Below are 288,358 nucleotides of genomic sequence, written 5' to 3'. Positions count from 1 at the left end.
TGCTGGAGACCTGTTAATGACTAGTGCATCACAGTAGTATTTCTCCGCTGTATGTGAGCTGGGCCCAGATGCTATCAGAGTTTAGGCTAAAGTTAGGAGCAGTTGTCCTGCTTTTTATTGTTTGTTCTTGAATTTGGGTTAGTTTACACCTTAACAAACCCAGTCAACCTTACCAAACATAGCCAAACAGATGGTTTGGTCCTCATCTTTATCATCTGTGCCGCCAACCCTAAGTTTTCCAGTAAGTTTTAGTTCATTCTTGGCTACTTTACTGTTTGGGTTCACTCTAACTGCTCCTTAAAGTGTTTTTTTTTTGTTTGTTTTTTTTTACTGAAAAAGCTCCAAAAACCCACTTTACCTGCTCAGTGACAGGTCTCAGTCTTTTAGCACGATGTCAATGGTGTTTGAATAATGTGCCAATTTACTTAAGTCACTTTGTGCATTATCACTACACAGCTTTTGCTTTTTGCAACATCATTTCTCTACTCACTATCCCTGACCAATGCAGTATTAAGTGACACATGGGACTAAAGGCAGTTAAATGATCTTTGAAAAGCTTAAAATACATAGACATGGCACAGGTAATGTCTTCAAAGTGGCATGCCATTTACTGTCAGCTAGAGACAGTGTTGTCAGCCAACTGATGAAGCTAATGTTAGCTTAAATGCTAACTAGCTAAAAAATTTAGCGACAAACCAATGGTTGCTGGCTAGAAATGTGAAGCTGTTGTTTAAAAAATACAAAAAAGTCTGGCTAGCTTAGCATGGGTAAATGCTATGCATTTTGCCAAAACCACATTCTGCAATTTATCTTTTCAATATCCGTTTATATATAAAAGATATGTTGATGCCATCATTTAGTTTTTCCAGGCCAGGAAAATCTTTCTATTCATTTATTTTTCTTCCTAAATGACCTGTTGTTCTTTATTATGTCAACTGAATCAACTCAAACACACCCATAAAGCAATGATGGACCCATCGATTTGATTATGTTACTTAGATTAATACACTAGTTTTGAACACACACATTAAATGCTGCAGAAATAATCAGCTGTCTCCAGAAATATGGCAGGAATATATGTGGATTTGTGGAGGATTTATGGCAGTCATTTAGAGAGAGGTTTACAGTTGCTGGAGCTGGGGAGGAAAAGCATTGCTGATGAAAAATAGTCTGTCAATCTGTCTGCCCTGGGTAGAATCTCAAACCCAGGAATCTGATGGTAAGAATGAAATATTATGTGAAGTGTGAAATATTCCAGTGGTGAAATATTCTGCTCCGTCTGTCCTCATTATCCATCTCTCTCTGTCTGCCTTGCCCTTCCCCTTTTGTCTCACTTTCTACCTTTCTCTCCACTGACTCTGCTCTCTTCATCTCTCTGCCCTCTCAGTCTCTCACAGTCTCTGTCTGTTTTCTTTCTACCTCCCTCGGTGCTGCAGGGAGTTACTCAGCATCAAACCAGTCACAGGCTTCACAAAGACAGAGGGGAGGACAGAGACAAAGGGGGATGCAGTTGAGAGTAAGGAGAGGGTGAAAGAGCATTTATCCTTTTTTTTTTTTTTTTTTAGTTTACCGATGACTTTTATTTTCTAAAGAGTGAAGTAAAATAGCCTCTAAACCTTGATGTAATTGAGAGAAGTCATCACAGCACAACTCACTGTACTCCCCTCAGACGAAAAGTATAAAAGGTAATGTGAAGTGCTAAATGAAATGTTAAGAACTCATCTATTCATCTGTGAGTTTTAATAGAAAAAGCTTGGTGGTTGCCTTCTCGCAAACATTATAGGCTGTGAATAGCAGGGAACTTCATTCATTTGATGTGACTTTAACTGAAATGACATTTTATTTCATTTAATTTCTGAGGCAGGGAATGGGAATGACTCTTAACACAAACTATGAAGCTATCAGAGCTGAGATACAAAAGCAGACTCAAATACAAGTGCAAAGAAAGGACAGAGAAATATACATTTGATCAGCAAGTTTTGATTTGCTATCCCCAACAAGTCCTCACACAGGGGAGGTCTTGAAAATTATTAGTCATTGAATTCACTGTCTTTAATAAACGCCTTAGAGGTCATTTTCAAAACTCTGAAATATTTTTCTGTTCTCTTCATAGAATGATTTGTATGTGATTGCAGGCTGCTGAAAGATAGACACCTATTTACACCTACACACTAAACAAAAATGACTTTTTTCCTACAGTGAACTGTCAAGTCAAATTTATTAATAGAGTACATTAATAACAACAGGAGCTGAACAAATGGGCAGGAATCTGCATCACCTGAAACTGACCTTGAATCATTTATATATGACTTTTTAATGATCAACTTGAATAATTATATTTAAAAAACTGAATTTGAATCACACCATTTGTATTGTTTAACTTAAATAACTGAATCTGAACAGCATAATTTGAAGTTTAAGTTACTAGTTTGGAACTTAATTCCAACAAACTTGAAACTGAATGTGATACCATGAAAGTGAATTCATTTGCTCTGAAACTGTATTTTGTCCTCAGTGAAAATTCAACTCACAGTCAGTTCTCACAGTTCAGTTCAGCTCTTGCAATTCAAATTCAGTTTACTGAGATACACATCTGGTCGTCGAGGAACAGCAGTCAAGTGCAGATTCATAGAATTCTTTTTGAAACTGCTCACCTGCTCCATCAAGCTCTCTTTCTGAGCTGAACACCATCAGTTTTTAGTCGAAGCCTGACCATTGGCTTGATTCACAGGTTTATATATATATATATATATATATGTGTGTGTGTGTGTGTGTGTGTGTGTGTGTGTGTGTGACAGACACACAAGTGATAGCATCACTGTAGCTGTTAGATCTGGTTAATGTGGCACAGCTTACCTTCTTAAATAAAAGTTTTCAGGGATAGCCATGTTTCAGTCAATATGATAATGCATAGCTAGCCATGGAACTAGGCTATGAATTTTAGTTTTGCTCCTTTTGCTCTTTTGGATGGCTTGTTCTCCAGCAGTGCTAATGCTAAATTTCTCATTTCTCTTTCATTAAAGCACACAAAAATAAATAAGAAACTAAATCCAGAACAAAACAGTACTAAATACACTCAGTGTTAATTTTCAGTACTGCTGTAATTCAACATTTCCTCTTTAGAAAAATGCATTTAATCGACACTGTAAGGCATTTTAATTTACATGTTACCTAAAGTTACCACATTTTCATAACTCTGTTCCTTTTGATAAGGTAGAGCTGGACTATCTCCACTCAACGCATCACAGCTGGTCTCACTTGGGTTTGACTGACTGTGTTATTGTCAGTCCCTCTATTCAGGTGAATTCTTAGCACTTCAACTGACAGCCCCCTGAGTCGCCTCCACTTTGTAGATTTACACCATTTGAGTTAGTGGAGCAGCAATTCTGCACTAGCTTGTATCCAATGTGGAGATTAGTTTGGCTATGAGGACTTCAGATTCATTCATCAAAATTCTCTTTTAATGAATTTGCTCAAACTAATTGGTCAAAAAATGAGATGACTCCCATCTCGTGATCAGACCTGAAGTCACGGTGCAGCGAGCAGGGTGCTGTCCATGGTGCTGATCAGACACTGCTGTCCGTAGTGCTGACAGCAACACAGAGACGCTTGGCTGCCTTTATCCAGGTGCAGCGCTCACAAAAGCACTTTTTAACACCCTCTCCAAGCTTTTTTGCTGATGTAATTGATCGTGTCATCTCTTTCCTATCAGGCGGAATCCCATCCCACTCTCCAATACATGAGACCTGCGCCTGCCAGGCTGATAGACAGTCATGCCACATACAGAGTTAATTCAAAAGCTTGCTCCCGAATGAGATGAAAGATTGTATTTGTACCAGTGACTTGAACCGATTCCCTTGACACTGTGACACTTGATGCGCCGTCGCTTCTTTGCTGCAGGAATTTTAGTAGGAAAAGAGATTTTCCGCACTCCTCAACTAACCAGAAAGGAACGAGAAAGTGTCTGGAACTTTTTGAGAGACGAAAAAATTTTATGAAGCACACGCCCACACACAAACGCACACAAATACATGCATGCCTCTCTCTCTCTCCCTCCCTCCCCGTACCACACACTCATCCACATGTGCATGTGCATGCACAGACACACACACAATATATAACAGACAGAATAATAAAAATACCTCTGCACTCATGCTGAGATGAGAGCTTGCAAGTGGAAAATAATGACATCTATTGGGAGTCAAGCATCTCTCTCTGTAACACACACAGATATACACACAAGAATGCACATGTGCACACAGAAGTAGATAAATACACCAATTCTCCTGCACGCATTATGCATAATGGATTGAAACAGCTCTACCAGTCTATTCAGTTCAGGTTGATTCAGTGTGTGTTTGGCTGGCATATAACTGTTGCTGCTGTGGAAATTAACAGGAAGTCTCTGTGTCACCTGTGGTACCTGATGTGCTGCCATGGCAGAGGTATTTCTTGGCTCAGGAATCTGGTGCTTGGTTGCCTTGCCAGTTCTCTGAGTCATGCTCTGTGCCTACAAAAGAAATTAATCTGACCTCCATAAAAATATTTGCAGAATGTTATTGCAGTCAACCTGGAGAAAAAAAAATGTTGTTAATATGGAGTTCCAGCAGGTGTCCAGTCTATTTTTTAATTTGATGGCTTGTGCTTTCATTACATCACCTGACTCTGCTCTCCTACTGCTGCTTCCAAAACACCAAGCAAAATAATCCCAACTGCAACGTAAAGATAAGGATTCACTGTAGGCCAGGGGATAATCTCCTGATACTGTGTTGTAAGGCAGTGGATTGTACAGTATAGGTAGCATGTGGTAGTCATTTAAAAGTCCCATTACCTGGAAAGGAGACAGCCTTAGTACTGTGGGATTTTTCAAATTATTGCACCTGGGAGAAGCAGGGGTCACCGACAGCAGTGCAGCAGGAGAAGCTCTTCCCTGACTGAGTCACTGTAAGATTTGGAGGCATGATTATATGGCAGGATTATATTTACTCAGGTTTTCATCTCAGTTGGTCAAACAGAGGAAAGAAATTAGCTGCTGAACTGTCAGACTGGGGATCAAATGCATCTCAGAGGCACATGTTTAGAGACCATTGGTTTATATGTTTGCATTGTCAATTGCATTCTGCTTAGTTGTGTGAAAAGACTACTATCAGATAATCAGAGTTCAATTTTGACCTTGGAAACAGCAGCTTCGTCAAGCAAGTTTGCTTCGTCAGCTGTTCTGGATCTGATCGTATCAAATGATCTTCATCAGAATATGCAGTTTGTGTGGCTGCCATTGAATTATAAATGTTTAGATTTCCTCTTTTTCAGTACTTTATGCACCAAAACACAGTTTTATCTGAGCCAACATGACTAGTCCTTAAAGAGCTAAGATAAAATGAAAAAGTGATCTTTTACTCGACAAGTCTGTTTGAGAACAGTTACTAAATGGACATTGTGGTGAGATTGTTTTCTTAACTGTTAAGACATGTTATAGACCTCAATGCACATAATATACATTGGACAGTGTCATTTATTATAAACCATCTGAGATAGGTTTGCAAGGTTTCAAACTTTCAAGGCTTACATGGTGTGAGATGAATTTATTTATTTGCATGCTGGCCTGAGGTGGTCCTGAGGTTAGATGACTTTTGGCATCTGGACAAACTACAACACTCTGTGAGAGACTGACATGGTTATAGCCTACATGATTTACTGTTGTCTGGCCTTTTGCTTGGTCACGCTGTCCTTTACTCTTCTTAGCTTCCCTCCTCAACATCCTCTTTGGGCTCTTTGCTTTGCTGTGATGTGTGTACTGACAATACTGAGTTAGCTTCTTCTTAAATCTAGCTGATGGTGGTGTGCGACATATAGTGTTGCTTTAACCTCAATGACTGATGCAGCCTCACTCCAACTATCATTTTAATCCTGTAGCCTTTCAAATCACCTGGGAAGTAGAGAACTGGGAGGCTCTGAATGGTTGTAATCAGCTTCTCGTCCATTCTGCACAAACCATTGTTCATGAAACAAAATCACAGTGATGGGGGTACAAAGAAGTGTGAGAATTTGATTGGCTGTTGACGGTCCACTGATTCACAGAAGTTCAGCTGTGGCCAACTTTTCATTTGGCAAGTTTGACAAGTTTGTTTATTATCCACACACCAGCCAAGTTTGGTTACTCAGTGCCACAGGAAATGAATAGTTTTCCAGTGACTTGTTGATCATGTTGCTTGCGGTGTGAATGCGGGGTTATGAGAGGACTATAATGAAAATTTTCACAACAGTAAAAGACAGTAAGTGTGAGTGTGCATGTATGAATACTAAAAACTAAGAGCCACAGGCCAACAACAACACAGTAAATTAACTAAACAAATGAACCACAAAAATGAACAAACCAAGCAAAAAACCCCCATCACTTTCTCACCCTGTCTTTATATCTGTGTGTAATTCTGTTTTATCACTCCTTATCAGTCTATTAAGCAACTTTAACCATTCCATTAAGTGTTTTCAGACCTTGTTAATGTCCCACTGTGGAGTGTGTTTGAGTGTTTTGGAGTAGCCGGGTACAGACTGTGCTCTGAGTCAGCAGACAAGAGTGGAACTGAATGTTAAAATGACTAAATGCTAAATGCCAGCTCAGTAATGAGAAACTGTCTGAAGCTGTCAGTTGCGGCCTGGACCAAACGCTCCAGTTTGATTAAGACACCTATCGTCTGTGTCCCACAAACAGAAAACAGACTGCGCTCTAAAAAGGTCAAGTTTTCAGAAAGTGAGAAACATTTGTTCATTTACCCAGTGACATATCTGCATTTCACAGAGTATTTTAATGTGTTTAGCAAGTTTGCGTAAGTTAGTTTGTGTGTGTGTGTGTGTGTGTGTGTGTGTGTGTGTGTGTGTGTGTACTTCCCTGAGCATCAATTGCTTCATTATGCAGAGTACAATCAAATTGTGTGTCCTAGTGTAGTTCTGAGGAAGACCGTAAACTCTCCCATCCCATATCCTCCAGACCTATTTTATGTCTCGAAACTGTGCCTGCAGGAATTTCCTTTTTCAACAACCTATTTTCAAGATAGATTGTTATTTTTGTTAACATTGCATCACATAAATGAATTCTTAAAGCTGGAATTCAGAAGAAATCAGCAGCAGCAGAGCATTTCCCTAAAATATCTCTGACTTGTGTAAATTTGGAATTTAAACCTGAAATGGCTGTTTTTTGCAATTTAGGAAACAAGCTATGAACAACAACTGAACTTCAATATATCATTACACATCCATCAGTGATGGAGCAACATTAGCATTCTCTTGGAGTGGTGACTGACTCCCTTTTTAGCTCAGTTTTTGGTCTCCACCAACTTCAAAGGAAAATATCTGGTTGTTAAGTTGCCAAAAGTTCCACTATGTTCACTTCCTGGTCTGTAATTGCATCTGCCTGTTGTTTGGTGCTGAGTAGATGGGGCATACAGTGGCTTTTTAGCACTTTTTCACCAATAACAGCCGCCCGCTGCAGCCAAAAACAGTGTTATGAGAACAATGAGAGTAATTCAAAACAGTAAAGCTGTCAGCCAGACAGCTGAAAAATGAGCTGAAACTCCCCAGTAAGCTCTGTAAAGCCGAGGAGAGCTGCAGATTCAGGTGATAATTCTCTGTAGGTTCATCAATACAAGCAACCCATTTCAGGTAGTCAAATTGTTTTCACATTGTCATCTCTTACACTGGCATTATGAAAATATAGATTACAGCCACTTTAAGTATTTATCTATAGTATTACCTTATATAAAGGGTGTCCTGTGGTGTCTGGCACTCAAATATTGGCAGCGGATCCTTTTGGTTCTGTGGGTTGCAGGGTGGGGCCTCTAACATCTGGCTTGTTCTGGTGCATCCCACAGATATTCAGTCATATTTGGATCTGGGGTATTTGGAGGCCAGGTCTTGAGCTCTGTGTCATGCTCCTTGAGCCATTCCTGAGCGGTTTTTGTGTTGTGGTGGGTGCACCGTCCTGTTGGGGGAGTCTCCTGCCATTGGGGAGTGTGTTTGCCATGGGGAGGTGTGCTTGGTCCACATGGGTGGCATGTATCAAAGTAACATCCAGATGAATACCAGGCCCCAAGGTTTCCCAGCAGAACATTGTATTGTAAAGAGATGATTAATGTTATTCACTTCACCTGTCAGTGGTTTTAATGTTGTGTATACTATAGACACTAGCAGCATCTCTCTCCTCAGCTGTACAGTGTTTTCTCCTGCCTTAATTTAAACATCATGAACACCGAAACCTGCCACTGGATGCAGGTGAATAGCTTCCTCCTGGTTGCCGCCTCTCTACAGGAATTTGTACATGGCCAAACAATGATGTGAGTCAGGGTGTGAGTCATACTCAGCATCGTGCTGTGTGTGTGGCTGTCTGTTTATCTTTCCCCTCCCTCTCTCTCACACGCTGGCCTAATGCCATGTTTCTACACAGCTACGCAGCAGTGGACGTGCCTGCTGCCCTTGCTAATGTGGACTGTGGAACTGGCCAAAGTCCCATATCTCTCTCCACCACATCATATTAGTACAGTAGTATACCTTTTTATCTCAGTGGCTTTGTCTGTATTACTGTCCATTTTACTGTTATCTATGCACTTACACACTCAGACACTCTAGTGGGAAATCACTCTTTTGGACCCTGTTTTTAAACTAATCTGAAGAGGGACTAGGAGCACCAGGAAATCAGGAACAAAAAGTTTTGTACAGTCCTATGAAGATGAAATTTATTCATACAATGAGACAATTACAGATAACAAATGCAGAGTAATGGATTTGGTTTTTGTATTTTACTATCACGTGATGAAGCTTTTTGAAAGGATGATAGAAAAGAATCATGCAGAGGTGTAAAAGAGACTGAAAATACCAGAGCATGCCTCTCTACAAAGCAGCAACAATTCTCTCACTCACTCTCTCTGATTGCACCAACCTTTATCTACCATTTTCTAACTAGTCTTCACAACCCTCACTGCCAGTATATCACCAGAAATACCTCAAGCTCAAATCCCATGAACCAATTTCTATGAAAAGTCTGAATACTGAAGTCATCGTGAGGCTTGTTTTTAACACACAGAATAGAAAACTCCAAGCATCTCATGTTCTGCAGTGTGACAGGAGTGGAACAAAACAGTTGGCACTTATTGATAACAACATTCTGGTCCATCATGCTGCACGCCTTTCAATCCTGCATGTTTGGCTTTATGTACATCCACCCACTTTATCAGTGTAACATGATTAACTACCACTATTACTATGTACTATACCATTCACTGTTCATGTTGCTTTCTTTACATGTTTTGTTTTGTTGTTGCTTCAAAACTAAACTAAAGAGCATGAAAAAATTCAACCCTGATATTTTCCTGGCTGTCAGAAAGCACCAGGACACAAAGTAAATTAGTAAATACCGTCTAGATTCCAGCAGTCAAGTACCTTAAATGGTTCTTGGAAGAGTTCCTGCAGTTAAATAGGACCATTTAAGCCCAATTTTTCTTAGCAAGGTTTTCTTGGACATTTTCCATCACACACATCGATTATCTGAGGTTACACAAGACCTCTTACTGTATGTGTCAGGACTCTCCTCCCAGGAAAAACCGCAGCATCAGTGATAACAATCATTGTGTAACCTTAATCAAGTGTTGTGTTTATTATTGTCACAATGACAACAAAGCTCCCCCAGCCTTGGCAAAGTAGCCATTTTAAACCAAACTATGGTATTACCAAGACCATTTGTGTCTAAATCTAACCAAACTTTAACCATAGCACTATCACATCATCCAAGGTATTACAGCGATTTAAAAAGTGATTTGTAATGGTTTATGGAAGGCACAGGCTAATTATGTCTCCATCAGAAAATCTTGCATGCGTCTCTCTGGACAAATATGTATAATATTGTTACTGTTTAATGTGGAAAATGTGTTGGTATGTCTCCTAAACATACCATTCTTTGTCCTGTGTTGTTTTGGCCCCTGCTCTCACTGTATTGCATCCTTTTTTTCTCCCCTGTGATTGATGATTGATTAGCTGGACGTACAAAACCTCTTTCTGTCTCTGTACATTAAGTCCTCTGAGGCTGTGTTCTGACACAGGGCTTTGTAAATAAATGATACTGAACTTGAACTAATTATGTTCAGTTCAGTTCCACTATACAGTCATATTTTATTCAGTTTGATAGTATTGTGCAGTGCATTTCCACTCTTGTTCTATTCTGTTTGATTTGAACATCACAAATCATCTGGCTTCAAAAAGCAGTTCAGTCCATCCATGACATAAAACCCTTCCCTGTGTTTAAATTACATTTTTTGTTTCTGTTCAGTCACACCAGCCAGCCACAACTTGGCATACCACTGGACGATTTTCATCTGGGTAACCCAGCGGCAAACTCCCACCCTGGTCGGCACCAGGCTCTTTTATCAAAGGCAAGGAAGCTACTTTGATTTAGCAGACAACACAGAGTCAGTAATGATGTTCTCAGTGGAGCACCCCCCCTCTAGAGTGATTGCAGGCCATGTTTGTTGGTGTTGTTTAGATGCATCAGTCTCACCGCTGAATGGAGTGGACGCCCGCCGCCACTGTTCAGCATTCAAATGATCTTTCAGTCAATTAGTCATGAAGTTGAGAAGATGAAAACTGATGGAGGAAGTTTTTTTTTCCTCTAAAAATGACCTAAATCTGTTATTTCAAAGAAGTGACACTGAGTCTGCAAAAAAAAAAAAAAAAAAAGGCAGAAAGTCACCAGAGCAGACAGATAAAACTTCCCTGCTGTTTTGCATAGAATTGGAGTTTACTTTTCATTTCAGAGGGGGTTATTTTGGGGGACTTTTATTTATTTATTTATTTTAAAGAAAGTATGAACACACACGCACACATCCACACATCCCCTCACTCCCTGACGAGAGTAGAAAAACCTCATTAAGATCAAAGACTTGTTTCTCTTAATTACTCTGTCGCTGCAGCCCCATCTTGCCCTCACACACGTGCACGCACGCACACACACACACACACAAAGCAGAGCAGAAAACTAATTAGACAGTGGTTATTTTTAAACCAGGATCTCTGTCTCAGAGTGTATTCTGTGTGTGCGTGTGTTGAGAATCAGGGCTTCCCTATAACCTTATATCACTTATATCATCTGTCATATGACCTGAAGGTGGTTCATAAACAATGATGGAAAGTAACATAGTACATTTACTCCACAATTTGATATGCAACTTTATCACTTCTCAATAATCTGGTCAAGTTCTGCCAAAAAAAAGGAGCTGGAAAATCTTTCAGTCAGTGCAGAATAGAGCAGCACAATTAGCACTTCACTGTTGGCTGAAGGTTGACAACAGATTCCAATGTAGTTTATTAACTCTGTTAAGAAACAGAATAACATTGAAACAACAATATTCTTCATTTTCTTTTTAAATATTGTATCTAACATGGCAGGTGGGGAAGGGTGACCATACACTACTTCAGGCAAACAGCAATGCTATGGTAAAAGACAGTGATGTATAGAGACATATCTCAGTGGAACAGTTTGACATGGTTTATATGTCAAGAATTTGCCAAAAAAGTTTCAATAGGCAGCTAAAGCAACAACTAATGGGCATCCCAATAATTGTACTCCAATACATTTCAGAGTGAAATATAACAGTTTTAGCCCTCGTTTATATTGCACATAATTACATCTGAGATAATAAGTATTCCAAAAAGTATCACTATTTAAGCATTAACAAGCTAATAATATAATATATTAGTCACAGGAGATGTTTTTCTGCAGGATGAGTAGTTTTTATATACTTCAAGTTCATTTAGTTGATAATTATTCTGTACTTTAAGTAGGGTTTAAATGCAGGATTATTACTTATAATGGTCCTATGACAATTAATATCCTCTAAAGTGAAGTATATAGACGGTGTTATTTTTGCCTTCCTGTGTCTCTGCAATGAAACATAAACTGGGGATTAAAACACGGCATGTGCTGCTAGAAAAATCTACATATTAGCTTTTTGGGGATCACATTTATGTATCCCCAGAGAAGGAGAAAATAGTTCTGTTTAGCCCTGTAGTTTTGTCAAACTTTCCAGCTCATTGCATTCCCACAAAACAAGACATGTTCGCTTATGTATATGAGCCTGTGTGGAATAGTCACACCAGGCAACTGACAATGACTTTTCTGTTATTCTTTGACTTATTCTACTGTGGCTTTGGCTCAGTTGCACATAATTTCAAGGCATTTTTGCATGTGTGTGGGTGTGTGTGCATGTGTGTAAATCCCGTCTTTTTGTAGGAAATGCGAGTCTGATGTGCTACTGCGAGGGGAAATCGTGTTAGATCAGGTCTTTCACGCGACTAGTGAGACTTGAGTGAAGTCATTGCTCATCCCGGATGACTTCTGCCTGACAACTATGTGGGTTTTAAGCCTGTTCCTTTGTTCATTAAACCCCCTGTAACGTAAGATGTATGAATCTGATTATGCTGTATCAAAAACAGTCCCTGAACACCAAAACGACAATGTGTTTGCTCTTTTTACTCGCCAACAAAGGCCTATCTCTCTCTCTCTCTATCTCTCTCTCTGTTTCTCTGTCACTCACCAGCATGGTGTGTGTGTGTGTGTGTGTGTGTGTGTGTGTGTGTGTTGTGTGCTGTGTGTGCGCGCGTGCGTGCGCATGCATGCATGCATGTGTGTATGTGTGACATGTAGATGGCACACCTGCCACTTCAAAGCTCTAGCCAGATGTGAAAGCACAGGGACTGGCTACACAGGGACCCACAGTGGGAGGTACCCGCACAGTTCAGTGGCATTATTCACGCATAATTATACATGCAGAAACACAATGGCTGGAGCTCATTACAATGCTCTAAATCATGCACCAGCCCCATGTCATCACTTGTGGTCACACTTTGATGGCCCAACCTCCAGCAGCAGCATCGCTCTTCAAATAAGCATTTGTTTTAAAATGTCTGGGACTCTCAGTCTGTTTTTATCGCTCCTACCAATTTGTGTGACAGGTTTGAATGTTCATTCAGCACAGGCATGTGCTCAGTCGAACTGGCAGGTAAAAAGATCAGTCTGTAATGTCTGATTTTATTTATGGTATGTAAAGTATGAAAAAAATGAATATTTCACTTTTTATAGGAATCAGTAGCTGGCCTGATGTGTCTGTAGTCGGAGTAAATTCTCTCTATTCATGTTTGAAACCTAGCCCAAATATTATATTCAAAGAAATCAAGAGTATGTTCAGTTTACCTTTGTCTGTGTTTTCTTTTTGATTGAGAAAAGGTTAGCAAAAAGAGATGAGCTCATGCATCCAGGGTTCATAAGATAAAAGTGATCAACAGTTTTGAAGCAGCTGTTTGTGACTTGTATGGGCATCAAACTCTCCCAACTGAAACATCAAAATATGAAAAAGTACATTAGAAAATATAAATTTTTTGATAACAAAAACTTAAAGTTACAAGCCTATGTGTCTAAAAACGTAAGGAGAGAAGTAAACTACAACTCCCAAAACAAATGTTGTTGCATATGCTACTAATACAGAGCTTAAATCTAAGGTTAGAAACCTGATAACCCATTCAAGTTTTAAATCTTTTCAATTTAAGACAACTATGGTGCTGTCTTTTTTTTCCAACTGTTAACAATGAAGCTTTCTGCATTTTTTTGTAGCTCTGATTAGCGTCTCTGGCATCTTCTCCACATGAACTGCAGCTGAGACTCATCATCTTTGTTTTATATACAGACATCCACCAAACTAAACTCACAGAAAAACATGGATTGTGTCTGTAATTGTTCTCTATTTACTATATAGTGCACTAGATTCCCTGTCCTTATTTTAACCAAGAGTCAAAACTCTTGGACCAAGAGTCAAAACTCTGAAAGAAGTACAAGGTTAAAACATCAGACACAGCTTTTTCCTCAAAAACTAAGTTGAAATAACTCAAATCAATGACCAACATAAAGTAGTTATCGCTTAGTTATCCACAAGATTCTTTTGTTTCTGTGTTGATAGATAGAAGATGTTGTTGTTTTACAGTAGTACAAAAATACATCCACAAATAGTACCTCCTCCCACTTTTAAACTTGTTTAGAAATGTCAGCTTAAACTATAGGTGCTAATACTTGGTTGGCACGTCCTAACATGCATTCTCATAAACCAGGCTGGTATGTTGATGAACTCCTTTGGGTGTAGAAGAGTCGATTTCAGTGAGGTGTTCAATTTATGCACTGAATTGGTTTGCTTGTGTGCGTTCTGTTTATTGCTTGTCATTATTTATGTGTCCTGTTTCAGTGACACATCCAGCCGTCAGCCTGCTCCTCTCTCCACTTACAGCTTCCACCTCAGCTAAAGGGCAGCTCATTTCAGGAATAGCATCATGCCACGTGGGAGGGTTAATTAGGATTACAGGGACCTTGTTTGCCCTGTATACCATCTTTTCCTCTTTCTTGCTCCTGACCAACACCCTGGCTGCCTCCACTTTCTTGCCACAGTCACGTATTCCTTTTTAATACCACAAACCACTTCCCATTTCAGGGTTGATAAAGCTGCAGGTCTGTTCCTCTCAGGAGCCACTGAAGTGTGTGTGTGGGTGTGTGTGTGTGTGTGTGGTATGTGATTATGTAGAGTGTTTTTCTTATCCATTAATGCTTAATATCATTGGAAGAGGGCACAGCTCTCCATTTCCTCTCCTACAGCATTTAAGTGTCGAAACATCTATGATTAAAGTGTTGAAATGACTACACCATCATGTTCCTCGTGCCGCTCATGTGCATCCTGAGTCGGGACAACCACTTCAGTAATATCATGGCAGGTGTGCACACACGTCTTAAAATGGATTTCATGTTCAGGGTCTGAAATGCTGTGTGCAACTGTTACACATAAATGTAAATGTGTTCTATATTTGGAGTATGTGTGTGTGAGCTTTTGCATTCTGATGCATACAAGTGTGTGAATGTGACAGCGTATTTATAGCAGCCCCCCTTTTGACTAAAACAACAGAGTTTTGATATTCGTGCCATGCATTATAACACTGTCAGGCCGACGGTCTTATCCATTCAGCTGAAGGGAATCAGACAGGTAGAAAACTAGGGAGAAGGGAATGACATGAAACACAAACACACACATGCACACAAACACAACTTTGCACAAACAACTACATGTACACACACACAATCAGTCACGCACACATGCGCAGACACACTTTCCTTGTTTCAGTCATTCTTTGGCTGGCATTTCCTAGGGTTGCTCTCTCTGCATGAGCTTTTCACACCTCCTCTCTCCCTGGCTGTGAGCAACACTGATCTGATGGGCAGGGAGAGAGAGAGGCAGAGACAGACAGACAGGGAGACACAGAGAGAGAGAGTGCAATCAGGCAGATAGTTGGTCAGAGGCAGCCAAGCAAAGACTGGTAGTCAGACAAAGAGACAGACTGTGTGGGAGTGGTGCTGGGACCTGAATTTTTATTTTACCCTAACTAGCTGTCTTCATTCAAATCAAATCAAACCAGGATCAATCGAGCTGAAGTCAATGAAACAACAGGTCCTCTACCTTAAATGACCATATTGGCTGTTTGTCCCTTCCCTCTAATACAATACATAGGAGCATTACCTGAATTAGGATATATGCTACAGATAAACTATTAAAAATAAATGTCCAACCTTTTTATGCTTTCACAAAGATATGGTTATGTTTAATTAGGTCTAGGCACAAAATGACTTGGTTAGGTTTAAGGAAAGATCATGGTTTTGGGTTGGAGGAATGCTGGTGCCATTAGATGATAGTAAAATTATTAGCATTATTATTAATTATAATTTAAAGAGCAGGTGAACATGACCTCCTATGGTTCTTCTGACCTTGCTACAGTGATGTAGACATGTGATCAGTACACCATGACATCACTTTTAGGTGTTGTTACAGGTGCTGGTAGTGTTGGTAAAGGGCCTGACAGGCCCAGTTTCTTGGGTCTGTTCTCACACTGATCCAGAGAAAACCTGTGTGAACCCAAGATACATCTTTTTATTCTAAGAGAAAAATCCCAACTGGAGAGACCCAGGGGTAATTAGACCTGATCTGAAACGTTTTCAACCCGAACAGACCCAAGTAAAGAGAGAGAACATCAGCAGTGGCAGCAGCATGATGCCCCAGCAATTAATGAGTAGCAGCTGTCGATAAACACAGCAATGTCGCAACATGTCATTTTTCAGTTTACACACTTTGTTTAACCTCAAAAAACACATTATTCTCCATATAGAGTTCACTCTGTTTCACTTTGGCATTACACTTAATGGGAACCTAACTGACTCAACCAGAAAAGGCAGTGAAGCATTACGCTCACAGAATAGTATTAAAGGTACCTTGTAGAGTTATGTTTACATTTAAGACTTTTGGAAATATGTCCTCTTCATCTCTGTATTGTGGTGGTGCAGTGCTGCTTTTATTTACCACATTACCACTTCCTGTCTATTAATGAGTGGTGTGTCACCCATGTGTGTGCATACATTCATAGGAGCGCACAATGCACAAACACTCATCAAAACATTGCTGTCAAGAACTCCAAAGGGTGCCTTTAAGTTACTCTCCTCTGATTAATCCAGAAAAATGGAACTGCCAAACACGTCATGTCACAATGATCAATGCTGACAAATTCGTCTCGCAACAAGAACTTCAAGCTAAATTAAACAGCTGATGTAGAAGCAGTCATGAGCCTGGTAAAAGTTGAATCACTGTTGTCTCATATCAATTAAAGATAAAGAAGAGCAAAACTGGCATATTTTGAAAAGAAAATGTCACAGAATATTACCTTGAAGCATGCAACTGGCTTCTGCACAGCAGTAAGCTAAAATAGAAAAAAAAAGATTCAATATTTGATGGACATTAAAGAGAGGAAAAAAATGGTATGTGATTTTCAAAGACTGGGCTGAGACTAAGGTGGATAGCAGAAAGATTAAAAGATTACTCTGGAGAAAGTGAAAGCGAAAGATAATTGAAATGGCGTTCTGCCAAGGACATCCCAAGTCTGTGCTACATAAGGCAGACTGAGAAGAACAATGTGGGCTAGCAGATCAGTGGCTTGTTGAAAGGAAAGACACAGGTACAGTATATCTACTCAACAATCTGAAACATTATAGTACAGGTTTGGACTTAGACAGAAGGTGGATTATTAAAACTCTCATTAAAACATCTTGGCCCAAAACAAAGACTGCACCTCAGATGTTGGAGCAGATGGACATAAAAGGGATGAGAGGTGTAAAGTCTAGAAATATGAAAGTTAAAAAATGGTTCGTCATCATGAAGCTAAACACACGCGGACACATATATACACGTACATGCACACACACATTTGCACGTATACCCAGAAGCGTGTACACACGCACCCACACGTGCACACACATTCACACACAGTCTGAGACATCCAGAGCATCCTCTGTGTGCCAGGCTCTTCCTCCAGGGTGAGTTAGTGGTGCTTTTAAGTGCAGACATCAAAGAGGCCTGTATGGGTGTATAAATAGGCTTTAGGGCTGAAAAAGTTTTAGTTGTCATGAGGTTGATACCCAGTCGGTTAGACAAGGTCATGCATTGACTCAGTGACTTCTCCCTAACCCCCCCTCTCTCTCACACACACACACACATACACATGAAAACACTATATGCACACACAGAGAAGGGTACATAGGTACACTGGCAACCACCTGCACATGACTTTCAAATACTCCACTGTAAATAAGTGCTGAATACAGACATGTATGCGCACACATACAAGCTGGAAGTATAAATGTCAAGCAGAGGTTATCACATTTTCCAAACAGCAACAATATTACTCCCAAACACACACACACACATATATATATATTGTTTGCATTACTGGCAGTTACATCCACTGGGGCAGTGGGTAGCAGGTGACTGGTCGTGATACATCTTAGAGATGGCCGAGGAGGTAAAATGAGGAGTGGGCAATGCATCATGAGTGCTGGAGTTTGGAGTACCACACATGGTACTTCAATCACTGGATGTGATTGAGCCAGTCTCTCATACTGTGCGTCATCATCCCAGCTCTGGGTTTCTATATTATGCCCTGACATGACTATGTTCTCTGTATTTTCTCTCTGGGACTCAAACCGATGCACTGTGCTAGTATCATTTATTGAAATGGCTCAGAAGCTCATCTGCGTCTCATGTTGTCTTTAAATCAGTTTTGACAAATGTCTCACTCACTCTAATTTATTTCAAGTGTCGCAGAAAACTCTGGGAATAACAAGCTGGTAGTTTTTTATTCAAACAGTGATTAAACTTAAGATGTGCGGTGTGACAGAGGGTCACCATGAATTATCACCCCTCTCTACCTCTGAGGAACTTTCTGGCCTCTTTTCAGGTCAGTGTTTTGGTTATACAGCATATCTATATATGGATAAGTAATGGTTGAGCCCATTTCCAGCTGCAGCAGGCAACTGGTCTCAGCAACAAGCGCTGACAAATTCACTAGTGAAACATGTTGAACAGCTAGAAGCTAAAGACACAGGTAGTGGGGACAAAAGCACCATTAAAATGGGAGTAAATGTTTGATTTAAATTTGTCATTAAAGCTGCTGTATGTCTGTTTTTGCTATTGCTATAAAACCAATGTTAGCATTAATAGCTGTTTACTTACCAGTCTAGAAGAAATGTTGCAAACTTAATTCCTTTACTTGCCAAGAGCTGCCTTCAGTGGCAGAAAACAAAGCCAGTGTTTGCTCTTTTTTGCTTCTATTTCTACCACTTCTTTTTTGCTGCTGAAGTTAGCATGCTAACCAGCTACCCGTCCCCTCCTGTAATACCAAATTGCCAAAGCATTTACCATTAAATTAATAAGGACATGATATAGTACATCAGGGGAATGGATCTGTCAGCTCACTGTGGACTTTCTTTTCTTTTTAGCCACCTAGCATGTTACATTAAATGCAGCTTTAAACTTTCTTTCTTTCTTTCTTACAACTAATGTTTCAGTGTGGGTGTCCTGCTCTTATTTACTTCCTGCAGCTGCTGAAAGAGAAGCTGAATACATGATGGAAAAAATTAAGAGTGTAAAGCTGACTACTTTATCCAAGGAAAATGACAGGGATTTGTGACCAGTGCTGCAAAGAATGCCAATCAACTGTGAAAGCTTTGCTAACATGAGCTCATAGCTTGACCAATTACAGTGAAATTTAATGGGTTTAGCATCAGTGTTCGTGTTTTGGCCACAACAGTGTAGGAAAGCAGGTCTTCCAGGGGAGAAAAGTTTGAAACCAATTAAATGAGGGAATTATCCCCCTTCCTCCTCTCACTCCATGCTAATGTCCTCCCTTCTCTCTGCAGACTGTGACCAATAAGATAAGAGAGAAATCCCAGCAGCATCTTGTGAAAGAAAAAAACAAGAAAGAAAAAACAGAATGAAACAGTGAACAGAGAGTGAGAGATAAAAAGCAAAAGAGAAGACAAAGGCAAAGAAAGTGTGGATGTGAATGAAAGCATGTGAGATGGAGATAAAGAGGATAATTTGCTAAAGATAAAGGCTGGCTGCCATCCTGTAATTTTGTTCTATTCATCCACACATATCTGTGAGAGATGGACAAAGTAATGATAAAAGATAAAATGTAAATACTCTGACTGAGACACACAAATCCCAGGTAGAATGTGATTAGAAAGAGAAAGAGGAGAAATGGCATTGGCCTTCTTTTCCCCCTTAAAATGTGCAGTGCAGTAAAAAAAACAATTCTTTTCCTCTCCTACTGGCAGGCGATGTGACACAGGAGGAGATTTCTGCCAGTATTTCCCCCAGAAATGTGTTCTTGGCAAGGTGGGAAAGTCTGTGAAACAGCATTTATACCATGCAAGGCTGAAATTGTCCACTGAAAACAACACTAATGAACTTCCCTGAAAGACCATGTCAGAGTAAAACTTTCCACTACGAGTAACTCCAGTGAAACATTTCAAAACAGGTTTCATGGGAAACTCTTCTCATCTCCTCTCCTCTCTTCTCTTCTCTTCTCTTCTCTTCTCTTCTCTTCTCTTCTCTTCTCTTCTCTTACCCCAGGCTCATCACTGTACAAAGTGAACAGCAGGAGCCCCAGTGGCAGCAGCCCCATCCTATCTGGGCCTGGGCATCACTACATTGTGGCATCTCTCCGCAGCGAGCAGAAGGGGAGATTACTCTGTGCTCACATCAAAGGAGGTTTGTCTAACTTGGGTCTGGCGATGTGCTGGTGGAGCGAGTCCTTGGAGCAGGCTCGCCGTTCTTATCTCTCCCCCACAGACTCTTTCTGCTTTCTGCTGCAACACAACTGGCTGCCGGTAACACTGACGCATGCATGCATGGCTCTGCACGGTCAAATGTGCGCACAGACAAACACCAGCGCACATTCTCTTGTATGAAAACACACACATGCACAAATTCACACAGTCACACAATAACACACACAACACTGAGGCTGCTCTTTTTTTTCTTCTGATATTAGCAGAATTTGTTCTGCTGAGTGAGTCTCTCTCTCTCTCTCCTCCAGCCTCTGTTGAGAGCTGAACCTGGTTCAGTGAATATTTGAAATGGATTAAATGATTATCCCTGGACAGATGCTCGTGAAAAGAACCCACTACACTTGAATTTGATGTTAAATATTTTAACCACTCAAGGTAGACACTTTCAACCAAACAACAACCCCAGAAGTGAACAAATCACCCACATCAAACATATAAACAAACTGTTTCTTAACTGATAATTATGGACTCTAATGGTTTAGAGTAAATCTCAAGATTGAATGGCAGCTGGGAACAGCAGCAGCTCCACATTTCCATTATTACTCTCATTATCACAGTTTTATTTCAGCAATCATTCATTCATATACTCGTAGACAGAACATCATCATCTTTATATTCCAGTAATGTGGTTAAATTTTCCATTTAAATATATCTAAATATTTCTGTACATAGATAGAGGTGCTGTTTTGTGGATATTAAACTTAAATATTGTGCTTTTCTTAAGCACTGGTGGTAGTAGTAGTAGACTGTAGAGTATCTAACTGTCCCTTTATCTTGTGTTTTTTGGAGAGACCTTTGTAAAAGCTTTAAGGTTCCTACTTTATATATATGTGTCCTCGTGAACATATATATTTTCATAATACTTGTATTTATTAATGTGCAAATATAGAAATAAAACCATTAATTAATTAATACCACTCTCATGTCTGTAAATACAAAGCTATAGCCATCAGTCAGTTAGCTTAGCTTAGCACAAAGACTGGAAACCAGGGGAAACAGCTAGCCTGGCTCTGTCCAAAGGTAAGAAAAGGCAACAAAATCCTCCTAACACCACCTCTAAAGCCCATCAATTAACAGGTAATATCTCTTTTGTTTAATCCATGCAAAAGCAAAGTGGAAAAATGACAGTTCGCCATTTTACAGGGGGATTATGTGTCACCGTTGCCAGCGGAGACTCTGAAGTTTATGCTCCCAGCCAACAAATTGTCTGACACATAATCCCCCTGTAAGAAAGAGAGTTGCTGTTTTTACACTTTGGTTTTTGAATGGATTAAACAAATGGGATAAAACACAAGTGAGCTTCAGAGAGTCAGAGCCTGGCTAGCTGCTTTCCCCTGTTCCCAGTCTTTATGCTAAACTAAGCTAACTGTCTCCCAGCTCCAGATTTCACAGACAGATGGTAGTGGCAGTGGTATTAATCTTCTCATCAACTCTTCACCAGAGGGTTGTACGCTATTGCTTTAAAAATACACATTTTATTTCTTTTTTTGAATCACTTGTGTGTTATGTTTCAGACTGAAAGAAATCTCTGTATAAACTCAGATAAATCAAATGTGTGTTTGTGTTACATAGACAGAGATAGAGTGAGTGTATGTGCACTTCTTTGTGTCCCAGTCTGTGCTCAACTGCAGTCACAGACATTAATCGATGGTGTCGTGAACAATGGAACCAATCTGACTGCTCCTAAAGTGTGAACCCCACCCATAACACACAGTCAAGCCCAGTTACACTGTTAACTGCTTTGAAATAAAAACAACTATATGTACTATATTTCCCATTTGTAAGAAATGCTTTTAAATTGTTTTTTGCAAACACTGAAACACACTGATATGGAATAATTACCATTGCCTATTTACCATGATAAAGTAAATTAAGAGAGATTAAGGGCCACTGAGGTTTTCTTTCTGTAAAATTAAGGCAGAAAACACAAATATCAGAGTTACAGGGTCCTGAGACAACAGTAAGTTTAATGCTGAAAGTAATTAATTCTGTTGATATCAGTAAGTCATTAACCCAGTTCTGTCTGATGGACAAACAGCTTCACCAGAACTCCCCTCAGTACAGCACTTTAGAATCACAGTGACCCCTAGTGGTGACATGCTGCAATTACAACCATAGTTAATGACCTATTATTCTTTGGTGTTAGTTATAATACATTGGGGGAACTGTTGCACTAATTTCATGTTCATAAATACACAATATACATCACAATATACATCAAGTCAGGATTAAAACAAATTAAACAGCTTTGAATGTTATTAATGCACGCATATAAACACAGGAGTATTATGAATTAAAATTCTGACATTCATTCTGTTTGTCTGTGAATGAGTGCTCTCCTGTTTGAACAAACCACTGGGACATTCATTCACAAATATCAGCTCTCTGCCATTAAATAAACTTTGTCCTTGGCTTCATTTCAACATCTCTGTCCTGTTTTGATTCCAAAAGTCACTGCCTCCACCGAGCGCAAACACAAGAGAACAAACTTGACTTTAAACCGGCTCTGTCTTTTTAGTTGATGCCTGAAACGCTGCCACCATGGCCAAGTCCATCTGCACATTAGTGCTGCTATTACCCCTGCTATCCATCGTGCTTGGTGAGGGTGTTGCACTGGCGCCCATTGAACTCGCTCCCGTTCCCTGTAACGACAAGGCAGTGGAGAAGCTGTCTCGTCTGGCTGTCTCTTACATCAATGAAGATCGCGAGGACGGCTATAAGTTTGCCCTGAACCGCATTGCAAATGTCTACCTGCAAGCTCAGGTCAGTACAGAGACAAATGCTCAGTGGGAAAAACTGCCTGGGGATGTTGTACTTTTTCTGTCAGCGGGTGATATGTACATGTTTAACAAAGGAAGTGGTGTGGAAAGGTTATTTTCCCTTGTGTTGTTGCTGAAATACCCAAACATCCCTGTGATGAAAAAGGGTCACACACTGATAGGTTTAACCAGCCGTGGCCAATCTTCATGTCAGTGGGGTCCATCTGATAAGATTTATGTTTTGTTGGTAAAAATGACTGTGCACAGTCAAAGGTCTAATCAGAAACCATCCTCTTACATTGTCACAAAGCGCTGACTCTCCCTTGTGGGAAATGATGATAAAATTAATCTCTGCCTCTCAAGGACTTACTGGAGTCCCCAAACCTCAATTTGGGAACCACTGGACTACATCAAAGGCATGAAAAATAGCAGCAGTTACATTAGGGTGCAACCACTAAAGCCCAAAAACAACTATAAATATTTGTTGTCTGCATTTTGCTGTGAGTGACCACCATCAGTGCATGTCGCTTATAATAAATGTAACGTTGAAATTGAAGTACATAATTTTAAGTCATGAAATGAGAAGCCATCCTCTTTCACGCCTCATGAAAAAAAGGCCTTTAGGACTGAAGAGACTGTTAATAAAGTCCAGGTCATTTCAGTACAGGACCGCTGGGACAAACAGGCTTTATGAACTTCATGCTGTCAGCAGCTGAAGGCTATTGTAGCCCGACTGTGGGATAGATCAGGTTTTAAGAGGATCGGTTCAACTTCATGACCTGAAAAGGCTGCCATTACACCTGGTCAAAGTGTTAACATTTGTTTTCAGCACTACAGCCCAAATCAATATAGAACAAAGTGTTATAGGGAATTACACAGAGCGCCACATAAATGGTTCCTTATCTGAACAAATGAAGGTACTTGACAGAGGACTTCTCTCAAATCTGAGCCTCTGATATACACTAGCATTCATGCGGCACTTCTATTTTGTTATGTTAGCGCCAGAAAATGTAACTACACAGCATTGTTTGTACCTCCTCTTTCTCTCTCTCTCTTACTTGTGTTTGCATTGTGCATATCAGGGCCCAGCAGGCAATGTGTACTACCTGGACCTGGATGTCCTTGAGACCAAGTGTCACACACTTAGCCCAAAGCCATGGAAACGTTGTGACGTCAGACCATTCATGGAGACTGTAGGACACACACACACACACATATACATATGTTTGCATTTGTCCTATACTTGTGTTGACCCTCACTGATATAACACAAGATGCAGTTTAAGAAAATAAAGCTTATTTTCTTATCTTATTGGAAAACAGTCAGTAGTCTGTATTTCATTTGATACTAACAAATAATACAATCATCATACTATATAAGTTGCAGTGTAGTCCCAACCTAAAATCTAATTTTAACCTGAAACCTAAAATCTAACATTTGAAGAAGGAGGACAAATCACTTTCCAACTAAACACTCTGGTCTTCACATAAATAAAAGTTCAAGACCACACACATACACACACTTAAAGTCATTTTGTTTCTTGGAATTTTACTGCTTCAGTTATATCATACGTTGTCAAATCTTTTTACTCATGGTGCCTGTGATTGTGACAATGACTGTTATTTTCAGCAAATCTCTGGCAACTGCAACACCACCATCCTCCACACACCAGAGGGCTACTCCTACCTGTACAGCTACGACTGCGCTCTGGTGCCAGGTAACATCAACACACAGTTATATTACCAGTGTCACACAGTTCATACATCAGTTTGATACGGCAGATGGCCGTTGTATACAGAGCGGAAACGCTGGCATGCACACGAATCCCCTTGTGATTGAATCAAGTAAAATTTTACAACATGATACTATCAAGAGACCAAAGTTTATAGATTGTGCCATATGGTGTTACGAGGAATACTGTACAATTCTATATCTTAATCAATAACTGTAGTACCTTGTGGCTCTTGCAACTGCTGGTGCAGGTTTAAATTTGTCAACAAGGTGGAAAATATAAGGGGAAGAAAACACTAAACTACAAATATTTGTGGTAGTACAGTTGTTCAGTTTATGAGTCTCAAAGAAAAGGAAAGGAAAAAGAAAAGAAAATTTATTGTAGAGCCGAAATTTCTCACTGTAGACGTTGTAATTTGTCTCACGCAGGTGTAACTAATGGCATTAATAATGACTTACCGGAATACCTAAATGGAACTGAGCCATAATTAATGTAATTAGTCACACCTGTGTGTTGCCCGCTATTGCAAATCAAAATGTCGTCCATGAAAATGTCTATTGGTTTCACTCTAATCCCAAACTGAGCTTTACATATTCATTCCTTAGATCGCTGAACATCTACACAATCTACACAGGTGTTTTAAGTTATTCTCACTGTGCTCAAACTCCAAAAAATATATTTGTTTGTTTGTTTTTCTTAACGAATCTTGAACCAACGATCAGTCAAGCATGATCTGTGCACACTTACACAATTACACTTACACAATCTTGGGAAAAGTTTATCTGCCGGAACAAATATAAACACCTGAGGAGCTTTATCAAACCATTAACAAGAGATGTGCCAAAACATGTTTTATTTCTGATTCAGCTTCACTTAATATTACAAATTATTGCTTTTATTTATTTGCAAATTTCTCTTTAACCATATTATTGTCTGGTTCCTGCAGACCCCCCAGAGAAGCTCCAGAAGACCTGCCCAACCTGCCCCCTCCTGCTTCCCGAGGACAGCCCACAGGCTGTGAGCGCCGCTCAGGTCACTCTAACAGCCTATAAGAGGCAGTCGAAGCTCGATGCAGGACTTGGGGTGAAGAGGATCGCCAGAGCTGCAGCGCAGGTACGAAGAGACACACAGTCATTAAGTTTATTGGGAGAGACAAAGCTCCTGGGCTGATTTCATTACACAACAATGTGTTGAATGTTGTGTTTATTGGAAAATTACACTTAAGAATAATCTCTGGGTGTACATGAGCAGACGGTACACTGCACCTTTGAGCTTCTGTGTGCCAGATGAGAACCATTACTGCTCCACAATAACCATAATGATGCAAGAGCCTGGCAAGGTTGCAAAGGATTACTGAAGGCGTTTTAGACCTTACTGTCTGGCCAGGCTTTTGTTCAGGGAGCAAATGAGAAACTGAATCGTTCGCTTGGGGACTCAAGCTCAGTGTATTGCTCCTCTTTGCATTAGATAGTCCAGCTTAGGTATCATCTCTTGTGCTCTAAAACCAAGCTGATAGCCATTACATTACAGCACAGAACCATACCACGTCTGTATCTGCCAGCATATGAGTGTTTTTATGTTTTTATTTGTGCAGTTTGCCCTTTTCTCACCATATTATTTCCATATTGCAGGATGTGCCGGTGAAAGCCAGTTTTGTGGAGTACACAGTCCAACAGTGTCCAGAGGGAGTGACAGAAAGAGGCACCTGCCAGCGACTGACACTCAGCTCTGACACAGAGGTGACTATAATCAAAATTATCATTGCATCTTTGATACAATGTATTTTTCTGATAAAACAATAGGTCATTAAATGGTTGATATAGGTTAAAGCAAGACACTACAGGTGAATAGGATATGAGAAAAACACTTATTTTAGGAAAATGGCCATTGAAGAGATGTATTGTAATTGAAATCTACAGAGGCAAATAGACAAAGTAAAAAACCTAAATGCGTGATTTGGACACTTTCTTTGCGCTGGTCTGAAAGAAGTCATGTTATGGAAGCAAAAATAGGCCAAAATCTAAATACTGACAAGATATTTTAGCCTGTAATTTTCAGTTTCAGTTTTGATTTCCGTCCAGGATAGATGGACATGATAGAAAAACAAAAAGACAAAAAGGCTCAAATCAGCGATATCATAGAGCTACACTGTCTAAAGGTGCTCCATTTATTTAAAAAATGGATTTCTGTGATGACAGTCTGACACTACTATTATGACACTAATAAATGTTGTTCTAAAAACTCAAAAACAAACATTAGAGATCTGCCAGAGTCTTGTTTACCATCACTGCAGCAGTTCCTGGAAGTGCTACTTAATGACATGACAGATTAATTTCTACTTTTAAAACTGTCATCACTAAAAGGCTGCAGTAATTGATTCTTTCATTAAGAAAAGCTGACAGGTCTTCTCCTTCTCCTTCTTTTTAATTTCTAATTTCTATTTTTCACCTGTCCTACTCTATCTTTTTTTTTTCAGTTACTCAGTGGTGTAATAAAATGCCTTGTCTCCTCTCAGACTGCAGGTTTCTGTACAGGATCTGTGTATGGAGACATGAACGACCAGCCTGATGTGCAGGTGTCCTGTGAGATGTTCAAAGTTCAGGTACAGGAAGCACTTAATAAATATTTACCATCTTTATATGAGTCAAATAACCCAAAGTGGCAGCAGTCATTTGGTAAATGAGCCAAAAAACAACAACAAATATAGATCACTGATATGTCCTAACAAAAGATGGAAGGAAGAAAACATAACATAAACAATAAAACTCCAGCTTATTTACATGCACCTTGAATAGTTCTACTATTTTCAAAGCTTTCTTGTTTTTTCTTGACAAACATGAAAAATAAATCAGATTTTTGAGGATGCTTTCAACTGCAGTATGCATGTGAAGTTTGACCTCACAGACTAAAAAATATGTTTTTATTCCATTCTCCTCAGTGAAATGACATGACAGCACATTAAATACCTCAATACAGCAGCAGAGAGGTTTAATACTCACAGCAGAAAAAAACCCAAGAAAGAGAAGAATTAAAAGACATAAGTCACAAAGTGAGTAAAGTGCAAATACTTCAGTAAAACATGACAGGAAGTGTCAGTCCTGTCACACTGTGGGACTGTGAGCTGGGAATATAATAAGCTGCTGTGTGACCCAGATTTGATGATCGTTTTATGCTGTGTTTTGATTCAGATCTTACTAAAGCAACCTTTAAAATGATAATTTAACTTTCTGAATGGATGCCACTGGCCATATAATTATTCTGTCGTATCTTACGTGCAGTGCTTGTGTCTCCGAATGTGTGTTGTGCTTGTGTGTGTTAAAACGTATGTGTGAGATTTAAAATTGTACGGCTCCGTGCTGTAATTATGTTGTCGTCTCGTTTCTCTCTGGAGTTGTGGTATGTAATGTAATATTGCATGACTGAAACTCTTTTTACAGTCAGTGGAGTGAGGCTGCAACATGTCAGTTTGGTGTGATGTTGTCTGTTTGTCTGCAGAATGTGGACATCCTCAGACCACTACAGCCGCAGGGTCACGACCTCCCTCAAGACCCCGCGAGCCTGACCTTCCCTCCTCCGATTGATGACCCAGGAAATGATCCACAGCCTGTTCCTTCTGACCCAACATTGCCCCCTGCTGTTCAACCAGCACCATTTGACCCCACACCCATTCACCCTGTGCCCTTTGACCCCACACCCATTCACCCTGTGCCTTTTGACCCCTCAGTTGCAGTTAACCCCTCTACCCCCCTCAGCTCCTCCTCCAGTGAATCAGCTGAAGTGCTAGTCAACCAGCAACAACAGCCACCAGCTACTGGGCCATTTGATTCGTCCTCTGAGGAGATCGGAGGCCCCGTGGCGCTGCGTCCGCCCTTTAACTTCCGCTACCAGAGGCGGGACCGCAAGAAACGACAGGCCCTGATGGAGACCTCACCCTCTCATAACCCTGTCTTTCTGTTTGAGTTCCCCAGTGGACCCTCTCCCTTCCGCTCCTGTCCTGGTCCTGCTCGATACACCACAGTTTAACTGGCACTGCGTTTAGCAGACCGTTTGTTCATCTTTGATTTATCCACTGAGACAGCAGACCAGTAAACTGCTCCGCTCCCCATCACTGGAGGCTTGTAATAATTTGTGCTAATGAGAGGAACGCTATCTCCTTCACTGTCCCTTAAATGATCTCTCTGCTGCCACTGTTACAGAGCTCCCAAAGCAGCCATGGCTTAAACCTTATGTATTAGAAAAAGGTTTCAAATATTTGACCAATTTGAATAAATCTTGGTTTTAATCCTCTGTCAAGTACTTGGCAAACTTATATGCTTAAACAATACCTACAGTATCTATTTTCATGGTATAAAGCAATAAAATGTTGACTTTAGAGCTGAATGTTTAATAGCTGAAAAGTTTTAGTTGATTTATATATATAATTAATTGATTAAGTCATTCATAGAACATTGGAGTATTGTAGTATTGTTATTGATTGTTATTGATTTGTCAATAACTTCTGACATTGTGTAGTCTAAATGATTATTTAGTGGGAAAAAATCAATAGAATGATTAAAATTGAAAATGATATTTTAGCTGCAGTGTTCTCCTACAATCCATATACTAAATTTCCTTTTAATTACAGTATACAGTCTTATTTTAATAATTTTGGCCATTACACAGAAGTAAGTATAACATTGTACTCCCTACCATCATTGTGGAGAAAGAGAACATGACTCTCGGCCAGATACAGCTTTACAAAGACACCCAGTCTGGGTTTATTGGACTCTTCACCACAGGACACAGGCTGTGCCAAACCACACTGAGGTGAAAGACAAGTGCAAACATCTCAGGAAAGCTTTGAAAGCTTGCATCTATTCAAAGTGGGCTTTACACAGAGGAGAAAAGCAGTGGGGATGTGATAGACGTGGCTGGAGTGCCGCTCAGGAGGATCTCCAATAAATAAAGCATCTCAGTGCAAGTCAGAAGCAAAAAAAAAAAAAAAAACACCCACCAAACATGAGCAGAACAATGTTAAGTCCAATGACAGTGACAGAGACCTACACATCAGGAGATGAAACATGGCTGAGACAGAGCAAACTCCACAGGTCAACATGCAGCAGTTTGTCTTCATTTAAAGGACAGTGGAAAGTCCTTTGAGGACAGCAGAGAACACATTTAAGACAGAGAGGACAGATGGTTGAAAGATGAGTGAAGCAACCTAAAATAACCATCCTGTGACAAAGTGGAGGAGGCTGCAACACAACTGAAACTGCTCTGAGGTCAGTTTGCTTTTCCAGCGGTGGAAATTAACTACGCACATTTTGAGGTACTTTTTTCTTCTATTTCACTACATTTATGTGACAGCTTTTGCTACTAGTTAATTTACAGATTCAGATTGTTATTATATATCACTATAATCAATAAATGATCATGTATTATGATAACCTAAGCTACCCTGCAGTATATAAAGTAGCTCCACCTTTACCAGTTACAAGTGTAAAAAATCAGCCATTCTGAATCACCTGTACTTTAAGGGTTAAAAACAGAAAAACAGAAAACTGGGGGGGAACATTCTCATTCTCAACAAAACATTCTCATTCTCATTTTAGAATTTGTTTTTTGATATTTTTGCTTTTAAAAGTGCGCTAATTATCAAACTATTATTGTTGCCCATTAATTTTCTGGTGATTGGCTGGTTTCTGGGTGCCTAGGAAAATATTGCACAGTCCTTATTTTTATATCGTTTTATTTATGTACATATTGCAGTAGCACAGACACAGTGAGAGCGACAGGGGGCGAGAGAGACCTTCAAGTGCAGCCGACACGTCAAGATATATAATTGCTGCTGAATGCATTGTTGCTATATTCGCCACATGTTACTGTACAGTCAAAAAACATGAACTGTAATCCATTACTCACTGACTCCAACTTTCCTCCGCCCCTTTAACGTCACATTTAAAGCGCGTTAAAGCAGCGATGTCGACATTTCCGACACGTACTTGAAGGCAGCAACAGTTGAATCCTAATTGGAGTCAGACTTTGCAGGGCGAGGAGTGGCTTCCCCGTCAACCCGAGACAACGGACTCATCCTTCTCCAGAAGTACGAGGGAGTAGTTAGTAAACTGCAAGCAGCTTGGTGAAAAGATTAGTTTGGAAGATTTTGAGGAGACGAACATATTTCCTGAAGCTGAAGCCATGCGTGTGGTGTATTCGCGTACTTCAGTTTGAGGTAGGTGAAATAATTACCTGAAATGTTTTGGGGGTTTTGGCGTCTGTCGTGGTTGCCCGTGCCCCCTCGGTTACCTCTAAACTTTAGCAAGTTTATTTTACTCTCTTTTCTAAAGCCTTTCGTTTTAAGCGTCAATATCCGTGTTGACTTAGTCTTTATGTCAACAGACTGAAACGTCTCCGCCAGACAGCAAACATGTGATGACATGTTCATACTAAACTGACTCATTTGCAGCTTTCTAGTACATGATTTCCCACACACTCATCATCACCATGGCTGTGCCACGATGCATGACTGAAAACAAGTGACCAGAACTAAAAACACGACTTGCGGCTTCCCCATTTTTGTTTAAAATAATCATTAACTTCTACAGAAACTGGGAAGGCGAGTTTAGTTGTCTTAACACCTTTCAGCATAAGGCAATCCAAGGTGCTTAAGAAAAGGCTAAACTAGAATAAAACGAATGAAATAGGAGATCAAAAATACCAGTGCAGTGCAAGATAATGATAAATAAATTAAGTTTAGTTTATTAAAATGCAGTGGCAAATAGAAAAGCCCTGATTTACAAGAAGTGTGATTTGGAGCAAGTCGTTTTCTGCTCAGGTTTGTCTCTGAGGACAGAAAGCAGACCTGTACCAGATGACCTGAGAGGTCTGGACAGATCAGAAATGTATTTTGACCCTAAACCACTTTGTAAAACTGGTTAATTTCAGGTCTTAGAGCTGCTCTCCTTTAGCACAGTAAATGATTAGCTTTGCTATATATCTGACACATTTATGTGAGGATTCAGATCGGCAGTACTGCTTTAACTTCATAATGAAGCACAATCCACTAGTTTAGAAAAACAATAATTACAGAGTAGCCCACGGTTATAGTGTTGCAGCTCAGTTTTCCATTTAAATTTGCTTGTGAGGCTCTTTTCCCTCCATGCAGGGTCAGGGTTAAGTCTCTAATGATGGTTTCTTCATAAGCTTCCTTCAAAAGAAAAGATGGTTATCACTTTAGAGAGCATCACTTAATTGGAAAGGGATCGGTTGGGCGTATGCATATTGAAATGCTTATGGTTTAGGACGCCACATTGGGCCTTTTTATCATGAGCATATGGGACTAACATACATAACTCAGAGCAGAGAGCTTCTAGACTGTTGTTGTAATCTCCTTTCTAATGAAGTGCAAAGGAAGATTTTAAAAAAACAGTAATGTTGTAAGGTGAGTGTAAATTTCCAGCTAGCACAAGATTTTAGACTTTCGTGGCACGCATACACACACTCCTGTGTGTTGGTCATGGATTAGTCATTGCTACGTCGATGCAGAGTTGTGAGTTACACTTAGAGTAATCGTGAATGACACATGATTACTCCTACTTTAATCTCTACACATCATTCCTCTGAGCAATTCTGAGATCTACATGAGGAATAATTGATACATGCATTTAGTTTACACCAATTTAGATTTATATATATATATAAAGTCAGAAGTGAAGGAGCAAGTATTTGGCTGCACTTTCTTTTCTACATGGTCTCATATCTCAGTTCCTGTTGAATTTGTCCTTTACAGTTTCTTGATTAGCTATTGTCGAGTGCTACATGGTTAGAGGTAGTGAAAATGAACTGTGTGGATGAAGATGCAATCTGCAGCTTTTTAATGTGGTGCCAGTCTTTTTCAGTGGCTTGTGTGTTGCCTCTCTTCTTCTTTACTTTGATAGCTACAGACCATTTGGGGGAAAAAAGTTAAACATGCAGACAAGGTCACAAAGAGAAGTTACCGTTTGACGAATATCCCAAAGAGCAAGACTCAGGATCTGAATGACTTTGAACATATGGTGTGATTGTTCCCAGGCGTTGTGGTCCCTGCATCAGAAACAGCTGCACCCATGGGATTTTGTTTTTGCACTACACTGTCTGGAGTTCACAGTGGATGATGCAATCAACCAAAAATCATGCAGTCAGCTGGAGTTTTTTGGCCAAAAAGCACTTAGTCAGTGAGTGAGATCACGGCAGGATAGACCCATTCAGGCCAACGGAGAGGCAAACAAGTCTGCAACAGCTCAGTGCAACGGTATGTGCTGAAGAGATCAAAACAGAAAGCTCGCAGTGAGCACGATATCCAAAACGGGAGGTGTGGGTAGAGAGAGGATAAAATGTTGCTCAGGCTGTTGAAAGTTTCTGCTTTGACACAGTCTTGGGAATTTGTGTCCAAACAGCTTGGTATCCTTCCTGCATTGTTTTCAGGTGCAGGCTGGTGAAGCTGGTGTGGGTTGTCTTGGCACACAGTCTGCACTGCAGTAGCAGGTGAACATCATTTAAATGCAGCAGTGTGTCTAAGCACTGACTGTGATGAGCCACAGTCTGCTCTTTTTGGAAATGGATACTTCCAGGAGAACAACCACATATCAACTTAACATCCTGCCCGGCACTGTATTACTGTTAAAGTAACATATTACATCTTGAACAAAGATTTTCCCGATGTAATCTAGGAATCATTCAGTCTATAAAGCAGTGAATTAACCAGAGAAAACCAGTGAATATTCGTATTTTAGAAATCTTGGTGTTTATATATCACAGCTGTTGCCAGTTAAGTTTTTATTTATTTATTTGACCTGTATTTCACTGGAAAGTCTCTTTGAGATACATAATCTCTTTTACAACAGAGACCTGGCCAAAATGGCAGCGTAAAATAAGTGTCATACAGTTACATGAGAACACACATTAATTTACAACAGTCACATATAACACAACAAAACAGGACCTGAGAGTGCTCCTTCAGCTCCAGTTTCAAGATAAGAGGTGGAGCAGAGAAAGCGTGGCGGCTGAGTTCTCACATTGTTGGATAGAATCCATGCACGGCAGAGCTCAGTCCGTCCAGATGACTTTGACACAATGTCACAGTGTAGAGTTCTTGTTTTTCAATGTTTGTTTTCCCTGTAGCCTGGCAGTTGACAGGGATCCATAATGTTCTTCCTCTGGCTGTGTTGGTTAGGACTGCTGAGCTGACTGTCATGTATGGCAGCATTTCTCTGCACTGGGCACAGGACAGGGAGCATTTACTTCATGTCCGCCAGAGGTAGGCTGTATGTTTTACAGTGTCTGCTGTTTGGGGTATAATATAGTTGCTGATCATGAAATGATTGTGAAATTGTAAATGCTTGAATTTTGAATATTGATTAGCCAAAGAATATTTTATATACAAATCAGTTGATCAAGCGGTCACTGCTGCTCAGTTGTGAATATCTGCCAGTTTTCTTCTGTGATGGTTAACTGAATATTTCTGGATTTAGAACAAAACAAACCATTGGAATTTGTCATATTGGGCTTTGGGAAAATTGTGGATATTTTTGGTATTTTTATTGAGTAAATAATAAAATAATTGCAAAAAACCAGCTGACTGATTAATAAGGGTGATAAAAATAACTGTCAGGTGCAGCCCTGACAGGGATTTTTTTCTTTTATAGATTACCAGAGAAATATGATCTTATAAATTTCTAAGGAAATATCTGACATAGTTAAATGTTCAAATGTCACTCAATATTATGTTAGTGTATTTGAATACATCCAGTAATATGTTTCTCTTTGTTTTCATTGGTATATTTACATATATGTGTGTTAAGATAAGTTACAAGTGTATCCTAAGTTTTTCTGTGGCAGTAATGTGACACCTTATTGGCAAACACATGAATGATGCTGAGTAGACTACAGGAGGTCCTCACTAACCACAGTTTAAATATTTCATGGCACAACTGAAAGAGTTGAGAGAATAGGCACCTGATTGCTGGTACACATCTTCAACCACAATGTGATTGTTTCCTTTTTTTAATATTCATATTTAAGTTAACGATATCTGTGCTGCTAGTAGTTTTTACAGTTTATAATTGGTGATATTAATAGAAACCCATGTGAAGTGGAGGGGTAGAGTTGACATATATTGCATCACCCAACTGTCATTTTAGCTATTGCATACAAGCCTGGTCAAGTCATGTTTACCATCAGCATATTTTCCTATGAATGGATCAGACACTCTGCTTTCAGAAACGGGTAACAGACTAGCCTGAAGGTTACTGACACAATCTGATAACCAGATACTTGCTGGTCCAGTCTTAAGCTCTAATGGCAATATCTTTTCTGTGTAGGAGCCAGCAGGAAGATGTGTTTAGGGTGTTTTTTTTTTTTTTTTTTTTTTGGTGCCTACCCACAAGCAAAAGCATTGTCTCTATTTTGTTTGAGAAAATGCATTTAGAAAGCGTGATTATTTCATTTTAACTAGTCTCTAACACTTGCAAGTTCACTAAGGTTGGATTATTCCGGACGACAACTGATCTGGCTTTTGGTCAATTGAGGTGGCAGCTTTAATGTCACATGGCTTGTACCAGTCCTGAGGCAACATATTGTTTCTTCCTCTAGAGGACACACTGGTACAGACCTCTTAGTTAATTCAGACAAGTGGATTTCTCTGGATTGGCTGCTGCTGAGTTACTATAAGCTTCGGAGAAGGGACTGTGGTGTGGTGTGAATTCTTTTCTGACTTTCTTTTTCTTATACATCATTGAGCCAGCCCTCTAGAATTTGCCCCAAAAAATTATTGAGAATTATGAAAATCTAAGAATGAATAATTCATCTCATTAAAATAAATATTATCCTGCAGGAAGAATTATTTTCAACAGAAGAAATTTGTACCCATCTAGGTTGTCTGCTGCTGAGTGATTATTTCATGGAGTGTTGAGCAAATAGCCTTAGAGTTCAGTGGAGCCACTTAAAGTGGCTATAATTACCATTGAAGTCCAGCTTAATTGGAAGTGACACACACCATCAGGTGGCTTAGAAATTCCGGCTACCAGTGGCTAAGTGATAGAGAAATACGACAGTCAGCTAAACGTGGCAGCCCAGCCGACTGCTCTCGCTTTGTTCATTTCTGCATGGTAACAACCTGGTGACAATCTGTGTTCACCTAAACAAAAGGTCTCTCACCCCGGGACCTGACCGTTAAGGTCGACGTGAGCGCTGAGAGGATTAAGTCCTTTGTTTTGCTGTTAACACAAGTTAGCAGAGTGCACTAGAGGAGGCAGCAGATCGAAGGAGCTGTGTTTTCTTTTTTCTTATGACACCTGGGACACAGCGGCTGTGTGCGTTATGTGTATCCACATGAGCAAGGAGAAGGTGAAGAACCTTAAGCTGAATGAGCTGTGTTTGCCCCAGATCGAGAAGCTTGAAATGTCCATCGTGTCAGACTGTCTCGAGTGCATCAGAAAGGGGAGAGGCAACAGGTATGGCAGCCTGGGCATTAGTATGTCACTTCTTCACATTGACTAGAGGCAATTAAATGTCTAGTTAGATGTCAGGAAGCATGTTAATCTGGACACACATTTATTTTAATCTTTATATGGCTTAAGAGTCATAGCAGATTCAGACCCATCCATCCGTAGGCTTTAGTACAAGCTTACATGTGCTTTCATGGAAAGCTGTATGGAGGACAGCTTTGAGCACTAAGAGCACATATTTGAATTGAATTATCCACGTTTCTTTATCAACTTTTACTTTAGAAAGATATTCCCTGCTGTTGAGCTGAGATTAAATACGTTTATACTTGCCTTCAACATGCATTTAAGAAGTACTGGCGAATAGAGACAAGACAGCTTCTAAATTTCAAAAGCTGTGAGTTAAAGCAGCACAACCTCAGCAAGAAAGTATTCTTTTTACCTCTGCCAGGGAGGTTGTGTTTTCAGCTGTGTGTTTGTTGGTTTGTTTATTTGTAAGGCAAAAAGTCCTGAAGCAATTTGCACCAAACTTGGCGGAGGAATGGGGCCCAGGCCAGGGAAGAACTTATTAAAATTTGCTCCAGATCCAGGAATTTTTTTAATCACTTTCCTTAACATTACAAAATGGGGCATTTATCAACATTCAACATTATTTTTGTAATGTGTGAATAGTATGAAGCCTCATTCATCATTAATAGATGACACGGACAGATTGACAGACATATTAGTCCTGTAGATACAACACTGTCTGTGTGGCTTTCTGGGAGGCACAGAACTTAACCCAAGCTTTAAAAAGCAGTCGCCTAAAGCATTGGTAGAGGTTTTTGGGGGGTCAGGAGACAGACTGGGAGGAAGTGCTGACTATCTGGAGGAAGGTTAGTTGCTAACCCCTACTTGTTATGATGGTTGACATCAACAAACCTCAAGTCATAAACCTGTCAATATTCAAATGAAAATGCCTGCTGGAAAATGTTTGTTTTCATGTGATCTCAACTAAAATTATGATACAATTCAAATTATATCTTAGCATTTTGGTTTCTGAAAGTTTAGGAGAGTAGCTTAAAACTTCCTTCCATCCTACAAATGAAGTAAATTGTAGTTATCCTTATTCACAGTCCTGCAGATGTGAATCCTGTGCACCCATGCATGACTGGATTTGTTTTACAATCTTATGATGTAATCTCAGGTTCTCATTGATGTTCCTTTTTTTCTCTCTTTTTTCTTTACTGGTGGTTTGAAGCTGACAAAAAGGGATGATCTTATTTCTTAGAAGGGGTGTGGAGATAATAAAATGGCAGTCCTAACCACAGACACATCTGAGTTTACTTTGCGTTCATGGTTAAATGTAAGGCACATACTTTGATTCCAGGGGTAAATTTGGAGTTTTTTAGGCCTCAGTGCCTGCGACAGACAGGAAATGCCCAATCCTATTTTTGATTTATAGTTCTTGTCTCAGCTTTCACAGAGTCTGGACGTCTCTCTATACTTGACATTTACTGTTTCTCTATCTGTTGTATGTGACTGTTAACAGTTGTGAGAAAGGATTTCCACATGAGAGAAGCTCATGTAATCAGTCATTCATGTGATCTGTCAGGTTTATTGGCTTAATCCAAGACACAGAGGACGACCCTGTGTTTTTATTCACCATTTCCTGACATTTTACTGGCCAACGATGAATCGATTACTCAAGATAATTATATATATTTTCTTAGGCCATTATTGTATTCTAGCTGTTCTGGCTCAAATATTGTGTCTGTGTGTAGCTGACTTAATGAGTAATGAATATAATAGGCCCTTCCTCCAGGTGTATTAATTTATGGGGAGAATTTAGCTCCTTTGATCATGTGTTTTGCCTCATTTCATTTATTGATTTTCTGTATTGATTGTGTTGATCACATTCAGCCATTGTTAAACAAACCTGCAGTGAGGTCCTGAAGAAGAAGTTAAGAAGAGATCATAAGAAGGAGTTTACTGTCACCTCTCACATCTAGATGCCACTTCCCTGCAGGATGGAGTCATCATGCCTGGACCTGGCTCTGGAAGGCGAGCGGCTCTGTAAGGCTGGTGACTATCGCGCTGGTGTGTCTTTCTTCGAGTCTGCCATCCAGGTCGGAACAGAGGACCTTCAGATCCTCAGTGCCATCTACAGCCAGCTTGGAAATGCATACTTTCACCTGCAAGAGTATAATAAGGCTCTGGAGTACCATCGTCATGACCTCACACTTACCAGGTAAACAGTTTCACAACTTCAACAGTAACTTCTTCCAAGACCATATCCTCCTTTTTAAGCCATTCGATTTGCCATCCTTGGAAAGTACCAGTCTTTCCTGTTGATGTGATAGGTGATCTTGGTTAGTGGTCATGCACAGAAGTTTTCTGCAGTACTAACATAAATAATTTAAGATTAAACTCTTACCAATATTCTGAGGAAATGCTAAAACTTTTTTAATCACTATTTCCCTCCCCATGATTAAAGTCCCAGACTCTGCTTCACTATATTGCTGCTTGTTGTTGTAAATTACTTTCTTCCCTCTCGTGTTTCTGTGCTAATACACTTCAGTAATCCACTAATATTCCAGTCTAATTATTTCCTAATGTTCTTTTTTTTTCCTCCTTTGCAATCCCAGAACGATTGGAGATGAACTCGGTGAGGCTAAAGCCAGTGGAAACCTTGGGAACACATTAAAGCTTTTAGGACGTTATAATGAAGCAGTGGTTTGTTGCCAAAGACATTTGGAAATCACAAGAGCCATTTATGATAAGGTGGGTCATACTTCAGTGATATTTTAGAGACTCAACATAGTTATTTAGGTATAAGCAAAACATTCCTTCGGTCCTTTCAGTGTTCTGTAAATGAAAACTTCAGTCAGTGACTAAAAGGCCCATTTACTTTGATTAGAATAAATGGATCCAAATTTGTTTTCAAGTCATACCACATAACATGCTCTGCAGCCACTGAACAGTTCGGTATGCATGATGACTGCCGAGCGTCGGCGTACCAGCATCTAGAATAGTTTGCCAGCCCACATGCAAACAAGCAGGTCTGGTGTCAGTGTATTTTAAGTATATAATTGTAACAGTGGTCACTGTGGTTTCCGTCTGTGAAAATCTGGTGTGCGTGCTGTAGGTTGGGCAGGCTCGAGCGCTGTATAATTTCGGGAACGTGTACCACGCCAAGGGCAAGAGCATCTGCTGGAGTGGAACGGAGCCAGGAGAGTTCCCAGAGGATGCCAGGATAGCCCTGAGGAAGGCTGCAGAGTACTATGAGTGAGTTGGTACCGCTGTTTACTTCTCAACATTGACTGTGTTGTTGTTTTGTTTTCATTTTGAAAGCTCTGGGGAATGATACAAGCAAACCAAAGGTGACAGGGCCAGTGCTTCAACTGAAGAGTCTCAGGTTTCATCTCCTCAAAAACCAAGTCGCCTTTTGATTCAGTTTAGCCTGAAGATAAATTTATTGCTGTTAAAATGTTCTGAGTGCCATCCCTGTGTAGCCACTGTAATAGGATACAGAACATACATACTTTATTAGGAACACCATACTAATACTGGGTAGAGCCTCCCTTTGCCTCAGTTCTTTGTGGCATATATTTCACAAGATGTTGGAAACATTCCTCTGAGATTCTGGTCCATGTTTACAAGATTGCATCACATCATTTCTGCAGATTCCCATTCCCATTCTACCACATCCCAAAGGTGTTCTGCGGGAGTCTTCTGCAGAGCTGCCTCTCACTGGTGGTTTCTTGTTTTTCACACCACATTCTCAAATCAGCCCATCTGGCACCAACAACCATGCCACACTCAAAGTCACTGAGATGAATTTTTTCCCCCCATTTCTGATGTTTGATATGAACATTAACTGAAGCTCCTGACCTGTATCCACATTTTATGCTTTGCACTGTTGTCACATGCTCACATGCATGCCACATGTTCCTGGTGAAGTGCTTGGTGAGTGTGTAATACTGAGTGTAAAAGTTAATTCTGGACCTTGGAAATGGTACTTTGACTAAATAATTCAATTTCAATTCAATTTTATTTATATAGCGCCAAATCACAACTAAATAATCTCAGCTGGTTTTTACTTGCTTCTTCTGGAGCTTTTAACTACATATTAGACGCTTAGTGGTATTTGTGCTAACAGGTGGTCGTATATGTGGGGAGATTATGCCTCCTTGGTCCGTGTACGTAACGGTCAGTCGATTTTCGTTCTGGAGTAGGAAAACAGAAATCAGATGCTTTTCCTGTCTCTCATTTTGGAGTAGAACGGAAATTTTTTTCCGATTTTTTTCCCCCGTTTTCCGATTTTCGTTTTGGGACAAGGAAGTCGGAAAACAGAATAACTACTACCTTTTCATTTTTGTTTCATGTCAACACAAAGAAAATGAGAAACCAGTTACGGGCTAAAATCCTGTCTGTTTCATCGTGCATTAAATAATTTTTATTTTGCCCCGGAAGTCACCCAATGAACGATAGCACAGGATCCCCGTAAGCTAGCACAGCCCCTTTTCTGTGCTGCCCAGCTAAGGTGAATAAAGCTAGTCTTAGCTACCTATCTTCGCCCATCTAAGGTGAAAACAGATGAGCAGGAAAGATTACTTACTAGGATCCTACATCTTCGTGTTTCGGTTGTCTTTTTCTGTGCTGCCCAAAAATAGCTAGCTAAGGCCGGCTTTATTAGCCATAGCTGGGCAGCACAGAGAGGGGCTGTGCTAGCTTACAGGGACCCTGTGCTATCGTTCATTGGGTGACTTCCGGGGCAAAATAAAAATAATTTAACGTACGACGAAACAGACGAGTTTTAGGCGTGAAACTGGTTTTTGTTTTTCAGGTGTTAACATAAAACAAAACTCGTTCTTTGTTTTCCGAATTGATTGTTCTAAAACGAAAATCGGAAAACGGCTCGTTTTTGTTTCCGGTTTCTTACTTTAAGACAAAAAACAGGAAAAGGCTCGTAGTCTGTTTTCTGGTCTTCCCACTCCAAAACGAAAATCGACTGGCTGTTATGTACACGGACCCTCCTTGATCTTTATCCTGTCTCTTATCTGATGATTTTGATCTCATCACAGTTGACGCTGTGATGGTTTTGGTCTGGTTTTCAGACAGCTGACCAAAATAAGTCACAGTTGCATATTTAAGTGACAACTGAACAAACTCCATCCCCTTACTAGACTACCTCTACTTAAAATTAAGTTTTCAAAGTGTATTTCATAACCTGAAAAATTTTAAACATGTATCAACACTTCTGTTTTTCTCTGTGGTGTTCACGTTTATATGTAAATGTAACACAGTGGTTGTATATGAGCATTTATTTGTTGTTTCCCCACAAAGAGCGAATTTGTGCCTGGTAAAGGAGTTGGGCGATCGCGCAGCCCAGGGTCGTACCTATGGGAACCTGGGTAACACTTACTACCTGCTGGGTGACTTTGAAATTGCGGTAGCTGCACATGAAAAGGTAGGTGACTGTGTTCCCCATCTTGATTACCTCAAATGTGTTATGCTGTTAATCCTGACCTTAATGACAGCAAAGTACACTGTTTGTCCTGTTTGGCAGCGGCTACTCATCGCTAAAGAGTTTGGGGATAAGTCTGCTGAGAGGAGGGCCCATTGTAACCTTGGCAATGCTCACATATTCCTCAGCCAGTTTGAGGTGGCGGCTGGTCATTACAAGTGAGTAAATATTTGAACATGAAACAAGTATGTTGAAGGCCCCCTATTTAACATTTGCAAGCAATATATAAACATTCAATAATAATAATTCAATCATCCTTACAACTATATTACAGTGTGTTACAAAGTATTTAATATATGTTTGCCTGCTGCTTTTAACTGCCAATTAGGGGGACATGATAGTGTTAATGTTTTGGTTACATGAATAAGACAAACCGAGAGTTATAAATTCACCACAGGCTTGTGTACAGATATGAAATTGTTCAGTTGCAGTAACTGATTAAGTTCAAAAGTTTTTAATCCCTTACTCCAGTATTTTTCTTTTCCTGAGAAGCCCTTGGAAAAAAAAGCAGATGACTATCATTCTCCTGCACCCACCCTAGACATTCCTTGACCTTCTTCCTCCTCCTCTGTTTTGCCCTCAGGAGGACTCTGCAGCTGGCCAGGCTTTTGAAGGATCGAGCAGTGGAGGCCCAGGCCTGTTACAGTCTGGGCAACACCTACACACTACTGCAGGACTATGAGAGAGCCATTGATTATCACCTCAAACATCTGGTCATTGCTCAGGACCTCAACGACAGGTATCAGTCATAAAAGCTGTTTCCCTGCCAAATTAGCCTTTGAAGTGTAATGGGCATTTATAGTTTGAATGTGGGTGGTCCCTGAACTAATCATTTGCTCAAATTTGGTGGTGTCACTGCTAACACACTTCAAGCCACAGTAAACTGCAGATGCACTGAAAAGCAGACAAAGTCACAAAGAAACAATTGACAGTATTTAATGTCATTAACACATACAGGCTGTAGATGCTACAATGTTATCTTTAGAAAAGAAAAACAATAGCAAATTCACATGTATGTTTAAAAGAACACGTCTGTATTAGGCAAAAATAGGATTTCCAAGTTACAGATTACAATTTTCATCCAAAACATATGATCAGTATGTACAACATGATTCACCTTTACAGATAAAAGTGAAAGTCAGCTCCACCTCAACCAACTCCCAACATGAAAAGGCTGTTCACACGAGCACATATAGTTAGTTATGAAGGTGGAAACTGAACTGAAATACACAATAAAAGGATGTATGTCAACCTGAAACCTTGATTAAACTTTTTGTTTCAGTTGTAGTCAGAGTATATAAAGAAACGCTCTATTTTCTGGTGTAGGCGTACTTCTCTATTTTTATAGTCTTAGGGGAAGGGAAGCAGGATTTCTGGTAATATAAACTTGCACAGCCTAAATATTGTCATTTAAGTCATGTAAAAGGTGTAAAATGGGATGTAACAGGAGGTACAGAGGGAGAGTTCTTCAAATGCTGTGATTACTGCTTTTTAAAGTGTCTATTTACTCCTACAAATATACACCCTTTAAGTAGAACACATGTTATTCTTACATAAAATAATGTGGAATTTGAATCATTGTGAAATATATATATGGAATTGTTGGATACCATCTAGTCGAGAAGTGAGCATAAGCTCAGGATTTTGTGACTGCACTAAGTGATAGTTTGAATGCCCTACCCATTCTTGCATAATCCCAGTTTGGAGCTGCTCAGCCTGTTTTCTTCTGTGTCACTGCAGGGTTGGTGAAGGAAGAGCTTACTGGAGTCTAGGAAATGCCCACACTGCCCTGGGGAATCATGAGCAAGCCATGTACTTTGCAGAGAAACATCTGGAAATTGCCAAAGAGGTGACTGTTTACTGTTTACCTCTTCCTTCAGAGTGCAATCAGTAGCTGCCATCAGGCCACACCCCCACCTACTGGTTGTATGGTGAACAGCAGGAAACAACACTTATGCTTTTTCTGTGTTCAGCTTCTATATGTATGCATGCATTAATGATTTTTATGGACATACAAGTCACAAAACAAGTGCAAATAACAATAGTATATGGTTATATTAAGCTTTGTTTACATTAACTTGGATGTTGTTACTGATGCAGACTGGAGACAAAAGCGGCGAGGTCACAGCCAGGATGAACTTGTCAGATCTGCGGCTGGTTGTAGGCCTGAAGTCAAACTCTAACATCCACCCCAACATCTTCCGCAACACAAATACTAATAGCTCCGCTCTTCCAATAAGCTACAAGGGTTACTCCAACCTCCCAGGTAAATTTCCACCCCTCAGAATAGTTATTTTCATGACACTGTCAAATCTGTTTTGGATGTGTCATAGTAAGCCATTACACTTGTGAATCTGTGTAATTGCATTTTTAGCAGCATGTTTGCCTTAAGAAAAAAAACTGATAAATGACTCTCTTAAAGCACACATTTCAAAATGTAATGTGTTATTAGAAAATCAATTTTCCAATTTCCCGAGAAAAATTATTTGATGTTAAATGCAGGTGCTGAATAGATATAAAAAATGTGGCCACACTGTTGAATTTTCTATCTTTGTTTCAGGGGTGAAGTCTCCATCAATGAGGAGAGGCAGTGCCGAGAACCTGCAACTGCCAAGTCCAAGTCCAGACAATAATCAAACCAGAGATTCACCATCATCACCCTCACCACATCCAGTATGTACTTTGTAAAATTACTTCACTTGGCAGAAACACTTTTGATGTGAAGTATGCAATGTATTTTTTAGTCTAATGCATTAGAGTTCAGTGGACGTTGGTCACTCCTATTTGCAATTGAACAAATCATAACTATTTACTTTGCATATCTGAAATTGCACCAGTTTAAATATGACATAAAGACCTAGTTTTTAACATACAAAACTGCCTGTAAGCGATACTACAGTTAATATTAATTTAATATTTTCTCATTTTGAAGACAAAGGTATGGTTAATTTGTCTTGTCAAACTCTTTCTTGTTTTGGTACGTATAGTAGCAACTGTCTTAATTTCAAAGGATAACTCTGGGATTTTTGAACCTGCAATCAGTCCACTGTTGTGCAGAGCAATTATCCATGTCAAAGTACATCCACTAAAGTGCTTGTTTGTCTTAAAGATTATTGCAGATATATCTTTTACATACTAAAAAATTAATAAATAATGCAGAGGTTCAAAAATCCTGGAGTTATCCTCTAACAATGTGAAAATAATTAAATCAGTCATGTTCTGTGGCCTCAGGAACATGCGTATAACATGAATCTGTCTACATGCACCTTGAATTTACAGGACTGGGAGGAAGAAGTATTCCCTGGGTCTTCAAAAAACAATACAATCAAGGCTTCCACTAAGCTCTTCCTCTTCCACCGACTGAAAAGCAAGAAGCACAAGCACAACAAATCATCTCCTAAAGAGAAACATGAAAACAGCACCGAGCACACCGCACCAGATCTGGACACACCAGTATCTGTTAAGGTATTTCTAAATCGACCAGATTGTCCTGCCTACTCATAACATCCCTGGAACCCACATTAGGCTTATGGGCAATGATGATTCACCTTCAAGAAAAAGTTAGAAGTGAAACATGTATTTTATGACACAGCCTCAACCCAAACATAGAGTATTACAACAGTGGGAGGAAATACTGTGGTGTGGAAATGTGGGATCATTGTCTGACTCATGTATTCCAAGAAAGGTCAGACTCCAGTGTTAGTTTTTATCAATGAAAATGTAAACAATTTTCATTCCAAACTATACACTGGTGATGAAAATGGTTTAATATCTGATTGTCCTGTTTCTTTTAAGATGTAGTGAATACCCAATGCATTTCAAAACACTACAGCAGGGTTCAGCTTTCGCCTTTTACTTAGTAAATAAAGGAAAACAGCTGAGATGTACGACCTTCTGTATGGTCTGTTGTGGAGTTTTGCTATCACTACATAGCCAATATTAGCATTAACAGCTGTTTCCTTACCAGTCTAGAAGAAATGTTACAAGTTCAGCATCAAACCTCATTCCTTTACTCGCCAAAATCTGTCTCTAGCAGTGGAGAGCAATGCCAGTGTTTTGCTTCTAACTCCACCTTCTTTTCATCTCCTGATGTTAGCATGCTAACCAGCTTGCCTCAGCCCAGCCCTTCTTGTCACTTACAATAGCTACTGATTGTAGTGTCCAGTCTGCCCTGAAGTAGCGCTGCTAAGAGGGCATATTCTAACCTCTTGCACTCAAGCTCTTGGCAAATGAACGTCACCACCACCCTATCCCTGCAAGAAACCACATTTGGCCTTACGAATAACTACTTTAATCTAGCAATTATTCTTTAAATGAAACTATTATTCTAGCATGAAAATAGATCTATTTACTATTTAAGCACTTAAAAAATTTACCTCTATAAAAAGATTCAATTTCCTGTATTTTGAATGTTTCTGTTAAAGTAAACTAGTTCAATTACCTTTAACTAATTGAAGCCTAATCATTTTCTAATATGATTTATTTATTCATTGAACCCTATAGCCAGGATCACAGGACACTATCGGAGAGGATGGCTTTTTCGACCTTCTCTCTCGTTTCCAGGGCAACCGAATGGACGACCAAAGGTGCACTCTACTGGATGGCCAGAGCCATCTCCCTGCCCATTCCTCTCCCTCCTCCACCCCACCTGTAGCTGAAAGGAAATGTGAGTCAGCCCCTTGTGTTTTCACCTGTGTTCACACCATATCCACACAAGTGCAGTTTACTGACGTATGTTTTCGAAGATAAATATAAGTTGTACTTAATTAAGGTCTTTTCTTGCTTTACTTCAGGTTCTGCCTTCATTAATGACAATTAGCTTATAACTGCCCCGTTATGGTGTGAATGCAGCTTTATGTGTCCTTTACATATTAAATGTTGTGAAGATGACTTAAAGGGATACTCCACCCAAAATATTAGTATCACTCTCTCCTTGAGTGTTTTATGTAAAAGGTCTGTGGTTTCATCCTTCACTGGGTACAACAGCTTCTTGAACTTTCTGTCTATCCTGAAAACATATTATTGTACTCCTTTGTAATGGCCATGAATCCAAGCTTATCACCACCTTTGTGTTCCATGAAGGACAAAACTGCAATTTTTTACAGCCAACTTTCATGTCTGTGGAGTGTTTGATGCTCAGAAGGTAGATTTTGGGTGGAGGGATTCTTTAAGTTTCAAAGAAAACTAGAAACATTTCATCCTCCTCAAACTCTTTTATTCTCTTTCCCCTGTTTTACCTTCTACAAAATCAGAATGAAATGCTGGGTGGAGGCACAACTCACTGCTCCCAGCACAATCCACCATTTTCCATTTGGTACAAATCACCCACAGTTAATTATCTTTGTGTCTAGCTATTTCGGAGTGCGAAACACCATTGCAGGATCCTGGTCATTTCCTGGAGCTGCTGGCCAGCTCCCAGGCCCGTCGTCTGGACGACCAGCGAGCCAGCCTGAGCCATTTTCCTGGCTTACGTCTCAGCACCTCCAGCCGGCCTCATACACCCACCACCTCCAGCACAGATCAAGTCCCCACACAAGGTGATACAATAACACAAGGCATACCCCAGTTTTGTCATCTTTCTATGTTTCACTGCTCATGTCATGACTAATGCTTGCTTTTTTTTTCCTCCTAGCCCCCACCTCCAGTACAGATACACCTCACACACCCTCCCTGTACAGTCGCCTCGAGGCCAGCACTGAGCAGCCTGAGGGGGACGATGTCTTCTTCGACATGCTAGTCAAGTGCCAGGTGAGAGAAAAAAATCTACTTGATGCTTCTCAGTGCAGGCTTTCCCACATTACAGATATACATTTTAGTAACGTTTATTTTACCAGTCTGTAATTTCCAGGACGTCTCCTGGAAAAAAACAACATAATTTGTTACTATTTATGGGGATTAAAGATTAATTTGAAGAGTGGATCCATTAAAAGTTAAATATATATAGTCATTTAGTATTCACTTATCTTTGGACTTTATACTTTATTCTCCATGTATGTTGAATTAAATGCTTCCATGTGGACAGATTTTACTTTTTATAAAAGGTTCCAGTAGAAATTCATTTTTTGGAAGTGGACCGATTTGAATGCTCTCTCTCTCTTCCCTATAATTAGTACCACATTACATGGTTCTTTCCAGGACATTTCTTGGGAATTATTAGGGAAATTATTTAGAAATTACAGACCTAAGTCTTACCTACATTTTGTTTTTTCTTCAACCACTTCTTTGAAAGTCACTGATACTTTTCTGGAGAGTGATCAATCCACCTACTGTAAATCTTTTTCTGTTTAGACAGTGGGAAGTTGGAGGGAAACAATACTGTTCCTGCAGGGTCCAATTGGCTGAATTTCACAAGCACTGGGAGTAGCTATGTTGGTGCACTCCACACACTTTTCTCTTTGTGTGTGTTTTGAGTCATTCCTGTTCTGAGCCTTCTTAGGGTCAGCTGAGAAATAGAAAACAGCCACTTTGCTCTTGGATTTGCAATCCATTTCCATAGTTTTGCAATTTGTGAGCACAGATTGATCTCTTTGATGCGGACAATTGCACCATTTGACTACATTGCAGCAGCTGTTAACAGTTGTCAGATACACTGCTCAATATTTCATCCATTCCAAAGATTTTTGGATAAATAAGATTTAAAAAAAACTAATATCACTTAATGTAACTGTGCTGTCCATTTCTACAATGTTACAGGGCTCCAGACTTAACGACCAGAGGTGTGCTGCTCCACCTTCTACAACTAAGGGACCAACAGTTCCAGATGAAGATTTTTTCAGTCTCATCCTGCGTTCCCAGTCCAACAGGATGGAGGAGCAGCGAGTCCCGCCACCCCCTGGCGTTGCCCAAACCAAACCAGACTGACTCCATGGAGTGATTTGTAATGTTATCTCAGGATACCAGATGAAGTAACCAAGCTTTTTCTTAAAAAAAAAAAAATCAAGATTTTATTTTTTATAAGCCACATGACCCTTGATTCCTGCCTTGTGGGACTGTCCTGACAGCATTCCTGTGAGACTGCCGAGAATACCATGGATGGTATAAGGAATTAAGATCTCAAATAATAATACAGAACTGGTCATTGTGATTGTGAAATCATGGGAAATTAAGGTTTTCAAGACTAAAAGACTTGTTTTTAGATAACTGACAGGGTCTCTGGGTAGTCGCAACTTTTTTTTGTGGTGTCCCCTGCTGACTGACTTTTATCAGAGACCTCGGTACAAATGATGTTTGTCTGCTCTGGAGGCTTGCATCAAGTCGCTCATACAAACTATGGATTTTTGTTTGCTTGGACAAAGAGCACTGTTATCCAAAGACATGAGCCAAACTGAAGGGATTTCTGCATTATGATGATCAACAAAAGACATTTTATGGACCCATCTCAGAGGTTCTGCAGTTTAGCAAAGTGGAACACTGCATGGCTGGTTCTGCTTTAAGAGCAGTCTATCTTGGTTTGGAACCAACCTCAGATCTCTCCAATAATAACTCATCTCAGAGTCAAATGACAAATTTTCTCTATGGAAATTAAGGTTCACATCCACTGCTAATGCTACACTGATGAGTAATGGAGCCATTTAAAGAATCTGCTCCTGGATTTTGCCTCTGAAGACTTAAAAACTGTTGGTTTTACATTGTTAAAGTTGTATGGGTGGAGCATTATTGCCATAAACTGAAATGGGATTTTTCTTCTGTGTAATAAGATTTTACAGGTGACTAACTAGAGAGGGAAAATAAGAAATGTAATTTTAGCTTTTATATTGACACCTTCTCCTGTCAGTGGAGAAATAAAATCTCATACATTAGAGATTATTTATTTCACCTTGATTCATTATCTTCAGCATACAACATTGGGATCCTTCATAGTGCTTTGGAAAAACAGTACTGTTTCAAATTTCAATGTCACAATCATTTTTTTCGTTTACATATCAATATAAAGAACTGTATTTGCAAAGTGTTCTCCGCATTAGTGCATCATAGAGACTATGCTTAAATGTCTGAGGCCTAGTCTACACATACAGGGATATTTATCAAAACTGGAGTTTTCCTCACAAAAACTTAAAAACACACTGTCAAAAGAATGCCAAACCAACAGGTGGCGGTATAACCCTAACCTTAAAGCCATCCTGGCCAATTAGAAGCCTGAAAAAAGTTATTACTGGTTTCATCAGGCTAACAACAACGGTGCATCAAAACCAGAAACTCTATTGCTCTTGTCTACACATCAACACTGTGTAGACGAAAGTCCAAAACACACAGAAAAAGATACGTTTTAAACAATACTCATGTACATGTAGACCAGGCCTCAGTTCCTTCATTTCTAACCTTCATGTTATCTGGGGTCCCTTTTTTTTCAGCACTAAAAAATTGCCTCTTTACAGTAAATCAATATCCTGAGCAAACCTCGGGCCTATTGGTAAAGACAAAAGATTTTCAAGACCCTTTCACCCATTTCCACTAAATATAAGAGCATAAAGTGCATCAATTGTTAGGTAATAGTTTATATAGTAGTCTTTGAATACCTTTCCCTTAAGGCTATGCCTCTGAGGTCAGCCTCTCTTGATGCTCCCTGCACCTGAAAAGATAAAGTGGCTCAGCTTCTATTCAGGATGTTTTATCTAGTAACTGCATAGAGTATAAAAGTGCTGTGACAAACTACACTTTCATCCCCCATTTAATGTAATGCATATAGGGGGCGTCAAAGCTGTGGTATCACACGTAATCATAGATAATATCACTGTCCTCTATTCCAAACAATGACCAAAATAAGTAGACATCTGATCTTACCTGTTGATGCAGCAGTTCAAGAAGCAGCTGTTGTTCTCGTCGAGTCTGTACACCCCAGAGTTTGGCAGGTCTTTGCACACTGACAAGAATTTCTGCAGCTCTGATGTCGGGATTCCACTCTGCTGTTGTTGCTAAATGAAATGAGTCAGAAATTCACAGTTTCAGTCAAAGCATTTCTTAGAAAGAGGCATATTTTAAAAGAATAAGATGAAATATTATTTAGATTATACATGGTTAATTTATGCATAACAATGAAACTCTGTAGCATAAACATCATTCCTAACAGTATATATACAGTGACCTAAATCTTTGACAGTCAAAATCTAATAAGTTCATATTTGAGTAAATGTTTGTGCAAAATTTGAAGAAAAAAAAAAAAAACAATCTCTCTGTGTTCCTGAGGTATTGTGTTAGGTAGAATGGGACGGACAACAGAACCTGATAATGACCCCTAATACTAAGTGACACTTACCTTTATGGTGTCGTAGGTGTCAGTGATGATTGTAATGAAAAGGCTGAGGATCATGTAGATGAAGAGTGAGACAAAGGTGTAGAGGTAGACCCTGCTGAAAATCCACACCAGGCTGCTCTTCTGCTTCATGTTCTTGAAGGTGGGGAACATGTCGTCTCCGTTGATCAGAGAAAACAGACACTCTGACACCGTGTTCAAGGTCCGGAACTAAAACAAAAAGGTCAAAGAGGAAAAACGTCAGGTCAGAGGTTTGTCATACTGACTGCTGAAATGAGACAAAACTAGGGTTTAAAATTAGAGGATTGTGTCGCCTGTCAAAAGTTGTTAGCGTGGAGGATGAGCAAGACATTGGTTTCCAAACTTCACCTGCGGAGAAGTGGAGTCAGACAGGCCTCGTGTGTGCAGTTATCACTTGCTTAAGGTAACGTAACTTATGTGGCTATGTGTTTGTGGTTAATGTGTTTTGCAGGGTGCAACTTTGTCCACTCACTAATGTAATTTTGCTGTTGGTCAGGCGACTTAGCTAACATTATAACCCCAGCTATCATTTGAATTTATAGATCACAGATTATGAATACTCAGAAAGCAATTTGGGAGGGGGGACGTTATCCCCAAATATCATCTGTTTAACAGCAGCCGTCCATTGTGATGCCAGTTAGTTTCACTTGAGTGAACTAGCTCACTAAAAAATGTCTTTGTATTATGTATACACTCTTGCCTTCTCATGGTAGGGGCCAAGGACGATCCAGCCGCAGAAGCAGTAACTCAGGTAGATGATTCCAGCACAGCAGATGAAACGGATAACATTTGGGAAAGCAGCCCTGAGTGTCAGGATGAGAATCTGAAAAAAGCCACAAAACACATGGTAACAGATCTGAAAAACATGAACTAAGGACCAGTATCTGGAAACAACACAGAAGAAAACGGTTTCTCTTTGAGAATACAGTTGACAGTCTGTATTTTCTGCTAATTAGGTGCAATCATCATGAATGAGTCTTAAAAATTCAAAAAGAGAATCTTAAATAAAGACCTGTCTATGTGATGCAAAGGTATGCTGCTTCATTAAATGCTGAAAATGTTTCCACAGCCTGTTTGTGTTTTATACCTTAAATCATGTATTACTCTGAAAAAGTGCCTTAGAGAGGAGAAGATGTTTGTATTCAAATAAAGAGCGAGAACTGTGCTACCTTTGTATTTGCATTTTTTGGGATCTGTATTGTAAGCAGTGTGGGATTAATGACACTAATATACATGTTCTATATTTGATAAATAATCTGGTCTTACATTATACTTCCTAAAGTAGCCCATGTAGCGGATGGCCCCAATCCAGACGAACATGGTGCCTGTGCCGAGTAAGATGCTGCAAACATCATAGCTTGTGAGGACCTGAGAAGAAATAGTGAATGATTTGAAAATCTGATGAGCTGAATGAATACATCAAGATGTTGCCGTAATGAAATGCATCGTAATTTACATTGTCTGACAGATCAAAATCCCCCATTACCTTAGTCTGGATCGCCATCTTCAGAATGGAGCCAATGATGGTCAGTGTGTCGCTGACAATGATCAGGATATACCAACCACTCAAAAACTCCAGCTTGTCTGACATTGGGACTTGTTTACTGCAGTAGTTTCTGCAGTAGAGTGTGTACTCCTGTTAAGAACGAAAGAAAATATGGTTGTACAATAAATCTCTTCGGGGAAGTTGTCAGTATAAGGGTTTTTTGTGTGTGACCATTTTTTAAAATGAAGTCTCCCGTATCAAATAGGGCTGTACAGGAACGCACTGAATGCAGAGACGACCAGGAAACCCAGTCAATATAAATAAGAGAAATATAGAGAAGATACCTACTCCAAAACAAACACTGACATGAAATGACAAGCATGCTCTTAGCTGCTGCTGTATCCATAAATTTATATTTTCATCAATTTGCCATGGCAAAGAAATATTGACTAAGCATGGAAGTGTTTTGCTCAAGACATCTGATAAAAAAAGTTTCAACTTCTTTCCATCCCATAGATTTTTTTTCTGCTTCAGATATTTTTATCAGAAGCATTTGGAAGGGAAAGAAAAAGAAAATGGGTCCTATACCTGTCTAACGACATGTCCACCCAGTACTACCTGTGATTTCTGTATTTCAAGAAAATACAGAAATGATGACTAATTTTTTACTATTTCATAAACCTAATTCTGAGAAATCATGTTTAAGCATTTTTAAAAGTATTATTCCTAGCCCCGCCAAACTTCAAAGGATGGAAGACAAGCATGTTCTCAGTATGACAGAACCATTAAAAGTTTGCACTGCATGCCCACTGATTTTCTATGAGGCCCTAGATTTGGAAAGTGCAAAAATGAAAGTGATATTGAAGGAACTACAAACCCATTTTTTGCACCAATGTAAACCTCAGACAGAGGGTTGTAATGTTTTGTAGATTATAGTAAATGTAGGATATCAATGTCTCTGTATCTTCCTGTCCGTATTGATTTTAAGGGGGGTACCTGAGCAAGTATGTATCACATAACAACACCTTTACTTAGGACTGAGCAAATAAACAATTCAGTGAGATAGTAAAAAGACTCAGCTAACTCACACTCATCAGTTGAATCCCATTAATCACTGAGCGTGTGCAGAGCGTGAAGGAGACAATGCACATTATGATGATGAGGCAGTCAAACAGCACAGTCAGGTGTATGTTTCTAGCAGCTGAGGGAAAAGAGAAATTAAAATTACTCCATCTGAAGAGAGAGAAGAACATCTGCAAACAGATTTTATGTGCAGCACAGATACAAGTGTCAAGCTTTTAGAACAGCCATAATGAATTCCAGCAATACAGACAGATACCTCTGTATGCTCTAAAGTCAAGTCAGCACACTTACACGCTCCAGTTACTTTCCAGCCTCTGCATTCATTGATGTCTACATCATTTTCCAGGTCAACCTTTATCCTGCCACTGTGAGCTTGGTTGTGGAAAGTGATCTGTTAAACAGACAGCCGCATTTGAGTGAGGGGAGACACTTTTCATTAAGGTCTACATCTGTATAGCCAACTCAAATATCTAAACGTCAACTGTCAGGCCCTTAAGCTGACATTCAACTATGTAAATAACAGGTGCTGTGTGCAAACATCTTTACTTTTAGACTGCTCAGATTTGTGTCCTTTAAACATCTACATTAAATAAACGTGATTCTCACTGACTCATTTCATCTTCCCTCGTAGTCATTTAAACTCATATCTCTGCTGTGTGAAGAGGTGCAATGTCATAAGGAATCATAATCATTAAAGCAGGAATAAAATAATCAGAAGTGCAATATCACAAAGATATTGCTCAGACAAGTCAAGTGACGTACGATCACAGTGAAGTCGTAGCAGTCTGGCAGCTCTCGATGTCTCACAGTCTGTAAATTTATGGCCTTAAGAACAAATGTCATCTTGACAGAGAGCATCCTGGAAGATACAGAGGGAACGTGAACTGATGGTGTTCTCAAATCAAATACAAAACCGAAAGAAAATGTTTTTGACTTAAGAAAAAAAATAGTGCTGAATGTTATGTACGAACCTTTTGAAATGTAATTCAAAATGTGGAAGTGCTTGCCGCAATGACGGGCGATACATCGGATAAACTTCAAGGCATTCTGTTGGAAACAAGTCACAACACAAAGAAAAAGACAACGTAAAAAAAAAAAAAAAAACAATATCTAACGTTTTGCAAAGTAAATTCAATAACCCTCGTTACACACTATTTTCCACACATAAACAATCGTGCATACCAGTTTCCACTTGGGCGTCGATTTCAAAGGTCTCATTTCCAGGGAAGATGGTGCCGTTCCTGTAGTACTCCTGACACAGTGTCAACGGTGTGTAGAAAGCACCGTTTTTCTCATATTCATGATTTCCCACCGTGGTGTTGTGCAGAATTCCATACTAGAAAAGACCAATTACAATCTAAGTTATGACACAGTCAAGTTTGTTGACAATTTGCCCAGAATTGTGCACAGCAGTAAACTCACTTTCTGAGAAGGTGAGTTGCAGCATAAAACGGGGTATGGTTATTAAATAACGAGACTGATGATGAGGATAAAACCACGTGGTTCACAGTGACACCGAGTATTATATATTAAAGGTTGAGTATTCACGTACAACTGCTGTAAGTTTCCAATAAGTGACGTCTTTAGTTCACAGCTAGCTACTGATCGAAGCGCGCGTTTTTCTTAAGGCGTCGGAAGTTTTATCAACTTAAAAGTTGCAACGCATTAACTTGATTTTTTTTTTTTTTTTTTTTTTTTTTTTTTTTTTTTTGTGAAATTGAACAAACCAACACCCGAATCTTTTCGTACATTGTATGGGGAACATTGCATGTCACGTGCAAGAGTGTTTGAATGGCACAAAGGATTTTGTGAAGGCTGACAGACGATGACCGCTCTGGGCGCTCATGCACGTCAAAAACATTCAACAAACACAACAAATCGTTCGAAATGATCGACGACTCAGTAAAAGAATTGTAGCAGAAATGGTCTCAATTGATAAAGAGACAGTTCGGCAAATTTTGCATGAAAATTTGAACATGACAAAAGTGTGTGGCAAAGTTGTCCCAAAACTTCTGCGTGAGTTTTACCTTTTTCCTAAGATCAAGTCTGTGCTCAAAGGAACACGTTGTGAGTCTGAAGTTATGAACAACAGAGGTTATGAGTCAACTGTCTGGAGAAGACCTACTGCACTGCTTTGATCAGTGGAAAACCCGGATGCAGCGGTGCAGAAGGGGAGTGTGTTGAAGGAGAAAGACATTGAAAAATGTTTCTGTTCAATAAAATTGTATTGCAGCATTAGTCTCGTTATTTAATAGCCATACCTTGTAGGTTGTTTAACTCAACTGTTTTATGACAGATTTATGCAATCCTAACATAACATAACCCAACATAACTAATGACTGAATCAAATGACATGAGCAAAGTCCAGCTTGTGACACTCTTTAGCCATATAAACGTAGAGAATTATAAAATTCCAGCAATAATTTACAGAGACGCAATAGAAAAAGATCTACAGCATCAAGTCAAATGACCAAAATAAACTGCGACAGACAAAAATTTAGGCAAATAAAAATCATGGCTTCATGGTGGAATGAAAGAGAAAATAAAAGGAAAATTCTAGCATTCATTTACCTGCTCGATTATGTAATCGATATGATCATATACATCCTCCTGTCTGTAGACAGCATACGTATCCATGCTTCCATCAACATAATCTTTCAAGAAAAGGTGCCTGAATGTCATCAGACTTTCCTCCTTGAACGTGACCACCATCTGGTTACTGAGGCCAAAAGACACCAGCTGACATGGGAAAAGACATTTGTCATCAGAGTGGTGAAAAAATACAATTAACATCTGTTCAGATCACGTGTGCAATTACTAACCTGGATGGTGATGATGGCAATTTTAATAATCTGCAGTATGAGTTTCCATGGTTTTCGTCCACGAGCGTGATATTTCTCACAGGGATTCATAAAGTAATATTTGATCTTCCTTCTGAGACACTCCACATTGTCCAGTTCCTCCAGACACTGATGCTGGGGTTCTGTCCACGGAGGGGAGGCATTTGTGTTGTACACATCATACAAGTCTCTGGACTCCTCCATATCTATGATGAATGGGTTATATTTGATTTACAGAACATGCAAACTCTGGATGAAAATTAGCATTACAGTACTGATGAGATCAATTAATTTGAGGGAAAAAAGTTCACAATTAATACTCTTTTTTTTTTTTTTTTTTTTTAACCATGTTTGGACTTAAAAACAAAGTGTGGGCCAAACAAACCAGTCACTGAGCTTCACAAACAAGTCACCTGAGGATGGATTGCTTCTACTTTATGAGGACATGTGTTCAGTGTAAAGCAACAAAATACAATTGCCCTGCAGTAAATCTGTTCCATTTAAAGTTTACAGTGCTCAGTTTGTATTTACAGTGTGTCAAGAATATGGTGATTAAGACCTTAGTGCTGTTGTGGTTATTGATGTATTAGATGTAATGTTTTCTCTTATTTTTGATCAAGAGACAACAAAAGACAACAAAAATTTCCTATTATTATAAAGTCCAATAGCTTACAAACTGGCCAAAAGGTTGAATAAACACCCAACAATATCAACAAACACAAAATAGCAGGACTGCTGTACTGGATTGCGTTAGACTTAAGTGTTCTGATAAACTTTTAATATTGCCGGGAAATGTACAGGTATTCTTCCTCGATCCTCGTGTTGTAGGTAAAAAATAAAGTTAAAAAATCTCATAGGCTACAGTTCTATCCTCATTGTCTTCACCCTTATGACTAATGGTAGTGAGCAAGTTACTGGGGAAAAGGAAGGAAATTCAGTCAGGTGTACCTGAGCATTGTTGAATAATAGACAGCAGCTCTCGGTCTGAAGCCCGATCTGCCTCCACCATTGCAGAAAACTATCAAATATTCATTATTTGTCTTTTGAGATTAAAATTAAGTCCATCCGGGTCAACAGTGAGAAGGAATGAAACACAACATTAGCTAACAGGCGGCTTACCGAAAATGTCCCGCAACAGGTTAATCAACTTCTACTTGCATACACCTGGCGTCCGCGGCACGAGCCCCGAGTCCAAATGTACTCGTCTCAATTAAAATCCATGATTTACTCAAACTGTTGTCTTACAGTGAGGCTCGTGACTTCAGTAATAAAACTCGCTTTAACTTCTGAAGTTCGTGTGTCTGTGTTATCTTGTCGGTAAACTTTTCAAACTGTGTGTCCGGGAATGGTTCAGGTAGCCTTCTACAATGTTGTAACGTCATTTTACGGCTGAGATCTGATTGGCTCTTGGAGCTGTCAATCAATGTTTTTTCCTTATTCTTGTAACCCATAGCAACCAAACAAAAGTGTGGAGAGGAGTTCAAGCTACTATGGTTTAAGCAAACGGTAAAATGTATTTATTCGTCTATAGACTGTAGCTGTGAAGTAGAATTTAGGCTAATTGCTGAATTAAAGTGTTTGGGTTTTTTTTGTAAATTAGCACTCCTTGTGTGTTAGCCTGTACTTTAGATACAGCTGTGTATTGAAGTTGAGTGTCCAGTTGTAGTCGTCTGACATAATCAGTGATGGAGAGTAATTAGGTTAATTTACGTGAGTCCTAAAATTACTGAAGCACAATCCTGAGATACATTTTAAGTGCAGGATATAGGGCCTACTATAACGCAATTTCTAAAGTCAAGCATCTGTGTACTTCCACCAGCACAAGACATAATTAGGAATATAACTAAGGTTAATTTGCTAAGACTGTCTACAACATAAAAATGCACTGATGGTCAAATAAAGTAACATAGCACTGAAAAAGTACTTTTACATTTGATACTTCGAGTAAATATTTCTAATAATACATTCTCAGGAAATCTGTTTATAATTTATTTTCCTCCAAGAGGCAATGCAAAAAATGGCAGGGCAAGTCACTTATTTTCCACAAGATGGCGCCATGTGTATTGATAATGACAGTGACGAGGCACTCTGTGTGTGTCTCTGTGTGTGTCTGTGTGTGTGTGTGTGTGTATAGCCTGTGTACCATCAGTGAAATGCAGAAGTGTATAGTTTAGGAAGTTTGTGTAGTTTGGTGTTTTGCTTAGAGAAACGTAACACTGTATGTTGTTTTCAGAGAATTTACACTTACATGTCCTCACTGTCATTACTAAAGCTGTCCTACAAGCAAGGATGCCGCCTAAGAGACCAAAAAGTGCAACAAGCAGTGCAGGCAGTAAGGGGAAAGGTAAAGATGAGTGTCTGAAGACTAATGCTTCTGTGTGTAAATGAAAGAAAGTTTGTCTCAGGAATATCTCTAACAGAGAACCAGAGTAAATATAATGGTGAACTGTTACTCTTCATTCAGGGAAGAAGATTCCTTCACCTACTCCACCTGAAAAGCCTGGTAAGAGAAAATCTATTACATTTTGCTTACTTAGTCAACCTTTCATTACTTTCATATTTCACATTCACATGCTCATCAGTTTGAAACAATTTCAGTAAACATGGCAGGTGAACTAAAGGTAGATGAAGCAAATTGGTCTTGAGAAATCCTACATAACCTTTGACTATACTTACCATTTTAACATTTTAGGCCTTAAATCTAATTTACAACATTTTTACATTTCAATAATGATACATGTAAAGCACATTGGATTCCAATATCTTCATTTATTGGATATGTTTTAAGCAAATGCAGCAACACTTCACTTTTGACAAATGTCTTGAGAAGCAGTGATGTAACAAGCATGGCTGAAACTAACCAGAGATGTCTTTGAAGAGTCAGAAAAACTATATGCATCACTCTGATGTGATCTTGAGTGTACTGTTGCATAGCCTTTGGACATACTACTCAGCCGTGAGTCACCATTGTCAAGGTTTGGTTAACGTTCACCACACCAACCCTGAAAACAGGCTCCTGGTCAAATGCAGGTTACCTACAGTGTATCTCTTTACTATAGGTTAGGTCATAGGCTCTGGTGGGAGTTAAAAGTAATGGTTTTAAGTTTCCTCAGATTCAGATTACATTCAGACATCAGTGTCATCCATTTCTAGCTTTTACGCCCACCAGCGTAAGTCTGTTTGATCTTCAAAATGAATGCATCCTAAATAGATTTGTTTTTGACTTCCTGGGGATTTACCTTAATCTTAACCTAACCCTGACCCTGAACTTAACCTGAAACCAAGTGTGAGCTCCAAAATGTAATGGTTTACCATGTGGGGAGCAACTTTTTGTCCCTAAATGGGAGGTTAGTTCCTAATATGTGACAATGACAGCAACGTGGCCCACTGACATAAATGCAGATTTTCTTCTTAATTTCTTCTTCAATTTAAGTAAGACATGATTTTATAAGCTGATAAACACCCATTATTCAGGCTTAATTTCTTCACTAAAACAAACAGAACAAAAGTTATGATGTACTGTAGTATAATGTAAATATCTTACAGTATGCAGTCAAAAAATGGACGAATGGGTGAATTATGCAAGAGTAAAGAGGCCCGACAAATTTAAAATATCTCCTCAGTGCAGCCTACAAACACAGTTTAATTGCATTCTTGAGGGTTATGGAACATTGCACATCACACTCTCTTTGTCATCCAAGCAAATATTTCCCATGAATACAAATGCCATAGTTGACACATAACTCTATGAAATGAGGGGTGTGAGTTTCCACTACAATGATTTGGTGCGAGGCCTAAGTGGTGTGAGTGGAAAAGGTTGACACACCCAGCTGGGAAGTGGTTACTTAAGCTGTACTTGAGCATTCCCAGCGTCCCCTCAGCAACCTTGTGGAAAGACTTTGAAGAGAGAGACCACAAGCAGGATGAAAACTATCATTATGCAGAGCCCTGTTTACTGTAGTGTGCCCTGGACTGAGCCCTGGCCTTAGATATGGAGGAGTCTGCATAGGTTGTTTATTAAGAAAAGCTTTGTTGTGGTGATAGTACAGTGCTGCGGTTTTATACAGTAACAAAAGTGGTTCAAATGTCTATAACTGAGCAGTTTATGTCTTGAATTCATGTATTATTGATCTGCGTCTCACATGCCAGAGTAGTAGGGGGAAAAAAGAGAACAGCATTCTCCTTACAAGCGTTTGGACATTGTGTGTAGGCTATTCACAAGGTTTGCATTTCATCCTGTGATATTGTAGGGTGGTCCACCCTGCAGGGAGGGGCAGGTGAGGGATCAGAGGCGTCGTTGTGCGTTTGATCAGAAAAGCAGGGGCAAAAATCTGTATCACAGTCTGTAGGCAACAGTGACTTTAAAGCCTGTCCACTGTGTATACATTACATGCTCACTGTGGCATCTGTACTGTCCTACTCATTATGTTTGTGTCTCTGTTTTACAGCACTGTTTAATCTATTTCTACAATCATTTCTGCTTTCTCCAGTGCAGCCCATTATGCCTGTCAGTCTTTTCTCACTCTGTGATCCCTATGGTATATGTATCTCTTTCTGTAACTGATCTACAGACCAACTATTTGCGTGCATTGTTGTTTTGACCTCAAACAGCTACTTTTTGCCACCCCCAGCTTTCAGAATTTTCACATGATCCTAATGAATTTGATTTGAGGAACATATCTTATTTGATGCACAAATGAAGACAGCAATTTGTTTTGTACAGTCTACAGAATGGACAGACCACAAAGACATGATTAAACACCAAGGTTATTATCATCATTATTATTACAACATCAAATCTTCTGGTTTCTTACTTAAGATCTGACTTTGATGAGGGCTTTGAATAGATGACAGCAGAAGAGGAAGAGAATCTTGTCTCCATTTGTAGACCACAGTCTTTCGATCTATACATTGTGAAAATTCACTGCTTCCTTGATTCCTTCTTTCTTGACATTGTTTCAATGAGGAGGCTCTTTGTTTATCCTGTTAAAGCATCTATAACGACATATTATTCAGGAGACTAACATTACTTTGGCCTGATTTCTTAAACACTATTAATCATTCATGATAGACAAAACTTTCATTTGTCGATTTTATATTAAGTACCAAAGCAGCAAACAATTTGGCCCTACTGATTAAACCCTCAGCACCTGTAATGCCTTAAAAAGAGACCAAAGTATCAAACAAATAATGCTCTTGACTGAGTGCTTTACCCAGACACTAAAAAAAATCCCAAAACTGCTTGTGATTAAGCAGGCACATGTATTTACTGAACCCATCCAGCTTCTTTTAATATATAATTTCCTCTGTCTACCTTCCATCTTGCTTGTATTGATTGTTAACTATCTCTTCAAGATCACCCTGAGGATATCTTCCCCATGGTCCTGACATCGGTAACCCAGGAGCTCTTTGGTTGCTGTGCTGATGAGGATGTGACAGGGGAGAGCCCTTACAAGCTGCTGAAAAAAGACGACATCATACAGGACATTAAGACAAGAGCCGCAGTGTCCGATTTCAGCCCTGTGAAGCAGATTGTGCTGGTGAGACTGATCTATTGTTGTACATATCACTCAGACAATACCAAGACACTGTGATGATACACAGACCCCCAGTTAAGGGCTATGGGAACAGACAGAGTAACCAGTTTAACCTTGTTTCCCCCTCACTGTCTGATCTAGATTAAATACATGGCAACCACCGCTCTTAATTTAAACATTCATGCCGCTTCTATTACATTACATTACCCTAATGGGAGCAGAGAGCACCCTAAGGGACTCATCTGTTCTAAGTCCTAAGTAATGTCAGCTTTCTTATGTGAGACACAGCCAAGGCCTGGCTTCGGCTTTAGTGATGTGTGTAAGGTTGTCTGTCCACACGTCACTCCATCACTTACTATCCTAATCAAAGTACTGCTGTCAAAGTTTCCTTGTGTTGGCAGAATAAATTCAAATACACTACTTTAATGCCCTCCAAAGAAATTATTTAAATGAAAACAGCTGAATGATGGGAATTACAAACTGCATTTGATGTTGCTGTCTCTCTGCTGTTGACAGGACTACCCAGAGGAGGAGATCTTGCTGGTTTATGACAGAGACTTCACCTATGACCAGTGTTTCTACCTGGTTCTGACACCAGAAGCTAAGGACAGACTCCTCAATGTAAGAAGCGAGTTATTTTGGTTAAAGTAAACAAGGTTCATTTTTATTTTTCCATTGCTTTTGTTCTCACCAATACCCTCCTCAGTATTTATGTTTGGAATCATTTAGTATGTCATTATTTTATAGCTATGAGGACGGAGGTATGCATATTATTTTATCACCCAACACTTAAAAGTTATGACCGGTCTTAGAGGTCATTTTATTTGGACCATTTTGCTTTGCCAGCTGGTGTATTTTCAGTGGCTGATTAAAATAAAAGACCGCTTAAAAGACCACTTCACCAACCTGCTCTGGTTCAAACATTTTGTGATAAGTGTGACTGTGTAGCAAGATTTCAAGTTAAATTATTAAAAATATCTTCCACACAATTTGTCTTCCACTTTAGTGTGTTTCCCGTTCTTGTTCTGTGTTACCTCTGTTTTACTGTGTTTTTTTCTGTGTCGTGAAGCCCCCAAAGCCTGAGACACCAGGAGTGTTAGAAAATGAGGTCATTAAAACCCCAGAACCAAAGGAATGGATATCTCTTGGCAGTGAGCTGGAAATAGATGAAGAATCTGTCAAAGAGACCAGAGAAAAGGTAGTGCATTGCATTAATAAGCGCATTAAATATGCATATTAAATCATGTTGTTTCATCCCTGTATTCTGTCTCCTTTTCATCACCAGCTGTGGTACAAGTTCTCCAGAGTGCGTAGGAAGTTTGGGGCACCAGCCTGTTTTACTGACCGCAACACTGCAGATGCTAAGGATGGCTACCTGGAGTGTGCTTCCTATCAAGACAGCAGATTCAGTATCAAGCAGATGCAGAGGGACTGCGGGACACAGGCTGTTCCCACACTGCAGAGCAGCAGTGCTCAGACACAGTGGTACGCCAGCAGATCAGTATACATAAAATGGATTTGTTCTACAAGAAGAAAAGGCACTTATGGGTTTCTGCCAGCATCTGTCCTTCTGGTAAAATAATGCCTCTTATTTCAATGCACTAAGAAAATAAGATTTTAACACTGAGTGTAAGTATTTTTCTGCAGTTCATGTCTACATGCCTTATATACTTGGGTGATGCAGATTATTTTGCCACTTATTAAAAACACATTAACTGAATAGAGATCACAATTTTCTCTCTCTTTAATTTAAGTTGATAGTAACTCTATCCTGATAATATTTTTGTGTTGAGCACCTTATGTCCATTTTACAGGAAATTTCAGAGGAATATCTTTACCCAGTACAAGCCAAGAGAATTAAGTGAGGAAGAAGCAGAAAACATCCTGCAGGATGACAGTCTGAGGAATTTTTGCAACTCAGTACCCCACAGGTAAAATGAAATATTCAACTTATTCATGGTGTCTACTCTGTCTGCCTCCTGGGGAACATATATTATATAGGATGAGTGACAGAGTGGGGTACTGAAATCCATCCATTATTACCAGTGTAGGAGCATTACAATATTCACTTGGCATATCAGAAGCTATTTTAAGACACTTGTGAGCACCACTCACCTTTCCAGTCCACAATATTTTCTGTTGCTATAGTCCCCATCACTACCCAGGTTCTAGCCTTACTGTAGAAGCTTTTTGATACTTTGAATCTCTCTCAGACCCTGACATATCCCAGGTGAGAGATAATATTAGAGAACATCAGACGCATTAGTGCCAGCACTATGTGTTTTAGCTGTAGCTGTTGTGTAGAAACACAACTGTGGAAAATGAAAAATCATTGCTGCTTAAAGTTTTGCCTAAAACATTTTCATTGTTTTGCAGGGTTTTCCAAGCTCTTCAGCAGGAGGAGATTATGAATGTGTTCTTTGATGACTTGAAGGCTCTGGGGACAGGGGCTGAGGCCGGTGACTGGTCTGGGAAGGTGTCTGAGGGTTTGATGCTTTATCAGGCCTTCACAGACCAAAAGTACGCTAAGGATAAGAAAATCAGTAGCATTAGCTGGCACCCAACGATCTATGGTAAATTACTAAATCTCAGTCAGGGAACAGCTTTGTCTACCAAATTTAAACAGTGGAAATTTTCTCACACTAAAATATTGACTAAACACACAACACACAGCATCTTCATCCTAATACTTTCAGATCAGCATCCTCGATAATTTCCTGTCACATCTCTGTGAAAAAATACAATGTTTGGACAACTTTGGCGTAGATACTGTATCTTGCATCTGTATCATTCTCCCTGTAATCTCACTACCCCGAACAAGTATCAAAATTTCAAATCCTCTTTCACTGGAAAAGCATCATAGTTTATCACTGCCACTTTGTAATATTGCAGCTGTCATCAGCATAGAGCAAGATCACAATAACAATATCAGTGCTAAACATGTGATCAGTGCAAATATATTTTATTAAAAGAAGGGATCAGAGTTAATCCTTTGTAAATATACTTAACATGTATTTTCCTGTGTAACTGAGACACTTGATGGTGTGTTTTTGATGTGGTAGGTGTGATAGCTGTGGCTTTGATAGAGAAAAAGGAGGAGCGGTTCAGTGAATCGACTACATCTGAAGTCAGACCCTCTCTCGTTATCTTCTACAGCTTCTCTGACCCCTCTAATCCCCAGGTATGGAAAATACATAAGAACAGCACTCTAAATGAAAGTAGAGAGCATACCAGTTGGAAAAGATATTAAAAAGGCCATATTTCTCTCCCTCATTGACAGCTTACAAGCAAATCCTCTCTTCTCACCTTATATCTGTTTGAGACACACTTTCATTAGAAATGGCTGGAAGGATTTGGTTTGCGCTGTCATTCAAGACCATTATTTGCTTTAGGAAAATTTGAGAGGCCTTATTGATTTGACCCAGGCACTAAATCAATAAAGCTGAGCTGCTAAATCACTCAAAAGTAATATGAGTTCTGCATGACGTATGCCTTCACCGGTTCATGTGTCATGCTTTGGTTTCACCGTCTGCTGGAGCAGTGATCAAAGTAGCAGAGGAATTGTGTAGAGGAAACTAGAGACACTATATAACTTGAATATATATATTTATTATTGTGTGGAGTAAAGTGCTGCAGTCCAGTCATGCAGCTAATTATAAACTTGAGCAGTTTCAAACATCAGGCTGAAAAATGACTGCTCTGTAATACCATCCTACCCCGCCTGGGTCTTTTTTTCCTCTTATGCCTGATGAAATGGAATCTCCTGTATGCACTTGGTTTTGTGGATTAAAAGCTGAACTTTGTATGGTGAGACTAGAATAAATAAATACTCAAGATGGCAAGCACCCAATATGTGGAAATGTGCACTCTGAAATATAATATTTCTGCCCTTTGTATGTGGGTTTTCTGTGTTTTTTGCAGTTGCTGCTGGAGTGCCCAGATGACATTTTTGCCTTTGAGTTCTGCCCCTCTGATCCAAATATTATCGTTGGCGGCTGCATGAATGGCCAGGTGCAGACTCCGACTCTGCTCTGCATCTCTGCTTTGCTGCTTTTTCTGCCTAGCTCTCAATAAGCTGTTTCCTTTCCCATGACATTCTTTTTATTAGAGGGGAAAAGAGAGATAAATGTGTTATCAAACAAACCTTCTGTCATGTCAGTCACATCATTTCCCCTCTATTGTCTCTGTTCTCATTCTGTTTTTATCAAAGATTGATTAGACAGATTTGAGGGTTTTCATGTTGAATGTCTACATTACACCAGACTCAGATATTCATCTCCAGTAAGTAATTTTATGTTGCTGTCGTTTTAGGTTGTGTTATGGGACATTTCTGGTCACGTCACGCACTTACAGGGAACACAGTCTAGTGGTAAAAAGGCCTCCGTCAACACGGACACATTCGTAAGTACCCATATCCTGTCTCTAATATGCACAATGTTGATACAATAACATGGTGTTCTGTATCTGTGTCGGTGTATTACACGTGATATCAGTTACCATAATTCTTTGGCTCGTGATGATGTCAACCTGGTTTACTCTAGTGTGGGTCCTCAATTTTTCAAAGAATGCATCATATTTGCTGTAAAGACAGGCTGCACTCTTCAGTGGTGCTGTATGACAGAGTGAGATGATGATACGTTGACTCCTGAGTTCTCTCCTCATTCTCGCCCTTTCATTAGCTGGGAATGCAGTGGCCTAATGGTCCTTTTCAAGCCAGCCTCAGCTGTCAAAACTAGCTCCACAAACGTACTAATGCCAGGAGTAAATCCCAAAGCAAGTTTATATCATTATACAACCCCACTGCCAAACAAAAGCAGCCTATTAGCCTGCATACAAACATTTCAGTCAGACTTAAGTGATCTAACTGAATAAAAAAACTCTTGAGTGAAGACTGAAACTTCAAACATGGTTTCTCTTTTGGCTTGACATCATAGCAGACTAATGTTTTCATGATATATCTGCCTTATTTAAATGGTATTATGTAGAATAATAAAGAAAAGGTCAGGGAAGAGAGAGGTAATGATACGTGACAAAAAACAGGGCTCAGACTTAAACCCACAACATAGCAAGCACATTAAATCCACTGTAGCCTGTTGAGACACCAAATATTAAACTACATTTGTCCGTTAAAGCCTGACCTTTACTGACATCTTCCACCTGACTGCCATATTTAAATAGACACATATGCCCCCATCATCCAGCCCCCATTTGCTTTGTGTGTTTTTATTGCCTCTACAGTGGAACAGCTGCCTCCATCCCTCTCCTCACTACTTCCTTCTCTTTTGCTTTCCCCTCATCCACCCTCCGTCCCTCCCTCTATTCTCTTTGTCCTTGTTTACTCTTCATTGCCCAGAGTCAACAGCATCAGCTCACATACTCCAGCTGTTACACAAGCCCTCCATCTACCACTATAGTTTGCCCCCACAGTAGATAACACACAAGCAAATCAGATCACTGCCCTCCCCGGTGTTTGCAGTGTAAACAATGGTAGTTGTATCAGCTAAAAGGCTTTATTTCGACGTTGAGTGCTGTGAAAGCTATGCCTCACCAGCACCTGTTGCTAGCTTATCAGATAAACAAGGAATTAAAATCCTCCCATATAGATTTGTGTTCTGTTCACACCATTGTACATAATAACTTTAACCACAGGTGTACCAAATGGATAAACTAGCTTATATTTGTGCTTTCAGAGTTAGCCAGCAGAGTATGAATAGATGTTTTGAGCCAATAATCTAACTTAGATAAAAAGCACTGAAAGATAACATTATGGTTGATGTGCAAACTAATATCAGTCAGCACTGCAGAAGTTTTGAGTTTTGTAAATGTTAGGCTGCTAGCATACCTTGTTGCCAGGGTTAGTATCTGGCATTGCAATAAGTCTGCTATGACGTATCTAAGTATTGCCACGAGGAGGCAATACTATCATGATACAGTTACTGAAAAAAGATTTATTTGACGTGTCCTGTAACTAACTCTGAAACTAGAAAATAAGTTGGTATTTAGCTGGAAATTATTATCATTAGAGACAGTGAAAATAGTTTATAAACAGATGGTGTTAATGAACCATTTTTATACTGCAGGTCTCTTAGAATAACATGTCATCTCTGTATAAAGTCTTTGTATTTAGATTGAATTGTCAGAGCTCACTGTACAGTACATGCTGTGCCTTCTGTGTCTGACCTCCCACCAGGATCTCGATGACAACAAAGAGAATAAGACTCCTGTCGTGCGCTACTGTGCAGTGTCTGCATTAGAGAGCAGCCACAAAGCACGAATTACTGATGTCCAGTGGCTGCCACCAACATTTGAGGTACACAGAGCTGAAGGGTGGAGGGGTTGGGGGGAATTAACAAGTGCATGTCTGATACCAAATATGCAGAGTACAGAGTTATTCCTTGAGGGTTTCCATTAGGAGTACAGAGAGCAGGCGCAGAGTAATGATTTCAGCAAAACATTCTTTAATGTTTTCTTTAATCTCAAGCCTCCTTTATCATATCTAATGTAAACATTGTGACATGGTTTCCAACAGAAGCAGCTGGAGTAGATTTTCATCATTCTCTTCCCTCTTTAATTGATATTAAAACATATTGATATATATAGGTTTTACCTGACTAAGGTTAAAAGCCACTTGAATGTTAAAAGATATTACAGGAGGTAAGGTAACATTATTAGGCACAGGGAAGCTGTGATAGTCAGGGCAGAGAAAAGGCTTTGAAAGCAAGAATGCAACATATTGAGGCTAGGGCAATATGGCAAATAGGATTTACAATGTTCAACAGGAAGGCACATTGGGACAAGAGGGTCAATGTGGAAAATACTGTCAGAGAGAACAACAGTAATAACTAAATACAGCTGGTCAGGACAGAAAATTAATACCACAACTCCACTGCCACAAAATGTGTTTTTCATATTTGTACTGACAGACTTTCTTGTTCCTGACAGCTGCAGACAATAATTTATATAGCTCAGCTTTTGTCCTTTAATAGTGGCCCAGCACAAAAGAAAATCTTACAGTACATCTAAAAAATGTCCTGACCTGAAGTGATATTTGCTGCAGGGATACGATGATGTTTGGCCTCTTAGAAGTGCAATAATAAGTGTGGACAGTAAAACTAAAAGCCATAGAAATACTCATACAGTAATAATGAACCATGGTCTCACACAGATTCAATAAATTCTTGTCCACAGAACCTATGCAAATTGCTGAATGTTTCAAAAATTGTCTTCATGAAACAATGAATACATTATGGTTTCTGGTTGGTGCCTGTCCCTCATTTCTTAGCCAACTGTGATAAATCATGACAACCACTGGCACTCATCTGGATAAGTAAAATAGGGCAATCATCAAAGTGCCCCCAGGGGAACATTAACCTCCAATATATCTTCACAGGAACCTCACTGCCATGAGCTCTTGACATTACTAAGACTGACACAGACATTTGTTGATTTTGCGTGTCTCTCTCTCTGAGTAGGTGACCAGGACGGGATTACCAGTGGAGAACAAGCATAACATTTCTGTTCAGGTTGTCACCTGCTCGCCTGACTGGTAGGTCTTATACAGATAATCATTCCAGATGAAGACACTGATGAAAGGACTCAGATCTTTCACTTAGTAAAAGTAGAAATATATTAGTATATGATTAGAAATACTCTGCGTGAAGAAAAGCTATGTGTTTAAGATATTGCTTGAGTAAAAGTTCAAAAGTATTTAATCAAACTGATACATATAAATGTACATTATTGCAGCAGGTGAGGGTAGGGGTTTTGATTAGGTACAGCTGGGTAGATGTAGATTTTCCCCCAGGAGAGTAATGAAGTCTAATTTGAACCTAGAATGATACATCATAATTCATTTTTTGACTGTATTTTATATTGTCAATCTGACTCTGAAAAGTAACTATTAACTAAAGTTAGCAAATAAATGTAGTGGAGTAAAAAGCACAATATTTGCCTGTTAATTGTAGTGGAGTAGAAATATGAAGTGAGAGAAAATGGCACCATTGCATTAGGGCCACTGTCAGTTGCTGTGACACTCAACAACTAACATCTGCCAACGCACAGAGATTCCCAGTGGATGCACAGCAACATAATCAAAAACAATACTGGTTTAATCCCCACAGGACAGTCTAGCTTGTCCTCCCCCTGCTGAGCATACTGTACCATTTAGATATTAAAGAGCTGTACAGTCAATGAGGGTATTGTCTTTTTTTAGCCAGACTACATGTCCCACCAGACTCAGTCTTCCTGTGTGGTTTTCTAGGTATTGTCATTGTCTGTATCTGTGTGGATGAACAGTGTATCGCAGGACATAAGTCATCTGTTCATATTGATATATCATGCTGAGTTGTTTCTGCATCTGTGAGGATACAAAACATTTCCATGTTGTGTTGTCTATGTTTGAGCTATGAATTAAAAACTAGAGTGTGTTTTCAGCTCATAATTTTTACCAGATGTTGTCAGTGTTAATCAGAGCTGTATACAAGGGTTTGTTTTGGGAGTGGGCTGCACTTGTGACTGCATTCTACAGAAGGTTATTCAACTAAGTTATGAGATATCAGGCTGCTTGTTTATATCCTGTGTTTGGAAGTCTGGATAGTGTTCATAGATTGGTGATAAAGACAAATCGCTTTGTGTCTGCGGTTATTGGCAGTCACTGCATTTGAGGAATTAGAGTAATTAGAGCATGACGAAGCCCACAAGTCTCCATCAGAGTCTTTATCACTCAGTATTCATGTTGCATAAGTTTAAACAGGAGTGTGGACATGAGCAGATGATCAAATTTATGCTAAGTTTTAGGTTTATTATTAATACTAATTCCACGGTTAATCTCTGGGTCCGTGTCTTTGTCTTTCTGTAAAGTGCTATAATGTTCTGGGATGTGCGAATGCCAAAACTGTTGAGCCAGTCAGTGTCAGACAAGAAGCAGAATGTGGATCAGAAGACCCAGATGTCTTCTTACAGTGTCCCTGACACCTTCAAACACCTGGACCGCACATGGAAACCACTGTTCAGGGTACTCCATAATCCATAATGATTTTTTAAAAACAACATTTAGTGTCTGCCAGTTCGTCAAATGTAACAAGTTGTCTTCTCTCTGTCATGTGTCAGGTTTCGCTGCCAAGGATCAATACCAGTGGAGAATACGCTCCTTTGAAATTCAACTTTGAACCCTACACCTGTAGTGGTAATAAAGACAGGGACACAGGTAGGTGGGGGATTTTATCCTTGGGGCTGCCTGAGTTTATTTGTTTCTGTCTGTTGCATCATCTCTCCATAAGCACTTCTCTATTCTAATAGTTTGTAAAATAATCACACACTCAGTCGCTTGTAGAAGGTCAAAAGAGACATCTATTTGATCATTTGCAGACCACTTTCACACATGGCAACCTGGCTAAGAATGTGCAAAACTTCAAACAAACACAACAGACACAGAGCATCAGTAAAATATATACATAGAGACAAACAAGTCATATAATATCTGGATTCATAATCTAGACTAGGTAATAAACATTACAGACAGATCTGTTGTCTGATAGCTGTCAAAAGTGAGTGCATGAGTCTATTTTCTTGGGGTCTTGGACTCTTGAATTCTGCTTTGGATGGTTGAGCACAGTGATCAGTGGAGCAGGGCTGACTTGGCCCTCAGGTGCTCTCTTTCTCTGTCTGTCTCCCTCTTCTCTACTCTGGTTTCATAGCACTTTATTAAGTGATACGTCCAAAACAAGGCCCTCATAGTTGCAGAGCATTAGCCTCGCTGACTGTCAGCTCTTTCCAATATGCTGCTCAGGCTCCTCAGGGGCCAGAAGATGATCGTGTGTGTCCTGGCTGGTCAAGAAGAGGCCCGTCTTTGTCTGGCTGAAGGTCTGTCTCCTTAAACACAGCTTTGGTGGCTGGTGGTTATAGAATTAATACGCTCACTAACTGAGGCAATAAATCTTTTGTTTTTTTTTCAGCAGCCCTCAGGCACTCTGTTATTAAGGTTTTAATGAATCCTTGTGTGATTAATACTTTGGTGCTGCTTAAGATGTTTGACTTACATTGACTGAGTTGACGCTGTCTGCTTCTGAGCTCTGTATTCAGCATTTCATTCTGTACCTTTTGCCAGTTCTGGTGCTCCAGTCACTTGTTCTTACAGTAGTAGCCACTGTAGAAAAGCTCTTCCCTGCCCTACAACAGTACCATATGATTTTCCACACCAAGTTTCTGAAACCAGCCCCCTTTGGGGATTAAGCAGCAGAGCTGTGTGGTAAAAGTGAAACATCTACATCTGTAGCTGTGCTGTATCGCCTGTCTCATATCTTTACACACATCTTAACTGGGGGAGAGTGGATTTGGAAGATGTGTGACTGGGTAATCTGATCTGACCTTCAAGAGCTAATCTAACAGAGTGAGGCTGAGGTTTGATTGAGAGCAGCGCGCTGATAAGGGGGTGTGAACGGACAGTTCTGCACTGTCCCTGACAGACAGTTGGGCTTTTGTGATGGAAAAAGCCTCCTCCATTACTACCAGCCCTGCCTACATCACCTCTCCCGCCCTTCTCCCTTACGCCCCCCCCCCTTTCTTTCCCACTACCCTAATATACCCACTTACCAGCCCATTCACCTTGGCTGTACCCCTCCCCACCACCCTCCCTTTTGTCCTTCTGTCGCAATGTTCATGGTCAGATTACAGAACAGGTTGCACCAAAGCCTCTGTTCAATCTCTCTTACTTCCTCTAAATAAATAGATGTTTTAATGTGTCTTTTCCTTTCTTTCTTGATAAGTCACTGCTGTTTACCAAATTCTGACCTACTGTTCAACCTTTATTGTTGTTGTTATTGTTTCCCTCTGGTTTAACTGCATGTTTGGAATTTTTTTCTTTGATAACAAGAGCCAAAATAGCTCCGTGAGAGTCAGACATCAGCCTTTCAACTATTGTGAAAAACAAGTGCTCTGTAGTTTTGTGAAAATGTTGTACTACCCATGTAGGTCACTGTTTTCTTAAAGGATTACTACAGTGTATTGTCAGCCCATGTATGTTTACAAAAAAAGTATGAGCTGAACTTTTTTGAACCGAACTGTATTTTCTGGTCCACACCCTACACTCTCCCTCAACATTGGTCCTAACAGAAGAAGCTGATGAAAATGATGATAGCTCAAAGATCATTCCAGACTACAGCCAGCTCAGAGTGCCCTCAGCCAAAACACTCACAACGCTGGAAGATGTCAATACCAAGCTCTACTTTGGAACAGAGGTAAACAATAGCCAGGTGTCTGTATGAACATGGTTCTGCTGTGACTGTTCCTCCTGTTGCTTCTAGTGTAAGTGACAAGGGACTAGCTAATGTGAGGCTTCAGAAATTAGTTCAATCGAGTGGATATCTGTCAAAGTTAAATCTTTTTGTTGCTATTCCCCCACTGCAAGGAGTCACTGTTCAGGAAAACAAACATAAAGAGGGAACATAGAAAGACATAACTTTAGAAGATAGTCACTTCATTTGACTAACTCCAGTGACTGAAGCCTCATATAATCTTTATGATTATCATTATCCCTGAGTTGAAAAATGTCAAGCCTATGAGCCTTCAGGAGTTTTTCTGCTGACAGATATTAATAATGAAACAAAGGCAAAAACACCTCTAAGAAAATATTGGATTGCACATACATTTTGTAGAAAAAGAAATAGCACAAAATAGCAATAGAAATAAATATACTGGCAGATGTACTGTTCAAATGCACCGCTGAAGCTGTCACCAGTGTCTGTTAACACTAATGTTAATACAACTAGGGAGAAAAATACAATGAGAAGGTTTATTCCACATCCTTGTAACATGTTCCATAATGTGTATTTCATACTGCCAGGATGGGGAGATTGGTTACACTGACTGGAAACTGGGGAAGGACGACTCTGGACGGCTGCACAGTGAGTTTAAAGGACCCGGTCCAGGGTTTTCTTGGCTGTTGAGTAGTAGTTCAAAGTAGTTCAATGTTATCCACAACAGAAAAAGTATTGAGACAAAACAAGGCACTTACAGTAATGGATTTAATTATGCAGACAATTATGTCAAATTACTGTATTAAAGTTATTTCAGTAACCACTATCGTAACTCAGCTGTTTGGTTTGGAAGCCATGTTGAATTTAATCGCCATTATAAATTAGTCAGTACATTTACAGGGACACAGAGGGTTAATTGTTACTGGCATTGTCCTGCTGCTTCTGTGGCTGCAAATGATTGTCAGATAAAGCAGCGTGCCTTCTCTTCCTGTCTTCCTCTCCTCTCTCACAGGTGCCAAGCCCCTCAGCTGTATTGGCATCCATCACTGGTTGGTGAATACAGTACAGCGATCGCCCTTCTTAAAAGACATTATTTTGACAACGGGAGGCTGGAACTTCGCCATCTGGAAGGAGGGAATCATGGTAACAACACCTGTTGATTCAGCTACAGTAGCATTTATAATCACTATGATGTGCACAACATGATAAAATGCATGATATCTAACTTACGACAGACCAGATTTATTGAATTTTAAACCCACTGACTCTATTTGACTTCTTATAAACCACATTATCCAGGATGGCCCCATCATCCTGTCACCAAGCTCTGAGCAGGTGTGCACTGTTGGATGCTGGTCCTTGTCCCGACCAGCTGTTTTCTTCATTGGGAAAGACGATGGCAGTATTGAGGTGTGGAACTTGCTGGAAAAGACCAGTGAGCCTGCACAGGTCCACGCACACATCACCAACGCTAAAATAACCTCCATCACACCCTGGATCGCCGCCCGTGAGTTCTTAGTGTCTTTGATAAACAACATGATAGTTACTTCAAGTGTGGCTCCATAGAAAAGTCTTAAAAAACATTGAATTCAGTTCCCTCACAAATATCTTTTACAAAGATCTTGAATATTTTCTTTCTGGATTTTTTTTAACCCCGCAGCCAAGCAGCACTTCCTGGCCGTGACTGATGAGCTTGGAATGGTTCGTGTTTTTGAAATCCCAAAGACACTCTACATTCCCTCCAGGAGTGAGGTAAGACTATCTGAACGCCTATGTACTCGCTTTAAACAAGGTGATGAGTTTTATGTTTACTATTTCTTTTTCCAAAATGATGAGTAAGGTGCTGTTGGTCAACGTTGAGAAACTAAGATAATTCCAGACCTGCAGCATGCCAACACCAGTTAAATGCCACGTTTTAATGTCAGGTTTATTTTTGCTTCTTTACTGCATTGATATTAGGCTCGTCCACATTTGAGGAATTCTGATTTATGTGTTGCGGTACGAGGGTGAAACTGTACACATTTAAACTGACAGTGAAAGCTGAGATGTTTGCATTGTTGAGTGCAGTCTGTGTGAATGTGGAAGTTATTCACTCTCAAGACACTAGTATAAAATTGGTTATGCCACAGGCTTTAGGAAAAAATAATATTAGCATAGAACTTCTGTCTGACCTCAGTGTGGAAAGTAGCTAATTAAATCCAGCAGGAATTACTTCATGACCCTGTGACTTCCTGCATGATAATCAAAAAAACTGCTTCCTTTAATAAAGTTCAGAAAAACCATGATTCTGTAAATGTGGAAGTTTGGGCAGGAAACATAAGTAACAAGGTAGCAAGAGATCAGCAAGGTCACAGCTCACCATCGGTCCCTTACAGGCAGATCAATCTGGTGTTTTAGTCCCTGGTGGGACGTTTGCTGGCCGCTCACATTGCAATCGATTTATGAAAGTCAAATTGATTTCATGCAGTAGAAGCTTCTGGTTTTCTGTTTGTTTGTTTGTTGTTGAAGCAGCTAACAACTCCACCCAGGAAAGACGTTTAACAGCTGCTGCCTATTGAAAATGAACTAAATGCCAAGTGCCAAATGAAAAGTTTACATTTTATAGATAATAACCTCTTACCTTAAGGGCATTTGATGACTTTGTTTCAACATGCTTCCTGGACAGATTTCTTGGCAAAACTACTTAAAAAGTTCAATCCTTTAAATGCCTCTTTCGCTCATTTACTTTCACCTATAACCCAGATTCATCTATTAGCATGTTGATCCATTGGTTACCAAATCTCTGGCACTGTCAGAGAGACTGTTATCATGAGTTGTGTTACTTGTCGCACTTTTATTTAATGGCTGTTTCAATAATATATATTATACAGTAAAGCTGCTAATCAGTCCCTTTCTTCTTTGTCTGTGTGCAGGGTTTGAGTGTGAAGAAATACTTTGAACTGGAGGAAGAGAGGCTGAAGGATTATTTGAAGAAGGAGGAACTGTGGGCAAAAGAGAAAAAGGAGGCTGAAGAACTCAAGAAGAAAATGGTGAGCTATGGATTTTAATTCCTGACAGAATTTACAACAGATTTAAAGCAGCTATAAATAATATTTACACTAACAAGGATCAATGTGGAAACCAGGTAAGTTGTGGTTCAAGAAGAAGTAAGAAGAGTTTGATCGTCTCTCTCAAACCTTGTTCCATAACTTTTCATGTTTGCAACTGAGTGCAACACTATGAATTTGAAGTATTATCACGTCTGGCCTCTCTTTATGACATTAAATTTTCCTTCTGAAGATCTATCAGCACTTTTGCATTCAGATGTGGTCGTACTAAGTAGTTTGCTTGGAGCATACTAACACTTTAGAGCCAGAGATGTAAGGTTGTTGGTTTGGATCCTCACTCAGACTGGAGTAGTCTAGACTAACTAAATGAATGATGATTGCTGATCCATCCATCAATATTAGTGGCCTTGAATGAGACCTTGTGCCCTCAGCTACACTCTAACCTCACTCACAGCCTCTGGTAGTGGTGAGCAGTCCCCTATATGCACATCAGGACTCACAAATGTATTTATTGACGCAGTTAAAAGTGTGTATACTGGTTCAAAGTTGGTGGTGGAAAAGCTGAAGTAGGCCGTCCCTCTCTCTGTCTTTCTCTCTGTCTTACTATCTCTGTCTCTCTTATTCTCTCTTCCCTCATGTTTAATTCATTTAGATCGTTATTTGATCCTTTGCACTGGGGACAGTATAGTTATTGACAGCCAGTGCCTGGCAGTCTGTCTGCTAACTATAGAAGCTAAATCTTTTTTGTGGCTAAATGTTTCACTGCAGATGAGGTTTTGTTTTGCTGCAGTAATCTCACATTTGTTTCTGTAAATGTGGATCTCTCCTTGCCCTTCCGAACAGGCATATATTTCCCACACAGAGTGTTTTGTTCATACCCCAACTAAAAATTCAAGTTCAAATTAGTGATAAGGATGTGACACCTCTGGAATTTAATACAAACAATATTATTGTTAGGCTGTATTGTCAGTGTGTATGTGTGGGTTTTTCTTTATTAGAATGAAATTGAAGGTGTTTACAGAAAGTTAGCATTTAACAAATCCTCCTGTAAGAAAGCTTTTCCCCTGGTGTGGGAGGAAAGGACAGAACAATACCAATACAGCAGTTTAATAATACCTTATTTTGCATTCCAAGTCTTTCCCACGCTTGGAGATTTTGTATGGTTTGTGTTTTTATGTCTGCTGGAAGATGTATTTGTATCACTAAATACAAAATCAAGCTATTAAAATTCCGAGGCAAGAAAATTTACCAAAAAACTGAGGTTCAAAATGTGAGATCTGAATATTAATTCTGCCTGAGAGATGGCAAAACATGAGAAGTTTCAAAGTGCCCTCTCCCTTTTGTCAGACATAGTTTATGACTAGTTCTTCTCTTGTTTTGTCTCTAGGACCCCGACAAGCCAGTCAAATCCCTGAAGGAGACTGACGATGTGAATATGAAGGAGCACAGTGATTACCTGACACTGGAGGAAAGCATCCTGAAGGACATGGGCCTGTGGACTGCTACTGCAGACACACAGGATACCTAATATCACACACATTCACATACAAACACAAACTGCATTTCATACAAAACAAAGGCTCCTAATCTTTTAATGTATTTTTTTTATAAACTTAATTTCTGTAACTGTTTATAAAAACATTGTGAACATTTTAGTAAATTGATTCTGCCATCAACCTTCAGACAGTCCTTGGGTTGGGGCTTCAGGGTCACCAATGGATTTTTTTCATCCATTCCATCTGAGATCTAATTACTGGGTAATGCCATCCATTAGCACTCCCTTCACCATCACTGCCTGAGGATACAATTTGGAATACCTTAAGGATCTGACCTTGGCAGGAAGTCATTTCATGGCTCTTTAATTTTATCACTTGTTGTTGTTGTTGGAAGATCCTTCAGTATATTCAGTAGAAACGTTCTATTGAGAAGGGATTTAAAAGGCACAGACGAGGGACCTTGGTGCAAAAGCCGTTATTCACTAAATATAATTTGGAAATTATCCTCACAGAGTAAACCTATTTCTATAGCATGTGTCTTGATTCAGGTAACAGTTTACACAGCAGCAATCTGAATCCAGGTTAATCAGATGATTTTAGAAAATCTGACATGACTGGACCACATTCATAAAGCTGCACTACTCAATATCCTTTTATAAACAGTGGCCCAAATGACTGTGTAATATAATGTCAAAGGGCTAACTGTAAGTCATAGACCAAAAGATATTTATCATCTGAGTCTGTGAAATATTTTTTGCCCCTTTCAGCGTATTGTTTCGGTTTAACTTTATTGTTCTGGCAGCTGCCAAAAAGCTCTGATAAACCCACTGTACTCAGCAAAGTTTAGCAACTAGCTAACTAGCTGGTGGCGAAGCATTTAGCAACTAAAGAATCAGGAGTTGGTGGGGACCAAAACAGAGAAGATGAGTGAATGGAAATGAGAGGCCAGAATCACAACTGAGTGATAATGTTGCTCTGTACCTGCTGCATGTGTAAAAAAGCAGTTATTTGCTAATATGTTCAGCAATCGAAATCTATAAGGTGATTGTCTTCAAATGGGCCTACAGTGACAATTCTGATGTGAATCTAGAGTTTCTAATGGAAGACTAGACTTCCTATCTTATCAATTTGTTTTTTAAGTTGGTAAACTACCTGCAAACAGACAATATTGTTGTCTGGTGCCAAGCTGCTGTCGAATCACTTCTGTTTTGAGATTGCTGGAATGGATGGCCTTGAAACTTTGTCAAGGAGGATTTGAAGTAGCCAAGGCCAACAGGAACAAAGCAGTGGTGCACTAAGCAATGCGCTGTTCACACCCACACGTAGCACTGTGGCTAAAAACATGGTTTCCTCATTAATTTTTGTTAGACTCTTTCGCCACAAGGGAAAGGTTTTCCTAAATTAAACTTTTACTTCTGCCACAACGTTTCTGAGAATGCTGTTTCCCTTGCAGTGTGTTGCAGCCAGTAACTCTCCAGCTCTCTGGACTCCATTAGTTTCGCTCCTTCACGGGGATAAAATAAGGACGCCTCAGAGTGCTGGGTCCACCTCAGGTCAAGAGCAGCCCAGCAAACCTATAGTCACAACTGACAGCCGGTATCCTGCCAGAAAAGAGGCTGGTGGGACAGAGGGAGGGGGGGTGCTGCATAATATAGGGGCAGCTGTCTATTGCCAGGTTTTCACACTGTGTCCAAGATGCCTCAAAAGGAAAGAGAGAAGAGAGAGGGGTAGAGAGAACAGATAAACAACAGAGACTCAAATGGTTGAATGTTGGGTGAGAGGGGGAAGGAGAGATTGGGGGTGGGGGGGAGAAGATGGCAAGAGCTGGAAAACAGAGCTGATTCCCCTCAACACATGCGAGCCGGGGTCGACTTCACTCTGGCCATGACTCATTCACGTGGACGGTCCTGTCACAAAGTGGAGGGGGGGCGGTGGAGGGTGAAGAATGGGCTGATGTGAGGGTGTGCAGAGGCAGGCGTCCATATGGCCCCTGAGGCACCAGCAAGACCCGGGTGACAAAAGGGGCCTCTGCTTTCCAGTCGTCCCCTCCTCAAACCTCTCTGGGAATTCTGTTATTCACAGTCCCTCTTTCCTCTGCGGAGCCTCTCACTTTCTCTCAGGCCAGTTCAGGAATGTGCCTTCTGCAAACCAACTCACACACACACGCATGCACACGGGGAGTGTCTTCACCCTTGCTGGTTAGTTATTATTGTAATAGCTGATGCAAAGAATGTTGTGCAATTGAGTAAGCTCCTGTCCAACATAAACACTCGGGGCATTTTGAAGTTGCACAGACAAATGCAGAGATATTTGCAGGTTGCTGCTCAGCACTCACACTTCTTTAATCTTTTGAGCAATGGACAACAACATGGCCATAAACCCACTGACCCCCACGGGCATGAAGGGTATTCATGATGTCTGATTTTCCTCAGTTGATTTCTTCATCGAAGTCCAAGAGATTTCCCAAACATAAAAAAAGATCTTTAACTAAGAGGGGTGTCTATACAGGATGGATTGACCGCAGTCCAATTTTTATCACCAGTTCTTCAAAGTTTTCAAGCCAAATCCTGGGAAACAATGTGAGCAGGTGCTGGGCAGGAGGGGCTGTAAATCTGGCCTGGCGAATTAAGCCATTGCCTTGGCATTGTTCTGGCCTGGCCTCTTAGCTGCTCCTGCTGGGGAGGGTGTTAGGTGGGGTGGGGCAGAGTGAGGGTCTGCTGGCTAAATCTCCCAACATGGGGGCACCCCTGCACATTTCACACATAGTCAACTGAGTTGGACCCCAGCTGCAGACAGAGAGATACAACTCACACAAACAGGCAACATCACAGGCAGTGCAGGAGAGACTGACCGCTGCTCGACAAAGACAAAAACATTGGAATAAAAGTAGTTTCCTCTGAGAAAATGATTGTTCAGACTTGCTCTCTAGTCAGAGCAGCACATTGGCATCTGGTGTAAAAGATAACTAAAGAAGGAATTTGTCACTAAATATTTCCTTTTCCTTTTCAGGAAAGACTTTAAACCACCATGCTTCTTTAAGCTCAAAGTAGCTCCTGAGTTGCTAAAATTATCACCAGTTAAATCGTCAGGCTACATTTCATCGCTGTAAACCGCAAAGCTGTTTCTCCTTAAAACCTCTGAGAGGCTGGTGGTAGGTTTCATTAGTTGACCCTTGACCTCATAAGAGATCAGGTGACCAGGGCACTGCTGTGGAATGTTCCCTCTTGACTCCTTTTCATTTTCTAATTTCAAAGCTCTCAATAGTTTGGATTCTTGTCATTTTACCACAGGTCTACAGCAGCCTGCACCATCTGCATGTGTGTGTGTGTTCATATGTCTTCTGCATGGTCAAAAATAGAGTATATGCTTTATTTATTTCAGCTTCAGCATTTCAAACAAACAAAAAGTATACTGTAGCTGGACAAATAAAGTTGACTCAGGGTGCTCTTCCTAGGTGTTTTCCAGAGCTACAGTATCAGCGGTATCTCACAGTGTTCATCAGTAGATTAAGTTTGCTTTCAGAGAAATTTCATCCCCTGATGACAACTACGAGATGTGGTTGAAAGCTCAGAAAAAAGCAAGCAAGTAGACTGAGTCAACTTTATTTTGTCTGTGCTGTTCTGTAGATGTTTGTGCTCTGTGAGGAGATTGTTGCTTTACATATGCTGTGCTCAGAAAGCAAACCCCACCCACTGATGAAGACTATGATATGAAGTTGAGAGTTCTTGAAAAAGCCAGTAAGTAAACCTTTAGTCAAGTTTATTTTGTCAAATTACGGTTTCCAAGGTCATTAACTTTAATGCTACACATGTGCATCTTTGACTACAGTTGAGTAGTGATTGCTTTTATATCATTCTACTGCGTCATAATTTATAAGTCCTTTTTAAAGTACTTTTTAAGCTCCTCTACAAAAATAAAGTTTATTATTCTGAACAAGGACTTCCTCTCAGGTGGGAGATTCTAACTCAACCCTGCTGTGCCTGCTTGTGTGAACAACTTCAGTTCCCACTCTGAGCCACTTCAAAAAGAAACTTGTCAGTTGGGAGATATTCATAATATTTTTTACCAAAGGAATTCAGTTTCAGGTGATGAAACTTCAGTCCATCACCACTGAACTTTGAGAAATCTTTCATATGGTATCCTGGCATAAATCCAGACCAGGATGCAGTCCCATCAGAGTGGGATCTGTCATCTAAACTATCAGTCTATCAGAGTGTACATATGGAAAACCCTCAAGGCCTTGACCATGGAAACTGTGAATCATCTTCTTTGACATACTGTCATTAGAGATGACAACAGAAAAACAGACCGTGGAAACTAAACCAAAAGTTGGAAAAAACATTGCTACCATGAAATAAACTTCAATTCATTGTAGGAAGTTCACACACTCGAGGGGAAGCTACATCCAGCAGGTAGTTAGCTTAGCAAAGAGAAAAAGCCAAGAATTTGTTTGGTATGATTACTGGTAAAACCACAATATCTTTTAGATGCTTCAGTTTTTTGTATGGATTTTTACAGTACTGTATTAATTAGTGAGTTTTAGAGGTGCTACAAGGGAAATTTTGTTCTCTTTGGACAGAACCAAGCTAAGTTTTCCCCCTTCACTGTTTCCATTCTCTATGATAACCTGAGCTAACTCACTGTTTATCCTACAGATGGTATCAGTCATCTCATCTAACTCTTGGCAAGAAGCGTATTTTCCAAAATATCAATCTATTCCTTTAAGAGAGGCCACAGTAACTGGTAGTCAGCATCAAGGAGACATCACCTCAAGCAGCAGGCAAACTAAGTTTTACTGCTGACAGGTGGAGAGTGCTCTGCTGACAGGAGGCAGGCGATAGCATACACTAAAATACCAGCTGTATCACTCCACTTCCTCTCCAGAGAACAAAGTTATCACCGCGCTTGGTATCAGCATGATGTTAAAGCCTCAGGTTGGAGGATGAATCGAGACTAAAGGTGTGCCACCTGCAAGTTTATCAAACCAGTGAGGCCCAAATCTTCTCACTGAGCCTGACCACAGCTGCTGTCAAGGCCTCTTTTCAGTCTCACCTTTCACATTTTTCTCTCCTATCAAGCGAAGCAAACCCTCACCCTCATCCTGTCCTCATGCTGAAAGGAGATTGCTCTCCTCTAGAGGAGCGGGAGGGAGAGAGGTGATGAGCAGCTTACCTCTAGGAGGGATTAGCCTTATTAAAATGAAATAGTCTAGTCCTGAGTGACAGAGCAATGGAGGCGGAGGAGGGAAGAGGCATGGGAGGACAGAGGGAGAGGGCCCTATGTTGTGTGAGGCCTGGCCCCTGAAGGATCTGAAGTGCCGCTCCTCTGTGTTCTCCATTCCCTCCATTCTTCACTTTCACCTCTCGCTCTCTCCTCATCTTCTTCCCCTCTCCTCTGGACTGCTCTCTCATCATCACCGCTGATCTGTCAGCGGTGCGTCAAGAGATCTGCCCCTGAGGCTCTCAGATGAGCTGCCAAGTACAGGGGCTGGACCGTGGGGGGGAACAAAAGACCCCCTCCCCACCTGACAAAAAAACACATCAGAAAGGCTGGGACCTTGGTAAAATGTGTTTAATAGTCTTCCCATTGAAGGGCACTGCATGTATGGAATGTGTGCCCAGGGTCACTGCATAAAAGTTCCCAGCAATTACTCAGACTTAGCTCTCCCATGTTCATAAGGAGTGACTGAGCCCCTCAGAACATGACCAGTGAAAGGTTTGAAAATGCTGAATATGACTTCATAACTTGTACCTCGCATGTCCTCTATAGTAACCCCTGTTTGAAGCATAGAGCCATGACTGAAGGAGAAAACTTGAGTGCATACCACATTTTTGTCACATGTTAAACCTGCCTGAATCATAACATGACTGTCTCATTGTTGCCTTATCACAAGATCAACTTCTTCCTCTGGAGACAACAAAGGAAGTATTAACATCCCTGAAAACTTGGCTTTAAATCTTTTTAAATTCATGACTACATAGGTAACAAAGCAAAAGTCAGTGGTTTATTTAGACCTTAAACTGTCTCATGTCTGTGTGGTTGTGTTTTGATTACGTTTGACTGACGGTGGCCTACCAACATAAGCAAACAATCTACCAACATCATCCATCAAATAGTAAATCAGACAGTGTTAAACTCTGATCTGTGCTCAGAAATATGTGACATCAGCTTGTTGCAGCTGAGTCTCACCCTTCTCAGTGAGAAGAGTGCAGACAATAGCAAAGAAAGTGCTCATAAAACAACCTGAAACTGTCATCCCTCTGGCAGGAAACTGAGACCACAATTGCTCAGTGTGATTGAGAAAATATAAAAAATATAAATAAAAATGTTTTCAGGGCATTATATTAAGCAGCATATCAATATTAAACAAACACTGTGTTTAGTGACTGCGGATGAATAAAATTTATGTACAGAATAAAAGTTGAAAGAATGAGAACTAGGGCAAGACATTTCACTGCTAACCACCACCATTAACGCTACAAAGCTAGACAGCTTTTATCTGTCTGAAGCTAACGTGTTGCTATCGCTACATTCACGCAACATCAGGAGAATGGGAAAAGTTGGAAAACCCGCCTTTATTTCGACTTGGGAATGTTCACGCTTTACTTCGAAATAGTTACTGCTGCTACAGGTTTGCAGTTACACCAGTGTTTCATCAGTGATTCATTAACAAGGGAAACTGGGTACAACCAAACTATATGGTTCCCATTCATTTACAGAATATTGCTTATATTTATGTTTACCCTGGATTTCATTTTCACCTAATTTCCATCAATGGCAGCTCTGCTGTCATTTCGCCAATAGTTTGTTGACATTTCTGTTGTTCTTTTCACAAAGGGGAAGATGAAGTCACTGTCAAAAACTCCCAATATCTCGTGATATCTAAGCTAACGTGACAGTTTCTGCTACTCAGTAGTTCATATTCCACAAACAAGTGAGAATTTCAGAACAACTAAAGCACAAGAAGCTTTGCACACGAAAAAAACAGTGACCCTAAAGTCAGAGCTCTGTGTGGAGAGGCTCAGCACAACTTACAGACCTTGTACCTCTAGAGCCTTAAATAGGTCATCGACACACAGCAACAGCCAATCAGGAGGGAGGTGGTCAGAGGCAGGTGTTTTCAATGGACTCATCAACTGATTGGAAATGGTGCACAGCTCTGCAAGGATAGCTCAATAAATATACAGACAATACATGTAGATGCCTAAACACGTATTTTTGTTCAGTATGCAAAACATTTATACCTTTTTTTTTTTTTTTTTTAACACTTTGTCACTTTTTGAATGTTAAATATTTTCTTCATTCTCTCTTTGAAGAGATTCTTATATTTGTTTGTTAGTGTTTGTAATGTAATATTTTTGTTTGTTCATCTGATCCTACTTCTTGGTAAACCTGGAGCTGAGAGAGCAAACATTTCCACATCCTTTATTGAATATTTACAAAGGAAATAGTAAGGGTTACACAAAGAACAATAAAAAAAAACAACAACATGCTGTTTGGATTACGTTACTTCCCTAAAATCCCACAGTTAAAGTGGATAAATCTTCATACATCAGTTATTTTCTCTGTGATATCAGCAACACCTTTATTTTTAGGTAACATGAGACATTTTAAATGTCTCCCATGATGTCTCATCACTCAGCAGTTAAGTCAGCCAAAGATTCAATCTCCCCAAACCTTTAGTCTTTATTGCCACAGTAAATACTACACTATATCAGAAAAAAAAGGGCTGAAACAAAGATGATGTGTTTGTGTGGTTGGCTGGTCGGCCATGATACTGACTCAAAGGTCAGCAGAGATTAAGGGAACAGAGGAGGAAGAGAAGAAGGGGAGAAAAGGTCTGGTTTCACATGCAGGTGGCTGTCAAGGATGTTTACCTAAAGAGCCCCATATCTCTTCTCTCTCCCAAATTAGAAATGAGCAAAAGTTCAGCTCAGTTCACTCAGACAGACGGCCTGATATCGAGTGGCGACCCTGACTATCCAAACAGGCTCCGCGTTATTATGTCTACTTCTGTCTTCATATGGGATTTCACTCTTGCTTTTATTGGAACTGAGAGAACTCTTCTGCAAGTCAAACACGGAGGAAGGGACTTGTTACGTTTAGAGTCAGCACCTGGATCTAAATATAAAACTTTTTCCAGATGTTTAAAGGTGGAATTCAGAAAGTTCGAAATAAACATAACAGGTTGAGTGGATCACTTTACGTTTAGGCTTTTTGAAAGACCAAACATAACTCAAGACTGAGACATGAACATTATTCTCCATGTTTAAAATCATATACATCCTCAAACTGTCTGTGAAATATTTGGTTTGTCTCCTCATAAATTCCAGTCCGATGTTTATGGCAATTTAGTGCAGGTAGATGTTTTTTTCGGTGGGGATATAAAACAGGGCTGCAGGGTGCATGCAGCTATGTGTACATTCTGTACCTTTAGACTTCCTCATACCTGCAAAGACAGCCATAAAAACATGATCTGAACCTACAGTAGTGACATCAAACAAGGCAGAAAACCATTTGGTGCTGAAAAGCCTGCGGCTACTCTGACTTCTCATGCTAACTGCCAAAGATGTGTATCACCTCAGCTGCAGCCACTTGGGCACAGATTTCACACGAGTTTGGAGTGTTTGAAAATAGAGCTCATTTTAGAAAACACATCACGTTAAAATGCCATTTAACTGTTCTAGCTAACAGCTCTGGAGTCTACCTGTGGTACATGTTGTTCCAAGTTTAGGTTAATTGTATATGTATCTCACGAATGTTGCTGGTAATGTTGGTTTTTGGAGCCACAGCCAAAGTGCAGTTTTGCAGCAGCGGATTTTACTGGATGGCTAAATGCGGCTGCATCCTGGGAATGTCCCTGAAGCTGAAAGTCGTTCTGGGAGATTCCCACAAGCCAGCAAGGGCAATTCCCCGACTTATTTATCTGTACTTTGCTGAGGTTGGGTTACAATGCTCCCACAGCAAAGAGCTGAATCTACAAAAAAAACATACAGTCCAGTTTCCTGAAGTTAAGGTAATCTTTTCCCACTGGTTTACAATAAAACAAAGACAGTCTTCAGAGTTGTTTGGGAGAGTGCGGCTGCAGCGGTGAGTCATTTCAACAGTGATATGACTACTGAGCCACATGCAGATCACCAGATAAATGTATAAAAAATTTGGACACCAAATTTTTTATGAATGAATTCCTGGCTTGTTCGTGTGCGTAGGAGTGAGAAGATGTTAACAGTGCACTAACATTTACAATTCTGAATGTGCAAACCCAGCTAAAATATTTTTTCTTTGTTTAGACAGCTGCACAATCAGAAATATAAAATCTCTCTCCCACGTAAATTAAGCTATGGCTCAAGCGAGTTTTAATGACCATTAAACTCTGGGTATTTCTGGTCATTCAATTAACAGGAAATAGTCGTGGTTAAAGAATAAAACTTTGAATTTGTTCTGCAAAAATGATTAGAAAAGACACAAGGAAAATAAGTGCGCAAGAGCCAATGATGTACTTTCTGGCAAAAAGACACAGAGGCCACATGTTGAATGTAAAATAATATACTTTATTATTACCATACATTTCTCAGGATCAATACAAAGCAATTTTCTGTTTTGTTTATTTTGTTGTGTGGTATTTTCTCTCCAAAGGACAAAGAGGACAAGACAGATAGATGCAACACCAAAACAATAATGCAGGTGTATATATGCTATTGATTTATCCTGTGACAGACAGAGGGAGAAGCTCAGAGGATAAGACAGAGAGGAATGCATTGATAATTAAACTTGATGTTGCGCTACCACTAAACCATTCAGCAGTTACATTTGGGCGGTTGTGGCTCTGTCCCCAAGACTGCATCTCTGCAGGACGCAGCTGACCAACTAATTTAACAGAACTGTATTGCCTAAAACAGGCTTCATGCTGAATTTAGACCTCTATTATAAGACCATAAAAACCTGACGTCGAGCTTCAGTGTATCCTTTGAGCATCGCCTCTTCATAAAAACATCTCAGTCAAATTGGATCTTTGAAATGTGTGTGGGCAGCTTTCAGATCTGAAAAAACAATTTTAAAATTTCAATGAGAGATCTAAAAGTTGCATAGCATGCATCTGATGCTCTGTGCTGACTTCTTTAAATGAGTCCCTGGTTGGTTTTGTGTTGCCTGGGCAGACAGATGGTTTGAAAGGAACCCTGCTGAAAGCCCTCACTTTTCACCAGACCCACTCAGACCGGCAGCCGGCACAGCTTCACCAGGAAGCAGCAGGGTCATGAAGAGATAATCATGTAGGAGGGAGGGCTGTGGAACATGAGTGAAAAATGGATATGAAAAATATATAAATAACAGAGCAACAATTTCACTTACTGCCAATTCAGTTTCTCTTGTTTTTTCTCCTCTAGAAAATAACATCTCATTAAAGGTGAGTCTGATTTGAGCCACATAAAAGTTGACATGTTTTCCAGTAATTAGCCTGTAGATGTTGATTTGAGATGAACATTTTCTGAAATATTTGTGTAGAGATGGGCTGAGTGGTAAATGAATATTTGTACATGTTTAAGGATTATATATTTTAGAGCTGAAACATTACTTGACTGACAAAACTATTTTAATAATTAATTGTCTAGTCATTTTTCAAGCAAAAATGTATAAGTTTAAGCTCATGATTTTGAGGATTTTCTTTTTTTCTATCTTATGTGACAGTAAACCTAATAACTTTGACTCTTGTCTGTGGGTTTGACAAGGATAGCACTATGAAAATGTCACATTGGGCTTTCCAGAATTGTTAGTTTTCCCAATTTTCTGGCATTTCAGATCAAACAACTAACCAAGGAAATAACTGTAAAGTTTCCCAGCCAGTACCGCACCAAATTAAGTCGCTGTCTGCCTTCACATCCTCTGGAGAAAAGCTTTATCAATGCAATTATCTATCAGAGGAACACGGTGACGAACAAACAAGCATACGTTACAAAATAGTCTTTTTACACATAAATATCAAATACAAAGGCAGATGAGAAAGAGCCTTGTTTGTGTCAGTAAAGCTTTTGACCATGCAACGTTCAGTACCTTAAAAAAAAAAAAATAAACATGAACACAGCTTAGTCCACCAGAGACACAAAAAACAATGTCAAATATATACACAATATAACAAAAATAACAATATCACTTTTTCTGCAAGAGCACAATTTTATCATATATTTTACAGCTAAAGTTGTACCATTAGTCCAGCACATTTAGATGTGTACAGGTAGCTTGAAGGGAGGAAAAGCGACTATTGCTACAAGTCAACACTACGAGGTCATCGGAAGTATTTAAATACGCCATTGAAATAGAAGCTGTAAAAATAATATACTCCGAATACATTTATATAATTATATACATATACATATAGGTTAAATACTGATCATTCTGAATCCCTGGATTGCTGAAAACGTCCTTTGTCGATTTAGGCAGCTAGCTAAGTCATACTAACTGAAGCCCGCACCGCTAACAGTTTCCACTGCTGCTCTGAAAATTGTGCTTCACATTTGGGCTGTTTCTATTTCACGGTTTTGCCAAAAGCTGGGAGATGCAGAAGGAGTTTAAAGGAATAGTTTTATGTTTTGGGGAAAACATGTATTCCGTTAAGTGAGAAGATACATGTGTGTATGCAGCTGGAGCCAGGAGATGTTTAGTTTAGCATAAAGACATAAGATCCACTATTTGTTTGTCTTTTTGATTAAAAGATTGTTTTACCTTTAGATTAGGGGTTGACAGATGAAGATTAACCAGTACATACTGGAAAACTGTGTTTACAATTTCTTGACCCTCATCTCTAACAACAGGCAAGGATGTGCACGATGATTGGTCAGGGTCAAACTTGTGCCAGTCTCCTGGACAAGATGCAGATTGTAATCAATAATGAATTGGTTTTGAGTGTAGCCAATTTTTACAAATGTAACTCAAGTAGCACCAGGTTAGATGTTTCCCACTGCTTCCAGTCTTTATGCTAAGCTAAGCTAACAGCCTTCTGCTTTGTGCTTAATATTTAGTTCTCATGAGAGTGACACTGATTCTCTCATCGCAGTCTTGTGAAGAAAGCACATAAACACAGTTCCCAAAATGTTGGACTATTCCTTTAGGCCTAAAGTGAACATGATGCCACATGAAACACGTGTTCTGTTTTTTCATTGCCTGCTTAAGATCAAACACATCTCTACTGTACACCTGTGAACAAAGATGAACAGAGATACCACTGAATGTTATTCCCCTTATCCCTTATCCAGCTCTGACAAATGTGTGTATGCCTGTAGATGGGTGTGTTAACATTTAAAAATCTTACACAAAAGTAAATTAATTTCAACCCATATTCTTTCATATTTATCTCTAAGAGGAGGTCTCAGTGGTGGCTGTTTCTCCCTCGACTCAGTTCATAGCCAGAATATGATTTACTGCATGATCTATAATGACAATCTACACTACTGCCTGCCTCATAAGTGCATTATTGTTGTACAACATTTAGTGTTTCATACCTCAATAGAAAAGCTCTCTGCTGCCTTAAAAAGGAAATCCACCCTGAAACAGAATATACACAAGCTCCTCCTGTGATCTTGGTTTGCATTAAAGGAACACTCCACTGATTTTAATCACAAAAAGTTCAAAAGGAGTTCTACTCAGCCTTAGAAAACTGTTGTATAATGTCTTCTACGGCTCAAGGGGAGCTTTCCAAAAAACATTATGTTGCAAAGATACTTTTTAGAAATGTGGGATCTGGTGTTTTAGAGTTTTGGGCCTGTGAAAATCAGGATATCTCAGTCTCTCTTGCTTCCATTTTGACCACTCAGGTCCTAATGTATCCATTGTAAGTCTCCAAATTTTCTGAAAAAGCAACATTAAATCCCTGGAGTATCTCATTCAATAAATACTAAGATTACAAGGTAGAAACTACATGAAACCAGAGACTTGAAACCCTGGAATTCAGAAACAAATCATTGGTTTTTCCATTCAGAATTAGAGACTAATGTTCTGGTAAATAACAGCGAGGTTCAATAAAATATTGGAACATATTTCTTCTGCTGCCAAACATGAACGAGGGGCTGCCCCGACCAACAGGATGGTTTTGTTTTCTGTGCACATTTCTAAATTAGTTTAATTACCTAATTACATATTTTTTGTTGGAAACCAATTCTTAATTGAAAGGCCTAATGTATCCCAGATTTTGTTCCTACCACTGAGTGAATGTGGAAGTGTCCCACATCAAAATGTTGCTTCTGATTTGGCCAAGAACTGGGGAAACTCTGGAAGCCCTGGGATGTTTTGGTATTAAAATAGTCAATTTTTAAAAAGTGAATAAATACTGTCTGTCACTAAATTTGCTCTGTGTGTTGGCATCAGTATCACTGCTTAATCTTGAGTGAGTAAAGCCCCAACGTACCCAGAGAGGATTCGTACCTGCTGAAAAATATATACTGTAGTCTTTTTTGATGTAAAACCACTTCATACATCATTGAGGTTATCCTGTCGATTGCCAACACTGTATGAGGATCAGAGGAGAGGATGTGTTTTATTCCAGGGTGGATTTTCATCTCGACGTACCACCTTCACACAATTAAGGCACCTTTTAAACCCCTGAGGGGTCAATGGGTTCTTCTAATAAGAAGAGAAGCAACAATAACAACATGGAACACAGAACCGGACTGAAACAAACCAACAACATCAACATAAAGTAAGACAGTTGACAAAATAAAAGGAAAATAAAAACATTAGGAATGTCTATGGGTAAGGTACAAACGCCAGAAGTGCCCCGTTACATTTCTTCTCATCTCATCCTTTAGGTTTTTTTACAGCAGCACTGCATGCCACGTTCCCCCGGTGACCACACAGGATCTCCATGGAAACACTGTGGCTGTATCCTGAAGCACCTTGATCGGTAAAAGAAGGTCTTCGCCAAACCTCGTCAGGCTCTGTGAGAGTGTATGAGTGGATGTGTGTGTGTGTGTGTGTGTGTGTGTGTGGCTGTGGTAGGAGTCAGTATCCGACGTTGAGCTTGTTCTTGTTGAGCTCTCTCTCCAGGTTTCCTATCAGCGTGTCGATGCTCTCCTGCAGGTCTCTCAGGTTGACTCGGTTGCTCAGCACGGGGCTGATGTCCTGGATCTTCATGTAGGCCTGGTAGGTGTGCTCTTTGGGCAGCCGTGGTGGCAGGATGTGGTCGCACACCCTCTCCTCCTCCTCCTCATCTTCTAAATGCTGCCCGTTGCCTGAACTATCACTCTCTCCTTGCTTCTCCTCCTCTTCCTCTTCCTCATCATCTTCCTCCTTCACCACCTCCTCTCTTGGAGGTTGCTCCTGCTCTACGGGTTCATAAGCGGGGCATATGACCGCCTGCCCTTTATCTTCCTCTGTGTCCTCTGGCTTCTCCTGCCCCTCCTCAGCTGCCTCTGTATCTTCAGAGGGCACATCGTCATAGTCTGCCTCCTCTTTGCTGGGAGGCAGCAACATTTCAGAAGGGAAGTAGCTCTCGCCACAGCCGCTCCAGTCACCGGCGTAGCGGTTGCTGGGGCTGTCCAGGCGCCCCGGTTTGGGCCGCAGAACCCCTGCCATCTCCGCCTCAGTGAAGTTCAGGACCTGGGGGCGCTCTTTTCTCCGCCGTAGAGGAGGAGCTGACAGCAGGTCTGATGAAGCTGGACCCAAAGAGGCTGAGGAGGACTGGCCATATGGGTCTACAACTGGAGGAGCAGAGAAGAGAAAAAAGACAGGGAGAGTTAATCAGATGTGCAAAGATGATGATGCTTAAAGGAATAGTTTGACATTTTGGGAAAGATTTTTGCCTATAGATGACGTCTGTATGAAGCTACAGCCAACAACCAGTTAGCTTAGCTTAGCATAAAGACTGGCAATGGGGGAAAGCTAGCTGGGTTCTGAGCTTTAGAGGTACTATTTGGTGGATTTTATGCACATATGGAAGAATATTTCCCAAAATGACAAAATATCCATTTAAAGGATTAGTTCATCCAAATTGCAAAAGAAAAAATTCTCATCCTAGTGATGTCTAGCCATGCAGATATTTTAGGTTGTAGTTGCACAAGTTTTGAAATGTCTGCCAGCACAAAGGTTCACAATGAGGACTGTGGATCATTCTGAGTATGTTTTTTGGGAAGTCACACAGCTATTGAAGATTTTTTAAATGTAATTTTTCAATGCTGTGGATGGCAAACAAGGGCACAAAAAACAAAACTACCTGCAGATGTAGGTATCACTAGTAAGTGACAAAATATTCTTTTTGGAATTTGCATGAACTCATCCCTTAAGTATTATGCATCCCCCTTGTTGGTAACTTCATGGTCAAACTGACAAGGAAAATCATGCCTTGAAAACAAGAACCTTTATTTGGTAACACATCTAATTCTTGACACTTAAAAAACACCACCGGTTTATCTGAGCATTCCTCTGTCACAGAAGGTCAGCAGACAGTTCATCAAGTTCTGGTAACCCTGATATATGACACACTGTCTGCCAAAATAATTCAAATATGAACATGCCATGCTGTGCTCAAGTCAAACACATGCTGAATCCACACCAACACACTCTGTGACTTTGGTGCCAACCTTTTGTATGGTTTGTTATCAACTGTTGACTAAACCAAAATCTGTAAAAATTAACTACACTGAAACCCTGTTTGGATGTTATGAAAGGATCTGACTATGCTACAAAAAAAGGGAACAGTGAGCACTCCAACACAACCAGCGCAGTCCGGTTACCTGTCTGTCTTTATCTCTGTGTACCTACACTTGTTGACACCGCTAGCTCTCCCTTACTGGATCGGAAAGGAGCAAAAAACAAAAGGTGTTAAAGTAACGTACAAGAGAATATAAAACAAAACTGAATTTTATTTTGTTTCTGGGAGGGCGATGAAAGAAGACCATGTAATTTTTTCCAGAAGTGTTTTACTGCTTTTCAAATACTACGTGCTTTACAATAAAACTAAATGAATTATGAACCATGTTGACTCCACTTAATTCATCAGGAGCGGCAGGCGCTGATGCAGTATTTATGTGCAGCGGTTGCACGCTTTGCAACTCTCCTGAGGCTAAAGACTCAAAAGAAGCAATTATCACCTAAAACAAACAGAAATTATCCTCCTTTAAGAGACACTGTGTTATTTAATTTCAGACATGATTCACTGATGACATGACTGAAGTTATTAGCTGTCAGCAGAGAAAATGAAGGCTGAAAGCAGACTGCGTTACAATAGGAAAAAATGTACTGTATATGTGCTGATTTTCCTCTCTACATGGACCCTGAATGAAATAGGTATTAAAACAAACTGGAAAAATCACTTTAAAAGTAAATAAACTGTTTTCTAGATTTATTTCTTACTGCTGTATTTGTGTGTATAGTAAGTGAAACAATGTTTTTTTCAACCTTGAACTGTTCTACAATAATATTTTGAGCATATATCTCTAATCATTTGTAAATTTTTGTATGCTTTATGTTAAATTGACTAAATAATTTGTCGGACTTACAGGTGAACATCAGAAAAATTAGCTTAAATGAGCCACAGCAGACTCCAGAGGGTTGTGCTTTGCTAGTTGAATTTAAAAATGTTAACCCTGCACAAAAGCAAAATAACACGACCCTAATAACAAACAAATGCACACACGTGCTCACTACACACACACATTCTCCTTTTCTTCTTGTCATTCGAGCCTGTCTAACCATCTGCTCACATTCCCTCACACATACAGTACAGTTGGCACACTACATAATTCACAGTCAACTCACAACACCTTCAGCATACATATGCTCATGCCCTCTCACACTTCCTGTAAATACTGTCGATGTTTCTATGCCGAAAGTCTTCACATGTCCCTGCACTTGTCCAAAGACGTGCACACTTGAGGCCCGAGCAACAATGCCTTGGTGGGTTTGGTATGTGTGTGTGTGTGTGAGAGAGAGAGGCGTGAAGAGACAGCTGAAAATATCCCATAATGATTGCGAAATGTTAGGGTGAAGCTTCAGGGGCTGAGGGCTAAGGTTAAGTCTGGAATGTCTTTAATTATAGTCTGGACGCTCTGAGCTAGGGGAAGCAGACAGAATGGAGATGTCACTGAGGGTGTAAACAAAGGCTTGAACCTGGACCAAGAGCTTTGTCAAGGTTATTACAAGTCATTATGGCCACTACCTGTGTGACATAAGCTCTCTTCTTTGCTAAAAAGCCTAAAACATTACTAAAAATCACAAGTTTCTCCCATCTCTCTGTTTGACTGTCTACACTCATGTTCTAGCCTCTAAAGTAAAAATATATTTGCACTTTTTTGTTTATCTTTTGATAAACTACCTGCAATTATAGGATTCACAAATGCTGACTTATTCAGTTGCTTAGGTTACGTCTCCCTCTGTCTCTGTCTCTTGCCCAGTCGATGCACAGGAGGGTGGAGGGTGCTCGAGCTTCAGCGGTTTACACAGAATTGGTTCAATGTGGGAGTCAGAGGATGCAGTTAAATTTAGAGGCCAGACCAGACACAGTGTCAGTTCCTCGTCCGACATCAATCAGCAGATCTGGTTAAAGCTGCAGGTTACAGGGGAAGAGCTGCGGGGATTTGAATCCTTTCAGGGATAAAGTCTGTCCAAGGTGAGGTTAGAGAAGACTTGAGAAAAGATTTTTCAAAATACAGCATGCGTGTGCATTTTGAAAAACAGGTGTGCCTCCAGACACAGTGAAACAATGAGACAAACTAATAGGACAACACTGCAATCTGGAAAACATCTTCCTTTGAATAAAGGAACAGTAAGTTGGCTGAGATTTGGATTGATGACTGTACATGTTTAAAACTGTATAATGGATTTTTTCAACCACTCTCATAGCCTTAATGTTTATAAAAATGCTAATAACCCTCAGAGGAAAATGATGTTAGAACAGGCAAACTGCCAACAGCTGCAGTCCGGGGTTTTGTCCTGATAGCACTAATGGATATTCAAGTGGTAATATCTGTTCAATCTGTGCGAAGGCGGAGCACACAGGTCAATTTTGTAACATTTTGATTAATTTCCTACAGTAGCTGAGACTTTTAACTGCACCACAGCAGCCACTCACACACTGATTAGAGACGGCGTGAACACAAATTTATAAAATTGAACCCGCGAGTTAAAAACATTTCAAATTAGTTGCTGTGACCAATACAAATTTTACAGCGCCTGTGGCTCTTTTCATCATCTTCAGCTCCCTCCTGAATGATCTTTGGATTCCTTCACATCTCACACTGAGCAGACAGCTGCAGCTGGCAGAGAGCAGCTGTGCAGGCAGACAGATGACCTGTGCTGAGTGAAGCTGGTACTGGGTATCTGTCCTTGGTTGGTGATTTATCTTAAGACCGATGGGGGGCCACGCCTCGAAAGTTTGGTTTACATTAGGGCTTACTGGCTTGGCTCTGACTGGCTCAGTCTGCCATGATGAAACACTCTGTGGAGAGTTTCATCTCTGGGGAGCCGACAGATGGTGTCCAATGGCTATCAGCTGTAATTGTGCCAGTGGTGGATAACCTCAACGATCAAAGCGGCCCTGCCCCAGGTCCTTTGTAGAGTTCAACCACAGAACTGATCTGCCTGAGACCCTCAGGCAAAAGACTGGTATAAGCAGTGCAGACAGTTTTCTCAAGCCATGAGACCTGGTAGAATTTATTTAATGTTTAAAAATATAGAAAATGTGTTGAGTAATTTAAAGAAAACATGAAAAAAAGCTAATCACCTGGCCAAAGCTGCAGCAGGTAGTGCAGGACTTCTGATGTGCTTTTTGAAGTGGAGGGCGCTGGCCAGCTCCTCGGAGTCAATGAAGACTCGGTTGGTGTGGCACGACGCCTCCTGACGCTGGCTCAGCAGCACCGGGCCGAAACACACCGCCAGGTTCTGACACGTCATCTTGTTCACTTCCTGGTAGGACGCCACCAGCTTCAGGTGGTCAAGAAGCTTCCGCAGAGTCATCTGATTTATACGCACATGCAGACACACACAGACAGACACACAAGTGCACAAACACAGACAAATAAGGCATGTTATTACCATGATTAGTAGTTGTAGTAGTAGCCACTGGCAGCAGCAGAGCTACACTGCAAAATCTACGTCAACGTGCTATTTGTAGCAATAAAAAGACATATAACAAGGCAAGCTTTTATGTTAATGTTACATTGAAATTCTGATTTTGCTTGCAAAGTTTAAGCAGAGGAGCCCTTCAAGAGGATTTCTAAAAACAAAATTCCCCTGATGCTGTGTAGGCATGGCAACACGCTTTACACAGTAAACTCTAGGCAGAGTTAGAGTTGTACTGGTTGTAACAATAAGTGGCAAAAGACTATGAAAACATCCTTAGATAGTCTTTACACTGCTGTTCTTTACATGTTATGCTTGATATGGGTGTGCCATGTGAGTATTATGTAACATTCTGCAACTGTGAGTTTTATTCATGTTAGGAATTCCTTCTATAGAATATAGAGGAATGTGATATTTTTTGTTATGAGCTTATCTTGGATGGTATAAAAAGGGAGTTTCACTGCTGTTCACTGGGAATTTTGTAAGTACTTTTGTACTTTTGTAAGTGAACATTCCAATATATATATATATATGTATACTCATCTACTACAGTGTGTTTGTTATTGACTATATTGATGCTATTTCCACTGCAGGAAGTGGGAAAATAGTTTTATTTTTCAGCATTACCATGACCTTAAATCCATCAAAACATCTGTCATCTTTTTGTTGGCACTAAGTCTCGAGAGTCCCATTGTTGCTCCCACTTGCAACTGTGACTTACTGTCATTATTGCCTGAGTATTCACAGGGCTACAACAATAAACTGGCTGAGCAGACGCAATGTAATGGTCGATATTAATTCACATTTATGTTGGCAGAACAAAACAAAACAGTGTCTCAGTACAAATCTTGGTCATAATTCTGAAATAACCATCTTTAAGGAATCCTTAAAATATTTGTTTATGTGTTTATGGAAAAAAAGAATATCTTGGGTGCCCTGGTGGTTAAAGTTTTCACTTTGTGTCATTTATCATTATTCTCAAACTCTTAAATGAAGGCGAAAGGATGCTGAGAAGATTACACTGATGTAGTCATGCGGGCAGTGCACCACCACTAATATCCCCCAGTGTAAAAGCCTACGTAACAGAAATTAAATAGCAGTAATCTTAACATCATAACTGTCATTATCTAGACCACAATTATCCCTTTCACAGCCACCTCTGTGACAGTATTCTAGCACAGTGATGACTGTGAGACCCAGCAGGAGGTGTACAGGATTATCTTCCTCACCCTCTCCACCTCCGGCAGGTTCTCCAGCAGGCTGACGGTGTGCTCCGAGTCGGCCTGGTCGTTCTCGCAGCCTGCCGCTCCCATGCGCAGAGGCCTCACGGCCATGGACTCCAGCACGGCCTCATACAGCTGCTTGGTGATCAGAGGGTAGGGTAGCTCTCGTAGGTAGTCCTTCAGTACTCCTGTGGAGAGGGAGACAAAGGAGACAAAGGGATGGATGTTAAATATGAGGATATTTGTCAGCTTCTTTACAGCATAACTGAGGGTCATTCATTTTTCCTGCACTTGATCTGAGAAGTACCACTTACCCTCCACACTCTCAGCTTTAATTCCTGACAAATCACTAACAACATATCTTTATGAAGTGTTGTCACAGAGAAATAAAAAGCTTTTATTTTCCCTCTCCTTTAAACAAATGAACCTGGCGCACTTTCTTGGCAGCAAATTGAGGTCCTATTGTTTCTGTGTGTGATCCCGTGGCGTCTGCCGGGACGCCTGATTGGAGTCGGGCGTGACTCCGCAGCCAAAAAGTGTTAGCGGGCCCCAGTGTCTGTGACGGCGCATTCACACCTGTGACCTGTCACACCCCGCAGTTCAGACAAAAGCTACGGGAAAACATGAAACCCACGCTGTCTGTCTCCACTAAGCCCCTCAAATATCGCCGGCATGTCTTTTCATCAAAGGCAAAAGGAGGGGGGGGGGATAAATACGGGAATAAAAAAGGCTCTTGGCAGTGTGACAGCTCTTTGTGGTGAGTGTCTGCTCTCTTTTCCCTCTGCATGAAGCTGGATCAGTTTTCAGAGAAGGCCGGGGGCTGTATAATCAGCAATATTGGTTATGCTCCAAAGTAATACACACTGTGTTTATGAAGAGTAACAAAAACTATTTTATATTCTTTAATAATTACATTGATCAAATGACCCTTCTATAAAGAAACTGCAAACAACACACTCAACCAATAACGTTCTGTTGTCAGATAACGTTGTGCTGCTGCAAACAAATATGAAATACTCTACTCATCATACATCAGTACATCCACACTGCACCATATATCCAGTGTATTGATCTGCAATGCTGCTGCTGCTGCACTGCTCATTTGCAAACACTCCCTGCTGATGCTCGAACCTGGCACCAGCCCAATCGCTCTGCCTCAGGATGGCTTTGTTGAGGAATAATCATGCTGCTATGGCGGCTGCTGTTCCACAACTTTGTTTTTCAGTCATCTTATCTTATCTGCTGGTAGGTTTGAACATGCACTCGAAGCCAGAATAAGAGATTTCCTGTCCACAATATTGGCAACTTTGGACCGTGACGACCACTGAGATGCCAGCAAACACTGATTTTCTACATCGGTTGCTTGTGCTGACATGTTGATCATGAGATGAGTTGGCTCTGTTCAGGTTTTGTGTGCTTGGTAATATCAGAGAGGTATAATGCTGCTGATGCTGATGGCTGTTTTATCCACAGCCCACAGATCTGCCTGTAGGCTGTTGTTGTCATGGTGTCTGCTGGCTGCTAGTTTCTGCTCTTATGCTCCTTCCCTCTATTTATCTGCAGCATTTACATTTCTATAATTGATTAAGTTCTTCTTAAGCTTACTTTTCTTTAGTTGTGGTTTGGCACAAACTTCATGCTGCTGATTTCTGCAGTGAAATATGAATATTCAGGTTTGAGCTGAATGGGTTTTGTGCTGTAGGTTGTTGCATTGTTTGGGGGGTGGGGGTGTTCTGATTGGCTCCCTACAAACATGAATCTATGGTAGAGGCTGTGATTGTATGTAAACTTGGGAGATGTGAACATGACCTATTCATTCACACAAACATTTTTACTAAGACTTCATATTCAGCTAGGCACAGGAGAAATATTTCACTTGAAAGCAGTTGGTTTATGTTCATTAAACAGCTGATTTATTTATTTATTCATTTTTTGTCGATAGCTTGCAGTGCTCTGGATAAGTTGATAATGATGATGTTCTGCTTGTCATCACAACATAACTTTGATAAGATAATTGCACCAAGCCATGTCTCTTGCTAGAACAAAAAGTCATTTGTATCTATGTCAAACACCATCTGGTTGCTCAGAATTCCCAAAGTAGTGACAAAATCCCTTGAGCTTTCATAGCAGATTCTGATTAGGATGCTGTAAATAGAGGCTCCTACTTCATCACCTCTACTCACCAACTACCCACAGTGTTTTACTTCTTTGCCTCTTGCCTTCTATTTACAGGAAACAACAGTAAGATTCACTGTAAATCCACTGACATCCACTTAGGCCCAGTAAGGAGAATGGAGGGCGCAACTTAACACACTAACTTTTTAATCCCAGTAAGTCCCCACTCTGCTCTTTAAGTGAGCCTGAGGCTTAAACGCTTTTCAGGCTATTCCTAACTAGTACTGTAGGTCCACTGACTGTCTCTGGAGAACAAAGTGGAAGGACAAATGTTTGAAAATGAATCTGAAATTTCAGTGGCTTTAGGGGATGATACACTTACATTTCCTGTCCTCTTTTTACAACAGCTACACGGGCGTAAGACTCATTGAATATGGGATTAGAGAGCAGAGGAAGGATCTAAATTCAGTTCAGTGTTACACTACAAAGTCTCAGATTAGCATTAGGTTCAGTATCTTCACACTGACATTCAACACAAACAAAAAGTCAACACTCATCAGGAGGATGATCTGTTGTAAACCTGTAAAACCTGAAAAATGAACCTTTGAAGTATTACACTCACTCACTATGGTCAAACCCCTTACCAATCACAATGCCACAAAATATTTAGGTAGTATGTAAAAAAAAATGAATGAATGGCTGTTGTCAGTTCTTTCTTCTCAGGAGTTAAAAAGTATTTCTTACTACTACCTCTGCCTCATTTTGATCTATGTCTGTTGTCACAGAAGTGAAAATGGATCATATTGTGAGTGGGATCATTTAATACAAGTTGAAACAGTTTTGGAGTAATCAGTTGTGCACTCAGTCAGAGGTAATTTTATGTTTTATGAGGATTTTTAGTGGAATTTCTCAACAACTACTGGATGGAGTGCCATGAAATTTTGTGATGATCTCCACAGTCTGTAATAACTATGGTAGTCTGAGTTTTCATCTTGCACCACCAATTTAACTTGTTACCATGGCTGTAGACTCTTTAGCCTTGTTACTACTTTCATGGTATTTTGGGTAATTTGCATTATTAGTTTTCTTTAGTTGCATATGTACCTTTTGTATTGTGATGCTTGTAAATTTTATATAAACACTGGCCAAGGACAAGCATTACAATTAGCTTAGACTGTAAATGCTATTGTATATGGAATTTGACCTTTTAGTGATTATATCTATGCTGTGAATCCATCTCTATAGCGATAATAAATAGATAAATAAATAAATCATAAATAATTTAATGATTAATGACAGTCTTAACACAAAAAAAACACCAAGTGTTTTGTCTTTCCTTTGAAGCCCCTCCACAACTCTTTTCTCTGAACTCGAGATTCAACACGTCCTGACATAACAGATGAACACACACACACACACACACACACACACACACACACACACACACACACCGAGATGGAGAGAGAAAGAAGAGAGAGAGAGAGAGAGAGAGAGATATTGTGCATTCCTGAGGCAGTTAATCTTGGCTCTGAAGAAAAACAACACATACCCAAAAAGACACTGGCGTACTATGTCAGCCCTCCCATCTCAGGTAGACCAACACAATGACAGCTCTAAGTCACCGGGGTCAGACTTTAACTCGGCTCCAGGCAAACACGCACTTAAAACTTCATAAAATGTCCCTGCAATTAAACGTGTCCCCTGTGCCCTGCGAGCCGGCGTAGCTGATCTGTGGCAGCATGTTTCCATTTTGTTTTCAGCTCTGATTCACATTGCTGAACCCCTCTGTTATCTTTTATCTTCATCAGGCTCGGTATGAAATCTGGTATGAGCAAAATGCGATAAGGACACACATACACAACACGATACACATTCGCTCTCCTAGACATGCTGATTTCCAAAACAGATTATACAGAAAAGCCTTGTGAACATCCTCCTGCTTCCTGTTGTCAATCTTTACTGAGACTTTTACTGAGATAATAATAATCAGCTTGTTTCATCGCAGGAAAACAGGCTGCCTGGAAGCAAAAATGAGCCATGTGTTTTTCTCCTTATCTCCGCAAAGTAATGCTTTCTCTTTTTTTTGTTATGCGAGTATGCAAATAAAATGCAGAGAGATAGCACTTTGTTTTTTTTCCCTTAAAATGGAAACTCAAGCATGGTAGACCCTCTGACCTTCCCTGTGCTGTGAGGCAGATCATCTAGACACAACAACAGCACGACTGTTTCACGTTAGCATCGCTTCCTAAAACAAAACAGCCTGCTCTTTTCCTCACATGCAATTCATGAAAACATCACGTGTGTTTAGGCTCTTTCTATTGCAATAATTAAAAAAGTACACCAGACAGTCCAACTTTGTGTACGTGCATGTGCACATGTGCGTGTGTTTGTCTGAGGTGAGGAGAATACAGCCATTCAGGTAAATCATTAGCCTGCTATGAGTCAGTGTTAGTATTTGCTTTTGTGTCTTAGCCCCTGAGCAGTGCACACACACATAAACACACACACATTGCTCACTGAAACGTGAACACACACACATACACTCCAACACACATGTATACACACAAGGTCATGGGCTCAGGGGTGAACAGGTGTGCTTGCCCTGCAGGTGCTTCACTTTCTTTCACAGCCAAGCTGACAACAAGCGCACGCTGAGTGTCTGTTCTCTCACATTTAAACTGTTGGGGTTTGGCTTTGAACCAGCGGAGACACTATACATACTATATATACACACATATTATACATACATACGTCTCTACCTAAATCTAAATGGTATGATAAAACCTAAACAGAAGAATATAGTCCTGTAATCACAAGCAGCTCAGCATTAAAGATGAACAAACCCCTGAAACAAAGCTTCAGCACGTGTAATTAAAGCTGCAGATGACAGCAGCTTAAAGTATTTTGATGTAAATATTTTTTTTTAAATCAATTCAGACTATTTCAGTGTCCCAAATGTGCCACCAAACACTACAAGGCACACAATGCACTGGGGCACGGCTCTACCTTTGACCTCTTGTTCAAACAAAGCGGAAGGTCACTCCTCTTGTCAGTGCTGCAGTCAACGCCTCGCCCCGGAGAACAAACGGGGGTTTGTTCTCTGTCCTGCCCCCTCCCTGCTGTCCTGCACGCCCCCACAGCACTAGGGGGGGCCAAAGGAGATGTGTGTGTGCATATGTGTGTGTGTGTGTCTGTGTCGCTGCCTTGTCCAGTGGCACGGTAAAGCTTTATACTGTGGTTGCTTCAAAGTTTCCGTAGGCCCCTTCTCCCCCCTGCCAAAAAAATCCAAAAGGAGCAAACCCCAGTCCTAACTCTGGAAACAGTGGAGCTCTCATGCCACAAGTGGATTCATCAGAGGTACGTCTGCAACTGGTTTCTGATTCCCGACCCGCAGTTTAAGAAATATTCTGACACCCACACAGGCCTGGAGCTCTTTGTAAAGTGGTTGCCTGCTTCCCTGGCCGGCCCAGGGTTCAGCTAATCCCCCATGCATGAGCCAAATACCATCTGTGTTTGTTCGGCAACAAAGGGGGCACTTGTTAATGACTTTCCATGTCTTCACTGGAGTACTGCCGGGGGTGGGGGGGGGGCAAAGTAGGGAAGTAGGCTATGGAAAAGACAAGTCAGGCAAGGCAAATTAAAGACCATGAACTAGGATCAATAACTGCACCGAGCTCTCGACCAGCGGGGCCAGGACACGCTGGTCTGTTTTTTTTTCCAGGGGACACAGGACAAATAACTGAACCAGTTTCTCATCACTGGATCAGTTTAGGAGCTTTGTTTACATACAAGCCAAACAGGTTGAGCTGAGGGTTTAATCATTATTCAAAGTCACTAAACTGTCCTTTTTCAGAGTCATTCAATGTGCATTTGTTTTATTCAAACAGGATTATTTGTAAGTGTGTGAATTCTAAGATAAACTGTGATTTACATTTTGAGGTCACATGTTGCTGCTGTGGCTGAGGGAACTGCTGATAACTGACATTCATTACCATGTTGAACTACTGGAATAAAGCCTGCCTCACCCAATAGAAAACATCATCTGATATTCTGAGTTTATTTCTATCTATAAAAGCTGCACGACAACACAAAATGTTACTGAGAAACATCATTAAATGCTACAACTGGGAACAAAGCATGCCTCAATTCACCACTGTCACCAGCAAGTGAATGTTTTGAAGTATTTAAATTAGAGCTAGTGCCATTTTTAGATTCTTGCATTCAATCCACACTGAATTTACCAAATATGTCAGGCATCTCTCTCTGAGAGCTACATCTGTTACAGAATTAATAAGGGAAACATTAAAATGGTCAGAATAGGAAGCAGAATAGGAAGCAGCACTTTCAAATCCTATTTAATGGAATAACTCAACATTTTGGGAAATGTACTAATTAGAGTGTCCAGTCTTTATGCTGAGCTACAAGCTTAGCTTAGCATAAAGCCTGGAAAAAGGTGACACAGCTAACAAAGCTCTGTATGAAAATAACAAAATCCGATTAGTAGCATCTCTAAAGCTCATTAATTAACATGTTACATCTTGTTTGTTTAATCTGAACAAAAACTGAAGTGTGAAAATGTCAGGCTGTGGTTCTGTGTGCCAAAATCATGACCCTGAGGTTCTTGTATTTAATCGACACTGAGAGACATCTTTTGCGGTCCATATCTTCAGTGTAAGCTCTGCTCTAAGTCCTCTGCTGATGATGGAAATAATTATGGAAAGTTTAAGGCGTTTAATGTTTGGTATATTCAGCGTGAATATGTGGCTGAGAATAAGAAACAGATCTTTCAACACTTAAAAAAAAAATCAAGTAAAATGAAAAACAAAACTGACCCACTATCCTCACAGGTTGTTCAATGATTACCAGGGGTCAGTTGAGGTTATGAATATCTGTTGACCAGCTCCACATCATCCGCCATATTACAGCTGATCTGAAGCAGCACAGACTCTTTCTACAGCTGCAGATTAACTACAGTGGAGGAAGAGTAACTGCTGAAACACAAACTGCTGAAGATAATGTTGTTTGCCTTGATTTTTCACAGCATGTTGCTCATGTTGATGACACGTCTCTGGTTCCTTTGAGTGAATTGTGATTTGAAACAAAGCACTGCGATTTGAAACAATGGAGGGCTGCGCACTGAGCATGTTTTGCAAGCTTTGGATTGAACTCTGACCCCTGGATAATCCCTTTCACTACCTCCGCTTTTAAATTAGCCGTGTGACACGCCAGCCCTCTTAGCTCATCTATTTGCTGTTCGCTTATTAGCCCCTAGTATGACTCCACACCGCAGAGACTCCTTTTTAATCCAATATTCAGCATTATTTTTACACTTCAATTATAAATAAGGGCAAAGCATAAGGAGCTTACGTTTCAAAACACTGGCAAGAAAAGTAAAATTAGGTCAATCAACTGGCAGGGTTTTACCAAATGTTTTAGGGAAGTATGTTTTCAGACTAAACCTATGATTATATCCCAGATTTTTTGCAGCACACAACATAAAGCCCTGATCTGCCTTCCCTCCACCCCCTCTCCCTCTGTCCTCTTCCACTCACTCAGGCCCATCTGCAACAGCAACTCGCTTGGCAGAGCAAATTTAGGCAGCGAGCAAAAACCAACAATCCACACTGGTGCTGGCCCTTTTTTTCTAACTCGCTCAACTGTTAACTGTGTTCTTTGCCCTGCCATGCAAATGCATGTGGATCAAAGCAGGCATGATAGGACGACGCCTATACGGGGCCTCTTCCCAAAACCAACAGCAGTTCCTACAATGCCCAGAGGTTTCCATGGTCTTCCTCTTTTTGTGGGAGAAAAAAAATCATGACCAAGTCACTTTCTACAACTTTGCCCCCCCCCTGCTGCCACCCACCCACAAAATCTGTCGCACTGCTGAAATCATTACTCAATCCAATGACACGGCTGTTTTTGTAAGCTGAAGACTCAGTGAGATGTGCTGTAACTCACTGTTTCCATTTTTAATTTCACAGCAACAGAGTCGGAAAAAAGCTTCAACTGACAGGTATCTGAGTGGCATTTAAATTACTGGCTTTAAATAATGAGGCTTGAGATGATATGCTGCTTTTGGGAGAATCAAACAGTATTTACACTTAGTACTACCCCCATTATCAGGCTGAGCTGCTCACATTTGAACTGACTAAAACATGACCTAGAAGGGACAGTACATGTCTCAACCACAGACCTGAAGGGGAAAGAATGACCTGAATGTACAGCATGGTCTGATCTGTGTGTGTGTGTGTGTGTGTGTGTGTGTGTGTGTGTGTGTGGGCCCTTCCCTCAGGCATCGGCCTATACTGGTATGTTGACTGCTGGAATGCTTTTACTACAAACAGCACGTACAAACCTACACACATGTGCTGACCTATCTGCAGCGGACACACCGGTTCAGACACGTTCACTGGGCCAAAGACTGGATCAATACTAAATCCAGACTCCATTTGTCTATTGCCCCATTTGTTTTGACATTTGAGATGTGCCACACTGCCTTACTCTCTTAACTCTTGTAACTATTCTTCTCTTCTTTGCATAAGTCACTGCTCAATTCCTACATTCGCTGTAAAGCTTAGTTCATCCTATTTTACTCATTGCTACCCAGTCCTCCTTTTAAATTTTTTTTTGTTTTGTTCTTTTCTGTTTTTATATTTACATTGTTGGTAATATCTGCTCTATGAATAAAGTGACAAAAGTCTAAAATAAAATATGCAGTACTACTCTGACAGACATATGATATAGAGGCTTTAAAGTAGAGTAGATACATTTCAGTATAATTTTTGATATAATTTTTGAATTTTTATAAGATTTTTGCAAAAAATTCACTAGGTTGCAGTTTCTAAAATGTGAGAATCTGATGCTGTTCTTTGTCTTTTCTTTGCCAGGGAAGCTGAAATTTTTTGAGTGGGTTTAGTTTTTCAGGACACAACAAGAAATCTGAAGATGCCAAATTAGGCTCTGGGAAACTGTGATGGAAATTTTTCACCAGATCAAATAATTAAACCAGAAAATCAGTGGAATAAATGACCATGGAAAGAAATTGTTGGTGGCAGCCTTGATCAAAACTCATTGACTTTTATCTGGGATCACATGCTCAGTCAGCTTCATGGGAAACCTGAGTATACCTACCGTTTACTGAGTGTACTGTATTATGTCATTTCCTATGTACTTCCCTTTGGAAATGCCATCTAGGTAACAACCAATTCCTAATTATACTGAGTGTGTGTGTTGATCTCTTGCTGTGTTAGCGTCTCATGTTCTCCAGTAGCGGTGCTCAGTTTACCTGTGATGACGTTGATGTCAGGATACGTGTTTTCACACAGCTCCACGGCGTGGCTGTCTCTCTCAAACGCCTCACGTAGCTCCTTCTTTACGGCTGCAGATCCACACAGACGGTAGAGACCCACCACCTGGAAACAGACACACGCATACATATGTAGGTCGAATAAACATGCATGGCTTAAGAGTCAAATCAGTTGACAGAGCAGCAGACATTTTTACAACCCTATTGATCAAGTTCTGCGTCTGCGCTCAAACAATGTGCTGGACAGAAGCCAAAACGACTTTCATGTGTCTCAAGACTCTAGTCTGCTTCATCTCTACAAAATGTTTATTTGAACAACTGACACAACTTTATATTTTCTAATAACTATCAGGACCCACACAAGAGGCCCAGTGTGACACAGAACCAGGTTGCTTCACCACACCTACTAAATGTATGTGCATCATGGAAGAAGATCCCTCCTCAGTTAATGATGATTCCCCCTTTATTTGTCATATTCAAGTTTCTTGCGCAGGTTTCCCTCATTCAAATCAAGGGCTTAAGGATATAGGATGTCATATGTTGTACACATTGTGAAGCCCTTACACAAACTCAGGTTAAATAACCTGACTTGACTGACCAGCTTCTTCTTCTCAACAGTGAGACAGAAGATAACTATAAACAAGTTCATCTGAAACACTTGAAACAAGACTATATAACTCTTGCTGGACATAAAACCTGTGAAATATTTATCCGTCAGGCAATAAAACATGGTCTAACAGTGTCACAAGTAAAGAGAGCAGCAAAATGTAACGGTAATGTCAGTTATAAAGCAATAGCATTGGTGTGTTTTACAAGTTTTCATTTGTACGAAGAATATGGTGTTAAATATTCACTTTAAAGCAAAGACTACGGAACATTTGAACATGACAACATGATGCTAAAAGCAGCATATGAGTCACTGAATCAGTAAACTGACTGTACGGTCAGATCCACAGTATTATCTAACATAGTCATCATTAGCTGGTGGTCAGACCATAACCAAAGAAAGGCTGTGGGAGTAAAACCCTTGAGTGTATGTTACTGAAGCGGTGGGTGTGTTTAATCATTTATGAATTCAACTTTTCAATTGTACTGTGAAGATTTTGTTATAGATATGGTCTCACTTTCAAAACTTGCATCTTCTTTTCTGAAAAAGTAGCAAGTAGCATCATTTCTGTGAACTTAGTCTCATCGTTTGGTTTGTTTGAAAATGGGAAACGTGCTCTGAGTTGTACCAAACTGCACTCAGACGTGTGATAAAACTGTCACGTCCTTATGAGTGAATGGATAAACACAGAGCTCTTCGAAAAACCGAGCAGACATCTCAGCATTACAAATGGTGAGCACTCAGCAATAAACCATTTATGTTTCTTTACCTAAGCCTCCAGAGTGTGACCCAAAGGAACTCTGAACAATTTCCTCGAGACGTTGACATTTGATAGTTGAAACTTGGCACCACTGGTCTCTTTGTTATGTTGGGATTAGGCCCGGCTACAGACATACCATAATTTCTCCTACATGTGTCTGTCTGGTATGTGGCATAGCAGACCAACTGGTGTGGTTGCCCCAGCAACGTGTTAAGTCAGTGGGCTGTGAATGGCGGGTCGGGTCCAGATCCACACAAACACTTGTACACACACACACACACACACACACACACACACACACACACTGCTGGCCTTTCCGGGCTCCAGCGTAGGAGCACTATAATGTCTCCCCATCCCACCAGAGCAACTATTTGTGAGCTCTCCTCGTCCAGTAGAGCAGCGTTTTCTAAACCTCACACGAGAGGGAGAGAGGAGGACAGATTAGGCAGGGATTTGGCTTTGTGTGAGAGTAAACAGAAGTCACTGGGCACAATGAACAACAAGTCCATTCAGAAAAATAAAAAAAGAGTCTCTCTTTGGGGGAGAGCCCGAGTGCAGGCGGGGAACAGCTGTTAGCAAAAAGAGGGCTTGCACTTACACACTGTGGCTGCCCGGGCAACACAACAAGCAGCAGCACCAGCAAAGACTGATATGTAAAATAAAGCAGACACAATAACCACTACACAAAATGAGCTCCCTCGACATGGAAGCAGACGCTCTGCGACTGTAGCAGCAGTGATGGGGTCAGTTTTTTTTGACTGAGGGGGGGGTGTCTGGGATCAGCTTAAGGACTTCATAGAAACATCAAAGGAAAAGAAAGGAAAGAGAGAAAAGTGCATGTGACAGCACTAATTCTCCTCCATCTGCCAAGTTATTCCTCTACCTCTGACTCACCTTTCTACAGGCACTAGCAGGGAAATAATCATCTGTTCTCACCTTCATGACAAAGTAACAGAACGCCTTTTCTGGCATGATTCAGGGATTCTCCACATATATACATACACATGACAGGAGAGCAGACATGTACGTGCTCACTCACTGCCAAACAAATGGAGAAAAAACACAGAAAAGCACAGTAATTATAATTAACTTTAAGTTTTCACTCATACCGACTGCTTAATTAATATCCAGCAAAAGTCTTGATATACAGCATGTAAACCAAAAGGAATTAAAGGGGAGTCATCCTTTGTGCCACCAGTGGCCATTAAGTCTTAAGCTGCAAAATATTTTATTAATACTTTATATCCATTACTGAAATGAGCAAGCAGCAAACACTCTTTCTCCTTATATTTATTTCCCAACTTACAGCTGATCTTCAAGCAGTGCCACCACCCACCGTCATGTGCCAGATGCCAAATATCGCACATGCTCTATCTGTAATAATACTGTCGGCTTGAATGAAGCCATTACTGAACCAGGCATGTAACAGCATCTTACATCTGAAAGCCGAAAAGCCATTCCTGAACCCAACAACGTAACTGATTCAATATGTGATAACAAAAGTGCAGTTGATTGATCAATTAGTCACCTTTTTTGATCGATTAATCATTTTTCAAGCAAAGAAGCCAAACGCGACCTGGTTCCAGCTCATTATTTGTGACGGTTTTCTCTGTCTTATATCACTGTATACTGAATCTCTCCAGATTTTGGGCACTTTATCAGACAAAACAAAACATTTGAAGACATCACCTTGGATTTCTGGAGATGACTATGACAGAAAATAATCAGCACATTGATCAATACTTGCAGACCTAAACAAAATCTACACCTTTAATGACACAACACCAGGATCTCTGTTCTGTCTATAATGATGCTGCTGTTGAGCCGCTCATAACATGTCACAACACATGTTCATCTTTTTCTGTCATGTATGACAGTATGTAGGTTACTGGGATAACTCCTTTTGAAAAATATCTCTTTTTAATGTGCTCACATACATAACTCCAGTGTCTGAAACAGACATTATCTGCAGTCTTTTCAAAACAGCCACAATCATCCAGCGTTTTAAAAGCTCGCAGAAGCCCTAAGGACATGCAATTCTTAGAGACTCTGAAAAGAGTCTCCATCAAAGATCCACATAATCATTTGTAAAAGGCGCACAGCTACACGTCTGGCCATGCATGCTTCAGTGACACAACCTGCAAATTCCTCTGGGATCTGGTGTCAGCCCCGTCCTAACCCCTGTCTGCCTGCAACCTGGGGGAGCACTTATATTTGATCTCTGACTGATACCCTGAGCAAAGTCTCTTTTACATCTCTGTAATGAAAGAAGGCAGCAAAACAGGGGGGAGGAGAGTGATTAGAAGAAACACGGTGAGGGACGGGAGACAAAAGTGTCAGACAGAGGGGAAAAAAAGGGAGACAGAAGGAAAAACAGATAAAAACAGAGGCAGACGAGGAGAGACAGAAACAGATAGGAATCACAATATGGCGAGACTAAGCAGACTGAATTACATAAACAGAGGAAACCTGAGAGAGGTGAGTAAAAACTGTTGGTTAAGTGAAAGCTATAGCTGGTACATGAAGAGGGCAGCTAAGTGGATGTGGCCACAATCCATCTTCTTCAGAGGAACAGGACCAGCAACCTGACTTCTGGGAATCCATGTTTCTATATGATGCACTGTTGCACAAAGGCTATTTGCAGCAGAAGGGAAGTTTGGGTAGAACAGGTTAACTGACTGAAAGCTACATTTTCTCACTGTTGGTCAGAAGGTGACAAAACCACACCAAAGAATCACCAAAAGTGCTGAAACAATTAGTTGACTCATCGAACAACAACAATTTTGATAATCAACTGATCATTATTGATCAAAAATACTAAAGGGTTTCCTGGTTCTTGCCCTTCAAACATCAGAATTTGCTGCTTTTCTCAATTTTTTTTAACAACTTGAAGATGTTACCTCAGGTTCTGGAAAATTGTGTTGGTGATTTTCACTAGTTTCTAACATTTTATAAACTAAATGAATTGATGGTTTAGTTTCTAAAATGTTAATCTGATTAATCCAATAAATAACCAACAGATTAATGGATGATGAAGTCAGTCAGTAGCTGGCACCCTGGTCTTCTGATACACTATTTACATACATTATTTGCTAACACGAAAATAATTTAATCAAACATGGACTTTTATTCTGACATTGAGTTTCCTGTCAGCACTACTACTTCTAAAGATTCAGCACAGTGCACACATGTCTGAGGGTGGGGTCTAATTTGACAGACAGGCTCCTTGGAGAGGTCTAATGTTTGTCTTTTGGCCCCAGGCACCCGCTGCCCCTGGCACAACCCCCACCCTCCATGACTGATCAGTCAGGAACAGCAGCCAGACACTTTTACTGCCACTATCTCAGTTCTAATGAGGAGAAACGCCACCACCTCTTTCTCATCTTTCTGAGCTTCAAACAGCACATGAAAACATGGAGGCGGGGGGGGGGGGGGGGGTAAAACATGATCACATGATCTACTCCCTCATCGTCACCGCAACACCAGTCTCTTAATTCTGAGTCTTTCTCTTCTCTGAATAAAGCCAGTCGCCTCAGGACGGCTCAGCGACATCATGAAGTGCGGTACATACTGTACATCTCCTGTATCTTTTCTGCTCCTGCCAGTCATCCAGCACTGTCTCTGGCTGCAGGGTGAACACTCATCTCACGGTACATGGAGCTAAAAGGATGCTCTGGATGTAGGATTACATCTTTCCTGTTCTGTTACTCTCATACAAAAATGCATTATATAATTGTATACTCCCAGCCTTCTTTTCAAATGAATCTACATCTGTATAAAATTGACAGAACAGGATTAGAGTGGCTACGACCCAAATGTAAACAGTCAAAATATATTTAATTATATATATCATATAGACCTGGACTAATCAGTAAATTAAACAGAAATGCATAACACATCATGGTTCTAGCTTTGTAAATGTGAGGATTTGCTATTTTTCTTTTATTTCATTGTAAATTTCATATGTTTGGGTTTTGGGGTATTAGGCAGATAAAAAAAGATTTCTAAAGATCTCACTTTGAGCTCTGTGAAATATCTCTAATTAATTCATTCCCCTGTTCTCTGTAATTATACTGATAGAATGCTTAATCTCAAAGAAAACAGGCAGATTAAATGATATGAAAATAATCAGTATTTGCCGTCCTAAGTGCTGACATCAATTAGAGGTTGATTGAGAGAGAAATAACCAACAACAAATGTGGCAACAAATCAATCATTAAAGCCCTTTATAAAACTCTAAGTGTTCCCTGTTTGAAGCTTTTCAAATAAGAGGTTTTGCTGCTTTTCTGTTTTATATAACTGAAACTGAATATGGATGAGTTTTGCAGTGTTAGACAGAAAAAACAGGCAATTTGAAGACTTAGGAACTCTAACTTGTTATGGACATTTCTCACTATTTTCTGACATTCATCTAAATAATTCATTGATTAATTAAGGAAATAAAAGCCAATGCACAAATTAAAACCAGGGCCTTTGCCACAGAGTCACCTGGTTTACTTGTTAATCACAGGAGAGCTGGAAACTTTCTTCTCAAAGTCAAACTCATTGAACCACACACACACACACACACACACACACACACACACTCACCTGGCAGCCTCTCTTCTCAATCTCATTGATGCACTTGCTTATAAGCAGCGGCACCATCAGTCCTGTGTTCTCCTTCTCCACCACCCGCCACGCCTCCACACCGAACACCTGGGGCTCCCTGTCTCCATCTGGCCCCCCGTCCAGTGAGTTCTGCCACTGCTCCATCAGGCTCAGCTTCACGTAGATCAGCCCCCGTGGCTCCAGCTTCACCGCCAGCTGGTGGGAACGCGTCACCCGGAAGAGCGCCGGCAGGACCACCGTGCCGTGGCAGCAGACGCGGTTGCGTCTCGGTGTGGGCTCCCAGCTGAACACCACCAGCTTCAGGTGCTGGGCATTCTCCAGCTCAATGTTGAAGGTGTGGTCCATATCCAGGAAGGTAGTGCGACATGTGAGGAGAGCGGTTCGTGCTTTATTAACCGAGTCCACTTGGATGGCGCAATAGACGTCCCGAGAGTCAATGCGTGGAGGTTTGAGGTCTTCAGCGCCGTAAAAGTGCAGGCTCATGAGTCCAGAGATGTACTGGCTGCACTTGGGCTGCTCTGTGAAGCTGTAATGGCGGAAAGCATCAATGTCCAGCTCTGTGCCATTAAGTTTCGAGCTTCCACTTCCCTCCACCTCCTTGCCTTTCCCTCCCTTCCCCTCCGCAGAGCCGTGCTTCCCAGATTTGGCCACCAGCTCTGGTGAGTCACCGTCGCTGAGGTAGCCACCTTTACTGGCTGACTTGGAGCTGCCGTTACTTTTCTTCTTGTTGAAGCTGTGCTGCGTGGACACGCTGCTGTCCAGGTGGTAGCGCGAGATTACGTTACGGCTCGCCTGCCCACCCCCGGATGATAACCTAGGAGGGCCTGAAGATTGAGGAGCGGCCTCCGATCCACTCCCATTGTTTCGGGGAGAATGAGCTCTCGGCTCCAACTGATTGCTTCCATTGCCGTTGTTGCTGTTGCTGCTGCTTGGGGTCCCCTTGACGCTGAGTTTCCGGCTAAGCTCTGGGAGCTTCTTCATCTTCATGGAGATCTTCCTGACGGTGCGTGGGGACTTGATCTTGTCTGGGAAGGACCAGTTGATGGAGCTGCTCTTCTTGGCCGGGTTTGGGCTGGAGGGAGGGGAGAAGCCGACAGCGTTGGGCAGGTCAGGACCATCTACAGAGGAAATAACAGAGGAGGAGAAAAGTTGATTAAAAGGACGACTCTGAATTGAATTTTGATATTTCTTTGGTTGACACTTGGTGGAACAGTTTAAACACTTTTACTGCCAAACTCTTTGGCAGGAAAATATTTAGAAAGCAATTCTTGGATTACGCACAGGAACAAATGGGTACCACCAGTCACAGGTTCTTAAAGTCACTGTAATCACTGGTTTCACTAGACAATCCACCTTACTCCTGTGATTAGTGAATGTTCAGATGTCCAGTGAAGACACACAGGAAAGAGAAGACTGAAAAAACCAAAGGCAAAGTGTGCATGAGCCATAATTTACAGTCTCTCAGAAAAACACTACATCTCTGTGGCACATCATCAAGCGATTAGGTCTACATGCAACCCAGTAATCCACTGGCAGAGATACATTGAGCAGGCGTCACTTCATATAAACATTTCAGCACCATATAATACAGTTACAGTCTATAGATGTAAACCTAGACAGTGATTTAGCTAATTGACGGGTTTTAAAGAAACAGATTTAAAAAAAAATCTGATTGTTCACCCAGAAGTTTCCATGAGGCCTCTTTTGCTTAAAGTGGGCTTCATTCAATCAAACACCAGGGAAATGAAAGTGGAATGTCATTAGCTGCAGCTCCAGGAAAAACAGTGGTCTATAAGCAGGGCAATGTCTGTCTAGAGACAGCAACTGCTTCAAGGCTGAGCTAGAGTTACTCAGTCATTATTCAGGTTGAAAAATATCCACTTGGGTTGGACCTTGAAGGCGGCTCTCGCCTAACTAGACGTCCACACCATGAAATTTCAGGGTCTAGATTTCTATGCAGGAGTGCCAGCCATTGTTTAGTCTACAGAAGCGAAACTGAGGCTTTACGTTTGATCCATGTTTTCAACAGGTTGCGCACCAACAAAGACTTTATAATACTGAACCCTCACACAGGCAGTATATCAAGCTATAAATCCAACACTGACAAATTGTCACTTCATGAAGTTGTTGAGGCTAAACTGTTAGCATTAGCATTTGTTTAGAGTTGTGTTTACAGACCCCTGAAATATTAAGTTCAATATTCACTCTGTTTTGGTCTCCATCATCCTCCAAGGGAAATATCTGGCTCTTTAGCTTCATTATGTTCACCAGCTGGTTGCTAACAGTCAGTAGCACCAACACTTGTTGCTCTGTCTGCAGTTATGATGATGTGCAGGTAGTACAAAGCTTTTTCAGTTAAAACAGTTGTCTGCACCTGGAAACTACACTGATGAGCGGTGAGCAGTGAGAGTGGCTAAAAACAGTTAAGTTGTGGGCCATAAAACCGAAACAATGAACAGAAAGACTTCAAAATAAACTCTAGAGCTGAGAGGAACTGCAGAATTGAGAGATAATTCTGTGTTGATTCCTCCTCCTTTCAGACACACACAGCGATGAGCCATTGTTCATATATAAATATCAAGTCAAAGAAGCTTTAAGAGCCAGTCCACCCACAACTGCTTTCACTGTTTCTTATCTGTACAGTTATGTCCACATAACCATATCACTCCATCAGTATGTGCTGACTGTAACTGCCATAATGACAACAGATAACAATGTTAGAAATTTTGGACAGACACAAACAAAATATACACATTCTGCATCCTAGCATAAATATCTGTGAAATCCACAAAGCTACACACTTTTTAAGAGCCCCATCACTGACCTGGATGCGACCCTTTCAGTCATTTTCTAAGTTGAAAAAAAATCTGGCAGTGGAGGAGAAAAGAGAAATTTGTTGACATGGAGCCAGCCTCGATTTGAGTGATTAAAGGGGAATTTGTCAAATTATGGGCATCCTGCTGTTTGCCCAACGGGAAGCTTGAGCCTCTCCTCAAACACAAAAACAGCTATTTTCTACATTCAGTGCTCCTTTAATAAGATTTCTTCTGGGGCTAACCTGCATTTTTTTTACACTTTAGAGGGAATACCTCACTGCATGAGTTAATGGGAGATTAAGGCTGAGCCACATGACTCAGTGGGAAGAATTTACCTTTTGAAGCTCTTTTCTTGAGTGCTTTTACACCTGGCCTAAATATTAAAAAAGACAATAAGTTCTGGGGCTGGTGAGCTATTTAGACATTAAATGCATTCATGATAAGAATTTTTACGGCACTGAGTTTGGATGTGTCATTTTGGATAAAAACGTTTTAACTGGCTAATTACTCTCTCTGAATAAGTCTCTGAAACAAAAGAGTGATTCTGTGAGCAGGGGAGAAAAACACAGGGAGAGAGAGATACAAAGTAGAAAGACGAGCGAGGGAGCGGTTGACCCTGCCAACATCACCAGCTCTATTTTCAGAGGGGACCTGCTGTGCTATTCTGGGATGAGGGTCCGCGAGTGAAAAGAGGGAGGCAGAGGAGGTCCAACAGGATGGAGAGAAGGGTAAGATGGGGGGCAGGAGCAGGGCAGGGTGTAGCCTGCAGATGGGGGACAAAGGCACCCCTTGTCCAGGCTCTCAGAGGTCTGGATGGTCGACTGGAAGGCTGGCAAGCCGGCTGGTGAATGTACAAATGAACACGGCTGTTCTCTAACATTCCTAACCAAACCATGTTTAGCCTCCTTTCCCCCCTCTGGCTGAGTAGCCTTCCCTGTCACAGCTTCCTGCCAATAATAGACACAGAGGTGCTCTGAGAAGGGAGAAAATGGGTGGAGGGCACTAGAGGTGCAAATTCGCCAAACAACATCTGGGGAGGGGTCGAGTACACAGAGAGCCCTGGTCAGGTCTGAAACATGGTTTCAGAAGAGAAATTCCACGTGCATGAAACACAGTTTAACTCATTTTAAGTTCTTATATAATCTAATTTCTACTTATGTACTGAGTATTAAATTACAGTCCCAATGAGAAAGACATGTAGAAATAAGTAGGACGTAAAAAGCTACAAAACTGTAATGGATCACAATTGTTGTTAGACATTTGCTATGGATACAGCAAGGCAGCATCACATTTAAAGAGGCTGTTACTGTAGATGATGCCACTGTTGCCAGAGGATGCTTTGTTCATTTACAGTAATTACACTCCTGTCTCTTGTTTAAAACTAGTAATTAATTATTATTGTGGAAACACTACATGTCAGAACCAGCCAATATTATCATTCCTCTACTGTCAGAATTGTATCATGTTGATGTGATCTTATAGTTTTTTAAATTTCTGACTGACTTTAATTACAATTAAAAGCAGATTAAAGGAGTTCTGGAAGTTGATTCTGTGTATATTTGCCATATTGTGATTATGAATATAAGCTTTTCCTCAACTCGTACTCTCAAGAGCCTTCGATGGAGAAAATTAAAATAACTCAGTCTCCTGCTGTTGTCCCATTTTTTAGATAACCAACATGAACTCAGGCAACATCCACCAGCCTCTGACAAAGTTAATGACTGTTGCATTGTTAATGACAGTGATTTCACACACACACACGCAGCTGTGTCTTCTGTAGCCTTTGGCCTTGTGGCAGCAGCCAAGAGAGTAATGTGACACCTCACTAGCTGAGGTTCAGGGGCAATGGTTTGACACCCAACCCTCCAGGGCCATGTTCCAGGGGTCAAAGTGCAAAAGGTCTGCATTCCTCTGGGTGACACCTGAGCCGGGCAGCTCTGTCCACCCCCAACGCTTTAACACACACATGCACTCAAGATATTACTGTAACACATAGAGAGAGAGTGCATGTAAATATGCATACATAAAGTCAAACACACACACACACACACACGCCCTCTGTGACCCTGTGGCCCTCCTCAGGCACCCGGTCACTGACACCTCCTAACAAAGGCCAGGAATTTATGACAAGGGCTTTTCACAATGCTGGCACCAGACAGGTGCAGGAGGACGGTGTGAGTGTGACAAACTCATTATCAAATATGCCCGATATATTTTTACAGCCATCGTGTAGCATAAGCGGCCGACGAGCCAAATTCTCGCTCTCACCGGTGCCAAGACATAAATAATAGTGCGAAAATGTGAAATGTCCCTCAATTGAACAAAGTTACACGCCATGGCCTGCAAGAATGTCACAATGTGTGCATGTGTTTGTTTGTGAGAAAGAGAGAGACAGCCACTGGGCATACTCTGATAAGCCTTAGAGGGAGACAATAATCTGCTGTCCCTGATTACCCCTGTAAAACCACTTGTATTCACTTGAGTGTGTGTGTGTGTGTGTGTGTGTCTCCGTACAAGCATGTCTGCCAAATGTGCGTGTTCAATGTAAAAACAGGAAGGTTCGGGGTGTGCTGACAAACAAGGGCAGTGTAAATAAACGGGTGAATGGCATACTTGTCCTGCAATTCCTTCACTCTGTGACCGAGGCTCGGCTCTGCCCCGCTTCCTCTCCTTTCGGCTCTAAATCATTCAGTGTTGGAAAGCCTTTCAGGGGCCGCGGGAGCCCGGTCGTTTCATTACAATGGTTACAAAACCCCAGCTAATATATCCAAGCATGCAGGCCTTCTCACTAGCACAACATGGCCCCCTGCCAAAGCGGCCCTCATGTAGTCTTAACTCGCCTACCACTGGAGGAGGCATTCCTGCTCTGCTGTAACTCAACCAACAGGGTGGCTGCTAATTCTAGACAGCCACCCCCGGCCTCACCGCACTGCCATGACCCAACCAACAAGGCACTGATGGGGATGTAATGATGTGTTGACAAATGTGTTTTTATCCAAAAACCAACCAAAAACATTTTCAGCACTAAACTAATAAAATCTTAATTTAATGATTTTACACTGCAGCTCTGCCAACAGTAAATTACCTTCCTCTTTTCATTGCAAAAAAAAAAATAATAATAAAAATGAATTGCTAACTTCATCTCACAGACTGAGTGAAGAATTTATTGTTAATGATTCAAAAAGGCACCAAGACACTATACATACAGTAACCTGATGGGACAACAATAAATCTAAAATTAGACATCAAGCATGGGTACTATTTGGATTTTATCAATACAGCTACTCTTATCAATACTCCTTTTCAGTCAAGTTAAAAAAAAAAACATTAAAAAAAACACCCCTAATGGACATATGTCAAATATTTAAGGGTTTTAATGCAGTGTTTTGTTTGATCCAACTCAGCATGTCATTGAGTAATCAGTCACATCATGCATGAAAAAAAAGAAAACCTTGTGAAGTTTTACAGGTAGGAAAAAGTCGAGCCCAGTCAGTTAAAATCAACTGCTGCTGTGTGAGAGAAAGCAACTGAAGGCTGACAGTAGCTTGAGAATCACCAGCTCGACACAATCAAACAGAGTCTGCATCGAGCTTAAATTTATACTGAACGGCTGGACTGGTATCTTCATTTGCTGTGCTCGATTACCAACTACTTTGACCAATTTCCTGGGAGAAACCTTGTATTTGCTAGTTTCAGCTCTTTTGCTGCTTTTCATCAATGCAAACTGAATAAGCAACATAAAGACATCACACTACTCTGTGGGAAGTTGCTATGGCCATTTCTTTGTATTTTTTAGTATTTAATAAAGAAATTAATCAACAGATTCATCAGCAATGAAAATAATTATTAGTTGCAGCCCTAGATAATAGTGTTTGGGGTTTGTAAAGGCTCCTGGAAAAACTCTTTTCAAATGCTTCTACAACATAAACTACAGATATTGTTGTGAGTCATGAGCTTCAATTCATGTACAACCAGTTGTAGTAAGGAAAGATCTTGCATTAGTGCATGTAGATAAAATGCTTTACCCTTGGAAACAGAGAACAGAGCAGTTTTCTACAGCTGCTGTGGTGCTGAAATGAAGAACAGACCAGAAAGAAAGAGCCATGAGAAAACTATGTGACCCGAACTTCACATCTAGTGCCAAGCTAAGGAATCTGTTCTGGTTTTGAAGTACTGTTCTCACAGTGTTCGCTTCTCTAAGTTGTTGACTTCCTGCTGACCTAACCATGCAATCATCAGCTGAGATTAGATTCCAGGTTTGAACTCAGAGGCTTGAACTCTCATGTAACTTTAGCAGCCGGGGCCAAATCTCAAACTCGGCAGCCAGCGTGACCAAAACAACCCCCCGAAATAGCTCTGATCCCATCCTGAGCGCTGGCCAAGTCAGATTCCCCAAACAGGCGCTAAAGGGAACAAGAGATTGGGAACACAACCATGCTCACCACCCCCAAAGTCCATCAATCATTATTCTCCATACAAATAGAGCATTCAGATGGACAAAAAGTCAGTCAATAGGCAGCACACGAGGAGTCTGGAGTGTATCCGGTGAGGGAAAAAGAACCAGCGAGCCGAACAGAGGGAAACTATAGTCGCAGAGAGTCATCTACATCTGCACTGCTTCATTAATTCAGCAGACGCTCTTATTCGTGCTCAATCAATGAGAGGCCTGTCAAATTTTTAGTCTTGCAGATAAAGTGGAGTCTGTATTCAATCTCGCTTTCATGAAGAATCAGAAACAGAAGACAGAAAAGATGGAAAAGATGAAAGATTAAAATAGCAGAGTTCAACAGTGTGGCTGCACTTCTTCTTTTCTTTTTTTTTTTTGTTAAAGCTTAGATCAAAGGCCATTATTCCCTAGGAGGCGTGGGTACACTTAGAAAAATGTGGTGAGGCAACCCATGATGTGGTATCCTAAACACACGTACAGTAGATGCGGTAAAGATACAGCACACTGTGGTAACAGTGATGTTACTACCAACAAACACATTTAGTTAGGTTTCCTATTCTGCTATTTCTGAACGCACTTTTATGTATTCAGGGATCATTTTTTGCAAGCATCAGCTACATTTTTGCTGACTATTGTTAGTTTTAGATGAATGCTGGAGGTGTATTTGTTAGGGTTTAAGGAAACTATTACTTTCTATTCACTTTTGTACATTATGAAAATTGATTAAAAGAAGGAAGAGCAATCACAGTGAAAATCAAGGCTGCATTAGGTTTTGTCAGTTACATTTTCACAGTGGTAGCATGTTCCACACTAGACTTTCTGCAACGCACTACATCATAATGATACAAAGTAACTTGTGGTATGAAAGAATAGGCAAAATATAGAAGTTATATACAGGGCTTATTTTCAAGAGCCTGCTAATTCATTTTATACGTCAGTGAAATTAGTGTAAATCAATGGGTGATGGGAAAAGTACAAAGTCTTAAACAGCATTGTATGCTTTTCAAAACGGTTAGCTTTTATGTCAAGTATATGTCATTTGTAGTAAATTAGGTAAAACATGCTAGAACACTGGCCTTCCTTTTGGCTTAAAAAAGTATATGTTTCATTCAAACAGACAGTGAACCAAACCACTGCAGATACTTTATGCTAATTCTGTGCTATAAGATAGAATGAGATACTTATTTCAGTTTTAAAGCGCTCTGCAAACTGTCTTGCAGTCAGTGAGTGAACAGCTTCTTCTCAACCATCTGGTATTTCAGTTTATATCAGGCCATGAAAGTCCAGTTTATCTGACAACTCAGAGGAAAACAGGGAGAACATCTCATAGAAATCTTGTTTTAGTAATTATCCATGTCCCCCAAACAGGCTCAGTGTGACCCTGCCGTGGAGGGATGGGACACGGACTGCAGGATGGAGAGAGGGCCCACAGCGGGCCGTTGTCCTTTTCACTCGTGCCCACCATCCCCCAACACTCCCACCCAGTTAAAGAGCAGAGGGGGGAGTGCAGCGTCATTCTGCAGCCAATTCAGATTGTGTTAACAGCAACCACAATACACACAGCAATTTCTACAGGTGGAGGAGGTCTCTGACTAAAGATGAGGAGAGACGGTGAAGTGATATTATACCTGCCTACTGCTCCTTTTGATTTAAAACCAAAGTGCCCACAGCATCCACAACACACACACACTCACACAGAAACAACCAGTAATGAGTGTTTCCTCTTTGATGACACGTAGCCGGGCTTGTTGCTCTTTTTTTGTTGCAGTGAAGTGTGGGATGGCGTCGCCAAACCCACAGGAATCAATTGCAAAGTCAACAGGCAGCAGAGAGGGAGCCAGTTCCGGAGCGAGAGAGAAAAAAGGAAAAAGAAAAAAAAACAACATTGCTACTCCCACTTTCACAGCTTCCAGAGAGCAGCAGTAAACCCACACTATCACAGCCCTGCTACTGAAGGCTCCTGTTAAACAGAATCTTATTACAGGATGTGAATGAGGCACAGGTCTTTGAGCGGTAGCAAGCTGATGGGAAACATATCACTTTTGAAAAAAGAGGTAGACGGCTCAGTGGGCGTTAAATAAGCCTTTCTGTTCACACGAGCTGAGAACAAGACTTCTTCTGCGTTAAAACTGCTGAACAAGCCACTCCAGCCTCAAATTATGTCCACTCATCTGCTTACACAGCATGAAAGACCCTAATGACACTAGCAAATTTCATCTAGACTGCAAAATAGGTCTGAATCTGTGTGGGCAGAAATAGCCTAAATTTAATTAGCTCTGTGTGCCGTGATTAGTGCCTTTCCTGGGCCAGTACACTGAGACTCATTTGGGACTGGTTTAATCCTAATCCCACAAGGAAAGTCTCTCAGGACGGAGAGTTTTGCTGAGCCGCACGTGATGTCAGCGAGAGCCAAGAGTTTGAAGCCAGTCACTGAGGATCAAGGAGTTTATCAGCCGCCAATCAAACCTGTGTCCTTGTCAAGGGCAGATTTGTTTTGGGAGATAATGCAACACCTTGAGTAGTGGAGACTTTCCACTGCATAAGAGAAACAGTTTCTTTATATGTACTGACTATTGTTTTAAAACAGGGAAAACTGCAGCCAAAAGCATATTCTTTCTTTTTTAACAACACATCACAACGACTTGTGGTTTCAACTACTAAACCCCTCAGTATTTTACAGGAAAAAGTTATTTCTGAGCTCATTTCAAGCTTCACCCCTGCAGTAAAAACTGTTGCTCCAAACACCAAAGCTGGCATATTAGATTTCATTAAGCGTACCCAAACTATTCAGCCTCGCTTTGTGCTCCTACAACTAGAAATGACTGTTGCGTGCCACAGAAGTGTTGTCAAAAGTTGTAATTATAGGCTCAGCTCAAGATGCGCCACTTGGTTCAAACTACCATGTTGCCACATCAGAGAGAACAAAAAGTCGGAAGTTAGAAAAGACAGATCGAGCTTATTAAGAGACAGAGAGCCGCGCGCTGGCTGTCATCATTATGCCGTTGCTGCAGACCACAGTTGTCAACATTTTCTATGCACATAATTGAATTTAAAAAAAAAAGGTGCAGAGAGAACACTCCTATTCATTCAGTTATGTTATTAAGCTCCCTGGGTCGTGTATCTGTAAGCGCACTTTCAAAGTGAGAGGACATTAATTCAGTTGAGGCCTAAAAAACTTTGAGAACCACCAATTTACAAAATTAACAGCCCTCTGTGAGCTGCAGTCACACGTAAAGGGATATTCTTTCCTCTCAGGAATGCCAGTTCTGAATTCCTCCTGGCTAATGTCTGTCTGAGTTTAACTAATGAGGGACACAGATATGGAGTGATATGATTAGACAGCTATGGCTCCTGTCTGTACCGATCACACAGAACACAACAAGGAAAAACTGAGTAAGCATGGCTACAGTCTATCAGTTATAGAATTCAAGAGGAATTGTGGATTTTAAACCCAGGCTTATGTCATTCTTCATCTTCACTGTTCGAGACTAGTAGAAGACTTCCAACTAAATAAGTCTGTTCATCCTTTGATTGGAAACATTTTCAATACCGGCTGTAATTAGTGCTCAAGGTGTGCACAACCGCAAAAATCTGCCCAGAGTGACTGGCTGAGAGACAGACAATGATTGGCCCTTGAGCATCGGCCCCAAAGAAAAGTAAGGAAAAAAGTCAATGAAGAAGTCGACAAAAAGCAGGAAGGGGAGGAAAGTAAGAATGAGAGAAGGTGTGGGTGGCTTTCATTTTTTTTGCCTCACCTGTAGCTCTGCTGCTGGAAGGCCCCCCCTCCTCCTGAGGTTTGCACGCGAGCATCTGTCTGTGCAGATGTAGCGCCTCTGTGGAATGTACAGCATTCCCCTGACTCCCATCTCCTGAACCGCCACAGAGGCCTTCGCCGAGCGCTTCCGGCCCTGCGCTGCCACCACCGCCCTCCAGATTCCTGCCGCCGTGCCCAACATCTCCTCCCCTGCTGGGCCTCCTCTCGGGCTCTGTTCGAGGCGGTACCAGCAGCCGGACTGAAGGTCGGTGAGACATCTCCAGTTCATCGTCCTCAGGGATCGGGTTGTACCAGATCTCTCCTTCGTCGTCTGCATCGTTCTCCTCGGCTGGGTCCACGCTCCGAGGGTGGGGAGACACCTTGGCCTGACCGACGCTGACCTAAATTAAGAAGAAGGCCAGAGTTTCCTGTTAAAGAGATGTGATACAACAACCACCATGCTGGATGTTACCGTCATAAATCACAGTCTTGTAAACATCTTGAAGCTAACCTGAGGCAGCTGTAGGCGGACCGGCCGCAGCGGGGCTCCCCCTAAGGGTCTCAGGTGGTCTGGGGAGGGACTGGGAAGAGGAGGAGGCTGATGGGAGCCCTGGCTACCCTCCTCCTCGGCTCCCAGCATTCCCTGCGGCTCATCCTTGGAGCAGTGATTCTTCCCAAGGGAGCTCTGCTGCAGCCAGTTGCGCTTCTTGGAGACAGTGATGGTGGTGAGCGGCTGCCTCCATGACGAAGGCTCAATGGCTCTGCCCGCTTCACGGCCGTTAGCACAGGGGGTTTGGACATTCTCAATGAAAGCTGAGGGAGTGATAGAGAGAGAAAGTTTGAGCAAAAAACTTCATGCCAGGAGAAGCTAAAAAAAAAAAAAATCATTTGATTGGCATTAAAAAGCAACAAATAATTATCATAATCATCATCACTGAAGAAATCATTGAACTGAATTCTTTCACAGCATCTGATGTTTAACCCCAGACTATTCGTGTCCTGTCAAGTTAAAGGAAACATCTGTATCAAGAAACCACAGGTGTCGAAATACTGAACAAAGCCATTAAGTTTAATAGAGTTTTCCTCTCTCATCCCTTCTCTCATTCTTGTCCCTGCTTTTAAAAGTCACCAAAAAAAGAGCCACGTCTCTGCTTTGTCTCATCCGACTGTGATATCTTTTTGGATGGAACATTGACATGTAGTTTTTATGGCCAAAGTCAAACTTTCAATCATTCCACCACAGGCCCCCAGAGCAACCTCCACCCCCTCCCCCTCCCCCTTCCCCTTTCCTCCTCAGTGACATCCCATTTCAGTGGTGTCAGCTTCGGGGATATGTGGGCTCCGAATTCAAAAGAGATCACAAGGAGACAGAGGGACTGAGTGCACATATCTTCCATCACAGTAACTTGGAAAAAAAAAAGAGCGAGAAACCGCTGGCATTACAGCTGTGAAAATAGAGCAGAGAGGGGAGGGTGTGTGTAAAGGGGGCTGACAATAAGTACAGCCGGTGGCGATATGTGCACAGTGAAAAAGGACAAATAAGGGAGACGAGGACAGGGTCCCTTGATGTCGCAAACAAAAGCAACAAAAGAGCGCCTGGGTAGCTTCAAGTGTGTTAATGTGTTTGTGGATGTTTTTTATTCAGATAGTAAGAATTTGTTTTTTTACTAGAAATCAGAAAGCACCTCTGCAAATCATCTGACATGCTTTTATTTTTACAAGAGTTGATGCTGGCAGAGAAAAACAACCTCTGTGTGTGTGTGTGTGACATGGAGTGCGAGGTGCTGAGGGCAGGGTCCTGCTCTAACATGTACAGCAGACTCGTGTAAAAGACTGTTTTGATCCTTCGCAGCTCCCAGACGAGCCCCCTCCACATGCTATAATGACAACTTCTCCTTTCCGCAAGGAAATGCATTTTCATGCACGCCAGGCTTCATCTACCAAATTACAGAGCTGGGAATATTTTCACTTTACGAAATAGAAATTTAACACAGGGCATCCACTATGCGCATGTGTGTCTGTGCCATTGCAAAGTGTGAATGAGTCAGAGTAAACCACAACAGGGTTTTTCTTGTGTTATTAATCCAGAGCAGTCCAAGGCAGGAGAACAGAGGTACATTAAAAATCACATGGCCTCAAATTACATAACATCTACTCAGCAGATTGAGACTGAGGTACTTTTTTGCTTGGTTGGTTTTATTGACAAAAGCCTGAAAGCTGCACAGAAAGAACAGAGGAATCCACTGGGATTTACTTTTTCCTTGAAGTCAACCAGCCTCTCTCAGCTTGCCTGTGATCTACCAGGCAACTTTACAGAGCAACTGTTGACTCGCAATAATTGCTGCCCCAGAATCCCATAAACACCAACTCTGTATCTCCTCTCACCACAACAAAACAAGTCTTGAACTTTATTCCTCTACTTGCCGCTTGACTCTTTTTCCACTACAGAAATATGACAAGTATGATAAAAAGTGGGATGAAATTGGTTCTGTAAGGGATGCCATTCCTCTGCATTCCAGTTGATTATATAAGATGCTGCTGAGTATATAAAACAGCTTTCAGAGGCTAGAACAGAGGCCTTTTTTAAGGCATCCCTAATCTCCACACTGAGGGAATAACAAACAGCCTGAATGGCAAAAACACAACCACTCACAGCCTCTCTGTCATCCGTTTTGTGTAAATTCAAACAGACCACCATGCCGCCATGATATGAGGAACATCTTTAAGCATTTCTTCCTTTCTCTACTGTTTAATTTACAGAGGGTTTCCTGCCAGAAACGTGTTCGCATGACCTGAGCCAGCATCGTGTTCGAATTAGCCCCAGATTAGGGGTTGATGTTGTGTTTGAGGACCTGGAACTCAGCAGCTTTAGCATGTGCCGACTCCTGACTGAAGGAGAAAAGTATGTTTCTGGCTCTATACTGAGTCCCATGAGTTAACATCTAGGCCGAAGCTGACAGGCTATAATAATCTGCCATGGTTTGTTTTCAGCTGTTCTGGCCTGGCAGCTCTTTGTAACCCTCTAAACTCTGTCTACAAGCAGTGCTTTTACTTCTGTTTGAAACTACATGAGGGGAAACCTACTGAACTGTAAAACTGTAATGTGTGGTTTTTTGTTTTTTTTTTGCAAAAGTAGAATTGTAGACTTGTTTACTAGACTACATTAAAAGATTTGTAAGACCAAGACACAGACAAGAGGCTCTTTAGCACTTGAACTCACCGTCTTCCAAAATTCCTCCAAAATTGTGTCGTTAAACAGACACAAAACTGCTATATTATACTGCATTAGTTTTAGCTAGGTGTACCTAATAAACTGGCAACTCAGTGTACATAAAATGGGGACAACTAAAATGTAACAAATGCTAGATTTAAAGGCTATAGAGGCACAGATACAAAGACTATATGAATCAGGCTAAAAAGGAATACTTAAGAGATAGAGGCTAAGTTTGTTTTATCAAAAATTAACTATCACATGGATAAGTATGAATGAAATAAACTGTTGGAATAAGGTAGGGAGGATATTTGAAAGTGTAAACAAGCATGATATCAGAAAAAAGAGGAACTTTTGGGGAGGAAGGGGAAAAATATTTAAGACCAAGACAAACCCTCCCAACTGCAGATTATGCCGCCAACGCTTGGTCTGCTAACGCGAGACTAAACTGAGGTGAGATGGTTGTGCGTGGAGTTGTTGTCAGCATGCCATCTTCTTTAAGGGGTCTTTCATAACTGGAAGAGGAAGCGTGTTCTGACATGAGCAGCATTCCAGACCACAGCTCCAGATTTACAGCCTCGCCGGTGTCACACTCCTTTCACAGGAGCAACACCTTGCCACAGCAACAGCAGGCCACTGGGTTTGACTTAATAAGTGAGATTTTAGCCATTTTCACTGCTGTCAAATATCAAATCAGCAGGTCAGTATGCCTCTCCTTAAATAGTATTGATGTGAAATATGATTCCAGCAGACTGTTTCTGTACATCAGAACATTCAGCCTGATAAAAACAGAGAGTGGCATCACTGAGTTTGTTCTTCCTAAAAAATAATCTTCAAAATGGACATGGAATGGACACAAGGACACTTGCAGGTGGAGAATAATGAAAATAAAACTGAAGCTATTTACTTAAGCTAAGCGATTTACTTATTAGTCAATGGTCAAAAAAATCAACTCATTTGAAAATCAGATAATCAGTCAAAGTTACAGCTTCTTAGTTTGGAGGATTTGTTGCTTTTTTGTCTTATTTGATGATAAAGTGGAAATTCTGGCAGGTTTGGACACAACAAACAACCTGAAGACCTCACACTGAGCTTGAGAAGTTTAGTTTAAATTCTTATTTATATGTCTTATCTGTCTAAGCTGCCGATAAGGTAGGTTTCCAACAAGTAAAAATGAAAGAGACTGATGACCTTCAGAAGCACCAACCAAGTTCCTACAAACACAAAGCAGAGCAAAACAGAAGACTCATGTGTTAAAATTTCATAATAGAGCTGACGAAGCCTGTGCCATCACAACATGTAGACGATGTGTTCAGTGCACAGAAAACTCACACCCCTGACCTGAAGGTAACAGATGGCCAGAGCACATAAAACAAGGGTGCACGTCTGTGTGAGAAAATGAAGAGAATATGGCAGAGAGGGAGAGGTGGATGGGGAGGAGCGTTATGGCTTTGTCTGAGGTGCTGAAAGGAATGCAAACTTATAAAGAAAAAAAAGCTTATTTCCTGGATGTGCTGGTATGAACCTGTGCCATGTGAGCCTGACAGTAAACCCAATTATATTCATGTCTAAATCTTCTGAGTGACTGAATCTTTTTTCTCCTCTAAGACAAAACACTTGATCCACTTTCCCATAGGCTTTTCTTTTATTTCCTGAATTCCTTTTCCTTCATGGAGGCTCCTCTTTTGATAAGTGCAAAACACACACCAGCTAGTTTTCTCTTCCATACAGACAACACTTTGTTGTGTATACAGAGTTTGCCCCCCCAGAGGGAATCTTTTGCTGTGTGCCATACATTCCTGTTGACAATCATTCATATGGTAATGAGGATTCTCAATGTAGATTTTTCTTTTTACACCAGGGCAGAGTTGAGATTGTCCAGGATTGCATCACATGTCAACACTTGCATCCCACTGGGGCGTCATGGCAGCGCTGCCTGCTAATGCTAATATAACTTCCTCCTCAGTACATGTTGGCTTGAAAACCAAATTCTTTTCAGTGTTGCAGCTCCTCCAGTCACTCCTCTGCCCTGTCTCATTCTGTCTGTTTTAAAAAAACTGATAAAAATGCATCAGGGGAGGGACTACACAATCTAAAAAAGGCACATAGACTCACAGTGTGACCTAATTAGGTCCAAAACACAGGTAAAAGTAAGACAAGTCATTGAGATGTCCTTCAACAAAGCGCTGCAGCTCAAACAAGATGCTAGTGTTTGCCACACACTCTCAGCAGACACCATCATGTGAGTCATAAACCATCCTGGTATGAACCCTGATGCCTTAAGTTTCTCCTCCATCACCTGATCTGTCTTTAGAGCTACCATCCTCCATAAATCTGTCCAAGCACAGACACACCAGACAAGACTAATTATTGTACTTCCACCATCAGCCATGTGTGTTTATGAGAGGGTGTAAAAAAAACAGCATCACAGTAACAAGATTTTTGGCACAATGCAGAGACCAAACACCACATCGTTCTGACATGACTTGACAGCAGTCAAAGAGGATTGTATTACACCTGCACTCTCAACTCATAGCTACTTTGAATCAACTGAGCAAGCAGGAATTAATGTCATCAAAATGTTGAGCAATCCAGTGTAACCCTAACCCAGAGCATGTCTTTAGTTCACACTTTGCTTTTAAGATGAATTGTTGGACATTTTGGGGAATGAGGTTATTCACTTGCTTACAGAGAGTTAGGTGAGAGGACTGACACCACTCCCATGTTTAATGGGTAAATATGAAACTACAGCCAGCAGCTGGTTAGCTTAGCTTAGCACAAAGACTAGAAACAGGGGCTCAGCACCTCCAGGTGCCAGGTAACCAGCAGACACTCCTAGACGTAGCATCATGTTTAATGGCGTTGTCATCTAACTCTCTGCCAGAAAGCAAATAAATGGACTTCCTATAATGTCAAACTTTTCTTTTATAAGCGGTTTTAGCCTAGATTCAAAAAGCTATTTCACACCCCCAGTGCTGCTCTCTTCTTAAGTGGGCAGTATTTCCAGCCATGTAGACTGAGGATGCTTGGTTCTCTTAGTATGAAACAAGAGGACAGAGAAAACTTTTTTCTAAAAAAAAAAAAGGAATAAAAGACTCTCTGCCTCCAGGGAGTGGATCTCCTCTGTTAGTAGTATCTATGGCTCAGTCTCAGGTTTGACTGACACACCACTCCTGAGTTCAGGTCTGGCCAAAACATGACGCCTGGATACTGCCTGCCTGCCGGCACGCCATTGCTCTGCTGCAGCACAACACAACACAACAAAACTATAAATCCTCCAGCTGCAAATACAAACATGCATGTACACAACGTAGATGTGCATATGCATGCTTGTGTGCACAAAATCCCTCACCTACACATATACTTATATATAAGAAGTGACACGCTCAGCTGTGGGTGATAATCAACATGATTTTCTTACACAGTAATTAACTGACAAGTTAGAACAGAAATAAATTAGCCTCTGCCTAATTAAGCCGATATTTTGTCCTGTGACCACATAGTGAGGTTTAATTTCCAAGAAACACTCCAGGGGAGGAGTAGGCCTATTTTTAGAAAGTCAGATATATACAAATATTTGCATAAATTAAGAGTAGAATCATAAATTCAATGAAGAGTTTCAAGCCAAGACAAGCAATTCACTTGAGCTTTTGGCATTTCTTTTTCTTTTTTCTTTTTTAAATGGCTCTTTGTGAGGCGCTGAGAGGCCCACAGGGGCAAGATAAGCCTAGGGCTGACCTTAATAAATACTCAATCGCCCTTCATTTTGTTCATTCATGGCGAGGAATTAAGTGACACAACGCAAACAAGTTAAACAACAGGAATGGCATCCTAAATATTCAATCCCAAGTCTCTTTAAAATGCAAGTTACCATGGAGCTGTCCAGAGCAAACGACCGGGGAGGAAGGCAACATGACAGCCCAACCTCCCCCTCCTACACTCAAACACACAAAATACACACACACACACACACACACACACACACACACACACACACACACACACACACACACACACACACACACGCCACTACCACACAAAATAACTGCAGTGGCTTCTCTCCTGCTTTAGATTCCTCTGGCCACAGCTGTGGAAAAGTTCAGTGGGGATAGAGAGAGTGGAAAGCTGAGCAAAATGGGGAAAAAATGAGAATCGGGGGTGTGGGGGGGCCCTTGGAAACTAATATCAAGAAGAGTCCTGTCTTTATTTGAACCAGGAGAAAACAGAGGAAAGAGTTGAAGATGTAAAAGTTGTAGCTATGCTGTGCCAACAGCGGCTGGAAGTCAAACACAGAGGCCCTCTGCTCAGCAGCCTCAGAGATCACACTCTATTTCTAGCAGCACGGCAAGCTGACAGTCAACAACAGCCTGCGCACATGGCAGGTCATCTATTTACTCTGGAAAACACTGTCAGAACATACACTTTCACAGGCATGCATGCTGGCACTCATAAACATCCAAAAACACACACAAAAAAACTATTACAGAGGGCAGGGAAAATGAGTGGTAGAATAAAAAGAGATGATGATAATGGTTTTGATCCATACAAAGCGAGCCCATTTCCACATCCTCTAAAACAAATGTCAATACAAAGTTTTCCACACAGACAGTTTCCGAATCCTATGATTAAACTGGCTAAGTGCCTCGTTTGCAGTCAGCTCAGGTCAGCATGGACGAAAAGTGCAATTCATTCTGTGAAACCTTGTTGTATGCTAAAACAGCTAAATATGTTAAATATGCAGAGCGTGCAGCCGGTATAATGTAGATTATCATCACTGCAAGGCTGGTGCAAAGCATCAGTTCCTCTGAATGCTATTAAGACTGGGTATAAGAAGTGGGTAAACAGACCTTGTGGTGAGATTATTTTGTCCACTACAGTGTTCGAGGTCAAGGATGAACTGTCAGGCTTAACTTTTGAAGGCAACATGAATTACAAGTGGTTAAAGTGCTGAGAAAAATGGACATTTTATCAGCTATAACTCCATAGCAAACTGGGCAAACTCCATCAGCTGATGAAGACTGGATGATATGACTGAAAGCTCCAGAACAGCAATTAAATGGACACTGTGGTGATACTGTTTTACCAACTGAGTTTAATCCCAACTAATCCCTGTCTCACGTTAAAGTGGTTTCATGATACAGATGTTTTCATATTTTCACACCTCATCACAAGCAACATGAAAGCACAGTCAGAAAAATCATTTGGCATTTTGAACATAATCAAATTTCATACACACACACACGAACCCCACCACCAACACCACGGAAAACACCACCGCAACTAGCAGAGGAGAGTGAGTTAGTTGTTATTGGACTACGCTGTGAGTTGATCCGACCTACAACCTGATGTGCTATTAATTCAGTGTTAAAATGCACCTAAATTAGTGTGAAGGACAGAACCCGCCACCTGTTAGAGAGTCTTAAAAGGAAAGCAAAGAGATCTGAGGGGTCTCGTCCCTTTGCTTTGCATCCAGAAGAGGAGGAGTGCAGGGGTGGACCACCACCAGACGGAGTTTACTATGAGTGGAGGAGGATGGCAATAATCAGACGGGAGGAAGGAGGGTGAGAGGTCTCTGATTTTAGAGGATCCACGGGAGTTGAGGCCACTCCGTGTAGCCTTCCTACCTGGCTGCTGTTGTCGTGGTGACTTGACTGTGGGTGATTTTGCCTTGGCAGATTTAACCCCCCGGTTGGATGTCTGGCCCCCGGGTTTAGACCCTCCGAGGTTAGCCTGGGGACAGGAGCAGTCCTGGTTTTGGCCTCTGCCGCGGGGCAAAGATGAGCCCTCTATACGCTGCTTCATCTCTGAAGACAGCAGGCGGCCCTTGTGCATCCACTCTTGCATCTTGTTGACAGTGACACCGTGGCCCTTGTTGACAGAGCTGGCTCCCTGCGCTCGGACTCCGAACAGCCCCTGCTTGTTGTCATGACCCTGATGCATTGATGCCTCTGTGTTGCTGTCTGACGAACCTGTGAGGCTGTTGACCGAGCCGCTGCTCTCATTGAGCTGCCCGCCGCGGTCCTCCTCAGCACCAGCATCTTGAAGCAGCTCATCACTGCTGATGGCAGTGTGGTCTGACAGCTCGCCAACTCCTCTGACATTATCGCCTTCAGCCTCTATCACCTCTTTATCATTACAGATTTCTGGGACCTGAACACAGACTGAGGGTCCACCTGGATACCTGATAGCTCCGTCACTGGCAGAGCGCAGTAATGTGGGTCTTATCTTGGTCAAGGACAGGTTCACCATACTCTTACTGTTCAGCCTGCTTCTGAGCCCTGACTCAGAGTTCCCACTGAGACAGAGCAGGAGTGAGTCAGTGTCAGACACCTGCTGAGGGCTGTGGTCTCCTCCTGAGGACCAGGAGTCACTGTCCATGTTTTTGGCAGACAGCCGCGAGCACAGGCTGTCTCTGGACTGGCTACTACAGGAGGAGGTGGCCTGCTGATCAGTTAAACCACCACTAATCTGCTGGACATCCAGATTGATATCATTCATAGCGTTGATGAGAAGGTAATAAGCTTCTTTCAGCTGGTTCCTAAGCCTGTCTGTTTCCTGAGCACTGTTACCGTCATCAAGCTGTCCTTTGTCCTGACCTGACTGTAGCAGCTCTGCGGCCTCTGCCCTATCACCTTCAGTTTTTACTCTGATAGTTTCATAAAAGGGCAGAATTTGATTATCATAATAATCCTCATCTTCGCTGTCTAAAGGGTATCTGAGTGAGTTCTCTGTGGCGCACAAGGATGCCATGTTTATGTCGCATATTTCTAACTCTGTAGGGAAAAAGGTCGGGCTCTGCAGAGTACCTGCAGTCCCTCTGATGTCCCCTGCATACTCTGGCTCATAGCTCTCAATATTTCTGATTAAAATGTTTTCTTCCGTGTTTCTTGACACACAGTTTGGATACACAAGTGCCGCGCAATGTGGCGAGTTTGTCTCCAGAGTTGGGTTGTTGTCAAAACTCCAGTTGGCGTTGTGTTCATGTACGGCCGCTACAGTCCCTGCCATGTGCCGGGGCTGTCCTCTGTCTCTGGGCTCTGTCCCCTCACTATCAGCAGAGGTAGTTACCCGGCCCTGTGGAGGTTTACCGGCCCCGGTGCGCGCCTCTACCCGTGCTCGGTACAAAACGTGATTCGAATTGTCCCCAAACCCGATCGAGTCCCCGACGCTGCACTGCCGCGGGACCGAGACGAAGTGTTTTCTCTGGACATGCGGTCCTCCGAGCGGGGCCCCCGCCGGTAACGTGATTTTGTCAGCAGATCTGGAGCCCTGGTGGCTCCAATCTCCCTCCCCGAACACACGTCCCCCAAACTGCACGTCTCTTTGAAGTGAGACCCCCAGGAGCTCCTCATTAACCCGAACCCTACCCCCGCTGCTCCGCTCCTGGGGACGCGCGCTGGCCAACTCTGCTGCGCGACTCTCCCGGACTATTATAACCCCCCCTGTTTGCACCACCATCGCCCCGTCAACACAATTTTCGTACGTGCTCATTCTCTCTGTCGTGCAATCCAGCTCTGTGAGCAACACTACCGGGCGAGCCTCGTCGGAGTCTCGCTGCATTTGCAAAACTTTTTCTTTACCTTCTCGGCCCCCATTCGCCGCCGCCGCAGCAGCAGCAGCAGCAGAGCCGTATCCACCGCCGACCGTCGCTCCTTTCTTGGATTTCTTCCCCCGGAGTTTCGCTAGTAAAGTCCTCCGCAGAGGATCAGCCATTCCTTTCCTTTCCCCAGTTAATTCCTCCCGGTTTCTTTCAGCACGCTGGCTCCAGAAGGAAAGGACCGAGTGGGTTCTCCTCGCTCGCCGCGGTCAAAGCTCGCCGGGCGGACGGGCTCCTCTCCATTCTCCGCTGTCACCTCCGCTCTGTCGCCTCACTCACTCCTGGATCACTGTGTTCGACTGCACCACCTCTCGCCCCCTCCCTCCCTCCCTCCCTCTCTGCTCCACACACACACACACACACACACACTTTGCCTCCCTCCCTCGTTTTCTCTCTTCCTTTCTCTCTAGCGCCTCACCTCACCTTCTCCTCATGTTTGCAGCTCAGATATTTGGAATATTTTCCTGGCTCAAAGTTCAGGGACCTTGCACATAGGCCTATATTATTCGAAGAAAAATGCATGAAACCTGCTTTAAAACTACAGAAAGTTAAACTAAACTGAGCTTGCTTTGTAAAAAGACAAGCACAAGTCAACATCTCAAAAAAATATAATGTCACATTAACATCAGAGTAATCACAAAAATCACATTTAAATTACAAGCACCAGTGATATATTGTCAATCTTCAGATTATATTCTTGATCAACCAATCAACTAATTGACCAATACCTATTTAAGGATCTGATGTCCTAATGCCCAATGTCCTAATTGCAAATGTCAGTTAAGTAGGTATAAAAATGATTTATGATGATATGTCAAAAGTTTGCATTGTGAAACATGAAGAATTCCATTAATAAACATTAAAAGACTTCATTTTGACCCAAGTGCTCTGCAGCTCTTTTCCCAAAGGTCAGAGGTGAAGCCATCTGGATGAGGAGGGTTTTCCTGATGAATTAAAAATTGATTTCATTGATTTCATTTTTCAAGCAAAAAAATGTTTAACATTCTCTTGTTCCAGCCTGTTCAACATGATGGTACACTGTTTTAAGAACTGAACCTTATTGCTTTGTGGCCTGTGTCAGATGAAACAAGACATTTGAAAACATCAATGTGGACTCTGGGCAATCATAATGACATTTTTCACTATTTTCTATTCGACTATTTCGAATTTTTATTAATACTACAATAGAAAATACTCAAAGTAAAAGTTCAGAATATCTGCATCATTTGGTTAAAGTATCAAAAGTTAACATACTCATTACACAGAATGGCCCCTTTGACAGAGTCATATTCATCAGATGTATTATTTAAATATTACTGATGAACTGATGTGTAAACAGTAAATATCATCAAGAGTCAGGAGTCATCAGGAGTACAACTACAGATTTTGGGTAGTTTTATCTGTAACACCACATCATATTTAGAAGCTAATCCTACATTTTGGATGAAGCTTCTGATCTGAAAAGTGACTTTAGTTGGTAAAAATGGCCTGAAATGTAGCAGAGCACGAGTATAAAGTTGCATGAAATGGAAAAACGTCAATTAAAGTTGCTAAGTTGTGCTTACTGGAGTAAATGTACATTCTACCACTGTATTTTGTACATTTCTTTCAACATTTTAAAATTTGTGTAATGCTGATGCATGTGTAATCTTCTAAGTTTTATATCCATGGATGAGACTGTAGGATTAGGTGTGGGTGATGGTGCGGGGGGAGCCACGGGCCTTCCATTGAAATTCAACACATATATGTCCCCAAAATGTGACTTAAATTCAGTTGGAGAGCAGTGAGCCAAGACTCCAAATTACCACCTTCACTGGTAGCTGTGAAGGCATTTCAGCAAACAGCAGGGAGAACAGCTCCCATCTCAGGGGAAAAAATCTGCTTGACCCTCCACAGAGGAAGAGAAAAAGTGTTGGTCTCAGCAAGATGCAATAATGAGGATGGTGATAATCTCGCAGTACTGAATCATCTGTTACGTCTTTACAAATGAGCGGGATTGTGTAAGTCATGAGGAATTTGTCTTTTTCGAAGGTTCATCATCATTATTGCATACATACGAAGGCTAATTTTTTTTAACTGTCCAACCCAAAAGCACAGCCCACCACATGATGGATCACTGCCAATTATTGGACTGACACTTTTATCTGAAGTGTATCTTGAGTAATCCTCTCCTCTTTAACCTTGTATCTAACCCCTGTCCCCGCTTGCAGCACAACCCGCAGCTTTAAGAGCAGGCGAGACAGCAGAGAAAGGAATGAAACATACTTCACTTGAACCTTAAGCCATTTGTTTGCTGTTGTCTCTACTAGGAATGTGCAAGAGGATGAGCTGCTGAAAAGCTGCAGTGGGTGCGCGAGTGCACATGCGCTCTGTATACCTCCCTCTTTAAAGCACACACATACCTACACACACACTCTCCCTAACTGAAGCTGAATCCATTGTAACACTCCTGGCATAACTGTGGTTCTATTTTCTAAGGTATAATGTCTACCCAATGATTGAAGGCATTTATTGTCAGAGGCATTCATCGACAGGGACCCAACGTGCCACATTCACCCCGCCCACCCACCCACCACCTCCACTCCCCTCAGTAAAACATGATAAGCATCTGTTATTGCTCTGCAGGAGCCATGTAGGCCCTGACGCCGTAGCCTGCCTCCGCGACTGAGTGACTAGACCCTGTCTGGACAGTTATTTACAGGTCAAAACCTGCAGGGCTGCATAGTGTATGTTTGTGTGTGAAAAAGAGAAAAAATCAGAGCAAGGAGGGGAGGGGGAGAGAGGAGTGGGTGTGAGGGAAAAAATGGTGGATGAATCAGGGAGGACACAAACCTTTGGACTACACAATTGTTCTGCACACTCACTGCAGGGCATGAGCAGTCTGTTGTTGACAAATAACATAAATTATAGCAATTTTCATACTGGAAATGTTTTGCATGCCTGACAATGAGATTTTGTCTTGTGATATCACATAGTACCTGAGGTTATGCAGTGCTGTATACAATAATGATGCCTTGTTGTATGTATGGAATAAGAAAAAAAAGGGGTTGTAAGCAAAGGTGGAGTGTAACTCATATATCTCATCTACTTAAGTACAATTTTGTGGTACCTTTACTTTATATGTGCAAATACTATTTGTCACTATTACTCATTAATTTGTCCAAGTAGCCCATGTTTGGGAACCACTAGATTTATGTTTTTGTTTATTTTATTTAAGAAGGGACAATGCACATTAATTAAGGTCCTTATTAATTAAAAACATGACAGAAAACCTAACAGTATGTAAGCAGTTAAACTCCTTCTGCCTGGATTAAATGAAACATCAAAATGTAGAGAAATGCATCAGCAATAATAATATAATAAAATCTAATTTAGAATTTAAAAAACACACACACACACAGAGGCCAGTCTGCTGGATGAGTGTATTTATAATTTGGTGATAATAAATCCTTACTTAGATTTCAGAACTTGTAATGGGGTTTTTACTTAGAAGATTTAAATTAATACAAAATAAGCACTTGTCATGAGTAGCTCTGCATGCTGACTCAAGGGAAAATGAGGAAGTTTGCCTCCCTTTTCTCTTTTCTTTCCTTTTTTCCCCTCCACCAGTCACTTGTGCCCTTTGTGAAGGCAGTGGCAGAACATCTGCTTAGCTGGCCCCCTTTCACATGGCCTGGTCGGAGAGTGTATGAGGAAGAAAACAGAGTGTGTGTGTGACTAAGAGAGAGAGAAAGGAAAGCAGAGAGAGAGAATATATATATGTGCACGTTTGTGTGTGCGTGTGAGTGTGTGTTGGGATATGGGGCTCTGCAGCTGTTGGGGCTCTCCTCCTGATGGCTGCCCATTGTTCCCTCTCTCTGTGTCACTGGCTCTCTCTCTCGGTCCCAGCCGGTTTATGGGCCTTCCCTTTTTTTCAGCGCAAACCGCAACTAAATTTATGTCCTTGGACACAAGCCTTTCTCAGGGTATAAATTAGGCTGGATGATCCCTGTCAGAGTAGCGTTGCCAAGGGCCTGCTGCTTTACGTTCCAGAGAGTCACATTATTGTCATAGCCATTCACTCATATTTTACTACTGAGGAAAAAAAATCTAAAAGGAACTCTTATTGTGCTCCACTGCATTCATATCCACACAAGTGTCTTGTTAAAGTTGTGGATGTGTAAGCTAGCTTTTAAACATTATATCTTAGCTTTAATAAAGTTTATAACAGTACTACATGTTTGCACAGACACTAAAAATCTTTCTATACAACATCTCCAAAATCTCCATACAACAGAGGGGAGAACACTGTCAGTTTTATCCCCAGAAGTAAATTCTCATCAGGGTATAAAAGCCATTTAGACAGTAATTAGACACTAAAACTCTTCAATGAAAGAGGTTCAAGTTAATTTAAACTGTCTATTTACAAAAGACAGTATAATTAAAGGAATAATTGAATATTTTGCTGGAGACTCCAGGAGGTTATATGTCCTGGCCAATAAATAGTCCAGCACACAAGCCTCTGTAAAATTCTGAATTGTTGTCTTTACATTCTTAATTAAACAGACAAATATAATGTGTTAATCAGTGAGATTTAAAGGTGCCATTGAGCAGATTTTGTTGCTGTTGCACAGAACCATGTTAGCACCTTGTTTATTGCAGTGTTTTACTGCATCTGTGTGATCAGGCTGGGGACAATTATTTCACCCTATACAACCACCATATATTTAATATCCTAACTGTAATAAAAGGCCAGTATCAGTGAGCTGATTGGTGTAAACCCAAGCATTTGGTGTTTGAGTTGGTGCCTGCAAACATCATATCCTCTTGTCCGGAACCCAGATAAGCTCTTATCTTATTAGATATAAACCTGACTGAGATAGCTGGAATATTAACCTAAATATCCTGTTTGCTCATGTTTGCTGAAACATTGTGAGTGTAGCAGAAATTAAAACCAAACAAGACCTTCTTAGCTGTGGCTTCTGAAATAAAGTGTCCCTCTGAAGCACATACTGTGACTCATAGGAGCTAAATTGAGCAGTCTAACTCAGGAAAACGATATTTCATCCATCCTTGGTTGTTGTATGATGTTGAAACTGCAGCAGTCACTTAACCACTTTTACTTTTTGTTGCCAGTAAGACTAACTTAAATCCCTTCATCATCAAACATTTTTAGGAATGAGGAAGGGCAGAGATCAAAACAGCCAGAATAAGAGAAATATAATGGACCTAAGGTCCAACTTCTCATTATTGATTAATCTGTCATTTTTCATTTTTGAGATCTTATTTTCATTGCTTTTGGCAGAATAAAACAATGGAACATACCAAGACAACAATAAGTTCATATATCATACATTACATGAACAGGTTACCTTCTCAGTTTTCACAGGAAAAACAAGGATTCATGTCCTTAATAACTATTATTCAATTTGATTTCGATTTATGTATTAAATGTTTATTTACTATGCTGAACTGTAAGACGCCTAAGGTGATGTCTTTAAATAGCTTCAATTGTCAGACCAATACTTGTACTACTCAAAACACAAAGATATTCAATGTACTGGAATATAAAACACAAAAAAATCTTCATGTTGGAGAAGCTGTAACCAGTAAAGAATAGCTTAAATGATGAATCAATTATCAAACTGCAGTAGTTCGCAAATAATTTCCTGTAAATCTGCTCACTGCCTCAGCCTGGACTATTATGCATTGATTTTAATTAACCAGAAAAACTGAGGATCTGTGTGTGCAGACTTACACAACTCACTGCAACCCACTTAAACCTGATTGGACAAAGCACAGAACAAGGGTCAAGATAACAGAATTCACACAGATAGTATCTCCATTACTGACCGCAGCCAGGTTAGCTGACCGCCGCTGGCTGATTACAGAAACATACACACAGATCCTGGCCTGTCTTTGTGTCTCCTCCATATCCTTATCAACAGACAACCTCTGTCTTTATCATGACAAGAGGTCAGACTGCCTGCTACTGTTCATCATCTCTGAACTGCGAAGGAACATTCCTTTCTCTGAGTACATTCATCATGTGATCGGACTGAAAACGTTCAGCGTCACTACTTTATCTTCTTGTTCATACTGTCTGTGTGAAAACTAAGTCACTAAGTTCATGTTACCCCACTTTTAAGTCATTAACTTACAGTAACAAATACTAATTTGAAGTCACTTCAACTGATGATCAGTCCTATTTTTTTTCAAGTACATTCTTAGGTGTTAGAATGCTTAAGATTGTTACATTTAAAATAATATATTCACTGTCCTGTGAAAAGCCTGCATCTCTAAAATAACAACTTTTGTGAGCTAAGGGTTATCAGCTACTGTGACAATGCAATTTTTAGCTTATCCAATGGGCTTTTAAATGATTTGTTTAGCTAGTTTGAGGAGGAGGACCGTGTTCTCAAACCATGAGAGAACATGGTACATGGTTTTCTTTGGAGAGCAACAATATCTGATATTCTGTCTTGCTGGCATATTTGAGGTTATAGCCATTAAATATAATCAGCTTATATAACATGCTTATAAGAGTGAGTTTCCATTGGTGCAGGCAGGCCAACAAATATGGCAAATGGACAATCATTTGTCAAAAGAATCTAACACACACAAAGGAAATTCAGCTTGTATAAAAACATTGCCATGAGATTATACACAGACAAGTTTGTATTTTGTCATCCCTAGCAGCTATAATCTTTACTTGTCATTTTACTGACTGATGCTGTTCTTTTCTGATTATCTTAACTTTACAGATGTTCTTGGGTGGTATGGAGGAATGACTGAGGAATGTCGACTTCAAACAAGGGGGAACCTTTGGAAATATTCAGCTGCAATCAGTGGCCAGTACCACAATGTTACTGTAAATTACAATATTATGTTACTGTCTGACCGTCATTTGGAAAATTCCACTCCATGCTCAATATGAGACCAAGAGAGGAGAACCTGTGGTTTATGGACCATGGCCTGTTTTGAGCTGTGAGGCAACTTTGATCTGTTGTGTTTCCCCTAAAATATGATTTCAGCACAGAAACATAGTTGATAACATGCTGCTAACACACCTCAAATCTGAAGTGAAAGCTCAGGTCATGTCAGGTTACAGGGATCTGTTTGTCTCTAGCTCCACACAGGTTTTCATTTCTGCTGAACATCTGTTTCACACGACTGGCCAGATCGCTGGTGTGAAAACCAACTGTTTGTCTCTAGAAAACAGCCAAGAATGAGAGAAGACTTGGAGAAGTCAACAAGTCAGTGAGTGTGTTGACATGGAACCAGCATCCTAAACTAACACAGAGTGTGCAACAAGATAAATTCAGTTATACTTATTTTGGTTCTAAGAATGACAACGATAGTCTGTCAGTCAAACACTTTGGTTCCAACTTTAATATCTTGCCGACATTCATGGTTTCCAGATGATAATTCCTACTGACTTAAGTGATTCCCTGATGGATCTTGGATGGATCTTTGTAACCTTATTCAAGGTCCTTACTGACTTTGGAGGTTTCATCTAGTACTATCGCCAACCCAAAATTTCAACTTGTCCAATAATTTAGGTTGTGAGAAAATACCTGGAAAACTAACACCATTCTCATCAGCCTCACCTGTACTTTGCATTTGGTGCTAATTGGCAAATGGCAGCATGCTAACAGGCTAATCTAAGATGAAAAATCACTTGCTAATCATCCGTATGTTAGCACTGTAACTGTGAGCATGTTAGCATGCTGATGTTAGCATTCAGCTCAAACTGTGTGCACCACTGTGTCTTCAAGCTTCACAGAGCTGCTAGCATGGCTGTAAACTCTGCATCTGTTATAGTAGAGAAAAACAGGAGATAAAAGGTATTCTTCTCATGTTGGCAGTGGGCCCCCAGCAGCACCACACAACAGCCAGGGCTAAATTTACATACAAGTTGCAACATTGTGCTGACTGTGTGAAAATGTCATAAGTCAGATAGCAGCAGCTGTAGGCAGCCCGCTCAGTAAAAGTCCCTGAATACTCAATGGCCATTATGAGGCCTTGACCTTCCAGTAAATGTGTCACAGTGATAAACAGCTAGTGTGACTGACACTTGTCCTGAGTTACTGGCAGGCTCTTTCAATTTAGTTGATAAGACCACAAAATCTAAACCTTAACATTTTATTTGGACATAAAGAATTTTAAAGAAGCAGCATTTATCAGAGGACATCAGTGACTGATGCTCTGATTGTGCTGAGTGTAACATAAGACCGAGATGTTCTCTTTTATGAAATGAAGATAAGGTCAGTCATTTGTAACATCCAGTGGGTAACATGATCGCAATAACACAAAGAGACTACAGTCCACTATAGTTACAATTCAGCACCACAAAAAAAACACAAAAGCTAAACTGGAATTTAAGTTATTCACACAATTCTAAGAATAGATCTTTGCAAACAGTAATTTTCTGGGAAATGTCCAGATACAGGACCGACAGCGAGATGAGTAATTCTTAAACACTATCAGACGTGACCCTGCTGGTCATTGCTCATACAGTCAGTATGGAAAGAGGGAGTTATTTGTTCATAAATATGCCTGATAAAATCAGTCTGCTGCTGCTGCTGTTGTGAAGGACCAGGTACGCGTTTCAGACAAGGCCAGGCACATACCTGGAGGCTGGAATTTTATCAGAAGCATATTTACCACTATTTCATGTCAACCCATGATGACAGATAGGCCAGGAATTCCTCTGATCACTAAACTGCTGCAAAGTGCAAACTTCTCTTTTTTTTTTTCCATTTCCTGGAAAACCATTATATTTGCTCCAATGGACAGAGAAATTTTAACAAATGAATTTGGGAATGTAAAGCCTTTTCTCTTGAGGAATCTTACAATAATTATTTTAAATAATGTTAAGACTTGGTTTTCGGTGAATGTGATATGACGGTGAGTTTAGCCGCTTTGCTGTTGATTCATAATCTGAAACAAACAGTGGATGAGACTTGAATCTAAAAATAATTTAAATGACTGACAGAACAGCTTTTGCCAGTAAAATATCTTTTATTGCCTATGTGGTTTCTGATAAATAATTTCTCACTGAAAACAAAACTATAAAATTCTCCATATTCAACTGTTCAACTGTCACTGACTGAGAAGACTTGCTGGCAGAAATGTACAACAGTACAATGTTCCATTAATATTCTGTACTAATACGAAATATACAGGAAGCTGCTTTTGTTTATTTCACCACACACGCAAAGTGTTATGTAATACAAGGTACACGAGACTGAATAAATAGTCTGTATGCATCCAGTATCTCAAGAGAACTGAGATAAGACAAACTTCCAAATTGAAGATCAGCACTCCCTCTGTCAAAATCTTAACTTATATACACAGACCCTGGTTGTGATTTGGGTGTCCAACATTTACACAAAGTGTGGCAGACTTCACAATCAACATGAAGGGAGTGAATTGTAAGTGTAGCTTAAAGGCGCCATCTAGTGCCCATAAGCAGGAAGAACAAGCAATTCTTTAAATAGTAAGAGGCCTTTTTTCACTGACGACATTTTGGCATGTCACAGCAGGAAAAACAAATGTGTAAATAATAAAATTAGTGATGGCTCAGTTCCATTTAGCTGCTTTAGTTTCAGGGTCATGATCCTGTGTGTGCAGACCGACTGTCTGGGACACTTGAAAAGAACAGAGCTGCAATTAACGTTATTAGCGACAACTGTGCTTATCCTACTGTGACAAGTTAAAGTGTCTTCTGTGAAAAAAGGATTATTTCAACAGATTTATAGTCATTTTAATCACATTTTTAAAGGAAAGTCACTGCATTACCACAACACAGGCACAGTCATAATTCAGTGGTGAATAGATATTTAGTATAGTACAAGACAACCACAAACACAGACCAAGTAAACACCACTGCAAAACGTCACTGTTTTAAGTCATTAAATTAAAAAAGGAGACAAAGCCAAATGACCACACTTAATGTTTAATGTGTCACAGCTGAATGGCTAAACCCTCATTCATAGGAAAACTGCTGTGTTTAACTTGTTTTTTTTAGTTTTGGCTTTACATCTTTGCAAAGATCAAGGGACGCTAGGACAAGAGCAATCAGAAGTCCCATTTCACCCAGTTGTCTACACTACATATTCTGAAATAAAGCAAACATGATGCCAAACTGGGACCAAATCTGTCTGATCTCTTGTTTGGTAATGCCCAGTGCTCTGTGCACAATGTAAAGCTGTATCTGGTGATATCCCTCATCTCAGTGTCTCTCGAACAGAGCGAGCGAATAAAAAATAAAAGGGACAATGGTCAAAACTATGAAAATATGACCCTAACTGAAAACATCTGAATTCCCCTTTGATTTGGGAAAACAGTCAGCAGGGATTTGACAGAATCTAAATTCTTAGGTTTACATTTTTGCACTGAGACTGTCACACTCTCAAATTGATACACCATTGATATAAAGCTTTTCTTGCAAATGTGCTGAGTCATTTGAAAACAGAACAAATGCAACAATTTTGCAAACTACAGCATAACAACATATAGATAAAATGGTTGCCACCTAGCTGACCACTATGCTAATGTTGGTGAATGTCCACGGCTGAAACTAAAACGTTTAGATTAGACACAGATGCCTTGCTGCAGGCTGCTGAGGCCTCACTCAGCCTTTTGCCTGAGGATCCTTTTCTCTTCCTCTACGAAGTTCTTGTCAGAGGTGGCTTGTCCCAAATCCCTCTTCCTCTTCTCCTTCTGCTGAAAGGTCTCCACTCGACGTTTCTTGGCAGAGAGGGATGGTTTCTCTGATTCCTCGTCTGTTCACCATAGGGGTGGTAGTAGTTGGTTGGAGGGTTTTTGGAGGGGGGTGGGGGTAGAGTGGAAAATAATGATTTCTGAATTACTCGCAAACTTAAACAATAGACTGTAGCAAAGCAGAAAGCGGAGCCAACACAAGCCTCTTTTTTTGGCTTGTGCTTGTTTGGTTATTTTATGGTGATGGGTGGAGTGGTGCATCTTTGGTTACCATTAAGTTGTCCTAGTTTTAAGTCCATTCAGTCCACTTACTCCTCACAAATGCAAGCACACAGACCATTTTTTGTGGTTTTAGTTTGCAAAGGGTAAATGCACAGACCTCTAAAATAAATCACACAAACCTTATTGATGTATACTTTTTTGACAGTAGTTTTTAATGTAGTGATGCATTTAATAATGTGTTTAATTTAGTCTGAGACAATAAACCTCTTAAAAACCTCTTGATAATACCGTCAAGAGAGTATAAATTACCCTGCTGTCATTGCCCTGCAGGACTGACCTGAGTCTGATGGTTGCTCCTCTGCAGGTAGAAACTGGGCATTGCCAGTGTAAGGCTGCGGTGCATCTTCCCCATTGTCCTCGTACACATTGGACCACTTAATAGCCATGTCCATACCTGGGGGAGGTCCCTTCTTCTTCTCTGGCTCTGCAGTGTAGCTCTCAGGAGGGGGCACAGCATTTGTCTTCCATGGCTTAAACTCTCTGGCAGGCTTCAGGTAACAGAGAAAAGCACAATGTGAAAAACTAGTTTAGAGAAAACAACAAAGGAAACGTTTAGAAATGTTGTTAAACTACACATTTAAAGCCTCCAACCAATGAGCTGCAATGTCTGTAACCACTGTAGACTCAAGCAGATTTACTTTAACTGTTTGTAGCTCACTTTATTGGGTACACCTGTACCAAGTGTTGTGCAATGAAGTCAGATGTCATAATGCCTATTACATTCAGTCTGTTCCACACTGTCATACAGGTATTAATTCTATCATGTGTTTCAGAGTTCAGGTCATAGGTGGTGTTGGTGTTGTACTGGACTGCATTACAGTATATCCAGATATGTTTCTAATATTCTACCCCTCATGTATGGAAATAGGCGGGGTAAAGGAATTAGAAACACCTTTCCACATAATGCAGTCTAGAACAATAACACTTTTAACCATGATTTCAGCAATAAACTCATTACATTACATATTAGAAACCTAATAAAGGTAGAACTGTACAGGTATGTAAGTTACAAACATGTCTGTAAATGGTGATGGACAAAACATTATTACCTCTTCAGGAGCTTTGACCGTCAGACTCTCCCAGTCTATCTGCTTATTCAGCGGATTGTAGAGAAAAGCAGGCTTTGACACGGAGCTGAACAGCTCGTCAGGTCTGGGTAAAGGAGCTCCACCGGCCGCTCGCTTGGTCCCGTGCTGGGAGGACTCGGCTCCGCTTCCCGCAGCTTCTGTCCCCGGTTTCTTCTTCCGACTGCCTCCCTCCTCGTCTGAGTCGCTGCTGTCGCTCAAATCGTCGTAGCTCGAAAAGAAACCTAAAGAGCTGGACTTCTTTTCTTCTGACATTGTATTGAGGTTATTAATTTTCTAAGTAGTCGAACTGGGTTTTAATAAAAACGATGTAAAGACGAAAATACAGCTGCTGAACCTGATTTGGTTGAGTTCAAGCCTCTAATCTCTACTCCATTTTGAATCAGCCTCCCAAACAGACGTAAAGCGTGTCAGCAGTGTCGTGACGACTGTCGTAAATCTGTTTTCAGTAGAGGAGCAGACCGAGATAAAAACTCAGGCTGCCACTACTACTACTTTGTTAAATGAATATTATTTAGTTCCCTGTCGTTGACCGCTGATATCTTTTGTCATTTTGACAACACACGTAACAATTTGAGAAGTGTATTGCTTATCCTTCTAATTTACAAAGGTTAGCAGCTAGTGCCTTGAAATTCACCAAAGTTACAGCTAATGCTAGCCTTACAATGTCTGATTAATGTTAGTGGCACTGCATCACTTATCTTCATGCTAACCGTGTTTTCCATACGTTTGCAGCTTATGCTCATTTTATTTAATCATTACTGGCACAGTATTAATCTAGTCCAGATTTGACAAGTCTTCTTATAGTGGTTTTTAATGTAGACCTGATCCAGTGTGGTCTGGATGGAATAAAAAGAAATGAAATCAATTTTTTGTTTGTTTTTTGTGTTTTCACACATACAGTAAAAGTCTCACAAAATTGAATTTTAAACAGGTCCAGTTTTTGTTTAATTTTTTGTTTTTATTATTATTTTCCCAAGCTAGACACGGTGAAATTGCCAGTTTTTGCTTTCATAAGTTTAACTATGGTTTCACAAATCTCACAGTAGGTTTTAAATAGAATTAAGCGTGACACAGAACATCTCAGAAAGCCTCCTCATGTCCTCATGTCATGTATTTTACAGAATCAAAGATCCTTTCTTGATCAGAAATCATCTTGTGGGGGCAGTCTGGGGTCACACAGCCTGAGATTTTCATCATCATTGGCCACTAGAGTGCAGTGTTGCCACACCGGTGAAACAAAGAGGCATCCTGATAAGGCGAAGGAACTAAATACAAGTGCCACCTCTGCAGTGGTCAAATCATTGTCTACCCAGGTTTGTAGATTAAACGTCTGCCTTAAACTGCATGTTTATAAACCTATTCCTCCAAGTCAATATTTCTTTCCATAGCAAATAAATAGTCTCTGAACATGTCTGCCTCATAAAGATGCTCATTCAGTTAAGATTCACAGTTTGTTCCTATAAAATGTATTACCACATCTCCCAAGCCTATTAACAAACGCCTTTTAAACACTTTAGATCAGACCATCTGCTCCTTCCTGCCCCATCACTTCTGCTGATGATTAATAGCTGTTTAGAAAACCTAAACATTAAAAGTCTTCCTTGGGTTTTCTCAGGTCACCTAGACGAAGAGGGGCCAGCTTTTGCCCCCACGCACAGGTCAAACATCTACTAAAGTGCACTGGACAGACAAGAGAGCATAAATCTACCAAATATACTGCCCACAATTTCTGTGTCTCCCACCCTCCACGCTCAATAACAACAATGCAGATGCTTCAAATGAAGTGTTTTTGCATTTTTAGGTGAGCAGGAGGTCAGATCTGCACAGAGATTTACTGGAAGCCCACTCTGAACAGAGCCTGAAGGTAAAAGTTTGTGTTGTTCATAGCTGGATTTTTCCAGCATCAGGCTAACAAACAAGTATTTTCTTGTGACTTCTTCTTCTTTGGCTTTATTTTCAACCCCCTTTTCTTCAGTATTAAGAGTGATTGTAGCACCATTTGATGATTGTAGCATCATCACCAGCAGACACAGTAGTAATAGAAATAAAAATGATAATAGTCTTTATGTGATATTTACACTATCAAAAGCAGGCAATGCAAGTACACTAGAACTAGCAGGGTTTGATGTACATTTTTGATAGATCACTGTCAAGCTGATTGCACCTTTCTGCCAACAGAATGCATTTAAAGAGATATCTGGAGACATAAATGAGTTTAAAACAGCGATGGGTGTGACTGTTGGGACATATTTCATGCTATTACAACCCCTATTTATTCCCAGTGGAGTTTTTACACTGATCACCATGTTTGTTGGCAGCTAATGACACTGTGTCAAGTTGTAACATCTGAACAAGCCAAAGGCTGGAAGGTGATATACACAGATATTCTCCTTTTGACAGGGAGACCTCCACTGATTGTACTAATGGTAAAGAAAGAATGTTGAACTCACCTCACACAGTAAATTTATCCCCTCTTATCTGTATCTGTGTTATATTTGTGTCTATTTTAGCACTCAGATTGCTGCATTTTTTGTTGCATTTTCTTTCAGCCAAAGCCGCTGACTAAAGGAAGCTTCACTGTGTTATGTAAGTCCTTTCTACAAATCCCACACTGTCTAAATAAAGTGGAAATAAATGTGACTACAAATTGCTGGAACCAGACTATCAGAGGTTGTCCTTGGCCTTCTCACTGCTCTGCTGCACTGCAGTTAGTTTGCTCAAGTAATAAAAGAAAACATCAAATTTAACAGGAATCAGATAGGGATTATGCTGGTGAGATTTAAAAAAAACCCGAAAAGGTCTTATAGGGAGATCTCAGCAAAAAAGATGATTGAAAATAAAAAACAACAACATCTAAAATCACAGGATTGTGTCGCAGTACAAAGAAATCTTGATGGATGTAAATGATGTACACATCAGGTATTACATATGTGCACAACTGAATTTCACTTTTTTTAAAATCAGCTCAATGGCTGAGATGCCAAATAATAAAATACAAGTTATTTGTTCTCAGTTTTGAGAATCATTCTTCTTAAAACAAGAGAAAAATTCTGCCAATGTTCTGAGTACACTGTACTCACCCTCCAGTACCATGTCCCTTGTTTCCTGAATTTTAACAAAACAGGATGTGGTATGTCAAGAAAATAAGATTTAATCATAAAAAAGTCTTGAAACAAGTGATTATTTTTGCCTCTGTCAGTTCTTTAGTTGGGCCACAGGAAAGCTAGTTTTTAATGTTTTCCTCTTACATGTTTTTTCTTTAGATACATAGACAGATACACTGTAGACAGATATACTACTGTGGCAGCATGGGACTCCATTTCCTCCCATATGAGCTGGATGCACGTTGGTTTTTCAATCATAGCCTTGGCTTCGGACCAGGTTATGGGTGCATGCGCTCTGAAAAAGTAAAGTGCTCTTCCTTTGACTTACTTAGTTTCTTCGATCTCCACAGAAGCCGACCATGATGTGAGAAATTCCTCATGGAGGTGAAAAGCCACACCTCTCCACGTCTCTGTTTAATCTACTGTAGCCATTCATAATATCTGGGATGTCTTTATTTTATCCATAGTCTTAACTCAGGTCAGGACACATCTGTGATTGCACAGCAGTGGGTGGTTTACTCAGTTTTAGCAATGCAGTTTGCCCCCCCCCCCCCTCCCCCAAATTAATCCATAGCTGACAGAAGGCATCAGATGTTATCTCCTCAAATCCTTGGTTGTGTCACCTGTGTGTGTTTTCCTAACTCTTGGAGGCAAACTGGGATGATCTTGAGCATTTTTGGATCTTAATTGTATGAATCCTGTTTACAGTTAACATAATTAAACCCTTGGTCACCATCTTGAAGTTGCCAAAGAACACCTGGAGAATGAATAAAGTGGTTTGGTGATGTGCTCATAAAACCCAGATGGAAGTGTTCTCTCTTTTTTCCTACAAACAGATAACAATGTGGGTCAGGCATCTTCCTGATGTTTTGTTGCAGCCCCAGGTCCAATCCAGCTGTTGTCACCCTCTTATCTACATCCTCCTACATCTGCATCGGATACTGTGATCTTAATAAGGGAAATTGGTAAAGAGTCAACATCTATATCACTGCTTTTCACTTATCTTGGTTATTTTTCAAACTATAGGAGTCTAAAGTGGCAGTCAAAGTAGTTTCAACCACTAGCTGATACCACTTAGGTGACCTTTGACCTGTAGCTTTGTTCATGTAGTGGGGTGACGCAGTAGGAGGTAGAACAGACCTTAAAACAGTTAATGAGGAAAACAGCTGTGTCATACTCAAGATCATTGCTTTTGCTGAGAAGAAATCTATTTATTTTCAAGTAAGTCTATGTACCATGTTAAAAAAATCAAAATTTCTAAATATGACGCTCATAATCAGAGCCACACAATTCATGTCTGTAACATCCTAACCTGCACCACTGACAAACACTAAGTAACCAAGTAGATTTACTCAAGTACTGTGCTTAAGTACAGTTTTCAGGCACTTGTACTTTACTTTAGTATTTTCATTTTCTGCTACTTTATACTTAAGTTCCAATTCAGTTAAAGGCACAACTTGTCCCCCTGGGGGCAACAAAGTTAAAGTTAACGTTGCAGTTGTGTGCATGCAGCTTTTACAATGGCCTGCTGAAAGTGAGACAAATACAGGATACTACCACCAATCTCCTTATTGTCTCATGGCTCAAATACAATTTTATATAATCATTTATCTATATCATGAAAGCCTCAGAAACAGTTCTGCTGTGGCCAAATAGATTGGATTTGAGACTGACATTGACTAATTTGTGATACCCTGACATTTCCTCTACCTGCAGCTTGACATTTTTGCTCTAGTGAAATATCCTGACAACTATTAAATGGATTGTCATTCAGTATGGTGATCCCTTGAATTTACATCTAGCACCACCATCTGGTCAAAATTTAAAATTAATTTGTCCAAAACTTTGGGTTATGGCCCCCTCATCAGCCTCAGCTGTACTTTGTGTTTACTGCTAATGCACAACATGCACATAACCATTAAAATATCATACAGCCAGAGCATTTCATTCAGAGTCTTACACAACATGCAGCTATCACACAACATTATGCTGCTTAACAAGACAAAAAATAAATAAAGATTAGCCTCAACTGTCAAAGTAACACCTGTGGAAATCAAATATTCATGCTCACCTTCTCTTCCAGCATTACTTGGTTTATATCCATCATCTCTCCTTTTATCTCTTTTTTTCCAATCTCTCTTTCCATTTGAATTCTGCACTGATATGATTAATTGTAAAAAGGCTGCGGTGGAAACAACGTGTGGTGTCATGACTGCCCTCACACACACACACACACACACACACCTTTTTTCTTCCTGACAGAGAAAAGAAAAAAGAGGCGCAGCTGTTTAAGCTGGAAGTCAAGAGACGACATTCATGTTAAAACATGTATTTTTATATTTATACACACTGAGAGTACATGCATCTGTAAAATTTGCATATTCACTCCCTCTCTCTGTCTCCATCCGTACAAACTTTTTTCCTTTTACTCCCTCCTTTCTGCTTTTTTTTTTCAATGTTATTTGTACCTGCAGTTCTTAATACCACACAGGCACGTGCACATGTACCCTCCACCACTGTGTTTTCTCTGGTCACTTAACACTCAGTACGATTTCAAACCTGAGAGGTGGCATTCTTTGGCTCATTACATTAACTCGAGGCTCTGTTTGCACCGCGGCCTGTCAGGGCTCGTGGCTGGAGGCCGGAAAGGGATCCAACTGATGTGGCAAGAGGAGAGAAAGTGAGAGAGGGAGAGGGGGGAAAAGAGAAAGAGAGGAGACGAAGGGGTTGCTGGGAGAAGGTGTGGGAGATCTGGGTCAAAAGGACAGTTTGCGGGCGAGTGGGGTGAGGTGTGGTGCGATGTGGGCAGGGGGTGGGTACTGGGGGTGATCATCCCCATCACATGTTCCACGGTGTCCTGCAGTGTGGATGGCTGTGGGCTAAGCACACACAGCACACTCAACCCCATGCCCTTCCTGATGCTTTGATTTTCACCGCTCTCCCTCCTCTGTAACCTCCACAACATGCCCATAAAGACACCCCACACACACACATACGCACACACACACACACTGTTCTCTGAGAGGTTCATTCATATAAAAGTTCAAGTTTGAGAGGGGTAGTCAGTGAGTTTGTGAGGAGTGTGAGTGGCAGGTCATCTTTTTTTTTCACTGCTCTACAGCTTAGGATTGATGTCAGAATGATAAATGATTATTGTATGAGGTAACCACACTGTCAGTTTTTGATTATGGATTTTTATTGTCTACATGTTCAACTATGTTAAAACACGCAGAGAAGAACTACTGGGGCCCAACTAAACCTCACTGTCCCAAATATTTAATATTTCATCTGCATCCACAGCTTGTTAACACATGAGTAAATGTCTGCTCGGAAATTCTCTTAAGAATCCCATTCTCAGTTGTGGCTTTTGCCTTTTATGTTATAGTGGTGCCATCCATTCCAGTTTTCAATCTGTATCAGCAGATGATCTGTCTGCAGGCTGCGGCTGTCCACATTTGCATCTTTTGGCTCTTGGCTATCCATTTTCCAAGTAAAACTCTTAGTGGTCGTCCAATTGTGTGGTCTCAAGCTCTCCTGAAAACATGTGACAATAATATTTCTTTTTCTTTCCCAGATGTAGATTTTCTTTAAAAGTAGAGTTGAGATATTTTGTTGAAAAGGAAAATATAGTGGAAAGGTAATGTTTAACCCTGAAGATTTTATCAGACAAAAAGTATGACAGCCCCACTCAAAAGCTAACATTTGTTTTAACACTTCATTAAATACTAGTCAAATCCCATCTTGTCTACTCTTAACAGACAAGAAAGAGACTTACACTGGACCTGAAGGGGCACAAAAATAAACAGAGACAAGAGTGTTTCTATGATCTTGCGGATGAGAGTCAAGGCTGTCTGCAAAACAGATTGGTCACTGCTGGGAAAAGCCTCGCCATCTGTATGTTCTGCACATGTCACAGAAGAATGCTTTGAGCCGAGCCCAGCAATATCCACTTTTCGAATGCATAATTCAAATGGCCCCATTCCGTTCAGTCTGCCAATCATCTCTAGGAGAGGAGGAATGGGAATCAAGAGGAGTTTGATGGTGAGTAAACATTGCTATGCTCTATAAGAGGGGATCTGAAGCACAGATAGATTAAAGTACCTAATGCAAATCCTGTACTTGCAGTTTTCCAAGTGCACAACATGTTCTCCATGTCTGGAGTGAAATGGAAGAACCCTATAGAAGAAATATCCTCTGAACATCAAAGCTATTTGTTTCTTGCTAATGACAAGAAAATTGTATCCTCAAGTCAGAGCTGAACCGTCAAATTTAAGAAATTATTGTACATGCATGGTATGCATGAATACCATGTGAGAAAGGGATTTTCCCTTTAGCAAGGAAGGGAGGCTGTGTATCAGAGATGATGAGGTCCCCTCGCTCTCTCTCTGGCTTTATCAGCTGTTTGTGCCACATTTTTATTGGTACATAATGCATCACTGTCCACCATGTTTAACAAAATGCACACTTGCTTCATTCACTTAACAGTGTTAAGTGGACAACAAGAGAGAAAAGATGTGGATGTAACCATTTTTTACAACAAACTCCAGGAACCCCACACTGGAAAAATGTCATCCAACATCTCAAACCATCTTCTAGAAAACTGTTCGCATTGGTATAAATATATCTTTAAAGAATGGACCTTAAATGTCAACAGACAGATATAATCTATTGTGAAACAGCAAGTAAGATGTCAACAATCTCCATTCTTTCACAATTTGGAAAATTACTGGTCTTTATAAGTCTGATTTGTTATGGTTCTGTGTTAACATTCTCCAGCTACCCAGCTTTGATCCAGTTTAAATGCCACCAGAGCCTGTTACTGTTACTACCGGAACCGTAAACTCACTTTTCAATCTGCATGAGAGATTTTTGCTTTGAGCTTGTGCTAACTGGAAAACAGGGCAACAGTTAAAGCAATCGATCAACATTTTGAGAAATGTATGTTTTTTGCTTTCTTGCAGAGAGTTAGATGAGAAGATTGATACCATGGTATCTGTCCAGTAAATACGCAGCCACAGTACAGGCAAATTTCCCAAACTATTCCTATAAACATTTACCCATAATTCATCTGCTCTTGTGATGGCCAGTTACTGGCATTATAAGAACAACTGAAGGGTTTGGCCCGTGCTCTGCTTTCCTTACTGTCTGTTCCTGTGCCAGTCCCTCTCCTGCTGTAGGTCTGCTGTGTGATGGGGCGTGCAGGAAAGGGATTGGGGGCAAATTTCACACCTTGGGGGCAGCTTGGTGGGGGGTTGGCAGGGGATTGATGAACAGAGTCCACCTGGCTAAAAGGAGAGGTCCCCAAGCCTCCCTGGTACAGACACGGTTTACAGATCAAAGGGGTAATCCCCGCTTCATCCAGTCATCCAGTCATCCAGTCACACACTCCTCCTCCTCCTACGCCTTCTCCTCCTCTGAGTTCTTGGAGCTGTAGAGTTTCATGTCTCCAGCACGGTGTTTGTTCTGCGTCTTTGACAATCTGCAAAGCACTATCTAATAAACGCACCTTATCTTCCCTCCTATATGCTTGAACTACCTGTTTCCCCTGATGCCCATGGTGAACCCTGGAGCCCTGGCTATGGGATTTTCTGACTCATTAGCTCTGCTCAGTCAAGTGGAGCAGCCTGCAGATTCCTTCCAGCCAAGTTCATCAACCCAGCCAATGGCTCCGACTGTGAGGTGATAAGAGAGAGGGGGCTCCAGCCATCGGACCCTGCCGCGACTTTGTTTAGTGTGAAATGAGATGAGGAGGAGGGGGACAAGGAGGAGCAGGAGGGGAGAAGATGGGGTGTGCTAATCAAGGCCTGCAGATGGGTTTTGATGCGGTGGGTTACGGGCAGCATGGCAGCACGGCACCCTGGAGCAGTGCAGCGTATTTAACACAGCTTAGCAGTGTAGTTACAGGAGTGTTAACGCCTGTCAGTTATACGGCTGCTCGTCTTGGCAGCAGGTGTCTGTTTGACCCTGGGTCTAATGTGCAGACGGTGTCCTGTTGACCCGGACTGTTTGAAGGAATACGACGAGCACAGAACAACATGGAAAGAAGGGAGAAGGGGAACACCTTTTCACACCAACATTCTCAAAAGGTTTACCATTGACCCGATCTGTTAAAAAGATGATAGTTACTCTCATCACATGTTCTCTGACATTTGAATGCTGGCTTCTTGGACGTATCTGAATAAAACAAAGTTGAAAAGGCTAATGAGGTTAACTGTTCTGAGGAGTTATGGATTTGTTAAAAGCTTTATCATCATTGTCTTTTGATATTACCCTCTGGGCTGGCTTTCAAGGAATACTCTACCAAAAATCCATCTTCACAATATAAAATTCTCTTCGCTTGTAGGCGGTTTGCTTCTGCTTAGGCAAATGGTTCAAAGAAACCACAATTGACAGTCTATCAAGTTAAAGTTACATGTTTTTTTTATGTCTAACCACCAACCTTGACCTCCTGACTATAGGAGGTTTTTGTGGCACAACAGAATAACAACATTACTAACTACTTACAATGTTGCTCTTCAGAGACAACAGCCACAAATCACATGTCCATACCAAGGTCGTTTTAGGCATCTGAACAATTGGCCAGTGCTGTTTTTGGTGAGCACACACCCTGTAGGGAAGGTTTGAAAGATTTATGTGGATGCATTTATACATCTTTTTGCTGAAAATCAGTCACAGTAGACAATTGAAACTGTTGCAAAACCAAGCGACCAACCTTTCAGAGAAACCTTTTAAGCCTGTAGCCAGTGAGGACTTGATTCTTAAAAGTTTATGACAGGATTTCAGTGGAGCATACACTCAAAGAAATTTTCCATTCATGAAAGAAATGCTGACTTTATGTCAGTCTTCTGCAGGTTATGTCTTAAACAGAGGACAGGCGTCAATCACACATTTCTGTTTGATCAGGAGATTCACAGGGTCCCTCTGTTGGACATTTACAGGAAGAACTCAGTGCAGCCTGTTACAGGAAGACATGGTCCAGCACCCATATTACAGAACAGTATAAACCTCACAGGTCAGTAAAGCTACTGTACATCAGGTATGTGATGGCCTGGTGCTAATGGAAGTGTTTGAGCTGCTGTATCCACGATTCAACAATTTGTCCAGGCACTCCTGAGCCACACTATCTGCACTCACATCAGACCTAAATACAAATAGAGTAAATAGCAGCACTGTTCAGAGAAATGGGCCAAGGTGCTGAAAGATTAAATCTCTTCCCTCTAATGGGAATACTTACCAGTTTCCTGCTTTGTTTTACCCATTTCTGGACTCTTGCCTCCAATGTTGTTCACAAATGTGCACCTTATTTGTCTTGGCACTGGAGCCATTTTTGTTAGAGAGGGGAAAAAGGTGAACAACAGGGCTTAACAGATATAGCCCTGTGAAATGGGAAGATCAAGTGTCCTTGTCTCTGTGCTGTAAATAAATGCAGAGGAATTAGAGTGGACAAGCAGCCGGAGTCTCTGGAATGACGGCATGGTTATTTAGCACTGAAACACTTGACTGGCGACACACAACACACACAGGAAATGAATGCAAAATGATAAGAAATTGGCAAAAAAGATCAAGAATATAGTTTGTGTGTGGAAGTGTGTGTGTGTGTGTGTGTGTGTGTGTGGTTCAAGGGGGGGGGGGGGGTTCAAGCCTTCAACTTGCCTCACATAACAACCTTTCAGACAGTCATCTTGTTTCATTTAGGTGCATTCCCTACTATTTAGCATTTATTTTCCTTTGTGTTCTCCAAGAGAGAATGCAGTCAGTGTGTAAATCCACCAGCAGGCACTTCACAGAACACGAGAGGCACAGATAATAACTGGATGCCTTCACTGTGTGTGTTGTTGGGTTTTTTTTTTTTTCAAACTCAGGCCACAGGCTACTCATTTAGAGGAAATTGTTCACAGATCTTAAGTCGATCACTGTCTTGATCAACAAAGAGGTTTCTTTTGGACACTGTGACCGGCTTCATGCTGTTTTCTGTTTAGTGTGGACATGTTCATGTATCTCTTCTTTCTTTTTTGTGTTGGGATAGCTGAGTTTCACCTTGTATTGTCTTCAGTTTCCATCAAAAAAGCTTTCATGGTTTAACAGTTAGCAAACTTCTGTTGGATCAACTCCAGACTGTAGCTTCATATTTAGTGTTCAGACATCAACGTGGTGTTGATCCTTTCATCTGACCCTTGACAAGAAAGTGAATAAGTGCATTTCCCAAACTGTCAGAATAGAAGATCTTTGTTAAACCAGCTGGATAACCTATAAAATGCATTGTTATTAAGCAAAAAATATTATTTTTCGATTTCCAAAAAAGACATTATTCTAGCAAGATTTCCACACACAGCAGCACTCCATTTATAAGTCTTATTGGAGAAGAACAGCTACTGTGCAGAAAGTTTCAGAGGTACTAATGAAGATTAGAGTCTTATACTCAAAGCATTAGATTCAGTTATTTTGGGCTTTCATCCAGTCTCTTTATATGTAGATCATATTACATAATGTAACCACAGCTGACATAACCTCTGTCTTGGCCAGTTTAATGTTTGGGTTTCCATCCTGTCTTGTGTCCAGCCAAGCCAGTCAGCTCAAAACAGTCTGGAAGTCATGACACATTGTCTTCAGGGGTATCTCAGTCTAGACTGCTTTACTTAATCTATTATTTATTTTCAGGTTTGCAACAGGATGTGTTTCCAGAGAATACCCATCTTGTTTTAATCACGGCTTCACAAGGAAGAAGAACCACAGTACATGTTCAAACATAGTCATCCTTCCATGAAATGGATAAAGACAGGTAGACAGGTGTCCTACTGGGTGACACAATCTGAGCAATGCACCATCTGTTGAACATCTCAGCAGTGTCTTGTTGGAAACATATTGGGGTAAACTCAAAATGAAATCAAAACCTCTTAGGACACCAGTCAGGTAGAATGTAAAAAGTCATATATTCAGTAATTCCTTTGTCAATAATGAATTACATGGAAGAGATGAGGTCATCTGGGTTCAGGTCTTCAGTTTCCATCCTCAAGAAGTAGACCCCTTTCTGAAAAGGGCATTTTGTAACGTTTCCATTTCACTGTTCATAAACAAGTATATCATAGAACCAGAGATCATTTTTGTTCCATTCAACTTAACTGGCTCTTTTGCAAACTCATCAATGACATTCAATGAACAAAGATCATAATAAATACTATAATAATACAGTTAACAGATAAATGCAACAATATAGATACAATATCAAACTTAAAGGATAAGTCTTAGATTGATGTATATATATTTTTAGAGTCAACAAATGACACATAAGCAACATTATAGTCCATCCTTCATTATTCTCCTTTTCCATTAATCATCTGCCAACCTCTAGGTTGGCAGCCCCTAGACTAAATTAGCTAACTGCATTTAAATGAGTAAAGAGTGGCTCTATCTCAACCAGCTTTAGCTTCCACATTGATGCATCAGAAATAATCATATATTAATGTCATATGTAAATACATATCAGTCACAGGGGACATTTTACAGCAGAACATGTACTTTTACTTTTAATATTTCTGTGCTTTCCCCTAAGAAGTGGTCCTTTACTTGTATGAAGTGTTTTAACAGTGTTTAACTTCTTCCACCACTGATCAAATTTGACTTGCAGCAATAAGACAAAAATCTCTTGTTTGATTTTACAGCATTAACAGCTAAAATGAATCTGGACAGATTTTCCATTTAACTCCCTAAAGGTTAAACAATTTAAGTTTCTTATCGCAGAACACTAACCAGGCTCCAACAATCATTTCATTCAACCTCATTCTAAATCAAGGCTCTCCCCCGGACGTCAATAATTTAGGGTCATTTCCTTTCAGCCAGTTAACTTGCACTGTAGGAAATTCTTAATCTCATGTCCTTTTTAATCCAAGAAATGACCTAAGACTTTGCTCTTTATGTCTGTGTAATACTGGCCCTGGCAGCCTGGACAGCATACACATATGAGGTAATGATGATGAAGTCTTTTGCTGCGAGCCAGCCACACCAAACCTGGCTGTAACACTGATAGCAAACACATGAGGTAGTGATGATTGTCCATCTGTGTCTGGAGCCTGGGTTTTTAACCTGTGTTCTGGCTGACAGGTGGCACCGCTTTGCCCCAGTGGACAGACAGGCTGCAGGGCAGGAAGCGCTGAGCTATTTTTTGCCGTGGTGACAGTAGATGGTGACACGGGGCAGCTGATGGATAAGGTAGTGTCTGAGCTTAAAGTAGGCCTGATATGTGAGAAACAAAAGGTCCTTGCCACCCATTGAGTTGCTGGTAAGAGGCACAAGGGCCATGTTCTGTTTGCCGGAAGTGGAAATTTACTGTGAGACATGAATCCCATGGTATTCCTGTGAATTTTACTTTCAAAATGGTAATAAGCAATATTCTTATATTAACATTGGATATATATGGACTATATGTAACGTGAAACATGTCGCTCATGGTGATAATTGTAACCCAGCTCTGCAGTTTCTCTCAGCTTTGCAGAGCTGTGCAGCATCTTTCAGCTCATTTTGGTTTTGCAGCCCTTAAAGGTGCTTTAGTTGGTAGAGACCAAAAACAGAGATAAAAGGAGAGTGAATACTTTTGGATTCACATTTATATGATGGTCAGAAGTGTTTCTGCTGCCCTGAAAAGGCCATGAAAACAATTACAGCTAGTTTAAGGATTTGTATTTTAAAGGCTTCTCTGGACTTTTACTTTATCAGTATATGGGACACACTGCAGATACCAGTGATCTACAGCTTTTATACATTTTTGTATCCAAGCAAAAAGTTCACTATCTGAAATTGATCCCTTTTGTTGCATTTTCAGCTCAGATGTTGAATCCTGTCTGCTTCTTGTTCATGTCTTCTTCTCTCCTTCCTCCTTGGGGGTGTCATTGTGGAAACCAGGGATCACAGCGGGTCCTCTTCTCCTGCAGCAATAAATGTATGTTGAAACTGGGAACAATTTTCTGAGCAGTTGTTTCTAATCTTCCTCAGAACACATTGTTTTTGTGTGTTTGTTCTCCCACGAAATAAATAGTAAGTCTGTTTTTCATTGTTTTTGTTTGAAGTTTGGAGTGGATGCACTTGGGCCTCAGTGAGAGGCTGTATGACTGCAGTTTCATGCACAGGTAAGAAGAGGAATGGAAGACGTCTTAAGAGGGGAAGAGGAGCTGTTTTTTCCCTAAAGAAGGCCTCACAGGGGCTGTCCACAAATTTAGAAATATATATATATATATATATAAATCACCAAGACACATGCAAAAGCCATAAACTGCCACTGTAAAAAACAGGATGTTTCCCACTTGTGTCCTCTTTCCCTGAGTACTCCACCAGTGAAACCTTTGCCAGAGAGTTTCAAACATTCAAAGTGTTTGTTGAAATCCATTTGGAGTAGCAGATGTGGACTGTATATTCATAGAAAAGTGTGCTGGCCTAAAAATAGCTTGCCTTTAGATTATCTGAACTTTTTGGCACTCACACTCACATTATGGCTTAGCAGGCTGAATTTGAATCAAAGAGAATTTGTAAAGCTAAACAAGAAGTGTTGAAGATGCCAGCAATGCTTTTGTTCTCCAAACCCTGTAGAAGTGTCAGGTGGAGGACACCTGATGGTCCATTTTCACAGAGCCACCATGCTGGAGTTGGGTGTTGTGACAGGTGTCATACCTCTCTGAGATGGAAAAAATTATCCCCGCGGTAGGGCTCTTTAGCCTGTTTAAAAACATCCTAATCTCCCTAATCTGTGAGTTGATATGAAGGCAGACAAGAAGAAATGCGTGGACTCCTGTTGTCTCATGAACTTTGCTTCTCAGTGCAAATGTAGGGAAAAGGATCATTTACCTTCCCCTGAACCACTTTTTGCTAAAGCCATCATTATGTGATGAATGATGGACGACAGATGAGCAGAGAGGGCTGGGTGGAGATTGACCTGAAAGGTAAAGCAGGCCTGCGGTCAGAGCAGACATGTGAAATATTTCCGTCCCTCTTAAAGTGCAGGAGAGGCGGCAGCGAGCTGGTGTGAAGTCTTTTCTGGGTTAGGCACTTCCGCCCATGAAAAGAGGGACACGTACTGCTGAACCCTGATGTCTAGGCTGCCAACACCACCAAGGTTGCTGTTGTGTAGCACTTCAACTAATGTCTCCTGTTGTTACTCTAGCACCTGTGTGATTTCTTCTGACAGCTATTCTCCGTCTGAAACTGGACCCAGCTACTACCCCAGCTATCTGAGTGCAACCGATTTTAGTTTAGTGTTTGTAAATTGCACTTCAAATACTTCCAAATATTATAAAATGCATGTTTTCCACACATTGTCACAGAAACTGTTTGGCTGCAGGAATGTTCTCAGAGTCATAAACCCCAATTAGGTCCATGCTGACTAAGACTTTCCCCTGTTAGCTAAGGCAACACATGTGCTTGTGTCACCCCCTGATAACAAAACTGAGCTTGAAGTAGAGGTTCAACATTTTTGGCAAATACACTTACTTGCTCCCTTTCTGAGTATTAGATGAGACAACACTGCCTCCTAAAAAATATGCTTCTATACAGCTTAACTGCCACAATATATATGTTTTGTTATGTTTTCTATGAACGTAATGACGATATGTTGTTTGAGCAAATATGCTGATACTGAACATATTAGTAAAATGTACGCAGACAACCCTAACCCACTTTTTTGGTTATGTTCAGGCACAAAGCACTTTGATAGGGAAAGATTGTGGACTGTGGACATAAAATGTATTTGCTGTTGCAGTTTAATTGCATAGAAACATAATTTCTGAGAAGATCATGAGCACTTTCATATTTCTACCTCATATAGGAAGCTAATATTAGCAACAGGCTAACTTAGCCTAGCATAAAGACTGGAAACATAAGGAATTTTACAGTTTCTCATTTGTTTAATCTGCAAAAAAAAAAATTGTAAAAACAAAGAGGCCAGGAAGTTACTGCTCCATGCCAAGACACACTCTGACACACCCCAGTAAAATGGTGAAATGTTTTTCCTCTTTTTAAAAACATTTGGCTTTTATGCATATCTTTAAAAAACACAATGGATCATGATAATGAGTGAGTTTTAGAGGTGCTGGTAGGAGAATTTTGTTACCTTTGGGCAGGTGAGTTGCCCCTGTTTCCTGTCCTTATGTTAAGATAAGTTACTACTTGTGGTAGCCTCAAACTTTGCGAGCAGAAAATTCTCAAACTAAATTGATCTCTTCTTTAATTGTACCAGTGAACGCAAGAAACTTTGGGAGAAATTAAGTTATATCTGTTGCAATCCCAGGATTTGGACATATGGGCTGTATGTGAGGATTTACAATGAACATAATGATTTACTTTGTGACTTTCTTAATCTCTATCACAACTTTATCACACTTTATCCTCACTTTAAGATTATCATCATCAGAGCTGACTTCACGTCACACGGAAAATATATGGGATCAGGCCTAAATTACTTGCAGCCTAATGGTATCACTGGAGATAAGAGAGAACATGCCTTTCAAGCCATTCTCTCAACCCTCTCGAGAAATGAAATGGGATTTTGTATGAGGAACATTGTAGTACGCAAGCATAAAGCCACTCTCTGTTCCACAGCCAGCTCCTCTGAGAATTCACGCCAGACAGAGGATCAACTCCAGAGATGAAAGAGAGGTCAAGGTGGCTTTTTTCTCCTCCTCCTTAAGCTTCTCGCTATTCCTCTCCTTCCCTTCCCTCTCCTCTCCTCCCCTCATCCCAAACTGAGAGCATACAGAGCTCTAGAAATTGAGGGATGAAGTTGAGGTACAGGAAAAGTGAAAAAGACTGTGGCAAAATAGGACTATCTACATAGTAAAAAGCAGACCATCAAGATTAGGGCCACTGACATCACAACCATATTAAAGGAATTTTAGTACATTTGATGCATGCACTTTCTTGAGAGTCAGATGAGAAGAACAATACTCTCATGTCTGCTGAAAACCACAACTGCTTGTTTGTACATGTCTGGTCTTGTACTAAAACCAGATTACTTAAATTTTGGAGGGCTGGCACAGACTTTTTTTAAATTTGAACTTTTGTTAGAGCCAGGCTAGCTTTTCCCCTCTGCTTCCAGTCTTTATGCTAAGCTAAGCTAATGGCCTGCCAACTCTGTGTACAGAAGTGTACAGCTATGTAGACATATTTTTCTTTTCATTAAACTCCCAGCAAGAAAGTAAATAGGAATATTCCTCAAAATGTGTCCTTAATGCTGTTGCTTTATTATTGCTAATTGTCACTAATTTTCAGTTGACTGCCTTCATTGCAGTGGGGAGAAGAAAGATTTACTATGTGATATTGTGGGATGACGTATAAATAGGACATCAGTTTTGAGAACAGTTTGTGTGTTGTGTTCATGCATTTTAAGCTGTTAAAGTGTTATTTACTAGAGGTTATTGTCAGGGATTAGCTTTAGAGTCACCTAAAGGACACGCTGCCACTGTGCAATATAAGTCAGAAGAGACTAAATGGTGTGAAATGAGCAAAAAATGCATAGTGATAACAGGCACAGTGACTCAAGAAATTGGCGTGTTACTCATACGCCATTTAGTGATGCCAGGCTGACATCTAACACCACTTTTCAACAGATAAAGTACTGAAGTCCTTTGAAGAAGTACTGATCCTACTATGATTAATACTGTGCTACTCTAAAGTTTTCTTGTCGTCTCTTGTTGCAGCTTGTCCATTGTTCTGGCTGATTTGAAAACACCCAGTTACTACAAGCATGTAATCTGGATGATAACAATGTAATGTGGATGATATGTGTGAGCAAACCAGGCTAAAAGGTTGAACAGAGAGAACTTTCCTCCAAGCAAAACTCTTAGTGGTAGCAATACAGAATAAACCACTCTGGATAAAATGCAGTTTAAATGTCTTTTTAAAACCCTAACCCACCCAGACATCTTGATGTAACTTTTCTTTACTTCAACCACAGAACAGAGGCTCTGCTTGTTCAAGTTCACACAAGACAAGGTTAGAGAGCCAATGAGTGATTTACCTGCTTTAGTTGTCAGTTGCACTTTGCCTACGTTCATATGGCCTTGCCAACTCTGTATTCATTCATCATTCTTGCAAGGTCAACATGTTAAATGAAGAGTCTCGTGTCTTAAAACAGATATTATATCTATCTTCTTTCCAAAGAACATACTTTATGGTTTGGGGGTGAATTGTGTATAATCATATCCAAAAATTAGTGAGTTAAATACTTTCATTTACATGTAATGATTCCCTCATGTATTCTCCCCAAAATCCAAACTTAAGAATTTGGATGCCCATAGAGCAGAGGCACTTCCCCTAAAATTTCCTCTGGACATAACATTTGTTTCATTTGGACAATACACAATTTTCCTCTCTCCCTTTCAGTGAGAAATATGGTAAAACCATCAGAGCACTTTTGGATGGAAGCCTGATTTAACAACAGGTGATTTTAGAAACACTGGGGAGAGACAGCAGCACACAAGCGGGAGTGGGATGTTAATTACATCCACAGTATAGAGAGCGGTCTTTATCTTACTCAGCACATTTCTTCTTTTCCTGTTTTTACTTTCCTGCCAGGCAGTTTTTTTTTCCTTGAGTATAGCTAAATTCAAGTACAGACACTGCACTGGTTTCACAAGAACTGTTAATTGATGATGTTAAGGGAGCCATAAATTAGTTAACATTCATCTTATGGGAGTGATTTATGATGCTGCAACATATGATTTTGACAGCATTTGGATGGCAGAGGTTTTTAAAAGTTGACAGACTGGCTTGTTTTTGTGGGTTTGGCTGACTTCTGCTCGCCATGAATGAAATCACACACACACACACACACAGACCCCCTCTGCTGGTGCAGCCCAACAATCAGAACTGAAAGAGTGACCACTTTCTGGTGGTTTCCTTACAATAGTGCAACAATATAAAACATGTTTACACATAATGAATGATAAAAGGCCTAATCAGTTTTCTGTAAAGGAAAACAAATGAACCATCAACTAACTAGGCACTGTTTTATTACCGTAACTATAAAATCCGTCCGTGGTGCTTAAAAGGCTTAGACACAACAAGCCAAACATGAGGCAGCACCTCCCTGTGCAGTGCGGGTGTTCCTCCTCTGTGGCCCTCTCCGCCCCACATGACCCCCAAAGGGACTTTCACTTTCCTTACACACTCCCAAACTTCCTCTTAGCCCAAACACCCCCTTCACCCTGGACTCCCTGGCCCCTCTCTCCCTGCTTTCCCATGGTCCCTTTAGCTCTGCAAACCACCTCACTACACACACACACACGCTCTTACATGGAGCATTGTCTCAGCTATCGACCTCTCTGTACTCCACCATCTGTTAAGCACTCTCCCAGCTGTTGCCCACACTCTCCCTGCTCGGCAAAATAACAGCCCTACGAGCCGGTGACACGCACGCAGAACAGAAATTACACAGGGCCATGTCTTCTAATTAGAGGCAAGTTTAGTGTCTACCCGGTCTGCAGGTATAGAGTCAACCACATGCTAACCCACTGCTCTCCCTCAGCCAGCTCCGTGGCAGACGCTGACTGATGAGCTGTTTACCTAATGAGGCACATTCAACCAACCGTGTCTGCAGCATTATGTTGAGAAGAATACACTTACAGGAGGCACCCAAAAACACATTTTTATTGAGCCTACTGGCTGGTTACAAAACAACAATATTGTTTTGTGCTCTACCAACCGTAGAACCATCCCTCTTCCTGTTTCTTTTTCTCTTTAACCAGCCTGATTGACTTTGGCTTCAATCTGGTCCTGTGAGGCTAAAAGTTTCCACACACCCCACATTTACAAGCTGTTACTGTACTATGAAATGTTTACCCTGAAAGACAATACACTCTCTGACCAGCACATGGCAGCTGGATTTGGGCCTTCAAGTGGGAAACTCTGGAGATTAAATCACTGAAGAGATGGGAGTGTGCAGGTAGGGATACATGCAGCTCCTGGGACTTCGGCCAGTGATATCCCTGAGTCCAGATTAAGTACAGAGTCCCAGTGGCAAATGAGAAGCTTATGTTTTTTTTGTGTGAAGCTAAGGTAAAATAAAGCTGTCCATTACTTCTTGTCTCTTTTAGAAACTATTTTGGATCAGTAAGAAGTCAAACTAGTCTGGACATGTGCGCTTCATGCATTATGTAATATTTGATCATATGGAAGGACTTTGTCTGTGACCACATGCTGCTCACACTCCAGTCTGGCCTTCGCACTACTTCTAAAAACTCATTGTCCGAAAACATCGCTCCATTGACTGCCATTGTGATTCTTGCTTGATTACAACACATTTATTGACCATTTTCGCTTGGATAACTTATGAAGCAGCAAGAGGGGAATACCACATGTTTCAGGAGGTGGTCAGTGTACACTCATCTGGATCTGCCCCATTCCTCAAGAGAGAAAAAAGGAAGAGGTGATCTGATTCTGATTATCGGACACCAGTCACCCTTTGGGCCCAGCGTTCTGGTGCTCAGTGCACAATGGACTGATTATTACACATCTGGATCTAAAACAAAGAAAATTCATCTTGAGAACTTTGCTGTAAATCTATGTGCTTATTTGGCTGATGCAAGGTTATGGTATGAAATAGTTAAAAGCTTTATACGAGCTCTTTGCAGCAAGAGAGGCCCTATATCAATAATTTCAGGAGGTTTTATCGATGTGAGGCATTTCTGGGTTCAAGCGTTTCCAAATGTTTACAAGTCAGCAAATAGCAAATGCTCTACTTCTGTAAGTCATATACTATATTATTTAAGCCTCCAATGTTTTTGTCAGGGTTTTGCTACAAACTAATCATGTAATTAATTTGTCCACAATGTTGATTCATGGTCTTGTCAGAGAACCAGCATCTCAACAATTTTGCTTCCTGGAAGTGGAAGAAAACATCTGGTCAAAGTGCTGCTATCCCGAGATGCTGATGGCAAAGCCAGAGAGAGAGAGAGAGAGAGAGAGAGAGAGAGAGAGAGAGAGAGAGAGAGAAGGCAAGAGAGCATCCCGTGCACGTGCTTCCTCCACAGAGACAGTAACTGTCTTTGATGAAGAGAGAGAGAGGAGAATTTGACCCACTGCTGCAGACACACACAGACCTTTGCTGCACAAAGAGCTTCAAATGCCTTGTTTGCAGGCACCACGAAATGAATGCTCTTTATTAACCTCACTGTTTATAGTGGCTGGCAGGCTCGCTTGGAGTTTCCATGTCGCTTTGACCTCCCTTTTAATACTCCATGTTTGGGCATTGTAACTGTTCACTGTAACTGCCCTTTTGCTTTTTTTTTTTCAAGTTAAGAAACCCTGTGAGCTCCACCTGGGATTAGATGCAGGAACTGCTCTGTCTCCTTGTAGCGTCCCGCCAGTTCCCTAAACTGCAAACCATATGGACTCCCTCTCAGTCCAGGCTGATGTGAGGAAGGCTGCGGACGCCGGGGGGAGGATGCTGGGGTGCATGGGGGGAGAGCTAGGGGCAGAGGGAGTGGGGGGAGGCCCAGGGACCCACAGAGCTCTGTTTGTTCTGGGTTAATGGGTTAACCTGGATGGGGAGTGGTGGAAGTGGGTTAGAGCCTGTTTGTTTGGAAAAATCGATGAGAGAGATAAAGAAAAGAAACGGTGTCATTTTCAAGGGGCAGTGCTGTGGTGTGCTCATACACGGTTACAATGAAACAAAGAAGGGTTATTTTCAAAAGTAATCAATGCCAGAGCAAAAATGTTTTATGACAAACACTACTAGGGTTTTTACTGCTAATAAATCTGTTTGTGTTAATCTCCTCAGAGGGAGCTGATGCAAAAAATCCAAACCACTGAAACTACATGGCATAGCATCTAATAATCTCAACCCTGTTCATGATTATGTCAAATTGTGGTCTGTATCATAACTGTTTGTTTTTTATGTGAGTATAAACGCTATCAATAAGAGGCCCGGTTCAAAATTATATTGAAAGCTAGCCAAAGACAATAAAGACCAGAATGCAATTAGTCACTTTATACACACGGCCACCACATACCTCTGGACTGGTCTGTGTATATACTGCTGCACATTTTCACACCAAACCTGACAGTGTTGGATGATTAATGACATCATTTTAAACTATTTGAACCATGAAGGATCACAGGTAACCATGAACCAACCAATCAATGCTCAAAACACTTTCTCACTTACCTGATTTTCATACAGTGAATTGCATTCGAGATTCAAATTTAATTTAGTTGTCTAATCATAAATGGGTGCTCCTCTCTCGTGGTGAGAAAATCAGCTCAGGGTTCGCTTTTAGGAACATCTGTGCACAGACTGTTCTGCAGAATGTTGGCTATATTTTTAGTACCAAAATAAAATGTTGTAAACTAGAGTTCCCTAATGCTGAATACCAGATACTCTTGCCATGATGCCAGAACAACAGCTGCAGCACCTGGTAGATTTACTTGTCAGCAAACAACATAAGGCTGCACCAGCTGATCTCTTCTATTTTTCTCTGGCATTATTTCAGTCTTGGTGTGCACTGTAGGCCTATGTGTGTGCGTGAGACACAAATGTGTGCACGTGTTTGCCTTTGTGAGCAAGTTTATTCTACTTTTTTGCAATTAGAATATGCCCCCTACCCTGCTGTGTAAACATTGTACCCGCTTCAGGCTAATACAGTAGTCAAAAGCAGACACAGGGCATTGATGAACACAAGCCAAAACTCTATCCGTGATGTCACGAGCCAGTAACTGGTGAAATCCAACACCACCAGCTGAAGTTGTGTTGGGGTGAATACGGGTCCCCTTGCATCAGTGCAAGTCAAGGCACATAGCAGGAACCACCGCCTGGAGGTAAAGACGCGCAGAGCTGGATCCGCCGTTGTGTTGGAGACCACTCAAAGAGAAGCAGCCGAGCTCTGATTCTCTCTATCACACAGAGCAGTCGAGTTCACTGCTGCAGCCCGACTAGCCGCTCTAAAAGCCAACTTTTTTTTCCCCTGTGCAACTGTTGCGCGTCTCCACTTTGGATAGAAATAGCCTGATCACTGCGCGCCGCAGAGCGCAAAAGGATCTGAGAGGCTCAGGTTTGAACGAGTGAGAGAGATCTCTCCTCCGGACTGCAATACGATGAGGAAATTCTGAGGTGGCTGTACTCCGTCCACTTTACGCCTCCTTTGGCTGTTACCAAAGGGTTAGCCCATGAACAGGTATCCTCTTGAGCGTGATTCTGTTTTCACCCAGATCTCTGCTGCCTGGACAAATGCATACAAATGCATTTAGGAGCTCAACGGACAAGGAGTGGACACGTTTCCGCGGCAGCAACGTAAGTGGCCATTTGGTTGAATGGTATGCAGATGTTCTATGCGCATTGAAACAGTTCCCAGATCAAATTTTCAATGAAAATAGCAACCAGTGGACTTATACTGGTTCTTAAGCGTCTTTCCCTGACAGGGGCGCCAGTTGACTAAACATAGTCCCTGCAGCTACAAGTTCCTTTCACCAAAACGTGACTGACACTGTACAGTTATTTCATTCGTTTGATGACATAAACGCATAGAGTTTAGTATTGGAATCAATGGCTACTTTTACTGATATTATAATATTATTATTAATTAGATCCCTCTGTATTTGTTGACTTTTCACACTTAAGTTCAGCATAATACTCATACAAGCTGCAGTGCAACTGTACATAACCTCACTGTCTGTCAAGCTTTAACATTCCCATCTGAGAATTGTTCTTTTCCATGGATACATGCATTTGAACTTCTGTTTTATACTCGGCTGATCTTGATAAATGTAGCTGCTCACAGACAGTCTTGGCTTTGAACTCGCCATATGAACACGCAGCCTGGGGTCTCCCAACATTACAATCTGAATGCCATGTGGCGAGCTGCTCAGCCAGCATCTTTTTATTTGTCTTAAACTCACATAGCTATGATCAGCTGGGAAATAAACACTGAAGCGTGGAGAAAGAGGATGAATGAGGATGTCTTTGCAATAATGCTTATTCAGCATGTCAGCGATAAATCACTGTTATACTGTCTGATGATTAAGCATAAGAGCAACTGTCAGTGACTCAGATCTAACAAAATCAAACTCTGTCACAGTATTTAGACTTTAAATGGAAAAGAAATCTTTTCAGTGCCCTTAAACCTAAACATTCCTCATGGGAGTGTGTATTGTTGACATCTAGCATGCAGGTTTTGTTGTCCTGTTACATTCAGCTGGGACTGTGGAGCTGCAGATATGTGCACGTCCCCATCTGCTGCTTAACGGGAAATTTATTTTCTGCTATTAGAAGTGAGTTCAAGTTGTCTGTACTCTGTTATGAATCCCTTCCAGATACAATCTGAAAAAAGAGCAGAGCTCACAGTGCATTCTGTTGTTCTCTGCTGATAGTGTTTGATCGATGAAAAAGAAAGCAGACCTGAAATCTTGAGAGGTCCACACTTCTGTCCTTGAGAGTGAAAATGAGAGCCTTATGGTAGAACTATGTTGACTGAGAACAAGTGCGGCCTCCCTTGAATTCACTGAGAGAGTTAGTGTGTATGCATCAGTGGTTAACTGGCTCCTGAGCTGCAGACAATCACCCACTGTTGCAGGCACTGCTGCTCCATTGCTGGCAGTAGTTGAACTGTATATAGCTGTAGAGACTCGCAACTACTCACATACAGTACACTTGACTGAGGGTATGCTGTATCCTCAATGCTGGCTGGAAATTCCCATAATAAGGTGGTGATTTTTTCAGGAAGTGGATCTGGGAAACACTTTGTTCACTGGACCAGTGAGACTGTTAAAGGAGAATTACCCATAAAGTATGAAAATAAAATGTTAAATGATTCATACCTCAGAACCGCAGTGAGTTTAAAAGGAGGTCTTCAGCGTCCTTATGTCTGTAGTACACTGGCAATGTTTACATGCCTGGTTTTATCCACTGTGCAGTCCATGGGCTTTGGTTTAATAATTGCTGTAGTGGGTATAATGCTGCTGAAGTGGTGGATATATGGTTTCTGTATTATTCTATATATCAGTGGAAACTGAGTAAAGTTCCCCTGAGAAAGAAGCGAGTAACCAGTGAGTACATTAATGGGCATGGTGTAACACTCAGTGAATGCATACTGACACTGATTGGCCTCAATATGAAGATGCAGATATCAAAATACACACTTTCTCTCTTGGCCGTACCACCAATCAATCTGCTGACTGTCAAACAGTAAATACACAAGGGATATCTGTACTCTCTAACTCCTGTAGACATTACATGGTGTACAGATATCACATTTAATTACCAAAATTACTTTAACAACTTTTGTTTTCAATTTGTTTCTAGTTTTCCTGCAATGAAAAACTTTGTAATGCATTACATTTTGAGAACTTTGCTATAAAAGTCTTGCTGGGCCGTGTGATGGGGTGCATCATTGGTATAACATAAAACTTAAGTTCAACCAAATAATACGAATAATACTAAAATTTCGCCACTTCGAGTAGTGTCTAGCCATCCAGCCAGTTATGGTTTTATTTGTCTTTGCTGCCATCTCCCTATTACTTACTTACTATTATAATAGAGCTCAATTTGTGGTGCTCAAACATTACCAAACTAATGAACCTTCACAGATGTATTAAAGAAAACTCCTGGTCACTTAGGATAATAATCCACAGCCCTCACTGTTAACATTTTATTAGGAGCTATTTTCTACACATTCCAAAAAAATAAGAAAACTGATCACTGAGAGGGCTGTTGTTACGTGTGGTACCAACTTTGAAAAATGTGTAGGGTTTCTTTGTTTGTGTGAACTGACCCTTTAAAGATCACAGGCGCAATAGGTAACCAAGTTTTCTCCCCTGTAAGCCTGATTACCCTTGAAAAATAATGCATGGCAGGATCACACCCTGCCCACCTTGTTGCTGCTGTATACTGACTTTCTCCACAACAGTGGCTGTAGAGATTTTGGGCTGTCTGTCTGCGTGAATGTATTTAACCTCCCCTAACATCTGCAGGTCCATCCGCAACAGGAAAAGGGCAAACTAATAAAGCCCAGTGGAAGTTTACTCACAGCCCTTTGTCTGTTCGCTGTCCTGTGGACTGAGTCAATCTTTACTCTGGTCTGCAGTGACCTCTTGACTCCAGATTGGTGAGCTAAGTGAGCTGACAAACGTGAACCGTGCTCAGCTCTTCATCAGAGAAGAGGCAAAAATTATGTGCTGATTTATGTTTTTATTCATCGGTTGCTTGGGGGTAGTAATGAAAAGTATTTTAAACCTTGGCTAATGAGAAACTACAAGTCTGCATTTGAAAGCTGGAAATTGTTGACCTGCTAATTTTCGCTGATGGCCACTTGGACATGAGAAGAATACACAGGCCCACTTAGTGTTCCCATAATGAAGTCATTATGATCAGGATACAGGTGCTAAAGCTGAAACACAGCCAGCGGGAACAGATATTGGCTCTGGATCAGTTACTTGTTCGTGTCCAGGAATGTTGCGGTTGCGACTGAGAAGCGAAGCGAAGGAAGAGAACACCTGATTAGCAAAAAACTCAAAAACTCAAAACTCAGGTTTTCATTGAGAGAAACAGCCGCTTGTTCGTAGCATGTGAACAGTGTGTGTGTGAGTGTGTGATGCTGGGCAGGGATGAGGCGTCTACTGTATAGTATATGATGGATGTAATTTTTCAATGCCTAATTTGTTGTAATTTGCTGTTGGAGACAAAGTGACTGCTCTCATGGCTCCTTAGAGCACTGTGTCAGCTTATGTGTTGGGAGTTATTGCCTCCTCTCTGTTTTGAATTCCACTCCATTTAAAACTTGGGCTCAGCTGAGCCACATTTTTGCCAAAGGGGCATATAACAGTGGGGGTTAGGCACATGCTCCAAGGTCAAGCTCTATAAACCTCAATTTTCTGAATAATAACTCTATGTGGAGTACGTCTGCAGTCTCCTACTTCAACTGCGGTGATATTCTGACAGCTCAAATAGTCTTTTCAAAGCCAACATAAGGGGTGAAACAGGACAGGTCAGTCAAGGTGACTCCCATCAGTTTTGCATAGATGGTCCAACATGTCTTTACAAAGCACAGAACCGTCTCACCAAAGGCAGAGTAAAGAAAAACTGCTGTTGGATTTCTTCGTGTCCCCCTGGCCCCCACCATACCTATTAACCAATAACAGCAATTTTATTGGTATCCCTTCCTTTTTGTTTATTTCCTCAAGAAGTTAAACATTTCAGAGTTGTTTGGGCAGATTAGCAGCTTTGCATGCTTTGTTGCTACTAATGGATCGGGTAAGTGGCCTGCCAGATTAGACATGTAAACAGTATACTGTGAATGTCACCACTCACAAAGTCACCCCTTTGACAGACATCAATGATGAACGTAGAAAATTGTTTCCCTTTCCTTATGAGGACTGTAAACAGAACTTAAGTGAGTTAGCTCCCATTTGCCAAACCAAATTGAGCGCTTTGCCTCGCAGCCCTTTCCTCAGTTGAATGAACCATTGTTAGGGATCCAAGCTAATTTTGAGGGGAGAAACGCAAGATCTGTTACTGCTGGAATGATTCATTGCAGAGGGGAGTTTTAAGTTGTGATTATTTATAGTCTTGACATGACACCCACTCCCCACATAGTGGTATTTCCCTTAGTCAACACAGCAGTGTTTGGGGAGCTTTGTCTTACTTTCAACAGTCTTTTCCATTAACTGCTAAGACTGGGTAGCATGTCATAGTGTGCTGTCACTTAGACTGGGATTTACCTCAGAATTTAATAAAGAAATGGTGGATCTGCAGGACCACGCAGCCTATATTGTGGATATGAGTCTGCCTGAGTCCGATAACCTTCCTTCCTGTTAACTTGTGAAAAAATAAAAGGATGAAACCATGTCAAAGGTAATGATATATTCCAAGACCATCATCTTACACTGAGACAGAAGGGTGGCAAATGGTATTTTGCCACCAGTTGTACTTACATCACTGTAGATGTGCTGAGGCGATGAGCTGAGTCTGTTTAGTGACGGAGCCTCAGGGATGCCTTAAATAGCTCTGGACAGGGAGACTATGTGACAGACAGGCAGAAAAAAGCTGTCTGAATCAGCATCAGATGGCCCCACTCGACACTCCAAAAGGGAGTGTTAAGTGTTATATTTCGTTTTTTTTTTTTTTCTCTTTTTTGGTCTACTTTTAAACCCTGCCAACTTTTAAGCATAAGCAGCTACATGCTGACTTTATAAATGTCAACTTTATTCTCTCTTAACGGATGGATGATTGTATTCATATACCCCCTCTTCCTTGTTTTCCTCTATTGATTTGTCCTTCTCTGGGGATATGTCTGTGTTCCCGGCCGTGGAATGTCGCACCACTTTCTCGATGAGGAACAGGTGATTGATACAGCTCGTGGTGTTTCTACTTACACTCAATCTTTTTCTTTTCTTTCTCTTGTTGTCTTTTTCTCTTTGGTTCTCCTTCTCTTCCTCTCTCTCTTCCTCTCATTTTTTTCTCCCTGTCTGTCTGCATCTGTTTCTCTTTCTTTTGCTGCAAGCCTGCAAGGCTGCATTTTTCTGGGAAAACAAACATGGCTGCCTGTCTGTGGATCTCCTTCAAACAGGGCCAACAAACACTGGTAGCCTCTTTGCTGGGTTAATCTGGTCCTCTAAGTCCACACAGGAGAGATGTTTGGAAGACATCTATCATTCTGTCTGTGTACTATCACACTCATGTAACAATCCCTGAAGGTTTAAGGTGTGACAGCAGCCTGTGATTGATGGCGCTCTTTTTGGTAGTCTTACGTAACAGCATATTAAAATAGCAAGACTACTGTCTCCCTGTGTCTTTGTACTGCCGCCATACTGTGTCAGTGTTGAAAATCTTTGCACTAGTTGCCAGAAGTTTGTATGTACAGAGTGTGCTTTGAAGCTGTAGACAAATGCTGAATATATCAGACTGTTTTATGCAAAATATAAAAATCTGCACTTGTGTCAGTTTGTATGCAAGTCTGTCTCAAAAAATCATATGATGAAAAATATGATTCAGCAGTAAAACAGACATTTTCTGCAATTAGAGACACTACTCACTGCTAATATACTTGTATTCAAATTACATAGCTGGTCGCTGACATTATATATATAAGGTACCAACAAGAATGGTGAGATTACATACAGTAACATGGATGACAACATATTCTGCCATCTTTGCAGTTTGATGGATGCAAAACCTAAAACATGTGGGATCTGTTTTACATTTAGCCTGTGTAATTCCTGGCCTCAGAATTTGATCTTTCTATAGGTAAAAAACGACTTTACACCTTTTATGCATTTTAGCAGACATGGCTATATAAAAGAATTGGTTTATTTATGGCCAGAGTGAGACGAAAATACCAAAACAATAAATTGTTATGTTACAATTAGTGGTCCCTACAGTCATGCTGCTGAGAGCACTTGCACCCCATTTAAAACTGCTTTAAACATATGATTTGCATGTGGAAATCTCATCTGAGTAATATCAGTGCAGTGTGTAATTTCTCCTCTGGGTTCCTTTAAATTTCTTTGGCCTTTTACTGATTGTATGCAGCACCTGCTGTGTCCTTCTGCTGTGTGTGGTGGGCAGTGCCACCTAGAGGTGGGGTCAGTTAGGGTCAAAAGACAGACATTTGCTGACTATTAAAAAGGTCTGCAGTATGAGTTAGGTCTTTAAATCTCAATGCATATTAAAAATAAAAAATAAAACTTCAAAACTTAGTTGAATATAAGGTAAAGAATAGTTTTTCTCTTAGTTTTCCAATCAATACATGACAGCAGCTGCTTTCAGTTTTTAACATGACATTTTCAAAAGCATTGGTATAAGACATGGATTGTGTATCACTATATTACAGATGCAATATTTTGTATCTAGATCACTGTTACATGTACAATGCACAGTACTTGTAGTTTTTCTGAATATATAAGAAGATCATTATTTCCTGTTTATCAGAAAAATGTGGTTGACAACACTTTTTAAAGGCTTTAAAGAATGAATTGCTCTTTAACTTTAAAAAATTAATTTCATAAGGCAGGCGTGACACTTCTCTCTCTAAATCTTAGCTGGGGCTTTTCCCTCTTTGTGGTCATAACTGTGCTGAGGCTTCTTTCCACAAACAGCATTAAATTGTCATTAGCCGACTATGCCTTTGAGACAAAATCCATCATTGTCTGGAAACAATAAAACATGACACAAAAATGCTCTCTGCATGACTTTTTGTTATATTTTCTGACATTAAAATGTCAAAGTTGAATGACCTCATAAACAGATGAATCAGGTTGTCTTTTAAGGGGCGCCAAGGTTTTATTTTTATTTATTTATTTATTTTGTTAGTATTTTCCGACTACTGATTTTAACTCAGTCTGGACAGGGGCTGCAAGTAATTAGTTTCATTTTCAAAGAATGTAGAGATGATTTTTCTGAGCTATCAGTGAATTGTTTAGTCTACAAAATTTTAAGAAAATAGTAAAAAAGACACAAGTTCCCAGAGTCCAATGCCTTGCTCTCTAACAACAATGATACAAATCAAGGGAAATAAAAATTAAGTTTAAAGAATAATCGATGATCTCGCTCTTAAGATCATAACCTCTATAATCAGGTGTCCGTTAAATCGGCCAACAGTTTATCGCTCTAAAATTACAGTGCTTTTAATGAACGAGCAGTCAGATTTTCCATCTTCTGTATGGAGAAATCTGAAAATCCTTGTTATCGCTGACACCTGTGGCCGTAAAGTGAATTGCAGCCTGCGTTCTGTTGCTCAGTGAGTAAGCGGGCGCGAGCATCTGTGTGATTGCTGAGGGTGCACGAGTCGTAGTCCATCATAGCAACGACGAATCAGGAATCAGTGTACTGGATGTTATAGGCTAAATATAGGAAAGCCTAAACAACGTGTAAAGTAGGAAAATGGTAATACAGTGCTAACGGTAGTATAGTCTTATTTAGACATATTTTAGACGTATTACAGCCGGGATAACCTAGGGTCATGTTTGAAAGACTGCAGAGGAGGGTGCGAATTTGCTGTACACATTTACCGCCCACGTTTGTAAGCAGTTTCTGTCAAAATGAGCTTTCTCTCCTGTGTCATTTTTAAAAAGCAAATTTGTTTTTAAGTTTTCGCAAGTTTGACGCAGCTTTGAATTCAAGGTCTGAAGGCTAGTATTTCAACAAGTACTGTTAGCTAGGTTAACGGTTAGCTCTCTAGCTTAGCTCATACCATTCAATGGACAGCAGCTAACGTTTATTTAACGTAACCAACCGGTATGGCTGGTATAGTAAACATGTTTACTATAATGTGTTAATGTTCATAACTCTTTTCATGCTGTGAGATGAGACACAAAATCTGTGTTTATAGTGGAAGACAACAAATACAACAGATGTTGCGGACACTCTGGCACAGGTGTAGGTAATTATGTTTATAATGACTGCTTGATACTGTCCGTCATTTCATGCAAGAATGACCACTGCCAGAGAAGTTAATTCCTCCTTGGCCCAGCCAGTCTCCCCAGTTACTATCCTAAGTGGCCATCCCTGTATTCTCTAAACAAATATCCTACTTCTGCTGAATTACAGAAAATATTTCCAGCCTCTACAGTCTGAAATAATTGTCTATGTATCATCACCTCATGGCCCTAATACAAATAGATCTGTGCCATCCACTCTAATTTCTCTTCTCTGATTTCAGGGAAACTCCCTCTCTCTATGTCAGCAGGGTAAGGCTAGACTTCAAAGAAAGCCAAGTTGTAGTCATTGGTGGTTTTCTCAGACTAACCACAACTCTGTCAATGAAATTTCACTTGCGACTGAGACAAAATCTCAGCAAGAGACCCAGTGTTTTCTGTGGTGCTGTTTTAGTATTTGACTTGAGTGTTGGCTCATCTGTGTGTTGTGACTCACTGTCTTAGTGCAGTCAGGATAATGTAATCAGGTTGTAATACTAACATCACAGTGAAAACTACCTGATGTACATTTTTATGATTAACAGCAATTCCTTATAAAAACTGTATTGCCAGGGTTGTAGCTGGATGGGAAAAGGGAGCTGTAAGTCACACACTCAGAAAAAAAGACTATACATGAATTTCTGGCCCAGGTCTGTGTGTGCAGTTATCATGCTCCTTTTTCCCTTGCTTTGGTTTCTTCTTAGAGTTTTTCATCCCAGACTGCAATATTCAAGGTGACTTAGAACCTCTAATTAATACGTGTTGATATGTATGTTTATGTCTGTATTTGCCCTTTGATGGACTGGCAACCTGTCCCTCAAAAGGAATGAGTGGACATACAGTATGCATCTATGGGAGTAGGATCTTTGTGTCAATTATTGAGTCATCTACATAACCCAAATTGTTAGGTTTCAGAAGCTTGCTTTTAAAATTAGGCTATTACTAATTTGTTTTTTATGTCCCTCTAGGTGGAACTTTCTCCTGCTCCTGTCAGTATGCTCAGCAGTACTCTCTGGAGACGAAGACTACCTAGCTCAAGGTAAACAACAGAACCCTAATGAATATCTAAACATACAGGCCTTGGCCTGTATATTTTTTCATCTACAATGTAATAGACCAAATTATCCTTTTTTGTGATTTTTTTTGCTGATATCTGATCTGGTTGATCCAGACTTAAGTAACCACATTAAAAATACAGTTTTTTCATCAGCTATTAATTACATGTACTCAGTCACAACACACCACTCAGTTTTAGCACTTTATCATATTCAGCCTTGTGTTACCTTACAAAAAAAATGTATCAAGCAAGTAGATATAGGGACAGTGGGAGCAAACTGCAGCTCATCTTCTTATTCTCATTTTTAACCTTCTCCCTCAACATGTCTGCTCTTGCCCTTCAGGCCACAACATGCATGTTGAGGCAGCCAAAATAGCCTCTCAGTGTTTGCTGTCTCTCCATTTACCAGTCTTGTTTCCTCTTAGTGTCTTTCTGGTCCACCAGAGAAGGCTCTAAATATGTTATTTGCAAACAGAATGTGAAGTACATGCTGAGGAGAGCACTCTTGGGTGGGAAAGTGCACCAATCAGTCAGGCAAAGAAGAAGCGGAAATCTCAGATAAATGCTTAGCCTGTTTTGGCAACTGTGCCTCAGTTGGTCAGATGCTGGGGATAAGGTAATACCCATCTCTGTGTGTGTTTTTTAACAAAGCAACAAGGATGAGAAGAGTTGAAGGTGAAAAGGACAGAGGTTAGGAGTAGATTATAAATAGCAGAGCTGATTTTTTTCCAGGGCTCTGTAGAGTATTATGCTTCTGGATGGGACTTCCTTGAAACAACTTGCCTTCATTCATTCATTCAGAAAGAATGCTGTCAAAAGAATCTAAAGAAAACTTAAACAAGTTTTGAATCAAGGTGTTGCACCCTGTGAATTTGTCAAGAAGGTATATTGTTTTTTGAGTGGCATATCACTGGGCCGCTGCCAGAAATACCATATTGTATATGCATAGCACACTTGTGCAACGTTGACCTCATGGTGAATTCTCACATATTTGTTCACATCTCCACATATATATTCCATGCCTATTTCTCCTTGCACAGAGGAATTAAACTGCCTCGAGGGTCCCTCCCCTTATTCCATATTACATTGTCTTCTCCCCACATATCTATAGTTGATGAGCCCAGTCCAAGCAGGATCAATCCATCATAACGAGGGGAGGAGGAATGCACACAGAGTGCTAGAGCAGCTTGTCTTCACATATAGACAGGTTAATTGGAATCTGGGCTGACATTACCTCAGGCAAAGAATGTCAAGGACATCTCAGTGCATGCTTAGATCAGCTGCAGATAGATAGTCTCCCTATGTGGGCTGGAGGACTAAAAACCCTTTAAAACCACATCCAGACGATGTTTTATTTCTATTCATTACACCTTCTCTCTCTGTCTCTATCTCACCCTTTACTCTTACCCCCCTCCAAGGCAGACAGAAAACACATCTATAACAGAGACAACATGTGGACCCCCCAAAAAGTACAAATAACCCTACTAGCTAAAGTCATCTGATAAGAATATACTATACTGTATTACTGTTGTTAGACTGTACTGTTGTATAAAAAAATGTATAGAATCTGACCTTCCACAGTAGCCATATTTCAGTTTTTAAAGTTGTACTAAAACTTCAGAGACTTCAGAGATCCTCCGCCTGCATTGCCACAGCTTCTTGTTCTCATTTCTAGAAATCTTCACCTGTAGACTTCAAATGTTCAGTTTGGGGTTGTAGTTGGAGTTTAAACTGTGTCACATTCATTATGTAATTCTTCACCACAGACCAGTATATTGTTGCTATTGTCAGAAGTAGTGATAGCAGCAAGGTTTATGCTTGTTACCATTGCATTTTTTAAGATTATTATTTGAAAAAGTCTTGATGAATTCAATTTTGAGGGCTCTGCAAGATGCCGCATGTCTCCATCCACTGATTCTGATACATAAGTACAGTATACTGCCTGATAACAAGCATCAATATTATAACAAATAACTGGGATTATTCATTTATATTTAATTTTTATTTATTTGTAGCATAAGACATTGTTTCCAGGTTACATTAATACATAGCACTGTGATAGTAGCACATTTTGAATGCGGATTTGGCATGTGTGGCCATTTTATTGAATAAAGTAAATATCTGCATCAACGCTGATTCAGTTGTTTGAAGCACATTGAAGAAAATGTAAAACCTGTGTGAGTGATTTGACGACATCAGGTCCTTAGCAGCCTTTTTGAAACCTCTATCACAAATGTTCAGAAGCTTGAGGTTACTAGTTTTTTTCTGTCTAGAACCATGCCAACTTTAAGATGTAACTTTTATGTGACTAATACTATCCTTTAATTCCTGATACCTTTTTGACACTGACCTCCCAAATGCAAAGTTATCATGTGGTAGGTTATTCAAACCTCTCTGTTGTTGACATTCCACTACTTTTAAGTAACTGCCAGTTTGATATGATCCCCGACCAAGGTGAAAGGTCAAAGGGTTATACATGTGTAACTCATCTGAAATAGGTATGTTGCAGCTTTGATGTCTTGTGCTTTGTCTTTTAGTGTCTGCATTCCTATGGGTTGTTTCAGATCTTTTTAAACAGGTAGAATAAATAAAAGAAGACAATGGTTTAGCTGAAAACTTGGCTCTGGAGATGTAGATGACTGGTTGAGTTAGTACATTCAGTTCCCCCTCAGCGATGCAAAATCAACTAACCTCTGTTTGAAAGTTGGCTCCTCAAATACAGAGGAGGGGTTACTTCAAAGGAAGATAGTGTCTCTGGATTAGCAATGAAAATACCTCAAACTGCCCCTGAGATATCTCCATCAAAACACTTCTGTGCACTCTCTCCCTTTCTCTCTCTCTCTCTCTCTTTCTCTCTCTCTCACACACACACAGATGTGCACACAAATACACAGGCTTAAAAAGCTTCCCTATTCTTAGGCTTCCATATCAGTGCTGCCCCTGTCTGCCAGCATGCTCACAGTTGCACACACACACACTCACACTGTCTGCTTCTCAAACTTCCCCCTCTCTTTCTCCCCCTCTCACACAAACACACATCAGGTCAGCCTCTAAAATGACCAACCGGTTTGTGACAGTTGACATTTAAAACTACAATATGTGTCAGGTATCCTTGTTCCCATTTGTCATATTAATAAAGTCACTTTTATTTATTTTACTGGAACTATCACTGCTCAGTGCTGACATATGTGACACATCTGACACATTGCCCTCCAGCATAGTGATCGGTCTGTTGCTCTTTACTCAAAGCCAAAACTGCAAAGAATATCCTCTGTCTCCAAATAATGTTTAAGTACTTTTGCCTGGCTGTGCTTCACTGTCAGAATAATTCTTTAAAGAATTACCTGTGGGCATGAGAAAAGAATGACAGGACCCTTTGGAGGAAAGCTGCTCTCATAAATCTCTGGTGGCAGATTGATTCAAAAAGGCTGTGTGGACTGTTTTCCTGTATCCTAGCTCTGCCCCATCCTTCTAGTCCCCTCTTCTCATCTGGGCCACAGCTGCCTTTCTGGTACTTACTCCAAGAGAAAAACAGGGAGGGGTCACCAGCATCATGGGGAGACTGTTGTAAGGCTATAATGGCTGACCAGCCTTTTTCCCTCATCATGGAACTTGAATAAGGACCAATTATCCTATGTTTGCATATGTAGCAATGACATGGCTTTTTGCAATTAAAATTAGCAGCCGAGAAGGAGGAATAATAACATTTTTGACACTTTGAACCTCCAAGTTCAACACAGGAGGAGAGAGAGGACCTGTGCCAACATGATACAGTTACAGGATATTGTACTGTTACTTAGACTACTGTTAATACCTTTTCTAGCGAATGCAGTGGAATCATTCTACTATCAAGATAAACTATAAATAAACTAGGCAACTTTACTAAATTCTTACTCCAATGCAATTTCATATATTTAAACATGTTTTTGTGCCTTTATCTTGCAAGAAATGTGTCAATTTTGAAGAGTGATTACCTAAAGAAACAATTTAGCCAAAATCTGCCTACCCGCTTTGTGATCCAGTCTGTGCATGTCAACCTTACTGTTGTTTGTTCTGTTCTTCAGGAGTGGATATCCTCTATCGACTGGGGCTGACAGCTCAAAGCACAGACAATCCCTCGGAGAGGACAAGCTCACCTTCGACTACTTACACCACTGTTCCCTCACGTTTAAATCTTCCTGTTTCTGGATATGGGGTATTACTCGACTCAAACTCCCTCTATGAGGCTCCAGCAGGAAGTCTGTTCCCGCCAGAGTTTGGCGAGGAGTTTTCTGTTGTGGTTAGTCTAAGCTCCTGGCGAGCAAACAATGCTTTTCTTTTTAGTGTTAAAGATGGCAGGGACAGGCTGCGTTTTGGCATTCAGCTGCTGCCACGCAGAGTGGTGGTTTACACTGCAGAGAAAGCCTCCATCTACTTCACCTACAACTGGCAGGACGGGCGCCAGCACCCTTTTGCTGTTGGCGTTCGTGCGCGCTCTGTGTCCTTCTATGCAGGTTGTGGGGCGGTGCAGCAGCAGGAGCACACCCTGGGGAGATCTCAGACACTCTGGGATTCTGGGGGTCTCTTTACTCTGGGGAGGATGAACTCCAAAGCTGCGCCATTCAATGGTCGAGTCTGCCAACTAGATATCTATCCCTCAGCCCAAGCTGCCGCGCACTACTGCAACTACCTTAAAAAACAGTGCCGGCTGGCCGACACTTACCGATTGCCTTTGCCACATCCTGGTTTGGATATTGAGGCAAATGACCCCCCTTCTAATCCCTTGACAAAGTCCCTTGTTGGAGTAGCAGTTACCCATCATACGCCCATTAGAGTTACAGCAGCTGTCAAAGTGTCCCCAGGTACTTTGGTCCCACACAATCCAGCTCTGAGCCCATCAGTACAACCTCATCTGGGGGACCAGAGCCACATTTCTGGAGTGGACCCCCTTGTTCCCTCCACCACATCCTCACTTCAGACTGAAAGCCCCACCTTACCTACCCTGAGTGGAGGAGCAGCTCTGGATCTCGCCTATAGCACAACTATCACCACTACCAAAAATGTGTTGGCAAGAAGAAGTAAGCCCCAGGGAGACGCTGATCACTCTGAAAACAGCACAGAGGAAGAGAGCAGCTCCGGGAGCCTGCAGACTCCAGATGCCACTCCAGGCCTGATATCTCCAGTCAGGCAAAGTCGAGTGAAGGAGGGACTCAGGAACAACTCCATCACCAGCTCCAGGGACTCTCGCTTTGGGTCCCAACAGCTCCTGGAGACTCATCTGAGAGTCAATGGCACCACTTTGTACCGGGAGAATCAGGTGGACACCTCAGAACATCATGATCTGGATGGCAGCTATGATGATGTGGACATGGGAGGATATGATTATGGATATGAGGAGCCAGACTTCTTCTACGACTATGAAGATGGTTTCCGTGGCCCCAAAGGAGAGCCAGGTCCTCCGGTAAGTGACTGAATTTATGAATGACAAATAGAGCTATGAGTGTTTATGGAACAGTTTTCAAAGAGTTGAAACACAAGTCAGGCAATTGCTGCTTAGATCAAGTGGAAAATATTGATGCAAGGCAATCAAAGCTAATTTATGGCCGTAACAGTTTGAATTCTGTGTAAAATTTGGCTTTCGCACATACGCCCAGGTTATATGAAAAAATATTTTGGCAGGGCGGTGTTGTGATTTAAAGGTGATGACATGTCCAAGCACCGTTCTTTTTTCATGTATCTACAAGTTGTTAAAATAACACGTCATTCCCTTGTTGAAATACTGCCAGTCACTTTTGCTCTTGTGTTGGCGAGGACAACTCAGTCTGAAGCTTGGAGGTATATCCTGGCAAGAAAAAATTAGCTGTCCATCCAGCCTTATGATGTAAGCTGGCTGTCAGGATAGTTTTGCCCCTGAACATACTTTTATTGCTAAGATTTTCATGTATTGCTCATGTTTCCATGAGTGAAATGTGTCAGGTCTTTCTATCTGATCTCTTACAATTTAGGAGTGTATGCAATGATGTAAGATGTTTGGACTCATCCACCAGTTTCCATAGTTCTGCCTCAGCTAAGTGCCTGCAGGCCTGTAGGTGGGACAGAGCTTATCCAGCACTAAGTTGTTGCAATTTACCTTCATGTCTCAGAGCCTGAATACACTGTACTGCAATATTTTGAGCACGATAGAGTCTAAGCCATGGGCCCTTTCCCAGTGGGTCACAATTTTGCAAAAGTATTAATAAATTAGCTAGAGAGTTTGCTCTTTTATCCTCTTATCTCTGGCTGTTTGTATTTCTTGTCTACCCTGACACTTTGATGCAGGCATGTTTTGAATGCTGGGTCAGCTGAAGGTCAGTGGCTCATCCTGTGTAATTGCTTCTATGTTTAAACTTGAGAATAAGCTGGTTTACATCCTCAAGGGGAGTATTTCACAGTGTTTTAGCTACATAACTGGACAAGTACAGTAGCATGTATCTGGTCTCAGTAAATGCTGTGTGATCACCATTTGTGCTTTAGCATTTAACTGATTTTTACATTGCTCTAATGCTTTTTGAGCAATGGCAAGCAATAACATGCAGTGTTTCACTCATTCATTCATTCATTATGCAGCTTTCATAAAAACATCAACTAATTTGAAATGTCCCCTATTGGCTGCAGCTTTGTTCAGTACCACTAAAGAAGTGTTTGGAAAACTCACAGTTCAGTTATTGTTTTGTCTGCTATAGACATAAACACATAACATAAAGTGATTTGAAAGAACTTGTATGTAACCTGTATGTAAGAGTAATAAATCTCAACAAAAATCACAAGAACAAATCCATTGAGACTATAAATATACAAGGTATCATGATATCAGGGATTGCAATGGCTCTGTAACCTGCTGTAACTTAATAAATGTAGACTATTGTAGAAACAGCAAAGTGTACAGTGTATTTACACACTGACAAAGAAGGTGTACTTTCAGATGTGAGGCTCATAGGGACCTGATTAAGCAGATTGGGTAAGAGATTGGATTGGTGACTTCCAGTCTGTCTCAAAAGATATTGGAGTGATGTGAGCTTATGCTCATTGTTGTGCTCTGAAGCCTCTGAATGAAACAAATTACACACACACCCTCACATTATAACCACTTCTAGGGTACTAATATAATTGGCAGTAAATGCGGATTTAATTGATAGCTTTTTATTTTGAATTGTCTTCTGATAGGTCATAAAGTTGATGGGGTTATTGTGTTGCTGTTGTCCTGTAGACAAAATGTGTATTCACTTAATTTTGCTTAAATGTAGCTTAGTTGAGCATAATTGTTAAAAACATGTATTGTTGTGTTGCCAGTATTTCTTCAGCCATCTGAGAAACATAGGACAGATTTGTGCACAATCTTGGTTTTTTGAAAGTTACTTGCAAATTCACTGGTGAAAAAATTAAGTCAACATTCACTATCATTATATCACCTCAGCTATATCACTTTTTTTTTCTTACATTTTGTTTTGTTTGTGAAATTATTAATGGCACCTGTTTGGATCAGTTTTAACTGTGATCATAATGCGTCAGAGCAAATCTGAACATGTGAGAAAGAGGATGAAAGTGTGGACTTCAGTCAGTCATCACCTGCTTGATGCATTTCCCCTTGTGGTAATGTCTCAGTTACATGTTCTTTTATTAACTTCACTTATAAAACCCGCATGTAACAATGCAGGGGGTATTGTCATTCAACTCAAGTCGATGTCACACAATGTGAGAAGTTCAAATGATGATTCATCCTACCCTTCAGCTTTCCAGAACACTGACTTCTTGAATTGATTCCTTTGGGGAAGATCTGACCCTTGTCTTGGCAGCACAGTTGAAGCATGTGAATATTATCATTTTACTGCATAAGTGCCTCGGTTTCTTTAGGCCCTGTTGTTGTGGCGAAGGCGGTGGTGTGCTCACAGTTTCCATGTGTCTGTGTGTGGGAGTCTAGAGGAACAAACAGCTGTTTCTTTATTCATGTCTCCCTCTGTACCCATCTGCTGCTCTGACAGGGGATAAAGATGCTCCAGAGCATCCCAGTATAAGCTCTTGCCACGGCAACAATTCAGAATAGTAAACAAAATAATTAAATGTCTGTTTTGATCTAAAGTTCTGATTACGATAGTGAGATTGTTGTTTTAGAGGAGATGACATTAGGGAGTAGCAGAACAGCCTGAATGAATAGCTTCCTTGACCAGAAGGGGATTGCCTGGTGATTCCTTCATGTTTCCTCAAAATGTCCTCAGTTTTTCTTTTCAAGTAAATTGACTTACTCTGACACACTGACTGAAAATGTCCTCTCAATTTTCAGAATTAAATGATTTGTCCTGTGATTTCTTTATTAGTTTATTCAAAATCCCCATTAGCAGTGATTAACATATCACTGAAGTCAGCTGACCTTGAGAAATCAGTAATCTGTCATATACCCCAAAGATATGTTCTTAGGCTCTTTGATTATGCTGTATGATAGCCTATTTGAAAGTCATCTGTTTTCTCCTCATACTCAGTCTTGAAGGACTGCAAGACAGTTCATCAGCAGTATGAGTTATGGATGGAATGACCAATAAAAAAACCTGCTTCACCCCCAACAGCAGTGTTAAGAGGTTACAGTGAAGGTGGATATCATGCGGTCTTTAAAATGTTGAACCTGCAATCAAAAATGAAAAATTTAGTCTCACACCTTTAAACAGTATGAAAATGCAGTATTATCTGTACACCCAACAGAGCAAGTTTTACAGGCATGATGTCCAGGATCAGACTCAGTATTCTTGGGTTGTTATGTATTATATGGCAATAATTGGGGCTGGTTGATAATTGTGTATCATTGGTAATTGTCCCTTCATAGAATCACGTTTTCACAATTCAAAAATAAAATATTTGAAGTACCTTTTTCCCAGCAAAACACTAAAAGAAACATTTGACTCTCTGAGTTTAACTCTTACATATGTGTGTTTTATTTTACATCTTGTATCCTCCAGAACATGACATCCAGTTGCTCCATATGTTTTGTGCTATGTTTTTCCATGATGAAGGATTATGTTAATCCCACAGGCTGACCAAAGGCTGGTGGTGTCAGTATCATCTTGAGAATGTAACTCGACTCTTCTGCTCAGAGCTTTCCTGATAGAACATTTAGTTGAAAACACTTGGCTCCTTTCTTTGAACTCCATAGCTCTTACATAAATATAGCACATACCCATCATTGCAGAGGTCTGGACAGTGAACTGCATGTTATTGCTTGCCATTAACATACTCTTATCTCTCCTTTCTTTTTCCCCTTCTCTCCCTCTCTCTCTTTCTCTCTCTCTTTCTCTCTCTCTGTCACAACATTCCCCTCTTTCTCGCCTTATCCTTCTTTCTTTTTGATTTAGGGTCCTCCTGGTCCCCCTGGTTTACCTGGTCCTCCAGGAAAAAGAGGCTCTCGGGTAAGTAATCTGTGCAAATATAATGGTACACAGGCATTACACTGTAAAGTGAGTGGAATCTGTTGATCAGGTGGAGCATTTTTACCATCTCAGTGTATGTTCTCATGGGATACAATTAGGAATAAGTTGAGTTAGATATAGAGCGTGGTTTTTTAACTTCTTCTTTATCTCCTTTATATATGATGAGGTCTATGTATCTGTATCAAGAACTTTAATTGGCAGACTGATCAGAGATAATATGAACAGAAATATGCACAGTCACGGAAGGAAAAAAGAAGAAAAGGCAGCTGTATAGAAAAAGTGCTTTTAAGTTTTGTTTAGGTTTAGACAATTGTATCAGATGGTAGCCACTCTGCAGAGGCCCTCTCAGAACAGAAATTATTGTGGTTTAACTGAGTCACTGAGTCACAATCAAGAGGTTAAGGTCAGGTTTATGAGCCTGGGGGGCACCGAACAGCACCAACACATTCATGGAAGACTTCATCATTGTATTTTGGTCTTTCAGTTGGCAGGCACTGGTCATATGTGTTTTGCCTGTATTAACCATCACAATCCAGCTGCAACTGCTGGGGAAAAAGGTGCTGACAGATATGTTTGTGGTTAGCGTGATTAAATTCAGGAACAGGCCGTGCTTTGTAAAAGTGCATGACAATGAGATAGTTCACTTTTGGGGTCCAGGCACAATTGTTTACTTGTCAGCACCTTTGGAGCATCAAGGTTAAGTGGCCAAACAATTCCAGATGCAACCAGCTGCAACCAGCAGCAGCGGTGGCGGCGGCACAGGCTGCGTCTCCACTCTGATCTTGAGACTACACTGTATGCGACTGCCAAGTCTGTCATGATGCAATGCTATGATCATGCCACAGGCCCTGAAGGCATATTTAAACAGAACAAGACACATTTTACTAAATGAATGCGGTATGTGTTAGAAGGAAGGTGTATAATAGTTCACTCTCACTCTTTGTAGAAGATCTCCCCTGCACAGCAACATCTTCAGTGTTTATGGAAGAAAAAATGCAGTAAAATTAACTTAAAGTTTCATTACTTATAGACAGTTTTGTGACTTAATAATTGTCTGTGACAAATCATTGCTCATTAAGATTGGAAACTGTGGTTAGTTCATATTTATGTACATGAGCGCCGTTGTTTCTTGATGTGTATACTACGTGTGTGCGGTTGTCCATTCAAGTTTACAGTGAACTGTTCACATCAGTCCAAAGTAACATACAGAAATAGCATTTTCCCTTTGGCTTCCTCCCCCCTCAGAGCAGGGACTGTGTTGATGGGGGTTTGTTGTTGTAAGATATTGTGAGTCAATGAAAGATGATCCAGGAAGTTAGAGTAACAGACAGCGCTGCACAAATGCACAGTTTTTTGTAATACTCAGAGACAGGACTTGACAACGCTGGAGAGTTTTCATGGCAGCAGTTGTTTTAGCTTTTATGACAATGATTGCTAGATAAACAGTAGAAATATGGCATGTATTTCTTCTGGGAATGCAGTACTTTGCCAGACCACATCATCTTATGTTGGAGCCAGGTTCAACTTTTTTGTCGGACAACGTTTTGTAGTTCTGTGGAGCCCCCTGCACCACCACTGTTATGACTGACTCCATTCAAATGAATGAGAGGGCTGTGTTATGGGTAAAGATCTTGAGTTAATCAGAAAACGTCTATATGTTCAGCTGTATTTAAACAGAGAGCATGACAGGCAGACTAGAAGGCAGATAGACAGGAAGACAGGCTGGTAGACAGAGAGAGGTGGCAGACAGTAAAACATGTCTCCTAGTAAAAGGCTTGAAAAGCACATGGCTGATACAGAACACACTCTAAAGCCTGTAGGCTATCTCATAAAGTAGAGACAGAGGGAGGCTTGGAATCATTATGTGGTGGGAAGCTGAGGGTAGTGTGTGGCACTGTGGTTATGTCTCTGCTGTCTCAGCACAGAGCAGCAGACTTATTATGCTGCTTCTAATTGTGATGCTATCAGACTTTTAAGCCTATGAAGTAGGGCATGCCATTTGGTGTGGGTATCTGTCATGGAAACGGACCATATTTTGCTTTAGAGGTTATTTTATTGCAAGCAGTCCCTGAAGGTGACAGTTTAACTACAGAAGGTGGTGATTGATCAAGTATTGTGTCTATGTAGGAGAAGGCTGCATTGAATTATTATACTGCTGTTTTACCATGAAATGGAGCAACCTTTTTTCACTGCTGAGCAGCTCAAGACGTGTCACACCACAACCCCAAAGACATTAATTAAGCTTGTCTTTTAGACAGGCTCATTTTCTATGGGCAATATATATACTTTTGTGGAAACCAGACTCAGATTACTGACTTTAAAAATGACAGTGAGAGAGGTAGAAAGAGAGAGGGAGGTCCTTCTTCTTACTCTTGGCTGTAGTGCAGAGAGAGCTCGGCCTGGAAGCAGTAGGAGTATGAATGTGTAGGAATGTGATGTATTGCATACACACATACAAACATAAAAATGTGCACATGTAGTTGTAGGAAGTATGCAAGTATGGTTGTGCATTTATTGCATACCTTTGACATCCAAGGAATTAAATTGCTTTGGTGCACTAAGAACAAATACTGATTCGTTGTCAACAATACAAAGTAATTTAATGTTGTGCTCTTTCCCTCTCTCTGTCTGTATCTGTTCAGGGTCCTCCTGGTCCACATGGAAATCCAGGGCAGCCTGGACCACCTGGGCCCAAGGTGAGTGTCCTTCTCCCATGGTAGTGAGACATAAACAGCTTCCGGAGACTGTCAGATGGGGTTCTGGTTTGTATCTGGTTAGCGTTGGTGAGGACAAGCCAGATGAGTTCCCTCAGAGCCGGAACCAGCACCACTGAGCCTAAGACACAGGCCAGGATTGGTCAACGTCATATTCTGTTCCCACACTCACTCACTTTAAAGTGTCATTCCATAGACAAAAGATGAAGTACTTCATGTTGGTTTGGGTTTTTGTGAAACAAGTTGCTGAGATGGCCACACACAGCCTTTCTTTAGACCTAGTGGATAGTTCAGATCAATGAATGAATATTTAATAAACACAGGAGCAACAAATCTTCATTAAATCAACAATAGGAAATACCACATAAGGAGGAGGATTTACTGTGACATTATTACTCACACAGTTGTGAATGAGCCAATCATTGTAAAGCATATTGCACCAGCAGTTGATGATGATCATCCAATACAAGCACAACTTTTTTGTGGTGATGACATGTTCAGTATCTGTCAAAAGATGACATCACAAGTCTCAACAACACACTTTATCAAGCTACAGGGAAAGGAAAAGCTGACAACATTTTTTATCAGCTGGAAAATCTCCTTCGGATATATTACGCCTGGCTATTTGGGTATTTTTATGCTCCAGGTTTTCTTTTACTGTGCTGTATACGCGTAACTACAGTGGTTGTGTATTGGGTTCTGAGCACTTCCAAACACTCAGTACAGTTCCACACATGCAGCAACAGGGTTGCTCCTGCTGCTCTGCTGATGTGCTGCTCACACTCCTTCTGTTTAGGCACAGCATTAAAGTGTTTCTCAAGCATGCACTGATGGGAAGCTAACCACTGGTGAGGAACAAAGACAGCCACAGTTTGAAAAAGCTGAATGATATCTAGAGAAATGATAGACATGAGTAGAGAATGTAGCTTTTATGATTTTCTAATGTGATAAATTAAGATTTGATAAAATGAAACTAAGATGTATTGTATCATATTCATGTATATTTTTTCAATTTAATATTTCATATGCATTCTACTCAAATGAAATTCCGGTTGAACTGCTGAGATAAAAGATTTTTTAAAATGAAATTCAAAATTCCAGTCACATAGAATACTTGAATATAGAATACTACATAGAGTTTTTACTAGATTGTTGACTGTATACTGGTGCAGTCTGCACCAAAAGTTAACCTTCAATGTCTTGTTCTTTCATGTCCCTATAATTTCCTGTCTTAGAGGTGATGATAGATATGATCACACCATTGTTAATAATGACACAGTCGGCTGAATTTGGGAGTCATTACTGTATAGTAAAATGACAATTTCAAAGAAGGGGTGAAAAGACTGAGCTCTCTTCATACTGCCTCAGGAATTTTACTGTCATTGCACAGACTGGCCTGCCAATCACCAGAGACAGAACCAAAAGAGAGAGATGACATTGTATCTTTAGGTCAAATCTGTACTTTTCTGATCAGATTGTTTGTTTTTGTCATTTTGCACCGGACTCTGAATAACCATATTGTTGTCTTCCTGCACATGCTTATGCTCTGTTATTGTTTAGTAGACATTTTTATTTAGTAGAAAGAAGTGTAGATAGCAGAAATCCCAGTCATCACACACAGACAAGTCTTTAAACCTCATCTAATTGCACATGCTAAAACAAACTGTTTCACAGTATGCTAACTGTGCAAAGAAAAGGCCCAATAAAATCTGACAAATTGGGGACAGATGAAAATTCCACACTGCATACTTTTTATTAGTATTTATATTTTTTATGACAAACCATCAAGGACACAGTGAAAACAGTTACCTAATACTAGCTGACAAGTTGGGACCTGTCGCTCACTTCTTATGCACATGTGTGTTTGTGTGCTTTGGTAGGGGGCAAAGGGGTAAGGTGCTGAATGGTGTCCAGTGGCATCAATTACAGTAAAGACTGACATATTGTTCCCTAGAGAGCCATTCTCTGCTGCCCTGAGTGTGTGCAAGTGGGATCAGACCTGACACAGCCATATGTAGGAAAGCATGGTAATAATGAGCCAGTGTTTTGTCACAAAGACTGGAGGAGATGTGTGGTTTTTAGCCTAAATGACATACCTCTTAGCCTGGATCGTTGCTGCCCCAGCTTTTACCACAGGGCGTAATTGTGCTTGTCCTGGCTTGTTAGCCATGACACTCTCATCATATACAGCGGAAAAAAGAAAGAAAGCATTTTTAAATCTCTGATAATTTTTTTCCCAGCATGTGACCAGATGTCAGGGATACATTGGTACGACTAAGCAAGGATGTGGGCAGCTTCATGCAGATGGTTGTGGCGATTGCGGTACTGACTGGCAACCACAGAGTGGCTGCATACACACTGCTGTCAGTGGGGATAGTCATGCTATAGGAGCAGAAACAAAGCACAGATTCTTTTAATGTGAAACTTTTTGCTTGTAAGTAGACAGCCCCTTTTGTGTAATTGTAGTTAGCACATAGAAGATGAGAAAAATTTCTGAAAGTACTTTTCATGAATTATGATCCCCTCGCCTACCTCACCCCGCACACATAAAGAGAGGAATGCTCTGTTTTCCTCCTTGATTAGTCAAACAGCATAGGGAGATAGATGGACTTGTTCTGTGTGACCTGTGACCTTGCTGGGACACTGCACATTTGGCTGAGGGCCTGTGATTGGTTATTACTAAATATGGAGCTCCCTGCTCATTCACTGTTCCTTTAGCTTGTACACCCACATTCGTATGTACACATACAAAATCAACATCAGTGTATCTAATACCATAGTGACCTGAGTGAGTCATTCTCACACTCCAAACCCCATTGTGGAGGTGGAAGAGGGATTGAGAGACTCTTTGTCTCAAATTGGAAAATATCTCCTCTTGAAATGTGTTTGGTTACTAGGACAAATACAGAGGAATATAGTCCCAGATGCTAAGCTCAGTTGACATGTATTTTAAGCACAGTCTGAAATATTGTGACGATGTGCTTTCAGGACTTAAAAGAGCCTTTCAGTTTACTTCATGCACTGTTGACTCCTTTTTCAAACAGAATGAAACCCTGATTTTATGCTGTAGTAGAATTTCTTCTTTCCCACCCCTGAATTTTGTATGCCTCATTGGATTTCAGTCAAAACTATGGAAATATGATCCTCCAAATCTGAGAAGGTAATACAGACAGCTAGAGTGGGACAGCTATTGTATGCAAGAGACTGCAGTGTATTAAAACTAGCCTTACTTAAAAAAGAACACATCCATTGATTACTAAAGTGAAATTTTGTGGTTTGTAACTTTTATGCTTGTCAGTTGTTTGGAGCCACACTATGATTTGAACAATGTGGTAAACACCACAGCTAGCCACTTAGCTCTACTTACATCATCTCATGGAAGAAAACTTTTCTTGAGAAGTTGAGGATGTTTATTTCAGTACAGATGAATATTGCTTTTTACGCTGGCATCTTACCACCATGAGAAGAACTACATCTTAAGACATCTGCACTAAGACAAGCACATTGGCTTCTACACAAAGTCACAGTGGTTGCTGCTTGGTTATAGCCTTAATATTATAGAAAACATTATAGAAAGTCATTATTTTAATGATACTGTGGCATTATTAAAGCAAATTCATGACTGGGTTTGGTTTTGTCAAATGCCTGGCTTACTTGATAGTTTTAATTCATTTTTATTTTATCGACATCTGTTTTGCAACAGGAAGTAATGGATTTAAGGGAAGAGCAGCCTAAATTTTGAGGACAAAACATGCAGATTCATTCTACTTGCTTTACTTGCTTATTCACTGTTTTCTCAGAATCAAAATCTTCTAGAAGCAGATTATTATTTCTAATTACTGTGTAGTGGTTATTTAAATAGAACATAAGTTCTAATGCTGGGCTGGAGCTTATCCCAGCTGACCCTGTACGGATCGCCAGTCCATCGCAGGGCCAACATATACAGACAGACAACCATTCACACTCACATTCATACCTATGGGTAATTTAGAGTCACCAGTAACCCTAAGCTGCATATCTTTGGACTATGGGAGGAAGCCAGAGTAGGCTTTAAATAACCATAATTTATTAAAAAAAAAGATTTCTAGTAAATGATACATTGGAAATAAATTTTAATTGCATCTGTGTTTCTATTCTAGGGCTCAAAGGGAGATCCCGGATTGTCTCCAGGCCAGGCTCCACCAGGAGAGAAGGTAAAAATCTGCCACTGATCTCTGTCTTATCTCTTCTCCTTTTGGTCTTGTATTAATGTATCGCTCATCTGTTCCCCCTGTCTGTCATAACAGCTCTTTTGACAGTGATACTTCTCTTGAGACATTTTACCTGAGCTGTTACCTGTCCCTCCAATCTTCACAACTTCACGTAGTCTCTGCTCGCTCATTGCTTTTTTCTTTGTATTTGGATTTCATGTATTAATATGGAGCAAAATATTCCAAAAAAGATCCTAACATCATGGTTCAAATCAAACATTATCATTGCTTATAATGAGTAGCAAAACCAGTTAACAATTCGTGATATGAATGACTCAACACTTTCCAATTTTTGGTTGATAAAAGGCAGATTTTTACATTTTCCTTGAGTAAAATGTTTTCTGTTTAAATTTGTTCATGCTTAATCAATAAAACTGAGAGTCTGGTTTTCCTTATCCCATTTAATTTGTTTAGCAACTTCCCCTAAACCCTCTCCCTGCATTTCTAACTCATTCTGTTATCAGTGATTTATCCAGCGTCACCACAGCTGGTCTCTCTTACTCTCTACTTTCTTTCCATCCTTGTCTCTTTTTCTTCCAAACAGAATCAAAATGATTTTTCTGAGCAGCACTGCTAAATGTCTTGAACTAATTAAGTTCAAGTTTTAATGCACTGTGCACTCATAGAAACCTAAGAAAAATATCATGGCCTGATTAATGTTAAATTTCAATGTTGAGTGTGTCCATATATTTATACAACTTCACCCTGATATCATCCCCCACAAATGATTGCAGACATCTCATCACTCTTTGTAATAAGTATTTTACTTTTGTCATTGAATCTTTATACCTTGTGTAGCATATTTGTAGTAACATATTGTCTCTTATCTCCATTTATCCTCTGACTTCACATCATAACAGATTTATCAGAGCAGCAAATATTGCTCTAATGTTGTTGGTTTTGATCATAAATATTGATCGAATAAGACATCTTTAATATATAAAGATTGGAGACATGGCCTGTGCACACTACTAACTATGAAAACATGTTTAAACTATCCATCTCACTCACATGTGGAAAATCCACAACCTTTTAATTCTATTTTTCAATGTTACCCTGTCATTCACTTGTTATCTGAGATTTTAAAGGGGTTTAATGAGCTGTTATGTTGGAAAATGAAGATGTATTCAGTGTTAAGAAATTTATACTAAATTCTTTTTTGCAGATATCTCTTAAATAATGGTGTGTGTTGTATTCCACTTTTTTTTTTGCAAGTGTTATGTTACTCTCTCATTCATTTGTACCAACAGGGTGACAGAGGTCCACCAGGTCTGCCTGGGCCAAATGGATTTCCAGGCCTACCGGTAAGATTCAGTGTGTTATACTGCTTGTGTTTAAACTAGGATGCAAACGATAGAATAAGGCTGTCAGAAGTGGTCTTTTTAATGACATGACCAAGTAGTTCAGTTTGTTGTTGTAAATGTTTTTTAAGAAATCTATGCGATTGCTGCTTATATTTACTTGTCAAGCTGCATTTTACTCTTGTTTTTAAATCCTCTGTATTGTGGTGAGGCAACAGGAGGTATAGTATTACAAGTTTAGGTTAAGGTTGACGTAAGAGTTAAGATCATGTACAAACACAATTATATATGCACATACACACACACACACACAGACTATATCAGTTCTCCCCCAAAAGTTAGCCAGACGTAAGTTGAGGCCTCAACAGCCTTAATGTGGTCAGTATTAAGTTACTTGGTCAGAGACAGCCTACGGCCCGGTCTTTATCTCGATAGAAGAAAATATGTACATACACATCTATCACCTTTTCTTTCTAATCTTTTTTGCTTCATTTGTCTACATCCCACTGCATCTTCTACGCTATCTTTACATGCCTTTATCTTTGCATATCTAATTGTTGCTGCCCCTCTCAGCCAGAGCTGAGCTGGCTGTTAGGATGTGTCGCTGTCTCGCTTAAACCTGATAGGCTTTGAGGTCAAGGTCAAAGGTCATCTGAAAGAGGAAAGGCACCCTGCCCAGGGTCAGGGGGTCAATGACACGCACAATATCCCATGCCTCTTCAGGTCAGCAGTCGTCATGCCTAAAGGAGAGTTTAATAGATGCTACTATGAATACAATGAAGGACACTGGTATTCTGCCTTTATCCACCAGTGTGCACATATTTACCTGCATGTTCATGTCCTGTATATGTTAACTTAGATTTCTTTTGATGCTCTAGTGTATTCATTGTCTCATAAGGGCACATTGCTGTTGCTCTGTTCAGCATGACTGTTGCAGGAATTGAACTTGTGGCCTATTGATACAAAACAGACTAAAACAGACAGATATCTACCATAGTAAGTCACCTTGCGGCCCACATGGCTATGTCTACATATTGTCCAGGTAGCCTCTTATTGAAGTTCTGGTCTCCACATAGCTAGCCACCACCTTGCCTCCCAGGGGGCCATCACAGTGTTTGCAGTAGCTGAACCTAATATACTCAGTCCATGAACTGTGCCCCATCAGGTATTTTCAGAGGAAATGACTGGCTCAGGGCCTGTGCTCTTTACCCCCATGTGGGCCTTTTATTGAGTGTGAAGGTTCACATGTCACAACCTCAGAAGCATACAATGGAGTCAGAGGTACCATTCAAGAAGGTCTCTTGCTGCCCCAAAAAGATACTGACCTGGCCCTGACCTTGTGTTTTGGAGCTGTAAACATCTGTTGTTGATAATCATGTAAAAGGGAAAAATAAAGGGCTTAAGAGTAGAACAGCTCTGATTTACCGAACAATAAATCCTGTTTAGTTTACAAAGAAGAAGTGCTCATTTAACTAAATATGGGATTTGGCTGTAGCGCAAAACTGACTGTGTATTAGAATGAGCCAACTTCTCCCCAAAGAACTGTAACATATTTTACAGAGTTCCATATTTTTTTTCTGAAAGTTTTTATGTTTTAATTGTGTTACTTTGTTTTTAAACAGTTTTACAGAGTTCCATATTATTATTATTTTATTATTTTAGAAAGTTTTTGTGTTTTAATTGTGTCTGTTTCTTTTTAAGCCTCACCCATACTGTACTACTACTAAAAAAGCTATGTTTTAAAACTATTGGTCAGAATCCGGAATGGGACATGGGCTGGTACAAACTACGGCACAAATGGGTTAATGTGGTTTTAATGAGTAATCTTCTCTGAAACTGAGACTGAAACACTGAAAAACACATGACATGCTGTATTATCACCTACTGTACTTAGCACAATTCCATCTAATGCACACACATACCCACTATAAAAGGTAGTATAAACCATAAAAATTTAAATTCTGACCATCAAACATGTAATGGCACCCATGCTTCCTTGGACCTTTAGAATGCTGCCAAAATGTTAAGAGGACACAGAATATTCCTAGATCCCTTAACATCCCTCAGGTATCTCATCAGTTCCTTAATCAAATGATTCTCTAGCAGGCCCTTTGAAGTGATTTTTGATTGATTGTTTTCTTTCTTTCTTTTCTTTTTTTTGTTTGTCAGGCAGTTGATCCACCACTTTCGTCCAGACTGAAATATTTAATCAACTATTACATGGATTGCCATGTAATTTTTGTACAGACATTCATTGTTTCCAGTGGATGAATCCTATTAACTTTGGTGATAACTATTTTCCTCTTGCACCATCAGTGGATGTTGTGTGTGTAAAAATGCTGACAGCTATTGGATGGATCATGACATTTGGTGGAGAAATTCTTTACTCTTAAGGATGAATTGTAGTCACTTTGGTAATCCCTTGACTATTCATGAAGTACTGTAAAAAATTTAATCTGTCCGGTACCTGGTTCATGATCTGGTAGACATACCAACAAAACATCAACATGTTAACATTGTACGTGACATGACAGAGCTGCTAGCATTGTCTCTTAGTGTTGTCATTTCTATGCTGTTTTTGATTGAAATATACTCAAAATATAATGTTTTATTCAATTTTCAAGGGTCCTAAAGGTTATCCAGGGCCATCTGGACCATCAGGAGAACAAGTAAGTAGTTACATATATGTGTGCATGTAAACAATTTCAGCAGTTCTCATTAGCACTGACAGGATGTGTGAAATAACCAAACCCTTAAAATCAATGATTGGAGATGCATTCTATGATACAGTAGTTACACTGATGCTTGTGTTCTGTGTCACAATGTTCATACATACACAAACTTACTGTACAGTATACATGTGAACACACACAAAACTCACAGCTGTGCTTGTGTGCGTCACCAGGCTGTTAGATCAGTCTTTCAGCTGTCCCCTCTAGTCAGCAGTTCCTTTTATCCTCCATTTATCTTCCTCTCTTTGATGGAAAAACTCTTCACCTCTTCAAAATGCTAATAGTTAACGAGCCCCATTGCACAGACCCTCTACACATGTCCACATCAGAAGGCTCTAAGCATAGAGGTTTATGGTGGAAGGAAGACATTCATTTCTGTAAACTCCAGGGATTACTTTAACAATGGAAAATCAAAAACTAAGCCCCTGGCAAAGTGATACAATGCACTGAGTAACAACTAATACAACCCTCACAGGTTTATTATGGTGCTGTCAGTGATGATGATAATTGAAATAATTATATCTGTTCAAGATCTGTGATTTATTCAAAGTCACAGATAATAATACTGCAATGGATAATTTTAAATGGTGCTGGATTAGAGCATCAGCTGAATGTTTAAAGTTTAAAGTATCATTTTAACAGCAGGCTGAAATAACAGCAGGGTGAGCCAGTGAGGGAAGGGTGAGTTAGAGGGGTGCAGAAAGGTACAGTTAATAGACAGGGTTGTCTTGGTGGAGGTTGTCCAGAATGAACAGTGCTTGTTTTATTCCTCAGTTGGCAATACTGGTAGAGGTCTGTGTTTCTCCTCTTTCACTTTATCCATCCATCTAATCTCCCTATTCACTGTTCTCTCTCTCTCTCACTTTCTCCCTCTCTGCTGCAGGGCATACCAGGACCTCCTGGGCAAGCTGGGGCTGCAGGTTACCCTGGCAGGCAGGTGCAGTGAAAAATACAAAAATCTGCTTCCAGTTCCTCCATCGATCCTCTGAGATTCTTCATAGCTCTACTGAGAACTCCACAGAGAACACACAGAAATGATTATCATAACTGCATGATGCACACTGCTTTCTGCTTTCCAGTGCACATTTCTTAACCTATTTCAGATTTTGAATTACATGGTAAACAATTGCTGTTTCCACCATATTGAAAATATAGTTTACAGTTACAGTTACAGTTACAATTACAATGAAACACATAAATTAATGAAGTTGGTTTCTTGACATTAAGTAGTGTGGATGATGAAATATAGAAATATAAGGTGCAACTTGAAATATAAAAACATGTTTGTTTTTTTTTTAGCTGTCATTCAATTAAGCCTGCTGTATTTCTCTTACCAGGCAATTCACATGTCACTGAGCTTACTTGTATTGTGACAATAAGTCCTTCTTACCAGAGTCTCTCCTTTGTTGCAGGGCTCAGCTGGGCCACAAGGTAACCCAGGGCCTAAAGGTGTCCGTGTAAGTACAAGTGGCTCTCTGCTTTCATTCTGCCGGTTTTTTTTTGTCATCAGCGTTGGATTGAACACTTCATTTCCTGAAAGGATTAGGATGGTGTCAGGCCTTCAGCCTTGCTCCAAAGCGACTGCTCAGGATCTGAGCTGAATTTCTGTCATACTGACTTGACGGAGACATACTGCCTGATGGGAGAATGCTTGTGGGGGCTGGTCCGGGCTCTGGGTTGTCTCTATGAAGGCTGACTGGTTTTTCTTACTATGGTTCATTCCTCAGCAAATAGGAATGCCCCCAAAACAGGAGAACAGAGGAAAGAAAAGAGGATGGAAGACAAACAGATGGCAGTATGAAAGTATGAAAGCAGAGGGAATGGGGTCAAATGAGCTAGTGAGAGAAGGGACTTAAGTGGAGCGTTGCAGCTCATAGAAAGAAGATAGTTGGGATTACTATGTCAGACTGAGGCAGGCACTGTGAAAAGAGCCACAAAGACAGGCAGTCCACTGATAAGGCAGGGGAGAGAGAGAAAAAAAGAGAAGAAGGCGGGACAAGGTTGCACAAATGTTTCATACATACCAATTGTGTCCTATGCCAATTGACTTAAATACTTGATGCCAAGATAATGCTAAAAGAAAACCCAAAAAACAGTCACATTCAGAATGACAGTAACTGCATGTGACTGTGTGTTATCGTTACAAAAGGCAGCTATTAACAGCTTTTGATTATTTTTTTCCTATAGTACACAACCAATTACAATATGATAGACTTTGGATTGTAATATCTGGCACATCAGCAGATATTTAAGCACAGCAAGTATCTGCAAATACTTTTGTGTGTTGGGTTAATTCACCGCTGTTTCATAAAATAGATGCACCCTTATCCTCAAACAGTCAGCAAATACCACAGAATGATGGAAAGGCCTGTATGAAAAATTGAACTTGTTGCTCATACCAGTGGAATGGCACTGCTTGTGTGTAGGTGTAGCAAGGGGGAAGAAATGTCCTCGCTTTTCAATCGCTACAAAACTTGTATCAATTCATGGTCTCAGACTTTGCAGGACACTTGGAGACACTAATCCTACACATACTGAGCAAACAACTCCAATGCACAACATGACAAGGACACCATCATGTGCACCTATTTAAGATAAAACACTAATGTCAGTGGACTCACTCCAGATTTTCCCTGTGGCCACATTGCATTTTGCTTGAATGACAATTGTAGAGAGTGTGTATGGACATAATGACACGCAGTAGCCCAGCCAGTGGCACCAAATATTTCTCCAGAATTTCCTACTGAATGTATCAGGGTTAGAGCCCGAGTCAGGGTCAGAGACGTTTCAGAAATACAGAGAATATACATAGAAAAGATAAGCAAACTCCCACGACAGTATGATTTCCTTCTTGCCCTATTAAAAGAGCTTATGGATAGTGATATTGGTTTCATTTGCTCTGTGTGACCAGAACAAGATATTCAGCCATCTATTAGTCAAACTGCTGTGATATGGTATGAATAATCATCACTTCAAAATGATTTGGGTGACCAGCCTGACCTTTTATCCAGCACCACCATCAGGCCAAAGATTCCAGCTGTACACAAGATTGATTGGTCATGGTACAAAAACATTCTTGTTAGCCAAGGTGAACAGTAATTACTGTACTGCTGCTCAGTGACATCAATCATATCACTGTTTTATGATCACAAAGTTTACAAGCAATGTGCAGTGCTCATGCTAAAAGCGATTTATTCAACATCAGGTTGAATAGCAGTATTGTGGTGTATCACACTGATAATGTGGTTTTATGGTAGTGTTAAGGCAATGTTGTGATTTGACTCTTCTCTGTTTTCCAGGGTTTCATTGGACCTCCTGGTGTTGCTGGGCCTCCAGGACTGGAAGGGGAGAAAGTGAGTGATGTATATTTAGCACACGCCTTTTTAATTACGATTGCTGTGTTCTTGGATGCATTTTGCATTGCCAGTATTATTCCTGTTATCTTTGATAAATCTTCTGCTCCTTCCCCTCCATTTTTTCTCTTTCCTTGTCTCATACTTGTTACATCACTGACTGAGGCTTGATGGATGCCAACGACCATGAGATATTTTGTTTTAGCGCTTTGCACTCAACATTCTGCAGTGTATCTTGATTCATGTTGAGCTACTAACTATTTACAGATGTATGTCAGAACACTTTTTTTACTCACAGTCATTTGTTAATTTTTCTGTTCTTTTTGAGGCTGTTGGCTTGGCAGCAGTAATTTAAAGCATTTATTTACAGCTTTAAAATTATTAGCTTACAGACAAAATTTTAGGAACATATCATTTTTATTTAGCCTATGTCTGACGTCACTCATTCCTTCATTCTTGTGAGATTCTAGTCTCAAGGAAATCCTGGTCTTTATGGCTCTTTTATGGCTTGTTGCTCAGCAGCTTGATTTGTGTGAAGGGAACTATTAATTCAGTATGATGGAACAGTTTTTGAATCCTGGCAAACTTACTTCCTACTCTTCTGTAACCTGTAAAAATCACTTAATTTTACTCTAGTGGCTAAAATTTGTTGTTACATCACTTTCCTGCGAACAGCACCATGTCATTTCCCAGATTTGAGTCATCCACTTATTTTCTTTTCTAGGGCATTCCTGGTCCTGTTGGAAAACCTGGCCCCAAAGGAAGACACGTAATACTGAATTAATTGTGATTTCTGCTATAGTTCATAGTTGCTTCTTAAGACAAAAATATATACCTTTGTAATCTGTCAGTAACTATGGGGAGCCATCTGCAGACACGATTGTCTGTGTTATCTTGTCTGAAAATCAAGGGGCGTACAAGGGGGTATCTACAATATGTCTGCCTAAAATAGTTGTACTTCCACAAAAGCAGTGGGACATCAAAAGGAGATTAATGTGTATGCTGCATCTGCTGTGAATGTGCTAAAGCAGCATGACACTGAGAACTAGTGGCAGACAACAGAACAGAACAGAGAGAGGAATAACTCCTTTAGGGGATTTAACACTGTTCAAGAAGTGGCAGATCACATTGGAAATGGTTGATGGCATGTATTTTGGTGTAGGCCCTGCAATGCCAAGTTTGTTCCAGGGTGGCATTGAAAAAAATTACTGTTAGATTAAGATAGAGACAGATGGAATGTCTAGGTTGGGCCCTCACACTGTGAAAAGATAATGTTCTAAAAACAGGCCTTAGTTTCTCTGTGTTGAAGTTGCCAAATGGGCAGGCAGCCCAGTGTCTGTTTTATCCGAAGGGTTTTTTCTGGAACACTGAGCGATGTCTGGCTAACTGGATCAAAGTCTGTGGCCCAAGGGCTGTCATAAGCCAGTCCACAAGCTCACCAATACACTGACTAATCTTGCTTCATTAAATAGGCATTATTTTCACACCATGTCAATACACATTTGGTCTTGATCAACAACTTGGGGAAAGCGCATCTTACATGCCACAGCATATGTCAGATAATGATTGGATACCATGCATAGCAGAAAACACAGATCAAGTAACATGAAAGTAAGAAAAAGAAATAAAAAGCAAAATGACTACTGTCCAGACTGTATGGAGGTGCCATATTAAGGATATATTTAGAAGTGTTGAAATTGAATATGTTCTTCCCTTACAGGGTGTTGTGGGGGATGCGGGTGAGAGGGGGCCTCCTGGTCCTGATGGCAATGAGGTGAGAACTCTCCTCCTGGTGTTTTCAGTTGTCCTCCTTTTTGCCCTATACTTTTAATCTCTGCCTGCTTTTTCACTTTTCTCTCGAAATTCTGAGTCTCCCTGAATGTCACTTGTCCTCTCTCATCAGTGAACAAATAACAACCGTAGTGCATAAGCTTACTCAAATTCATGAGCTAATAAGTCCTTATTTGGACTTTTTTCATGTATATTTTATAATAATAAAATTGGCAGAAACTATTAAAGCATATAACCTTATTATAACTTTATCAATAGGTCTCATAATACTCAATTATAGAGTGTTCAGTAGGATGCACATAAATTAGCCTGACATTACTGAGCATTTTAGGTTTTTCTTCAGTGGGCAATCACACAAATTATACAATATAAAATATATTGAGATGCTCTGTCATCCAGGAGGTTAACATATGAAAACATAATTATACTTACAGTATTTCTAATGTAGCCTTATGGATCAGGAATGTGCAATACTGTAAGTTTCCTGTCCTGTGTACTTAGGATGTTGCTGTGATGTTTCACAGGGGCCTGTTGGTGGGACTGGTATTAGTGGCTTTCCTGGACTAAGGGTGAGTATCAGTTAATCTCTCATTTTTATTAATGTGTTTGATTTCCTATGCCTAATAGGCACCATGTTTGATCTGTCATTCATTTGGCTCACAGGTCTGATTCTGTCTCTCTTTGTACTTGTTTTCATGATTGCTTGTCTGTCCATCTTTCTTTCTGCTTGTCTGTCAGTAGTTGTTAGATTGCAGTCTGGATGATGGATAGCAGGATGTGCTGTGTTGCTACATGATTGATAAATGTAATTTTTTATGTAGCCAGCTTCTTTTTACTTTGGCTCTTAAGCCAGGGTTTTGTGTTTTTTGATGGCAGTAGCTTGTTTTCATTGTTAATGATTGCCACTACTGAAATCTTTGAGTTGTGCTTAGTTGACTGACAAGGGTTTGTTACAAATATTTAATGCTCTTTTGGCTGCTGGTATGAGGAATCCACAGGGAGTGAAATATATAGAGTATAAATGGGTGGGATTCAGAACTGGCTACATGTTATGTGTCATTGTCACTGCTAATTCTATGGGCACGACAGTGTCACAACAGTTGAGAAAGTGCAGCTGGGAGGTTTAAAGTTAAGTGGAAGAATCAAATTTCAAGATTGGCAGATCCACAGTGGCACAGTACAGCAGATGTTCAGAGAGTAGCGCCATCGTGTTATTTTTCTCTAATCTCAACCAATCACCAACCTATCTCCCGTCATTGATTAAGCCTTAGCAATGTCATTCACAACTTTTTTCCAACAACAACATCCTGTTTGTGGGGTTTGAAAAAAAAAACTCACTCACAGGCCTTAAATGTTACCAGCATATCCACCAGGGAGGCTCTGTTTTATTGCTGCAGTGAGAATAAAATCTGGAGCGTCACAGGTCTAATAGAGAGCATGATGTCTTTTTACTGTGGAATGTGTCTTGAGTTCACAGAGGCCTCTAAAACATTCCCACGTTCATGTTAGCAAAATAGATACAACTCTATACTGCACCCTTCCTGTGCCACCATTTCAAGCTCCATTTACTCTGGTTTGCTGTCCTCATAGCATGGGGATTTATTGGGGTGTTTGAAGGGTCACTCTGTGTGGCACTAGACACATCTGGATGGACGGCGTTTCCTTAACCTTCACCTTAGCTACTGGCTGTAAGTCAGCTTTATTGCTGACACAGTCAGACATGAAACACATACTTATATAAGGTTGTAATCACAGAGAGGGCATCAACATATAGAGAATATCACAGCTATGAACTCTGAACTCATGACCCAAATTATGCAGTGGATTGTGGCACTATGTGTTTTTGTAAAACCTGGTAGCAGCATTGTCAAAAATTATTGTCACTACAGGTTAACTGAAAAAAGAAGATAGGAATGTAAAACATTCATAAATGCATAGACAGATGGTTTTGACACTGGTGCTTTACAGTCACAAACAAACATACCACTCTACTGATTGCGTCCCATCCTCAGGAGGCCGACACCCAAAGTGAAGACTGAAAAGCACTCAGAAAGGGACTCCTAGCGTGAAGGGGATTTGGTGGAATGGTGGGATTGTTTGTGACTTAAAGGCATCAGTCGTGCTGTGTTTAGTTCAAATCCTCCCCTTGTTGGTTCCAGGAGCATAAAAACCAATCCCACTGCAGAGGCCCTCTTCTGACCTTTAGAGAGATAGAAGCAGAGGTGTGTATTTATAGGCACAAAGCATAATTTTACATGTAGTAATGAACCTTATGCTATGTCTCCACACAACCACTACACATGCAGGTGTGGGCACTAAAGTCAGTACAGTCCTGTGAGAATTATGTATTGCTCATCATTTTTCATCAATATTTTTATACAAAAATTACCCAACCCATACCATTAACCAGTTACTCCTCCCTAAAGAAAACAATCAGAGTCACAAAAATCAATTATTAATAATTAAAGCTGATGTAGTGGTTACTTGTCTTTATATCAACAAATTATTGTCACTAAGTACTTTTGAGTAATCATACAAGAGAGCCAAAATACTTACACCTCCTTAATCCAGTCTTTGATGTAATTCATATCCATTCAGTTTTCCAGCTGAGTGATTTTGACAGAAGATCTCACAAAGAACTTTAATTTGACATCTAAAACTCATTTTCACTTCCCAGTGTCAATCACACCCTTGTGGCTTTAGTTGTGCTCACTCACTTATTGAAAGGCAATTACACAAAGTTAGACCTTTAGTTAAGTAATCGGAAAGAGAGCAGAAACAGAGCAGCAAGTGTTCGTTCTGGTATGCACTTGATGTCTTTGCCAGTGTGTGACTCAACAAAATGTGATGCAGCCAGACACTCTTTCACAGCCTGAATGAAAAACAAAAAGGTGAGGTGGAGACAAGAGTTTGAAATTTTATAGGATTTTGTGTGTGTGTATGTGTGTGCTTGTGTTACTGCTTTACCACTCTTACTTCAACCAGTTTTTGATCATTTTCACATGGTGTGGTGAGGCATATACAATAATGTAACTTTCCTCACTGGCATGTTATGTTTCTAGTATATGATATACTGTGTGATACACTAGGGTGCTGAGGCATTTTATGTTTTGGTTGTTTTTTCTGAGGCTACAGTGTTTGTGTTGAAATGCAATTCAACAATCTGGCTTTTGTTAAGTCTTTCATCACTTTTCATCCCGTGTGCCTAGGAGATAATGTTTTTGGATGATCTCTAACCACCTGGCAGTCAGGCTGTGTCTTGACAGCAGTTTGAGCAAGGGGATGTTGACATATCAGATCACCAAGACTGGTGAACACCAGAATTTTGGGGGAAAGTTTTTATCTTCTCCTTTCATTATGTCATTTTTCTTTTTTCCCTTGTTCTCTGCTGAAAGCTTCTTTTGATGTAGCGAGTGCGATTTGTGTCTGTCCTGCTGCAGTGCCACAGATGAGCAGCAACATCAAACACTGGCCTCACAGGGTCCAGATGGACTCCTAGTTTAAGCCACATGTCCTTGATGACATAATATTGAGCCATGTTCTCTCACTTGCCTCTCACTCTTTTTTGTATATTGGAAAGACTTACAGTTTGATTGTTTTTTATGACAGAAGACAGTACTTTTTATAGAAAATGTTTCTCGCCCTTTTTGCTGAGAAGTGCAATAACAAGTTCAAGGATTCCTAATTATTGTTGCCTTCACTGTTTTGCATATTGCTTAAGTGAGACACTGTCTTTGTTCCTGCTTGTCTTGGAACAAATTCTGACAGAGATGTCTGTTCAACCTTACTCCCTTCTCCTCTAAGCCTTCCTACTGTCTCAAACAGAAGGAAAACTTGAGCAGGCTGCATGGTTTCCTTAGTAAATATGTTTGCCATAATATCAAAGGAATCCACACCTATACACCTGGGCACAAAGGCTACATTTTGTTAAATGTATCTGTGTATGCCTGTTTGAATGTTACATAAAGTTGCTCCCCTAATTATTTGGACAGTGACACAGTTTTTGTAATTTTGTCTCCGTATACCACCACAGTGGGTTTGAAATGAAGCCACCAAGATATGGTTAAAGTGTAGACTTTCAACTTTGAATTCAGAGAGTTTAACGAAAACTATCATATTAACCTTTTAGGAATTACACCCATTTTTATACATAATCCCCCCATTTCCAGAGGCTGAAATCTTATTGGGCAATTGACAGTTTCATGGTCAGATGTTGCCTGTTCCCTTGTTTCTTTATGACAAATTAAGCAGATAAAACGCCTGGAGTTTGAAGAGGTGTTGATGCAGGTAAAGAAAGCATCATTAGGCTGTAAAACAAGCCAATCCTATTAGATAGACAGCAGGACCTTTAGTAGTGGCCTAGCTAACAATTTGATACATTCTTAAAAAGAGGGAATGCACTAGCAAGTTCAGCAATGCCAAAAGATCACAGAAAACAACTTAAGTGGATGATTTCATCCACTTAAGTTGTTTTCTGTGAACATCTAGCCAGGTCAAGATCACTCTTTAGGACGTTGGTGTATCATTGTCTACAATCAAGAGACAACTTCATGAATGTAAATACAGAGGGTTTACCACAAGGTTAAGTGGTAACACTCAAGAACAGAAAAGCCAGATTAAAATTTGCCTCACATCTAAAAACTTATGCCCAGTTTTGCAACAAGATTCTTTGGACAGATGAAACCAAGATGAATTTGTATCAGAATGATGGGAAGAGATTAGAATGGAGGAGGAAAGGAATCCAAAACATACCACATCATCTGTCAAACATAGTAGAGGTAGTGTTATGGAATGGGCATGTAGGGCTGCCAGTGAAACTGGGTCACTGGTGTTTATTGATGATGTGACTGCTGATAGATGTAGCAGGATGAATTATGAAGTGTATAAGGCTAGACTATCCATCTCCAATGGCTGAGCCAGTCACCCGACCTCAACAAAACTGAGCATGTTTTTCACTTGCTGAAGACAAAATTGAAGGCGCAAAGACCCACAAATAAGCAGCAGAAACTGAAGGTGGCTGCAGAAAAGGCTCGGCAAAGCATCTCAAGGAAGGAAACTCAGTATTTGGTGATGTCCATGGGCTCCAGACTTCAGGTAGTTGTTGGCTGCAAAGGATTATCATCTGAGTATTAAAAATAATCAATTTTCATAATTGTGTTTGTCCAATTGCTTTTGGGCCTCAAAATGGAAAATGGGCACAATTCCTAAACAGTTAATGTGATATTTTTATTAAACCCCTTGAATTAAAGCTGAAAGCTCACACTCTGATCACATCCTGGCTGCCTTGTTTCAAATCTACAGAGTTGTTTTACAGAGGCAAAATTCCAAAAATTGTGTCACTGTCCAAATATTTATGGACCTGACTGTATGTATATGCGCCTAGCCATACTCAAGCCTGTGCTTGCACGGGCGCGCACACACACACACACACACACACACACACACACACACACACACACACACACACACCATCATCGTCAATAAAAGTCACCACAACATCATTGCTACTGACACTGTTATAGCAGTCACAGTGAAAACTACCCATCAGTGGCCAAGGGTATTTTTTGGTCCAGCCACAGATTCTGGCCATTCCCACCTCGCCTCTGTCAATTAGCGTGGACGTTGTGGGCTGGCAGTGGTAAGCAGGGCCAAGCCCAGACCCATACAAAACAACTGAATACACTTTCAGCACGGCTTAGTTCTGTTGTAAGATTGTGACAAAAAGGAATGCTCTGTGTAGGAAACAGCAGATGTGTTCATGTCAAAATAACGTCACTGCCAAGAAGAGATCGGAAACATTTAGTGTGAAAAATGCCATTCAGAGTCAGGGAACAACCCAGGGCCAGTATCAGAAGTGCCTGTGTGTGAGTGTGTATCTGTGTGTTAGTGATGCATGAATTCCATTGTGTACCTCCTTCTCTTCTCAGGGGGACCCAGGGCCTGAGGGACTACGAGGACTACCTGGTCTGGTGGGACCTCAGGTAGGCTAGACATTGGCTACTGCAAACGCTCTAAATTTTAGGAAATTTACAGTTTGGACAGTTCTGTTGGTTGTCAAGTATCTTCATGTCATAAATCCAGTACCACCATACCTACATATTCTGATATGTCAAATATATAAAGATAATAAAGTGTGAGAAAAACCTTTCAAAACATTTGCCACAGTGTCAACTTTTATCATTCATCAGGCTCCTCCTCCTTGGCTTCACTTCATTTACAGAGAATTCTGTCATTGAAGTCCTTAGAAAATTTTCCCCATGTCTGTCTTTCTCTCTAACTCACTCACTCTTCATCCCCTCCCTCCTTTCCTCTGTCTGTGGCAGGGCCCAGCAGGACGAGCCGGCCTGCCTGGATTGAAAGGTGATAAGGTGATCTAAATATTTATATTATTGCAGTGTATTTGTGTGTAATGTGTCAGTAGCGCAACTCATATAACTGGACATATTACAAGAGATCCTTTGACATTTTGAAAGCAGCTACCATAGAAATCCATGTGCATTAGCTGTTGTTTATGTTAGATATTGATGTTGCTCTATACATTGTCTTTACATTGTCTTTTGTTTTTCATGATATTCAAATCCAAGCAGAATTTTGAAAGCAACTTGTTTCAACTGTGTACAAGAGTTGCTGCATAACATACATATATTGGACAGTAAACAGTCTATGTAGAGGTTCTGTGCTTATCTATGTTTTATTTTTGGTCGTATTGTGATCATTGTGGCAGGGTAGTGTTGTGTTATATCTCTGTATGATGCTGTGAAATTCAGGGTGAAGTGGGACAAAGGGGCGAACCAGGAGAGATGGGGTACCAAGGCGATAAGGTAAGTCTCCTTTTATGCAAACAAGATTTTAAAGAAAACAGACTTATGAATATTAAATGCACTGGAGCTGTCACTACCAAGAACATCTTGAATTATATTCCCACACCAGACAGTCGTGACTTTAGCATAAAATTCCACCACAACTTGATAATACTTTTATAACAAATGCATTTTTTTGTTTTACTTAATTGTTTAAACATGTAGGAGTGATCTCTGCCCCCCCGCTGTGACAAATAATTGGACAATAGCAGAATATATAGAGGAACATTTGTCTTCGCTAAATCACGAAAACATTAATCCACAAATCATTGTGTATTGTGTGTGTTTGAATAAATGCAGATGTTGATTCATTAATCAGATGAAGTCACTACATAATGCTTGTCCCATGTGAATAGGGGTATACGTGTATCCAGACATAGTGACAGTTATATGGAAATGGTTGCAAATAAACATAGACATGACATGAGTTTTCATATAAAGGATGTGTAAGACCAATTTGGATGTGTAAGACCAATTTGAGATGTTATGTCTGTATCTTTACAGGGTCCTCCTGGTGTGCCTGGTCCTACAGGGCCAAGAGGGAAACCAGGACCACCGGTATGTTCGTGTGAGTGTGTACTGTATGTGTCTGAGCAGCTTTTATAGACAAAGCAAAACACAGTGTACCACAATGAGATCTGGACTCTATTTGCGTTAACATGTAAACTGAAGTCAGTCACATTCACAACACATCAGCTTAATCATACACTTGCTGGATTGTGTGTTCCAGTGAGGGAAGAAAGAAGTGGAATAAATGTTTTTAAACACTAAGCAGCTATATGTTTGCTTGTCAGTAGAAAAAAAATGAAATACTGAACACTCCTCTCTGGATGCATTATAAACTAGAATGGCACTCACTAGAGCGCACACCTCCACCAAGGCCAAACAGTCCTATATATGTCTGACTAGCTGTCATAATAGAAAAATAAAAGGAAAGAGGATGTACCAGAACCAAAAAAATATCTCATTTGTTTTTGTCCTCTTGTGTTCTTTTTTTAACAGGGTAAAATTGGTGAGATGGGGGCACAAGGACCACCTGGGCCTCCAGGACCAGAGGTAGGACATACATGTGATGAGTTTTCATATTTAATGTATCCTTTTATTTGTTACCAAGTTTTCTCAGGATGTGGGAACAAGACCACCTAACATGATCACATGTGAATAACTTAATGCAGATAAGCTTTGGGTTACAACAAAGGGTAGTTCAGTGTTGTTTACCTGAAGTCAGTAATGTAAGGATAACAACTTCTTCCCTTTGTGCACAGTACTGACAGCAGTAATGTCAGTGTCAATGTCAATTTTATTTCTATAGCACATTTAAAAACAACAAGGTTGACCATAATAACAATTGATAATACAGTAACTATAACTTTACTGAATGTCAGTTTGCAACTGTACAGGACAGGTTTCATTCTTTATTCACAGTCTTGTAAACATGATTACTACATTTTCTTTTAGAAAATGTTGCTATAGGTAGACAGTGGAAAGAAAGGGAAAAACACAAAAATCTTTCAGCTTTATCAGTGGGGATGAGTGTGGCATAATACTGAAATGAATGGAAAAGGAGCATGATTGAGAAAAAGATAGACACGCATACACAGTCACAAAACATAATCATCCTACTATATCTTTACTTTCCTATTACAGAGAGTATAATGTGGTGGACACAGAGCCAAAGCTGGGCCTCTTTTATGGATTCTCCCACTCAAGATTATGATCACATAAAGACATTAGAGAGATATGGAAGTCATTGTGAGGGTTAAAGTAGCAGGTAGCTAGAAAAATCAGATTTCATTACACTGCACATATCTCAGGTTTTGGCTTCAGGCTGGGGATGCCAACTGAACTGAAAGTAGACATATAAAACACAGTGTACAATAAATACTCCAAACTATAATGCACTGCCTGTAGACAATGAAGAACAATATACTCATATACAAAGGCATCAGAACTGTATCGTTTTTGGTGATCCTCTGACCTTTCCTCTTGCGCCTTTATCAAAATTCTACCAATACAAAATAAATATGAACATTTCCCAGATTATGGTGGATTTTAATGAGTACATTCATTTTTCTCAAATGATTTTTGGACAGACCTAAACATTCCTCTTGTGACTTTTGTTGTGACTCCATGACTTTTCCTCTTGCCAATTCTAGACCATAATTTTCTCGTAAATCTCTGAATTTAATGGGCAAATAATGACATTCACTGAGGATGATGTCTTCCTAGGCAATGTCTTTTTACATTGGTCATTATCTTATCACCCTTCCCTCACTTCACACACACACACAAAAAAACACTTAGATTTTAGATATATAATAAACCAATAGGCAAGGTGCACTACATGTTATTGTCATGATATTTGCTGAACATACTCATTTAATTTAAATGACCCATATCCTGAGATGGCTCTGAGATCACCAAATCAGTCAGTGTGCATGTACAGTTTGTCAGTCAGTATTCATTCTGTCCAACATTGTGTCATTGTGTGATGGGATGTAATGATGATTGCAGCCTATGGGGGCTTCCAGCGGAGCGTTAAACTTTTAGTCCTGTTGAAATATTGATGCTTAAATGTAATTTAATTTAATTTGAAATTTTCATCAGGGACACTGTCATTGTTCATACTTCGCTGATCGAACAGAATTTGAGTGTGGTCAGTGGAGACACCAATCAAGTCATCTCACTAGCCCCAAAATGTTATAACGTCATGTGTTGCATCAAAACAATCCTTTCGTCAAAGAGTCATTGTTGATGCTGCAAAGTACGTGAAAAGCATGGAAAATGTCAAAGACACGCTGCTCTCAGGAGTGCAACATAACCATAGGTCACATAGGCCATAGCTAGCGGGCATATTTTCTGAAATGCAGCAATTGTGTCATGGCAGGCGAGCCTGAAGGTATGCACCCTCTATCAGCTCAGCAGCAATCCATCACTATCTTTACATCAGTTTTCTATACACCATCCCAGATTTATAAAAGCTTCCATCAGTGATTTGCAAAAAGGAGCTCCTGCAGTACATCAACATATAAATAGGCCTATTTTATACCTGTCATTTTGAATGCAGCTTAATCCTACCCCTCCTGTAATGTACACAAAGGTTCTATGAGTTGAGTTAATATGTGGGATCAAGCTCAACCAATTAGTCATGTGCCTCATGACAGACAAAATAATGATATCATATACTGTAATAATAAATGTAATAATAAATAATAATAATGTCCCTCTCCTCTTGTTTTTGCCAGGGGTTTCCTGGTGATATTGGAGTTCCAGGGCCCAACGGTCCACCTGGGCCAAAGGTATAACAGTCTCTCTCTATCTTGCCATCCATTCATCAGTTCAGTTCATCCAGTTGAATTAATGTATTTGGTTGTGTTTCAGGGTATGCAGGGAGCCAGAGGGCCCCAAGGCCCACAGGGGCCAAAAGGAATACAGGTGAGGTGAATCAACACCCAACTTCATTCTACACTCCAGTTCTGCATTTGACTCACTAATACAGAAAAGTGGAAAATCTGGCTCATTCAGAGATTTCCATTGGATTTTTAGTCTGAGGCAAGATTAACTAACACATTGCTTCTCATTTAGCATCTAGTCATATCTCATATCTCCTCCCACTAAGCTGGGAGTTTTTTTCTCTGTGATATCTCTCAGGGCATGTTCCATTGGGTGAAGTCATGATTCACCATTGGTGCTTGGGTGCTTATAAAAACAAGGCTGAAAGTTTTCCAGCCCTGGAAAAAAGGAACAGAAGCCTTTGGAAAGTGTACAACACGCATACACTTTTCTATTGTGTTGAATGTTCCAGCATTGATCTGGCAACTGCTCACAGAGGTGTAAAGTTGGCCAGTGTACTCTCCTCATGCACACGGTTTGGTATGGGATCACAACTCTTCAGTCAGAGAAGAGTACAGAGACAAATCTGTTAAAAGTTTGATATTTAAGAGCAAAGCAGTACTGAAGCGCTGTACTTCTGAACTGATTAAGTGATTCGAATTTGAAAGATTGCCAAAGGAGTTAGATTTTCAAAGAAGATTACATTTATCTGACAGCTGAAGTCAATATTGTGGGTTTGGTTTGAGAAGCAAGGAGAGCACAATGAAATATTTTTATAAACTCAGCATTGTCTCATCTGGATTGTAAGCATTACTGTTAGAAGCCACAGAGAAATTTTAGTGGGTGATTCAAATGTTAACTGTAAAACTAAAATTACAACTGATTTCTGTAGTTTTAATGAAATGTAAGTGTCTTTTTTAACATCCTCCTAGTGCACATAATTCATACTACTACCAATACCACTTGGTATCAACCTGAAGGGCGGGAGTTACTGTATATACATGGATGAGCAAAACATTATGACCACTCACAGATTAAGTAAATAACATTGATTATATCCTAGAAATGGCACATGTCAAAGTTTGGGATATGTGAGATGGTACTAGACCAATTGGTTCTTGTAGTCAGTGTTTTCCATGGGGGAGAAAGAAACAGGTGTAATGACTTGAGCGACTCTTATAAGGGCCAAGGTTTGTGGGGAGTCAGCAGTGGTGAGTACCTGCAGACAGCAGTCCAAGCAGGGTTGAGATGAACTAGTGATAGGATGTTGGACACCAAGGCTTAAATTTTGATCATGGTTATGGGAAAAACACACAGTGCAGACCAGTCATAGTGTCCGAGATAACCCCTGCCCACTGTTGAAAGTGCCTACATCGGGCAGACCAATGCTGTAACTGGACCTTAGAGCAATAGAAGAAGACTGCTTGGTCTGACGAGTCTCAATTTTAATTTCATTTCATTCGTTCAAGCATCATTGCAATGTGCTGGAACACAAATTGCAATCTGCTGTGATTCTAACATGCAAATGACAGGACTTAAAGGATCTTGGTACCCAGTATACAGAGTGCACTGGACACCAAGTACATTTTTGTCTTGTGACCTGTAAGAATTAGAAAGTTGCCCACAGTTATCCAAAAATATCCCATTTAAATATGTCTCTATCTGGCTCTCCCAAGAGTTATCAGCAGCAAAATGCAATTCAGCAATTGTGATCTTTAATGTTGAGTCTAAAGTTTTCCAAACAAAATAGTAATGCGTATGGTTTTATTCATGTTGTTTGGTCATCCTGCTGGGTAGTTTGGTGTGCCAGTTATAATTGCTTGTCTATTGGACTACCTGTGTACATGTGAGAGTGTTGTATGTGTGTATCATATTAGTGTGTGGTGAACTGTATTGTGTTCTGCAGGGTGATGAAGGACCACTTGGCCCGCCTGGAAGCCCTGGCCCTACTGTAAGAACTCCCAGATTCACATATTGTATACAGAAATACACAGAGACATATGCACATAGTGTATACTGAACATATTGCAGGTGGTTTGAATTAATACAGTTTGCCTGCATGTTCTTTCAGGAAACAGCTGGTATGAATTGTGATAAACCCATTATGAGCTTTACTATCTTTTGATTATTACTTGTGTGTGTACACGTGCTTATGTGTGTGTGTGTGGGGTGTGTGTGTGTGTGTGTGGGTGTGTGTGTGTGTGTGTGTGTGTGTGGGTGTGTGGGTGTGGTGTGTGTGTGTGTGTGTGTGTGTGTCTGTGTCTGTGTGGGTGTGTCTGCCTATTTTTGCAGGGGAGACCTGGAAGGAAAGGCTACATAGGCGAACCTGGCCCTGAGGGTTTAGAGGTGAGTAGAGGTGAATTATTACAAGTTTAGAAATTCAAAAAAATGAAAACACTGCCTGTGTGAGCCTGTATGAGCCTGTTGTTTCTTCTCTTCAGAATTATCTACTATACCTATATTACCGGACCCGAATACCTCCATCTCTAGGACACAGTGGCAGTCTTAAGGCTTATTCTGTCTGTTAAGATTATTTTAAAAAATCAGGTTTTTTGCTTCAGCAAACTCTTGCTGTGTTTATATGTATTATCTTATGAACTGGCTTTTGTGTCCACCACAAATGCATTGCCTTGATCATGGTATCAATGTGTTTCAAGATTTTGTTATTCTAAATTATGGTCTTGTGCTTACATGTTTTGACCCACTTATAGAAAGCCCAGACTTATAGTGTTGTAAATATGCACTTATTTAGGAGAGAACATTATTTCCATCATCGTACATGCTTCTTAAACTTGTAATATTCTGAGAGTCCTGTGCCAGTTGTAGGGCAGGATGGTAACAGAGGTCTCTTTAATTACAGGAAGCTAACCAGCACGCTGTTTGATGTTTTATGCTTACAGGGAGAGAAAGGGGATATGGGAAACATTGGAAAAATTGGACCACAAGTAAGTCGCTTTCACACTTTTTTTTAGTAATACTAGTACTTACTAATCCACAACAGGATGGCTGTTGATTAGAAGCTTTTCATTAAATCCCTCTGTAAGTGTTGATGTGGCTACTCTGCTGTAGCTTTTATAGCTTTAGTTGTCCTTAAATGTTTTAATAGTTTCCTTTAAGATTAATGTACACATTACATTAAGATAATGACACAATGCTCCGACACTTAAGTGAATGAAATCCTCCAGTGTGGCAACTGTGGAAGAAGTTACAGGAGCGTCTTGCAGTTTTTCTGACCCACTTTTAATGTTAAGAGAAATTTGGATACTTTCCCACCAGCAAACAGAGTTTTCATCATGAAATTGGCAGAACACCACAGTAGAGCAGAAGGAACACCAATCAGAGATCCTCTATGGAAGTGACCTAATTTGGGTTGCACATTTGTTTATGGCTCAAAGCTGGCTAAAGTGTGTTTGACGTCTGTTGTTTCTCAAGAATCATACTGATGTGCATGTATAATAACTTCAGTAGAAAATCCAAATAGGTGTTGGTCTTTGTAGATTAAGTAGCTTTGCTAGTCCCATAACATCTGTGTTAAGATTGTTTCTAAATTAACAATTAACTGCAAAATCACAGTTTAATATCTATGTCTTTCTGTTTTATGCTTCAGTTAGTCCTTTATATCCAACAAAAATACTCTGGAGAAATGTTGGGACATGTTTTCCCTTTGTAAAATCCTCAAACGCACACAACTGCTCTGAGCATCCAAAGTATGTCTGTCCTTCCTGGAGGCCCCTTAATGTTAATATTTGCATTCTGTGCATAGTGGAGGCAACCAAGTGGGCCATGTTGGACTGTGTTGCTGCAGTGCACATATGAGAGGGATTAAGCAGTTACTGAGTAGATGGGCCTTTGAAGCCATGGGGCTGCGCAGACAAAAAAATACTCTAAAACATATGGAGGCTCTAGTGAACTCCATTACATCACTTTCCAGATAAATTAGATGTGTAAGAGACTGAAAAAGACTATTGTTGACTCGTACAGGTTAACCCTGGGTTGGTGTGAGGAGGTTTTAGGCCGCCTACCCTCACTGAGTGCTCCTTTATCACCATGACGCCTCCCATAAACCGTTTGAAACAAAATTTTACTGGAGGGTTTTACAGTGTAGTGTATTTTAGCCAATTTAGATTGGCTGCTGTGTTCCATTTTAAGTCACCCTCCAGTCCACAACTAATAAAACATGTATCAGTCCTCAATTACCAAAGGCAGGTGTGCTGTGAAATATAGTCCACATGACAAACTCTGCTTTGATTTTCATCTCAGTGATTCTGTGTACACTTGTATGTGTGAATGAGAAAGGAGCACGTGTCAGGGAGAACCTTAATACTCTTAACAATGTGTGACTTGGGCTATATTTCTTCCCTTAACTGTAAGGTTAATGGTTATATCCATACTACAACATATATCCATACTATACCTGTAACCCAGACTGTGTCTGAGAAACCAGATCACCTTCAGAGCGGTACTGTAAAAACTCCTATGTCATGACCCTGTCACATGGAAACCTCTTTAAAACCCTTCCCTCTGTTAAATGATACAGGGTACTACATCGTCCCACTTCATGGCCCAATTTAGGGATTTGAGGTCAATTTAGAGCTCCTGTTCCCATGCCTGCCGGCTGTATCCCCTCACAAACACTCTACTACTAATCCGTCATTCAGCTGCTTTACTTGCATCCAACAGGATAATAGCCTTAAAATGATGATACATGAATAACACTTAAAGGCTGTCAGCCTTTTTAGCTAAGTTAGGGAGTAGCAAATGGAACAAAATCTCATTGTGTTTATCTGAGTAGTCTGTTTCTTGTCTTTTACTTTGTTGTGTTCACTTTATCAATCTGTTGCTCTTTCAGTTTCTTTTTCTCTTTTCAGTTTCTTTCTGTCTGTCACTTGTAACACTTGTTTTCTCTGTTATTCTGTAGTTACACAGAGGAACACAAGAAAAGATTAGAAAAAGTAAAACTAAATAACAAGAATGTGTGCTATATGATTATGTGATTTAAGTAAGAATAGCAGTCATGTAGAACCTTGTAACCTGTTAACTAAGTGAATATATCACTCTGCAAGGAAGAAACACTGTGATGAAAATTGCCCCTCACAACCAGAGACGGCCACAGTCTGACCACGTTGGTTTTTGTGGTTGGCCAGAAGTGAAACTATGGTCTGCAGTTAGACAGTCACATGAATTATCACAGTAACACTGAAATTCAGGCTTGTGATATGTGCATGTTACTGTGTTGCTTTTGTCCCCTCGGTGTAATTAGTCACTCCTCACACTATGTTTAAATTCAATTTTTTAACAAAAATAAACACAGTGAAGAGTTTGAAAGAGTACAGTTGCCCTTTGTGGTTGAATGTGTTCCCAGCAACCAGTAAGTCTTATTGTTGGTCTGGATCTCCATATAGTCCAGTGGAGAGGCTGGCACAGTTCCAAACCACAGCCCCTGTCTCAGACAACTGATCTGGAAGTGGTTAAGCTTCTCTGATAACTCTCAAATTTACATTAGCTAGTGTTTTCCCCATGAGGGCTTCTTTACTAAGCAGTGTGTATGTTTTTGGAGCCAGCTGTATAGGAGTTTCTGTGTGCTGTGAAATTAGTATGTCCCTAATGATACCCAGTCATTGCTATGCCCAAGAAATATGTTATCATTGCTTCGTGCCATACAGTATAGTTTATTTTCCACAACTCACACAAGCTTTAAAAGCCTTAAAAGGAGCCTTATTTTTTAGTTTTGGTAGTTTTCTGTTGAATAATCCCTTATTATCAATCCCATATGGATTAGGAAAACAGATTTGTAATCCATAATAGCATGCCATGGTTATTGGCAAATACTGATGCATCATCTGCTTTTGTTTTGTTTCTCTGTCTCACTGTTTACTTAAGCATGAATTGATTTTACACTTTGTAAGATTCCTAATATAGAAAAATTCCTTTGAAACACATGTTTTTCCTAAATGGAAAATCAAGATGTAAATCTCTGTTTTTTGCAAGTAGCACCTGGTAAAATCAAAAATTGAAATGGAATTAAACTTAGAAGTGCCTGGAATTCAGAAGTCAACATACAGGTTTCTCCTCAAGTCAGCAGACCCTCCTTTTTTCTTACGTAAGCATCACACTGTAATCTATGACCTCTTGCATTCCAGGTGTCATAACAGATTGGAAAATAACCCTTAGATGAATGAAGATCAGGTCCTCATACTGACATACTTTCTCGTGATGTGTTTGTGTTGAACACTATTTCTTTCTCTCCACTTCTCTCCTTTCCAGGGTCCAGTAGGCCTGATTGGGATAGCTGGTGTGATGGGAGTTCCCGGTGAAAAGGTAAGGGGTGTGTTTCTCTGTCATTAGGCTGTCAGTCAGCATCAGCTGGTTGCTTGTCAGCAGCAGACCCCTGTAATTAGGGCTGTGGTGAGCAGCCATGGCTTGAGGCCCCAGAGGGCCCAGAACACATGCTTTGATAAACACTCAACACTCTTACATCCACATCAATTACAATATTGTCAAAACTGTCAATATTGTCACCATTAGTGCCCCTCAGCCCTCCGCCCCTCTGCTGAAACAAGACATTTCAAGGTTTTTTCAGAAGAATTCAGAAGAAACTTTCAGTTTAACTTGAACAAACCTTTTGATAGGCCCATCACTTCATGTCAGAAACCTCAGAGTATTTTTGTTTCTGATTGGTGTCATTAGACATGTGCTGTGCTGACATATATATAATGCTATTGCCCTTTAAAATGCATGTGCACTCATAAAACATATGGACGGGGACGGCACCACACTAGTTTAAATTATGTAAAAATACTCCTGATGCAATCTTCAGAGGCCCTGAGGCTTTCTCCATGTTTGGCCCCCATTATCTCTCAACTTTAAAGAAAATGTTACAAGCAACTCTGCAGCCTTTCTGCATAAGTGAAATGATTTTACTCGCAGTCTGGCTGTTGATTATTGACAGACCTCCAAAAAACACCTCTTTCCTTCCTATCCAGAAGCCCACTCTATGTCAGAACATGTTCCTGTGATGGGAAGCTTTCTGCTTGTCAGACTCTCGCTTGTCCTCCGCCTTCTCACACAAAATCTTCCTTCTGGTTCAATCTGTCAGCACCAGCCATACCCTGACAGCCCACAAATTCCTTTCACATTATATATATCTTTAATTCTGTACCACCCTCTGATTTAGACTTGAGTTTCCAATACAACACCTTAAAACTATTCTGCTCACCATTTGATAGAAGTGCAACAAGAATTGGAAAGGTACTTGTACAGTCATGAAAGTTACAAGGTTCAAGGAGGATTAAAACATCAGTGACACAAGTGTTAGAGGGGTTAAAGTGGAGATCTAGGCAGATTTACTGCTCACCCGGGGTTACCTCTGCTTTTAACACAGTATGCAGAGTGCCACCAACTGGGTTTCAAAGTACCTGCTCACTTTAAACTCCACTTAACTGGCTGTCACTCTAACCTTCTGCATTTAAGAAGCTGCTCTCCAGTTACATGGCTCTTTATTAGGGAGAATGTATGTGAAGCTGTGTTGGGGTTTTCTGTGTTGAGTTTTCAGGTCATAGTTTAATGATAAGCTCTCTCTTTTTCTGTCTTAACGTTTTTTCCCAGGGTGACCGTGGACCAGCGGGTCCAACAGGTCCAGTCGGGGAGAAGGGGCCAAGGGTAAGTACAGTCACTCAGGATATACTGCAGAGCTCTGCTTCTTGTCTGAAAGTTGGTCAACCCCAGAGCTATAGTGTTTTTATTGAAAAAGGTTTTCCAAGAAATCAGCAAAGTTACAGCAGCCTACAAGAGCTTGGATACATTGTTCAGTAAACTAATGTCGAAGGATGATGAATATAAAACTGAAACACCAAGCAATTTTGGCTGTAAGTTTTGGCAGATGCTGCTTAGCACCAAGGTTTAGTTCATGGAAATGAAAGCAGGCTCACCAGAGACCTAAAGGGTTCCAGACTCCTCAGTGTTATAACTATTGCATATACAAATCTTTGCAAAATTCAGTCATGTCAAGTTTGTTTTTCCGTTATGTTGAGGATAGGGATGAAAAACCAGAGTTTATTCAGTGACTCTGTTGGATCACTCAGTCTGGTCTGGTAACTCAGGTGTTTGTCCCACCTAAACTTTCCTAACCACTGGGTGAAGGCTATGTGACAAAAAAGACCAGCAAATAGCTTAGGGGCATGAAATCCTTGTATCTGTTTGTTTTCAGTCTGTGATGTCGATAAAGTTTTTGAAATTCTTTGTCAGGTCTCTGTTGTCTGCCAGGATTGGACCTCAAAAAGCTTGTAAAAGTCTACACCTCAAATTAAAAGTCGATTTTGTGATAGATCGAACTGAAGCAACAGTCTTTTGAACTACAGAAGCTAGCCAGTATCAGTCACTCCCAGTTTACAGCTCAGTGGCTGTGAAAACATCTTGCTGCTACATCACTATGGATTTATTGCATAAAAATGACTTATTGTGTTTTGTTGTCTTTCCTAAATTCATGCAGTTAGTTGTTTGTATATTTGCAGGTTAATAGCAGGTTAATTTTACAACGAGAGCCAAATCACTACTGTGGAAAATGTGTTTGCATGAAAATTATTTTGACAGTGTTGATCCTCCAGAGAAACAAGACATGCTGCTGTCCAGTGCAGCAGTGTTTCCTGCTGTCTGCTGCAATGCTGCATGAGTCCATAGAGAGAGGCTGGCCTGCATCCTTCACTGTCCTGGGGCCTTGGATTGACTCTATGTCTGTGGCTTTGGGCCTCAGTCCTGACCTAGCTGGCTGGCTGGCAGACTGGCTAGAAGGCTGACTGATTGGCTGGCTGGAAGAGAGGATGACTAATTTGGTGGCTGGCTGGCTGAATAGTTAGATGATTGAATCACTGCTAGTGTGTGTGTGTGTATGTGTTTGACTGAGAGAGAGAGCTTTGTGACTTATGTAAGGAGTTATGGTGATTTGTGTGAAGCAGTTTTTGCTATAATGTAGCCACATTAGTGAGGAGTGGCAGTTGAGTGTGAAGGCTTTGGGCTGCTTCACTCCAGATTACAGTGATCGTCTCACAAAGTTCTGTTTCTGTTTAAAGATGATTTCAGGGATTAGCGTTTTCTGGCAAATCTTTATGTCCTTTCTAGTTACTGTGGTATTACTCTTTAATGGATTATTATAGGAAGAGAATGGGTGGTGGATAGAGCTTGATGAGAAACATAGCACCCAGCTACCTCTGTTTTTTCTAGAGGGTCTGGATTCTAACATAACCTCATATGAAACACGGTTCTAAAGAAATGTCCTAATTTACTCCCTTTTACTGCACAGCCTTGGGCTGCTGCTGCACTGTTACTCCATAGTAGTCATTGTTAAAATCCCAAGCCATTAATGCAGCATAGCTTGAATAATTTGTAATAGTAAAAACATTTGGCAGATGCTATTAAACAGTGACATGGTTTCTCCTCCACCTTTCTATACTGTTCGTTTTTTCTGTGTTGGTATAAGGGCTATCCAGGACTGCCAGGAAGTCCAGGGGACATCGGCCTGCAAGGTCCACCTGTAAGTGTCATGCCCTCGTCACTGCTATGTCATGCAAAATAGAGATTCTTTATCGTGGGATGTTTGCATGTTAACAAATTTACATTTATTGCATGTGTTGGAAACATAAACTTCTTCACTTTTCTCTACTTTACCTCCATGCATATATTATTCACATGAACTTTTGCTGAGTTTTTGCTTTCTTTTTCTCCGTCTTTATATTGGTTTGAGTCATACACACATTAGTACTTAATGGACTGAGAAGCTTGGATGCATTGACTCTCATCTTCTTACTCAGTGTCTTGGCTGGATATTATAAACGCATAAATAGCAAGATCAACTTGGAAACTTCTTACACTGAGTTGGATGAACATATTCTTGGTTTCTGTAAACATGTAAAATTTAAGAGGGTGATTTGATACATCAGTTTTCCTGTTTCCCACAGTTTAGTCTAGACCTGTGTAAACAGTATGTCTTAACTGGCTGATTGTTCAGTAGTTCTGCTGAAGCCCATTAAGTATATCTGTTAGGTCTATTTGACTGGTGTTGATGTGGGTTAAATGATGGATAGAGAGGTTTTGCCATATTTACATACAGTTGGTATCACTGCATCATGTCAGAGAAACACTATGAAAACCATACTAACTCCTCCTTCCCTATCCCAATCTTCAGTCTGTCTTGTTTTTGTTTTTTCTCACAGGGTCCACAGGGGCAAAGGGGTACCCCAGGCATTGCTGGGCCTAAGGGCAGGAGGGTAAGAGCTGTCTTTACATTTGGGGCATTACTTGTACTATACCCTTATATGTTATGAATGCGAGCCTACTTCGTCTCAATCACGACCATGAAACTTCACTTATCAGACCTGTGGTTGTCTGTTTCACGTCATAGCTCCATTCCCATAACCGGGGACCAGTTAAAGCAATTAAAAGACATGTGTTTGTCCTTCCACTTGGCCCAAGCCTCTTTATAGGTGTATTTACAACTGTTTCATAAGCCCCATGAATGTTGAATGAAGACATTATGGTAATGTGAATGGAATTGGTATGGTAATACTGGTGAGACACCGTGTGGTCGTGAGGAGAATTACACATCCAGGTGAGGAGGATTTATGATTTTAATTGAGGTCAGGCTTGTTGGAGTTTACACAGTTTCAATTTACATCCAGCAGTAGCAGCAACAGTAAATTGTGTTGATTATACAGTGTACTAAATCAGAACAAAGGAGAATATATTTCTTTTAAGTTTCTCAACACATTTGTCTTCAGATGTCTGGAGTTATATCACAGTTTGTGTGTTTGTTTCCTTATGAAGCAAAATATGTTTTTATTCAAGAGCAACTCAAATTATGTAATATAACTAAAATGTGTCTACCTAAAGGAACTAAAACTAATTCAAATGGTCCTGGACCAACTTGGTGGGTCTGGGGGTGGGGGGAAGAAGAAGAAGAAGCATAAGTACTGCTCTCAGTTCTGTGTTTGTGCAAATAAACAGTTTCGACCTCCACGGTATAAAAGTGATAGAGCTTTGTTTACTATTTTAAATGTGAATTTATTGGGTTTTTCTCCTCATCGGTGTTCAGATCCTCACTGGAGACTCTTGAGCAGTGTCTGCTTGCATTGTTCTCTTGCAAGCAGCAGCACATCCTGGAAGGTTTTCATTGCTGGACTTTTTAACTCTTACTACTTTTTCCTAAAATTGTGATTTGCTTGTACTTCACTCCAGTGCCAGACTGCAATATAGTGCCATGGCTAAAGCTCTCAAGTTGAACGTGAGCATCTACTTCAGTTAATGCAAAAAAATGGGCAAGAAATGCTAACAAGCCAACTGAGAACTACCTCCTACAAAGCTACTTCTCACAGTTCATCACTCATCCATTCTTCACTTCTTTTTATCCTTATTTTATGATCATTTAGCCAAGGAAAACATATGGCAGTGTTTAACATACCACAGCTTGTGTTATTTACAGTAATCCATACACATCAGTTTCTGGTTGCGTTTCCTCTCTTGCTGAGGTAAGATGCAGTTCGTCTCCATTGTCAAGGCACAGGATCCATCACGGATGAGTGAAAATTGCAAAAACTGATCATTTGGACCAAAGTCACATTGTTTTTGGAGATGTCTGAAATAAACACTCATGCTCTATCAACACTGCAATTTCTCAGTACGACATTAACCTCAGAGTGTGACATAAAGGAAGCAAATAGCTAAATAGCTAAATAAATGAATAGATATCCTGGAGCAGGAGCTTATCTGATGTACACCTGCCCTAGTTGGCACACACCCACACTTGTTCTGAAGCTTGTTGTCATCGTGGGAGAGCAGGCAGTGCATCCCCTGAATTACTGGTTACCTGTCTTATATTTAGCCCATCTATTTCTGATTCCTCTCCCACAGTTTAATAAACTCTCACAGTGAAAAACACTTTGCCTGCTCTTGAAATGTTCCTATAGAAAAACTGCTGGGTAATAGTGTTTGCTATTACTTATACATAAGTAGTTGTTGGATTCACTACCTTACTGCCTAACGTTGTGAATTAGTTACTCTGCGTGCATACCCTGATTATCGTTAGAGATGTCTTCACAACTACGAGTTAACTAATGCAAAGGATAAGTTTAACAGCAGCAAGGAGGGTTCATAAGCTATAGTGGTTTTGGTCACCTCAAAAATGTAACAAAAATAAGTCTCTCAATAACATGGATTGGAAAGAGAGATGAACTACAGGAAAGAACAAAGAGAAAGACAGATAAAGCTCAGTTTGTCTGCCTGGAAGCTTAAAGGGAGCTGTGTGATCTGAGAGGAATGGGTGTCTGACTGAAAGCCAGAGGCTCAGACAGACAGGAGCAGATAGGGTTAACAAAGGTAGAGATATAAAAGAGGGGAGACGAGATGCAAACGACAGATAGGCTGAGGGTGGAAAAGTCCTGTAAGAGTAGACAGGACAGAAAAGGGGAGGGTCTTGGATTGTATTTACAGATCTTTATCTATAACCCTACCTGTGAGGTGGTGTTACAATGCCGGGAAACCCCTGGAATTTCTGTGGGAGTGGTAGGCTGTGGCATCAGGGTAGAAGCCCTCCTGAGTAGGCAAAGAATACTGAGTAATTACTTTGTTGTTGATGCTATTCCAGAGTTAATTGTACATACAGTATGTCAACTTGTGTATGATGCTTTGATGCTAACTGTATTCCTGTCCTGCTCATTCTTTGTTGAGTGATGTTCAAAGGTGTGTCTCATGTTGTTGTTGGACAGGGGCCCCTGGGTCCAGATGGCCCGCTGGGAGAACCAGGCCCTGAGGGCATCAAGGTAAACACACACACATCACCCTGTGGAAAACATCACCATGTGCATGTGATGATGGGGTAAATATATTACTTTTGCATGAAACCTGTTCTTCCTCCCTGATACTATTAGTGCTGGAATTATCTACTCAACTTGGGAACACTGCATTGTTCGAATTGATTGTTCGACATGTTAATGAATGTTTATTTCATTATGTCGTATTTTTTTCTTTGCAGGGTGAAAGGGGTGACATCGGACAAAAAGGAGAGCCAGGATTCATAGTAAGTAGTTGTTTGATTAACGTCTTTGCAGTTGTCTCTTATACTAGTTTGTGTTGTTACCAAGATGTGAAAACACAAATGTTCGAAGATATCACACTACAAAGTTGTGAGTCCCATTTGTACTCATAACATGTAAGTGTTATATAAAACACTTTTAAGTTATCTTTGACTGCTGAATGGTTGTAACTGCGTAATGTTTTTATGACAAACACATTTCTGGATAGAGGCTTCAGGCTCTAAAGAAATGAAAAGTCAAATTTATATGCACCCTCATTTATCTAAAGACAAGAATAATCATTGTCATAAAAAAGGGCATCATCCTGTAGCATGTAGATTAATAAGCACATCCCTCTTGAAGCACATTCACCTCATGGAAAAGACATTACCACATGTAATTTCAAACATAACCACAGCATGCAGTACAACCCCTGGGCCTTTGTAAAAGCTTGGTAGGCCTTTAATCAGTTTTTATTTGCAGAGTGGGCCTTTGTCTTCTCGCCTCTGTATCAAGTTATACCCAAATGCAATTACTGTGCAGCCATGTCAGCTTGTTGTGAGGAAACTTGAGCTAAATCTTCTGAGGAGACGCAAGATGAAAGTAAAGTTGGTATTTAACTGATCTGGCTGAATGAAACCTAATCCGACTTCAGATTTTCCTGTGATGACTTGTTTTCATTAAGTATAGTATTTAATAAAGAGATCTGCAGTCTCCGGTTTTCCATAAGCATACAGGTATATCAGTATATCAGGATTTTAAGTGTTGGCACACGGCATGTACATTCATATGCTTGCGTGTTTATATGTGATGTTGCCTCAGGTGCTGTTCATATAAGTTGAGTGTAGTTGATGTAAAAGGATATTTGACGTGCATCATGACAGATGTACCCAGTTACTGCATTGTAAAAATGCCTAAATGTCTGTTTAGAAGTGATATTAACTTTATTTTCATGTGGGCCTGTACTGAATGTGTCAAAAATAAGACCAATAAAGAATCTATCCCAATAAAATGAATAAAAAAACTAACCATGAAGGGGCTTCATAGCAATGATAATGATAGCATTATCATTGTACTTTAGACAAAAAAATGTTACAACAATCACATTACAATTATTTTAGGGCCAACTTTATGATGTGATGATGGTAGTTTCTAGTGGCATTAAAATGTGGTCTCTGCTTTTTAGAACTTATCGCATGTTGATCATAAACGTATACAAGTTTATGTCAGAGCTGTAAAATTTATAGACATATGGTTTTTTTGTTGTTCAAAATAAATTTTTAAAAGGCTTCTGGCCAGATTAACTACTCACTGTTTTATGCCTCTAGTTGCAACACTTACATTGCGTATTCACCTGAGGGAAATTCTGAGAAAGTTAAAGTTAAAACCATCTGACCAGGGGTCCAGTAATAAACTCACCAGGATCCTGAGCAATGATGATTGTTACTCCATTCTGACAAACTGTAGGCTACATGTTTGGTGATGCTTAGAATCATCAACCATCACTTAGACCAGAACACGCAAAATCACCAGTAATCAGAATGTGAGTTTGTGTGTGGGATGCCAGTGCGATTCCAATATTTTTTTCATATAAAGTGAAATCAGTTGGGTTGATTGAAACCACATGTTAATGATTCAAATATTGATTTCTCTCTTTTAAGGGCAAGCCTGGCAGTCCAGGAGAGAGAGGCCCCCCTGGAAAGCCTGTAAGTAATATTTAACTTTTCTGCTGTAATCATGCTTTTTACTTCAGCAGGAAACATCACTATGGCTACAGGCTTGTAAAACATTTCCCCATCCTCTTTTCACCTGTAATATACATAATTATTACTTATTACTTACTACTAAGTCACTCAAGAGGAAGTTTCCATACATAAAAGAAAACATTCAACAGCTCATCAAAACACATGTGCATGTCTTACTCCTCACTGATCTGGTGTGTGTGGGTTCAAGGTTTTCATTCAGCATACACCAGTTAAAAGTTGTCATGATTTACAGCTTTGATGAGCACAGAATGCCAACATAACTGAAACTAGGTTGCATTTCCTGCTTCTGTACTTTATAAAGAATTCAGAGTTATTCTTTGCGTTCTTTGTGTGTGATTTTAAGACAACAAAAAAAACAAACAAAACAAAACAAAAACATTTTCACAGTAATTCTCTAAACTTGGTTATTAAGGAATTGTGACCAAGATATGTACTGAGCAGGATATTGCACAGTTGAGAAGTAAACTTCAGTGCTCTCTGGCGGACAAATTATGTAATGGCAAAACTGTTTCTTCATTACTCCAAGCATATCTTTGGCATTTCTGTAATTTCTTGTTTTATTTATGCATCGACATGTGTGCCAGCACCAATATATCAAGGTAATAACAGCCGAGGACATCAGCCAGCTGGTTTATTTGTCAGGCTCCACCTTGGATGTGACTTGTTTAGCCCCTGAGGAGAAATTATGTCTTTTCAGCAGCTAATAATACAATTTATGACACACATACAAAGACAACAGCTAACACTGACACGATGTCTTGTTTTAGTGCCACAGAATACAAAGACTTTTGGCGACTCTGAAGAATCTTTTTGCCAGCAAACTTTTGGTTTTTCTGTTTTTACCATTAAAAAATTACAGATGGTAGTTCTGATATCCTTTTGCACTGTGAAGGGTAAAAAAACTGATGTTGCACAGATGGTAGAAACATGCAAACAAAAACAAATCAAAAACAGATTCAAAAGCAGATCCATGTGGGCTGTCCAATAGTCAAGAGATGGTCATTACTGTATAGCCACAGTTTGTTTCTCATAGTGCCTTTGTTTGATCCATTTATAGCGGGATTTACAATTGATGATCCTATGCTGGAGAAAAGCTCCATCACCTGCATGCTTAAACAGGGTTGGACTCCCCCTCAGTTGTTTGGCTTGTGTTATTTTCCACTGACAAATGAGCTGCTTTTTGCTTTCTCTAATCATGTATTGGCTTAACATTTGACATTTCAGGGTTGTTTGTAATTACTCTTAACAGACACAGAAATACACACATAGACACGTGCAGGCCTGTGCTCTCACTCTCAGATGTAGCCATCTGTACACCCACACACATACAGTGCAGTTGTACACACTGATGCACTAGTTGTGACCTGGTCTCCTGAACACAAACTAAGATCTTTTGTCATAAGTTTCAAACATAGTTCAGTGTGTGTTTTCACTTCCACTTAAGAGTAAAAAGTTGCTGCTAGGAGTAACCTCACTGCTTTAACAAACTAAAAATATTGCTTCTTTGGCTGCTCTGGGCATCAGCATTTCTCTTGTCCACTTTTGGAGTCATAGCACCATCTTGTGTTCAAGAAAGTATCTCTTAAAATCTGTCCTGCTTAATTCTTCACCTTTTCCATGTTCTGTGATTAAAATTGATTAAAATTGTCATTGATTTTGTCATGGTGTTATCAGTGATAATAGTTGACACTTAATTGTCACTAGTTTTATACATAATATGTGGGATGTAACATTTTAATGTTTTTTCTCTGTGTTTTCCCCCCTTTTATTCAATTAATTGAGCTTGACTCAACTTCAGACCATGCTTGCAGGGCTGACAGAGGGACATTTAAGTATGTGTATCTTTTAATCAGTGAATAGAAACAAGATATCTTTGAGTGTTAACTAATGAGTTAGGTTGTAGTATTTCCCAATGCAGTATGTAAACCTATTTATTCTACAGTTAATGGTTAGTGCTATTGATTTTTGGGGATTCTTGTTCAACTATGGGACATTATTTTCAGTTTTTGGATCAAGCAAGTATCTCTAACACATGCAGAAGTATTGTCTCCCTCTGTCAGCATTGGATTAAATGCTATTTCAAACTGGGGGGTCTTGTCTAAACTTGACAACATAGTATTTGGACTACAACAAAGAGATCTGACATTGCAGGCAGGAAAACCAATCTGTTTGTACTGCATCAAAGAGTTTCTGTGTTGCGTTTGTAGGCATTAGGTAACACTGAAATATTAGAGTCACTTACATTGTTTGTGGCTCTGTTGGTAATGATGATGATGATGACAATAATGATGAGAAGATGACTGTGGCCACAGCCAGGTTTTTTCATGCTTGGTTTCTGTATTTACACAAATGAAGGACTGAAGCTACACTGACCTCATACTGTAATTGTGTCTGTTTCCAGGGTAAACCAGGTATTCCAGGCAGCACCGGGGAGAGGGGACCACATGGTGAACCAGTAAGTATGCTGTCATCTGACTGTTCCATTGATGTGGTTGTTTCAGGAAACTGTAAACAAACCGCACATTGTGAAAACCGACCTGCCTGGAATCTGTAATGACTGTGGTGGAGTAATTTCCACAGAATCTGAATAATAGCTTACAAAGGTTTCATGAGGAGGAAGCGGTCAGGGTCTGATTCTGATTATCACCAGCAGTTGCACTGTTTGAGAGGGAAAAGGAGTTCCTCTGCGTTCCTCACACCTTAAAACTCCACACCTTGTGCCTCCCCTATTGGATTAGTCATAAAGTTCTTGATTTTCCTGGAAATCTGCCGACCCCTCAGGGACATCAAGAATGTCAAACAATCAGATACAAATATTTATTAGGGTGAGAAGTTTCAATAACGCCAGAGGCATGGTTTATGTTATGGGTCTCATCTTGCTTTTGGCTGGACTTCAGTGTTTCACTCCAGGAATTCTCAGCTCTCAGTTTTCTTTCCCTACAGACTTAAACATTTAACTGTGGGTGTTTGTTTTGCCATTATATTCTAGGGTTGTGTATTATGTCTGTTCTGGTGTTTTCCCAATTTTCTGTACATAGTAAGGCCAATAATGCGATTACTGTATCAATAATCTAGTGTGCTTAGACCTCTTATGATGGTTATTTTTCTTGCAGGGACCCAAAGGACCTCCTGGAGAAGCTGGACCTGATGGAGAGCAAGGACCTGAAGTACTTACTCATTAATATTTATACATTTTATTGTTATTTGTGAATGGGTTTTATAGTTGGTATTCCTATGTATATAGTATACATGAAACATTATTTATGCCCTTTTTTTCTCTGTCCCATCTTTGTAGGGTGGGCCTGGTCCAGAGGGGGAACCTGGTCCCATTGGGGAGCCAGGGTTAAAGGTCAGTACAACCTTACCATGTTTTTTGCAACCACCCCTGCATCTTAGAAAATATTTATCATGTGGAACTTTAGTTCCCACCACCCTCCAGCAATGTAAAAATCCATGAACTTGCTTGTGTACTTGACATAACTGTAGCCTTGGGTGAAACAACAGCTGTTTGTCAAGTTTAACACTGCCAACACTTTGAGTATCAGTGGTTATTGTAAGTCTAGGAGTGTGCACGCTCACAAAAGTGTGTTTTGACCTCCAGACAGCCCTGGTTTGTGCTTTATATTCCTGCAGGGTGATGTTGGGCCTCCGGGAGCTGAAGGGGAGCAGGGACAGGAGGGGATAAGAGTGAGTGACTACAAACAACCCACTAATCCCTTCCTTCCTTGTGTTTGGGTAAATCTGACCCAGTCGTATATTTACACCCCCTCATTCTGACGAGAATGTGTAATCCTCTGGCCTGAAGAACGATGGAATTGTTTTTGTCTGATGGACTATACGTATAAATAGTACTTGGACAGCTTGAGTCTCATCTTTCTGTCCTGTCCACAGAAGTAGATTAAACATTCTTTAACAAGGTTGCTCACACGCCAGAACCACAGTGCAGGTTTTATAGCTACAAGCGATTAGATACTCTATGAGGATGGAATTTTTTGATTTTGTATGACTGCCTTCAGTTTCGACAATAGTTTTTAGTCTGGCTGTTTGTGTATATGGTCTCCTCAATACTGATGTTCCAAGGACAGATCTGAAATTATGATTATAATGGAAATTTTTAAAAATTCATCTTGTCTGTATCATTTAGCAAAAGAAATTACATGATGTGGTCGGGCTATGTGTAAAAATTTTCCCACCAAGCATTGTCAGTCCAACAACTGATTGCTGATAAAATCATGCAGGTGTGTGTTGGTGCTGTTTGAATAGATTTGCCTTCACCTTATCCTCTGTCTTCCACAGTGTTTAAAGTTAAAATCCAAATTTTCTACAGTTCTTAAATCAAACAAAGTAAATCACCTTGAGATTTTTAAGAAGCAAGAAGCTGTAAAGAAGGCTGAACAGCTGTCCACTACTATTTGAAAAAGAGTCAGATGGCCTCAGATGAAGAACTCCTCTGCTTTCAGCTTCCACATGAACAAATAGGAGGTGATACATACGCTACATATGCAAAAGTACACTATAAAATGATCAGGGTGCACAACTGCACATACAGTTTGTGGTTCAGTTCTCAAATATGATTTAGGAATAGATGTTTTTCAGCACCAGTTGATTGGGCAGTAAACACTAAAGACAGCTTCATTGTCATTCAGTCACTGCCCTGGTATATGAATAACTGATATCAGTGCAACAGGAAGATGCATAATATTGCCCAACTCCAACCGCCAGTTCCTATTAGTGCATGCTTTGAATTGCGAGCCAGACTATTAAATTAATAAAAAATGCCCCCCCCCAAAAAAAATAAATAAATTTAAAAATGCCAGCCGCGATGGCCTCAATCCTGCAGTCACCCAACCCTAATACATAATTACTGTTCTCTATTTTATTACAGGAATTAATAAATCAGCATTTATGAACAGTCATTTGGCTACTCTACTAGAAAGTACAGTACGTATCTTAGTTTTTCCCTGCATTGTATCTTATCCTCTGTCATTGAATTTCAGTCTTAATCTTAAACAACCCTCTAAAATCCATGTTTTACCTCTGACCTCCAATGGTTTAAATTGATGTAGTGAAGTACAGGTGAATCTCAAGACACTGTAACATCACTGTTGGGTGTGTTTGCAGGTGTGACAAAGCACACTTCAGTGATGCTGGCTTTGGGCAGGGGAAACGGCCCTGAAACTTTCAACCAGAGAGGGCAGTGAAACACTCCTTTTCAGCCTGGTCTTAAGTTACTGTTGAACTCTTACATGATTCTTTATTTTGACAGTTGCATACACCTGATATGAGTACAACAGTGAAGAGGTTTTGTTAATGGTGATGTGTTTATAGGGTCCACCTGGTCCTCCTGGTGAAGATGGCCCTCAAGGCAAAGATGGAGCCAAGGTAAACATAACAAGACCTTGTTTTTGTTGACTTTACTTCACCCCTTTCTAATAAAATTGACCATGTAGCCAAAAGAATTTAGAGATTTGTTTTAGTGGGGTTCCCCATATGACAACAATAATAGTGAGCTCTCAGTAAACCCTGTTTGCAAGTTCATCCAAGAGAATAGTTCAGAATTCAAAAAAGTTAACCGAAGTCATACACTATATATTACAGCAGTATATCAAGTACACAAATCCACTCAATTTCACACTATGTTGGAATGGAATATAAAGTCTAATAAAGAAAATAAAATTAAAACCTTTCATTGAAACCTTTTGTTAGTTTCTGAATACCACAGGTTGTCTGACCTATTAAACTCTCTCTGTTAGTAATATAAAACATATAACTGAACTTTGAACTCTCACTCTGTTTTCCTGGTTGTCTGTCTCTCTTTCTCTGTCTCTGTGTGTCTGTCAGGGTGAACCTGGTGAGAGTGGGCCAATAGGAGAGCCAGGTGATAAAGGGGTAGAAGGAGACCCTGGGCCCCCAGGACCTCCTGGAGAGCCTGGGAAACAAGGCTTTCGTGTAAGTTTCCAAACATTAATTACCAGATACAGCATTTTTAGTAAAACAGCTCTCATTGAAAGTCAGTTAAAACCTGCAACTGACAAAGCTGATTATCAGAATCCTCTTAACCAGCTAATGCCCTTGTATCCCAGTAGGGGTCACCCTTCTCTTCAACAAAGACCTTTTTTCCACAGGGTCACTTAAAGGTACTACAGATTGTGGATGTTTACCACTGTCTGATAGCTGTCAGTCAAAGTCTCCTTTAAGTGCTTGTTTGTTTTGAGATAAAGATCCAGATCTAGTCATGAGTGTTGAAGGGCAGGAAGATTCCTGGTGTCAGGAAGAGAGAGAGCTCCAGGACACACATACAAAGCTCTGTAGGAAAGCAGTATTGCTCAATTTACAAAAATGTAAGCTGACAAATCTGCCAAAAGTTTTGAATAACACTGTGGGCTGCAAGCTATTAATCTCGGCACTCAAAGTTGCCCACTGATAAGACGCTGCAGTATTGGGATCTGCAGGTTGGTGTTTTTAAGTCATGGGGATCCAATACAGGGTGTCAGTTTAAAGTCACAAAGCTGAGGAAACTCATTGGATGGTGTTTAAAGTTGCAGTTATCAATGGCCCTGAATATATGATGATAATCATTTACTGAATCTTCTGTTACAGGGGCCAGAAGGAAAACCAGGGCCCCCAGGGAACAGAGGGCGGAATGGAAAAAAGGTAAGGACCCTGTTAACCTCCACTTTTTCAATACAGTAAGTTTCCCCATAGTGAGAAAGCAGGAAGTATTGGCCAAGCCTGTAAGTGGTTTGAGAAACACTGAGTGATTCATTTGGGTCAAATTTCAAGGTGTTGACCCCAGTTCAGAGGACAAAAACAAGTAACTGGAACCAGCATTAAAGACAAACAGCTTGGTGTGGATTTGTTTCCTTGCTAAAGAACAATTCAGTGGAATGGATACTTCCTGCTGTCACACAGCATTGAGTAGTGACTTTCCACTTAAAGGATCATCTCCATACTGCTTTTTGTTTGTGTTGTTGTTTCTCACCCCCTAATGACATTTTCTATCTTTGCAGGGGGAGAGAGGTCCTCCAGGTCTTGCTGGTGAGATTGGCACACGAGGAGACATTGGCCAGCCGGGCGAGCCGGGGCTCAAAGGTGCCAGAGGAACTCGAGGCTCACCAGTTAGTTCTCATTCTTTCTCTCGTCCAGCCTTGTCTCAGAATGTGAAAGTTTAATACAAAAAAAAAGTTAATTTATTTAATATTGTGCCTCAGGACTTGAGGAGAGTACTTGAGGAAACATAGTTAATGTAATATACTTAATTTTTAATTCTGTTTTGGGGCATTCTTTATACTTAATATTATTTAGTAGCACATTAACGAATCTCCATTTTAAATTCTAAATTCGGAGGGTTCCAGTTGTATGTTATGACAAAAAGCTATATCAGATTTTCTGAGTGTTTCTTGAGTGTTAAAACTAAAAATAGAGCAAAGTATTGAATGCCCTTCTTTGTTCCAGGCCTGGGAGTGAGCAAGAAAAGACAGGAAAAAGCCAAGAGGAAGGGATCCGTTCTTTTCTTCTTTATAGAGAAAGGCAGCTCTCTTCTCAGTAGAACCACTAAAACTATGTTGTGATAGCTGTGGGGAAAAGATTTACTTCTCCGTCATAAAACAATTCACAGGATTCAATTCACATGTGTGTCTGTTAGAGGCCAAAGTTATATTTAGCTGAACCAGAGGGGAAAAAAGCAAAACAAACAGCACTAGGACTGATTCACAGTCTTATTTTGTGTGCATTTTCTGCATTGCTTCCAGGGTCGGCCTGGCGTCATGGGGATAGAAGGACACCCAGGACTGGCGGGATACACAGTGAGTTTTTCCTACCTGTGTTTTTATGACAGCTATTTGCAAAGATATATAATATACTTACACAACATATGAAAACAAAAAAGGTGGATGTTACTGGGTCAGCACATGCCACTATGCTGACAGTCACTGGAAGCCTATTGTAGCAAAAACCCAGATTCCCCTAAAATCAAGAGCATGGGTTGGCCTTTAAAGAGCTGTTCTGGGATTATCCATCAAACTTAATCCTGCCTTTACAAACTTCATAAGTGCTTTAGCTACAGATCTCAGCTCCACATAACTGTTGAATGTAATTTCGATCAAGGTAACTCACCTCCCCTGGTAGCCTTGTAGCATGCGAGACATCTTGAGTTAGAGTCTGAGGGAGGACATTTCACATCATTCCTGCCATTCTCATATTTCCCATTACTCCTCACTGTTGATTATCCAATGAAAACAAAATAGCAGGGGAAAAAACCTTTAAAAGTACAGTACTACACAAATAACTAAAAGAGCAAAGACGAGGTGGAATTGAACACGATGAAGTCTTCAGGCTCGTTTTTCCACAGCCTGGTCAATGCCAACAATAGTGGGTTTAGGTTGCATAACTTTAACAGGGCACCTCAAGTTCATTTTGTTTTTGTGAATGTGTATGTGCATGTGTATAAAGCTTCTCAGACTCCTTCACACTTGAGTCTGGCTGCCGAGTGATTTCTGTATCTGTGCCAAAACCTAAATCCTCAAGTGACAGAATGTAAGAGCCTCTCTACAAGGAACTGTGTTTATATCAGCAGCTCTGATTAATATGCTGACAGCCTTCACAGTGGAACTCATGTTTCTCTGAGAAACATGCTGTAGCCAGTACAAGTATGGCGGCTTCTCTAACTATGATAATCAGCTTTCTTTTTTTCTGTGTTAGGGTCACCCTGGCAAGCCTGGGCCCATTGGACCACCAGGGCCTAAAGGTGAAAAGGTAAAATGATACCTGAACTACTGTTTGAAATAGAATAATTTCACTACTTTTACCTGGTGGGTTTATGCAAAGTGCCTCTATGTGCCAACTGATAAGAAAAATGTTGTGTCTGCATGCATGTATATGTGATCATTTGTTTGTTTGCTACATTCCAGGGTTACCCAGGCGAGGACAATAAGACCCCAGGACCGCCAGGGCCCTTAGGTGAACCAGTAGGTCTTGCTTTCCTTAAAACTCTCCTTTCTGATCCCTAACACTCCTCGCTCTATTTAAGTCCAAGCTGTTTAAATACCGGATTGATGCTGGAAGTAAAAGTTAATCCTAATCAACTCTTGATTTTAGCACCAAGTACACTCATTTTTTTGTCTGACAATAATGTATCAGTGTTTCTGTTTTTAAATCTGTCATGCATATAGACCCTAATTATCAACCTGTGTGGCTGAGATCTTTTCTGTTCAATACAGGCTGCGCATTTACAGAAAAGGTTTAACAAGGGTTTTACACATTAGGGTAAAGCTTAAGCTTAGCTTGGTTTGTGTTGTTAAAATGACCCATATTGAAATAGAGGTTTCATCACAACAATGTGTTGAACACAAATGATTAATGGGCAAAGCCATCACAAGCATCATTAGTATGAAACTATACAAAACATTTTGGACAAAGACAAGAGTGCCACTGAGGTCCGTTATTCACCCTAAGTTACCTCAAGGATTCTGCATATCCCACAGAACCCAAGAAAACAAAGTCATTCTTAGACTAATATCAAAAGAGGATCAGAACACATCAAAGAGTCTTAACAGCTTTGGAAAGCTCAGTGATACAGTACCATGACTCTTACCACATCAAGACACATTTCCCAGCACAGGATGTGACCACTTAGACAGGCCTACATGGCATGAACAATCAGGGTTACTGGATGCCTGCACAGGTATAGATAGCAACCTGCCATATGGATAGTATTGGATTATCAAGTTGGCACAGTATTGTAGAACACAGCATGAGCAGCACAATGACAGCCTCTGTCTTGCTACAGCCCTGTCCAAGATTGACTGAAAAGGAAGGTTCAAGGTGAAATTAGGCCTCTCCATTTGATTCCAGTAAAGACCCAGTCTCACAGGTCACATTTATAGAATAAGGTTTGTGTGAGTTAGCCTGAGAAGTGACTCTATCTTTAAGTAGCTGCCCTGCTCAATTGAAGCATTGTGGGTAAAAATTAAGCCATGCATATACAGTATGTGCGTTCATGTGTGTGCATTTGTGTCTACACAGGGGCCCCCAGGAGAACGAGGAGAGCGTGGAGAGCCAGGGGATGAAGGGTATCAGGTAGACAAAACCATTAAATCAACATCAGACATACCACACAGCCACCACTCAGGGTGCTTGTCTGTTTGATTGTTGTTCATTCTCTTTTGTGCTCCACTGAAACACTGCTCTGCTCAAATAAAGGCAGACCACACATGTCGGAGAGGATTACCTAATTCCCAGGAATAAGGCCGGGGAAATCTGGTGTTTTTGTCACTTCATGCCAGACAGGCCACAGGATTCTTTGCTTTCAAACACACACACATACACATTTCAACCAAGCTGGAATATGTTTTACTCCAATTTGACCATTTGGTGTTTATGTAAGGCTGCAAAAGCCTCTACAAATGTGGTGATTTTGAAAAGGCAAATACAAAAGGAACACTACACTGTTTTGATGTGTTACCACATGTCCTCTTATCCCTTCATTATAACAAGATCCAACCATGCTTTTTCAAAACACTTGGATTGTGCCATACTCCCTCAAGACCTTCTTCAAATTCCCCCCATGTAGAGTGACTTTTTAAGCATCCCTCTGGTGTACTGGATGACAGTAAATGTGCATTTAATGCATTGTGCTATGGACACATTTTAGTCATTAAGTATTGTATGTCATAGTATGGCTCAAACTGTTTCGTAACAGTTGTGTAACTGTTGTATGTACAGTCCTGGAGAGCATCACTAGAAATTATCCTCGACCCATTTCCAGCTCCAACTTAGGTTTAAAGTCATAAAAACTACTATTTAGTTTGGCAGTTGTGTCATCATTCCCCAGACTTCTATGAAATGCTCTAATAGGTCACGCTTGGCTTTCACTGCAATTCATCAGAGTGCAGAATTTATAGATCCTGTAAAGTAAGAGCCTCCTGTGGCCTCTTTTAACAGTATACATTAGAACTTGGCTTACAAACTACTGTATATTGTTTTTATGTTTTAGAGCTTATAATTGAGCTGGTTCCTTTACTGTATGTGGACATACAGTAAAGAATGGGAGAATGACATTTGCTTGTTTGGCATCTCAGCACTAGAAGAGGTGAGAAAAATATACTTATATATTATAATTGCGTTTCAGGGCCATATTGGTATCATTGGACCTCGTGGGGCTGTGGGACCACAAGGCCCACCGGTAAGTCAGTAAATGTCAGTGTATAGTATCTATAGTACATTGTATTTTTGCCAAATTTGTTTACTTTAAATCACCATACCAGTGGTTTTGTACACATGGTGACAACTATAAACAGTGATGTAAAATGATTGAAAGTGTTGGAAAGGACAAAACACAAAATTGTGCTGTTCGGGGGGCCTTATCAGTAGAGAGACTAAATATGTAAATATCTTTTGACACAAGAAGAAGATTTCATCTTCTGATTTAAATGATCTGATCATTTAAGAATGTGAATGTATTCCACATGGGATTCTTCCTATTAGATTAGGAGCTAAGAAGACATTTTGGCCTGCACAACATACAGTCTCTTATTAAGAAGCACAGTAGATATATGTCATTTGGCTAGTATGTCTCCAATCAGCAGTTACATGTATGTTGTTTTTCTGAAAAACATGCATTTCTGGTGTTGTTCAGGGATCACCAGGCCTCCCAGGAGAACCAGGCCCAAAAGGAGAGATAGGAGCTCTGGTGAGTCCATGCAAATCATCAAATCATAAGGGAAAATCAAAGTGTACATGTTGTCACTCATGTATTAAGTAAAGAGTTTGATAAAATGTCTCCTCCCTGCAAACAATAGTTTTAGCATCAGAATATTTCTTCTTCCAGACTGCACTTTTTGTACTAATTAGAGGTTTTTATTCCTATTAACACAACCTTGTTCAGCCACTGCCAGCAGGTTGGGTTTGGTTGGGCTGGGTTTGTACCTGATGCTGTGGAAAAGAAAGAAAAATCCTTCTGTTTGCTGCCAGAATAAGACCAACCACAGAGTTTGGGCAAAGCACCATTTTTACTTTTTCACTTGTCACAGATGAGTAAGCAAATACAAAGACTTTTAGCTGTTTGACTGTGTTTTAGCAAAAGAAAAAAACTAAATTCAGCTCACCTCGTACCAGATACAATGGTAGAAATAGGCTTTGAACCACAAAATGTGGTTCAGAAAGCAACTACAGAAACACAGTAAGTTTTCATGGCCACCCTGAAAGCATGATTCTACTCCTAAATTATCAATTTTTCTATTGATGTTTATTAAAGACACTTTTCTTTTGTTATTTGATCCTTAAATATCTTGTATCCTCCATTTTGAGCAGCTGGCTAGCAAATAGATATCTTTTGGTAAAACAGACATTCCTGTACTGACAGCTTTTTCTCTCTTATCTGTCAAGTTTTTTTGAGTCCTCAACCTTGTCAGAGGCCTTCTGATTACATAATTTCCATGTCCCCTGTGAAACAACTTTGAGCCTCCTTGATCAAGTTCCACATAGCTTTTTAAATAGTGAAGTGTTCACAGGTTTCCAGATACTACTGACTTTCTTCCACATGTGAAACAGCTTGTATGCAAGAGTGATTATATAACCAGTTCAAATACTATGGGAGTATATCAGCTAATTTATTGCACTTGGCTTGAACTTAAACTGAGTTTGAGCAATACCTTCACAAGCAACATATAGACCCATCAGTTTAGGAACATCAATAACTAAACAGCGTGCCAGGAAACACTGGAAACTTTAAGGATCTGCCCTGTTCCTGTTTCACATTAACAGCTTTGGTAAGGCATTCCTTGAGGGATATCTCTCTAGGACTTTAGATACATAACTTACTATATCAAGGCTGAGAGAATATATTAAAAGTAAAAGGATGGTTTCAAAGGATAGACTGAGTTTTCTATTTGATTTGCACTTACTATACACTGTTTGTTTCTTTAACATTTAACTTTTTGACACATGTAAATATGAATTAAGTTTCTGAAATTTGTGTTATTAAGCATGATGATATATTCTGTCATGTACTATCATTAAAAACATAATGTTTCTTGTGTTAGTATTATCCCTCATATTTCACTCAAACACCTTTGTATATTTCTTTCCCTGTATGGACTGTATCAAGTATAAAGACAAGTTTTGAACTTGGTTCTTCGTAAGGCTCATGTGGGTCATGGTTTTCAAACTTTCTGCTCCTTAACGAGAGGCGAGTGAGCTCTTGTGTGTTTTTGTGAATTCCTACGTATGTTTTATTCTTCATACGTGTGTTTATCCAGGGCGCAGCAGGAAAGAAAGGAGCAAGGGGGCTGAGTGGAGCTCCTGGCATTGAAGTGAGTATCACATCATCTCAACTAAGTGCATGACTCAGAGAGAAACAGCAGCAGCAGTTCAGTACAATTAAGAGCACTTGGTAACAAACTGGTTATCACTACATCGTGTAAAAAACAGAGCAACAGAGGTAATAAGGATAAAGGATATAATTAAAAGAATGCTTTGTTGGTCTCCATCTCCACTTGATATAATGTTTGAGTGTTTGCCAGAAAATGGCTTGATGTATTTCTGGCAGCAGTAATAGTATTATATTCAGAACAAGGACTAGTTGTAATAGAAACTAAAACTTTCCTAAGATAGGAAAAAGAAGGAAGAATAGACTTTTTTGGCTGAGTTCTGCAGGAATGCATTGTTTTTTCTAGAGTGGAGATTTCAGAGGAAAAATTAGGGTCTTGAAAACCTGGTATGGTAGTAAGAGTTTTGAGATAGTGCTCATGGTGAATCTGTGGCCCCTAGGCTGAGACTGAGCCTTTGTGACATTGTCCTTTTCCAGGGGCCAATTGGTTTACCTGGACTTGTGGGAATGAGGGGTTACCCAGGGCCGAACGGTCCCCCAGGACTGACTGGGTTACCAGGACTACCAGGAAAACCAGGACGCCAGGTAAACAATGACATCTGAGATATCTGAGAGCTCTTCATCTTGTTTTTCTGCAGAATATATCCAGAGTGCTTTCTAAAGTCCCCACAATATTAATGTGCCTTGAGAGCAATGTTACCTTTTTCCTGACAATGTAATGGTTCTCACTTTTTTTTCTGGAATTTGGCCTGCTGAAGGGCAAAATTGGCATTTTACCAGATACTAAGCTTAAGTTAGTTGATTTGCATGCCCTTAAAGAAGGTATTATTAACTGAAGATAATTATAATTATAATAATTATAAGTCCAAATAGCAGCTTCTGCTGACAACCTCATCACCTAGACTACAGAGTGGTTCAGGAGACACTGTATAGACCTCACTACCCTCACTGCTTTGAATGCCCAGTGCTTTCCACGAGCTGTCACCATCTGTTGTCTTAAGACTCAGACATGTGGCTGAGATTGACTAATCATTAAATGCCTTGTTTGATTTGATTGGCCTGTTCTGGTGGCGACACAGTGGGTTTATTTAAATAAATGTGCAGCCAGAGTGGATTGAGATTTCATGCATGAATTTGTCCTTTTCAGCCAAGAGTTAGAAAGCCAAGTCCTTTCTGTCTGGCTTTCATTTACATAACATTGTTGTGTAAAAGTCTAATTTTGGCCACTGATATTTTTCACTTGGACTGAAGTGATATGGTTTCTCACTAGCAGAGTGAGTCCCATAATTTTATGGCTCTTAAATCACACAAAATACTTTGTACAATTTACAAAATACTCTGGCTGTAAATAATAAAAAAAGACCTTTTCTTGTATTTGAGATGTTTTTGGAGATAGCACATTTTCTTGAGCCAACAGTCTGCTTCTGTGTTTTCTTTTTTAAATGATGCTCTTTTCCTACAAAGCACCCAGTGCTGTCAGGAGAGGACGGCAGGAAACTCTGTTTTCAGTTTCACACAGAGTACTTCCACAGTGGGAAAGATATTGTAATATGGCTTCCTTCTGCCTCTGTTGGCAGGCAGCAAAGTCCCTGCAGAACAGCTCCTATCCTCTTTGTCCTTGTTAGTCATTATTCCCATAATGATTGTCAATTATTTTCTTATTCAGTGTTTTCCTTATCATCTGCTGCATATTCATTCCTATTCACATTGCCAGTTGGATGCATTCGCACAGTGAAGAGGGAATTGTTTTTAAAAATCATAGGTTTGGAGCTTTTCTGCTTTATTGGACAGCATTATGGTGGTGAGCAACAGGAAAGAAATGCAGTAGAGGCCATTTACTGATAACAACACTTCACTAGAATTAAAATTCAAACACCACACAGGTGCTGCTGCCGGAGGCTCCTGTTTTTGGTTCAGCTATTCAACGGAACAGGCATCTACATTTGAAATATCAATGAACAAGCTACAAGCACTACCTTTATACTGGCTACACTGGCTCTAGCAGTGTCATGTCAACAGGGAAGAGGGTTTGGATAGCATACAAATTTGGTGATCCTGATAAAACTTCAACAACAGTTCTGACACAATAGATGTTTTGGGGCTTCTGTCCAGCTCTGTGTCCCTGGATGTATGTGTGTGAGGGTTTGATGGATCCATCTTAATTAAGTGTCTGAGAGACCTTATTAAGCTAACAGACTGTGGCTTTTCCTTATGCAAGAGCCCTCCAGCACCTGCAGGTTGGGGGTACACACAGCAAACCTACAGCAGTGTAATTTCACCCTGGTGCCTGACTTATTCTCATGGTGATCGAGGAACAGAAGCCATATGTGAGGCGACGACCTACTCAGTCTGTTATTCCAATATAAGTCACTCCCCTCTGCCTCACCACACTGCTGATGGAGCAGGAAACCGCTGTGGTCTGTGGTGTTAGAGAGCAACTCAGTGACAGGCAGACAGTTTTATGGGTACACTTCAGGAGCACGCTGTCAAGAAATATTATCACCCAAGCGAGGCCAGCAGACTTGAACACGGTGGTTTACAGCTATGACTGTACAACTAATTTAGAAATGTGTCTGGACTTATTGAAACAAATGCTGTGATTTAAACATTAATTAATACCCTGTATGTAACCATACAGAGGCATTCAACATCAAGCAATTAACCCCCTCTATTAAAATGACAATTTCACATTTCCAAACGACATTAAGGTTTGTGCTTTTTTTTCCCTTAGTTAAAGGACCATACCACTGGTTTAGCATGTTTTATCCCACTGACTACAAATTGCCTAATAGTTTCTATTGTTACATGCAAGGATGTTGCTGATGGTTTCATGCTGCTCTACTGCTCAATGGTTGGTAGCAGTAATAATTATAAGGCAGCAAAGAAGAGCTGTAAACATTAGCATATATACAGGTTCTAATGGTAAATGGACTGCACTTATATAGTGCTTTTCTAGTCATATTGACTACTCAAAGCGCTTCATACTACAAGTCACATTCACACAGCTGAGAGAGCACTTGTTGTTCAAGTGCTCTCTCTAATACATACGCACACATTTAGACACATCGGAGGCAGTTTGGGGTTCAGTATCTTGCACTTCGGCACGTGGACTGGAGGGGCCCGGGATCGAACTCCTGACCTTCTGATTGGTGGGCAACCACAGCCACAGCTGCCCCAATTTAGAAATCCTCTTTGCCAATGTCTTATGAGGAAGAAATGCATTCCACCTATTTTTGTGGGGCCAAGGATTGAGAGTGCCTTTAAAACCAGTTTGCCTCAATCTGTTGGGTCGCAGTCCATAAAACTATTTCCAAAAAACAATTATGGAGTTTATTTAAAACAATCACTTATAAAAGATTTTTCATAGTAAAAACATGGCCATACTCTTGATATGACATTTTATTTTCATCAACTCTGGTGTATATGCAGGGTCAAAGAGGCTCAGTGGGACATGAGGGACCTGCTGGACGTCCAGGTCTCAGGGGAGAGGTTGGGCTTCCTGGACTACCTGGAGACAGAGGACCACCTGGTCAGAAGGTGAATATATTGGCCTGATTTTAAATTGTTACTGTATATCTGAACGAGAGAACAACACCTCTGATGAAGAAGCAGTTTTATGAATATTTCTAATCCCTGACCTTTGTTGGTTCAGGGGGAGCCTGGTCTGCCGGGTGACAGGGGAGCCTCAGGAATCAAAGGCATGGAGGGCGCTACTGGTGACCAGGGCAGGAAAGGTGACCCAGGACTCAAAGGACAACCAGTAAGTGTATACAGACATTGTGATTTAAAACAAAATTATTATTTCCATAGCCTGAGATAACTGTCAAACAACAGCAGTGTTGTGGACATTGTAGCAGGGTTATTTTATTGGGATATTAGCACATTTATGAGGGTCAGATCTGTTAGTATCATTCACAGTATTAACTACAGTAAATCATTCTACAATGTCAAACATGAATGAAGTAAAGTAAGTTTTAAAAAATCAACTAGAAGCGAACTGTTCATGTGAAAGCTCAGTGTCCCAACAGGTTAAGATACATGACAAGATAAATCATGTGAAAAATCCTTCCATTAATGTGAATATTTTATGTAAAACCTGGTCTGCTCTGTACCTCTGTTCTACCCTGTTGTAATTTTCATTCAAATGTTGGGTGTTTCACACATAAAATACCACAGGTCACCACATTGCTCCTCCTAAATTGATACCATCCCTAGGAATATTCCTGTTAAAAGGGGGTTTTATAATTCTTTTTTCTTTAATACTTCTCTAAATATAGCTCCAGGGGCTTAGGTAGCCAATCTGGTGGGGTTAAAAATGTGTGTGTCTGACTCTTTTCCACCCCGAGTGGAGTAACAAATTATGTGGGCGAGACCAGGAATGGAAACATTGCGCCTGGTAAGGCCAAGTTATGTAAGATCCTCACGCTCCAGAGACCTGAAAAAGAGGTGCTCCACTTTACTTATGTAACTCCTCAAAAAGAAGAAAAAAAGAAACAACATTCAATCCCTTGCTCTCCCCTCCCTCTACCAGTTATCCCCATTGATGCTGGTGAAACAGAGAGCAGACTCAGGCCCTTGGGTCAGATCCCTTTACACTTTTCAGTGAATAGTGTTTCTCGGCCAAAGTCGCTGGGCCGAAAGTGGAGCTGCCCAGAGGATGTGGATGACTGGCTGTACAAACATAGTGTCTACCACCCTGGACGACAGACATCCCTAAGACACAGAGCAGGGTGCAGACACCTAACCTGTGTTCGTCTAGGAGGATGTGTGAATGTGGTTTGGGGCTACTTTAGATCCAGACATAAGCCTTGTGTGCGTGCCCCAGTTCTTTTGAAATGGACAAAGACATTTTTAAAGGCTGTGTTCTGCGTGTAGACCATCCCTGTGGATATAAAATATGATGAAAAAACTTACACTCAGACGTACTTGCATATCTTTTTTGATGTATTTGGCAAATGTGTAATAAATGTCCCAGTGTTCCTGTGAAAAAGGCAAGGCTCCTCCACTGCTGTGATGTAAATGTCTTCTCTGCTTGTAGGGGGAATCTGGAGATCTGGGGATGGTCGGTTTACAAGGATTTCCAGGGCCAAAGGTAAGACCGTGAGAAGCTAATCAGGAGCTAAACAGCTACAGGAGAACTGAGCAGAAAAGATAAAACATAGCAGAAGAGTGTATTGTCCCTGTATAATGACATTTCTAAACTAACAAAACCTCCTTTTCCTTCAAACAGGGGCCAAATGGTGATTTTGGATTTAGAGGCTTCCCTGGCCCCAAAGGCCCTATGGGTACTTTGGTAAGTTTAATAAAGACAGAACCAGTAGGTACATCACAGCACTGCTGGTAATCAGACCCAAAATTGTAATATGAAAAGGACAACAAGATCCCTTAAAACGTGCAGACTCTTTACTTCTGTCCAGTTTTGTAACCAAGAGCAAATGAAGATATGAGCGAAATGCAGAGTACATTAATCCAAGACACCTGAAGTTTTGAGGGATACATATGGGATATATTGTAACCACCTACTCAGATAGACTTGTTTATTCATCCTCAATTCTGTGGTTTGTTTCAGGGATTCACTGGACCTGTTGGCCCTGAAGGAATGATGGGCCCAATGGGGAAACCTGTACGTTTCTGTTTGTGTCTAAAATGTGAATTATGTAATGATCACATGATAAAATTAGCTGTTTGTTAGTTAATGGAATACAAGATTATGTAAAGTAGAGAGTGGGATACAATGCTGTATAATATGTCAAGTTGTTATATTTCTTTTCCACAGGGGCCAAGGGGTCCAAAAGGAAGCAATGGTGAAATGGTGAGATCTGATTCAAACTTATAATAAAAAACTAAAGTCTGTCAAGATGATATGATAATGATTTACAGTACGCATGATTACATGCTGATATACCATGTAATTATATCATGATTACACTCTATTGAAGAGTCAGACTTGCAAATTCCTTAGAATGTGAGAAAGCATTGCTTGGCTTGTTATCATGGTGCCACCTCAAAGCAGATTGTTGGTGTTAAAAAAAAAAAAAAGACCTGCTGTAAATGACAAAAGCTGTGTTTAAAGATGCATGAATGCTAGCTGGGGTTCAGTGGTAGTTCTGTTTATATGACTGTCCCAGAGTGACAACAGATCTCTCCGGCTGAGTCATAGTGAAAAATAGCCGTTCCCCAGTGTCTCCCAGAGCTCGCTGTGGGGCCTTACAGTACTCTCCTACCCTCTTGTGTAAACACTGTAAAGGAAATGCCTTGTCAAAATGTTAGCATGGCAAACCACAGCGCAATCCACATATGCACTTCAATATCCCTGCTGCCGGTCTGTAATGTAAACTGTAGTAAGATTCTCAGTTCAGCCTTAATCCCTCTGCAATTTACAGCACCACACACACACAAACAAACTGTGTATACAATGGGACCTCATTCTGGTCTTTTCCTCAGACATTGATGATGTTAAATATGTGCTTACTCTCACATATATGCACATGAACTACCTGAAACCCCACCAACAGATTTAATGAAGTCCAGCTGCCTCTGGTACAGTACTCTAGAACAGTGTTAGATTCCTGGTCAGCCAGAGGGGGCAGTAGGTGACTGCACACAGTGTGATACACAGAAAGAACCCCACTTCTACTCCACCCAGCATCACAGAGAAAGATGCAGTCTGTACCTGTTCTTTTTGTCCCATTCTGCTCACTGTGATGCAGCACATGAATTATCTAATACACGCTATTTTTTAAAGCTGGTAATGTGGTAGGGCAAAGGAGTATTCACACAACCGTACCATTTTAATTAAGTGTTGTGTGTGTGTCTTACACTTTCAGGGGCCTCAAGGGCCACAGGGAAGTCCAGGACCCAGAGTAAGTGTTAACCTCATGATCACATTTCACCTTTATACTACTCATTCTCTGTAACTGTAACTGTACGTTCTGTGATATTTCAAATTGTGAATATTTATGGATGTGCTTGCTTTTAAATCAGCTAAGTCCAGACAGACTATGTATATGTACACTATATATACATTATAAAATACTAAGTCAGCTCCTGTCTAAATGTACTTGGTCTCTGGTTGCACACTCATATGTGTCCCTGTAATGTAGCTTCACAGAGCCACTAACACAGACATGATTGACTAGAGATTGAACTGACCGTAACCACAATAGGATCATTTTTCACTGTGACTTTTCTTTCTTCCCACCTTAGGGACCCCCTGGTGCTCCAGGTCCAACAGTAAGTGCTTCGTGTCAGTCATAGACAGGCAGACAGGATGATGTATAAGGCAGGCGTCCTGTTTTTGAGATTTGTGCCATGAAATTGGAGGGAAAATTGTCCAGCTCTTGGGTTATTGATTTTTTAAAATAGGTTTTAGATTTGATTAAACCCAGTATCCTCATTGTGTTCTGTGTTCATCTCATTCTGGCTGGAGAGTAATCCTGTTACATCTCTCCTGTAACCCAAGAGTTGTGCCTGCCCCGGTCGCCAGACTTTTCACAGGGTGGGAGTAAAGTATCTATTTCATTGGCAGCAGCAAAACCAGGATGTGCTACAGACAGGGCAAGAAGTTTTGTTGCTTATTTGCTAAACTACAGATGAGCCAGCAGATCATCTGGTTTAGTGATAAAACATGCAAAAACAATCTTTGTGATTTTGTTCAGTAGCATTAACAGTGGAGATAAATGATTAGCCTTTCTGGCGCTGTGATCGAAACCTCCCTCACATATCTAATCTGTCCTAACCTCTGGATAAAGTGTAGCTTTTTGCTATCAGAGTGAGCTTTTCCTGTTTGAACAATTCTAAGAAGCCAGAAAAACGACTATATCAGATGCCTTTTTTGTTTACACACATTATGTGATAACCATAGTGTTTATGCTGAGTGGAATGTGTGATTCTTCCCCCCTACTGAAGTCGGGAATGTGATGGTTTATTGATGGAAGACTCATTTTACTGCTTTCTCCCAGTGTTAAAGTGTAGTCTGATTCTATTAAAGTTTTCTCTATAAACTGAACATGTATTGAAACTACCGTGATTTCTGTGACCAACGAACAAGCCTATGGATTAAAATCTTTCAGTTTAATAACGAACAGGAAACTGGACCTGTTATGTTTTTCATTAAACTGAATGTGCTGGTTTTGAATCCACAGAGGCATATATACGATGACTCAGCAGTCTACAGTTTATCAGACCCTAATGCTGCCATCAGGACCGAGGTAAGACATAACAGTCAGTTTACTGCATGTAGGGCTGCAGGGGTAGATTGTTGGATGGATGGCAGATATGTTGACAGATGGATGGTTGGGCAGATGAATAGACTTCAAAATTCTTCACCCATTATATCTTGCCCTTGTTGTTGGTATTATAAATGTAATGAAGGCACTTAATAGATAATTTTAGAGTTAAACAGTGTTGTCTTTCTCATTCTCAACCAGAGTTTCCAGAACACAGAGATGAGCCTGCCAGACCAGAATACAGAGATACTGAAGACTCTGCGTTATCTGAGCAGCGTGATAGAGAGCATCAAAAAGCCTCTGGGCACAAGAGAGAACCCGGCTCGCGTCTGTAAAGACCTGCTGGACTGTCAACACAAGCTCAAAGATGGTGAGAGACTGGTCAACATAACATGATTTTTTTGTTAGACAACCTAAGGCACATGTAGAGGTGTACATATACTAATTATAAAACACTTGTCTTGCTCTGTTTGTTCTTTTTTCCCTCTGTCTTCTGTCTTCTTTCAGATTGGTTCTGGATTGATCCAAATCTGGGCTGTACTTCTGACGCTTTCAGGGTCTTCTGCAACTTCACTGCAGGGGGACAAACCTGTTTACATCCACTGGCCTCTAATAAGGTAACACTGAACTTATCAGCCCTCAAGGTTCTTGAACCCTGACTTTTACTAAAGCTTTAATGAAAAGAAACCAATAACCAAGGATGGTATCTTCCCATGTTTTCCTGTTATCATTTTAAAGGCAAGTCTTTATCATACCGTGGCTATAGACAGGTTGATCACAGTACTCTATGTGCTCTCTCCTACAGTTGGTGTTTGGTGTAGGGAAAGTCCAAATGAAATTTCTCCATTTATTAAGCACTGAGGCCAGCCACAGCATCACACTCCACTGCCTAAATGATCCACCTGATGTCCCAATGGACAGCTTCACCTCCACCCAACCCATACACAAAGAAAACACCACACTTCGGTTTCGTGGCTGGAACAAACAGATGTTTGAGAAAGACACACTACTTGAACCACATGTGCTACAAGATGAGTGCAAGGTAATAAACAGGACAGAGAGGTCATTCTGCTAGGTATTGTTTTGTTGATTGTTTTGTTGATTTCTAACTGTATATATATATATATAAATACATAATATATATGTATTATATATATAAAAAAAATAATAAAAATAATAAAAAAATTAAATATATATATATATATATATATATATATATATATGTGTGAGATGTATTTTGTCAATTTGGAATACAAACCATTTGACTCGTCTCTCATTATTTTCTCTTCCTTCACTTTTCCTCTGTCAGATCCAAGATGGCAGCTGGCACCAGTCACGTTTCTTCTTCCATACTCAGGACAGTCGTCAGCTACCTATTGTAGACATACAGGAATTTCCCACATCACAACCCAACACTCTGCAACATATAGAAATCGGCCCAGTTTGCTTCCTCTGACACCAACATCACCATCCTGTAACCTACTTACATAAACTACTTTAATGCAAGGCTGTTTAAAAATGGCTGTCTACCAAAGAAAAGCTTGAATACCAAGCTGGAGCAAGTGTCCATGGAAGTTTGTCATGTTCATTGGAGAGTGTTAAGGGGACTTTGTGAGAGTAACAAATGCCCAAATGTCCAACTGAAGACCTAAGAGGAGGAACTCAATCTCTGTGGAACATCCAGGCCCAAAAGGCCAAAGGAGAACAGTGTATACCAATATTTATCAAATAAATATGTAAAATATGTTTTATTTGTTTTATTTCCAGTCAAACGGTGCTTAGGTTGGCTGTACATGGACCCATATTAGTCCCTGATCACAGGGTAGGGCCCCACTAAAGCAGTAGCCTGTCCAAACCCCAAAACTCACATCTTCCCCTCAACCCCCAAACACACCCAGACCATCCTACACAGAGGCCAAACCCGAAGGAGCGTGCCAGGCCTCTACATAGGAGCACTGTCTAACTAAAGGTTTATATGAGTGCAATAGCATGTGGATAATGTGTGACTGCTTTAAATATTTCATTTTCCAATCAAAGGCTATATTTTACATTGTTTTCATAATATTGTTTGTCTTCGGTCCTGCCCAGTCGGACCTGTTCATCTTGACAGATGGTGCTCTACCTCTACCTGCTCATTTTGCTTTCTAGAATAGTTGCTAATGTCAAGTTAGTCATTTTTGCCTTTGTGTTGTATGTACCGGTTACATCAAGATTTGTTATGTTGTATAAGTACTTATGTTGATTTGGTCATTTCTAATTTATGAACCATTTTTTGATACACTACATATTTTTGTAGCTTTTCCTTCTATGTGGTAGGTTCTTCAGGGGAAACCTATCATTGGTGCTGCAACAAAGAATGAGTCATCAGTGAGTTTTTACATTTCCTGTGTATATATTGACAGCATACTGTATGTTTATTTATATCCTTTTTGGGTTTTTTTGCTCACATTACTGTATCACAGTAAATTATACTCTCAGAGAAATATTTGGTCAACCACAACTCAGTCTAAAGAAGTATTTATGTTCTAAAGGTGTGTTTGTGTGTTCGCACCTGTGACTTTATGTTTATCATACTGTTATTTCGGTTCATTCAGTGGTGGGTCAGTGGACTGGCAGCTACAGTAGGCCAGAGTCAAAAAACACACAAAACCACAGTCCTTTCATATTCTTAAGTTATATTACCTTGAACAAAGTGTAATTATAGAAAGTCTGTGGCAGATAAAGTTGGATGCTAATGTGTAAATAATAAATAAGTTGACAAATAAATGGAACATTTTATCCACAAATGGTTCTGTACTTTTTTTTAAAGAAAACATTTAAAGTCATACAGAAAGTTGGGATGAAATTACACTTGAATGTGAACTTTAATAGAAATGCACAGAATTAGTATTATGACACATACTAATTCATATAAACTGTTTCCTACTGGCAAATATATTTTAGATGTGTGGAGGCCTAAAGGTTAAGATTAAATTTGATACCCAGGGGAAAATGAAAATAAACACCCCAAGTCCAGTGATGGCAAATGTAAGTAAAAGTCCCGCAGTTTTTCAATACTCCATTACAACTGAAAGTTGTGCATTCAAAATATACCAAAAGTATCAGCAGTAAAGGCACTCATTCTGCTGTAAAATGTCTCCAGTGACTGAAATATGACATTATTAGATTGTTAATACTGATGCATCAGTGTATAAGCAGCATTTTAGAGTTGTAGCTGCTTGAGGTGGAGCAACTAACTACTCTATATAAAGTCTGGTAATTTATGGAAATCACTGGTGATTTATGGAAATCACTGGTTCAGTCAACAACTGTCAGTTTTACTCTATATTATACCTTATAATATTCCTTATATTTCATAAGAATATCACATGATTTTTAATGTAAAGTAACTAGTAACTTTATCTCTCAAATACATGTAGTCCAGTACAGTTTTTTCCAATACAATTAACAATATTGTATTGGAGTTGATGTATAAATTAGAATAAAATGTAAATACCTGCGTATTAGTTACTTCATTGTTTACATCTTCATGTGTGAACCATAGACCATTTTGCAGCTACATAAGGGTCATATAAAAAACAGGCTACAGCATGTTTGAATGGAGGTCGTTGTAGTTCCGATGCTCTGACACCAGGAGGCGCCAGCGAGCAGGTTTCCAACCGGAACTTATTTCCACGTGCCCGACCGGCGGAAGAGGGTTTGTTTTGATACCGCCGGTCGCGTCCAACGTGTGGATGCGGTTCCTCCTGCAATGTGCTCAGTAATTTTACCGAAAACAGACATAATGTCAGCCGAGGAGAGCCGAGAGGAAATCAGCGGACAGGAGGAAGAAGAGCAGAGAGGGACAAAGAGAAAGATTTCTCTCTCGAAGTGAGTAGTTTAACCAAACTGCTAACTCCGCTAACCAGCAGGTTCACGTGCTTCACTGTTTGTTCGGTCGAGAGCAGTTTAAATCATTATAGCGAGTAGTTTTTATACCAAATACCGCTTATTGTTAATTATCAAATGCAACTTCAAAACGCCAGGTAACGTTATGAGTTGACGTTAGGTAGCCACAGAGTTAGCTCCGCAGTTAGCTCAATAATATCGCCCCCAAACTCCTACTTTACTCTCTGTTTTTGTTTTATGTACAGTTAATTCGGCCCTCAATCCTTTTTATGAGAGGACTGTGTCCTTAACATTGTCACACCAGGACATGACAGATTTTAAATGCGGTCATAAATGCTAATACAGGCTGTGTGTGCATTTGAATAGGATACAACTTTATTGTCCACCGCTGTGGAAATATTTCTTTGAGTCACCAACACATAAATGAAGCACGAGAACAGGTACCATGTGAAATAAGAATTTGGTATCGGCAGCACGACTTTATGGCCACAAGTTACCATCTTCTAATGGCTACTTTCTGTATGTTAGTGCACCATGCCACAAAGTAAAAGTAGTCTCTGACTGGGCTTCTAAACATGAAAATGATAGTTCAGATAGTATAAATAGTTCAGTGGCCTCCCCAGTCACCAGATCTGAATCCAATAGAATATCTTTAGCATGTGGTAGAACAAGAGATGTGATGCAGTCCTGACAACATGGACCAGAGTCTCAGAGGAATGTTTCCAACATCCTGTTGAATCCACGCTACAAAGAACTGAAGCTGCTGTGAGAGAGCAAATATGCTAACAGAAGACCACTGAAATAACATTTAGTTTTCACTAGTAAACTATAGATGAAACACATAAAATAAAGCATTACACATTAAAACATAACACAAGATACTGAGATTTGTGATTCAGTTTGTTGCATCCAAAATGCAGATTTTACTTGGAATAAAAAGCATAAAAATATTTTGTCAAAGGCACCTCCCAGAGTACAGAACCGTAAACTGGGACAATAAAGGGGGGGAACTGTCTGTCCAGTTGCTGAGTGCTTTATCTCATGTCCTGGCAGTATACAACTCACTCAGCTTCAGCTGGGGCTTCCCAGTTATTTTGCTGGCAATACCCATAATTATAGCCTGCACCTCAGGTGACCAGACCATTAAGACATTCGGAAGACTGACAGATTAATTCGAAAACTCTTATCTTTTAGGAAGATGCAGTCATTGTGTGCATTTCTTGAAAATACAGTCAGTGTTTTCATAAAACTACCTGACTGTGCAAGCTCAGCTGTAAAATCCTCATTTCTGTCGTCTTATCATCTTTTTATCAACTTTATCCTTATTATAATCTTTTTTTCAAGTGGGTCATGTGTTGCACTTTTTGATTTTGTTATTTATCTTGTACAGTTTGTCTCAGTTTATCTGTAAAACTGCTCACAGTGTGTGTCTGCACCATGTTAACATGTTGTGTTTCCAACAGTTGCGGTGTGTGTGGATCAGAGGAGGCAAAGTACAGGTGTCCCGGCTGCCTTACACATTCTTGCAGGTGAGATTACAGCTTGCTTTCAAATTTTTGTGGCATTTTTCCTTAAAAATGACTCAGACAAAAGTGAGAGTGACAAAGTTGTTTAATTTCCTGGAAAATCTAGTGAACTGATCCTTTGATAGGTAGACTGAGGTTACATTGCACCAATTCCACTACCCATATTCTTTCTATCTTGTACCTGAAACCCTGACACTAAATATGCCAGTTGTTCAGTGAACCTGTGCACTGCTGCTCTAGAGTCTTTGTGTTAACAGAAAGTTCAGTGTAGTCCATCATAGACCTACACTAATAGAAGAAAAGCCAAGTTGTTGCTGTAAAAACCTGTATTACATCGAAAGAGACTTTGCCCACGGCTTTGTATAAAGCCCAAGCTTGGATTTGGCTGAAATGATTTTCCCCAGGTGCTTACAAACAATCTCCCTGTGAGTCTTAAGTTATGTAACATAAGCCAAGACGAGGATGGAATGGGTATAGGAAAAAGATGTGGCCTTTCAAAGAGTCTATTTGTGTGTTTGTTGGACAGTGTCAGTGAAGCAAGCAGAAAAAGTTAGATCCACGTAAACTCTTGACTCTGCTCTTGTAATTTAGTCAAAGTGAACACAGCAATCACAGATATCTCAAACAGCATATTCCTGCAAACAGTTTGTGCTGGTTCCTTTTGTCCATGGCCTCAGATCATTGAGTAGTTTTGAGCGTGACTGCAGGCAGATTTTTTTCCAGAACTAAGACAAAAGATCCAAGACCCGTTATCGTGTCATCAGAGATAAATACTTGTTTATATTGTTAAAACTGCAGTGAGATCACATGGATAAGATGAGTTCTGTTAGCGAGCAGATTTTCCCTTGATCCTCTGCTTTATCTCTACAATGAGATCATATAATTTCATACAACATAAAAGCTGTATTCCATCTGTGTCTGATATCACTAATAAAAACCAAAGAAATAGCTCTGCCTTTTCCTGATTAAAAAGCAGTAATCACTTATAGTATTGGAACAATATTGGAAAAAAATCTCCTCTACCTTTGTGTGAAGAATATTTAGAACTGACTTATTGTTGTGTTTTCGTTTTTACTGCCTGAACTTTGCTTTGATTTTTGGCCAGCAACAACATGCCGCTCTGAATGCCAGCAGTTCATGGCCTGTTCCTCCAGTTCTGTGGATGCTGAAGCATTTACAATATAACCTTGAAGTAGTAAATGGCATATTAAAGGTCATACCTGAAAATTTCATTAAGATTTATCAAAGGTTGCCAGGGGATGTCCTTCCCCTTCTCATTGTTGCCTGTTTTTTAGGCATCATTTAGCATTCCTTTGACATAGTTTCTAAGGATACAGTGTTTGTCTGTCCCTGGCCAAATACCTGTCTCTCAGCAAGTGTCTGAAAATATGGGTCTTTCCATACTTGGATTTAATCCCAAGGTTCTATTATTATTCTTTAATAAGATCTTTCAGAACACCAATTACAGGATCTCTGGAATAATCATATTCGCTTCAGCATTGTTTTAATTTAAGACATCTCAGTCAAAAAAGGCAGGCAAGCAGTGTTAGTAGAAGAGTTTAGGTCCTTTACTTAAAGGATAAGTCTGATATTTTTGAGGATAATGCTGATATTGTAACTTGCAGTGATGGAAGAAGTATTCAGATTCTTTACATAAGACCACAACATACACAATAATACAATTAAACTTACTAATCAAAGAAGTGGTATTCCTGTAGCACACATTTTTGTAAAATTGACTATTTTTGTCAGTGAAAGGGATATATGTGTTTGTGATGGCTGAGTAAAGGCTGGGAAATTACCCCCTTGTTCACTCAGTCACTACTCCCTATACAATAGACACCATAGCAATAAAAAAAAGTAGTGTGCATACTGTGGACACAACCTTTTAGGGAATTACATAGTGGATAAATCAAATAAACCAAATCATATTCCTTTTAAAAAACTGAAGCATTACTCAATAAATTTTGTCGGTGTATATTTTCCAGCATGCTGTGTGTGAAGAAACACAAGGATGATTCTGGATGCAGCGGAGTCCGAGATAAAACCGCCTTTGTGAGGCTCTCACAGTTTGATGAAATGGCGCTTCTCAGTGGTCAGCATCTTATTTACTCCTTTCCATCACTAAAAAACTGAAAACATAAAGAATAACTTTAGCAGTATTTATTCTAAAACCTTTTGGTAGAAACAGTTGAATTTTAATTGTTATGTAAATATTGTCAAGTGGAATTTTGAACCAGCATAATGTGGGTTGTTAAAGATATGATTTATTCATGGGTGGCAGTAGGTGTCTGTTTCCTTAAAGATTTTTTCATGTGTGTTAACTGTTTGTCTTTTACCTGTACTGTAGACTACAGGTTTCTGGAGGACACAGGGCGATTTGCTGATGGCACCACCAGGGACAGTCTCATCCGTGCTCCTCGTACCACAATGAAAGTACGTCCTTGATTCATAGATTGAGTCATCTTCCATGTCTGAACCAATTGACCTCTTATTTATGTGAAAATGAATTAAGCATAATAGAAACAAAACTGGTTTTGTGCAAATACTGTAGAATACAGTGATGGTGGCCAACATTGGGTTTTCATAATGTATCCAAAGCTATCAGTTTTTTCAGATGGTAAATCCTATTCAAGAAAAACTTGAATGTACAAATCCAATTTTTTTCTTTTTGAAGAGCAAAACAGAAATTCAGCAAAATAGAAATGTACATCTGAACAGACCGTTCAGACACCATGCGGTGAGGTTTTCAAAAGTAGTTATTTTATTTCATTCAAATGATAACGCATGTATGTTTCTGATAAACAGTATGAGTTGTTTTTATATCTAATAACAAAAAACAGATGGCCCTCTCTGCATTGTTGTCACTATTGTTCATGTGTACGCTTTATAAAAGGACCACATTTCACAACTGCTCAGGCAGTTCAGCCAAGACTGTTCTCCTGTGTGCTGAAAAATTTGAGCAGCTAAAGTTAAGACAGGATCAAATTTAAAGCTTTTGAGTTTGCAACACGCTGTTGAGATTTTCTCATGAGGGAACCATTTTCACCTGGAGAAAGAACAGGCCCAAGACTAAACACAAGACAAAAAGAGAAGAATAAGACACATTTATCAAACAACACACTCCTATATAAACTGAAATGTATGGGTAACATTTAGGAGCAGCTCTTTAGAGATCACATGATTTATTATGCAAGTGCTCTAATCAGCAATCATCAATCAGACATAAAATTTGTACCCCATTGTTCATTAGAAAAAAATTCTCACGTTACATTTTCTGCAAAACTTGTACAGTTTAATTTTTGAATTTACATCTGGAGGAATGTAAACAGCAGTGACAAACACTGGTGGATTCTCTTGGCAGATAGTGTGGTCGACATCTTAACGTTAAAAACTGGTAAACACTGTCCATCCACTTTGTCTGTGTTTGAGCACAAAGCACCATTGATGCAGAGTCTGAATGTCACAGATCTGTCATTATGTTCCTAGATTTCGGATAATATGAAAACAGATATATTAAAAATGCAGCTTTACCATAGCAGAAACCAGCATCATCAAAATGTTTTCCTCTTTGTGCTTTTATTGCTCCTCTTGTATAATTTGTGGCTGCAGTTACGCAACACTTACTGCTGCTGCTCCAAACCACAGACACTCATTTATGTAAGATTCAATGTCCCTGCCAGCTTTCACCTGTACTGTTACTGCAACACAACACAATGATATTTGATAGCTTTGAGTGATGCATGTTCTTTTTATGGAGTTTTTAGAGGCAGTCACTGCTTCAGTGGTCACAAATCAGTCAAAATAATGAGGCTTATTCTCAGTGAGAGATAAATGCCTGGCACATGATGACTTTTGGGATTTGGGTTTCTTCCAGATCATTGCAAGTGCAGTAATCTGTTATTAGCGTGGTATAGCCCTGGCTTTTTACTAAATCTCTTTTACTGTGTCTTATTAGCTGCCAATCTGAAGTCATGATGGAGTTACAGGAGTGCCAGAAAGGAAAAGGCCTGTCCTTTCAAATTTAGATGAGGGCAGTAAGGAGAAGTTCAGGTCATCTCTGGTTAAATTGGTAATGAAACTTGCACAGCCGGATTTATTGATGCAGAACAGATGTTTGGTATTTAGATCTATTTGTTCTTAGAGAAGATGCCCACCCCCCCACTGACTTTTCCATTGAACTGAAATGTCACACAGTCTGTGGTCCCAAAAATCTGTTCAAGGCTAAGAATAGAAGCTCTCTGTTACATCCTGCTTCACCGAGCGGTCGTTGTGTCTGGAGTTTGCAGCTGTGAAATCTTTATTAACAGTCTGATAGCTATTGTGTGTTGTTTATGAACTTAGGTATGTTTTTGGGCTGTTATAAGAACTAGTGCAGTGCCTGTTCAAAATCTCCTTGTCAGTGGGGGATGATTACTTGGCCTATGTTAATCCAGCTTGCAGCTTTCTCGATAGCATCATTGTCGTCATCAATATAGTTGTCTCTCCCAAGGAATCCTTTCTGGGCTGCAGTGTGGCTGCAGTGTGTGGGGTCAGTCTGTCTTGTTTGTTGCTACTGTAGTTGACTGCTCCACTCTGACAGTACTGCCTTTCCTTAAAACCCTGACATCTGCATCTGAGTGCTGTGCTGCCCTCATGGTGTAGTTCCATCTTTTTCTTCATGTCCGGTAACATGTAGAAAAGAAATATTTGAAGCTTTCTTGAGAGAAAAACTTTACAGTCGACTCAGCACTTAAATGATTCAGTGATTATCAGAATTATTGAATGATTTTCTTGTTGCTGATTGACTGTCTTTAATGTTCTGTGGTCCAGGCAAAGAAGCTGGCAGCCAGTGCCAGAAAGATGAACATCACGCTGAGATTACTCCCCATCACCTTCACTAAGAGCAAAGAAAACTCCACCTTCTTCCATACAAAGTAAGAATACAGTTGCTTGGATACAGATGATGTATGTTTACTTTAAACAGAGTGTTATTATTTTTCTCATCCCTAGTGTTGCAGGAGAAACTCAAAACAATTTTTTTTTCAATTTAGCCAAGATTGCAGAGGTAATTTAATGATTCAGGCTCAGCAGTGAGTCACTTTTCTTCCTCTTTGGCACAATTAAATAAGCAGCAGGGATATTCTTATTATTTTAAATAAGACTACAAATGCTTTTATTTTGTCATTACTGTCTTGACCATAATAAACCATGACCATAATAAAATATGTAAATAATTATCCTTTTCTTAAATATCTTACACTGGTGCTGCCGTATGATAGAGAAAACAAAACACAAACTCGGGTGATAGTAATACAATGCCACTGGTGTTTGGATTTCCATCAGAGCAGCACCGCTATTAGCCCAAACATTGTGAGACTGTTTATGATTCACTCAGTCACAGTCAAAGACAACATTTCACGGTTTTCTGCTGAGGTTAAGCCCTGCTTAGTCTGCAGCAAAATGAGCTTCTGATTAGTGATGTTTTACTTAACCACAGGATGGCACTCTTGTTAAGCCCTAACAGCAGTTGTATCTAGTGCTGGCTCCCCTCAGGTTATCTCCAGGCACTCCTGTGCATGATGATGAAACATGGACCTCTACCCATGTCTGTGAAATATTGGTTACCTGAGGCAGTCGAGGTGACTGACATTCTCACCAGTCTGTAACAAACTGAGATGAGTTGAGGCTGTTGTACAGGGAGGGAGCCTTTCAAGCCGATGAGTTGTAGCCATCCCCTCGGCCCTTTTCATCAGTGACGGTATATTTGAAGCTTTTCAGCCAGCACATGCACACTTCCTGCTGAAGATCAGCGAAGCTGTATTTCATGCTGCAGACAAACCAACATTGGGCATTTTTCCCCTCCAGTATGACAGTAGCCTAGTAAAAGGAACAATCTGCAAACTACTGCAAGACCGAAGTTAATAAAAAACAGTTAAACCCAGGTTAAGTGTGTTTCATATTCTGTAATAATGTATTATGCCTTTTTGTAATTTATCAATACACTTTTTGAAGAGGCACATTGTTTGATTAAATTTGGAGCATATTAAAAATGTATTTGAACATCATTATACCCATCATCTGTGGGTCTATCCCCTCACAGTCAAATATTACAAGACCAGTAGTCATAAAAGATTGATATAATAGCTTGGTGTGACTACACTAGATGCAGATTAGTTTCAGAGCAATCTATGAGAATTGGTTGTTTACAGGCTCATCTTTACCTCACCTGCAATGTGTTGGAATTTAGTTTCAAAGTATAAATTAGTTTTGTAACATGTTGTCGCTGGATAGTCTTGTGTTGTGTCTCAATTTTGTAGACTCCCACACTCACACTTGGTATTTTGAGTGCACAAGTGCACTAACACTGACAAGTATGGAAACACGCAGCGTACTCTAAGTACCAGGATGGTGCACTCAAAATGGTCAGAAGATTAAGTGAGGAATGATCGACACTTGTCACACTCAATGGTTCCCATCTTGGCCATGCAGTGAAAGGGGAGGAACCACCAATGTATTTTCAAATTTGTGAAAATGGCGGCACCCAATGTGGCGTAATTTACATGTTACATGAAACAAGGGGCACATATAAGAAAGCAAAATGTTACTTTTTAAGTAAAGTGATCAAAGCAGGCGTCGGGTGACAGTTGTCAAATGTGTTGCTATTGTCATTTCCCAATAGCAACACGAACACAGCTGTGTTCGATTTGAGACAACTACCCTCTCAAAGTCCACACACCACTCCAGTGAGTATAGTGTGTACATGTTATACAACATGTAAGTGTACAAACTGAAGTATCCAATTTGAGATACAGCATTTGAGTCATTTACTGAAGTCAGTGATTATGGTCACAAAATGTGAAGCATCTTCAGAAGAGCATTGTCTTGTTAGACTTTGGCTTAAAGAGAAAAGAATAAAAAACAACTGAAAGACACCTTGTGACCAATGCAGAAACTGTAGTAAGAGGCAAGAAGACATTTTTGTTATTCATTTATCTTTTATATTACACTTAGCACCTATAATAACACACATAATAACACACAACTGGTGAACAAGGTTGGTGCTGTTGTTATTTAACCTATCCCCATTAGTGGTTTAGTCATTTTGGGAGAAATTGTTTCAGTGTAGTCAACATTGCAGACTCACACTAATTTAGAGACTAAGGCTCATTACCTCCATGAGACCCTGAAGTAGTGAGTAATTCTTTCGCATGGGCTTGTTTCCAGTTTTGCTCAATTCCACTGGTGGTCTTGTCATGTCTGGCACCTTCTCTCCCTCCTTGGACAACCTTCTGCCACTCATTTTCCCATTTCTTTTGAGGCTGAGCCCTGCCACTCTAATCCCTCAGTGGAAGAATAGAGGAGGGGGAAAATGGTTATTGAACTGCATATTAAAGTTTTACGAGTCTAAAATGCCCAGGGACAACATTGGGTGCCAATCAGGATTGCCACTAAAAGAATCCTTTGTGAGTCCCTCCAGCTGGTTTTATGTTGTTACTTTCCCTTTCACCACCCTCTTTTCCATCCTTAAAGTCTACCACTCTGTCATGTCTGTCTCTGGTGTGTTCGCAGGCAGTGAGTTAAACATGCACGTCACATCTCAGGATGAGGCAACGTTATGTCAGGTTATAGTAGCAGACTCTGCCCACCCTCCAACACCATACTCCCCGTTCCCAACTCAACACTTGTCAGATGGTGACAGAGAGTTTTTTGTGGGATGAGACCACTATGTCTGTGAAGTTTTTAGTTATTTTATAAAGGTTCAGCACTGGGGGAAATGAGCTAAATTCCCAAAACTGCTCCAGCAAAAGACACAAGAAGAGTCTTTATGCTTTTGCTGTGACAGCATCCGAAGAGGAATCACAAGCCAGCTGCACAGTCTTATTTCTTTGTTTAGTCTGGTTAGTCTCGCCATGTCTCACTGTGAAGATTATTCAACTAACCGCAACAATGTACCGTTCACAGACCAGCAAATGGACACAAGGGATGGGATAGGTATACAATAAATTGTGAGGGAGAGAGAGAATGTGCTTCAGAATGTACCAAGTACATAATATAAAAAGCAGATGTGTGAGCAGTGTGACTGCAGCTGGTTAGCGACATATTCATGCTACGCACTCACACTGCCAGAGAAGGATCATTACTGGCAGACAGCTGACTAGAGTGCTTTCATGCCTGGTGATGGTGTGTGCGTGTGCGTGAGTGTGAGTCTGCAAGCATGTGTCTCTTTGATTAAATGTTTGTACGCAAAATAATGGCTGCGCAACTACTTTCTTTCCACCTCTTGCCGGTGACTAATTTCAAAAACAAGGCATGAACAGTAAAGAGATTGACGAAAAATTACAGGCTGCCTCTCAGTCCAGCCCTTGGAGGGTAAGTATATAATAGCTGGCATTTGGCAGAACATTGGGAGTAGCTGTGTTAGGATGGAATTATGTTTTCTACAGCCTCAGCCTGGCATGGCAGGGCATTTTCCTCATAGATGGCTTGAGTGGACTGGACAACATATTGCAGAAGTAGTTACTGTGGATAATAACTGAACATATTTCTATAATAACTCAAGATAATTAGTAATATGAGCTGGTGTGGATTTGTGCCATGTATGTCAGTATGTCCCACATATTGAGAATCAACCTCAATTAACCCAGTTCTTTTGGTCAGAGGAGACTTAATTTTGTTCTCAGATATTGACGACCACTGAAGAGCAACGAACTCTGAAAGAATACTTTTTGTAGATGGAGTTAAGTTCAACACAGAATTGAGTAAATAGGTCTGTTTGAGACACTATGTGTGATGCCGTGCCTTATGTAGGCCTAAGACCTAAGGTAGAAGGAGATTAAGAGAGAGAGAGTTAAACTGTTCTTGTTACATGCAGGTGTAGTTCAACTCTGAGTTATTATGCAAGTTTGAAGTTAATACGTTTTGTGGTGTTTCTGTTTTGGGCAATTGCAGTCAGCAGTGTCTGAGAAAATGGTCCACAGTGGTGATGATGTTAGCATCACTGTCAATACTGAGTTCCTTCTTCTTCTCGGGGGAGAAGTAGTAGTCTGAACGTGACAAATCAGATGAGCAGGGTAGGTGTCGGAGGTTCAAATCCATATTTGGCAGAGGAAAGCACACAGGTCGATGTTGTCTGTTTTCTTAGACAGTGCTTACTCGCAGTGTTTAACTCATCTCTTCTACCTTAGGCCACAAACTTGTCAATCAGCCCTCGTAGAGCCACAAAAGAATCAAGAGATTGCCATCCAATTCTTTTTCATCACATGCTTGTTTGCAGTTCTGAAAGGAAAGGGGTATGCTGTCATACTTTTTTGCTGATGATGTGCTGGTGGGACAGTACTAAATGCCATGTCATGGCCGCCTGTTGATCACCTCTATCTAGAACTAATAACTTCTCTCACTAATCTCAATAATGGCAGCTGGCCTGCTCAAATCTTAATAACACATCATTTAACCTGAGCATCGAGCAAGCTGACCTGTTGATCCAACTAAAAAAGAAGAAACATGAATAGTGTTGTCAACATTTGAAAGACCACTTGCACATTCTCCTACATACACTCTGGAGAAGCATGTTCTAGCCCAACGTCTGCCATTCTTCAACAAACCTCCCCAGATTTCATTACAGCTGCAACAGCATGGCAAAGGACCTGATGTCTACATGTGGCACAAAACTATTGAAAGCTAAAAGAACATCGAGAACTTACTGTCACCAATACGTAATGGTTTGGTCCTGTTCCCAAGCCTAGTGAGAATATGACTAATCAGCAGAGTTATCGCCTGCTGTGAAGGTTAAGTGGAAATGTGCTTGCAGATCATGCTACAGCTAAACCTTGCAATACTGGAACAATGAAAAAGAGTTATAATTTAGCACCTCCATTAAGCCAATTAATGCAATTTTGAAAATTCTGTAATGTAGAAGTGACGTTCATCAGCGGAGTATGAAATATTGCACTTGATGAATAAATGCAGTAGTGAATTAAAGCAGACAGAGCCATATTTCACCACATATTTCATGGTGGGGGACGACTATTCATCACTTCGCAAGCTCATATGCACTACGACTCTTGACTTTCCAAAAATTAAGTTCAAATGAAACAATCAGCAGCAGCTTTAGTCAAATGTTTTTTAGGCTCCAACAGACAGCCTTCTGGCTGTCATTGGCTTGATTAACCACTGCTGATGCAGAACAGAGTCTGTGCCGGCTGCCATCCGAGGCAAACCTCACATCAGAATGGCAAGCAGCAGTTTCATCAGTATTGCAAACGCTGTCATCACAGTTGGTCACATAACTGTGGGCTACACACTGCTCTCTGGCTCTGAGAGAAATTCCAAACTGTAAATTAACCAGAGATGTGAGTGTGCAGCATGAACTAGAGAGAATATAAACTTGCCATGTGTCATGTTTGGTTGACTGAATCTTAATAATTAGGTTTCCATGTGTAGTTCAGAGTTAATCACATAGTTTTGTACTTGGACAGAAGAACTTCAGTGTTAATGACTTTTGGCCATGAAACCTTTCTCACTTTTTCAATCCACACTGATACTTCAGCTCTAGAAGTGGCTTCATTGGCAAAACCTATTGACAACTATTAGATGGATTACCATGAAATTTGTTACAGACATTCATGATCCTCAGAGGATTAATCTTAATAACTTGGGTTATTTAACTTTTAATCTAGCACAACCATCAGGTCAAACTTTCCACTTGTCCAGCATGTGATCCATTACTGCATGCCCACAGCTAATGACCAGGCATATCAGACCCAAATTTACATTTTTTACTGCCATTAGTGGTTAGAATCTAAGAGTAGCAAAAATGCCACCCCTTTTTTCATCCTTTCAGATTTTTTTCCCTCTCAAAAGTAATGCTCATCAAGACCACAGGGAGCTAGCAGAGTGGCTGTAGACTGGTTGTCTTACACAGGTGCTTGGACCCAGAGCATATTAACATCTGTGTTCTGGACTTTTCAGGGAAAGCAGACCCATGACTTAACATTGCAGCAATTACCCAAAAACTAAGGTTCAAGCCAGAACATAAAGAAAGGAGTCTTAAGATGCAGCTGCCTGTAATCTTTGTCTCCTCCCCCCTTTCGTCCATCAGCCTCTCAGCCACTCCACCCTCTGAGGTTGTGGATCCAACTATAGCTTTGCATACTGGATTTATTTGTTGTATCTCAGTAGAGAGGCCCCAAAGTCCTGTCATCTCATTCCACCGACACCCACTTGCCACCCCAACCCTGGCATCTGCCTCTGATGGGCAGATACGTAGGACACATGGATTCATATGTTGCGCCATTTTTGTTGGATCTGTCCAATCCTTAATCCAGCCAGATGGGTTTCTGTTCTGACTGCCAGACCACCAGTCATGCTTTCTGCTTTCTAGTGTTGATGGCATAAGCAACTCCAAATCGCTTAATCAACAGAGTGTGCTCTTGTTAATGAATTCATCCATTCTCCTCTGAGTCTGCTTTATTTCTCGGTCTCCCTCATGGATAATGGCAGCTGAAGTTGCATCCTGAGTTGCCAAAGGGTCCAGCATGCATAAAACAAACTAGTTCATATGACACATCATCTGACCAGGTTTTATACCTGTTTTATTGGCTATTAAACTTGAAGGCAGAGCAAAAGAGCTTGACACCTGATCCCTCTCCAAGAATATTTTGTCTTTGCTTGCCTTTGTTGTTTCAACGCAATGAGTCATACAAGATAACTACTTACAATTTTTGAAAAGCCTTTCTTCAAAGGCCTTCATGGTCACGCAACTGTTTGCACAGAAAACGACAGAAATAGCTGTGTGAAGATGAAAATGAGAAAGCTTGAGAGAGAGAGAGAGAGATTCAAACACTATGTTTCTTTTACACTCACTTTGTGAGTCATTACATGAAGTGGGGTTGTCTGTTTTGGAAAGCTCTGAAATTAACTGAGAACCTGCCTGTTTAAGAAGAGATTTATTTCTAGAAATTTAACAGATTTACACTAAATCCCATGCAATAAGTCATCTGCTGCCTTACATGGCCTTTATTAATGGGTAGTTTTTCCACCAGAAGGGATTATTCATCTAACAGCCTGTTGGACCACAACAAGCTTAACTATATAAAATGAGACTGGCGTATGACCAGAATAAAGTGGAAAAATGTAAACATGTAAACATTATTAATACTGTGCCACTGATTAACTTTTTGGTAACAAAATCTGATCTGATTCCTTCAATTCTATCAACTCATGACTGAGTTACTGTAGTGGTATCAATCTGTAATTGTATGTGTGTGTTCACACATATGTGATGGTGACTATCCTTAAGGCTTTTTAGATTATTCAGGACAGTTTATGATCACCTGTACTGTTGGAGAGAGGGCACTATTAAATGATCTAACTATCACTTTGTAATAAGTGCACTGAGGCCTTAATTATTTCCAGTTTGTTTTGTAAGACCTTTATTATATGTTTTAAATTGAAATATTACCATTTGTACACTTACGGACACCAGGCTTTGTATTTCTAAAGCTCTTCAGGGCAAAAATGACTAATTTGGATGTTGGCAGGGATGACCATGTCCTCTGAAGATTTTTGTTTTTTATTTGAAAGACAAAACCCTGAATCATCACTCACACTTTTGCTGACTTTTCAGTCTCGCCTCAGGACTTGAATTGGTAGCTTGCTATTAAAATCAGTCCCATCATCAATTGACTGAAATATTTTAGCTTTTTATTTTTATAAATTCATAACAGGCCTTTCCTCCTAGAAGGGGCTTTCTGTAGACCTACCTTAAAGGTTCCAAGTTTTCATTAGAAGTGCAGAAGTGCAAGTGGTTTTCAGCTATTTTTATTGTGTAAATATTGTATAACCCAGTGAGGGAAACAAAATACTATTGTTCTGCCAATTTAAGAAAGAGGAAACAGCAGCCACATGGAAAGCAGCAAGAGATGACAGAGATGACCACTTCAATCCTCCCTACACTACTCATGCTGCTGAAAATAATTTGAAACCCAAAGTTTTGTTTTTTTTGTTTGTTTTTTTTTTTTTTTACCCAAGACACTGAGGTTTCAGAATGAAACAAAAATAAACACAATCTGAGTACAGGGTTCACGATATTACTTCCAGAACCGATGATAAACTTCCCTGGCTACCCTCGGAAAATCTGGACTCTGGAGACCTCTTTTCCTCACTTCTATTCAAACACAAAACACACACACACGTTACAGATTGATACCCATTCAGTAGATCATTCATGAACTTAGAGATTTCAAGGAATCAGGTTTTGTCCTTAGGAACAAGCAGTTAAGCAGTATTAATAATGAAATATGTTTACATTTTTTTCCAGTCTATCCTGACCTTGTACAAATTAGTTTTTATTCAGTTGGGCTTAGTTTTTGTTCCCCCACTAGCTGTTTGATGAAAAATCCCTCTTGAAGAAAAAATGCCCTTAAATGTAGGACATGTAAAGTAGCAGATTTCTTTTTGCATGGAATTCTATTGAGGTTATAAACCTTTCAACATAGTCTTATTTATTGTTATTTAAGCGCCTAATCTTTTTAAACAGGTGTGTTTTCAGGAGCAGTTGTATTCCTGTGCCTGTGAGGGAGCTGTACGGCACTACTGCCTTTTTATTGTTTGCTACTACTCTCCCTTAGAGTTTAAATGCCTTCCTCAAGGCCCTCCAGCAATAACCGTTGAGGGACCAGGCAGTGCGTTCTGTTAGTTTTAAGGAGGTTATGGTATTCATAGCAGTTGTCCTCTGCTGTTAGTGCTTCTGTTTTGACTTTTTTATGCTGCTCTCTCCTCGTTTATCCCGAGAATGAATGATGGCTCTTATCCCAGGTATGCAGCGTGGCCTTGCCTGAAATGATTGCATGCATCTTTGGACAAGCCCCTTTTCCATTGAAAGACATAGTTTCCATTTGCTGTAATGACAGAATAATGGCATCACACCTGGTGCCACACCCTCATTTGCTTGCACATACAAACACACACACATACCTGCGCACATATGCAAGTGCACATACACTGACGCACCAAAGAAGAAACTCAGCCAAAACTAAGCAAACACATAAATTCCTCTGACTGGGGTTAGAGGTGTTGGGTACCTCCTACCATTACGTAGGGAATCCCCTCCCAGCTCCTGCTCTACAATCCCAAACAGCGCCTGCTGCTGCCTTCGCTACCTGCAGCTTTACTCCTTCAACCAAGTGGAAACTCATAACCACCTTTCATTGGGTGTTCTGCCAGTTCTGCACATATTTCTTTTGAACTCCTCCTACCCATCCTGTTTCTGTTTTCAAGGGAAAAAAACATGCCCCCCTGTTGTATAATATTGCCACCTGGACACCACAAAGCAACACCACAAGCATAAGAACTGTGCCTGGTGCCAAAAGACACATGGAGTAAACCTGAGCAGCTTTGGCCAGTGATTATGAAGCTTTGCAGAATATGTTTTTAAAATCTTTTCTTTATTTTATTTATTTGGCCAATATTTGCTGTGCTAGCCCATTGTATTGTAGCTTGTAGCTTGTACCTGGTAACCCAAAAAGTGCACAAAAGTGACCCAAACAAAAGCTGAATATGTGCCAAATATGAGAATGAAACACTCGCTGCAGTTATTGTCCTGCAATAATGTATAAACGGTAAAATATACATTTGATGTAAAATACATATTTCTCACCTCAAAATCCTTTCAGGTGTCTGCATCTGAGCCTTGTTGTAGCTGCCTTACGTTATGGTTTGTCGATCAGTGTGGCTGGCTCACACCTTTGCCCAGAGTAAAATAAAGACCAAGAAGTTAGCAGGAAATTTGGTACTTACATTAATGACCATCAGAGCATGAATCCAAATGACTTTGTTGATTTGTTGACTTATTATGAGGGTCCATCTCTACAACATTTTCACATGCACTGACTCATCTAAATAAAGAGTTATGGACTGTTTTTTCTTAGAGATTAATTGTTTAGTCTAGGAACTGGCAAAAAAAATTAAAATTTAAAATTTTTCTCAGAGACCAAGGTAACCTCTTTATATGTGTTCTTTTGTCCATTTAACAAGTCTAAACCCCAGAGATATTTCATCCTCACTTACATAAACCAAAAGAAAGTAGTAATTCTCCACAACTGAGAGGCTGGAACCACATCATTTTCCAGAGTGGCTTCTTAAATAATGACTAAAATAATCTTTTAATTTTGTTTCAAAAGGAGATTATTCTTTCTATCCTCCAGAATGAGCTGAAATATCTCCAAGGTAACTACAGATAGCTGTGCACAACTTTGTTTTTAGAAAAGGACACAAAAGTTTTATATTAAAGATATCAAAAGAAACCTCCAAGCCATGCTCTAAATCTCTCTTGGTGAGTACTAAAGCCCTAATAACAAGGTTTCATGCGTGCACCTTACAATTAAGCTTTGCGTCTTTCTGAGGGTATGTTTCATCTTCATTCCTCAGATCCATCAAGGCCTCCATCCTCCTACTCTGATGGAGAAGAGGTTGATGAATCAGCTCCACCCTAAATATGGCAAATTCTGTGGTCTTGGTCAACACAAGTGCTTGTAGTTATGTGCAGCACTCAGTATGTGGGGTATATGACTCTGGAAGGGCATTGAGCTGGAGTTTCTGATGCCTTGCCAATAGCCTTTATTCTGTTTTGCAGGGGCAGCAACAGTTGTACATTTGTTTTTCACTTGGGTTTATCTATAAAGAGTCAACCCTCTCTGAAAAGTCAAATTTAATCAGACATGACAAATTGGTGTGTAAGTTGCCATAGTTCAAATGACTGGGAGTGACCGTAGACAGCAAGTTACTTTAATTACTCTAATTTAAAAAAAAAAAAAAATTAAAAAAAGGGAGGGATTACATCTTGTTATTCATACCTCCCAAATGGTTTGATAAATCACATTTTGTTGGCTATTTCTGCATCATGGTGACAGTAGTAGATATGAGCACAGCAGCTGTTTAGGGGATAAATGTTTGGTTGTAGTGCACGCCCAGCAACCCAGAAAACGCAACCGCATTTAAGAGTTACTGCCGCAAAGCATTACCCCAGAAGAGGTGATCATTATGTGATATCCACCAGCTGGTGTCCTAGTATTGAGTGTATATGTCATGGTCTCCATGGCAACTCTGGTTTATTCATTTACACACACATACACACGCGGTCACACAGATGGACAAGATCTTGGAAGCAGCCAGTTGTATTGTCTTGGACAGATTAAGACTGAATCCATTTTATGCTCTGAATTTAAACAAGGGCATTTGTGTTTGACTGAGAAGGGGGATACTGTGAGAGCAGTGGTGACCTCATCTATCTTGTGTTGAAAAACAGACATCAACCACTACTGTTTTTGATAAGCAGAAACAAAAAAAATACTTTTTCTTTGTCTCATTCAGAGAAAAACGGTTCATGTGGCACCTGAAGCTCATCTTTCCTCAGAGCAGCACAGAGTTCAGTCAGAGGAGGTGAGTTACACAACAATATTCAATTTCTTTAATAATAGACCCATCAAATTTTCTGCTGAAGCACCAGTGTTGACTATCTGTAAGTGTTTCAGTACTGAGAAGGAGAACTTGTTGCTGGAGAGAACATTTTAATACATATCTCTTTTGTTTTAGGGTGTCCGACAGACAAACCTTGGAGCAGATCTTGACCCCTTATATCCACCCTACAGAGTCGGATCCTGTGACACGCCAAAAGTGAGCTTTGTCCCGTTAACACTTAAGTTACATGTAATATTTTTGTTTTGTTTGGAACCAATGCACCTTTTTCACTCCTGATACTGATACCACCGTAAAGGACCACGGTACCCCCCCCCCCAAAAAAATGTAAAATCGTTAAACCTCTCGTACTCCTCCTGAATGAGCTCTGGTTCTTGAACTGGTTCTGTTCAGGATTATTGAAACCTTGGTGCTATCCAGCGAACCAGCCCACGTTTACACCAGTTTTTAGCAGACCCACTGTACTCACTGTCCAATATACAATGTGTATCACATTGATTACCCATGAGCTTTTGTACCTGAAACATCTGTAATAACACTACACTCTTTTTTTCTGCTATTTCTCACATGCCTTCTCCATACTCTCTTTCTAACCTGTAGAATATGATATGCCCACTCATGTTGTCATGGTCTACACTTGAAAACCTACAATTTTTAAATTCCAACTTGTATATGTGGTTGATCGATCCAAATTATTGTATTGGTGCATCCTCTAATTGTTAGTATTTACCTGCCAGTTTGGAAACCGCTTCCATGTCCAGCTGTGTTCATGTATTATGGCCAAGTAGCCAATTTACAGTCACTACAGGCCATTCTGAGCTCATAAGCTTAAGTGAAGACTGTGTCTATATTCTTACCAAAAAGTCAAGGGCATTGTCTAAAGTGTCTGTTGCTTTGTCACTGTGTTTTTGGTTTGGGTTCATTTATTGCCATTGACCACAGTTCCTGCTGAATGCTGGAGCAGAACCAGAAACCTCAGATTAATATGTTGCATTCAGTGGTGGAAATTCAACCACTCAATTGTTTTGCTTCAGTCACTGGACTCATGAACAGAAACTGAAAACTTAACAATGTGATAATAGACCTAGAAATCAACACTAGTTTGATATATGGCTTGGAAGACTTCTAACTTTAAGCATAATGACGGCTCCTTAGCTCGTTGTTTTCTCTTGAAAAGCTCAAATGAGCTGTTTTACTGTTGGCAACAACTATGAGACTGTGTATTAGTTTGTGGATTCATAATAACTGGGAAAGAGAGTGGAGAAAACAAAGCTAATTGAATTTCTCACAATAATTGCTGTTGAAATGCAGCGATAGTGATATCTGCTCTTTTAGCAGCATAGTATAACACCAAACACTGCCCTTGTTTCCAACACCAGTGTGACGCAGTTACATTCATCTGTTATTGCATCATATTGTCAAGGGAGTGTTACATAGCATATGAGCATTGTGTATTGTTTAAAGCTGTTCTGTCGAGATGCAGCCTGAGGATCACTGCTGTGCTGTGTATGAATCAGTTGTTAAATCTAGAGCTGATACTGTCTAATCCATCAGGTGATTGACAGAAAATTAATTGGAAACTATTTTAATCATCAAAAATGTTCTCTGGTCCCAGCTTCTTAAATGGAACAACTTGTTATTTTTCTTTGATATATATATAACAACTGAATATCTTAAATTTTCAGACTGTTAGTCAGACAAAATAAGCAAATTGAAGACATTACTGTGGCCTCTGAGAAATTGTGAATGTCATTTTTCACATTTCATAGACCAGGCAATTAATTAGTTGCAGCCCTCGTTAAAGCACAGAAATACAATGACTGCTGTGTTTTAGATTTCCATTCCAGCCTCCCCATTCTTTATCTAAAAATATTATCCATTTGTAGCCTTGACTGCAGCTTTGGTTTTGATGACCTGTAGCAGGTCCACTGTCGCCTGCACGCCAGACCAGAGCCCCTATAATTGAGTTTGGCAGCAGTGTGTTTGGGGATTATGCCTCAGTTACAGACTAAGTACAAATCAGCCTGCATGCACAAGAGTCATGTATACAAAAGGAATGGATCAAGGCACAGATAATGCTCTAAATGGATTGATTTAAAGTATTTTATTTTGAAGACTCTTATCTCCTCTCCACAGCAAATTTAAAATATATTTTCTATTTAAAAATGAAATTAATTGTATAATGTGAATGTATGATGAATATAACACTATGTTGATCTGTGCCACCTCACTTTGTCACATCAACTTGAATGTAAATGTTTCCCATAGAGTAAATGATTTATTTCAGTGCAGTAGAGGAGAAAAATCAGTTAGTGAATTTATTAACTGACCTTATTCAAAGGTCATTTTCTATCCTGATCTTTCATATCAACCAGCTCAATCCAATTTCACTCACACAGGATTCGGTTGAGGTCCTGTTATGTTCTGTTCCGTCTAATTCCCACAATCTTACTTTCCTACGTTTATCTTTGTAATTTTGCTCTTGCTTCACTTTCTTTTTCATTTCCCAGGCTTGTGTTTCTCTCAACATGAACTTCAGTCTTTGAACAAGGCAGACTCTTTGATTGCAGAACACTCAGTATTTCTAATCTGAACCTCCTAACAGAGCAGCGATCTGACTCCTCTGACCCAAGCTTTGTGCTGATAACAGTCAGCAGTAAGCATATTGTAGACTGGTGTACTTTTTTTTTTAAACAGACACCTGACTTGGCCCAGAGCCAACCATTTAGCACACAGCCTCTGCTTAGTCTATATTCAAGTGAGTGGAGGTTAACACTCCATGGCCCATTGGCTGGCTGTTTACAGTGGCTGTCAGTTGTATGGAGGATTGTCCCATACACAAGATACTCAGTCAGAGCCTGTACATATATCAGTCAGCATGCCAGACAAGCGTACATTTAGGCCTCTGCTGTGCTTCACTCAATGAGCTCTTTGTGTTTTGACCTTTACTGTGGCCACCAAAAAAACTGCAGAGTCTATGCACCCATATCTTTTGTTCTCTTTTAGGCGAGGTTGGATTTTAGTCTCTAACTCTCCTGTGTTGATGTGAATTTCTGTTTCAGGTTGAAGATGTATGTGCATGCCACATTTGATAATGTGAAAGTCTTCATGAAGGCAGAGGGGAGAAAGGCTAACTCTGTGAGGTGAGATTTGCTCTCTACTTGTCACCTGTCTAATTTCCTGTGATGAATAACGTGATATTTTCTTGGTTGTAGTTCCCTAGTCATTTAAACTGTAGGCTCAAACCAAGCTCATGATCTGTGAGGGTTGAACAAGTGGGTGCTTGCTGTTAATGGTACATAGCCTTATTTACCAAGAGCCTCAGCCATTGTTGCAATAACAAGACAAGAGGTTAGTGTGCATCCTCTGGGCAGAGCTACTTCTTCATCCTGTCATGTTGAACTGAGGGTAGACTGGACAAGATCAAATAGTAATAAAATAGATAATAAATTATCTTCAAGTGTGTCAGCATCCGGTCATTACTCAGACATGTGGTCTGCATGGCCGCTCCGACCATTCGATTAGGCCTGGTAATAAATTATAAAGTATTATTATTATTCAGTGTGTATGAAATCAACGTGATTTGTTTATGAACATGACATCACTGACTTGTAAATTCCTACGAAGCTACGCAGACTTTCGGCAGCAAGGCCTTAAGCGATTTCCAACATTGAGAAATGCCACTGATCAAGAAGATTCTCTGCAACTTTTATCTCCGTTTTCCATTCCTGCCTTCTTTCACTTTCTCACTCATTCACTTTCTGTTTCCATAGTTTCTGTCCTCTCTTCCCACCTTATCTGTCTTCCATACTTTCTCTCTTTCATTTTTTTAATGAGGGTCGGAGGATGGCGTTGATAGCACCCGTTTGCCTCGCCTACCTTCAAATTCTTTGGCTGTCCTCCATTTCCACTTAGTCGTGGAGTGAATGATGATCCTTGGTGCTCATAATCATTACCCCCCTGGCCAGCATGGAACGTCATGAAACCTCCCGTCCCATCCTTTATCCTTTTGTTTTGCCCAGGGGGCTGGGCCACACACTCTCTTGTAAGCAGATAAATTATATTGTAAGGCAGCATATAGAGAGGAATTACTGAAAGACGAGCGTGAGATGTGACAGCTCAGTGTATGTGAGCCAAGATTTAGCACGAGCTGTCAGGTTGGCACCTTTAACCCTATTATGACTTTAATGAAAGTTTGAATGTTTTTAAATGTGCCATTATCTCTGATGCCACACCTTTACAATGCCAACTTTATGACTGCATAATATAATGACAGTGTTAAAATTTACTTTCCTGCATTTTTTCACATGTTCATAACTAAACTAACATATAAATAATTGTGTCAGATATTTGTTTCTGAACAGAAAGTGTTATTTACTACCACATTAAAGCCTCCAGCATGTTTGTGAGCATTTATAGGTAGGCCCTGATCAAAATTTGTGATTAATAACTTTTTCCAGTTTGCCCGAGTTGCTCCTTCTCCATGTTTATATGAATGCAGACTTTATTACACTAACACCACACAAACAAGGAACACTTGTGCCCCTCCAAAATGTTACATAAGCATGAAGAGATTGCGAAAGCCAGATAAACCCAAGGTTCCCCTCCTTCACTGGTGGTAGTGATATAGGTAGTGTAATAGGACATGACTGTGCAGATGTTTTGTGATTTTGCTCACAGGAGGAGCCCAGGGCTAAATATATATATGTGCCATGTATTATGTGTAGTTTAATGTTATGAATTTAAGCTCAGTGATACCTTTCTTTTAACAATGTTGCCCACAGTGTTGCGCCTTCATAAAGAGTATACTTAATTGCTGCTGTGCGAGTCTCCACTTACCTGAGTGCTTTCATCCCAAAGCCTCCTGGCTCTAAAACCACGTGTTGATTTTTAAACTAATAGTAATGACAAAGATGGTGATGATAAAGTTTTGCAGAGTGTTTCCATAATGAAATTAAAATGGAAACATTTGAGTCGACTTCCCAAAACTTTAACATTCTACAAATTCAAATTTTACTCATCTTTACAAGGTGTGCAAGTGAAGTCAACCTACACAGAAATAATATTGTTTCCCCTGGAATGACAAACATGCAACAGTGAACTGTCAGTGGGAAACATACTATATATCACTGCTAAAACTTTGTTTGTTGCTGTACAGATAAGTTGCATGAACAGACCCAGAAAAAGACTAAATGAAAAAGTTTTTAACGACTGATAGCTAAAGAGAGGACAACAAATATGAAGTGATAAGGGCTTCTATACAGCTGACTTAAATACACAGTTTCTGAATAAAACAGTAGAATGTACATATTTTCATGAACTTGTCCACAGAACAATCGGAACATCCTCTGTCTGTGATTTACCTTAAAATAGGACCAGGCATCCATTTTACACCAGCAGATTATTCTATTGTTTATACCTTTAGGCCTTGTTTAATGTAATGTTTCTCAATTCCTGTTGAGATAAATAAACGTGTCAATTTCTCACTCACATCTCCATATACACAGACCACTGGTTTTACACCTGTTTTTTGGCCACTCAGTATTGGTGGCGGGTTTTCCTGCCATTTCCTGAGAAATTTTCAATAAATGAGTCATAACATTTGCTGTCATCCACATAAAAGCGTTATCCGTTTCTGGTGGAAGATTTTGTAAGTGACTCCTACAGCTACTAACCTGATACAGTCATAAAGCAAACAAGTGGAGACGGGATGTTTTGACTATGTCTTGTCAAGTCTGTGGTAATGAGTAATTCAGTGGCATAAATCTCGCTCTCTACCTTCCTGTCATAACTTAATAGCTTTGAGTATGGGTTTGCATAATGAGGGCCTGCTGAGTTTGTAATTCTTAGCAAGTGTTTATTGTCAACACTGTATTGAGGGTAGATGAATGGATGGAGGGCAAAATTAGGATGCTCGCCCAACAGAGAATTACCTTACATTAACTGGCACAGTTGCATAACAGGACCATGGCCAAAGTATAGCTCTAATGAGAAGAGAGGCCCCCTCCAGACTGAGGTCTCATCTCCTTTTAGGGGTCCCAATCAGGGTCAAACCACAAAGGGGCCTCCACTTTTTTTAAATAAATGCAGTCTTAAGGGTAAACCCCTAATTTTGAACTGTATCATTAATGTTATGAAGTCATGGATGGCAGTTGTCATGACTACCCAGAGGCCATTCGCTAAGTCTAACACAAAGGGTATGAGTGCATCATTTGTTGTTGAATGTCTACGGGAATATCAGCCCAGTCAAATAAAGGAGCTCTTGTGCTAAACTAAACATAAATGTGACCAGTCAACATCCTCTTACTGGAAAGAAGACAGACTGTGCATCAAGAGAACCATTCACACCCCTCTGGATGTTTGTTTGTGTTATTTTTTTAATGTTTATTTTTATTCATTCCACTCCTGAGATCCAGAGGATGCCCTCTCCCCCTTTCCGTTACCTTTTCTTTCCTTCTCACCGCAGTGTTGACGTGTCAGGAGTGGAGATTCTGGTTTTACATTTGCAGCCAAAAAAGGAAACCTGTGTGTGTGTATTCTGTTTTTTTTAACCACTGTTTGGACCCATAAGACACTGATGTTTCTGTCCTGCCGAAGCAGTGTTTTCTCTCACATATTTGTGGCAAACCCTCTCCTTAGCCCTCCTGAGCCTGTTGATCTGTTCTCCCTCAGCTTTCCCTAAAGCTATGTTCAAGTTTGTTTCTGTGCAGCAGATGCTTCCTCAGATCTCCTGCAGTGCTGGAGTGTTCAATGCCACTTTTAACATTGTGGTAGTTTTTCTGCCTGTATAAATTTGTGGTCTTTCTTTATTTAATGTTCCACACAGCCACAGATGTACGTTGAGATTATGGGGAAGGTTATTTGCAAAACAAACTAGTTCATACAAAGTGTCTTCAGACCACATCTAAATGCAAGAGTGTTTACACATGTTCCTAATGGCCTCGCTTGAAAGGACGGTGAAAAGCTTGTTGTTCTAGGGTGAACAAGATGTACTTATCTGTCAAATATGGGACTTGAGGAGATAAAGCCACACACTTTCTGACAGTGTATCCCAACCCCAAAATAATCTGTGCCACAAATGCTCCTCCATGCACCACAGAAGCAACCATAACACATCCAGTGAAATTCAGTAGTACCCAATTAATTTTGACATGCCACTTAACTTGCTCTGCAGTTTTATTGATGTGATCTCACCCAGAACCAAAATGCGAAGTTTGGTTTGCATAGTTTGGTTCTCATTGACTTTGACAATGGCAAATGTTGTGTATTTATGTGATCATGAGATTCACTTTTAAAAACAATAATTGAACATTGAGAAACTAAAGTTTCTCTTGTCTAAATAAAGCTAAAACAGTGTGTTTACAATGGGGTCCACTTCCAGCTGGTCTGGTTTCAGGGTTGAGTTTGCCCAAGAAAGGTTAAGTCCAAATGGACTGGTTGTAGGTAGTTGAAGACATTTCATCGGTCATCCAAGAGACCTCTTGGTCAGACTTACTGGTGGGGGGTAGAGGGGGATCCTGGTATTTGACCTCTTTGGGGTCATTATCAAATTCACTTTTTCTGTAGACCAAAATGTGCATAATATCTATGTCTGGCTCAAAGATTTCAGAGATGCACATTTTCACATCAGTTGTGGTTTTTATACATTCCAACACTGGCATAAGCAGCATATACATACAGTACATCTGTCAACGTCTGATTTATACATTCTCAACATTTATAAATGAGGCCCTGATCTGTCTCAATCATAAGGATGCATAGCACTGAGGACATGGTATTGGCAACAAAAAAGCTGACATAAAAAATGACTATGAAACTCTGGAAAACTTTTTTGCCACCAGCAGCATCCAAAGAGCATCTAAGTTCAACATGAACCCAAACAAGAACATTTGTCTTACAATATGTTACACTGAGTCAGTTTCACAAAATATTGCTGGTATCAACTAGTGGATAGCTGTGGACATGACCAATTTATTTTTGTGCTAGACTAACCCAAGATTTCAACATTATTATTTGTTATCACAATAATTTCTGTTCAATATCAAAATACTTTAAATGTTTCTTTACCACGGCTATCTCCCTACTGATGGGTCTCAGCCGTGGAAGGGAAAACAATAGGAACCTCCCTGGAGAGAACATCAGTCTTGTCCTCTGCTCTGTTAATTCACTAGAACACTATATAGAGACCAGATGTGTGTGTGTTCTTGGCTGAGCCATCCGGCCGTGTTTTTAAAAATGGCCAGAGCTTTAATAATCCCATCGACACCACAGGGAGCCACAATCTGCTTTGCCATCTCTCCTTCGTTCTCTGTTGTTTACAAACACTGATGTTTTAGTTTAGCTCGTATATCATAAAAATAAAAAACATCCCTGAACATTAATTTATTACACGTTAGACACAAAAACAAATGAAATGGAAACAGCATTTGTCGGGTACACACATTACAATGCCGTGTTTTATAACATATCAGCTTCACAAACTGCTTTCACTGATTTCACCTTTTTCGTTCTATCTTCAACTTGTGCAAAATATTGTGTCCATCTACACATAGGTTATTTCTACTTTTCTGATGTGGCGGCCTGTCAGAAATACCCAGCAGCCAGTCGTTCTACTGTGGCAAGAAACTTCCTGTGTGTTTTGAGACCCACAAACTATCACTTTTTTCCTTTATCCTGCCCCGCAGGACGTGCCAACACATATTGCCGTTTATTTGTGGGATTGTGTAAAATGATCTTGAGCCCACCTAAGACAAACTCTTCCAGGAGGGAGGACTTCTTGGAAGCTGGCACTCTAGTAAAGACCTGTAAATGTCAATTTATAGCAGAGTGCTTTGATTGGCTTGAGGAGTGGGTGTCTACTCCAGTCTGCTTGTGCTTTTAGCAAAACAAACAAGGGCTCAATAATCTTGGGTCTGTCAGGGGTTTGACATCTTGTAGGGATGGTGCCAGTTACTGTATATACCCAAAACACTGTATCTGATGCTTTGCATTTGGGTGTTGACAGCCTAAGCTGGATGGTTCTGAATCAGTTGAGTGTTGAGGCAGCCCATGTCTCCCAAGAATCCAGTTAACTATTTAGTCTAGTGATTTATGACCATCCCTAATGCATGACAGGACTACTTAAGAGACAAGACTAGACTGATGTCATCTCATACAAAGGGCTAAAGGGGAGGGGTGAGACAGCAGCTTCATGTGCTTGTGAGTGATGCTGTTGATTCTTGGTAAAGTCAGTTCCAACTCTGTAGAGAAACACCAAGCAGGATATTCACTTCGCCAAGCCATGACTCAAATCTCTATCAATCCTCAAAAGATTTTCAGCCATCAACATGCCACAGGCAGCTGGAAATAAAAAACTGCAGTTGCCGGTTGAAGAGTTTCAGCAACTGTGGCCATGTTTTTGCTCTGTCTTCATTGCTACCTAGCTCCTACAAACTTTAGATTGCATAGTATGAGCCCAATATCACATAAATTACGTAGCAATTGTAATTGCGTTGTCTTGTAATCACCTCTTTGTCTTTTTTGTGTCTCAATTTTATCTGAAACAGGTATCATGAGTTGGACATGCAGAAGAGCCTAAGGGACAACTTAAGCTACAAAACACTGATTGAATATCCTGTCCTGCATATTGTACTCAGAGAACACTGGAAGGACTACCCACTGAAAGGACCAGGTAAAAAAAACACCCTTATCTAGTTTTAAATGTCATGAAGTCCTGCCATTATGCTAATTTCTGCACCAATACTAATCTACTGATGCTTAGTGGCAAAGAATAATTTCTTCATCTCTATATTCAGCTTAATTCATCCCTTGTTCCTTTTCACCTATGCTTTCTGTAACTAAACAGAAGTGTGGATACATGACACGGATCAAAATTCTACGTAGCCTCAAAACACCAACCCCTGTCCACTCCCCCGATTCCAACAGCACTGTATCATGTCCTGGTTTCTCCAGCTGAGACTTTTAAGACTCTCTGTTCCCATATTTTTCACTATGGCAACATGCTACCCCAACGGAAATTAGTGTGTTCTGCACAGCATCATGCACACCAAGTTAACCTCAACAGCCACCGTGGCCAAAAAGAGGATCAAACATGGTTTACAGTTGAACAGTGACCTCATGAGTTGTGAAATGACAGAAGATGAGAAAACAAAAGGACAACCTATACTTTTTTTCTCACCTGTTTGTCAGTTTCATCTAGTGTCGGATGTTTATATCATGAAAAAACATACAGCGGGTTTTTTTTTCTTTTTCTTAGTGCACAGTGTGGTCAAACAGTGTCTATCTCAGTAGGGTTAGCATGGTCACAAAAGATCACACAAACCCAGTATCATTACACTGTCAGGCCCAGACAGGCTGAATGACGAATAAGGTAATTTTAGTCTGAGTGTGTGTGTGTGTGTGTTTTCAGTGATAAGGCCTTGGTGCCACACTGTTTTGCTATAATGTTAGCCATAGAAACATCCTGATAATTGCGCATGCCATGGCCTGGGAAGCTGGGCAGGAAGCGATAACAAGCAATCGGACACTGTGGCAGTGGCATATTCAGTGAGGATAAAGTAATGTTGAGGGCCTAGCAGGCTCCATACAGGCAGCGTGCAGCTGGTCAGTGTGCTGGTTTAAACTGCTTCGAGCCAGTCAAGCTTGACTCTGTATTCATGGCCTCATTGACCCTAAGTCAGTACCTCTGTGATAAGGTTTTTGCCATGCTATTGTTTGGGTCAGGTTGCCAACTGACCTTTTAATGTCACACTTCCAAATGTAGCTGCTCCTCTATAGGTGCTCTACAGAGAGAGAGAGAGCTGGTTTGCATAAGAAGTCTTCAACAAAATATTCAGTCAGCACCACTGACAAAAATCAAAACACACTCACCCTGTCACCTCTTTCACAGCTTTGATTTCAGTCTCTCACTATGGGGTATTTCCCTCAAAGAATTAGCCGTGGGGTGAATACTGGGTGCCAGCGCTGTTAGATTAGTTAGCCTTGTTATAAGGGTAAAGAAAATTTGTCCTCTGAAGTGAGAAAACACATGCTTAAATAACAAGTGACATTGTGTCAGACATACATAAAGGTTGTAACTGAATGACTGTTTCTGTGAGTACAGGAGATAGCATATCCCACTGAGAGACATTTCACTCGTTACTCAGAGAACTGAGGTGTAACACAAGTAACCTAAAGATTTATTGACAAGTCTGTCATTAGAACAACAATTAAATCTAAGTTTGTAATCGGTTCTAATTCTGTGTTTGTTAGTGTTTGTTAGCATTGCACTTGCAGGTCTTTATTTTTATTTATGGTCTGTTGAGAATGCACATTTTCCAACTATAACTCAAACTCTTATTATTATTTATGTGAATGAACCTCAAAGTTATGTGGTCAAAGTGACATAGGGCCTTTAAATTCTGTAAGCGATGGTCTGTGCAAAAGACAAATGGTTAATGGCAGACAGGCGTAGTTTTTTAATTGCACCTCGTGTTACAGCACAAAGAAAAGCTGAATTACATTCATCTTTCATATTATAGCCTCAGTCAGCTGGATAACCATTTTTTTAGGATGCAGGCGAAAATGCATTGGCCATGCCTCTTGAGTTCTAACAGAATTTTACGCCGATGGGTTCATGCATATCATTGCATGCATTTTATGATTCACCAGACTGTGGGGACATGATGTTGGAGAGTAATTGCTTATAATTCACAATTATCCTTTTACAGTTGCTCATTGTACAGCCTTTCTTTCACATGTGTCCACCCTGCTTTATTGCATAACTAACTGCTTGGCATGCTGCCTCATCCTGGAAACCTGCATGGAGCCAAAACGTAGCGTCGTCATTCCCAAACTAATTGTACTGACCCTGTCTTTCCCACTGTTTCTGTTTGAGCATCTCCACTGTGCCCTAACCATTTTTTATGCAAACTGATCACCCTGATCATTATAAGAACGTGAAAGAATTTTACTGTTGCAATAGCCATGTTTAATCATGTTGTACACAAATGGGGTCATATTTTTTCAGCTGCGCCTGCGTCAGCCCGGAGTAGTTTTGCTACAAAAAGTGAAGGGGTGAACCAAGAGAAGGAGGATGTGACCCAAATTTCACCATACTGCGCCACAGGAGGAACCAACATCTGGACGGGAACCCCAGAGACCAGGTCTGGAGTTGAACCCCCACAGGAGAAAAGGGCCAAGAAAAAATCAGTAGAGGAAGAGGTAGAAGAGGGAGAGATCTTAGGCAGTAGTGAAGAAGATAATGAGGAGGAAGAAGGAAATGCAGAAGAAATTACCCCTTGTGATAATAGCTGTGGTGCTGCCAAACACCCTGCTCGTGACATGCAGGTGATTAAAGATGAACTGGGAGACAGTGTGGACATTAATGCTGATGATGGCGTTAATAAACCCAGTGACAGCCGCAGGGATCGGTCTATAAATGAGGACATAACTGGTTCCACTGATGATAATTCAGCTGCCGCAGAGAGTGCTGAGGTCAGCATGATTAAGGATGATGCTGTGAAATAGCTTGGGCCTGTTCATACCGATCACTGTCAAGATGAGAATGAGTCAGCTAAAGCTGCTGACAGCTGTGGATTGGAATGATAATACCCAGATGTTGATGAAATGAGTGAGGAGGCAGACATATCTGACAGGACGTCATGAATATTGTGGCAGTGTTTTCAGTCTTTTTTACACAAATTGTTTTAAGTGACAAGAATAGTAATTTCCTAAATGTATCATTGTGTATACAGAGAATAATTTCAGTGTTAATGTTTATAATTTAGGCTTAGCCTATCTGTCTGGAAGCATACTTTCTTAAATAAAGACTTTTTTTGGAAAACTTTGTTTGGAAATTTGTGTTATACTGCTGTACATCTGTGGTGGATGCTGACCCTGGTATCACACTAAGGAAAACGAAAATGTCACATTTAGGTCATCTCATCTGCATTTGTAAATCATTTTCAAAGCTCATTCTTTACCTCGGAAACAGTGATTGACTGTCCTCATCACACATGCTCTGCTCATGCTCTGAAAGTCCCATCTGAGGGTCCATTTATATAGGATATGATCAAAAACTCCAGAACACGTAATAAATGGACCTTGAGGTGAAATGGTTTTGTCAAGTCCTGTTCCCCAGGTCGGTAGTGTTGTGCTTTGATACAAAGTGTCCCTCAAGTGCCTAGGAAAAAGGAAATGTTCCTCTCCCTCTGCTTGTGGAATATTGCGACGATGATTGTGTCGGTAACTTGCTTGCTTATGAACAAAGCTCAATAGTTAAGTCTCAGCACATTACACTCTTCAGTATATATCTTTGTGTCTAACACTCATAAGGTAATGTGTCCCTTTGTTGACTGTTTGTTTTAATCACCTTTGAATCTCAGCAAATTTCACCTCTCTGTCCAGCTCCAGTAAGACCATTAGTCTCATTTTTCCATCAGCTAATAAAAGTTAATGTGGACATGCTCGATTTTCTGACACCTCTGGGGTGTCTCCCTGTGTGAATGTTTTTACGCATGCGGTGCCTCTACATGCCGTCTTCTTACCTAATGTTAGTTTATTACAACGACAGAGTGCCAGTAATAACCGACAGTATAGCCCATTGGTGGGGCCTGTGTTTATAGATGTGTTTTTATAACCTCTCCTAACCTCTTTTGGATGTTAACCCCTGCGGACGTGCGGTCTTTGATGTCTGGACTGTGATGACGCACTTTCCACCCCTCTGCAGTCAGGGGCAATGATCTCACATCTGACTGCGCATCCCTCTGTGAGGGAGGACTCAGAGACCCAAACTCATTTATCCCCGACAGTTTTAATGTCCATGTTCAAGTTTAGCTATACATTTTGAACCACCCCATATAATATTGAGCTGGGCCTTCTTACAGTTTGCTGAACAGTCATCAGGCCAAAGCATTCTTATTTTTTGCTGCAGAACTGTTGTTTCTTGCAGCTTTTTCTTGGAACAGTCTTTGGGAAAACGTACAAAATCAGCATACAAGTTTTAACTACTCAAAGGTTTTAGCTGAGCATTTTGACATTTTAGGAAATAATGCTTGTTGTCTAGAATTAGATGAGATACCAGTCTGATAGCTGTCCAAAAGATATGAAACCACAGCCAGGAGGTGCTTAGGTTAGCTTAGCATAAATATTGGAAACAGGAAAATGGCTAGCCTGGCTTGTGTGAAGGTATCTTCTCGTTTAACACTGCACAAGAAATTGAACAAACATGCCAAATTATGCCTCTGAAAAAACAAGGGAGGTGCTGTTTCCTCTAGCCAGGCAACAGTTGTGCTGTGTCAGGCCTTCTCATGACACCTGCACTGTTGCTGTTGCAGTATGCTTCATCCAGGAGTGACCATTGTGCTGATATTGACTAATTACAGTAGGGGTTCAAAATCCATTGTCCAGTATGAAAAAGTAGTTTAATGTGTGGTACCTTTTGATGTAGCATCACAAAGTGGATGAAAGTACAGGGTAGTGACCTCTGGTGCCTGCACATCTGTTCTTTCTTTTGTCATGGCTTTGCCTGGGTTT

General features: G+C 40.3%; 8 protein-coding genes across 13 annotated transcripts; 5 read left to right on the top strand and 3 right to left on the bottom strand.

Moving 5' to 3' along the window:
- The first annotated feature begins 22,716 nt into the window (after positions 1–22,716).
- On the top strand, positions 22,717–29,023 carry si:ch211-262h13.5 (uncharacterized protein LOC571127 homolog). Its single transcript, XM_018694024.2, has 7 exons — positions 22,717–23,008; positions 24,087–24,197; positions 24,634–24,721; positions 25,683–25,849; positions 26,368–26,475; positions 27,252–27,338; positions 28,232–29,023. Exons 1-7 carry the CDS (start codon positions 22,787–22,789, stop codon positions 28,757–28,759), a joined length of 1,311 nt encoding a protein of 436 aa, XP_018549540.1. The 5' UTR covers positions 22,717–22,786; the 3' UTR covers positions 28,760–29,023.
- Positions 29,024–30,603: 1,580 nt separating this feature from the next.
- Positions 30,604–49,505, top strand: LOC108895292 (G-protein-signaling modulator 2). 4 transcript variants are annotated; one of them, XM_018694018.2, is made up of 15 exons: positions 30,604–30,947; positions 38,187–38,425; positions 38,823–38,958; positions 39,323–39,462; positions 41,524–41,647; positions 41,747–41,862; positions 42,288–42,443; positions 43,445–43,553; positions 43,805–43,970; positions 44,265–44,377; positions 44,984–45,169; positions 46,208–46,370; positions 47,056–47,241; positions 47,337–47,452; positions 48,398–49,505. In XM_018694018.2, the coding sequence occupies exons 2-15, from the start codon at positions 38,187–38,189 to the stop codon at positions 48,563–48,565; spliced, it is 2,118 nt and encodes a 705-aa protein (XP_018549534.1). In that variant the 5' UTR covers positions 30,604–30,947; the 3' UTR covers positions 48,566–49,505. The 4 variants fall into 4 exon arrangements, with proteins under 4 accessions (XP_018549534.1, XP_018549535.1, XP_018549533.2 ...); XM_018694019.2 differs by having other exon boundaries at positions 30,605–30,947; positions 38,204–38,425; XM_018694017.2 differs by lacking the exon at positions 30,604–30,947 and adding an exon at positions 33,856–34,010 and having other exon boundaries at positions 38,204–38,425; positions 46,268–46,370.
- mcoln3b (mucolipin TRP cation channel 3b) lies at positions 49,475–57,760 on the bottom strand. 2 transcript variants are annotated; one of them, XM_018694020.2, is made up of 14 exons: positions 57,504–57,760; positions 56,367–56,590; positions 56,116–56,283; positions 54,727–54,880; positions 54,516–54,591; positions 54,307–54,403; positions 53,836–53,935; positions 53,550–53,662; positions 52,462–52,611; positions 52,242–52,343; positions 51,676–51,798; positions 50,958–51,164; positions 50,486–50,616; positions 49,475–50,273 (listed from the first exon to the last, which is right to left on the bottom strand). In XM_018694020.2, exons 2-14 carry the CDS (start codon positions 56,586–56,588, stop codon positions 50,234–50,236), a joined length of 1,683 nt encoding a protein of 560 aa, XP_018549536.1. In that variant the 5' UTR covers positions 56,589–56,590; positions 57,504–57,760; the 3' UTR covers positions 49,475–50,233. The 2 variants fall into 2 exon arrangements, with proteins under 2 accessions (XP_018549536.1, XP_050933065.1); XM_051077108.1 differs by lacking the exon at positions 57,504–57,760 and adding an exon at positions 57,333–57,493.
- A 70-nt stretch (positions 57,761–57,830) lies between these two features.
- Positions 57,831–79,154, top strand: dnai3 (dynein axonemal intermediate chain 3). The gene is made up of 23 exons (XM_018693989.2): positions 57,831–57,890; positions 58,657–58,728; positions 58,849–58,887; positions 61,740–61,924; positions 62,438–62,542; positions 62,991–63,119; positions 63,207–63,406; positions 63,736–63,852; positions 64,298–64,494; positions 64,984–65,102; positions 65,843–65,932; positions 66,233–66,322; positions 68,112–68,231; positions 69,394–69,467; positions 70,781–70,934; positions 71,030–71,126; positions 73,031–73,155; positions 73,761–73,821; positions 74,186–74,316; positions 74,473–74,680; positions 74,834–74,925; positions 76,086–76,202; positions 77,608–79,154. Exons 2-23 carry the CDS (start codon positions 58,674–58,676, stop codon positions 77,746–77,748), a joined length of 2,646 nt encoding a protein of 881 aa, XP_018549505.1. The 5' UTR covers positions 57,831–57,890; positions 58,657–58,673; the 3' UTR covers positions 77,749–79,154.
- Positions 79,155–87,246: 8,092 nt separating this feature from the next.
- On the bottom strand, positions 87,247–135,536 carry syde2 (synapse defective 1, Rho GTPase, homolog 2 (C. elegans)). Its single transcript, XM_018694022.2, is given in 9 exon segments — positions 87,247–92,403; positions 96,423–96,456; positions 96,458–96,655; positions 97,990–98,171; positions 107,387–107,513; positions 113,365–114,503; positions 124,404–124,803; positions 124,914–125,215; positions 133,238–135,536. Coding segments are annotated over 9 exon segments (5,169 nt in total). The 5' UTR covers positions 135,327–135,536; the 3' UTR covers positions 87,247–91,705.
- An 8,657-nt stretch (positions 135,537–144,193) lies between these two features.
- On the bottom strand, positions 144,194–147,696 carry lg17h1orf52 (linkage group 17 C1orf52 homolog). The gene is made up of 3 exons (XM_018694027.2): positions 147,249–147,696; positions 146,477–146,687; positions 144,194–145,979 (listed from the first exon to the last, which is right to left on the bottom strand). The coding sequence occupies exons 1-3, from the start codon at positions 147,537–147,539 to the stop codon at positions 145,825–145,827; spliced, it is 657 nt and encodes a 218-aa protein (XP_018549543.1). The 5' UTR covers positions 147,540–147,696; the 3' UTR covers positions 144,194–145,824.
- Positions 147,697–170,143: 22,447 nt separating this feature from the next.
- On the top strand, positions 170,144–254,761 carry LOC108895295 (collagen alpha-1(XXIV) chain). Of its 2 annotated transcripts, XM_018694023.2 has the most exons (60): positions 170,144–170,660; positions 179,743–179,813; positions 183,896–185,271; positions 189,188–189,241; positions 191,905–191,958; positions 196,116–196,169; positions 197,477–197,530; positions 200,152–200,196; positions 201,143–201,196; positions 201,672–201,716; positions 203,559–203,612; positions 204,337–204,381; positions 205,333–205,386; positions 205,928–205,972; positions 211,331–211,384; positions 211,727–211,771; positions 212,171–212,224; positions 212,768–212,821; positions 213,266–213,319; positions 215,509–215,562; positions 215,645–215,698; positions 217,503–217,547; positions 217,889–217,942; positions 218,497–218,541; positions 221,861–221,914; positions 223,202–223,255; positions 225,069–225,122; positions 225,802–225,855; positions 228,349–228,402; positions 228,615–228,659; positions 230,316–230,360; positions 232,822–232,875; positions 233,534–233,587; positions 233,716–233,769; positions 234,054–234,107; positions 235,749–235,802; positions 236,262–236,369; positions 237,021–237,074; positions 237,431–237,538; positions 238,172–238,225; positions 239,121–239,174; positions 239,330–239,386; positions 240,444–240,497; positions 241,549–241,602; positions 242,056–242,109; positions 243,677–243,730; positions 244,225–244,332; positions 247,177–247,284; positions 247,400–247,507; positions 248,786–248,839; positions 248,978–249,040; positions 249,317–249,370; positions 249,524–249,559; positions 250,575–250,610; positions 250,954–250,980; positions 251,892–251,957; positions 252,177–252,345; positions 252,483–252,592; positions 252,781–253,017; positions 253,285–254,761. In XM_018694023.2, exons 1-60 carry the CDS (start codon positions 170,608–170,610, stop codon positions 253,429–253,431), a joined length of 5,175 nt encoding a protein of 1,724 aa, XP_018549539.1. In that variant the 5' UTR covers positions 170,144–170,607; the 3' UTR covers positions 253,432–254,761. The 2 variants fall into 2 exon arrangements, with proteins under 2 accessions (XP_018549539.1, XP_050933276.1); XM_051077319.1 differs by lacking the exon at positions 189,188–189,241.
- Positions 254,762–255,659: 898 nt separating this feature from the next.
- znhit6 (zinc finger HIT-type containing 6) lies at positions 255,660–286,667 on the top strand. Its single transcript, XM_018694025.2, has 10 exons — positions 255,660–255,845; positions 257,327–257,392; positions 259,378–259,484; positions 259,740–259,825; positions 262,202–262,305; positions 273,740–273,808; positions 273,962–274,042; positions 276,907–276,987; positions 283,390–283,514; positions 285,852–286,667. The coding sequence occupies exons 1-10, from the start codon at positions 255,727–255,729 to the stop codon at positions 286,349–286,351; spliced, it is 1,338 nt and encodes a 445-aa protein (XP_018549541.1). The 5' UTR covers positions 255,660–255,726; the 3' UTR covers positions 286,352–286,667.
- Positions 286,668–288,358: the final 1,691 nt, after the last annotated feature.

This window comes from Lates calcarifer, linkage group LG17 (assembly GCF_001640805.2).
Source record: "Lates calcarifer isolate ASB-BC8 linkage group LG17, TLL_Latcal_v3, whole genome shotgun sequence".
In the NCBI taxonomy this organism is placed as follows: Eukaryota; Metazoa; Chordata; class Actinopteri; family Centropomidae; genus Lates; species Lates calcarifer.
The sequence above is the reverse complement of the archived record's forward strand: the minus strand, read 5'-3'. Positions and strand labels throughout refer to the sequence as shown.

Excerpts from the sequence above, each read along its gene's own strand:
- mcoln3b (XM_051077108.1), bottom strand. The coding sequence starts at position 57,393 with ATGGTGGAGGCAGATCGGGCTTCAGACCGAGAGCTGCTGTCTATTATT. Across the intron at positions 54,404-54,515 it reads TTTGAATTACATTTCAAAAG|GATGCTCTCTGTCAAGATGA; the intron begins GTTCGTACATAA and ends TGTATCTTCCAG. Across the intron at positions 52,344-52,461 it reads AGATGGCGATCCAGACTAAG|GTCCTCACAAGCTATGATGT; the intron begins GTAATGGGGGAT and ends ATTTCTTCTCAG.
- si:ch211-262h13.5 (XM_018694024.2), top strand. The coding sequence starts at position 22,787 with ATGGCCAAGTCCATCTGCACATTAGTGCTGCTATTACCCCTGCTATCC. Across the intron at positions 26,476-27,251 it reads CACTCAGCTCTGACACAGAG|ACTGCAGGTTTCTGTACAGG; the intron begins GTGACTATAATC and ends GTCTCCTCTCAG. Across the intron at positions 27,339-28,231 it reads GTGAGATGTTCAAAGTTCAG|AATGTGGACATCCTCAGACC; the intron begins GTACAGGAAGCA and ends GTTTGTCTGCAG.
- LOC108895292 (XM_018694016.2), top strand. The coding sequence starts at position 33,856 with ATGTTTGTTTTCCCTGTAGCCTGGCAGTTGACAGGGATCCATAATGTT. Across the intron at positions 42,444-43,444 it reads GCTCAGGACCTCAACGACAG|GGTTGGTGAAGGAAGAGCTT; the intron begins GTATCAGTCATA and ends GTGTCACTGCAG. Across the intron at positions 46,371-47,055 it reads ACCTGTAGCTGAAAGGAAAT|CTATTTCGGAGTGCGAAACA; the intron begins GTGAGTCAGCCC and ends CTTTGTGTCTAG.
- lg17h1orf52 (XM_018694027.2), bottom strand. The coding sequence starts at position 147,539 with ATGTCAGAAGAAAAGAAGTCCAGCTCTTTAGGTTTCTTTTCGAGCTAC. Across the intron at positions 146,688-147,248 it reads CGGTCAAAGCTCCTGAAGAG|CCTGCCAGAGAGTTTAAGCC; the intron begins GTAATAATGTTT and ends TGTTACCTGAAG. Across the intron at positions 145,980-146,476 it reads GGAGCAACCATCAGACTCAG|ACGAGGAATCAGAGAAACCA; the intron begins GTCAGTCCTGCA and ends TATGGTGAACAG.
- znhit6 (XM_018694025.2), top strand. The coding sequence starts at position 255,727 with ATGTGCTCAGTAATTTTACCGAAAACAGACATAATGTCAGCCGAGGAG. Across the intron at positions 255,846-257,326 it reads AGAAAGATTTCTCTCTCGAA|TTGCGGTGTGTGTGGATCAG; the intron begins GTGAGTAGTTTA and ends TGTTTCCAACAG. Across the intron at positions 257,393-259,377 it reads TGCCTTACACATTCTTGCAG|CATGCTGTGTGTGAAGAAAC; the intron begins GTGAGATTACAG and ends TATATTTTCCAG.
- dnai3 (XM_018693989.2), top strand. The coding sequence starts at position 58,674 with ATGCCGCCTAAGAGACCAAAAAGTGCAACAAGCAGTGCAGGCAGTAAG. Across the intron at positions 61,925-62,437 it reads CTGTGAAGCAGATTGTGCTG|GACTACCCAGAGGAGGAGAT; the intron begins GTGAGACTGATC and ends TGCTGTTGACAG. Across the intron at positions 63,120-63,206 it reads TCAAAGAGACCAGAGAAAAG|CTGTGGTACAAGTTCTCCAG; the intron begins GTAGTGCATTGC and ends TTTCATCACCAG.
- LOC108895295 (XM_018694023.2), top strand. The coding sequence starts at position 170,608 with ATGCATTTAGGAGCTCAACGGACAAGGAGTGGACACGTTTCCGCGGCA. Across the intron at positions 211,772-212,170 it reads CTGGATTGAAAGGTGATAAG|GGTGAAGTGGGACAAAGGGG; the intron begins GTGATCTAAATA and ends TGTGAAATTCAG. Across the intron at positions 233,588-233,715 it reads ATGGAGAGCAAGGACCTGAA|GGTGGGCCTGGTCCAGAGGG; the intron begins GTACTTACTCAT and ends CCATCTTTGTAG.